The 266958-nt window shown below is 45.0% G+C and overlaps 7 protein-coding genes across 21 annotated transcripts; 5 read left to right on the top strand and 2 right to left on the bottom strand.

Moving 5' to 3' along the window:
* Window positions 1-36281: 36281 nt before the first annotated feature.
* Window positions 36282-79468, top strand: GALM (galactose mutarotase). Its single transcript, XM_004582743.3, has 7 exons — window positions 36282-36594; window positions 48549-48703; window positions 51385-51591; window positions 58620-58701; window positions 76601-76742; window positions 78423-78597; window positions 79158-79468. Exons 1-7 carry the CDS (start codon window positions 36405-36407, stop codon window positions 79233-79235), a joined length of 1029 nt encoding a protein of 342 aa, XP_004582800.2. The 5' UTR covers window positions 36282-36404; the 3' UTR covers window positions 79236-79468.
* An 8831-nt stretch (window positions 79469-88299) lies between these two features.
* On the bottom strand, window positions 88300-93617 carry SRSF7 (serine and arginine rich splicing factor 7). 8 transcript variants are annotated; one of them, XM_004582744.4, is made up of 8 exons: window positions 93300-93617; window positions 92300-92480; window positions 91799-91975; window positions 90841-90915; window positions 90643-90753; window positions 89663-89716; window positions 89159-89194; window positions 88300-88595 (listed from the first exon to the last, which is right to left on the bottom strand). In XM_004582744.4, the coding sequence occupies exons 1-8, from the start codon at window positions 93325-93327 to the stop codon at window positions 88541-88543; spliced, it is 717 nt and encodes a 238-aa protein (XP_004582801.1). In that variant the 5' UTR covers window positions 93328-93617; the 3' UTR covers window positions 88300-88540. The 8 variants fall into 8 exon arrangements, with proteins under 8 accessions (XP_004582801.1, XP_004582802.1, XP_058524033.1 ...); XM_004582745.4 differs by having other exon boundaries at window positions 90652-90753; XM_058668050.1 differs by lacking the exon at window positions 93300-93617 and adding an exon at window positions 92807-93250 and having other exon boundaries at window positions 90652-90753.
* LOC101531961 (tetratricopeptide repeat protein 39B-like) lies at window positions 93617-101579 on the top strand. Of its 3 annotated transcripts, none has more exons than XM_058668045.1 (3): window positions 93700-93758; window positions 96685-96734; window positions 99644-101579. In XM_058668045.1, the coding sequence occupies exon 3, from the start codon at window positions 99658-99660 to the stop codon at window positions 101485-101487; it is 1830 nt and encodes a 609-aa protein (XP_058524028.1). In that variant the 5' UTR covers window positions 93700-93758; window positions 96685-96734; window positions 99644-99657; the 3' UTR covers window positions 101488-101579. The 3 variants fall into 3 exon arrangements, with proteins under 3 accessions (XP_058524030.1, XP_058524028.1, XP_058524029.1); XM_058668046.1 differs by having other exon boundaries at window positions 93718-93767; XM_058668047.1 differs by lacking the exon at window positions 96685-96734 and having other exon boundaries at window positions 93617-93754.
* Window positions 101532-112307, top strand: GEMIN6 (gem nuclear organelle associated protein 6). 4 transcript variants are annotated; one of them, XM_058668054.1, is made up of 3 exons: window positions 101532-101608; window positions 107736-107878; window positions 111872-112307. In XM_058668054.1, exons 2-3 carry the CDS (start codon window positions 107751-107753, stop codon window positions 112245-112247), a joined length of 504 nt encoding a protein of 167 aa, XP_058524037.1. In that variant the 5' UTR covers window positions 101532-101608; window positions 107736-107750; the 3' UTR covers window positions 112248-112307. The 4 variants fall into 4 exon arrangements, with proteins under 4 accessions (XP_058524037.1, XP_012781738.2, XP_058524036.1 ...); XM_012926284.2 differs by lacking the exon at window positions 101532-101608 and adding an exon at window positions 101712-101846; XM_058668053.1 differs by lacking the exon at window positions 101532-101608 and adding an exon at window positions 107050-107193.
* A 9322-nt stretch (window positions 112308-121629) lies between these two features.
* On the bottom strand, window positions 121630-162195 carry DHX57 (DExH-box helicase 57). 2 transcript variants are annotated; one of them, XM_004582750.2, is made up of 23 exons: window positions 161955-162195; window positions 160173-160331; window positions 158429-158617; window positions 157293-158131; window positions 155389-155567; window positions 153934-154055; window positions 151415-151610; window positions 150506-150630; window positions 147767-147900; window positions 146585-146639; window positions 142474-142679; window positions 140506-140622; window positions 138151-138247; window positions 137231-137404; window positions 136557-136757; window positions 134662-134938; window positions 132414-132509; window positions 132242-132325; window positions 130537-130671; window positions 129709-129783; window positions 127673-127807; window positions 123922-124122; window positions 121630-121856 (listed from the first exon to the last, which is right to left on the bottom strand). In XM_004582750.2, the coding sequence occupies exons 1-23, from the start codon at window positions 162170-162172 to the stop codon at window positions 121713-121715; spliced, it is 4158 nt and encodes a 1385-aa protein (XP_004582807.2). In that variant the 5' UTR covers window positions 162173-162195; the 3' UTR covers window positions 121630-121712. The 2 variants fall into 2 exon arrangements, with proteins under 2 accessions (XP_004582807.2, XP_058524027.1); XM_058668044.1 differs by lacking the exon at window positions 121630-121856 and adding an exon at window positions 123717-123864 and having other exon boundaries at window positions 123904-124122.
* An 11396-nt stretch (window positions 162196-173591) lies between these two features.
* MORN2 (MORN repeat containing 2) lies at window positions 173592-179961 on the top strand. Of its 2 annotated transcripts, none has more exons than XM_004582752.3 (5): window positions 173592-173708; window positions 176228-176278; window positions 176651-176757; window positions 177928-178064; window positions 179742-179961. In XM_004582752.3, exons 1-5 carry the CDS (start codon window positions 173618-173620, stop codon window positions 179842-179844), a joined length of 489 nt encoding a protein of 162 aa, XP_004582809.3. In that variant the 5' UTR covers window positions 173592-173617; the 3' UTR covers window positions 179845-179961. The 2 variants fall into 2 exon arrangements, with proteins under 2 accessions (XP_004582809.3, XP_012781713.1); XM_012926259.2 differs by having other exon boundaries at window positions 173701-173805.
* Window positions 179962-196548: 16587 nt separating this feature from the next.
* ARHGEF33 (Rho guanine nucleotide exchange factor 33) lies at window positions 196549-260830 on the top strand. Its single transcript, XM_058668043.1, has 17 exons — window positions 196549-196676; window positions 211495-211604; window positions 213084-213133; window positions 221023-221191; window positions 221501-221618; window positions 223722-223864; window positions 229159-229218; window positions 230134-230358; window positions 233116-233245; window positions 239172-239304; window positions 244615-244698; window positions 245861-245944; window positions 247035-247183; window positions 248149-248313; window positions 250097-250910; window positions 253444-253583; window positions 260096-260830. Exons 2-17 carry the CDS (start codon window positions 211580-211582, stop codon window positions 260223-260225), a joined length of 2619 nt encoding a protein of 872 aa, XP_058524026.1. The 5' UTR covers window positions 196549-196676; window positions 211495-211579; the 3' UTR covers window positions 260226-260830.
* Window positions 260831-266958: the final 6128 nt, after the last annotated feature.

Below are 266958 nucleotides of genomic sequence, written 5' to 3'. Positions count from 1 at the left end.
CTTGGCCCGTGAGGTGCAGTCTGCAGGAGGACCTGTCAGTTTGATGTCAGTATTCTGCAGTCTTCCTACAGTTCTTACAGGGAACCTGTGTAAGCTCCTGTCCCAACTATATGTAGGCTTTAACTCTGCCGGTTGAAACTTTATCCCGATTCTTTATCATTTCTTTTTCAAGACTCACAGAGCCTTTCATCTGTCCCTCGGAAGACATCTCACCACTTCCGAGCCCTGAGGATTCTCGCCCAAGCCTTCAGCCATTTTTTTCTTTGCAACAGGGCCCTATGTAGCAGAGCTTGCACAGACAGGAGCTGTGCACTTCGCGTCCTGAAACTAGCACATCTAAGGAGTTTAACAGTGCTCAATGTCCTTGACAAGGAAGCGCCCAGCATGAGAAACTGGCATAGATATGCCCGACTGCCCAACTGCCCAGTTCCTGCTCCTTGGAGGGCTGCCTGGGATGGCTGTTGGCCCTGTCCCTCGCGTGCTTTGCCAAATGTGGCTCTTCCTTTCCTTTCCCAACCGTGGATTGTTTGCTCTTGTAGCCCAAATCTCTCCAAAGTTATTTCCAATCCCTGCCACCTTCAAACCAAAGGTAGCTTTATTTATTGCTGATAGTACTTTAACATACACTGTGTGTTATCATTTGTTGCCTGTCATTTTGGAATCCAAACGCAGGTTTCTCTGCAGCACTGTACAGCTAACGTCAAATTGGAACACAGCTACAGGTGTACATGGACAAAATAGTACATTTAAAAAAAACTATCGTTGGACATGACACAATAGCCCAGTAGCTAAACCCTCTGGGATCCCATATGGGTACCAGTTCACGTTTCTGGCTGCTCCGATAGCCCAGTGGCTAAATCCTCACCTTGTTTGCACCACTGGGATCCCATATGGGTACCAATTCACATATCTGACTGCTGCACTTTCCCTTCCAGCTCCCTATTTGTAGCCTAGGAAAGCAGTCAAGGACAGGTCAAAGCCTTGGGACCCTGCACCTGCGTCGGAGACCCGGAAGAATTTCCTTGCTCCTGGCTTTGGATCGGCTCAGCTCTGGCCATCGTGGCCACTTGGGGAGTGAACCAGCAGATGGAAGATCTTTCTCTGTCTCTCCCTCTCTTTGTGAATCTGCCTTTCCAAAAAAAAAAAAAAAAGAAGAAGCTAGTGTCTACATTAGGAGGAAATGGAAGAGGACAGAAGAAAACCTGGGAGAAGGAACTGCAGCATTGGCTACAGATGAGAAAAGAACCTAAAGCAAGCAGCAAGGAGGGAAACAATTATACAGTTTTGTGTAAAAACTGTTCTGGTTGATTCAAACATCCCCAAAACGTATTTGGAATGTGACGGCAGAGCCTGGCCTTCAGAAAGCTGTACAACAAACATTTAAAAACCACTGAGGTCTTAAAACCTATGTTATGTGTGACCATTTGCACGCTCTGAGCTTTTTGTAGCATGCTCATACTCAGAGATCAAGAAAGAAGAGTAAATGAATTGGTAATTCACTTACCAAGGAAACTTTCCTTGACATGGGAAGTGGCCAATGCACACATTTTCATTTTGCCCAAAGAAGAATCATGAGCTTAAGACTTTTTAATTATTTTCGCTTTAGGAGAAACAGTAAAATGTTCTGTGACATAATTTGGCATAATGTGCCAGTGCTGTGGAATAGCACCTGTAGTATCCGTATCACATATGGGCACTGGTTCCTGTCCCAGCTGCTCCACTTCCAATCCAACTTTGCTCGGATGGACTCAGGTGTTTGGTCCCCTGTACTTGCATGTAACATTCAGCCTGGCTGCTGGCTTTGGATAAGTTCAGCTCCCACCGTTGTGGCCATTTGGGGAGTAAACCAGCAGACAAAAGATCTTTCTGACTTTCACACAATCTGTAAAATCTGCCTTACATATAAAAATAAGTCTTAAAAAAAACAGTACTGGGGAGTAGCACTTAATATGTGTTTGCTGTTTACAATGTGAAACTACTTGCTAATTTTCTCTTTATTTTCATACACAAGGTAAATTTGGTTTGATGAATTTTATTCACTCCAACTGTGGATTTGTTAAGGTTTATATAAACTTTCCAAATATTTCTTGAGATGTTGGGAATATTTTGGATTCTCCACCTATGGATCCCACCAAGTGAAAATGCAACTCCTAACACCCTTCTGGAAAGGAAGCCTGGCTTTGCTGATCCCAGATAGTGTTCATTCTAACAGTAGACAGGAGTCAATATGTGCTCTTATTAAATTGTATTTCTTTATAGCTTATATCCAACTGTATAGTGAAAAAGAAAACTGAGCAGTTAGAATATCAGTCAACCTACTGACCGTGGATGATATCAGGTCTGGCTGCAGAATATTCTCACAGTTTATTAAGGAAAATGCTTACCACCAGGAGAATAGCCAAAGAGGGAAAGCCCAGATGCTATTCTGCATAATTTAACTTAGGTGAGATGAAGAATTCACATGCCACCCAGGAGACAGAAATACTTTAGGAAATCAGAACATCTGAATGTCATGATCATCTGGAGCCTTTTGATGGCCTCAGACCTCTGGCTCGTTTTCTGAGGGTTTGAGTGATTGGCTGCTGTCTGGGGTAAGCACCAGTCATGAGCTCACTCAAAGGGGATTCAGGAATCGGCCTGGAGAAACTGACAGGCAAGGTCTTCATGACTGGTCCCCAAAGGCCCCCTTGGTTTAAATCTCATTTACTGACCTCCATAAGCTCTTAGTGTGCTGGATGACCCGGGGGTCTAAAAATACCATGAGTAGATAACTGTCTTCCCAAAGCTTGCATCCAAGTTGAGGAGACAAGACACATATCCAGGAGATAGGCTACAAGGAGCATATATGCAGGAATACATAACGCAAGAATAATACGTACACATGTTGTACAACCTGCCGATCACTGTGCTAACCACTGAAGGGTTATGAAACTAGGTTCTGCCAGAAACCCTCAACCAGAAACACTGTCAGTACTTCGTCCGTTAAACAATAAGGAAATTGTCTTGGTTCCCGTGCCCGACTTAGTAAACTGGAAAGCCAGGATTGGAGCCCAAACCATCAATAGCCATCAGAAGAATGATGACTGAATTACCGTGTGATTTACTGCTGTGCGCATTTCAGACATAATGTACAGTTACTGATCATAATGCTGTTGGATCCACTAACTGTCATTCTGAGAGAAGCGGTGACTAGGTTATCATTTGTACCACTTTCATTTGTATAAAGGAATTTAATTTACTTCTACAGGAAATTATGAAACTGTGTGGGGTTTTTATAATTTCTGTGGAAAAGCCCCAAAAATTATGTGAAAAGCACCACGATTATCTGATGCACAGATAATTTGAGCAACTAGAGATGTAAATTACTGAGTTTTCATGTTCAAACTTCATGTCCAATGTTGCTGCTATTTCATTAAATATGTGGAACTTTTTTTAATTTGTATTGGAAAATCAGATTTTTTTTTTCACTCCCATGTTTATTTCAGTATTATTCACAACCATGAAAATATGGAGCCAACCTAAGTGTCCGTGAATAAATGAATTTTTTAAAATGTAGGATAACTTGAAGAGTTCATGGGAACATGAAATTGATATACAAAATTTGTGGAATCATACAATTTCCTTCACAATAGGTGCTTTCAATGAACTTTCTTTTTTTTTTTTTTTTTTATATATTTATTATTTAACTTCAGTAATTACATTGTATTATGTGACACAATTACATAGATACTTGGGTTCTCCCCACCCCTCCCCAAACCCTCCCACCATGGTGGATTCCTCCACCTTGTTGCATAACCACAGCTCAAGTTCAGTTGAGATTCCCCCATTGCAAGCGTATACCAAACATAGAGTCCAGCATCTTATTGTCCAGTCAAGTTCAACGGCTTCTTAGGTATACCCTCTCTGATCTGAAGACAGAGCCAGCAGAGCATCATCCCAGTCAATTGAAAGCTCCAACATACCATCAGCACAAATTTACATCATTATGGAATTAATTGACATAGTAATGAGTAACCAATATGGTAAAAGTAAATGCGAGTTCTTAACCACCTTCTGTGACCACCTCATTGACATTTCAATTTTAGTTTATACACAACATATAACATACATAACATAACATGTTATACATAACATCATATCATCTTAAATTAAGGCAAACATGTGGTATTTAACCTTTTGGGATTGGCTCATTTCCCTTAGCATTATGGTTTCCAGTTTGGCCCATTTGGCCATAAAGAACTGCATTTTGTTTTTTTTAATAGCTGAGTAGTATTCCATGGAGTAGATGAACCATAGCTTTCTTATCCAATCCTCTGTTGATGGGCATTTTGGTTGCTTCCATGTTTTTGCAATTACTGATTGTGCTGCTATGAGCATAGGAGTGCATGTTGGTTTCTCATAAAACAAGTGTTCTGGATATATTCCTAGGAGTGCTATTGCTGGATCATACGGTATGTTGAATTTGAGTTGTTTGAATATTCTCCATACTGATTTCCATAGAGGCTGTACCAGCCTGCAGCCCCACCAGCAGTGGAGTAGGGTTCCCTTTTCCCCGCAACCTCGCCAACAAGTGTTGTTGGTGCTTTTGTTCATGTGGGCCAGTCTTACTGGTGTTAGGTGGTACCTCATTGATGTTTTAATTTGGATTTCCCTTATTGCCAGGGAACTTGAGCATTTTTTCATATGTTTATTTGCCATTTGGGTTTGTTCCTTTGTGAAGTGTTTGCCCATTTCCCGTGCCCATTTCTTGAGTGGCTTGTTTGTTTTGACATTTTGGTTGTTTTGTAGCTCTTTGTGGAAAATCAGATTTTACAGAGAGAAGGAGAGACTGCTGGTTCATTCCCCAAGTAGCCACAATAGCTGGAGCTGAGCCAATCCGAAGCCAGGAACCAGGAACCTCATCTGGTTCCACACGGATGCAGGGTCCCAAGGTCTTGGGCCATCCTCTTCTGTTTTCCCAAGCCACAAAGCAGGGAGCTGGAGGGGAAGTGGAGCAGCCAGGACACGAACCATGGTTCACAAGGAATGCTGGCTCATGCAATGTGAGGATGTAACTACTAAGCTACCACGCTGAGCCCAATATGTGGAACTTTTGTTTCTTGTTCAACTCCTGCAAAAATTAGATAAACCCTTCATGGACTCCTTAATGTGAGCCACGATTCCACAGCACTGGAGCCGTAAAGGTATATCGGGAATTAAGACAATATATTCAACATGAAAGTCTGCCTTTCAAAAACAAATCAACTTCTTAGGACATTTTGTGATATGCAAGATTCCTTGTTCAACTTTTCTACGTGGACACAAGTCACCAGGAAAGAACAAATGGCTGGGCTGCAGTGAGAAGGCCCTTTCATTCAACCTGCCTGTGATTTGAGAGTGAAAGGCAGCCACAGTTCCAGAAGGATGAGCATGCAGGAAATGCCTCGAGCACTATTAGCTCAGAATGTAGTCAAGTGTAACCACAAGGCCTCCCCTTTGAGGAGCTGTCATGTGCACCTGTTACGCATATCTAGCTGCTGGTGTTTGGCCTCTATTAAAAAAAAAACACACACTGAATCTATACAAACTAGTTCTTTAGAACTGCTCAGTCACATTGGAATTTATCGGGTTTAATGTTTTAAATTTTTAAAAATCTATTTAGTTGAAATAGAGACAGACAGAAATATTCCATTCACTGGTTCACTCTCCAAACGCCCAAAATGGCTGAACTTAGACCAGACCAATGCCAGGATCCAGAACTCCCACGTGGCGGGCAGGAGCCATCACCTGTCATCTGAGCCATCACTTGCTGCCTCCTGGGCTGTGCATGAGTAGGAAGCTGGAAATGAGAGTAGAGTTAGGACTCAAACCCAGGAATGCAGGGGGCCCTAATGGTGTTTCAACATCTCTGCAAATACCCACTCCAAAATTCATATTCTGTCAGTGACAGCCACTTACCCTTGGCCTTAGAAGTACTATTTAAGTTATTTTGACTTTTATGTGAATTGATAGTGGTTTGCGTATTAAAAAAAATAACTGTAATAAATACAGACTAAAATGATCACTCTTTCCACAGTTGAAAGTGAATAGACGATATCAAATTTAATTCACCTTGCACCTGAAAATTCATATGAAATCAGCAAACAATTGTTCAGTCTTAAAAACACAGTTAGTGCTCCTGATTGTCCCAATTATTGTTTCTTCAAAACAAAAACAGTTCAGGGGTCAGGGCTGTGGCACAGCACGTTGAACTTGCAACACCGATATCCCATATTGGAGTGCTGGTTCAAATCCCAGCTGCTTCACTTCCAGCTTATTGTTTTTTTTTTTTTTTTTTTTTTTTTTTTTTTTTTTTTAAAGATTTATTTTATTTTTATTACAAAGTCAGATATACTGAGAGGAGGAGAGATAGAGAGGAAGTGGAGCTGCCGGGACCAGAACCAGCGGCCATATGGGATCAAGGCGAGGACCTTAGCCACCAGGCCACGCTGCCAAGCCCACTTCCAGCTTATTGTTAATGTTCCTGGGAAGTGAGCAGGCGAGGGTCCGAGTGCTTGTACCCCTGCCGCCCACGTGCAAGACCAGCAGGGGCTTCTGTTCTTCTCTTGGCACTCCCCCAAGCCTGGCTATTGTGGCCGCTTGGACACTGAAGATTCGCATTTTTCTGTCACTCTGCTTTTCAATTAAGTCTGTAGTAGTAGAAAAAGGAGAGAGAACAGGAGGAAAGGAAAAAAATAATTCAAAGTTTGGAGCTCCCGGTTCTTCTTTTTTAAATTTCAGCAAACTGAAAATATCTTGCAGTGGCCTATCTCACCCCTCAAAGAAGTTTTTTTTTTAAAAAAAAAGATTTATTTATTTTTACTGGAAAGGCAAATGTACAGAGAGGAAGAGAGACAAAGAGGAAGATCTTCCGTCCGATGATTCACTCCCCAGGTGGCTGCAACAGCCAAACTGAGCCGGTCCAAAGCCAGGATCTCCCACGCGGGTGCAGGGTCCCAAGGCTTTGGGCCGTCTTCAACTGCCTTCCCAGGCCACAAGCAGGGAGCTGGATGGGAAGTGGAGCTGCCGGGATTAGAACCGGCACCCATATGGGATCCCGGCACGTTCAAGGCAAGGACCCCAGCCACTAGGCTACTGCGTCGGGCCCAGATTGTGGCTTTTTAACCCTTACAGTATTCAGCTTTCTGAGAGTCAAGCATCAGCTTTGCGTCCTGCATGTTAGGAGATATTTGAATCTAGCGGATTTATCCAAAAGATACTTTGGTATATCAAGTCAGAATATTTAGAATTGTAATTTCCTTGTTGCTGTTTGCTCTCCTAGACAACTGTAGCATTGTCATCACTCTCACCCCTAAAACCAGGATATTAATAGGTCACATTTAGTTTAAAACAGAAGAAAAGTGTCTGCCCATGCATCTTTCCCCTGGTAACCACAAGTCAACTGTAGGTGTGGCTCAGACCTGTACTGTCTGACACAGTGGTCACTAGTCAGAAGCAAGTATTTAAATTTAAACTGATGAAAATAGAACGAACTTTGAAAGTCAGTGTTTAAGTTGCACAAACCGCATATGTAAGGGGTTGCTGCATTGGACAGGGCTGGGGGCACTGTGGCGTCGGAAACCGCTCTATTGCACTCATGTTGTGTTGTTTTTTTTTTATTTGGAAAGTGGAAAGAGAGATTTTCATGCACTGTCTCACTCCTCTAATAATCATAACAGCTAGGTCTGGGCCAAGCAAAAGCCAGGAGCCAGGCATTCTAACCAGGTCTGCCCTGTAGGGAACAGGGACCAAAAAATACTTGCACCATCTGCCATTGCCTTCACAAGTCCCTTAGCAGGGAACTTAATTGGAAGTGGAACAGCCAGGACTCAAACCTGTATGCATACAGATGTTGGCATCACAAGCAGAGGCTTAAGGCACTATGCCGCAACATCCATCCTTGCCTGGTACATCAAGGACACTGTTAGACATTTGTTGATTGATTTACACTTCTCTCTCTGGTTCAAGAAGTAGCAGCATGTGACACAAAAGAAAACATGTAAAAGCTGCAAATTATGTTTACTCCAGTGTCTCAAAACCAGACCTATAATTTAATTTGCTCCTTCTCCGTATCTGGAAGGAGATAATTTTAAAAGTATGATTTCATTTTTCAGTGAACTAAACAGATATGCTTTATTTTGTACTCTGGGTATACCAATACATATACGATGTAAGAAATCAATTATAATAAGTGTGAGAGGCATTTTAACAAAAGATTTCCTATTGTGAATATTTTCAAACGTGGAAATTGATTGGCGAAACACATCACTGTATGAAAATGAGAATTTGCAGTGACTTGAGTCACCAAAGGAAAATAATTTTCTTTACGGATGCCGTGGTAGCCATCTGAAGCCGAGCAGCTGGTTCGACTAAGTTACTACTATTACCAATTATACCTAAATACCGAGCCCAGTGCTACACTGCACATGTGTGCCTCATTTTATTCTCAGTTATGAGGTAGACAGAGCAGATCCTAACCACCTGCATTTGGCAGATGACGTTCAGAAAGACTGATCTTCTGTCTCCAGGGCTCTATCTTTTCACTTATACCAACAAGGGCATGTTGACACCTGCACTGAACTTTTCATTGTTCTGCTCCGTTTAGATGGAACCACTTTCCTGGAAATTCTATTTTTTTTTTAAGTTACATATTATTTGTGTGAACTGAAACTACTGTGTCATTCTACTGGAAAAATTAGATCTCACTCGCTGTTCACAGAAGCCCTTCAGAGAGTACATCTGCTGAAATATCAGTGAAAAATGGGAGTGGTGCCAAAAAGAAAGCAGACTGTGTCTATCTAACTGTGGAGTTAACGATCAGATCCAGTGAGCACAACATGGAAGTGTTAAGACATTTGAGAAGCAATGAGAATGCTGATGGAGTGACTCTCACACCACCCCTCAGCTCTGGAAAACCAAGAGCTGTGCTGTTCCTCACCTAGAAACCAACTGTTCTAGCGCTACGCCACTGTGGCCACAGGCTGGAAGCCACCGAGATCAGGAAGGTGCCATCTGCACGGCTGGCTGCGGGATCACCCAAGACCAGCTGCCGTGTGCACAGGCTACACAGATGCCTCACCACGCTCGCTGACAGAACTGCACGCTGAGACCCCTTCTGCAACAAGCTGCTGTTACAGGAGACAGACGCGCCTCCACAATGTGCCAAACAGCGGGAACAACTTTCCAGATCTTACAGACAAGTGTGTGATCATTGAACTGAAGTTCTTACATAATAGGAATTGCAAGACAGGATACAGTAATAGCTGGAGGATGCAATCTTTGGCTTGCTCTACTACAGTACAGGAAAGAAGGGCACAAGGAGGATAAAGAACTCAAATGTTTCCTTTAAATAAACCATATATTTTTATACTGCATGTTTGTAGAATACTGGAAAAAAATCATTTGTATAAATTTATTAGAGCAACTCTATGACAACAGAAAGGCAATAGGATCAAACAAACTGCAGATTCCAGCGGTACCATTGTAATACAACTTCCAGCAGCAGAAAAGTACAACTTCTGCTATTCGGGTACTGCCCAATAGATGAGATAATCCTATCTAGTTGCATTGCCTGCTGTTGCGTAGGTTAGTACACTCGTTAAAATTGCATGTAGGGCCCGGCGGCGTGGCCTAGCGGCTAAAGTCCTCGCCCTGAAAGCCCCGGGATCCCATATGGGCGCCAGTTCTAATCCCGGCAGCTCCACTTCCCATCCAGCTCCCTGCTTGTGGCCTGGGAAAGCAGTTGAGGACGGCCCAAAGCATTGGGACCCTGCACCCGCGTGGGAGACCTGGAGGGGGTTCCTGGTTCCCGGCTTCGGATTGGTGCACACCGGCCCATTGCGGCACACTTGGAGAGTGAATCATCGGACGGAAGATCTTCCTCTCTGTATCTCCTCCTCTCTGTATATCTGGCTTTGTAATGAAATAAAATCTTTTAAAAAAAAAAAAAAAAACATGCTGGGCTAGGTCTCAGCACCCACTGAAGCACGTGAGAGCTGTGTCTGGGGGTGGACCAGGTGGGGCTGGGCTGTAACACCCAACAATAAGAGCCAGAGTAGGTGTGGGCTGGTTGGGCAAGGTTACTGTTCCTGGGCAGGAGTTAGGCTAAGTCAGGCTGGGCCAAGGACCCACTGATGTGTGTAAGAGCTGCCTCTAGGAGGAGACCTGGTAGAGGAGCTTGGGGAACTCCTCTGTTGGGATGCAACCAGGAACAAGGCTGGGAGCAGCCCAGATCAGGCCCAGTTACAGTACCTACCAGCATACGTGTGGATTAGGTCTGGGAGTGGTCCACACTGGGCTAGTTCATAGCATCCTCTGGCAGATGTAAGAACCAGAATGGGGTACAGGACAGGTTGGGTTGGGCTACAACGCCAGCCAGTTCACATTAGGGCCAGGACTGCAGGCTGGCTGGGCTGTGCTAGGCGGCAGCATCCATCAGCGTGAGCTAGAACTTGGGGCAGGCTGGGCCAATCCGGGCTGCAGCACCCACTGGTGGATGCCAAGGGAAGACAAGCCATGCTAGTCTGGGCCACAGCTCTCACCAGCAAATGTAAGACCAAGGATGAGGGGTGAGCCCAGCTCTTGCTGGTGAGCTTGAGCTGGAACTGGGGACAGACCAAGCTGGGCAGGACTGCAAAACCCATTGGCCTGCATGTGAGCTGGGTTAGGAGGAGAGTCAGGCTGAGCTAAACAAACATATCCACTGGTACATACATGAGCCAGACTAAGTGCAGGCTGGCTGGGCTTTGCCACAGCATCAGCTGGCAAGTGCTGAGAATGGGAGCAAATCCTATCAGGCTACAATGTAGAACCCCTAAAAAGTACAGATCCTGGGCTGGCAGTGAGCCCAGTGAGAGGCTGCAGCTCCCATTGGTAAGCATAAGAATCATGGCTGGGATGGGATAGACTGGACAGGAGACAGCACCCATCAGCAGAAATATGGGCTGAACTCAGCTCCATACTCACGTATGTGTGTGAGATCCAAGTTGGAAGCCAGACAGACTGGAGCAGTCCACTGCACATAACAGCATGTGCAGGAACTGGAGCTGGGGGTCACTCTGACTAGGCTGCAGTTTCTGCTGTGTGCCTGGTGTGGTGGACAGGGTTAAACTGGGTCACAGCATGGGTTGGTTTACATACAAGATGGGGCTGGAAACAGAACTGACCAGGCAACTCCAACCACCAGTGGTTATGTAAGCTGATGAGGGCAACGGACTGAGTCAGACCCCACACTGGTTGGGACCCACAGGAGTCAGGTCTGGGGTCACCTCAGGCAAGGTTTTTTGGAGACTCCCCAACTGGACCACTGGGTTCAAAACTCCAACCATGGAGAAAATCGCAGAATCTGTGGTCTGAGCATTGAGTGCATGCATCAGAAAGGGCCTCCACAGTTGCTGAAGATGGTGCAGTGAGCAGCATGCCCAGATGCACATGGGGTATATAGCAGTCCTTTGGGGCCTGCAGAGGACATCTAGTACCATGACAGAGGGTGGAGAGCAAAACAAATTGGACAACTCTCCCAGCCAAACTTTGACAGCCAGTAGCTGGGTACTGATGCAGTTGGGCTGCTGGGAGTGGCCCTCTCCCCTTTTCTCCCCTCCAATCCCCACGCTACAGGAAGAACAAACAATTTAGAAGCAATTGTCCCATCCACTTCCCCCCATTCCTCGACCCTTCCCACCCTGAGCAGTGGTCCACTTCGGCATGTATCCTTCTTAACTGAACATTATCAAAAATAAAATAATTTCAGTATATATATATACTGAAAAAAAAATCTATATTTTATATATATATATATATATATATATATAAAATATAGATTTCCAGACATTCTCAACTCTCTGCTAGAAATGAAAATCACCCCTAGTTGAGAACCAAGATGAATCTCATGATCACTGGTAGGAAAACTGCCTGCCCATTAAAACAAGGCAGCAAGAAAAATTGGAAAAATTTTAGAAGCATTTTTGTCAGATGATGAAGTTATTGATGTTTTTGTTATTGATGGTTTAAGCACTCTACATTTTTTTGCAATAAAAATGTTAAGATTACAATAAAATTGAGTATCATTTGCAAATCTATTATGCATCTCATTATTAAAGATAATATTTTTTGATATGTATAAACACAAACATCATTTATGGTGTTGCAACATCACTTTAAAGGGCCAAAACTGGTTCAAACAGAGAGCAATAGAGTGACCCATTAATACTAGACAGAATTCTTGCTCTGCTGAACACTTTTTGGAGCTTGCTCAAATTGATAATTGATGATGATTTTTCAAATTATTTATGTGAGACAGAAATAGGCCTCTCATCCTCTGGCTTAATTCCTAAATATTTTCAACAGCCAAGGTTGGGCCAGGCCAAATTCAGGAGCCAACAACAAGACCTCAGTCCCGGGCAAAGTGTGATACCCTAGCAGCTAAATTCCAGCTTGCACACACTGGGATCCCATATGGGTGCCGGTTCATGTTTCTGGCTGCTCCACTTTCCATCCAGCTTCCTGCTTGTGGCCTGGGAAGCAATGAAGGAGGGCCCAAAGCCCAAATGGGAGATCTAGAAGAAGCTCCAGGCTCCTGGCTTCAGATCAGCTCAGCTTTGGCTGCTGTGGCCACCTGGGGAGTGAACCAGCAGACAGAAAATCTTTCTGTCTCCCCTCTCTGTAAATCTGCCTTTCCAACAAAATAAATAAATAAATATTTTTTAAAAAACTAAACTGAATGTGAAACATTTCTGTATCTAACACTTCAAAATAGCCTACTGTCTTTATTCTGTAATTTAGTGGATGTGAGCACAAGAGTTTCCATTTAGGATTCTCGCATTGTGCCATTCATGAACTCCCCCAAACAACTGCAACAGTCAGCACTGGCCCAGGCTGAAGCTGGGATCCTGAAACTCCATCCAGATCTCTCTTGAGGATGCTAGGTGCCCAAGTACTTGGACCATTTTCTGCTGCTTTCCCAGGTACCTTAGCAGGAGCTGGACTAGAAGTGGAGCAAAAAAAAAAAAAAGAAGTGGAGCAGCTGGGAGTTGAACCAGAACTCCCATATGGGATGCCAGTGTTGCACGTGGCAGCTAATGTGTTATACCACAACAGGAGCCCCTGAGTTCTCTTAAGTTTAAAGAAAAAAGGTTTAAGTTGTTAAGTTGTTGCAACTGTAGCCTCCTTCCAGGGACTGATCCCTGAGTTAGTCCAGCTGATCTGTAAATCACTCTCTTGAGACTCTGAGGTTTCCATAGAGTCCCACAGCACTCCACTGGCTTTATATGGTCAGAGTGATGTATTTTGAAAACACTTGAAGATACCTAACATATCAGATATTATATGAGAAGCAGTTCTGAACTGATAAGTGTGCAACCTTTGAGAAGTGCAGTGGCTCTGTCTTATCAAGACACATCGCGATATGGTCTGTTCTTAGATCCTTTTGATGTTGGGCCAGCATACCCACATGGGGCACACTAACTGTCACCTTAGCTACAAAGGAAATGATGTTGGGAAACAGGTGTTCATGGCAGCACCACCTGCTACTGTACCAGTGGCTCTTTTTTAAAATTTATTTATTCATTTTTATTGGAATGGCAAGTTTACAGAGAGAAGGAAAGATAAAGAACCTCTGTCCGCTCATTCACTCCCCAAATAGCTGTAATGGTCGGAGTTCAGCCAATTTTAAAGCAGGAGCCAGGAGCCTCTTCCAGGTCTCCCTCATCCATGCAGGTGCCCAAGGCTTTGGGCCATCCTCCACTGCTTTTCCAGGCCACAAGCAGGGAGTGGGATGGGAAGTGGAGCAGCCAAAATGTGGCACCCATATAGGATGCCAGCACTTTCAGGTGGGTGATTAGCCAGTTCAGCCACCACACCAGCCAAGTACCAGTGGTTCTTACCTGATTACTTCCATTTAGCACCAAGCTAAGCCAACAATCCTCTACGGGAGAAATTGGGCTATATTCAGCCTGGGGGAAAGCCTTGGAGCGTCTGGAAGCCACTAAGCTGCTGTGTTAACAGCCTCCTTCACCACCTTTGCAGAATTTACCAATAGCAAACATCAGGGGTCAACAGCAGTCCCTCAATCCCTCAGGTAGGTGCAGGGTCCCCAAGGACTTGGGTCATCCTCCATTGCTTTCCCAGGCTATTGGCAGGGATCTGGATGGAAGTGGAGCAGCCAGGATATGATCCAGTGCCCATATGGGATGCCGGTATTCGCAGGTGGAGGGTTAATAATGGAGCCTTTGCACCAGCCCCAAGAGAGGCATTGTTTCACGGAAAAAGTGAGCATGGTTAAAAGAAGCAAGTGAAACTAGGAATACAAAAGATTCCAGTTACACAAAGAAAAATCAGAAGACAAAAATCAATCCATTTATGGCTAATACATTTTCAAAGTAAAAAAGAATTAATACTGTTCTCAGAAAAAAGTATGTAAGTCCGACCAAGACTGACCCAGGAGATTAGGCCCTTTGAATCCACCTAAAGCCAATCTCCTCTTTGTCCTTCCCAAGTCCTGTGTTGAGTAGCAAGCTCACAAAAGACCCATAAAGAAGAAGCCATATCTTTGCACTGAGTCTGACCTTTCTCAAAGGCGAGTGTGGTTATGTCTATAATAAGAAAAGAAGCTGTTAACATCATGCTGGACCTCATTGCTATCTTGTAAAACTGGGCAGAAGTTTTATCCTAAACCTACCAACCAAGCTGACAATTCCACAGAAGACAAAGCTAATGCCACTGCAACTGATTTACACTCTCATTTTAGGCAACTTTATTTTTCTGGAGAAATCCCTGTTTAGAGATTTGTAATCTGTGTTTTGTTTTTTTTTTTCATAAAACAAGTTAAAGAACGTCTAAGGGAAAAAAAAAAATCTACTGTCAAGACCCATTGAAGGCAAAGCTACTGAAAATTTCTGTTGGGTTAGGAGAAATTTCCCATGAGATATAAATGACTCTTCTCCTCCTTAGCCAATTTTTTAAAGAATTTTTTTAAAGATTTTTTTTTTTTTAAAGATTTATTCATTTTTATTACAGCCAGATATACACAGAGGAGGAGAGACAGAGAGGAAGATCTTCCATCCGATGATCCACTCCCCAAGTGAGCCGCAACCGGCCGATGCGCGCCGATCCGAAGCCGGGAACCTGGAACCTCTTCCAGGTCTCCCACGCGGGTGCAGTGTCCCAATGCATTGGGCCGTCCTCAACTGCTTTCCCAGGCCACAAGCAGGGAGCTGGATGGGAAGTGGAGCTGCCGGGATTAGAACCGGCGCCCATATGGGATCCCGGGGCTTTCAAGGCGAGGACTTTAGCCACTAGACCACGCCGCCGGGCCCTAAAGATTTATTTTTATTACAAAGTCAGATATACAGAGAGTAGGAGAGACAGAGAGGAAGATCTTTCGTCCGATGATTCATTCCCCAAGTGAGCCGCAATGGGCTGGTGCGCACCGATCCGAAGCCAGGAACCAGGAACCTCCTCCAGGTCTCCCACGCGGGTGCAGTGTCCCAATGCATTGGGCCGTCCTCAACTGCTTTCCCAGGCCACAAGCAGAGAGCTGGATGGGAAGTGGAGCTGCCAGGATTAGAACCGGTGTCCATATGAGATCGCGGCGCGTTCAAGGTGAGGACTTTAGCCGGTAGGCCACGCCGCCGGGCCCCAAATTAGTTATTAAATTCTTTAAAAAATTGGGCCCGGCGGCGTGGCCTACCGGCTAAAGTCCTCGCCCTGAATGCCCCGGGATCCCATATGGGCGCCGGTTCTAATCCCAGCAGCTCCACTTCCCATCCAGCTCCCTGCCTGTGCCCTGGAAAAGCAGTCAAGCACAGCCAAAAGCCTTGGGACCCTGCACCCGCGTGGGAGATCTGGAAGAAGAGCTCCTGGCTCCTGGCTTCAAATCAGCGCAGCACCAGCCGTTACAGTCACTTGGGGAGTGAATCTTCGGACAAAAGATTTTCCTCTCTGTCTCTCCTTCTCTCTGTATATCTGACTTTGCAATAAAAATAAATAAATCTTAAAAAAAAAAAGAATGCTTCCTTACATTGGTATCTTGGGGTACCATGTATCTATAAAAAAAAACAAGCTACAGGATCACCTATGCTACACACCCACATTTCAGTTTTGTCTTTTACCATTTGAATGAAAGTCATTCCTAGAGCCCAGTGGCATGGCCTAGTGGCTAAAGTCCTTGCCTTGAGCGCTCTGGGATCCCATTTAGGCACCGGATCTAATCCCAGCAGCTCCACTTCCCATCCGGCTCCCTGACTGAGGCCTAGGAAAGCAGTCGAGGATGGCCCAATGCTTTGGGACCCTGCACCCATGTGGGAGACCTGGAGAAAGTTCCTGGCTCCTGGCTCCAAATCGGCACAGCACCGGCCGTTGCAGTCACTTGGGGAGTGAATCATCGGATGGAAGATCTCCCTCTGTCTCTTCTCCTCTCTGTATATCTGACTTTGCAATAAAAATAAATAAATCTTAAAAAAAAAAAAAGTCATTCCTAATATGATGCTATTGAGCACATTCACAAACACACCCTAGTCTATGATAAGATGGTTCCATTGCGTTTCTCCCCCCTAAACTAAGATCTGCCTAGTTAGGAGCAGCCTAAAACATGAGATCAGAATCAAGTGCATTTGATCCTGAAGACTAGAAAGTACAAAGCCACACTGATCATTGCCGTTGGGAAGGAAAGTACTTCTCTTTTCCCCTTCTTCACTGGAACTTAATCCTTTGTGCCTCATCTGGAGAGAAAATAATAAACACAATCCTGGTGCGGATAAAATGTTTAAATGAAGGTAGGGGGAGTGAGACATTGAAATCACTCTGACACCAATCATGGTAAATTACAACAGCTTCCAACAATTACTTAGTTCTTATCGAAAAGTATTTACCATGGCAACAGTGGCATCAAATTGCTCTTAAAAGCCCCCAAACCATGCACAGAGAAAAAAAATAAAGGAAGACAAGAAAAAAATCATTCTTGGGCCTGCATTTCTCATTGTGGAAACAAAAGGATACTGAATCACACAGTGCTAACACAAATGAGTTACACGTGCACCATGCTGGCTTCTTCATGTGAACTTCCTGAGATACTCACTTGCAGGTGTGTTTGTGATGTGAGCTCATTCCTGCTGGTGGTGAGCACACACTCTGTGCCTGGCCGTAGGTCCTTCATCTCCACGGGCTCCTCTCATCACTGCAAACATCTTCAAGGCTAAGTGCTAGCCTCATTTTACAAACGGAAATACACACTCAGAAAAATTACCTAATCTCTGGGCCCAGCAGTAGCCAGGGGCTAAATCCTCACCTCGCATCCACCGGGATCCCATATGGGTGTCAGTTCATTTTCCAGCTGTTCTACTTCCCATCCAGCTCCCTAGTTGTGGCCTAGGAAAGCAGCAGAGAATGACCCAAAGAGTTGGGACCCTGCACCTGTGTGGGAGACCTGGAGGAAACTTACGGCTTCTGGCTTCAGCTCAGCTCAGCTCCAGTCATGCAGACACCTGGGGAGTGAACCAGTGCATGGAAGCGCTCGCTCGCTCTCTCTCTCTCTCTCTCTCTCTCTCTCTCTCCTTTCCAATTTTTTTTAATTATCTAATCTGCTCAAAGCGCACAATTAGTAAGTCATAGCTGATTAGCTAAGCAAATTTAAGTTTTTCTGGCCAGTCTTGCTGAATTTAGATGTGTTCAAAGAAAAACTTTAGACAAAATAAGCTGAACAGTTTAGCAAAGCTTGATTGTTGCCTGGGGTAGCACTCAGCACAGCATTGGCTTGGAGAGCTCCACAGCCAGGTTGTGGACCGGGAACTTGCAGAGGAAGACAAAAGATAGGAGAAAGCTGTTTGATTGGTGAGTATGGAAAGACCCTAGCTAAAGGCTAGTTATTGGTTTCTGATTGGTGAGTTTCTAGTTAGAGATTACTTGGTGATTTCTGATAGGTAAATCCTCTACCGAATTGGATTTGCTTACTCAGAAATATAAAGTACTAGGGTTGCACAGTCTAATGGTCTCTCAATTTGATTTTTTTTAAAAACATATGGTATATTTTACAAAGAAATGTCTGACTTGTGGTTGCTGTAGTTCAGAGGGTTAATCCAACACTTGCAATGCTAGCATTCCATAACAGCACCAGTCCAAGTCCTGGTTCCTCTTCCCCTGATCCAGCTCCCTGTTATAATGCAGGAACGCAGGGAAAATGACACAAGTGCTTTGACTCCTGCCACCTACATAGGATGCCTGGTTGGAATTATGGGATCCTAGCTTTGGCCTGGTCCAGCTCTAGTTGTTGTAACCATTTGGGGAGTCAACCAGCAGATGAAAGCTCTCTCTCTATTTCTATGGCTTTCCAATAAACAAATACATCTTTCTCAAAGAAAAGAAATATCTGACTTAAAAGATAAAATACACGGTTTACAAAGTATTTACTTTGGGAACAACTTGTCCAGAACATCAAATAGTAACTTACAATAAGAAGCTGCTTTGAGTGGTCCCCGTGAGCAGGGTACATTTAGGGAAATGTTACAGGCAGAGAAAACAATGATTTCAAAAGGAACACTGCAATCAGAAATCACAGAGCAGGTTCACCAAACTGTGCACGACCACGCCTTGCTGCCTCACGCATGCACAGCCCTAGGTGGCACGCTTCAGCAAACAGCTATTGAAGCAGCAGCTACCCATTCTCTAGAAGACAGATCAGCACGCTGTGATCCAAGCACCACATCTGACCCAAGGCCTGCTTTTGCAAATAAGGTTTTATTGCAACACAGCATGCCCTTTTGTCTATTCATTATCTGTGGCTGTTCTCACACTGCCATTGCAGAAATGAATATTTGTGATGGAAACCATGGAGTACAATACTTAAGAGCTTCATAGAAAAAATCCCTTCAACCCCTAGCTCCAGAGTGATGCTAGAAATGACAGTCTATTTTATATTTATAGAGTTTTAAAATCTAAATGTTGGTATAAATGTACACATATGGACTTACAAATTTTTTTGAGATTTATTTATTATTCTTATTGGAAAGGCAAATATATAGAGAAGAGGAGAGGCAGAGAGGAAAGATCTGCTGTCCACTGATTCACTTCCCAGGTGGGTACAACGGCCAGAGCTGAGCTGATCCAAAGTCAGGAGCCAGGAGTCAGAAGCTTCTTCTGGGTCTTCCACACAGGTGCAGGGTCTGAGGCTTTTTTTTTTTTTTTAGGTGGACTTCTTTCCCAGGCGACAAGCAGGGAGCTGTATGGAAAGCGGGGCCAATAGGATTAGAACTGTGCCCATACGGGATCCTGGTGTGTGCAAGGTGAGCATTTAACCCCTAAGCTAATACCCCGGACCTGGACTTAAAACTTTTTAAAAGAGAGAAACGCATCTGAAGTAGAAATAGACTTTGAAATCGGTGAGTCATTTTTGTAAAGAACAGTTGCTCAAGGTTTTTATGACTCTGCAGCTATGGTTTGAATATTTGTTACCCAAAACTCAGGAGTGTACTCTCCAAAGTCTCATGTTAATGGTACAAGAAGGGGGATCAGGTCTTAAAGTACCCATGATAGAATTCCAGTGGCTTTTATAGGATACCACATGGGTGTAGACAACTACGTGTACCTCCTGCCACTTCCTATGTGGTGCTCTGTGCCACCTTGAGACTCTACCAGCAAAAATGCCTGGGCCTCCGCCACAAGAGACCAAGATGGAGGCCCAGGCTCCTGACTTCAGCCTGGCCTGTCCTGGCCTCTTGTCACCGTTTGGGGCATGAACCAGCTTATGGAAGAGCTCTCCGTCTCTCTTAGTCTCTCCCTCTCTTTCTCTGTTACTCTACCCTTCAAATCAACAAATAAGCAAATCTTTCAAATAGATAAAGAAATATTGGTTTCTCCTGGCCAATGCAGTAGCTCAATTGGTTAATTCTCTGTCTTACAAGTACTGGCATTCCAGATGGACACCAGTTCATGTCCTGCTGCTCTGCTTCCCTTCCAACTCCCTGCCTGTGGCCTGGGAGAGCAGTGGAGAATGGCCCAAAGCCTTGGGACCCTGCACTTGCCTGGGAGACCCAGAAGAAGCTCTTGGCTCCTGGCTTCGGATTGGTTCAACTCTGGCCATTGTGGCCACTAGAGGGAATGAATTAGAGAATGGAAGAGTTTTCTCTGTGTCTCTCCTTCTCTATATAAGTTTGCTTTTCCAATAAAATATATGTATATATATATATAAGAAAATAAATAAATATATTTTTTAAGAAATACTGTTTTCTCATTTATGAGCTTTTCAAATTGGAAAAAAGATTCAATTAAACCTTTGTCTTTTCTCCCAAGATGAAACAATCTGTTATTAAAGCATGTACTTCATTACTAATTTATTGAAGTTTCAGAAAATAAGAATAAGGAAAGAACAGACTTAGAGTAGATAATTTTGTTAAAGGTTTACTTTATTTTTATTGAAAGAGTTACAGAGAGAAGGAAAACCAGAGAGAAAGATCTCCATGTGCTGGTTCACTCCCCAAGTGGCCACAGTGGCCCCAGCGGAGCTGATCCGAAGCCAGGAGCCAGGAGCTCTTCTTCCAGGTCTCCCACGTGGGTTCAGGGTCCAAGCCTTTGGGCTGTCCTTGACTGATTTCCCAGGCCACAAGCAGGGAGCTAGAAGGAAAATGGAGCACCCGGGGTATGAACCAGTACCTGTATGGGATCCAGGTATGTGCAAGGCAAGGACTTTAGCCACTAGGCTACCGCACCAGGCCCAGAGCAGATCTTTTTTTTTTTTTTTTTAATTTTATTTTTATTGGAAAGGCAAATTTACAAAGGAAGGCGAAACCGAGAAATATCTTTAAATTGCTGGTTCAGAGTAGATCATTTTTTCATGACAAAATGATAGAAAGTGTCTTGTTCTTACAGTAATAGTAATTAAAAGAAAAACAGGGCTCAGCATGGAGGCCTAGCAGCTAAAGTCCTTGCCTTGAACGCACTGGGATCCCACATGGGCGCCAGTTCTAATCCCAGCAGCTCCATTTCCATTCCAACTCCCTACAGTTGAGGATGGCCCAAAGCCTTGGATTCCTGCACCTGCGTGGGAGACCTGGAAGAAGTTCCTGGCTCCTGGCTTTGGATTGGCATAGCTCTGGTCATTGCAGTCACTTGGGGAGTGAATCATCAGACAGAAGATCTTTCTCTCTGTATATCTGACTTTGCAATAAAAATTTAAAAAAAATAAATCTTTAAAATAAGAAAAACAGAGCTAAGACTAAAATGATCTTGGCAGTTTATCACTGAAAGCAAGTGAAGAACACTCAGCTCTGTGGATTCTAGGATGAAGGTCTCTACTTCAAAAGGTATGAAATCCAATATCAAACCCAGCTCACAGCGGGGCTGTCACTGTGGCCCAAGTATTTGGACGGCTGCCTCCCATGTGAGAAACTCAGAAAGAAATCCAGGCCCCTGGCTTCAGCATAACCCAGACCTGGCTGGGGAGTAAACCAGCAGATGTAAGATCTCTCTCCCTGCTTCTCTGTCTCTTCTCTCTGTGTAACTCTGTCTTCCAAATAAGAAATAAATCTTTTAAAAAGAATGAAAGGAAGGAAAACAAGAAAGTAGGAAGGAAGAAAGGAAGAGAGGGAAAGAAAGAAAGAAAGAAAGAAAGAAAGAAAGAAAGAAAGAAAGAAAGAAAGAAAGAAAGAAAGAAAAGAAAAAAAGAAAAGAAAAGAAAAAAGAAAACGAAAGAAAAGAATACTAGCTTACTTTTGAAGGCCTCTCAGTCCTGTTTAGACCCAGTTTTCTTTTTTGGTTTTATCTAACATCACATCACAACAGTCTACTTTCCTGCACTACTCCTCAAACCTCACTCAGTTGCAAAGCTTTGGGCACAAAATTTAGTTATAATTGTTTGTGCCACTGAATAATTGTCTCATTTCCTGTTTTCTCTCTTATCTAGATACAACAACAGGTACTAAGTTGAACAGGATATGACATGGGCAATATTGCAATAATCAGGAAAGCAATTACTCCAACTCTTTTTTTTTTTTTTTTTTGTTAATTTCATTGCATTATGTGACACATTTTTTTATGCACTGGGATTCCCCCCGCCCCTCCCCAAGCCCTTTCCCCCCCACGGTGGATTGCTCCACCTTGTTGCATTTCCATAGTTCAAGTTCAGTTGAGATTCTTTCATTGGAGGTTTTGACCAATCATAAAGTCCAGCATCTTATTGTCCTGGTAAGTTCAATGGCTTCTTGGTGAGACCATCTCTGGTCAATTACTTCAACTCTTAAGCCTCTTTACTTCTTTTCACTGCAGGAGGTTATCTCTTGCCATTAACACAGAAAGTGGGATAGGAGCTGTGCAAACAGCAGCAGAGAAAAAAACATCACTGTCAATCAGCCACAGGTTCTTCATCTCTGGGGTAATGTGCATGTGTGTGCATGTGTGTCTGCTTAATTAAAGCTTTCCCTCTAATCAGGCCCTGAGTTTGACTTCGGCTTGTATAATCTTAAATTTATTTGATATGTTTATAAATCTCACTTTAAAGAAAGGCTCATGCATGACAGTCAACATGCAGAAAACAGCATGAATATATAGGGCAAAATGAGGAGCTGAGGAGCTTAGAAATTCTGCAGTTACGTTATAGCTCCTTCACAAAACTTGTGCCACAGCGGATGAATTACTTTCATGCTATATTCAAACCTAAGAACCTACCCAGAAACTTGTTTCTACAGTGTTATTTTTTTAACCCACTTTCCTACAGAAATTGAAACCCTTTCAAACTTCCATTTTCAAATAACAGTCACAGCAGTGGTCGCCCAGGTCAAGGGGCTGAGGGATGTGCATTGGAATGATGCCTGTTATTCAGTAGAGGACTACTTTTGGGGAACAGAAGAATATTCTACTTTAAAATTTTTTTCAAATATTTATTTATTTGAAAGGCAAAGCAGCAGAGAGGGAGAATGAAAGATACCTTCGATCTGCGGGGGCAAGAGCTGTGTTAACATTTTCACTATGGGCTCTTTCCCTACATACAGACACACAATCTCAGGGCTCACACATATAAGACACACAAGGTGGTAAAACTTATTTAAAAGGTGAGAAAGTGAGCACACACACACACACACGTAAGTGTGAGTTGCCCCACACAGAAAAATACCCTCGTGAGTGGGCAGTGGGTCAGAAGTTTCCCCAGAAGGAAAAGGGGGGATGGAGAGAGAAAGAGCACACCCAGCAGTCCCTCCAGCCATGATCTAAGGCAGGAGAGAGGGAGTCCTCCCCTGACACTGGTCTCCTTTACAAGGTTTGGGAGCTGGGTGCCACCTGGGAATTTCATGGCATCTACCCTCATTCCTCATGGAGCTCAATATCCATGTTTTCACGGCACCCTCCTTAGGTCCCAGAAGAAACAGGTGCATCCTGGGTTGGGGCGTTGGGGTTGACAGGAAGGAAGATAGAGGAAGTGGAGGAAAGAAGGAAGGGAATTTCAATATATTCTTAGAATCATATCTAGGAACTACATTGAATCTATTAAAAACTCATTACAGTAAAATATATAAGAATTAAATGAGGGCTTACAACTTCCAACTCACATACATTGTTTTACTTCCCAAATGGCCATAAAAGCCAGGACTGGGCAGGCCAAAGTCAGGAGCCAGAAACTCCACCCTGGTCTCCTACACATGTGGCAGAGGCCCAAGTACTTGGACCATCTGCAGTTCAGCCGGGTTCATTAGCAGGAAGCTGCACTGCACGTTGAACAGCTAGAAATCAAACTGGCACTTCAGCATGGGACACCAGTGTCGCAAGGAGTGACCCAGCCCACTGCACAACAATAAAAGCCACCCATGAAAATGTTCTAAATTTAGATTCTGGTAAGGATTACATTTAAATAATATCTCAGTAAAGATGCTTTTTTGACAACAATGTATCTTTGAAGATGTTGGAGTCCGTGCAGTGGATGTGGGAGACACAAAGGTGTGAAGAGTATTGTTCCATTGAAATGAACTTCCCACTGCATGGCGGGAATGCAGCTCCACCTTCCTTTGCATGGACACTGGACCACTGTGCGGAAGAATTCTAATCCATTCAGGCATTGTTTGCTACTGTGGAGTTTGCCTTTTACTCAGTGTGAGCTTGGAGGTTAATGGCAATAATAACGTCTTGCAAAAGGGCCTTCTGTTATTCATACTGTCTTGGCTGTCCACATTGACCTTATGCTAATCAAGGACCCTGTATTTAGGGTTTCATTCTTTCCTCGATCTTTAGGTTCTCCTTTTCTTTGTGATACAAGATTGAGTTGTAGAATAAGAATTGTAGTAGGAACTTCTATTGAGTTTTTAGGTGAAACAAATGGCAGAATTATTCTTGGATACACCCACTTGACCCTGACGTCAAAACTCTGTGACAGAGCCTATGAGGGTTTCTGTATAAACGGGACAGCTTTCTTGCATTTGTAAAATTATGATCCTGCAATTGTAGTGGTCCGTTTATTTTCTCTACGCCTATTCCATGCACCTTTCTCGAGTCCTGAACTCAGCTGGAGCTGGACTCCGGCAGGAAGAGGAATCTAAAATGAGAAGTTGCTGAAAAGGGAAGTTAGTGGTTTCTTGGATGACTAATCCATTTTGTAAAACACATAGGATAGGAAACCAAGGACAGACAGGTGTCATGTTCTGGAGGTTCAAGAAATTTTGTATTTGAAAGGCAGAGAGGTAGAGAGCTCTAGAGAGAGAAACGAAGGAGGAACCTAGGAGCATATTGCCCTACATCCAGGACCTGGGGTGGGTGGGAAACTGGGGCTTCTCCCTCAATATCCCCCTTTAAACATGAAGGGAACAATATGGAAATAATAGTATTACCCACTTTCCTATAGCCCTTGAACCTTTTTACCCTAATTATCTATGTAAAGATTGTCAAAAAAAGAAAAAGAAATGAAGGGGGATAAACAAAGAGATATTCCATCTGTTGGTTCACTCTCCAAAATCCAGCAACAGCAAGGACTGGCCTAGGTCAAAGTTAGAAGCCAGGACCATCATTTGAGCCTTAACGTGAGTGGCAGGGACCTAAGAATTGGAGCCCATCACCTGCTGCCTCCCAGCAGGTGATGAACAGGGAACAGAGAGCAGACTGAGGACTTGAACCTGGGCACTTCAGAACTGGATGTAGTCATTGCTGCACAAAATATCTGCCCTCAGATTTGAATTATTTCATTCAAGATAGCCTAGGGTCATTCTCTCTCCCCACCTCCCATGAAAGTAACTCATTGTGAGTTAATCTCATGAGCAATCTAATCCAACACAGCTCCTTGACAGACTTGAAGAACGGCAGCCCTGTTTTTTCACTTCATTCTACCACAGAGGTTGGAAAACAAAACAGTTCTGTTTCCCTTTTCTGCTGCTATGGGCTGTTTGATTCAGTTCTGACCAATAGAATTTAACCTGAATTCTGATATCCCTTCCCAGATGAAACGGGATAGACATACCTGGCAGACCCTGTTACCCTTCTATCCCTGTTGCCTCTTCCCTCTGCCTAGAAAGCCGACCTGAAGCCTACAGCTGCAGTAGCCAATTGGTGACATCGAATGACAAACATGAGGATAAATGCCCCCAAGCTAAGAAGATGGCTAGGGATCAGAGCCTTGGTGCTTGCCAATGTCTCTCAGCAGGTGCACCAGCAGCAGCTACTGGATATGGACTTCTCACTATGTCCGAACAATAAGACTTGCTTTTGTTCAGCTACTTTGTCTTGTAGTTGCAAACAGGTATCCCATTCCAATCAAAAGCTATCTTACAAGCCAGTTGTAAGATTTATAGCTTCAGATTACTTGGATATGTCACCGTCAAAAGGATCTAATATCTGTCTGCTTCTATTCATAGAAAAGACCATTTACAGTTAGTTAAATCGGAAATTATCCAATTATTGGAAGAAAAAAAATTACCTTAAACTTTTAAGCTAAACTGAATATATTTTAGAATGGGCTTTTGACCTAGAGGGTAAAGTTTCTATTGAGGTGCCCACATTCTGTGTCAGAGTGACAGGATTAGATGCCCGGGACTGGCTCTGACCCCAGTGCCTTGCTGATGCAGACCCCTCAGAGGCAGCAGTGATGTTTAAGCAGTTGTCTGCCTGCCACTGTCCTGAGAGAGCTGGGCTCTAGCTTTCACTTTTGGCCCAGTCCAGTCTTCACCATTGTGGACATCTGGGGAGTGAGTCAGTGGATGAGATCTCTCTGTCTAGCTGTCTGTCAAACAGATGTAAAAATAAATTAATGAACTCACTTAAATCGTTGACCTTTATTATCGATATAATAAGAAAAATGCTATGCTAGCCATCTGTGCAATGGGAAAAAAAAAGAAAAAAGTTGTTTCATGGAGGAGCATTTAAGGTAGGCCTTAAAGAAAGAAAGGAAAATTCCAGGCAGAAAGAATAGCACAGAAACCTGGGGCGTCAGAGGGTATCATGGGTTTGATCAACAGGAGAGGTGGGAGAAACGGAGATGAGCCGGAAGATAAGATGAAATCAAGTTGCATAAGTCCAGTGCACCAGACTAAGTAAAATGCATCCAATAGAACAGAGAAAGCTCTACTATGGTGTTTGAAATGAAGGACTGGCATCCTGTTACAGGTATTCTAGAGACGATCTGCAGCTGTGAGACTGCATAAGTGGGGAGGCCATATGGAGACTAGAGAGCATAGGTGTCTGAATAAAAAGATCACACTGCAGAGGCTGTGGCAAGCCTCGAGGAAGGAGCCGAGGGAGCACCGGGCCAAGGGAGCACCGGGCCGAGGGAGCACCGGGCCGAGGGAGGACCAAGCCGAGGGAGCACCAAGCCAAGGGAGCACCAAGCCAAGGGAGCACCAAGCCGAGGGAGGACCAAGCTAAGGCTCAGGGTCTACACTCAGGCCAAGTCTGCAAGAAATAGAGGTTGGTGTTCCCAGGAAATACAGCCAAGGCTATTAAGGACCATGTGGTAGCTGCTGCGGGCGCAGCATCAGAAACCAGCAGAGTATGCTGTGAACAGGTGGGCAAGGGAACAGAAAAGGCAGAGGGCCCCAGCAGCGAACCCAGTCCGAGGACCTTGACTTATCTGCTGTGACAAAAGCTCATAACCCACTTAACTCCCCTTTCTCCAAACACCTGCTCATCATGTGAGGAGAAGCAGGAAGGAGGGGGAGGTTATCTGAGAGTTGTGGTATTTTTATCCAAGAGAAGCATGCAAAGAATTGTTTTAACTATCAGAATGATTATGCTTGAAACAAGACTGGAGTTTTCACTAGTCCCCACTACCAACAACAACTAACCAAATTGAGTGGGAGCCCAAGAAAAGACTTACCGGGTGCTAGTCAAAATAATAGAAAAAAAAAACATTTTCTTTGCATAACAATGTTATACCACAAGCTAAACGATGCCATTCTGATAACAGAAGCACCGAGAAAGCACGAAACATTAACCAAGCACTGGCTATGCTCAGTACTGTCTTGGGCAGTGCTAAATCAGGAGAACTTCAGCGATCCGGTCAGCCCAGAGGAGCTCAGTCTGAAGCAGACATTCCCTCGGACCTGGGCACAGCCAGCTCTCTGCTCCAACCCATGCTCATTGATTACTGCTGTGGTTTGCATAAGGTTTGTTCCTGCTGAAATGTAAGCCCCATTGTCAGCTATGACAAAGGCACTCCAGTGGTGCAGCAGTCAGGATGCTGGCATTCCACATCAGAGTGCCTGGAACGGAGTCATTGTGCCTTTGCTCTCCAGTTCAGCTTACTGCTAATACACATGCTGGCAGTGAACAGGTGCTGGTATAAGTCCTTGGGTCTCTACCACCCATGTGGGAGGCCTAGGTTGAGTTTCCAGGCTCCTCACTCCACCCTGGCCCGGACCTAGATGTTGCAGGCATCTCAGGGCTGAGTCAATGAATGGAAGATCTTGTCTGTCTTTCCCCCTACCTGTTCTGTAAAGGCATTGGAAGGGTGAAACCTTGGTCCTTTTCCAGATCCCTGGAAGTCATCTGACTCTTTGTGTTCTTACATTGGGTGGTGCCTAAAGTGCATGTAATACACCTGGTACATTCATAAACACCCAGCAATGCCCAGCACATGCCCAAGCCACAAGTTCAGAATTTTAATATCTGTGAAGGTGCAAGGGAATGAAGTCAGCTTTCCAAGATCTTGGGTATACATTTAAGTCATGCCAACTTTTAAGATTTTGGCAGAGTGCTGCTTCTTCTCCAGTCTTCTCCTTTGTATGAGTGCTACATAAATAGAATGCCTAAAATAGCAGTTGTACATTTCCAAACCTACCCTGCAATTTGATATAATTGTTCGACTAAAGTCTGGCCACGGGATGATGCATGGAACGTTCAGGATATGTCCTTAAAGGTAAGGACCATACTGTCTCTCCACCATTCACTGTCCCTGTCTCCTCTCCTACCCATCCAGCTGCAGTGTGATGGGGTGCAGCCGGTTGACAGCCGGTACCCACTTGCCAGGTTAACTGATAATGCAGACAGCCAGAAGCAGAGGTTCTGCAACTCTCCTTCCTCCCCCTTCCCATGCCACTCAAGTTAATTTATTGTGTGAAACCGGGTCCAGAGGTTCTTCATGCACTCCATCCCTCAAATGGCCCTGGAGGTTCCATGCACTGGGCCCCTCCTACCCAATAATGTGCTACTTTGGGTTAATTAACTACAGGAGGACCTGGCAGCGTGGCCTAGCGGCTAAACTCCTCGCCTTGAACACCCCAGGATCCCATATGGGTGCCGTTTCTAATCCCGGCAGCTCCACTTCCCATCCAGCTCCCTGCTTGTGGCCTGGGAAAACAGTCGAGGATGGCCCAAAGCCTTGGGACCCTGCACCCGTGTGGGAGACCCGGAAGGAGAGCTCCTGGCTCCTGGCTTCGAATCAGCGCAGCACCAGCTGTTGCGGTAACTTGGGGAGTGAATCATCGGATGGAAGATCTTCCTCTCTGTCTCTCCTCTTCTCTGTATATCTGACTTTGTAATGTTGGCGAGGTTGTGGAGAAAAGGGAACCCTACTCCACTGCTGGTGGGAATGCAGGTTGGTACAGCCTCTATGGAAATCGGTATGGAGAACATTCAAACAACTTAAAATCAACATACTGTATGATCCAGCAATAGCACTCCTAGGAATATATCCAAATCACCTGTTTTATGAGAAACCAACATGTATCCCAATGTTCATAGCAGCACAATCAGTAATTGCAAAAACATGGAAGCAACCAAAATGCCCATCAGCAGAGGATTGGATAAGAAAGCTATGGTTCATCTACTCCATGGAATACTACTCAGCTATTAAAAAAACCAAAATGCAGTTCTTTGTGGCCAAATGGGCCAAACTGGAAACGATAATGCTAAGGGAAATGAGCCAATCCCAAAAGGTTAGATACCACATGTTTGCTTTAAGATGATATGATGTTATGTAAAACATGTAATGCTATGTATGTTATGTTATAAGTTGTGTATAAACTAAAATTGAAATGTCAATGAGGTGGTCACAGAATGTGGTTAAGAACTCACATTTATTTTTAACATATTGGTAACTCATTACTATGCCAACTAATTCCATAATGATGTAAATTTTTGCTGATGGTATATGGGAAGGATCTCCCTAAGAAGCCGTTGAACTAGGCCGGACAGCAAGATTCTGGACTGTATGTTTGGAATACGCTTGCAGTGAGGGAATCTCAACTGAGCTTGAACTGTGGTTATATAACAAGGTGGAGTAACCCAACATGGGGGGAGGGTGTGGGGAGGGGTTGGGGTATCCCATTACCTATTAAACTGTGTCACATAATACAATGTAATTAAATAAAATTTAAAAAATGAAAAAAAAGAAAAGAAAATAAATCTTAAAAAAAATAACAATTAACTATAGGGAAACTTTGGGCTCTGGCAGTTCCCTTCCTGTCTTCTGCCACTTAGTTAATTGAATGTTTCGTATTTCCCTGAGTACATTACACTGAGCAGCTCTCAAGCTGATTGGAGGACAAGAACCTGAAATCCCCTGATTTCCACCATCCGGTGCAGTGGCTCCTGGAGTGTGGCACAAGCTACTGTTGCCAAGCTTGGCCAATAAAGATTTCTCCTAACATTCTACATTTGTGTCTGGTATGATCTCTCACACTCCTTAACAGTGCTAAATGAGTACATGGAGTCACATTTCCAAGTCAAGTGATCTTCCAACCACACATTGGGGACAGTGAGACAGTTTAGAAGCAGCCTAGGTCCCAGACGACCCCATTCAGCAGAGTTAATCACACCAGCCTTGTACCATCTGCTGAGGAAATGCAATCCACTAGGCCCTAAGCATATCTGAGCATCTTTTTCAGATATGACAAAAATACAAAGCCATGCCTCTTTTCCTGCCAGTCATTTCTCAGGGTTAAGTTTTCAATGTACAATCAGGAATGAGTAAGTAACATCTTCTCTCACACATAGAGCAGGCTTGCTAGCCAGTCACTGTAAAAGTGATAGATCAGCCATAATGCAAATGCAATATGTGGACATTGCCCACCTTGGTTTTGCCATCTATCATGCAACCAAGACGAGTACATTGCTGGTATGCATCAGAAGACAAAACTACAGAAACCAGGATCTTTTGCTGAGACAAAGTATATGACAAGGTTGCCAAGTAAGGAGTGATGCTTTAATCTGACGGCAAGATTAGATTTGGCAAAGTTTTATGTATTAGGTAGATGGGAGCTGGTATGTAGAAGTGTTTGCAAGGCAGGTTCTGATTTGGAGGAGCTTGTCATTCAGCCAGTACGATAAAGATGGACTTTTAATTATTTATTTTCATGCTCAAGAGTTTCTGACTTGTGAAAGAGCTCTGGTATGGGTGTAAGTTCTAGGGGAGTCCTAGTTTCTTTGGTTTTGCTGGATAGACATTTCTTCTCTCAATTTCCACATTACATAAAACTCAAGGTCTGGGTTCCCTCTGCCTAAGTACAACTTTGTCAAAAAAAAACAAAAAAACAAAAAAACACGAGGCTTAAAAAGAAATTTGATCAGATCTGTTGTTAAGCGGGAAATGGAAGAACTTTCAGGAAAAGAATGAGGAAATGTAACAAGAGATTCTTGAGTTGGGGTGTCAAAGGACAATGAGCTACTGTTTCTTGCACGGGTCCCAGCAGATATGGGAAACAGCACTGACATGAGGGGTGTGCTCTAAAACATAACCTTCAATATGATGCAAAATGGAGTCTAGATGAACTTGATCTGCTCTGTCCTTAGAGTTATTTCTAGTATATGCTCGTGCCCTTTGAAAAACAGCAGGGTAATAAAAATATTGACAAAGGCTCTAACAAGATTGCACCATTTCTACATTAATCAGTAGATCAAGGCAAGCAAAGATAAAACAAGAATAGATGTAAGGATGTGGCAACACTAGATACTGAACTGCTGACCAAGTATTGAAAGCAATTCTGTGAGATGCAGGTGTTTGGATGTGTCAAAATGTTTGATTTTAATTTTTTTTAAAGATTTATTCATTTTATTACAGCCAGATATACAGAGAGGAGGAGAGACAGAGAGGAAGATCTTCCGTCCAATGATTCACTCCCCAAGTGAGCCGCAACGGGCCGGTGCTGCGCCAATCTGAAGCCGGGAACCAGGAACCTCTTCCGGGTCTCCCACGTGGGTGCAGTGTCCCAATGCATTGGGCCGTCCTCGACTGCTTTCCCAGGCCACAAGCAGGGAGCTGGATGGGAAGTGAACCGGGATTAGAACCGGTGCCCATATGGTTTCCCGGGGCGCATTCAGGGCGAGGACTTTAGCCGCTAGGCCACGCCGCCGGGCCCTATTTTAATTTTTAAATGTTTATTTATTTTCATTAGAAAGCAGATTTACAAAGAGAAGAAGATACAGAGAGAAAAATCTTCCATGTGCCACTTCACCTCCCAAGTGGCTGCAATGGCTGGAGCTGAGCCGATCTGAAGCCAGCAGCCAGGATACAGGAACCAGGAGCCTCTTCCAGGTCCCCAACACGAGAGCAGGATCCCAAGGCCTGGGGCCATCCTTGACTGCTTTCACGGGCCACAAACAGAGAGCTGGATGAGAAATAGAGCAGTCAGGACACGAACTTGTACCCACATGGGATCCTGGTGGTGAGTGCAAGGTGAGGATTTTGCCACTGAGCCATCACATCATTTTTTCACTTTCTAACATGGTCATTGTTTGCTAATGAAATTAGCGCCCTCCCCTTTTTTATTCTTGTTTTTGTGCATTTTTATTTCTTCTACTCCACACCCTGTAATACTTTGGGAATTGCCTCTGGGAAAATAGATTTTCCTTGGAAAATCACTCATTCCCAGTCCTTATCCACACCATTGGTTGAGACTGACTACACCCTAACAGGGATCCAGTAAGATCTGAGATGGAATATGACCAAAGTCTGTGCAGTGAGATCGGATACTGGAACTTTTATTGATAGTATTGGGAATGAAAAGCTTCCTTTATATTGATTTTTTTTTCTTGTGAGATAACACAATCCTGGGATCCTTAGGTAGAAAAAACAGCCATGAAAACAAAACGAGGGCCTGGTGTGATGGCATAGTGGTTAAAGTCCTCGCCTTGAACGCACCAGGATCCTATATGTTCGCCGGTTCTAATCCCAGCGGCCCTGCTTCCCATCCAGTTCCCTGCCTGTGGCCTGGGAAAGCAGTCAAGAAAAGCCCAAAGCCTTGGGACCCTGCATCTGCATGGGAGACCTGGAAAAAACTCCTGGCTCCTGGCTTCGGATTGGCTCACTTGGGAAGTGAATCATCAGACAGAAGATCTTCCTCTCTGTCTGTCCTCCTCTCCGTATATCTGATTTTCCAATAAAAATAAATAAATCTTTGGGGAAAAAAAAGAAAAAGAAAACAAAACAAAACAAGTCAATATGGTAGAAAAGAAAACCAAGCAGTTGAGGAAAAAGTCAAGTCCTGCAGATACGGCTGTAGCTCAGACCCACCGAGCCCTGAAGGCAGATCTGCCGCTGGGTTTTTCAGTATGCCAGCCAACAAATTACTCTTTTGCCCAAGCCAAGTTTGAACTGGCTTATGACTTCAGCAACTAAGAGTGTTCTGAGTCTTGAAAGTGTGGCTGGCACAAAGGATACCCAGATGTGGGTACGCCAGCTGAACAAAGGCAAAAAATGTGGTCAGACCAGTGGTTTCTGTAAATAAAAGCCTAGCTATTATAATCACATCAGAGGGGAGAGGATGAAGAAGCTTGTTTTGAAATTGCCTTATCGGGCCCGGCGGCGTGGCCTAACGGCTAAACTCCTCGCCTTGAAAGCCCCGGGATCCCATATGGGCGCCGGTTCTAATCCCGGCAGCTTCACTTCCCATCCAGCTCCCTGCTTGTGGCCTGGGAAAGCAGTCAAGGACGGCCCAATGCATTGGGACACTGCACCCGCGTGGGAGACCCGGAAGAGGTTCCAGGTTCCAGGTTCCTGGCTTCGGATCAGTGCGCACCGGCCCGTTGCGGCTCACTTGGGGAGTGAATCATTGGACGGAAGATCTTCCTCTCTGTCTCTCCTCCTCTCTGTATATCTGGCTGTAATAGAAAAATGAATAAATCTTTAAAAAAAAAAAAAAGAAATTGCCTTATCAAACAATGTGGGAAACAGAAGCCCCAAATCCACTCCCTTAGCATCACTGTGGACCACAGTAGGGTACCAGGAAGAAGTTGCTGCTTCTGGCTTCAGCCCAGCCCAGCCCAGCTCCAGCTATTATGATCTCTCCCTTTCAAGTAAAATAAACAAATTTCTCTTAATAAAAAAATGTTTTTAAAGGAAGAGTTACAGAGTGAAGGAAGGACAGAATGACAGAGCTGGATTGGAAATGCTGCAGCTGGAACATAAATCAGCTCCCACCTGAGATTCCAGCACTGCAGGTCAAGGCTTAATCTACTACACTATAGCGCTGGCCCCCAAATAAATAAATCTTTTTTAAAAAATTGACATATAGGGGCCTGGTGCAGTAGCCATTGGCTAGAGTCCTTGCCTTGAATGTGTTCGGATCCCACATGGGCACCGGTTCTAATCCCGGTGGCTCTCCCAAGCTAAGAAACAAGTCCTCCCCTGGTGACAAGAGGTGTTGGCCCGTCAGATGCATTCGGTTCTTCCTGTGACAGCTGGAGCGTGGCAGAACACCGAGAACTGTAGACCGGGGTTGGGTGGTGGGGATGCGGTTTTGTTGCTCACAGAAGAGGTTCTAAGACATCCTTGCTAATGCAGCTTTGCCAGAAAGGCTTGCTGGTGAGTCAGCCCCAAGCATGAAGTGGGCCGATGAGACCTGAATAGTTCGAGAGTTTCTGAGGAAGCAGCGTGCGAGCGGGCCTGTCAGTTACTGCCCAAGTGCGACGCGCTCTATAATTTTGAGTCTTGGTGTCATTCTATGTGGCACTTCACTGAAGCCCATGGCAAGCTATTTCCTTGCTATCAGCATTTCCTCTACTTGGTGAGGGAGACCCGAGGCTTTGTGGCAAGAATGCTAAATATTCCTTCAATTACACAGAAAGAAAAAGGCTGAGAGGCGTTTATTATATTGTATTAGCATCTGCTTCCAGGAACAGGACGCCCCCATTCTCCTAATTTCCCCATCAGAGATGCGTTTCCGTGCTCACCGCATTCTGTTGGGTACCCTCTGAAGTGCCCAGGAACCAAGCCAAGAGCAGCATCAGGCACAGACACGCGGCTTCTGCAGATGAGCTAAGCAAATCGTGTCAGCTGCCTCCTCCTTTCTGGGCCCAGCACATCTCTAGAACAGTCAGATCAGTAAATAAATCCATAGAGGCCTACCCGTTACCTCTCAGTTCTAGAGACCTTTCATAGCTTTATCTTAGCCCTCTGCCTTCAGACAGCTGAGTCAACTCATCAAGCTTTATAGCCATATGCATATCTCTTTAGATTTAGAATAATCTTTTCTTTAAAGATTTATTTATATTTTTTATTGGAAAGCCAGATATACAGAGAGGAGGAGAGACAGAGAGGAAGCTCTTCCATCCGATGGTTCACTCCCCAAGCGGCTGCAATGGCTGGAACTGAGCCAATCCGAAGCCAGGAGCCAGGAGCTTCTTCTGGGTCTCCCACGTGGGTGCAAGGTCCCAATGCTTTGGGCTGTCCTTGACTGCTTTCCCAGGCCACAAGCAGGGAGCTGGATGGGAAGGAGGGCCGCCGAGATTAGAACCAGTGACCATATGAGATCCTGGCACATGCGAGGCGAGGACTTTAACCACTACGCTATCGCACCGGGCCCAAGAGCTGGAATAATCTTGAGAATGCAAGAAATGCCTGAGCCTCACCTTGCCAGGGGTGGGTCTGAGAATGTGCATTTTAGACAACTATTGATTGAATTGACCCAGGGATTTTTGCTCACCCAACTGGACAGCTGTAAATCTTCTTCCTGTTTTCAGAAAAGGAGATAGCGAAAGCACAGTACCTATTATCTAAAGAGACCTCAACAAATCCTTTTTCCCTTCACCCCTTCTTTTTTATATATAAATTATTGATCAATTACCTTTCTAAGACCAAGAGATGTAGATTTCTACCTGCTGGTTCGCTCCCCGAATGTCACAAGTCAGGACTTAATCAAACTGAAATCAGGAGGCATGAATTCCAGCAGGGTCCTGGACTTGGGCAGCCCGGACCCAGCGACGGAGCTGTCGCCGGCAGCCTGTCAGGATGTGCAGGGGTGGGTAGCTGGGATGGAGAGCGGATCTGGGACCAGAGCCCAGGTTCTCTGATACGGGATATTGACTTGACCTCTGCGCCAAATGCCCGATCTGGACTTCAAAACCAAGAGAGGGTAGAAGCCCAAGATCTCTTCCTGTTCCTCTGCAAAAACTCCATGCTGTTTCAGAACACTTCTACAAGAAGATGCCTGCTCTGCTTGGGGTGCTCCTCCTGTTTGCACAGAAGCTCCAACAAGGCCCGGTCTCCTCCCCTGCGGGACACAAGAAGGGCTCTTGTCAGTCATGTGCTGAGAACCTGCAATGATCTGCCCCTTCTAAATTACTGTAGTACCAGCACCATGAGTCTATGAAACCCAAAATATTCCTTCTGCCCGGTCCCTAATCGTACTCTGTGTTTTCTCTTGCAAGGCCAGCTCCCGGCTGTTTGCAAGCCTGCGGGAGAGGGGAGTGAAACAAGATTCAGATGAGAAAGACTACAGGTCCCAACATGCAATTGCACCTCCCAAAGACTACTATTCCCAGCGTGCAATGGAAAAGAACCTCGAGGCGGGCAGTTAAGCTCAGGCGGACTTTGAGAAAGGCCCCAGAGGGTACTTTTTCATTGCGACAGCCTTCCCTCCCTAAATCCCTGTGAGGAAGGGGAGGAGTGTGAGTCAAGCCACACCCCTTTCCACTCCGATATCCTGGAGTCGTTCCCGGCTGGGCAGCTGGAAGTTGGAAGAGTAGGAGCTAGAGAGCCGCACGCCCAAACTTTCCGGATGGTTTCGGTGACCAGATCCGTGTTTGGGGAGCTGCCCTCGGGCGCGGGCACGGTGGAGAAATTCCAACTTCAGTCAGACCTGCTGAGGGTGGACATCATCTCTTGGGGCTGCACCATCACGGCCCTGGAAGTGAAAGACAGGCAGGGGAGAGCCTCAGACGTGGTGCTTGGCTTTGCCGAGTTGGAAGGTGGGTTGAACGGCTGGGGACCGGCTGCAGGCCTGCCCGGTACACGCCCCCCCGGCCGCAGGTGCCGCGAGCAGGGGAAGAGAGCGAGCGAGCGAGAGGAAGTCCTAATGCTTGGGGCGATCTAACACTTGCTGGGATGAAGTGGCGGCTCGGTGGAAAAACACGAGCTGACTAGAAATGGCCACGGGCCGTGGCCTCTAGTCCCCCATTTGGACCTTGCCCCTGTGGAAGCAAAGTCCGTGGAGGGTCAGACCCGGCCACCGTGGGGTGATCTTTGACCTGCCAGGGCAGGCACCTCGGCCCAGAGCGGGTGTGGCTGCAGGTGCCCCGGCGGGCGTGCGCTGACAACGTGCACTGGCGTCTCCCACTTCCTCCGTCAGCTCCTCTCTGAGGCCCGACTTAGTCTTTAGGCTTTGAGTGTGAGTTGACAGGTTGTCTGCCTTGGTCTCTAGGGCTTGGCACTCTGCGCCTGTGACTTGCAAAGCCACCCGGGCAGACCAACTCGGGGGGTCTGAAGAGAAGGAGGTCTCGTCGCGTCGGAAACCACGGGCCAGTTTGTGCGTGAATCCATGCATTTAAAAATTCTTAATTCGGCAAACCCATTGGATAGCACGCGAGGTCTCTAGCCGTTTGAGTATCCCGCGGTTTGACCAGGCTCCTCTGGCAGCAAAGCCGATGGTACCCGGTTCTCTCTGGGTCCGATGGTGTAGACAGGACCTTGAGGTCTGAAAACTGACCCCAAACAGACTTCTGCAACCCTCTGCTCAGTGGCAGGGGCGTGGGCACCTTTGTGTGTCGAGGAGGTTTGAGGTTTTTCTTTCCTGTGTCGTTCCGCCTGTTGGTTCATGTTTTGAGGGTCAACAGAAAATGATGAGGCCTTTGTTTTTCTCCTTAAAAGTCTGAAATTTGCTCCCCATTTCCTTAACAGAATTCTTAAAGGTTTATTTATTAATTTGAAAGGAAGATTTTGAAAAAGATTTATTATGTATTTATTTATTTATTTTTGTTGGAAAGATTTTAACAGAGACAGAAAGATCTCTGTCTACTGGTTCACTCCCCAAGTGGCAGCAACAGCTGGAGCTAAGCCAATCCAAAGCCAGGAGCTTCTTGCAGAGCTCCCAAAGCCTTGGGCCATCCTCTGCTGCTTTCCCAGGCAACAAGCAGGGAGCTAGATGGGAAGCAGAGCAGCCAGGACACAAACCGGTGCCTATATGGGATCCTGGCAGTTGCAAAGTGAGGATTTAGCCACTAGGCTTCCTTGCTGGGCCCTAAAAGGAAGATTTTACAAAAACAGAAGTAGGGACAGAGAAAGATCTTCTACCCTCTGTCTTCTGGGTGGGTATCAGGTGCCCAGAAACTTAGGCCCATCTTCTGCTGCTTTCCCAGGCGCATTAACAGGGAGCTGGATTGGAAGTGGAGCAGCGGGGACAAAAACTGGTGCCCATAGGATGCAAGTGCCACAGTCAGAGGCTTAGCATGTGCTGCCACCACACCAGCCCCCTTCCTGTAAGACAATTTCTGAGGATCCTGTCCCCTGATTCAGTGTCAGGAGGGCACAGGCCCACAAGGGAAAACAAGCTGCCTGTCTGGGGAAAACGACTTCAGAACCAGGAGGCACCAGGACTGGCAAGTGAGAAAAGAGGATTCTCTAGAATCCCGTTGCTGAATCACCTGTCTCTGCTGGTAGCATGATCATTTTCTAGTGGAAGTAGTCAGAGAGGTGACTCACGCAACATTGCTCGGTGGAGTAGAGGGGGAATCGGATAGACAGCGTAGGATTCCAGAGACGGTTAAGGGACCAGACAGGTCAACCGTGGGCGTGGGCGCCTGTCGCCACCCTTCTGCCATAGCTCAGAGAGCAGCACTGTCAGTCCTGCAATGACACACACATGCCTCCTCCACTTCCTGCTGCTTTTAGTTCAGATGGAAGAGTCACGCAGAACTGAAGGCACCAGGCGTGTTTGGAGTTCATGTGCTGCACAAGCCATGATGACATGGCCTGTGGGAGGCAGCAGTTTCTCCATTCGTCTGGAACAGACCAGGCTGTTCACACAATCTCTGTGTCTCCCACGTGGGGGCCAGGGGCCCAGGTACTTGGGCCATCTTCACTGCCTTCCCTGGCACACTAGCAGGGAGCTGGGTAGGAAACGGAGTAGCCAGGCTCCTTTGAAACGTCAGCGTCACAGGAGGCAGATTCACCTGCTGGCATGACGCACGTTCTTAGAATGGAAGAAAGCATTAACTCCCCTGAGGCTGCGATGAAGCTCAGGAGGTTACTGTCCTCCCAGTATCGGTACCTCTTGAGAATGCCCAATAGCAGTTCCTCACTCGGAGGCATCACAACTTTCACAAGTATTTAAAATCTGCTTCTATGTACTAGATGGAGTTGGCCATTCTCTTTCCTGTGCTATAAACTTAAATAATTTGATTATTTTCAAAGGAAAGAGAGCTATTTTTCAAAAGAGAAGAAGTGGGGGAAAGCCCCTGGCATATTAAATAACACTTTCTTTTTTTTTTTAAAGATTTATTTATTTTTATTACAAAGTCAGATTTACAGAGAGGAGGAGAGACAGAGAGGAAGATCTTCCGTCCGATGTTTCACTCCCTAGGTGAGCCGCAACAGCCGGTGCACGCCGATCCGAAGCCGGGAACCAGGAACCTTCTCTAGGTCTCCCAGGTGGGTGCAGTGTCCCAAGGCATTGGGCCGTCCTCCACTGCTTTCCCAGGCCACAAGCAGGGAGCTGGATGGGAAGTGAAGCCGCCGGGATTAGAACCGGCGCCCATATGGTATCCCGGGGCATTCAAGGCGAGGACTTTAGCCGCATGGCCACGCTGCCGGGCCCATAAATAACACTTTCTAATATGTTTAGCCATCTTCAAGGTTATGGCAAGTGGACTTTCATTCCCTTTTTACACCCTTTCAGGTTTTTTGTGGATTCTTTTTGGATTTCCAGAGTTAACTAAGACTGCCTAGATATCTTAGGCAGTCGAGGACGGCCCAAAGATTTGGGACCCTGCACCCGTGTGGGAGACCCGGAAGAGGTTCCAGGTTCCCAGCTTTGGATCGGCGCGCACCGGCCCATTGAGGCTCACTTGGGGAGTGAATCATCGGATGGAGGATCTTCCTCTCTGTCTCTCCTCTTCTCTGTATATCCGGCTTTCCAGTAATAATAAATAAATCTTAAAAAAAAAAAAAAGACAGTGGTAGCAGAGGTATTCCTTTGCATAGATCCTGGGAGATAGGCTGCAGGGATAGGGAGCTAGTCTTCACTGTGTATCCCTCCAAACAAACCAATGTGCATATGTAAGGTAATAGAACTTGACAGAGTAGGACTTTTCCTAACATTGCCATGTGCCACAGATGTTCTGAGCCAGGAGGGGAGCTAAGCATGGATAATCCCATGAGACATGGGTCTTTTGTAACCGCCGCAGTGGATGTGAACAATCCGAGATAGATTATATAAGCGTCCTGGATGCCAGCCGTAACTGGAGGTCAGAACGGTTCAATTTCTCCCTGGGAAAATGAGATGTTTCTTCTGCAGAATACTAAAGAGGCAAATTATGCAATCTTTTAGTTACAAGCCTAGGAAAATCACTAATGCCTCCTTTGCGTTGTTCTACTGTTTTTTGTTTCAAAAGTTTTCCATCTGCACGTCCCACCCGCGATCATTATGACTTCTTTCAAAGTCTGTGATGAGAATATTCACTTATAAGCCCTGGGTATAAACAATCTACGCGTACAATCAGAGAGAAGCCTTCCCTTTCATTTCCTCTCCACTTACCACCAAACACCAGCTATTACTGCCATTATGGAAATTACAGCTATTAGAGCCATTATGGAGGGGTAGGGGGAATTGAAAAAATAAACTTGATACTTTTTTAAAACCTGGGTTCAGATGCTGGTGTGGGGAAGAGCAGTGTGTTCAGTGTTGCAAGTGGCCAGTGAACTGCGGTGGGTCCACTGAGCAGTCCTTGTTTTCGCCCCTGCTGCTGTCTCAGAGATTTGAACTCTCTAGTCCTGTTCCCTCCCAGAAGCAACTGAACTGTAGTGATTAAATGTGCTATGGGCCACGGTGTGTGTCTTACTCTATCCAATATGTAATATGCTTCTGACCCAAAAGAGCGAGTCATCATTTTTATCCCTTCTCCTTCCTTTGCCCCCAAACAGCATCTTCATACTTCTAGAATATTTTGCTTTATTAACCCTGAACAAAAGTAGTGTGACATTCATCTGGGATAGCCAGCAGCCAGTAATATATATAAAATACCTGGGGCCAGCAAGTGGCATAAAGGCTAATTCTCCGGTTGCGGCACCAGTTCAAGTCCCAGATGATCCACTTCTGCTCTAGCTCTACCCTGTATCCACATAGGAGACCCAGATGAAACTCTGGGCTCCTGGCTTCAGATTGGCTCGGCTCAGGTGGTTGCGGCCTTCTAGGGAAAAAAATCAGTGCTGGAAGATCTTTCTGCCTCTCCTTCTCTCAGTAAATTTGCCTTTCAAATAAACAAATACATCTTTAATATGTATCATGTGTATACATATATGTACATGCATAATACGTGGAATTATGAAAGTGATAATTAAAGTTTGATTTTCTCATGAACCAAAGAATAGTCATGGTAGGGGGGAGATTTTGACTGAAAATGGCTAATGCTTTTTCAGATTTCAGAGCCCTTTGGCTAGGATTGGGCTGTCTGAGGAGGGGACATTATTCGGATCTTTTTGATATTGGAAGACTTGTAAGGACCCCGTCCCGTGGTTAGCATTTATTATTTTATTCTGGCCAGGGCCTTGCATAGGAAAAAGGGCAACTTCATTCTTTTCCCCACTCAGCAATTGACCTGATGAAATCAGTGTTTATGACTTGACCAAGGAATTTTGAGTTCTTTGTGGGAAACAGTACTTTCTACATTTCAAAACAATGCTTTAGAGAGAGGTGTTAGGCTCAGCAGTTAAAACATTGGTCAAGGGGGCTAACATTGTAGTGCCATGGGTTTAGCCACCATTTGCAGTGGCAGCACATCATATCAAAGTGATGGTTCAAGTGCTGGCTGCTTTGCTTCCAATCCAGCTCCCTGCACCTGGGAAAGCAGCAGAAGATGGCCCAAGTTCTTGGGTCCCTGGCACCTACTTGGGAGGCCTGGGTAGAGTTCTTGGCACCTGGTTTGGCCTGGCTAAACACTGGCTATTACCTCTATTTGAGCTGTGAACCTGTAGGAAGAATCTCTCTCTCTCTCTCTCTCTCTCTCTCTTCCTCTCCCCTCTATCTCTTTCTCTCCATATATAAATATGAAACAGAACTACACATTTGAGTAGTTTTGTTTCTCCTAGACTGAGGTTCTACCTCTCAAGTAAGTAAATCTATTTTTTTAAACATTCATTTATTTTTATTGCAAGTCAGATATACAGAGAGGAGGAGAGACAGAGAGGAGGATCCTCCATCCGATGATTCACTCTCCAAGTGACCACAATGGCTGGAGCTGAACTGATCCAAAGCCAGGAGTCAGGAGCTCTTCTGGGTCTGCACACAGGTGCAGGGTCCCAAGGCCTTGGGCCTTCCTCGACTGCCTTCCCAGGCTACAAACAGGGAGCTGGATGGGAAACGGTGATGCCAGGATTAGAACCGGTGCCCATATAGGATCTAGGCACATTCAAGGCGAGGACCACAGCACCAGACCCTCAAGTAAGTAAATGTTACAAACAAAACATTGGTGCAGCTGCCCAGGTCCCATATTGAAGTGCATGGGTTTGATTTTATGACTATTAATGTTCTAACCTGGGAGGCAGCGCAGGATGTCTCAGGTACTTGGATCATCCTTAGGTTTTATTTTTTTCCTCCAAAAGCATTTATGTTGATGGAGGAATTCATAAGTGCTTCATGTCTCAGTGGCTGATTTAACTGCAGTCAGAAATTGTTCTCTCCTGAGAGAATTCTTGCGTACCCACAGGACACACATCACACTGTTGGGTTTGTAATTGTCTCTGCTACACCTCTGGCAGAGTGGGGACTCGACACGCATTTGTTGAACAAGCCAAGGTAAGCCCCAAAAGAGCTGAAGCCAAAAGCTTTTTTGAGCTTTGTTGGAAATCAGAAAGCAATACTTACAAGGTGTCAGCTGCGTGGCACGGTTTTCTGTGACGGCTCCCACCCTCCTGTCTCCTCGCCTCACTCTCTCCCTTGCCAAACCAGCCAGGGAGATTAAAATTCCTCTTTCCCGAGGCAGTTCACAGGCAGTAGAACCCCTTCTCCTCAAGGCCAGCCACAGAACCTGGAAATGTTACCCTAACCTGTTTCACTTTAAAAAAAGTTATTTATGTATGTATGTATGTATGTATGTATGTATGTATGTATTTGAAATGTGGAGCCACAGAGCAAGAGAAAGATCTTCCATCTGCTGGTTTACTTCCTGAATGGCCGAAATGGCTGAGGCTGGCTAGGCTCAAGTCAGAAGCCTGGAACCCCATCTGGGTCTCTCAAGCGAGTAACAGGGGCCCAACCACTAAGCAGGGAATTGGATTAGAAATGGAGCAGCTGGGGCCCAGCACGATAGCATAATGGTTAAGGTCCTTGCCTTGAAAGCACCAGGATCCCATATGGGCGCCGGTTCTGGTCCCGGCTGCTGCACTTCCCATCCAGCTCCCTGCTTGTGGCCTGGGAAGGCAGTCAAGGATGGCCCAAAGCCTTGGGACCCTGCACCCGTGTGGGAAACCTAGAGAAAGAAGTTCCTGGCTCCTGGCTTCGGATTGACGCAGCACCTGCCGTTGCGGCCACTTGGGGAGTGAATCATCGGACGGAAGATCTTCCTCTCTGTCTCTCCTCCTCTCTGTACATCTGCCTTTCCAATAAAAATAAATAAATCTTTAAAAAAAAAATGAAGCAGCTGGAACTGGAAACAGCACCCCTATGGCATGCCAGCATGGTAGGTGGTGACTTAACATGCTGCATCCCAACATTGGCCCCTCTTTCACCTTTTGATGTAAGAGGTGAAGACTCTGATACACCTCTTGGACCATTCCCATAAGGAAGGAAAGTAGCTTGGAGAGGCCAAGAAGACTGCAAAGAGACAGGTCTGGTGAGGGACCCCAACTCATGTGATTGCTGTTAGATCACACCCTTTTTGTTACTTTTCTGCATGTCTGTCTGTGTTTCACTGAACCTAAGCATAAGAATGGCAGTTTTGGCTTGGCAGGGTAGCCAAGTGGCTAAATCCTCACCTTGCATGTGCCGGATCCCATATGGGCATCGGTTCGAGTTCCGGCTGCTCCAGTTCCTTTCCAGCTCCCTGTTTGTGGTCTGGGAGGGTAGTGGTAGAGGCCCAAGGCCTTGGGACCCTGCACCCATGTGAGAGTTTCTGCACCTTTGTGGAAGACCTGGAGGAAGCTCCTGGTTCCTAGCTTGAGATCATCTCAGCTCTGGCCATTATGGCCACTTGGGAGTGAACCAGCAGATGGAAGATCTTTCTCTCTGTCTTTCCTTCTCTCTGTAAATCTTCCTTTCCAATAAAAATAAATAAATCTTTTTAAAAAATGGACAGTTCCTCTAGGTCTTTGGGTCTTGCGAAGGAAGGCACCCATGCCATGTAGAGCTGTGATCAAATCTATTTGGTATGCTTTTCTCTAACTTACCTGTGTTTGGTGTATTTGCCTTTTTGGTAGGCAGGGAAATTATCACCAACAGCTTCTGAATAATCAGATAAAGCAAACCAAGAATATGTTGTTTGGCTCTCGGGCCTCCTTTTGGTTAACTGTAAAGGGTTTTAAAGATATTGCCTTATAAAGGGATGAGAGGAGAGGTGAGACCTGGCAGCGAGATCATTCCCGGTTCAGGAATGATAGGAAGGGGAATCAACCAGGAAGCAGTGTGCTCTCTAAATACAGCCAGCTCTGCACCTCCATGGATTCACCCAACCTCAAATCCAAAATATTTAGAAAAAAAATTTTGCATCCCTTCTGAACACGCACAGACTTTTTTCTTGCCGTTATTCTCTAAACAACACAATAGAGTGATTATTGACACAGAATTTTCGTTGTTTTAGGTGGTATACAGAATCTAGAGATGAATTGTGTGTGGAGTTTATATGCAAATACGTGAGAGGTTTTGCTTCTGGGGAGAGGGTCATTGTAATCAATTCCCCAGGGATACCAAGAGACAACTGGTATTGTGACTCTGAACATAGACTTGGAATGGGTTGTTGGGGGCAGATAAGAGGTGGCTTAGGATGCCCACATCCCAACTTGCCTGGGTGCCAAGTCCTGGTTCCACTCCCCCACTCCAGTTTGCTGCCAACATAGGAGGCAGCAAATGACGGCTCAAGCACTTGCATCCTTGCCATCCGTGTCAGGAGCCTAGATTGAGTTGTGATTCCCTGGCATCAGCCTCTCCTAGCCCGATCTGTTGCAGGAATTTGGGAAGTGAGTTAGTGAGTTCGTTTCTGCCTTTCACAAAAAGAGCTTTTGACTCAAGCCTGGTTGAATTCAAATCATGTGTCTACCACTAATTAGTGTCTTGGCGCAGGAGACTTGGCTTTTCTGATCTCAGCTTGCACGTCTGTAAAGTGGAGGGAGGATGCTCTGAGGCTGGGATGAATTCCACGTACAGCACTTCGTGGAATGAACATTTATCTTAGTGATAAGATGCCCACCTCCTACACTGCAGTGCCTGGACTTCCTTCCCAGTCCAGCTCTGCACTCCAGCTTCCTGCCAACGCAGGCCCTAAGAGGCAACCATGGTAGCTTAAGTAATTGGGTTCCTGCCACCCACTGAAAAGACCTGGCTTGTGTCTCACTGGCTCCAGCCCTAGCCATTGCAGGCATGTGGGGTGTTATCCAAATGGAACTTCTCTCACTCTCTTTCTCTGACTCTCTGACTCTTCAATAAACATAAACAAATTTGGAGCACTTCTGAACTGATTGGATATACAAATCGGTTAATGAGTGAGTGTTAGCTGTTGTGACACTCCCTGGGCAACACACTGAGGCACCTACAGGTAGCTGAGCAAGGAAAGATCCCAGAGCAAGCACCTGGGCTGTGAATGGTTAATGTTTAACTTGTACCAGACCAGTTGGGTGATGGAAACCTCTGACCTGCAAGTGGCCTCCTCAGCTCAGGGTGTGTATCTTGAGGGCCCCTCTAGCCATGGCAATACAGTTCTGTGCTTGAATTGTCTTTTCTGCTGATCCGAAGTAGACATGTCAGATGCACAACACCCCATGATTTTTGCTGTGGATGAGTGAAAAAGAGTAGGAAGTACTCTTGGTGATAACACAAAAACAATCTCTGAAACTTGCACTTTTCTGTAAAGTAAGCACACAGGAGCTTAAAGAGAAGGAACACACCTCTATCCCCATGCACAACGTTTCAGCTGCCAAGGGGCTGCAATGCATTTTAAAGCACTTCCCCCAAAATAGCTAGCACAATTTTTTATTCTTTGAAGATTTATTTATTTTTATTGAAAGATAGATTTTACACAGAGAAGCAGAGTCAGAGAGAAAATCTTTCAACCGCCGGTTCACTCTCCAAGTAGCTGCAATGGCTGGAGCTGAGCCTATCTGAAGCCAGGAGCCAGGAACCTCTTCCAGATCTCCCATGCAGGTGCAGGGTCCAAGGCTTTGGGCCATCCTCGACTGCTTTCCCAGACCACAAGCAGGGAGCTGGATGGGGAACTGGAGCAGCCAGAACACAAACCAGCACCCATGTGGGATCTTGGCACAGGCAAGTCGAGGATTTAGCAACTAGGGTATTACATCAGACCTGCTGGCACAACATTATGCTCCTCAGTCTACCAGACAGCAAATGAAATATAATAGGTAAAAACAGAGTGATGTGGAGAGATCTTAAGACCCCTAACTTGCAAAACAATGTATGAATATTTTATGTACTTATATGTAGTTAATTAAAAGGAAAAAATACGCATGTCACACTAGTAACTGGCTACTATTGGGAAGAAGTTCAGCGTAAGAAGGGATTTCATATTTTATTCTTTATTAAGCTTACCAGATCTGTCAAAAAAAATACTCAATGACCACTTAAATTTGCATTCCAGATAAACAATTTATATTTCTTAATTGTAAATATGCCCCATGTATAAAATACACTCTTTTTAAAAAAAAGATTTACTTATTTTTATTACAAAGTCAGATATACTGAGGTGGAGAGACAGAGAGGAAGATCGTCCGCCCGATGATTCACTGACCAAGCAGCCGCAATGGCTGGAGCTGAGCCGATCCGAAGCCAGGAGCCAGGAGCTCATCTTGGTCACCCACACAGGTGCAGGGTCCCAAAGTCTTGGGCCATCCTCAACTGCTTCCCAGGGCACAAGCAGGGAGCTAGATGGGAAGTGGGGCTGCCGGGATTAGAACCGGCGCCCATATGGGATCCCGGTGCATGCAAGGCGAAGACTTTAACCACTACACTATTGTGCCAGGCCCTAAAATACACTCTTACTATAAAAAAGTTATTTATTCTTTTCTGTAAAAATTTATTTTACAGAAAGCTGGTGCACTCCCCAAATGGCTGCAATGTCCAGGGGTTGGCCAGGCTTAGTACCTGAGTCAGCGGCTTCTTCTAGGTCTCCCACATGGGTGGCAGTGGCCTAGGGACTTGGGCCACCTCCCATTGCCTTCCCATGCACATTAGCAGAGAGCCGGGTCAGAAGTGGAGTAGCTGGGACTTGAACCAGTGCTCCTGTGAAATGCTGGTATTGCAGGCGGAGGCTTTACAGGCTAAGCTATAGGACTAGCCCCAGAATTATTCATTCTTTATTTTAATTCCAAATCAAATGAGTATTCTATATTTCCTCTGGCAAACTATCTCTAAAGAATATTTTCATGTATAATGTTTTAAAATGAAAACAGGAGTTTCAGGCCCAGCAAGGTAGCCTAGTGACTACAGTCCTTGCCTTGCATGCACCAGGATCCCATACCGGTACTCGGTCTAATCCCAGCCCTGCTTCCCATCCAGCTCCTTGCCTAACCGAGCCAGCTCTGGCTCTTGTGGGGTATTTAGGGAGTAAAGTATAGGATGGAAGAATCTCTCTCTGCCTTTCAAATCAATAAAAGTGACTAAACATTTCAAAAGAGATACAACCTGTTTTGAAACATGCACACACTAAAAGATTGGAGGATGTGCTCTCTAGTAATGAGATTAGGGAGGATTTAGACGCCTTCCTTGGCCTTAGTAAAGCCCTTTTAAGCTTTCTAGAATAAAATGGATTACTTTGGGGAAAGGGAAAGGTCACATTTATAAAGCACTTCTGTACTCCCGCGAGAACTGGATGTGGACGAGCCTCCCTCCAGAGACAGTCGGGGGGCAGAGAGGACATGTCAGTGTGAGCCTCTCCTTTGATGTGATGTTTTTGGGGGTTTTTTTAGATTTATTTATTTATTTATTTTTAATTGGAAAGGCAGATATACAGAGAGGAGGAGACAGGGAGGAAGCTCTTCCGTCCAATGGTTCACTCCTCAAGTGGCTACAATGGCTGGAGCTGAGCCAATCCGAAGCCAGCGACCATAAGGGAACCTGGCCCGTGAAAGGCAAGCACTTTAACCACTATGCTATCGCGCCAGGCCCTGATTTGATGTTTTAAAAAAATATTGTCGGGCCCGGTGGCGTGGCCTAGCGGCTAAGGTCCTCGCCTTGAATGCACCAGGATCCCATATGGGTGCCAGTTCTAATCCCGGCAGCCCCACTTCCCATCCAGCTCCCTACTTGTGACCTGGGAGGGCAGTCGAGGATGGCCCAATGCATTAGGACACTGCACCCGTGTGGGAGACCCGGAAGAGGTTCCAGGTTCCCGTCTTCAGATCAGCGCAGCACCGGCCATTGCGCTCACTTGGGGAGTGAATCATTGGACGGAAGATCTTCCTCTCTGTCTTTCTTCCTCTCTGTAAATCTGACTTTGTAATAAAAATAAATAAATCTTAAAAAAAAATATTGTCATCCCCTGTCCCGCAGGATACCTCCAGAAGCAACCCTACTTTGGAGCAGTGATTGGGAGGGTGGCCAACCGAATTGCCAAAGGAACATTCATGCTGGATGGAAAGGAATTTCAGCTGCCCATCAACAGGGGGCCCAACAGCCTGCACGGAGGACTCTGGGGCTTTGATAAGGTGAGTGCGGGCCTTGCCCAGGCCTCCCTCCCTCCCAGCACACTTCACAAAGCACCCTAAAGCAGACCCTGTTGGCCACGTACAGTCCCAAAATCTGGAACACACACATGGGCAGGTGACAAGGAAAAGAGACCGCTCCATGGTTCAGGGCAGCAGCCACCACCATGGCCATACTCCCGGATTCCTACACAGGCCCCTGAGTTAAGGATGACAGCCCTTAACCCAGACTTTCTCACAGTGCTGGGATCTGGGAGAAACCAGAGTTCATAATAATGCCTGCCACTTGCTGTGCAAAGAGTCTGTGTGTATCATCTCTCACTGTTACTGTCACCAAATGAAGGTCCAGAAAGCCACATGAGTCGTCGTGTTAATGCCAGCTCTGGTCCCAAACCTGCAGCTCACATGATGGCTGCTAGTCTCCTCAAGGCTTCCACAGGTACCCCAAGGTCCAACACCCATTCCTATTCCTGTCATACAGCCCTCTGCCCGTGCAGTGTGACACCATATCCAGGCATGCTCCTCCACTGGAATGCCCCATGCCTCAAAATGACCTCAGCTTGTGGCACAATAAGTTGAACCATTGCTTGTGCCAGTAGCATCCCATGTTGGAGCGCCAGTTCTGGTCTCAGCTGTTCCCATTCTGATCCAGCTGCCTGCTAATGCGCCTGGGAGATGGCAGATCGTAGACCAAATACGTGGGCCCCTCCCATCAATGTGGGACCAGGGTAGAGTTCCTGGCTCCTAGCTTTGACCTGGGTCAGATCTGGCTGTTGGCAGCCACTTAGAGAATGAATCAGGAGCTAGAAGCTTCTCTCTCTGGCACCATGCCTTTCAAATTCATTCATTCATTCATTACAAGGCCCCAACTCCAGTCCCTGCTTTCCACATCAACATTTCCATGGCCCAAGCGAACTCCTAGGAAACAAGGTCAAGAAAACCAGTTGAGGAGATGGTTCTCCCTGATGCAAGACTGGCCAGCCTACTGCTTCCTTCCTTCCTTGAGTCCCATGGGATCCACAGGTTAACCCCCATTGACTCTTTTCACTCATCTCACTCCAAGTTGCCAGGGAGAAAATGTCAGGATTAAACTTCCTTTCAATGACACCATCTGGGATATTGGCTGGAGAGTTAGAGCAGACAGGAGCAGGTCTGGCAGCTCACAGCTTCCAACCACTGCAGTCTTGTTGGAGGAAGTTGGTTATTCTGTGTTGCCTCTCCTGCCAACTTCCTGTCTGTGGCCTGAAACCAGAATGCTCACCAGGTTTCCCTTTCCTTGGTGATGGAACTCCTCCTGCCAGTCGGTACATAACAGGGAAGGCAGTCGGCTCTGCCTACCCCAGGGCGAGGCTTTAGGACATGACAGGACCTGGGGCAAACCCCAACCAGAGGGCACTGCTCTGCTGGGGAGAGTCCGTCAGCAGGGCCCTGTGGCAATTGGCCCTGCTTCCCTGGTCCCACGGGGCTGTGGACTGGGGTGCTGCTCAGCATGTGCTCCCTCTAGGAGCAGAGCTAAAGGCTATCAACTAATGCAATACTGGCTCCACTTTCTGATGCCCCACCTGAATTGTGGGCTAGGTAACATCAGAGAAGGAGGTTTCTTTGGTTCATGGTCCAACAGCATGGTGCTGATTTCTGGTGAGCGCCTTCTTGATGATTTGTGACATGGCAGCAGGTATCACAGGGCAAGACAGAGCAAGTGTGCTAGGTCTCTATTCCTCTCCCTATAAAGTCACTCATGCCCTCTGGGAGCACCCAACCCTAATGACCTCATCTAATTCTAATTACCCTCCCAGGGGCCTTTATCCAAATTCATCAGTACATGAATTTGGGAGTTGAGTTTTCACATGTGAATTTTGGGGGAGACACAGACAAACTGTAGTGATATCCTGTGGTCCTACTGACCTTCTGAGAACTGGAGAGCATAAGAGACCCAGGACCAGGCCTCAGCACAGTAGCCTAGTGGCTAAAGTCCTTGCCTTCCACACACCAGGATCCCATATGGGCCCTGGTTTGTATTTCGGCTGCTCCACTTCCCTTCCAGCTCCCTGATTGTGATCTGGAAAAGCAGTTGAGGATGGCCCAAAACTTTGGGAGCCTGCACTCAGTCCAGCTCTCCCAGATAGGTGGCAGGGAACCAAATGCTTGAGCCATCATCTCCTGCCTTCCAGGGTACACTTTAGTAAGAAGCTGGATTGGAACTGGGGTAATCAAACTGGAAACCAAGTATTTCCTTGTGGGATGCAGGTATGCTAAGTAGCCGCTTAACCATTGTCCTAAACACCCACTCTAGTGTGTTTGTTTGTTTCTAATAAATGTTTGTATAGAGTACCCTCAGGAGAGAGAGAATGATTTATTGAAGGTGTTTTTTTAATTAGTATTAGCAAGTATTTTTGTATGACATTTATCCAAGAGCTTAAAAATCAAAGGAAAACAAAGAAGAAAAAAATGCTACAGATAGACACCAGTAAGGTCAAGAGAATCTAAGAGGAAAAAAGAGGGGGGAAAAAGCCTTTCTAAAGCCCCTTCTCTGTAATAAACAAAATTTTACAATAGACTAAAATTTGGGCTATAATTCATGAGGGTATAACCATTTTCCTTTCTGGAATCAGTTGTCTTTCAATGTTGAAATGTGGCATTTAGCTTGGGTTGACTGAGCAGCTTTGAAAACGCTTGTATTCTAGGTGCTCTGGTCCCCTCAGGTGTTGCCCAATGGCGTGCAGTTCTCCCGCGTCAGTCCAGACGGTGAGGAGGGCTACCCCGGAGAGTTAAAAGTCTGGGTGACGTACACTTTGGATGGAGGAGAGCTCATGGTCAACTATAGAGCCCAGACCAGTCGGACCACACCAGTCAGTCTCACCAACCATTCTTATTTCAACCTGGCTGGCCAGGTAAGTGAACTTAACTTCCTCTCTCTGGCTGTCCCCTGAGTGTTCTGTGGAATGACTTCAAGATGTGTTGTTAGTGGGACCAACCCAGTATGGGACTACTCTGGTGGTGGTCATCACCATGATAATATAAAGGGTTCAGAAGAAAGCTCCTGACGTAGAGTGGCTGCTAATAATGAAAACCAAAGAGAAAGGCAGGCTGGGTGCCTTGTAGGGCCAAGACAGTTGTCCGTTTGCCACAGGCTTCAGGGAAGTAACCAGCAGTTTTGAGAACTCCCTCTCATCCGCTTGTCCCATATGCTCACATTCATTTCTCTTTCTCTGCTTCTGCCTCCCCGCCCCCCACACTCCCAAGTGGCTTCAGCGAAGGTGCCTTCCATTCTTACGTCTTTGGAAATGCATCTGGCTCCTGGCACCCAGTCATGCCCCGTGTGGTACCTTGGGAAGAACACTGGACAGCTACTTGGAAGAGCTGAGGGTTTTAGGTTAATAGGTGTATTTTCCATCTTGTAATAATAGCCACCTACTGTTGGTTAGCTATGGTGGAAAGCACTTTATGAAGTCATTGGTAAAGACGTGATAAACTGCCTAGCACAGGAACCAACCCTGCTGAGAAGACTTGTAAATGCTGTAGGACCATTAACAACACTCTCAAGTGGTACTCCCTGAACTACCTCATTCCTTTTGAGAAGCAACATTGAAGCTTGTTGAGGAGGCCATCACATGAGATAGAACTTGGCCAAATTCTGTAGATTGTATATAATATTTCCTCTTTATCTGCAGAGCTCACCATTGTCCACTGTTATCACGTTGGCCTGATTTCCTACCACAAGATAATATTTATAGACAGCCAGTAGTATCTTTCAATCTTTTTTAAAAGATTTCTTTATTTTTATTGCAAAGTCAGATATACAGAGAAGAAGAGAGAGAGGAAGACCTTCGGTCCAATGATTCACTCCCCAAGTGACAGCAAGAGCCAGAGCTGAGCTGATCCGAAGCCAGAAGCCAGGAGCTTCTTCTGGGTCTCCCACATGGATGAAGGATCCCAAAGCCTTGGGCTATATTTAACTGGCTTCCCAGGCCACAGGCAGGGAGCTTGATGGGAAATGGGGCTGCCAGGATTAGAACCGGCTCCCATTTAGAATCCTGGTGTGTTCAAGGCAAGGACTTTAACCACTAGGCCACCACGCTGGGCCCTGTTTTTCAATCTTGGGCACGTAGGAATCTGTTGGTGATCTGATGATGTGTTTTCCCTAGAATTATTGGAAGCAGAGTAGCTAGGACTTGACCTGGCCAGGCATCTCAACAAGCCACAACATGGCCACAAGAGGCTTTGCTTTGTTAAATTAATTTCAGAGGTAGGCATTTGGTAATGAGGAAGATGCTGCTTTGGAGACAGGTGTTGTATATATATATCAGAGTGTCTGTTTGAGTCCCAGCTCCACTTCTGATTCCAAATTCCTATTCATGCACACCTGCGAAGCAGCACATGATGTCTCAAGCACTAGGGTTTTCTCTCTCTGAGGGCCCACCAGTTTTGGGGGGCTCTCAGATAAAAGTAGATAAGTGAGGGCCAGGTGCAGTAGCCTAATGGCTAAAGTCCTCACCTTGAAAGCAAGGGGATCCCAAATAGGCGCCAGTTTGTGTCCCAGCAGCCTCGCTTCCCATCCTTCTCCTGCTTGTGACCTGGGAAAGCGGTCGAGGACGGCCCAAAGCCTTGGGACCCTGCACCCACGTGGGAGACCTGGAAGAAGCTCCTGGCTTCTGGCTTCGGATCAACTCAACTCTGGTCTTTATGGCCATTGGGGAGTGAATCGGCGGACAGAAGCTCTTTTTCTCTGTCTTTTCTCTCTGTATATCTGCCTTTCCACTAAAACAAATAAATCTTTAATAATAATAAAAGAGTAGATAACTGTGTCTTGAGAATACCTCTTGCTCCAACTCATAAAGCGGTATCATTTGTCGCATAGGGTTACTATATCAAGGCACTAGGCACATCTCATGTTTTCTTCCTGCTGTTTATGCAGTATTTTTGTTCTATTTGGCTTGTCACATCTAAGTTGGAGTGTTGGGAGGGGAAAATTGTGTTGTTCAAGGAATGGAAAAAATGTGTAAGTTGCAGGGTTTTTGTTTTGGTTGTGTTTCTTCCTTCCCGTGAGGAACACAACTCGGGAGAACATGGTTTTTCGTGTCTCTTCACCTGGGGAGTTGTGAACGCCAAGTCTGTAGGGATGTGAGATGAAACGCAGGAGCTGTGCTCCTGGTGTGACTGGTAGCTAAGTCAACAGGGACCAAGGCTCTTCCACTTGTTTTTGGTTCTCCTTCCTCAGTGTTGTGGCTCATCTTTAAACTTGTCGCCTGTGTGTAATAAAGATGGTTGCCACAGCCCCAGGAACCACTTCCTCATATGACCGTGTCCAGGGACAATTCCTTTTTTCATATCTCTAAAGTTCCTTTTTCAAAGCAAATACAACCTTTCCTTTAAAAAAATGTTTTGTTTTGTTTTTTATTTATTTGAAATTTGCAAGGCAGAGTTAGCCATCCATCTCTGTTTGACCCGCAAAATGTTCAACCCAGTTGCCAGGGCTGGGCTGGTCAGAAGCTAGGAGTTTGAAGTTAGAAGCTTCTTACTGATCTCCCACGTGGCTGCCCAGGCATTCAGGCCATCTTTCACTGCTTTCCCAGATACGTTAGCAGGGTATTGGATTGGAAGTGGACACGCTGAGACTTCAACCAGTGCTCACGTGGGGTGCCAGCAAGGCAGGTGGTGGCTTAACAGGCTTCACCATAGTGCTACCCCACAAAGACCTCTTCTGAAAGGTTCTTGGAGCTCCCCTCCCCCATCAGACCTTCTGTCACATTCCTTTGGCCGAAGTTTGCCTAACCTATCTGCCAGCATGGGGGTTAAAGCAATAAAAAAATTTCCCTCTGGGGATGGGAACTCCATGCTCTGGCTTAGGAAAAATACTGCTCTGGAGAAATGGAGGGAAGGGTTAAGGAGCTGCCATGCCTTTGGGGCAGTAGCAAGAGTGCTGCCTCCTACTAGGGTTGGTGAGAGCTAAATGGAGGCAGGGCTGGTGGCAGTGCAGGAAAAATGTCTTTAAAATCCCAGGAAGATATAATGGGCTGTATACACGATTAATGATAAAGACCAGCAGCAGACAGGCAGTTAACAAAACCCTGGATTCAGAGAGCGGCAAGGCTTGATTATGATTCATCAGCAGTGAAAGGAAATGAATCCAACAGTAAAGTTCCACCATGGATCAGTACATTTTTCCAGTCCAGAACGTTCTTAAGACAAAGCCTGCTTCATTTTGAATGAGTTTGAGACCCAGAGAGACACTTTAGAGAAAGGGAGAGAGGTTGCTGGTTCACTCCCCAAATACCCACAGCTGGTGGATGTGAGCTGGGGCCCATAGCTCAGTCTAGGACCTCTACATGAGTGGAAAAAGACTAAAAAAACCTGAGCCAAAACCTGCTGCCTCCAGGGTGTGCTTTAGTGGGAAGCCAGGGCCGAGAGCTGGGGTCGGTTGTTAAACCCAATTACCCTAAAATAAGACAGAGGCCCAATGTCCACTCTCAGCATGTTAGAACTATTGGTGCTGTTTGGTGACCCAGTGACCAGTAGGGGGCAGATACCTGGTAAACAGGCTTTTCCTTCCCCTGTCAGCCTTCTTGCTGATGCCTCAGATTAATCCATTTATTTAATGTATGATTTTCACGATGTGAAAAATAAATAGAAAAAGGAATTTCCTTAATAGCTTTATACTTAAGCACTAACAGCAAACCAAAAGTCTGTCAACAGGAGGATAAATAACCAAGCTGTGATACGCAATGAACTAGAACTTAACAAGAAAAAGTAATGAATTACTGACGCAGTGATGTGGGTGACCCCTGGAGCTAGATAGAAAGTGGAGTGGTAGGGACTTGAACTGGTACCCCTATGAGATACAGGCACTGTAGGCGAAGTAGAAGGCACCAAAAAATGTCAGCTCTGTTCAAGATAGGGTAGAGCTCATCTTTGGCAACAGAAATCGGAACAGTGTGTTCTGGTTAGACATAAGTTATCAATATAAAAATGTAAAATAAGGAAAAAGGCAGACCCAGCACGATAGCAAAGCAGCTAAAGTCCTCACTTTGCATGCACTGGAATCCCATGTGGGTGCCAGTTCATATCCTGGCTGCTCTACTTCCCTTCTATTTCCCTGCTGTGGTCTGGGAGAACAGCAGAGGATGGCCCAAAGCCACGGGACCCTGCACCTGCATGGGTGATCTAGAAGAAACTCCTGACTCCTGGCTTCAGATCAACTCAGCTCCAGCCATTGCAGCCACTTAGGGAGTGAATCATGAAAGGTCTTTCTCTCTGTCTCCCCTTCTCTCTATAAATCTGCCTTTCCAACATAAATAAATCTTCAAAAACAGGGAAAAAAAAGAAGGCAGTCACCTTAGCGAGCATGGAGACCTGGACAGGCACTAGGCTGGCCAGTGACATGTTTCTCTCCTCTCAGTGACTTGGCAGGCTGCCACCCCTCCAGTCTCAGTTGTGCAAAGGAAGGACGGAGGACTTGCTGGGAGCTGCAGCTCCTGGTGTAGCACCTCCATGACTCTGTACCCAGCCTACTGTGCCCCTGCCCCTACTGACCAGCCACCTCCACATGGAGCTGAGCCGGAACATACAGCACCCGGGAAACAACCTCATACTCTTCCCCTCCCTTCTGCTCCCTGAAGGCCCCGAGATGCCTCCAGTTCCAGAACCAGGCAAAAATTGCAACAAGATGGCAGCACAAAGAGCCACACAGGAGAGAGAACCCTTTGGTCTAGAGCTGCCCAAGAGAAGGGTATAGCCGCCCCCCTCATGGGGACCTGCCTTCCCAGGTCAGAAGTAGGACCAAGCAGGCAGCTAAGACAGGATGTCTAGGCCGAGGGAAGGTCCCTGTCCTGGCCGCCTACTTTCTGGAAGAATAAGAAAATCAGGTCTTTGGTAGAAGAACCTCCAAGTCGTGCAGTTGCTACAGCGTTTAGATGTGGAGTCCCATGGGTTCCTAATGCTGGCCTTTGTTCTAAGACTCTGTTGGACTGTGTGGCCTGAGCATGGTTAAACCCATTCTGGTTGCGGCCGCTTTTGCCCGCTGCTTGTTTCTAGAGGGTCAGCAGAGGCTGGAGGCAGCTGTGCTTAGGGTTTCCCACCCTAGCACTGCAGACGTTTTGGTCCAAGAGATTCTTCATTGCAGCAAGGTAGACTGTTGAGCTGTGTGCAGTGGGGGAGCTTGCCATCTGTTGAGAACACCGGGCTTAGCTGATGGGTGAGATGTTATGCTAAACGTAAACGCTCACCCCATTCTCCTTCCCCACATTCTTCCATGAGGCTTTAAATATACTACCATTAAAACAAAAGTGAGCTCTTGGAATCGAACATGTACACAGGTGTTCTCCAATCTGTGCACAGCCCAATAAGCCTTCACTGAACTGTTCCTCACCAGGACCCTGGCAAAGAGTGGGCGCATCCATATCCCAACTTTGCACCAAGAGAAATGAGATTCTAGGAGATTGATTGACCGGGAACTGCTGGGCGACATCCGTAGCCAGAGCCTAGGCCTTCTGCCCTCATTTTAAGTTGCCCTGAGGGCCAGCAGCGTTTCTCTGGAGTAGCAGGAAGCATCCTCAAACATAGCAATCATCATTCATTGTCATATGGCAAGGATTGGGTCCCCTGGGTGGAGACGGGTCCCTGGGTAGAATCAGGACACATGACACCCCCACAATTAGCATGGAGATGGTGCCATTGCCAACCAGGTCCTTGCTTTCTTGTTAATCTGACACATAAGGGAACTTTGAAAAAGTCTGTGGGAAATGGAATTAAACATGTGAGTTTAAGGCCAGTGTTATGATACAGTGAGTGAAGCTGCCACCTGCGACGCCAGCATCCCATTTCAGAGTGCCAGTTTGAGTATCAGTTTTGCTTTTGATCCAGCCCCCTGCTAACACATCTGGGAAAGCAGTAGAGGATGGCCCAAGTATCCAGGCTCCTGCCACACATGTGGAAGGCATACATGGAATTCCAGGATCCTGACTTTGGTTTGACACAACTCTAACCATTGTGACTATGTGGGGAATGAACCAGCAAATAGAAAATCTCTCCTTCTTCCTTTCTCTGTCACTCTTTCATGTAAGCAAAATAAATCTTTTTTTAAAAAAACATGAGTTTATTTTGGTGCAAAAAATTGTTTTTTATGATGTATGGAAAATGAGAAAACTGCATGAGTTTCAATAGAAGTCTTGCACCAAGACAAAGTCATCCTCTTAATTCCATTTCCCTCAAATTTATTGAAGTGCCCTCATCGAAGGAGAGTTGAAGAAACTCACACTAACAGGACAAGATCTAAAAGGCTTTCTAACCGTTGTGGTTTTCTTGAATTTTTAAAATGTATATCCATTTTTATCCACTTGAAAGAAAGCAAAATGGGAGAGAGAGAGAGAGATTTTCTATCTAGCGGTTCACTTCCCAAAAGCCCACAACAGCCAGGTCTGGGGCAGGGCAAGCCAGGAGCCCAGAACTGCATCCAGGCCTCTCCTGTGGAATAGCAGGAATGCAGACACTTGGACCATCAGCTGCTGCCTCCCAGTATGCATCTCCAGGAAACCATTTCAACAGCACCACAGCACCACAGCAGCTGAGTCTCAAACTGGTACTCTGCCCGGGATGTGGGATCCCAAATGGTCGCCTAACCCACAATGCCACAACTCCTACCCCAGTTTCTTTGACTTTGGACCAGTACCTTCTATGTAGGAAAGAATAAGGCACTTTAGGGTCACACTTAACAGCCTTTTCCAAATTTGTCAGTTGCTATTTGGAAACTTTATCTACCTACACCTAAATGTTCACGTTTCATTGTCACCATTGACATCGGTCAAAGGAGATTTGTAAAGTTACTGTCAATGCCTGAACATGTTTTTGCAAGAGGAGTTATGGAGCAAATGTATAAACTAAGGCAAAGCGCTAAATTTTCTCTTCTCCTGCCCTTCTCTCCCAGGGTTCTCCAAATATATATGACCATGAAGTTACCATAGAAGCTGATGCTTTTTTGCCAGTGAATGAAGCCCTTATTCCTACAGGTTGGTGAATTTAAAAAAAAAAAAATTTAAGGGTTTGCTGAACCCTTATTTGCCTGTCACCGTTTCCCTATTTGTAGGTCTCTCTGTGTGTCATGGTTTAACTGGGTTGAGATCTTCTTATTTCTTATTTGGGATGAAAATAAATTTAGTTCCTAAAGGCAAAGGCAAACAGTGAAAAAAGTAGATTAGGTGGCTTTCCAGGGGCTGGGGATAGACGTGAATGAAGAGTAACAATAAATACAGGATTTCTTTTTTGGTTTTTGAAAAGGTTCTGGAATTGAATAGTGGTGATAGCCATAAAACCTTTTATATAAACTACATAGCACAGATTGCAAACTTGAGAATTAAGGATGCATTTTACAGTGTGTCAATAGCTCAATTAAAAGAAAGACTGGCAGTGGGCTTTGCGCCACCTGGAATGATCCCATATTGGAGTGTTTTGCTCCTGATTCTAGGGAGGCAGTGATACTGGCAAGTAGTTGGGTCCTGCCACTTGCATGCAAGAAGAGGGAATCCTGGGCTCCTGGTTTGGGCCTGGCCAAGCCCCAGCTGTTGCAAGCATTTGGGAAGCAAACCATCACATGGAAGCATGTTCTGTTTATGACTTCTAAATAAGCAAATAAGTATTCATAGTAACAGCTTCGTGTAGCAGAAATGAGCAATTAAAATCCAAAAGCATCGTGTTCAACAAGCCATCAAAGGTTAAGGTACCAGTAGTGAAAATTGACCTTGTGTCCGCCCACCCCTCGTATGAGTATGAGACACTGAGAAAGCCCACACTTGGCATGATGTTCTGGTCAGTCACATAACCTCAATGTAATCAGGAGACATTACAACTCCGAGGACGTTCTATAACAGAACTGACCTGTCCTCTCTTTAAACGGGTAAGCTTATGAAAGGAAGGCTGAAGGAATGTCCCAGAGGAGACCAATGCATCACTAAATGCAAAGTGAAATCCTGGACTGGATCCCAAGTGGATCCAGTGGAAAAACAAGTGAAACCCTGGGCCTGGCGCTGTGGCCTAGCGGCTAAAGTCCTCACCTTGAACGCACCTGGATCCCATATGGGCACCAGTTCTAATCCCGGCAGCTCCACTTCCCATCCAGCTCCCTGCTTGTGGCCTGGGAAAGTAGACGATGGACTTCATTAGGGTTTCACCTGTTTTTTGTTTGGTTGGGTTTTTTTTAAGATTTATTTTATTTTTATCACAAAGTCAGATATACAGAGAGGATGATCTTTCATCCACTGATTCACTCCCCAAGTGACCACAACAGCCGGTGCTGCACCAATCCAAAGCCAGGAGCCAGGAACTTCCTCCAGGTCTCCCATGTGGGTGCAGGGTCCCAAGGCTTTGGGCCATCAAATACCAAAAGCCACATCTCAATTATTGTCAATTCTCATTTCTTTGCCATCTTTGGTACGGGTGGCCCTATAGCTTCTCTCATTGTTTTCTTCCCTGTTTCTCATCTTGAATATATTTCTACTTTTCTACAAAGAAAATGAAACCAAACTTCTTTCTATTATGATGTCAGGGTGGAGGAGAACAATGGCAGGGATAGGAGGATTTTCCTGAGATAAAAGAGCATGAACTTTAAATGTGTGTGCACCTGCCAGAGAGGGCACCTAGGAAAGGAACAACTCCAGCCAGACAGAAGCACAGAATCCATGCCTTGCCCTCAGTGAACTCAGAGGCAGTGACCTCTGTTGCAATATGTAGTACTGCATGACACATTGCTCAACTCTGCTTCTCAAGTTGCCTAATCTGCAAAATAAATAAATAAATAAATAAATAAATAAATAAATAAAATAAAATCTTGTTGTAATCAAGTTACGTTGCCTGGCTATGTGTGTTGATCATCTCTGTTGAAGATGATAAGAAAACCACCTTCGAAAGAAAATTCACCAACACAGCAAAAAGGAAAACATTATCACAGAGTAGCTTTCAGCTGTCTGGAATGCAATGCTTCAAATTATCCAATCAGGATGCCAGGTGCTGAGCTCTTTCTAGACCCTTCTGCGCTCCTTGACTCTGCCAGGAGCTGCAGTTTGGCTGTGGTGAAGCCCTTAGAAGTCAGTGGTTAAAAAAAAAAAACATAGCGGGTCCGGCGGCGTGGCCTAGCGGCTAAAGTCCTCTCCTTGAACGCCCCGGGATCCCATATGGGCTCCGGTTCTAATCCTGGCAGCTCCACTTCCCATCCAGCTCCCTGCTTGTGCCCTGGGAAAGCAGTCGAGGACGGCCCAAAGCTTTGCGACCCTGCACCCACATGGGAGACCTGGAGGAGGTTCCTGGTTCCCAGCTTCGGATCGGCACGTACCGGCCGTTGCGGCTCACTTGGGGAGTGAAACATCGGATGGAAGATCTTCCTCTCTGTCTCTCCTCCTCTCTGACTGTAATAAAGTGAATAAATCTTTAAAAAAAAAAAACATAGCAAAACAAAACGACTGTATTATCAGCTCTGCTCTTTTTATATATCAATGGCTTTTATGTCACACATTAATTATTTGGCTTACCAGCCCAGTGCTCTGTCTTCTATCACAAATCCTTCCTGGAGTGTTTGTTCCTTAAATTCTTCCTAGGCTCCTAAAATTCTCATTGTTTTTTCTTGGAGCTCTTGGAGAGAAAAGTATGTCTGATCATCGTTGTGATAGAAATCTAGCATCAAGAACTGCTTAACTATTCCCAGTGTCACAGAACCAGTAACTGGTCTGAAAAAGAGGCTCAAATGAGAGAATTTCAGGCAGATCTGGGAAAAGCTAAAAACAAAAACAAAAACAAAAACATTTTAACCATGAGGCCTTTAATCAGATTGTTGACATTCCTTGAATTTTTACACTTGTTTTAATGTTTATCATGTATTGCTTATTCATTTTTTGTTGTTTGAGAGACAGATACACAGGGATCTTCCATCCAGTGATTCGTTTTCAAAATGCCTATGGCAGCCAGGCCTAAGTCAGGCCAAAGCAAAGCACTGGGGATTCGATCCAGGTCTGAGAGGTGGCAGTGCAGGAAGCGGGGTCAGGAGGAAAGGCAGGACTTGAACCCACGATCTCTAACATACATAGTCACTAGGCCAAATGCTTACCCCAAGCACTGCTTGAATTCTCGGCGGCTTTGGCATAGACGCTCGGTTTGATGAATTACCATTTCTGTAGCTTTGTTTGATCAGCCTCCTACCAACTGCAGCAATGCCTGTAGAATTGCTGCCCCTGCGAATCTCGGTGAAGCAAAGATATCTTAAAGGCGTCTACCTTGCTCCTTCCGTAGCTGTGAATTCATGTTTGTTTTTTCAACTCTTTTGTCGGCCCTTCATAAGAGCTGCAAGCTGCTTTATCCTTGGGGGGAAATGCTGATGTAGATCTAAACTTTGGGGGTGTCTTTCACCCTGGTTACAAATGGCAAGTAAGTCATCTTTCAGGCGGCGGGAAAACCCATCATCATGAGGTGGTAACACATTTAATTTTACAGTAATCATGGCTGGGTGTTCAGTAAAAGGGAATCTTTCTCCCTGCACATGTATCAGAAGGGACAGAGTCCTGTCCTCCGAGTGTTTGGCCCGTGCCCACTAGCCTGCTGGTACACAAAGTCAAATCAAGGTCAATGAGGTGACATCTCCCACCTCCCATGGCCCCATCCGAAAGCTGCAGCCTCCACGGAGCTCCCGTCTCTAGGTGGAGCCCACAAACATCTGGCTGCCTGGCACGCCTGCTTTGCTCCTGCTCTTCTTCCTGTTGACAGTTTCTCAGGATGTGTGAAGTGTCTTCAACTCTTTCCGCTGGTAAAACAAGGGGAAAAAAAAACAGCCTTTTTTTTTTAAAGACTTATTTATTTTTATTAGGAAGGCAGATTTACAGAGAGACAGAGAGAGAACTTCCGTCTGCTGGTTCACTCCCCAAGTGGCCACAACGGCTAGAGCAGAGCTGATCTGAAGCCAGGACCCCAGAGTCTCTTCCGGATCTCCCACACAGGTTCAGGGTCCCAAGGTTTTGGGCCATCCTTTACTGCTTTTGCAGGTCACAAGCAGGGATCTGGATGGGAAGCGGGGACACGGGACATGAAGTTGTGCTTATATGGGATCCTGGGCATACAAGGCAAGGATTTAGTCACTGAGCCATCACTGAGCACTGGGTCCAACAACCTGTCTTATATGGCTTCTTCCTTCTCCTCCTCTTTTGCTTTCCTACATACTAAAAGGCTGTTCCCCCCCCCACCCCAGACCAGTGGAAAAGCCTCAGCAAGTGTGAGACTGGCAGCAGCCTTCAGGGAGCCCTTCACCTAATTTCAAATCACCCCCAAATGCCCCGTTGGAAATCCCCACCGCCTTGTTAGCCTTGGAGGATTCCAAAGTTGGGCAAATAAGCTTTGTGCATAGCTCAGGCCACCTCGTTGCTCCTCTGCTTGCAGAGAAACGAGAGAACAATCTTTTAATTAGAAGGCTGGAACCCATCATCCAATTTTGGAAGCTACCCCTCTGGGTGAAATTATGGGAGTCCTAACGGTGTTCCGAGGCACACACCTGTTGCTCCCAGGGGCCCCTTGGCTGTGCTGGGGCAGGCAGCAGCTGCAGGGCTGTGCAGGGCTGTGCAGGGCTATGCAGGGCTGTGCAAGGCTGCAAGCCTTATTTCACGCCAAGAACAGGAGCAAAGGTTGCAACTGAGCTGTCAGGACGAGTTTGCATGACTCCACTCTGCTTCTTCCTATTAGCTATTTGCAGCTGTTTACAAAAATCAGCTCATAGTTGCCACCCAGAAAGCACTGACTGCTTGGCAGCCGGGGAGTCCCCTCTCGGAGACCCCAAAAGGGCCTTCTTGAGTGAGTTTCCCACATTTCTTGCAGCCAGGGCTCTCCCGGAATTGGAACTCCTCCTCCCACCCTTCTCACAGGACGGGCAGGTGGCCAGCAGATGTCCAGAGCCAGAGAACACTCCAGGTGCTGGATCCCTGTGCCATCCCATCAGGCATTTAGCTTTTAGACTTGATTGAAGTGCCCTGGGACACCAGTCGCTCATGCCTAGCCCCAGCGACTAAGCCAGCTGACTGTGAGCACATGAGAAAAATCCAGCCCTTTTGCTTCTCCAGGGATGCATCTGTTTCCAGAATTACAAACTTTCCACTTCACCCTTCACTCTACACAACTAAGAACAAGAGGAGAGCTATGCACCTGCCCGGCAGGATGTTACCATGGACACCACATCTGTGGCACTGAAGGCTTTGAGACATTACACTGTCACCTGGTTTTCTTTGCATTTTACTTCTTTCTTTGTAGTGGATAAGGAATTAAGACAGCAAGCATGAATGCTTTGCTTCTTACAGTAACATTCATAGAACCTGCTCTTATTCTTTTACTGGAGAAAAAGACACCTTTTGTTTTATAAAAGCTTAACCAGTCCACTCAGTCCCCCCAGCTCATCTGGGTTCACCTGCTATTCTTGCTGGCCTCCACTGCTGAAAGCTCATTCTAAAATGACATGAAAGCAACCCTCATTCTGATAAAATTAGAGTTATGGGTAGGAAAGACTGACCACGAGGTTGCGGAAAGAGGCCCGGCATGACTTTCATATTTCAACTCAGCCTCTCTTGGGTTCAACCTGCAATTTGGAGGGTGATATCATTGCTTCCTTCAGGCAGGTCTGCATTTGCCCTGGAGAAATAACAAATGCCAAAGTTGTCTGTGGGCTCCAAGATGCTGTAAAAACCATTTTGATCTTCATGTTTGGGTATTTGCATTTTAATCTTTCCGGTTCCCCTGACAGAAGTACCCTTTAGACTTGATTCTGAAATCTTGGTCACAGTGTCTGTCCCTGCCCTGGGCCTCTTGGTGATGGGATTCCCATCTCTGTGGATCCTGCCCTATGTGAGACCACTTATCCTGTGTGCAATCACTGCCTGGTTTGAATTACAAGTTTCCTAAATTGGAATCAAAGAGTGGATGAATGATCATTCTGAAAACCAAAAAAGAACATCTCTTAAGATCTGGCTTCCATCTGGTCACTAGAAAGATCTATCCAAAATGCAAATCTCACTTAAGCAGGGCTCCTAGACCGGACACCAGACAGCCATCTCTAACCAAGCATCACTCAGACAGACATGCAGAGTTTCTGTACATTTCCTTGTTCAGCCTACCCCCTTCTTTGTGGTAAAACACTGCTCTTCCTGCAAGCCTCATTTTTTTTCTCCTTGGAAATCTTGCCCCACTTCCTGGAAACAGTAGGGTTTCTATTGTGAGTGGTTTTGTAATGACATGAGCCTTTAGCGCTCAGCATGTGTTCCTCCACATGGCATCCACGTGATGTCTCTAGACTTATAGACCCAACACATGGAGCAGGGATGGCAATTCAGGCCTGGCTTATTCAGGCTGAAGATACAAAACCATGTTAAACACAGAAACAAAGCCAAGTAATAAGTAGTTAATGTGTGCATACTAGAACCAATTACTGCCTCCTTTCTCCTGTCACCAGTATCCCCTCTCTCTTCTTCAATGCTTTTTTAAAAATTATTTATTTATTTTCATTGGAAAATCAAATTTATAGAGAGAATGAGAGAGAGAGATCTTCTATCCACTGGTTCTACCAACAGCTGGAGCTGAGCTGACGCAAAGTCAGGAGCCAGGAGCTTCTTCTGAGTCTCCCACGTGGGTACCAGGTCCAGGGTCTTGGGCCATCCTCCCTGCTTTTTCAGGCCATAAGAAGAAAGCTGGATGAAAAGTGGAATAGCCGGAACACGAAACTGGCACCCATGTGTGATGCTGCCGCTTAAAGTTGGAAGATTAGCCTGTTGAGCCACAAGGCCAGTCCCCCAATACCTTGGTTTGAAACACAGCTGTATTAATGCAATACTGTGTGAAAACAGATGCAGAAATCCAGGACACGGGTGGGGCTCAGCTCACTGAATCTACAAAATCTGATTTGATGAGGGTTGCTTTAGTTGAATCCTAAGGTCCTGTCCATTTTTTAATGCTCTTACTCCCAGACCACAGGAAATTCTAAACGCCCTCTTCTTAACCATTGCGCTCGTATGTTTGGGCAGGTGAGGAGAATTGGAGTTTGTAAGCTGGAGCTCTATGTAAAAGCCTGTGTGTTTGGCTGTTGAGAAGAGCAACAGTGTGTTCTTCTCTTGGTGGTCCCCTGATTGGGTTCGGTTGGGTTTGGGTTCTTGCTAGTTCTCTCGCACTGAGCTGATGAAGGGAGCTAGAAGGCCAGGTAGGGCAGAAGAGCAACATCTGCGGGTGCCACAAAGAAAAGCTGTAGCAGTGCAGGACTTGTGGTTACAAAGCCAGCTTTGCGGTTCTACTTCGTCCAGTGAATTAAATGGCCTTCAGATGTCCACCAGCCTTTGATGCAGTCAGGCCGCAGGCATAGGTTTCTGGCTGCCGCCCGGTCCAGCCCCAGCTGTTGCAGGCATTTGGGGAGTGAACCAATGAATGGAAGATCTTAGTCTGTTTCTCTCTCTCTCTCTCTCTCTCTCTCTCTCTCTCTCTCTCTCTTTCTCTCTCTCTCTCTCTCTCTCTCTCTCTCTCTTTCTCTCTCCCTCCCTCTCTTTCTGCCTTTCAAATTGAAGGAGAAGAGGAAGAGATGAAGAAAAAAAATAAAAGGTTCAGCTTAAAAGCTCCAGGTACCTCCCCTCTCCTAGTAACAGGGAAACCCTTCAAGATGGCCCAATTACTGGATCCCTTCAAACAAGTGAACTCAAAGTTGTTTATGTTCCATGCTAAAAAACATATCAACTGCTTCAAGGTGAGCAAACATGAGCTGGCATGGTAGAAATTTGGCAGGAAGAGTGAGTGCCCCGGCGCAGCAGCCTAGCAGCTAAAGTCCTCTGCCGGAGTCCAGCTCCAGCTGAGTTCAGACCTCGAGAAGGGTGCGTGGATGAGGCGTAAAGAGGAAAGAAATGGACCACTATGATTTCATGATCATAATGGACAATGCAAGAAAGCTGTCCTCTTTATTTATACAGAAACCCTCACAGGCTCTGTTACAGAGTTTTGACGTCAGGGTCAAGTGGGTGTATCCAAGAATAATTCTGCCATTTGTTTCACCTAAAAACTCAATAGACGTTCCTACTACAATTCTTATTCTACAACTCAATCTTGTATCACAAAGAAAAGGAGAACCTAAAGATCGAGGAAAGAATGAAACCCTAAATACAGAGCCCTTGATTAGCATAAGGTCAATGTGGACAGTCAAGACAGTATGAATAACAGAAGGCCCTTTTGCAAGACGTTATTATTGCCATTAACCTCCAAGCTCACATTGATATTAAAAAGCCAACTCCACAGTAGCAAACAATGCCTGAATGGATTAGAATTCTTCCGCACAGTGGTCCAGTGTCCATGCAAAGGAAGGTGGAGCTGCATTCAGGTGGTTGTAGAGACATCCACAGGGCCCTGCCATACAGCAGGAAATTCATTGCAGCCCTGCCTGCAATGGAGCAATACTCTTCACACCTTCGTGTCCCACCACATCCACTGCACGGACTCCAGCAGTCCTCATCTTGAACGCGCCAGGATCCCATATGGGTGCCAGTTCTAATCCTGGAAGTCCCACTTCCCATCCAGCTCTCTGCTTGCTGCCTGGAAAAGCAGTCAAGGACGGCCTAAAGCCTTAGGACCCTGCATCTGTGTGGGAGTCCTGAAAGAGGCTCTGGGCTCCTGGCTTCAGATCAGCACAGTTCTGGCTGTTGCGGCGACCTGGGGAGTGAATCAACAGACAAAAATTCTTTGTCTCTCCTCCTCTCTCTGTACATCTGACTTTCCAATAAAAAAAAAAAATCTTAAAAAAAAAAACCTTCAAGCAGACAATAAGTGAATTTGTCATAAGGGGGAACAGTTTGCTGGCACTCTGACTACCACCCTTGGGGAGCTGATGGGTCACACAGACCCTTCCCCTAGCCCAGGGCTGGACAGAGGCAGGCTTTATTTAGTCCATTCCTAGGGCATGGCAACCCTTAGAGGTCACTGTGTGAAGGATGGGCACTGACTGTGGGCTCTGAACCACAAGCTGAGCAGATGAGCTCCCAGAACAGGTTTGCTTTCAGCTTTTCATCTATTTTTTGAGATGACAGAAAAAAAAAGAGACGAGGAACTTTCATCTTCTAGTGGCTGGGTCAGACAGACAGAAGCCAGGAGCCTGGAACGCCTTCCAGGTTTCCCACCTAGATAGGCAGGATCCCAAATATTTAACCCACCTTCCACTGCTTTCCGCGCACACCAGCAGGCTCACAAGCAAGTGGGCAGGACCGGAACTGGCACTCCGGTATGGGATGCCAGTGCTGCTGCTCTTCGAGTCTGGCCCTTGCTTCGTTTCTGAGGGGGTGTGTAGCACACTTACTGATTGATGGTGACATGCCGCCTGAGATCTGGCCATACAGAGCAAGAAGATGGAGCGCTCTCTTTGCCTGTGAGAAGCTCTCGAGGAGTGGCCCAGTGCTAGAGACCATACCTGTTGGCCTGAAGAAGCTGAGAGGCAAGGATTGGGTGGGCATGCGGAGAGAGGACTGTCTTTACGTCACTTTGGCCTGTGAGGATCCGGTAACAGGACAGGTAGAGGGCCAAAGCACAGAGGTCTGGACTGGGGTTGGACGGGCAGTTGGGTAAGGTGGGGACTGGGGTGAAACACTGAAGGCAGCGCTCAGTGCTCAGGACTGCGCAAGGCCTACACCTGACAGCGTGTGTCTCCTTCAACTTCACTCCCAAGGCACCTGCTTGCCCAACCCCATAGGTGTGTACAGTCAAGACTGGCTTCTGTGCCGTGCTAAGGAGTCAGGATTTTGAAGCAAGGTTGGCATTTTTAGAAATGCCAGCCCAGCCACTGTGGAGGTGGGGCTTTGCTGGAGGTAGAGGGGGTTAATTCAGCAGGCCGTGTGAGAGGTGAGGAGGACCTACACACAGTCTAGGCGGTAGAAGATGGTTTTATGAAGGAGGCTGGCACAGAGGTGAGGGGCAGATGGGGACAGCTACGGGACGGCTCTCAGACATATGTACCGGAGGTTAAGGAGCTTGTGGAGCATCCAGTGGACGGGACCAGCGCCAGTGGGACTGATGAGGAGCTCGCTGGGAGGGAAGTGAGAGCTGGAGATACTCGGTATAAATCAGAAGATACTCTGTAGCTTAAGCCAAGTGAATTTCCCAGGGAGGTCTTGGAGATTGAGGAAAGCAGTGGCCTGAGATCTAAAGCCAGGGGTGTCCCAGGAAACAAGCTCCAACATGTCGTAAGGCCGGAGAAAGGCCACCACTAACTACCTAGGGGGAAGGACCAGAGGTGCAAGGTGCAGAAGGAGTTAAAAAGTGGGTGTCTTGGAGTGGCCAGGTGTGTCAAAGACTCCAGAGAGGTCAGCCTTGGAGGAGCCCTGGAGAAGGAGGGTGGCCCAGTCATTATTATTGTGGGCTCCACAGTCAAAGTCAGAAGGCAGACTGTGGGAGCGGAGAGTCAGGGAGGCAAGCCAGGGAGTGGCTCCCAATGGAGGCAGTGCTCTTGGTGTGTAGAATCCTGAGCCACACTGCCAAGATTCTGATCCACTAGCTTTGCTCCCAGGTGGGAGTCTGCCTAAGTGGGCTCACAGGAGGGACTGATGCCCAAAAAAACACACTGAGCAAGCACTGAAAGGAAGAGAGAGCTCAGCCGGGAGGTGGCGCCCACAGGCGGGTGTTTTGAGGGGAAAGGAGCTGGGTCGCAGGCAAGTCAAAAGGCTGCGGATCCAGTCAAGAATAAAGACCGGGAACTTGAGGCAGCCTTCTGTGAGTTTTCTGATTCTCAATAGCATGGATTTGAGAGCAGAAAAGGCAGACTAGGGGTTGGTCCACAGCTGGGGTATTGTCAGATTGGGGGGACGGGGGTTGGGCAGGAGGTGGCTGGATGCATGTTACTGTGGCTCAAGTCCTCAACAGGAGGCTCCAGGTAGTAGCGGGGAACATAAAAGATACATGACCATGGATCCTGAAGGCAACAGGTTTGTGGTAACCCTGGTGCCTGGCAGTCTAAGGAGAGGTCTAGCAGGAGTGTGCTCAGAGACTGCTGAGAGCGAGCGTACGGAAGGGACGGGCAAGCATTATTGATACTGGCTAGCAAGTCCCTGGAGACCATCCTGCTGGGATTTCAGACAGAAAAATGCACCATGATGGAAATGCCTCGGGTGGGCCTGACCGTGGGAAGCACAAAATTGCCCTTTTGCCTGCAGAGGTGTGTTGGGTGTAGCACTGGATGCTTTCAGATGTCACGTGATGTCCTGAAGTGATACCCTCCCCCACTGCAAGTCAAAGTTAAAAAAGAAAAAAAAAAAAGATCCGAAAGTGCTCAATGGAAAGGTAACAGAAAACTAAAGCCACAAACCCAAAGCACCGGTAGAAGAAAGGGGAAAAAATGTACACGGGCTTTGAAGTGGAGTGTTCTATGAAAATGTACAGAACTGGTCCCTAAAAAAAAGTCCCAAGGTGCCGTACTTGCCAACCACTGGAACGAAGCAAAAATTCCCACCCGAGGTGTTACTTTTAATTATCATTCTCTTTATGATGTTTCCTAAAATAATAGCAGGCCTTCTAGAGATGATTTGCCAGGACAGCTTAATTAGGCATAAAGATGAGTCCCAGTGCCCAAGAGCCCCATTCCCACAGGCCTGCTTATGCAAATTGGACTGATGCGCTGAGCCCAACTCAGCTGCAGAAACCGACATCACAGTAGCGACCCGGCTGGCAGTGCAGCTGGGCCGTCCCCATGGAGACCAGACTCTGGCATCAGGCTCTTCCTGTTGCCCCAGCCTGCCTTGCACGCTCGCTCTCACAGATGAAGGCGACAGCCCGGCGGAGCCTGCATCTGCCTCGCATGATCTCTACATCCAGGCCTCTCTGCTTTCCCCAGGCACAGGAGTCACTTGGGAAACCCATTACAATGTAGTTTCCAACTTGGTGCTCCGAGTGGAGCCTGTGGGTCTCTGGGACAAGCCGCCAGGTGATGCGGTGCTCTTGCCCTAAGACAGCTAGTTAGAAGGCTCCGGAGAGCTCCAAGTAGCCTCACATGACCTTGATTGCTGTTTCATGTCTTTTGCTCTCTTCCGCTGCTACCCCATGTCACGTTGTCCCCTTAACTACGTTTTCTCATCGCCTCCTAGCAATGCTTCACCCTCCAGTCTCTGGGCTTCTCTCATCGAAAGCCATCCTCTACAGGTTAGACTGGGAAGAGCTGCTCTCAGCCCGTGGACTCACCAGACAGGCAAGCTAAGTTGGTGTTTCAGACAAGGAAGGAAGGAAACAGATAAGCTATCACGGTGTGTCCCCCACGTGGCACAGTTGCTTCACTGTGTTTTGTCCCGTGGGTCAGTGGTCCTACAACCCTAAAATGTTACGGCTGGAAACCACTACCCGCTTATCTAGTATTTGAATCCCAGACAACCGGGCTCAGCAGTTCTCAGGGGCCGCTGGTACAGGACGCTCGCTGTCCATCCTGGGTGAGCGTTGGCATCAAGGCCTCCCTGATTGGGAGCTGACATCTGTCCGCCTGCAGCTGGGTCCTGCTTGGTCTCCTTCCGGACCCAGGCTCCCTGTGGAGCAGGCTGAAGACTTCAGAAGACACTGTCACATTCCTCTCATCTTTTTTTTTTCTTTCAAGATTTTTTAAAATTTATTTCAAAGGCAGAATTATAAGAGAGAGAGAGATCTTCCATCCGCCGATTTACTCCCTAAATGGGCGCAACAGCTGGGGCTGTGCTAGGCTGGAGTCAGGAGCTTCTTCCAGCTTTTTCATGTGGGTGCAGAGACCCAAGCATGGAAGCCACCTTCTGCTGTATGCCCGGGAGCATCAGCAGGGAGCCGGACTGGAAGGGGAGCAGACGGGACTCCAACTGGTGCCCACAGGGGATTTACCCACTATGTCACAGCTCTACCAACCTCCTCACCCTGAGTCCTTTTTTCAGGAATAACACTTGAGATCTTTCAGCCAAGGAGTGGCTGTTCTAGTCACTTTCCTATGGTCCTGCTTCTTTGGAACTTCAAGCCTGCCCATGTAAGATGCCCATTTTACAGAAAATAGTACTGTCCTTCACCCCGCTTCATTACAGACCATCTTTGTATCATTCCTGTTGAACTAATGGCCAATCGATACCCTTCACATCACTCCACACCTGTTTTGACTCAGCTACATCTTTCTCTAAGTGTTGATAATTACAATACTTATACCAAACATCTATGAAAGTGTAGCAGGGGGCCCCATGTGGTAGCCTAGTGGCTGAGGTCCTCACCTTGCACGTGCCTTATGAGCGCCAGTTCATATCCCGGCTGCTCCACTTTTCTTCCCATTCCCTGCTTGTGGTCTAGGAAAGCAGTGGAGGACGACCCAAAATCTGGCACCCTGCACCTGTGTGGGAAACCTGCAAGAAGCTCCCAGCTCCTGGCTTCAGATCAGCTCAGCGCCAGCCATTACAGCCACTTAAGGAGTAAACCAGCGGACGGAAGATCTTTCTTTCTGTCTCTCCTTCTCTCTGTGAATCTTACTTTTCAATTAAAAATAAATAAATAAACCTTTTAATAGACACTATCAAAAGGCCAAATGTAAGAGTTATGGGAGTTCCAGAAGGTGCAGGAGAAGCTGGGTTTAAAAGTGCATTTAATGAAATAACAAAAGAAAATGTCCCTAATCTGGAGAAAGAATTGGGCAACAGCATCCAGGTGGGGCACAGAACTCCCACAGACAGATTAGCCTGCTCTGCCGCGGTGCTGGCTCACCTAGCAGCATCTTCAACCACTGCAAGATACACCAACCCCCCAAATAACATGATCTTAAATGATTAGTTGGATTTTGCCAGACCAGGGTGGGTCCATGGGCCATAGAAAGAACAATACACTTACAAGAAGGGCCCCAAGGACACGGTACATTTGGGTGGGAATTCCACACTTTTTAGACATCTGAGCATTAAGCCCATGAGGGGCGTGGCAAGGCATGGGATTGGGAAAGATGGATTAGAACTTTCTTCCTTCTCATTTAGCAAAAATTTCATTTTGGAAATATCCTAAATTTATAATGGCCTTTCTGCCATTCTTTTTTTTTTTTTTAAAAGATTTTATTTATTTTTATTGAAAAGTCATACACTGAGAGACAAAGTGGAAGATTTTCCATCTGCTGATTCACTTCCCAAGTGGTCACAATGGCCAGAGTTGAGCCAATCTGAAGTGGAGCCAGGAGCCCGGAGCCTCCTCCGGATCTCCCATATGGGTGCAGGATCCCAAGGCCCTGGGCTGTCCTCAGCTGCTTTCCCAGGTCACAAGCAGGAAGCTGGATGGAAAGTAGGGCCACCGGGGACACGAACTGGCACCCATATGGGTACCCAGCGTGTGCAAGGCAAGGACTTTAGCCACTAGGCTGCCGTGCCTGACCCGCTGCCATTCTTTAAATCTTAATCTCTTCCGTCTCTGTTTTGTCTCCAATCTGGAGCTTTATTGAGAGCTGTCATCCTGAAGATGTTCCAGCGTATCACTTACCAGGTGTCTCCATACAGGGATGGATGTTGTGGCTCAGCAAGTTAAGCTACCACTTGCAGCACCACATCCTGTATTTGAGGGCTAGCTCAAGTTCCAGCTACTCCACTTCTGATTCCTGCTCGGCAGTCTGGAATACAGCAGGTGCTTGAGTGCTGTGGCCCTGGCTCCCACTTGGCCCAGTCCTCCTGGCTGTAATGGCCATTTGGGAAGTGAGCCAATGGAAGGACAGTCTCTCCTACCAACGTGCCTTTCAAGTAGACAAAAATAAATGAACATTTCAACATATGTTTCCATGTCATTTGTAAGATAGCACATGCTAGCAGCTACGTTTGGCAGAGGAAAAGCTGAAAGAAACATTGATGTATAGATTATACAATATCAGCAAAACTGGCCCGAGATGTGACCTGTGTTTCTCTTTGTGAAAATCCTGTGGCTTTTGATGCTCCTTAAAATCTCCCTACTTGCATGCTTTAAGGGGAATAATTATAAGCTGTTTGACTGCCGGGGGGCAATTGCATTAGGACTGTCCTAAGGGTTCGATTTTGAGTCAAGGAAGAATTAAATCCTATGAGCACCATCCTAGCTTAGAGAAGAAAACACAGCAAATGACCATGCAGAGTATGAGTTGGTAACATTATAATCTTCTCAAGCCGAGAGAACAGCTACTACTTTTTCTCAGAGTAATTATTTCATAAAGAAAACACTTGTCCCTTTCTCACAGTCAGTGGGGAGGGTGTTAGCGATACAGAGTTCACAGGACGGGAAGACCCAGGTGGATTACCGCCACCTTGGAGTTGATGTCCGACCTTAAACATCCAAGTTCAACTATTAATTCTCTCAGAGCTCTGGGGCAATGAGATTTATTTTTTATTCCAGGATGTTGTACCTAAAAAAACATTCCGAGTACAGGAATATGCAAGGTGCACAAAGTGATAGTGTTTTAATTTAACGATGAGAAAGCGAACACACACACACACACACACACCACGTGAGCAAGGGAACCCCACACTAACAGATGCCCATCATGAGTGGGCAGCTCTGCAGGTCCTATCACCAGAACCTGTCCGGGTTTGGAGGACTTACGCCGTGGAGCAAGTTCTTTCTCGTGTTTCTAGCACCACCTACTGGTGCCGCAGCGCACCTGCAGGTGAATCATGAGACCTAAAAGCGAAGCGCAAAGGGGAAAAGCGGGGATGGGCAGAAGCACAGAGCAGACTCTGCTGAGAAAGAGAATGTGGGTGCTTTTGAGTTTGACAGCAAGGAGTGGCCACCATCCTTTCCACCCCTGTGGATACAGGAGGACAACAAAGAAAGAGTTGAAACATTTGTCCACCCACCTTCCTCTGTGCCTCTCTCCTCCCTGCCCTATAATCGGAAGCCTCCCGGGCGTGTATCCCTCTCAACTATGTGAACAATATTCAAAATAAAATAATTTGAAAAAGGAAGATAAGTATGGAGATAGGCCATCAGTTGTGTGTGAGAGAGCGAGAGAGATTAGGAGTTGGAATCTCGGACATCTTTGTCATATCTCCGGAGCGATGCATGAGAAAACAGGAATGGTGGCTACTTTCACTGAAAGAAAGTGGAGATGTGGCCGGCAAAACTGAGAACAATTGTCTTATTCTGTAGTATTTTCTATCCTTTTACGTTTGTTAAATGTATTACATGTACAAGTTCAAATTAAAATAAAAAAGAAAATCGTGTCCCCTGAAATGGCTTGTCCTAACATCTGAACAGAACTGGAAGGGAGAGAACGAGAGGTGGGAGCAGAAGGGCTCCATCGACAGTGGGCTGGTGGCCGGCGTCACCGCCTCCCTGCACGTGACGCTGGGCCCACTGGTGAGAGCAGAAGGGCTCCATCGACAGTGGGCTGGTGGCCGGCGTCACCGCCTCCCTGCACGTGACGCTGGGCCCACTGGTGGCAGCAGAAGGGCTCCATCGACAGTGGGCTGGTGGCCGGCGTCACCGCCTCCCTGCACGTGACGCTGGGCCCACTGGCGAGAGCCGTCTCCTTCCCCCAAGTCTCCTGTTGAGATGATTCGCACAATATCCCCATTGCCCTTTTTTCTGCCTCAAAGCCCTGGTGACTTCTCAGTGGTTTCACTACAACAGAAAAAGTCGCAAACGAATTTTACAGATTGATCGAGTTGAAGATGCCAGCAACTACAAAGTTCACCATCATTGTAGGTACCATGAAGAAAGAAAACCCCATGCCGGTTAAACCATGAGATAAACTCAAAGATTTTTAAAAGGTGAAAATAATCATGTCTTTGGATCAGTGTTGTGGCAAGTGGGTAAAGTCACTGCCTGTGATGCCTGCATCCCCTACGGGCACCAGTCCCTGTTCCCCCTCGGACCCAGCTCCCTGCTAATAGCCTGGGAAAGCAATGCAGGATGGCCCAAATGCTTGGGGCCTCTGCACCCATGTGGGAGACCAGAAGAAACTCCTGGCTTCAAGCTGGCTCAGCACTAGCCATTAGGGCCATCTGAGGTGTGTACCAACAGATGGAAGATCTTTGTCTCTCCTTCTTTCTGTAACTCTTTTGCATAAAAATAACAGCTGGAACTGCACCAGTCAGAAGCCAGGAGCCTAGAACTTCTTCCAGGTTTCCCACTTGGTGCAGGGACTCAGCTTGGCCATTTGGGGAGTGAGCCAGTGGATAGAATACCTCTCTTTTGCTCTCTCTGCCTTTCAATAAATAAATACTTTTTTTAAAGGATATAACTTCAAAACAGATATTGTGGCACAGATGGATAAGTTGTCACTAGAGACAACTGCATCCTATCAATGCAGGGGCCTGAGGCCTTGGGCGATCCTCCACTGCTTTCCCAGGCACATTGGCAGGGAGCTGGATGGGAAGTGGAGCAGCTAGGACTTGAACCAGCACCCATATGCAATGCTGGCACCACAGGCAGAGAATTAATGTACTATGCCACAGTGCCAGCCCCTGCTCCAGGATTCTTAAAAACAGCTCCTGCTGTGGTTTGGAGTGTGTCCACAGGCTGATGGTAAGATGCGTGGGGCAGGATGGCTGCCATTGACCCCACATGATTTGAGAATCATACCCCAGGACTTCTCTAGCTAGCCATGCCTGGCGCTAATGTGTGGTTATGAGCTTTGCGGTAAACTCCTATGAAAAAAAAATGTCAGTAAGGAGACTGAATGAGTGGGGCACCTATCACCCTCTTACGGAAATCATGTTTCCTTGACTTTGGCACATTTTCAAGTGCCAATGCCTGTGACTATGATAACCACTGCAGTTTTGCAATCCACAGAATGTTCTAGCATCAAGAATTCATTCTCCTTCCCAGCACCCAGGCTCCCTTCTCGTCTCCTGGTTGGGGGGTGTGGGGATGGAGAACCGGTGGGTCCCCAGGAGGCTGTACCCTCTGACTGCGTCTGGGTCCTCACCACCTTTGCTTTTGACCTCTTCTCACCAGGAGAAGTTGCCCCGGTGCAAGGAACTGCCTTCGACCTAAGGCAGCCGGTGGAACTTGGGAAGCACTTGCAGCAGTTCAGCATAGATGGCTTTGACCACAATTTCTGTCTGAAGCAATCCAAAGAGAAACATTTCTGCGCAAGGTGGGGAGCTTTTTGTTTACTACCTCAGTAGGGAAGAAGAGATACCAGCTTGCATTTAAAGAACTTCTCCCCCAGGCGTTAGCAATAGCAGTTACTCTGCTACGGGGACCAAATCCTACAGCCTGTAGCTCTTCAAAACTCCCCGCCATGTGCGAACTCTGGAGTTGAAATCCTTATCGCCTTCCAATATCCCCATGCCGCCTACTCCCACGTCCTCATCTCTGCCCTAAGCCACTTCTTCCTGCACCAAACTCCCAGAGCCCTCTATCCTTTCTTGATCCGTGATTTGTGTCTTGTCTACTCCCACAGCACAAGTCAGGGAAGCGACGGGTTCCCTGCAGCTGTCGTACCTCCAGCCTCAGTCTGCACCGTGCTCACGTACACCTGCCTCTTCTTACTCAAGTCATTTCATGTTGGGGAATCCTCGGCTCTATCCCAGGAGCCAGTCTCTTGCTTGACACTAATAATCAGTGTATGGCAGTGCAATGAATGGGATTTTAAATACAGCAAATTGTTGCAACTCTATGGGAGATGCTAGGAATTTTCAAACCCTCTTTCCCTCAGAGTCCCAGCACACAGCCAGGCTGCGTCCCCCACCAACCCTAGTCGCCCTCCTTCTCTGTGTCTATCGCTCCCGTTTGTCCCAACCCCACGGGGTCCTCCCAGCTTCTTCCCACTTGCACAAATCCTGGTCCTCCTCTTCCCATGTGTCTTTCACTGAACCTCTCGGTGGACAACATTGGGTAGAGGGGGCATGCTGGCTGTTTCCATGTTTGGCCTCTTGGTAATACTGTCAGGTGCATGTCTTTCTGGATCTGTACCCCTTGATTCCAGGTGCACAGCCACGTAGGATCAGCTCTGGAGAGCTCTGGTTGTACACAAGGGAAACAGAAGACCTTGTGGGAGCCCACACAGGACTGTTCTAGGGGGAGAGTTGGTGAACAGACAGCTGCTCAAACCCCAGGAAGGGGCCGACTTCAACAGCATCTTCTCTCTCAGAAGACACAGCCAAGCTGAGAGCTCCAACTGTCTAGGAGAAGCTCAACCCTTGCAGCACCCTAAGCCGGTGGATCACTCCTACCTGCAGCTGCCTGGGCCGAGGCTATTCTGCCCTCTCCCCGAAAGAAAAGGGGTGCTCCTGGGGATCCTCAAAACCACCCATTCCTGCAAGGAGTAAATGTTGTGGGGCAGCGTGTTAAGCTGCCACCTGTGACGCAGCATCCCATAGCAGAGCCATTTTGAGTCCTGGCTGCTCTACATCCTTCACAGTTCCTTGCTAACGTGCCTGGGAAAGCATCAGAGGATGGGTCAAGTGCTCGGGTCCCTGCATCCCTGCGGGAAATCCAGCTGGAGTTCCAGCCTGCCGGCTCCAGACTTACCAGCCCTGGTTGTTGCATGCCATTTGGGGAGTGAGCCAACAGATGGAAGATGCCTTGCTCTTTCTCACATTCACTCCCTAATGCTGCCTTTCAAATAAATCTTGAAACAAATCTACCCACATGGCCTCCCTCACAAAGCTCTGAGAATTTTCCACAGTGCCCTTCCTACCTCTGTCCAGCACGCTCCTTGCCCCTGCCCTGTGGCCAGATCCACTTCTTGTCTTGATGTGTCTTCCCAGCTCCTGCTCTCCCTGCCAGCACTTCCACCCTGTACTCATCTGTGGCTTGTCTTTACTCCCAGGGTGCGTCACGCTGCAAGCGGGCGGGTACTAGAAGTGTACACCACCCAGCCTGGGGTCCAGTTCTACACGGCCAACTTCCTGGACGGCACGCTGAAGGGCAAGGGCGGAGCAGTCTATCCCAAGCACTGTGGTTTCTGCCTGGAGACCCAGAACTGGCCTAACGCAGTCAACCAGGTAAAGCCACAGGCTGGCTTGTTGGAGTGGGGCTTTATCCAAGGTCACACTACATGATAGAGCTCACAGCACTCCGGCCTGCTGGTATGTGTCAGAATTCCACTGTTCTGTCCTTCATGTCATGACAAACACAGAGCATGCAGAGTCAAGTTACCAGCATGATGCTTACATGTTTAAAAAGAGCTCAAGCGATGCACCTGCAAGGCCTCAGGTCAGCTTGGTGCTCCTCCTCAGTACCCATGCATGTTCTGCACCCACGCTTTGAGACAGCTCTTCCACATTGGCCCTTCCTGTCTGCTGTTTCACGACCTTTTCCACCTGCTAAGTGTCAACCCCTGCTAAGTACCCTGCACTTTAGACCAGAGTGTAAATCAATATTCTAATGCCTGCATCGAGCAGCTCTTGCTATGACAGCGCCTGCCGAGGGATGTGGGAGATTTCCATTCTGGTTCCAGTGCTTCATCTCTGCAGACCTGCACGACTGGCTTCCACAGAACCCATTCTGGAAGCACACCCAGTATGACTAATGATGTGTCCTGCTTGCTTCCCCATTTTCACAGTCCAACTTCCCTCCTGTGCTGCTGAGGCCTGAGGAGGAATACAACCACACCACCTGGTTCAAGTTTTCTGTTGCTTAAGGAAGTGTGCACACTTGATCCTGCAGAGAGCAGACCAGGAGCCCCCTCCGCAGCCTGTCTCCAGTCCAGAGATGTGGGTGAAGACTGAGAGGCCTTCCAAGCGATCCGGCAAATTAGAATTGTATGAATGGTAGCCGACTAGATAATCAGTGTGAAATGTGGATTTCCTTTCCCAAGCCTGGCTCCAGGCCACGTCTAACAATCAGCTCTCTTCTCCGGGCAAGTAAAATCCAACCACAAGTGTCATCGGCCGATTTACCCCGAGCCTTGCCCAGGAGACTTAGGCTGCTATTGGTTCCATTTCTTCCCCACGCCTTGTGCTTTCCTACTGCCCACTCTTCCTTTGATACTGCTATTGTCACTTTTCTCTTCCCTCCTCCTCTGCCCACAACCACCTTTGAAATCAAGAGTGATTTCCAAAGTGTGCCAGCTTCTTTAGCACACCACCAGATGGGATCCTGTGCCTCTGGGTGGTAAGAGATGGCTAAGGAGAGCCTGATGGAGTTTCAGGCTCCTGGCTTCAGCCCCACCCAGCCCTGGTGGCTCAAACCACAGAGCAGCAGCTCAGGCCCAGAGCAAGAGAGTGACCTGCCACAAGCTACAACTGTTAGCCAGGACTTGACTTCTGGTCATGCCAACTCATGTCATTGTCTTTGCTTCCACCAGAGCCTTCCAGAGCCTTCCCAGGGTCCCTGAGGGGGCAAAGAGGGGTGTGAGCCCTGCTCTGTTAGAGCCAACTTCTCTTCCCAGAGTCACTTTTGCAGGAAGTATTAGATTGAAGTGAACTCTTAGCCTTCAAAGTGATGTCACTTCAGGGGAAAAGATCAAAATATCCACAAAGAACTTAACCATTTAAGAATCTGCCTTTGGGGTTAACTGAGAAAGCCCTGCCCAGCCAAAGCAAGCACAAGAAACAAGTTCTGGGAGCTGTGCTAGGGTGAGGACAGCGTCAACGCCCTCCCTCGGCCAGCTCCCCATGTGCCAGCCCAGCGAGGGGCACACGTCGCACGGGGAACAGATGTAGTTACGTGGATGAGGCTAGGGGCTCTTCCTTTCCTGGGCCACCAAATCATCAGTGATGGGTGTGGGTTGTTGATTTTCAAATATATTTGTACCATTCATGTACCACAATCAGTTGAAATAAAGCCAAAATCTGCCTCTTGAGGAGACTCCAGTTTCTTCACTGTTCCTTAAATCTTCAGGCGAAGGCCTTTGGGAAATGGTCAAGGTTATGGGTATGTCAAATTCTCTGTCCTATGACAGCAAAAGATGGCCTGGAGCGAGGAGATATAGTGCTGGAGTGCACGGTCGCCACTCATCAACACTGCCAGTTACAAATCTTCTCTTAAGAGAGGGACAGAACTGTGGAGTGCACATCCTGCATCTTGTCTGAAGAGAGACGGGACTGCTGGTGAAGTGCACCACCGGTAAAGTCACACACTGTGGCTTCCTCTGGGAGGAAGAGGACTTGGACGTTGGGCCATCTGTCAGTTTCTCCAGCCAGGGACCTCTTTGCTCTACAGGACTCACCCCCTACATGGCAGGGTTGTAGGGACAGACACCCTGGCAAGGATTCCAATAAAATAGAATTAGGCAGTTAATGGAGACGAATCATGACCAAAAACTCAGCTGTCCAGAAGCCCCTAGAAGCAGGCTGTGGGGTGGAGGTACAGATTGTGCAGTGTTCTGGGCCTTTGCTCAAACCCAGGAAGGAAGGCACCCTCTGGACTCAGCGCCCCAGCAGCTTGGGCATCTGCCGTCCACCCTTTCACACCCTTCATCCCTACCGTGCAGAGGGCCTGGGAAAAGAACCTGACCAGGGGCCCACTAAGGACAGTGTCAAGGTGGCAGCTTATGCCATGCCACAGGATGGATCCCACCTGGACACTCCTGACAGGAGTGCAGTCCTCCTCCAGCCCAGTCCTTCTCCCTGTACATTCCAACTTGTCCAGCTTGGCTGCCCAGCTCACAATAAAAACTCTCGTGTTCTGGGTAACATTTTCAGCTATATTCAAGTAACGGGATCAGTAGATCTACAAAAGGCAATGCTAACAGTGAAAGAATCGACAAAACAATTTTGGCGCTCTAGAAGCCAACCCAAGAAATGACATTCAAATGTCAAATGTCTTTATGTATGAAAAGCTGCAGGGCTCTGGGTGGGAACCGCGAGTCTTCAGCATTTCTGCCCAGGTTTGTTTCCATTCTCCTCCGTCCTCAGCTCATGGTGAAGGTTGTGTGAGGGCACAACCACAGAACAAGCAAACACCTATGTGGGAAGGGAGGCCTGTTGCATCTCCCTGGTAGGCAGCAGCCAAGCCCAACGATGTTGTCAACTGAAGCTATGATGTAGGTGCTGCATAAGCAGACCAAGTGTATAGCCTGGCAGACAGCAGGTTTCTGGATGATGGGAGGCAAACACAGCAGAGTCCAAGGCCCAAACTAGCCACACACTCCTAGGGAACTCCAATGAAAATAGATCAAGACACAGCCTCAAGGATACAATTTTTAAAATATAGTTTTAGGGCCCAGCGCAGTAGCCTAGCAGCTAAAATCCTTGCCTCATACGCACTGGGATCCCATATAGGCGTCAGTTTTAATCCTGTTCAGCTCTCTGCTAACAACCTGGGAAAGCAGTCAAGGATGGCCCAAAGCCTTGGGACCCTGCACCCGCGTGGGAGAACCTGAAGAGGCTCCGGGCTCCTGGCTTCGGATAGGCACAGCTCCGGCCACTGCAGCTTCCTGGGGAGTGAATCATCAGGCAAAAGATCTTCCTCTCTGTCTCTCCTCCTCCTCTGTATATCTGCCTTTCCAATGAAAATAAATAAACCTTAAAAAAAAGGAACCATTTTTTTAGGGGTATAGGATGCAGCCACCTCCAAGCCATTAAGCAGCACAATCCAACCTAGAGAACCACCAGGCAGCTGACACTCATATGACACACAAATTGCTGGTCCAAGGACTTGACATGGGCCAAGCTGCCTCACCTGCATTCAACAATTTTACAGGGAGGTGGAGCTAACGCTTTTACAGATTTCTATTTTTTGAGTTATAGCCACTTTTATTGCAAAAGGAATCTGTACACCTTAACTCTAGTACTTTGCTCTCCAAGTCATATACACAGAGATATCCTAAAAATACCCACATCCTTTCTGCATATTAGCAACCTGTCACTCCTGCCCATCAGTGCTCACAGCACTGAGGTCTCACTTTCTGCATTCACCCCAGGTGAAACATGGAATGACCTAAGTACAAACATAATTTCTAGGGCCCAGTGCTGTAAGCTTCTGTTTGTAGTACTGACATAAAATATGGGCACTGGGCCCAACACGGTGGCCTATCAGCCAAAGTCCTCACCTTGAATGCTCTGGGATCCCTTATGGATGCCAGTTCTAATTCCTGCTGTCCCGCTTCCCATCCAGCTCCCTGCCTGTGGCCTGGGAAGCAGTCGAGGACGGCCTAAAGCCTTGGGACACTGCACCCACGTGGGAGACCCGGAAGAGCTCCTGGCTCCTTGCTTGGGATCAGCGCAGCACCAGCTGTTGAGGTCAGTTGGGGGGGTGAATCATCGGATGGAAGATCTTCCTCTCTGTCTCTCCTCCTCTATATATATTTGACTTTGCAATAAAAGTAAATAAATCTTAAAAAAAAAAAAAATATGGGCACTGGCTCAAGTCCTAGTTGCTCCACTTTGAATCCAGTTCCCTCCTAATGTCTGGGAAAGCAGTGAAGGATGATGGTTCAAGTTTTTGCACCCTTGTACCCAAGTGAGACCCCAAAGATACTCCAGGTTCTTGGCTTTGGAACAGCCCAGCTCTGGCCACTGGAACTATCTGGGGAGAACCAATGGGCTGAAGATCTTTTTCTCCTTCTCTAAGCCTGCTTTTTTTTTTTTTTTTAGGATTTGTTTTCATTGAAAAGTCAGATCTACAGAGACAGAAAGATCTTCCACCCTCTGGTTCAGTCCCCAAGCAGCTGCAATGGCCAGAGCTGTGCTGTTGCAAAGCCAGGAACTGCTTCTGGGTCTCCCACGCGGGTGCAGGGTCACTGTAACAGCTGCATCTACTTATGCTCTGCTTCCTATCCAGTGGCCTGCTTGCAGCCTGGGAAAGCAGTTGAGGATGGCCCAAAGCCTTGGGACCCTGCACCTGCACGGGAGACCCAGAGGAGACTCCTGGCTCCTGGCTTCATATTGCCTCAACTCTGCTACGGCCTTGCACCCACCTGGGGAGTGAATCAACAGATAGATGATCTTCCTCTCTGTGTATCTGACTTTCCAATAAAAATAAATCTTAAAGAAAAAAAAAATACCCAGGCTTATCAACGAAGCCCGAGTTCAAGTCCTGGATTTACTTTTGACTCGCGCTTCCTAACAACCTGCACACCCTGGAAGGCAGCAATCACGGTAGTTGGGTTCTTGCACCCATGTGAGACACATGGACTGAATTTCAGGCTTCTGGCTTCAGCATGCCCCCGCACTGGCTGTTAGGGGCATTTAGAAGTGAGTCAGAGAAAGGAAAATCTTTGTCTCTCTGCCTTTTCCATAAAAACAAAACAAAGTTTTAAGCACTGGAGCTGCAGCTAATCACTACCTGCAGAGCCTGTGTCCAGCATGGGAAGGTTCATCCCCCAGCTGCTCCACTTCCGATGCAGCTCCCTACTAATGGCCTGGGAAAACAGCTATAGAGGACCTAAATGTTAGAGCTCCTACCGTCCCACATGGCAGACCTGAAAGAGGCTCTCCCCTTTCAAATTAATTTATCTTGGGCCCGGTGCCGTGGCCTAGCGGCTAAAGTCCTCGCCTTGAATGCGCCAGGGTTCCATATGGGCACCGGTTCTAATCCCGGCAGCTCCACTTCCCATCCAGCTCCCTGCTTGTGGCCTGGGAAAGCAGTCGAGGACGGCCCAAAGCTTTGGGACCCTGCACCCACGTGGGAGACCCGGAAGAGGTTCCAGGTTCCCGGCTTTGGATTGGCGTGCACCGGCCAGTTGCGGCTCACTTGGGGAGTGAAAACATCGGATGGAGGATCTTCCTCTCTGTCTCTCCTCCTCTCTGTACATCCGGCTTCCCAATAATAATAATAAAATCTTTAAAAAAAAAAATAATCAACTCACCCATCAACACAGGTACTTAAAGGTGTCAGTAACAAGGCAACAAGGAAACAGCAATGTCCTGTGGCTACATACCCATTGAAGTCAATAACCAATTACATTACGAAGAGTTCTCACTATTACAGAAGTTCAAATATATTGAGAGCTAGGGAACCCAAAGCAGATTTCTGAACACACGAAAATTTTCCAGACTGAGGGAAAAAAACACATATTTTGCCACAGTTGCCACCAAACTGAGTGTGCTCACACCCAAGCTGCTGCTTCAGGCTGGGCTCCACCCCTAGGATCCCTACCACACCTGCTGTTGTAGAAGAACTGCTGCCCTCCTGAGGCTGACACTGGCACAGCAGGAGTCCCAGCAGTCTGATCCAGCTTACAGCTAGGCACAAAGTCAGCACCTGTTTCAGCCCTGGGAAAGCCAGTCCAAGGGTGGAAAAAATCTCCCTGTAACTCATCTCTCAAAACAAAAACTTTCAGGAGAAAAGAAAAAAAAAAGGGGACAAAAACCCTTAACAGGCCTTTCAACAAAGATGGCCAATCAGCATAACTCAGCATATGAAAAATGCTGCATGCTAACAAGAAAATGTAAACATACAACTGGGTTGCCAGTTCAAATGGCCAGTGCACAGTGCAGAGCGGACCTACTGGGAGCAAGCAGGCAGCTCTCCTGCAATGCTGCTGCCCCACAGTGCAGAGCGGACCTACTGGGAGCAAGCAGGCAGCTCTCCTGCAATGCTGCTGCCCACGCAGTCACATCCCACTGGGAGACCACAGTTGGAATAAACACACTCTTCCCATACAATGCAGCAATCATGCTCTTTGGTATTAACATTCAAAGGAACTGCAAACTAACACGGTTTATATATAGACCTGCATATAACTTTATTTAAACTTGCTTCCTACTGGAAGCAACTAAGACAGCAGGTATGCAAATGCTTCAACTGTGGTAGATCCCAACAAAGGATTATTCAGAAGCCACCACTTCTAATGCCAACATCTCCTATCAGAGTACCAGCTAAAGTCCCAGCAGCTCTGCTTCTGATCCTGCCTCCTGCCAACATGCTTGAGAAAGCAGCGCAAGACAGCCCAAGCTCTTGGGTCCCTGCCACCCACATGGGAGACTTGGATGGAGTTCCCCGCTTCCGACTCTGCCTGGCCCACACCAGGCTGGCTTTGGCCCTTTAGGGAGTGAACCAACATATGGAAGGTATGTCTCTACCTCTCTGCTGCTTTCAATAAACTAACTTTAAGGGGGGGAGGCAGGGAAGGAACTATGATCAACTGACATACCAATCAACAGGCCATGAGTTCCGAATCCCAATACAGTGTAACAATCGAGACAAGCTGGGAGACTTCGGCAAGATCAGTGACTGCTGGGCCTGGCGCCGTGGCCTAGCAGCTAAAGTCCTTGCCTTGAACACCCCGGGATCACATATGGGCGCCGGTTCTAATCCCGGCAGCTCCACTTCCCATCCAGCTCCCTGCTTGTGGCCTGGGAAAGCAGTCGAGGACGGCCCAGAGTACTGGGACCCTGCACCTGTGTGGGAGACCTGGAAGAGGTTCCTGGTTCCCAGCATCGGATTGGCGTGCACCAGCCGCTGTGGCTCCCTTGGGGAGTGAATCATCAGACAGAAGATCTTCCTCTCTGTCTCTCCTCCTCTCTGTATATCTGACTTTGTAATGAAAATCAATAAACCTTTAAAAAAAAAAAATCAGTGACTGCCAGCAGTTGGGCAGAATGAATATGCGAAGCACATGATTCTATCAGTAGCTTAAGTACTGTGATCCGAAAAGCTTATCAGCCTAATCACTCAGAATATAGGACCAGGGAAGGGAGGTGTTGTTCATTTAACGGGTTTACTCCTGGCCCGTATGGTTATTAAGCTGCCACCCACAACACCAGATCCCATATGGAGTACTGGTTGCTTGATTTTTTTTTGTCTCAGACTTACTCTTTTTTGTTGGAAAGTCAGATTCACAGAGGAGGAGAAAATTCTGTTTGCTGACCCACTCCAAGTGGCTGAAAGTGGACAGACCTGAACCAAGCCAGGAGCCTCCTCCGGGTTTCCCACACACGTGCAGGGCCCCAAGACCTGGGGCCATTCTCAAATGCTTTCCCTCGCCACGAGGAAGCTGGATGGTTAAGTGGAGCAGCCGGAACATATGGAACCCCAGTGCATGCTACTGTTGCCCTAGTTGCTGATTCTAACTTCTCACTAATGCATCTGGGGAAGCAGCAAACTGGCCCAAGCACTTGGGACTCCTGCCACTCACATGCCAGAACCAGATGGCATTCCAGGCTCCAGATTTCAGCATGGCACAATCCCAACTGTGACAATTGGGGAAAGAACCAGCAATCTTTCTCATTCTTAAATCTGCCTTTGAAGTAAGTACATCTTTATAATTTTATAAAGTTTTAAAATTTTTTCAAAAGCTGTATGCTACTTTAATAAAAAAAAAAAGCAAAGATGTTACTTTATGGGCTCAGTACGGTAGCCTAGCAGCTAAAGTTCTTGCCATGCACACGCCAGAATCCCATATGGGCGCCCTCTAATCCCGGTCTGGGTTCCCTTCAGCCCCCCGACTTATGACCTGAAAAAGTAGCCGAGGACCCCGCACCCATGTGGGAGACCTGGAAGGAATTCCTGGCTCCTGGCTTAGATCGGCTCAGCTCCAACCATTGAGGCCACTTGGAGAGTGAATCAGCAGACAGAAAATCTTCCTCTGTATATCTGACTTTTCAATAAAAAGATGCAACTTTAGACAATATTCCATTTCCCCTAAGGCTAACAGGTTTCTCAAAATAACTTCAACCCACTGCTCCCCCCACACACACCTTTATCCTTTCTAGGGTTTAGCTGAAGGCTTACTCTTTCAAAAATTGAATTATCAGGATTATTTATTCAACTCTGTAGATTTATTGTTGGGTAAACTCATCTTTGTAATACAGAACAAGTAAAGCTAACCAAGTGCAAGAGATAAACAGGCCTGCCAAGTATACAGTTTTATAATAGTAACCAATTATTTCAGCCAGTTGTCAAAACTCCAAAAAGCAATCTCAGGAACTGTCACACACCACCGGATTGCTCAGACCAGCAGGGAACTGGAGGCAAAGCAGTACTCGCACAGGGCAATGCCGCCCCCGGGTTATCAGCACTTCAGGCCAGGACTGAAGGTACCACCGTCTCAACCTACTGGCTGCAACATTCTACCATCTACCAGATGCTACCCGAATAACTGAGCACAAAGAAGTATCGTAAACATAGGTGACATTTACAAAACTCCTTTAGTCTCATTAACATTTGATTGACACCTTTAATAACTGCACCAGCCTGGCAAAATAGGAAGAATGACGGTTGGGAACTACAAAGGCTAGCTTGGGAAATTAACAGGCCTTTGCACAAAATAAGGCAAAGGAATACAGGAGAGTAGGCTGGCCAATTTTGCAAAGCTGGTTTACATGTTTTTGTCCCAAATTCAGACAATTTCTCAAACATGCATTTTTGGTATAAAACTCATATTTAACAAAATAGACACCATTTCCCACCTGTCTAAAAACCTCATTTACTGTTTTCGAACAACCTCCAGAAACGGTAGTCCCCGGTTCTTTTAATTTACTTTTGGGCTCTGCGAAGGTCCTGTCATACACATCAATGGCCCCTCTAGCTTGACAGACCTGAGATCTTTAGGTTGGACAGACTCTTTTCAACACCAACTTCCAGCAGCTACTTAGGATGTGTCAGAATGCACTCATGCGAAAACCGAGGAGTCCAGATCATCCCATCCCCAAAGCTTTAAGAATAAAACACAATTTTCCCAAGTCCCTTAAGACCCTGACCAAAAGTTATATGTCAAAGTTAATGATGTTCAAGGACTCAACCAACACCATTAAACTGAATGCAGGTGTGTGTGAATATGAATAACAGAGATGTCAATATTGAACACAAATCAAAAATCTAGTTAGAAACATTTTATTTAAATGTGCCAAATAAAAACCCACATTTCAGACCATAGGATGTTAATACATTCAACAAAAATGTATATTATCTTACTGCTGTGAATTTACAGAGTAATAATCCAGATCCATTTTGATTAGATGGTTGAAATATCCTTCCTAAGTTTTACTTTAAAGACATAACGAATCCCTTATAATAATGTAAACAAAATAACTTTTCCCTAAAAGGTGAACTTGAACTTCAGTCCATTCTTTCTGGACTTGCACTTCTGCGAGGACTTCCTGATGGGGAACGACTAAAAAGAAAAACACCGGTTTGGAACCAGTTAGTGGCTATTACAACTCACTTTTCTCATGTGCATGTCAAGAAAACAACCTCAGCAAGTTCAGAGTTGACCACATTGGCACAAAGTTTCTACAGCAAGGACCTAAAAGTTGATATTCACTTATTTCTTATCCCTGCTTAATTATCAGCTACTCAATACCATCCTTGCCAAAATCGCAGGGTTAACCTAAGTAGGGTAATTATTTGAAGATTTTTTGGGGGGGAGAAGTCATTAAATAGCAATAGGCAAGTAATGATTTGGTTCCAAGGTTCCAAGATTATTTTCTCCTATGAGTATTTCATTTTAAACTCCACAATACGGAGAGGCTTGCTTTTTTTAACTGAAATTCTACAATTACTAACATTTTGACTAAAAATTTACAAGGTAAACTGATGAAAAAAAAAATCTCAAAAGCAATCTATATAGCACCAATTTTCCAAAGAGCTCAAAGACTTGAAAAGGGCGGTAAGCAAATAAATTCTGCAGAGGCCACATTTGACAGTTGAGATTTAGCAACAAAACATTTAGCTTACCTTCTTTTTGGAGATGGAGATCTGGACTTTGATCGGCTGTCAAAACATGAGAAATTCTATTAAGAGAAAGTACTAACCAATCCCTTTCCTGCTTGTCACAATACCACAAGGCAAACACCCAAACTGTCCTAAACTGAAATATACTAAGAATCTTAAAAATCCAATCTTACAACTACCATTTTCATAAACAAATCGCTATGTTTCACAACTACTTTCACATTCTGCCTAAACTACATTCGTGCTGACAAGGGCCTCGTAATGCAAGTCCCAATATAACCTCCTCTTGTTTCATAGTTCCTAGACCAGCAATCCAGCTGGAACAGGCCACATAAAAATCAAGTTTTAAGTTTGATTTATGAATAGGGTACTACTAAGTTCCCTCTCAAAGTCTAGGCTTAGTGTCAATAATTAAAAATTCCAACCATTCAAAAATACTTTGAACTCTTTGGATATTGGTGCCATATACTAGATTCTAGAACAACATTTAGTCAATATTTTTCCTACCTGCTTCTTGGCCGCGAAAGAGACCTGGATCTTGACCTTGATCTTGACCGAGATCTTAATAAAAGGGGCAAAAATACATTTACCGATTTGTCAATACACATTTCCTGCAACACTTTCTGAGCACCTTACCACGTTAGCTAAGAACAGAAGTTGCAATGACTACTTCCAAATAATCGGATGTCAACTGTAAGGAACCATCATTCTAATCACTTCTGTTACTCAAAACTGGTCATATCCTATACATACTAACAATATACTCAAACCCCGTGTAATGGTCATGGGTGGTTTCTATTTGAAAAGCCTGGCTTCCTTGGACAGGAACTGAATTAACCACAACTTACAGACTATAGACTTCGGATGATAAAGATCCAGGAAAATAAAGCCACCACTGAGCAATTATCCTGGCTCACAGCAAGCTTTAACGCTCAGGCCAGTCATTTGTGAAACCAAGAATCTTCATCTCCAAGTAGATGAGGCAGAGTGGTCCTTCTTAAAAGGCATTCTGAGGTTCTGCTCTGAAAGGCTTCGTGCCACTAACCCCCGGCAGCACTGCTTAACCATCTCCTAGCATTTCCCCAAACTCTATCCATTCCATTACTTTTCAAGCCTTTTAACAACCTTCCCAGGGTTTCAAATTTACCCACCCCATCATTCAAATGAAAAAATTTCAATTTCCTTGGCAATCCCTGACTGATTCTAGCCGTCCTTTTTCAAAAATCTTTTAATTACCTACCAGCTTTTGGAATTATGCATCTATGAACAGATTTAAACCGATACCATGCCTCCCCTGAATATTTACTGGAATTATTAGCTGCTTTGGACCCACAACTACCAACAGCCCCTCTCACTTCAATTGTGCTTCTACACTCATGCATTAACTTCAGCTTTTACATCTCTAAAAATGCTAGCAACCCATCTGACTCCTGCCCTTAGGACATGATCATCTAACTACAATAAGGAGGAAAAAAGGTGTTACATACTGGAAATACCTCGATCCTTTTATAGAACCAGACCTAGACCTCCTGAGCGAAGCTGATCTCGATCTACGGAGAGACACAGATCTTGATCGTCGGGGAGATGCGGATCTTGACCTACAATTTAACAAAAGTTTCAGTCCATCGCCAAACCAACTTCTCCTTACTATTTATTACGACCCCACTCAAAACAAGCCCTCTCACCTCCGTCCCCTGCTCCTGCTGCGTGAGCGGGAATATCGCCTTCCTCTGGATCGTGAATGTGATCTAGACCTCGACCTATTTTTCAAGTTAGAAAACAACTATATGTTAGATGATCACTCGTTTTTAGGGTTTTAATGCCTCTGCTGAAATCAAATTTCCAAACTATTTAAATTTAATGTTTCATTTGGAAATAAAGCTCTGAAAAGCTCTGACCCTATTACTTGTCCAGTTTTTTTTTTTACTACCTAAAGAGAGATTCGTTAAAAGCTGAATTACAACTTAGAATTACAAAAATAAAAACACTGTAAGGTGTATTTAAAATAAACCTTGCAAGTTTGCAGGTCGACCCTCTTTGGCCCATGGTCTAGTAGTAGGTCTAGTAGATCTAGACGATCTAGAAGTATCTATAGCCGATCGCTGCATCTAGATGTTTTCTTCAATCTAACGACGATCAAACTGACAGCCAAATGAGCCAGGTGAGGCTTGATTGACGCAAGAAGATTTTTCTAGTTGGGAATGTGGTCAATCTGGTGTTCCTCTTTCTAAACCGGAGGGGGCCCCAATTGTAAGCCAAATTTACTTTAAGGCGATCACCGTCTCAAATTTTCTGCCCTTTAAAATAAGGTGAAGCTAGGTGTAGATGGCTCGAGGGGATCTGGCCTCTTATGCTGATCACCTCAAGGTCTAGGAGGATCTTAATTGTCGGATTTGCAAGGCGCCTCAGCATGATATCATAAGGCTCGTGACATTCTGAATCAAGGCGACTGACTCAAACGAAGAAACCTGAAAGGTTTTGACCAGGTTGATTATTAATATATTAACATTTTTAATTAAACAAAAATTGTAAAATACACCTGTATAATTAACATTCAAATTTAAAGAAAACACTAATATCTGCCTTGCTAATAAAAAATTACATTAACTAGAATACCAACCATTTCTTTATTAAATTAAATACCTGCTTCTTCTTCGTCGGCTATAGCGATGACAATCATAAGCATAATGTCCCTTTTCACCACATTCATAGCATCTGTCATTGGGATCAAAGGGACGTCGGGCAGGTGGCCTATCAAAACGTGATCTCCGGGGCATGCCTGTGGATAGCTCAACCCTCACTCGGGAACCACAAATCACTCTATAAAGGAAAAGTTACAAAATTCCAACGTTAAAAATACATGTGATTTCCAAGTTTTAAGCTTCAACCGTCTCTAAGATCACCCAACTCCATCTGTTATCCTTCATAACTGCTTCAAGTTAAAGTATATATATAATTACGATCGTGTCTTCCACTGTATCTAACAAGCCCACCCAACTCCATCTATGCTGTTCTCTATAATCCTCACATCTTAAATAACATGACGATTAGGTATTTAAGATTTCCACCAAAATTACAAACTCCCAGCTCGGCACCAGTTCATTCTCCAGCACACACGAACATTCCAAGGACAATGATACTCACTTTCCATCCAGTCCTCGAACAGCATCCTCTGCATCCCTAGGGTCTTCAAATTCCACGAAGGCAAATCCTGGAGGATTCCTCGCAATCCACACAGTTCTTAAAGGCCCATAATAACTGAACGCCCTTTCTAACTCTCCTTTGCCAGCACCAGTTCCCAGGTTACCAACATACACCTTGGTTTCTGTTTAAAAATGCAAATAGAAGAAGGCGCGTTATGCAGAACTTGGTCCCACTCTGCCGTAAAACGGGCCTCTCCTAGGACCGTGCAAAACGTGTTGGAGGCGCTCCGCAGAAGTTTCAGTATCGGAAGTCCTTCCACTCCTGACCAGCTAGCTACACTCTAACCGGAGGGCAAAGCCAGGCAGGATCCAGGGTCCGAGGCGCAGGCTGGCCCGGGACTCCAGCTCTTCGGCACCCCCCCCCCCAGCCGCACACCGCGCTCCCCCAACAGCATCAGCCACTCATGGCTAAGATGACCGCCCCAGGCCCAACCCCGGGCAATAGCACCACTTGGGAGCGAAGAGGACGCCCGGCTCGCTCGCTCCGTCTCCCATATGCAACCGTCATTTCGCGACCGCGACCAGATCCTGTCGGGTCCAGTGGCGGGAAAGCGCCGGAGGAAATGCGCCACCGCGGTCGTCAATGTGCGCAAAATGGCAGCCGCCGCCGCCGAGGGCGGGGGATGGGGAGGGAGCCGGGCGGGCCGGGCCCAGCAAGGGCACCCGCAAAAAAAAAAAAAAAACCAGAAAAACAAAACAAGCCCGTCCTCCGGGACCCGGCTGCGCCCCGCGAGACGCGCACCCCACACGGCCACGCGCCATTCTCCTTTCCCCTCGGCACCCCGCCCCCGCGGCCTCCGGCTTCGCAGGGCGTGCGCCCAGGCCGCCATTACGCACGCGGAATAACCGTCTCCCCAACCGCCGCGCCGACGCTCCGGCCTCGCACCGCTGACTTCCACCCACCGCAACGTCCTTCCCTCCCCCAGACCCGGCCCGCTTACCTCCTCCATACCGTCCGTAACGCGACATGATGACCTGCCCGCGTGCCCTGCTTCCTCAGCTCAGCGCACACGGCTCGAGGGACTCGCAAGCGCAGCACGCCCTCGCTCGTCAACGGTCCGAGCGGCTCTACGAGGAAGCGCCCGGGACCGCGCTTATATACGCGGCAGCCGGGGCCTAGCGCGCATGCGTCGTCGCAGCGTTCTGCGCGGCACAAAGGAGCTGGGCGGAAACCGCGAGCAGCGGCGCGGAGGGAACTGAAGGGGCCGAGACGCCGCTCGCGGGCGGAGGGATACGTTTCCATGGGAACGCTAGGATCCCGCCTGTAAACCCTGGGCCTGCCCCACGCTGTCCCGCCCCTCCCCTCCCCCTTTCCCTAATCCCTTCTCTCTTTCCCTTCCTCTCCGCCCTCCCTTCTCCCGCCCCTTTACATTTACCCCTTCTAGCCGCCCTCCAGGTTAGTAATCTAAGTACAGGTGCATTAGACCGGCCTACGAAGGGCTGTGAGATGTAGCCGCGGATGTTGCAGCAGCGCCGCCTTTCTGTTGGGGAAGCTGGCCTGGGCTGCTAGCTCAGAGATCTCTGTGGGAGCACGTCAGAGGTAACTGGGCGTTTGGCCCGGGGGAGATAATCCCTGAACCCCGGCCCTCAGGGACCCCAGGATCCCTGTCACCCTATACCGACCCCCTCTCCTTTGCAGAACCAGTCACCAATTTGTCACCAACTGGATCTGAGTTCTGTCTGAGAGATTGTGCGGGGTGCGGCGGAGCCTGGCTCATTTGAAATTGCGTCAAAACCCAAGTCCTTAAAGCCATTTGGCCAGTTGCAACTCGGAAGTTAGCTTCCTTCGGAAACGCGAGGTGATTGACTTCCTTCCTGGTGCTCGTGTGTTTTAGTAACACATCTCATTCACTACTGCTCAGCCACTGGCTCTGAAGTCTCCCCTCGTACATATCAAGGGTTCGAAACTTTTAAGTTAGACTTGCTTAAAATCCAGTTTTGACTTTATGCAGTATATTTGCCAGAAACCAACTCTACAGATGCACCTTTAGGTTCTTGCCAGCCACACACACACCAAAAAAAAGAGAGGCGAGAGAACGTTACATCCCAAATGCACAAGATTTGGGAATGTGTTTTTCTTCTACTGAGAGTTTGTAAAGATTGCCGTTGGATTAAGTCATAGATAACTTATTGAAAGATGGCGTTATTATGTCTACTGCACAGCCACTAATAGACCTCAGTCAATATTTTTTGGTGCTGAGTCCGAAGTCGGTTGTACTAAAAAATAATTTCAAAGTAAACAGAAGCAGTTTGCCAACGTACAACAAAATGCTTTCAGACCAAGATCCGTTTCTCTTAGACGCAGGTATTTGATTAGATACTGACAATTTTTTAAACGCTTTTTTTAAAGATTTATTTATTTTTATTTGAAAGGCAGATATTCAGAGAGGAGGAGAGACAGAAAGAGGAAGATCTTCCGTCCAGTGATTCACTCCCCAAGTGAGCCGCAACGGCCGGTGCTGCGCCAATCCAAAGCCAGGAGCCAGGAACCTCTTCCAGGTCTCCCACGCGGGTGCAGGGTCCCAACGCATTGGGCCGTCCTCGACTGCTTTCCCAGGCCACAAGCAGGGAGCTACATGGGAAGTGGAGCTGCCAGGATTAGAACCGGCGCCCATATGGGATCCCAGGGCTTTCAAGGCGAGGACTTTAGCTGCTAGGCCACGCCAAGAGGCCCAAAAATGACAATTTTTTAAGTGTTTGATTATTTTCATTTTATTTGAAAAGCAGAGAGAGAGAGAGTGAGAAAGCCTCTCCCAGTTAGTCATCAGCAGGAAGTTGGCTGGAAAGAAGAGCTCAGGTCCAGCCTAGGCACTCCCACGTGAGATGCCAGCTGAAGCAAATGCTAGCCCCTAGTCAGGTAGCATTAACTCCCAGGCCTGATTAGTGGCCAGCTTTGTTAACCGGATAGTACACCATTGTACTGAACAGTCTTTCTGTAAGAGCACACAACCAGTTATTTTCACTAAATGTCACCCCAGTGTGCTTTTTAATTTTACTTCTCTCGCTACTTTTAGTTGCATTTAAACACCAGAATAAAAAAAGAGGAAAATATAAGAACCTTGTCCTCAGAGACATATAGCAGGATACAAAACACATTTTTAAAACCAAATTACTTCTCAGTGCACTGATCAAGTTCATGCAGAATTCTCATTAGGTTGAGTTTCCCTCCTTTCTCTTTCCTTAGGGGCTGTAAAATTCCAAAGTTTCTATTTTCTCACGGGATACTTACCAATGTATAACTTATTTGGTGCTCTTCCACTTAGTTCCATTGTAACTAGTCATCAGTTTGAATAAGCCTGCTCAGTCTGGCATCCCTTAAATTGTCTCAAAGCACAGTTGTCCGTGTTTTGTGTTAGTATGTTTTCACCTGCCCTTCTGCCCTCCCACCTATGTTAAGACAGTCTGGTCAACTGTGTTCTAGGATTCTGTGGCTGTAGATTTTGCCCAAAATGTTCAACTTCTCTTACAGTCTTAGGATAATTTTTAAGGAGAGTCTTCCCTCATTGCTCTCAATAACTAGGAATCTTTAAAATGTAATGTTTGCCTCTTTTTTAAAAAAGATTTATTTAATTTTGTTACAAAGTCAGATGTACAGAGAGGAGGAGAGACAGAGAGGAAGATCTTCCATCCAATGATTCACTCCCCAAGTGACCGCAACGGTCAGGGCCAGTGCTGCGCCAATCCAAAGCCAGGAGCCAGGAACTTCTTTCCAGTCTCCCACACGGGTGCAGGGCCCAAGACTTTGGGCTGTCCTTGACTGCTCTCCCAGGCCACAAGCTGGGAGCTGGATGGAAAGTGGAGCTGCCGGGATTAGAACCAGTGTCCATATGGGATCCTGGGCTTTCAAAGCGAGGACTTTAGCCGCTAGGCCACGCCGCTGGATCCATGTTTGCCTCTTTAAAAAAAAAAAAGTTTATATATGTAGTTGAAAGGCAGAGCTACAGTTAGAAACAGATTTTTTAAAAGATTTATTTATTTTTTATTAGAAAGATATACAGAGAGGAAGAGAGACAGGAAGATCTTCCATCCACTGATTCGCTCCAGGTCTCCCATGCAGATGCAGGGTATCCAAGGCTTTGGGCCATCCTCCACTGCTTTCCCAGGCTACAAGCAGAGAGTTGTACCACAAATCTCATGTAAGATAATTCAGTAGGGACCTACCATATGGCAAGTTGTGGGCCGACCAGTTGGGAGAAGATGTACAGAACAGTGCTGCTTACAGATAAGTCACTGTGTGTGTCAGCTACTGCTTGAGTGCCTAACGTACACTTCTCCCCACACACAGCTCTGATATTTCTACCCCTTTTTTTCCTATTAACTGATGAGCAAACAGAGGACACAGTAAGGTTGAGAAGTGGCAAAAGCAGGATTCAAACGTAAGTGGTCTACTTTCACAGTCTGTGCTTTGTACAGTTGGATAATCTTTGGGATTAAGCACGGTTAGGGAGGTATGCAAAGGTCAACCTGGAGTGCAGGCAAAAGGCATCTCCGCCAACAAGGGGATTTTATAGGGCTTGGCCAGTAATGGTAGGACAGGAAAGGGAATCCAAGGGAATCCAGCCGGGAGAGGTGATGGTTTTAGAGGGCAATAAATAACATCCTTCTTTCTCCTGTGAGTTCAGGACTGAGAAGAGGCACAGGGCAGACTCGGGTGGAAGGAGGCCACCTGTTTGATGAAGCTGACATTCACTGTGGTAGCTCATGTGTTGCCAGGGGAACTCTAATAATTCATCCCTCATTAAACAGATTTATCCACCTGGTCCCCGGCACAACTGGAGATCAGGAAAAACAAACAAAAACCTTCTTCTTTTCTGATATTAGACTTCAGGTTAAAAAAAAAAAAAGGAATCCAGAGGGCGTATAGCTTTTCTAGTATTACACTTTCTGCTGGACCTTCTTGCCGGATCTCACCCAGAATTCAGCCCACAGGCAGGAGTATCCTTTTTTTTTTTTTTTTATAACATTTAGTTATTTGTATTGGAAAGGCACCTATGCAGAGAGACGGAAATACAGACAGAAAGATCTTCCATGCACTGGTTTACTTCCCAAGTGACCGCAATGGCCAGAGCTGAGCCAATCCGAAGCCAGGAGTCAGGAGCTTCTTCCGGGCCTCCCACATGGATGCAGCGTCCCAGAGCTCTGGGCTGTCCTAGACTGCTTTCCCAGGCTGGATGGGAAGTGAAGCAGCCAGGATTAGAACCATGCAAGGCGAGGACTTTAGCCACTAGGCTACCATGCCAGGCCCCAGGAGTATACTTCTAGAACAAGATTCCCTTAATGGGAACACTAAAAACAGGAATAAGTACCTCCCCCCAATATCTCTAAAAAATAATTATTGGGCCAGCTTCTGCTAGTTCAAGTCCTTTTGCTCCACTTCTGATTCCCTGCTAATGTACCTGAGAAAGCAGTGGAGAATGCCCCAAGTCTTTGTGCCCCTGCACCCACAAAGGAGACCAAAAAGAAGCTTCTGACTCCCAGCTTTAGGCCACTCAAATCTAGCTGTTGTGGTCATTTTGGGGAGTGAACCAGAGAATGGAAGGTCTTTCTCCCTTCATCCTTTGCTCTCTGTAACTCTGCCTTTCAAAAACTACAGCAAAAAAAGAATATAATTTTTAAAAAGATATTATATTCAGACAGAACTTCCTCTCTGTCTCTCTTCCTCTCTGTATATCTGACTTTGCAATAAAAATAAATAAATCTTTTAAAAATTACATTAATGATCCAAGTATTAACCCTTGAAGTGGGCAAAAATAGAACCCTCGTTCCAAAAAATACTAGAGAGAAAAATTACATCTGTATCTTAATGTGTTCCTGGGGTGTAGGGAGTTCACAACTTACTTTCAAAAAATTGCTAAATATATTTTGTGGACACCTAAATGCATTTAGCAAATTCATTTATTAATGCCTACTTTGCTCAAGGGAATGTGCTAAACCTGTGAAATAAAGCTGAATAAAACACAGGCATGCCTTGAAGCTCCCAGGATCGTGGTAGAAATGGATGTCTTAAGGAGAGTGGAGTGAAAGAAACAGAGAGAGAGAGGCATGAAATGCCAGGAGAGTGATTATGCAGACAGACTTTTATACAGACTCAGAAAAGTAAAATTTGACCTTTCTTGAATGGAGAAAAGGAACTTGAAATCATTTGATTTAGGCCAGAGGAAAGGAACCTTTGTCCTTGGATTGAATCTCTTATCCAAGTTTCTTTGGATAACCTTGATCTAGCAGGTGCTATTGCCGCACCAAAAAACATTTCCTTTTAATAGACCATGTGGCTTTTCCTTGCAAAGCTGAGCCTTTCAGGTAAATGTATAACTAATGGAGCTTTTCAAAGCACAGTGCCTTCAGTTACTGAAATCATGAAACATAACCGAACCTTAGATGTAAAAACCGAGTGTTGGGCCCGGCGGCGTGGCCTAGCGGCTAAAGTCCTCGCCTTGAACACCCCAGGATCCCATATGGGCGCCGGTTCTAATCCCGGTAGCTCCACTTCCCATCCAGCTCCCTGCTTGTGGCCTTGGAAATCAGTCGAGGACGGCCCAATGCGTTGGGACACTGCACCCGCGTGCGAGACCAGGAAGAGGTTCCAGGTTCCCAGCTTTGGATCGGTGCGCATCGGCCCGTTGCGGCTCACTTGGGGAGTGAATCATTGGACGGAAGATCTTCCTCTCTGTCTCTCCTCCTCTCTGTATATCTGGCTGTAATAAAATTAATAAATGTTTAAAAAAAAGAAAAACGAGTGTTTACCTGCAATGAGACCTCTGAGCCTGGCCTCCCATCAATTTTTCCCTCAGATAAAATGCATTTCCCCTCCCCTTCATTGTAAAAATCTGCATGTTTCTTTAATTTTCTCTCTTTCTTTTGATTATTCTCCAGTACTTTTTAAGTATACTTGTAATTATTGTAAGTCATTTTATTTTTTTTTTTAAGATTTATTCATTTTATTACAGAGTCAGATATACAAAGAGGAGGAGAGACAGAGAGGAAGATCTTCCGTCCAATGATTCACTCCCCAAGTGAGCCACAATGGCTGGTGCACGCCAATCCGATGTCGGGAACCTGGAACCTCTTCCAGGTCTCCCACGCGGGTGCAGGGTCCCAATGCATTGGGCCATCCTCGACTGCTTTCCCAGGCCACAAGCAGGGAGCTGGATGGGAAGTGGAGCTGCCGGGATTAGAACCGGCGCCCATATGGGATCCCGGGGTGTTCAAGGCGAGGACTTTAGCCGCTAGGCCATGCCGCCAGGCCCAATTGTAAGTCATTTTAATAGTTATTTTCCCTTTCTAGGTGGGGAAGCAAATATGTCACTTATTCTAAATAAAAGAGAAAATAGTCCTAAGGATAAGTTCAATATGTCACTCACTCTAACCAAAGCAGAGAGCGAGCCGGAGATCACATTAAGTCGATCGCTTTCTCTTAGTAGAAGAGAAACCGACCAGGAGGACACGTTTGAAGACGCCTATGAGACCATCCCTGTGGCAACGACAATGAACCTTATATCTTCCTTGGAGGAATGTACTACTGCTTTGTATTTATTCCTCAATAACAGATTCTCCGATGCCATAAATCTCATTCACCCATGGTCTAAAAACAGCATATACCATGCCCTCATGTATGGCATCCTGATGGTTGTCAAGGCCGTCCTGACATTTGAGCCACAGGACATACAGATTGGAATGAGCGCGGCAAAGGAAGCTGTGAAAACCTGTAACAGTTTCCGAAAAAAGCCCAGGATAATGGCCTTATCTCGTCTTGTGAGTAGACAGGGCGTCAAAGCTGTCAAAGAAGAAGAATTGCACGCAGAAGTCTGCTACGCCGAGTGTTTGATCTTGAAATCCACCATAATGTTTATACAGGATGATGGCATGCTTAATTTTCTTAAAAGTGGGATCAACGTTGGCTCGAGTTACCAAATATACAAAGACTGTCAGCAAGTACTAATGCATATACCTAACAGCCAAAGCAAGGCCCACAGACACCTGGTTGGAGGAGTCAAATTTGGACTTGGAGTATTTAATTTGATGTTATCCCTTGTGCCGCCAAGGACTCTGAAACTGCTCAATATTGTCGGATACACTGGTGATAGAGAGGTAGGACTGGCCTTGCTCAACGAGAGCGCATCGGAGACCCATATAAATAACATCCTGAGTGTCTTAACGCTTTTCTTCTACTACAGTTACGTCTACGTAGCTTTTGGTGTTGAAAAGCTCTCGATTTCTGCTACCGAGAATCTCTTCTTGGTCTACCTCCATAAATTTCCCAATTGTGTGGTGCTTAAATTTTTTCATGCTCGTTTTACGATGCTGAGAGGAAATTTTGAAAGGGCACAGTTAAAGTTACAGGAATGCATTTTTACCCAGAATGAGTGGAAACAGGTTCATCACCTCTGTTACTGGGAACTCATGTGGTGTCACATCTATATGCAGGAGTGGAGGCAGGCCTACCACTACGCCAACTTACTGTCTCAACACAGCAGGTGGTCCAAGGCATTATACATGTACAGTAAAGCTATAATACTGGCTTTGCTTCCTTCCGATTTTGTGAAATCAGTCAGTGAAGACAGGAATGTCCTCTTTTTAAAAGTGGATAGCCTGAGAATCAAATTTTTAGGAACTCCTGTGCCAATAGAAAAGTTTGTTGCCGAGAAAGGTCAGCGATATGCTACGACGACAGGCTGGTACACTGCACAGCCCCTTCTGGAATTCATTTATGCCTGGAGTGGCTTCCGAGTCATGAGCAAAAAAATAGAGCTTATTTCAAGCTGGCTATCCATTATAGACAAAGGAAAAGACCTATTACAAGAAAATCCAAATGAAGAGTACGGCACAGATGACTTAAGTTTGCTGAACTTACTGAAAGGACTGTGCCTGAAGCACTTAGGCAAGTACTTGAAAGCCGAGCACTACTTTAATCGTGTCATTCAGAAGGAGAAAATGTTAAAATATGACCATTATTTGGTGCCATATAGTTACTATGAACTGGGAATTCTACACTATCTGAAAGGAGATTACGCCAATGCGATGAAAAACCTGGACAACATAAAAAACTACAAAGACTACTCCATGGAAGCGCGGTTACAGTTCAGGGCTCACATAGCCCTTGAGCAAATAGCTAAAGAAAAAGTGATCTAGGCATCAGGTGTCGCTTCGCTTATTCTGAGTGAAACATCTGCACTCAACAGTTAACAGGTCGAAACATGAGTTCCTGGTAGACTTCAACAGGCAGAGCTGCTGAGAGTTTGATCATTAAAGAGTAAGAAAAGGAATTTGCCATGGCCTTCCCCTCTTTCCTTCTTTATACCTATAAAATGGAATGTCTTAGACTGGCAAGTGGAGTGATGCTCATTCTTGAGAAAGAAAGGGCAAATGACATGCATTATAGAAGTACTCTCCTTTCAATGTTCTGATTATGTTACATAATGTTTTCCAAGCCTCCAAAAATATTTTCAACGTCTCACTAGATAATGTATGCAGTATGCAAATAAAATAGGGTAAGTAGCTACGTTGGGATCTCAGTACCCTATAAATGTTTATATTTATTTTTTTTTAATGACTTCCAGGTCTGACATTTTCTTTTTTTTTTTTTAAGATTTATTCATTTTTTAATTACAGCCAGATATACACAGAGGAGGAGAGACAGAGAGGAAGATCTTCCGTCCAATGATTCACTCCCCAAGTGAGCCGCAACGGGCCGATGCGTGCCGATCCAAAGCCGGGAACCTGGAATTTCTTCCGGGTCTCCCACATGGGTGCAGGGTCCCAATGCATTGGGCCGTCCTCAACTGCTTTCCCAGGCCACAAGCAGGGAGCTGGATGGGAAGTGGAGCTTCCGGGATTAGAACCGGCGCCCATATGGGATCCCGGGGCTTTCAAGGTGAGGACTTTAGCCGCTAGGCCACGCCGCCAGGCCCAGGTCTGACATTTTCAATAATGGCATATTGAATGGGAATAGCATAGAATTATACACAATTTAACATGTATTTATTTTTTATTGGAAAGGTAGATACACAGAGAGGAGAAGAGACAGAGAGGAAGATCTTCTGTCCGATGGTTCACTCTCCAAGTGAGCGCAATGGCTGGAGCTGAGCCAATCCATAGCCAGGAGCCAGGAGCCAGGAGCTTCCTCCTGGTCTCCCATGTGGGTACAGGGTGCCAAGGCGTTGGGCTGTCCTCGACTGCTTTCCCAGGCCACAAGCTGGGAGCTGGATGGAAAGCGGGGCTGCCAGGATTAGAACCGGTGCCCATATGGGATCCTGGCGTGTGCAAAGCAAGGACTTTAGCCGCTAGGCTACCGTGCCTTGCTCACAATCATTGTTATTGGCCTCTTATACTGAAGGATTTCTCCTCTTGTGGGATATCTCCTCTTTTGTCCTGCTTTATTAGACACACGCACACGCACTTGACACCCCCTCTGAAAATGACTGGAGGAAGCCAAGAGAGATCACTGAATAAAAAAGAATAGACTTGGCAATTGGAAGAAGATTTTTGTTAAAAAAAATAACCTTCCCTTTAACTGTCCTCCCTAAGGTGTAATTCCTTTTATATGCAGCACTTCAACATATTAAACCACGTGCATATATACATTGCTAGTGGGCTAATCTGAAAATAAATAGCAGGTTTGGGGCTGGGCCTTGAGATGCACACCAGCCTCTGCTTTGCAGGCCATGAGGTCTATCAGCCTGTGTCTGTCCTCTTGGAAAGGGAAGTTGCTAGGAAAGTGTGACCTGGCTGAAGTACATCAGGGAAGCACATTATCTTAATCCTTCAGGTATCCATAAACACCCAGCTGGAGCACCAGGAGAAGCTAGTGTTGCAGATGTGGCATTGTTTACAAAAACATTTCTAATCCCCTCGACCCTGCTTCCCATCCAGCTCCCTGCTTGTGGCCTGGGGAAGCAGTTGAGAGCAGCTCAAAGCCTTGGGATCCTGCACTGGCGTGGGAGACCCAGAAGAGGCTCTGGGATCCTGGCTTCAGCCCTAGCCTGTGCTGAGGCTCTGGGATCCTGCGCAGCTCTAGCCATTGTGACCACTTGGGGAATGAAGCAACAGACAGAAGTAATTTCTCTGTCTCTCCTCCTCTCTGTATATCTGACTTTCCAATAGAAATAAACTAAATCTTAAAAATAAGACTTTAAAAGAAAGAGACAGACAGGGAAGGAAGTGGGACACACAAAGCAGGAGGGCTCAGGTTTTCCCTTCAGGCTCATCCCTTCTGATAAACAGTGTTGCTGAATGCCCAGTCTTATCTGAGATACTGTGTTCCTGGAGAGCCAGCGCAGTGTGGTAAACATGGAGTCGCCACAGGGTGTTAGGAGCATCTGCTCTGTGCCAGCACAACGACCTGATGCATCATGCAGTCCCCTACACTATGCATACTCCTCCAGGAAGTCTGTCTTACAGAGGTTTTCGAGAATCACCTCCCAACCTTTGGATTTTTGACCCTTCAAGCTCTTCAAGCTGCCAACTCTAGGATACACCTACATTTCTATTTAAGGAACAATCCCATTCTGATTTTGCTTCCTAGGTCAGAATTCCATTTGTCCCCATTGTGTTTGGGCACCCCAATTAGCCTATTTTTTTTTCTTTAAAGATTTATTTGTTTTTATTACAAAGTCAGATATACAGAGAGGAGAGACAGAGAAGAAGATCTTCCATCCGATGATTCACTCCCCAAGTGAGCGCAACGGCCAGTGCTGCGCCGATCCGAAGCCAGGAACCAGGAACCTCTTCCGGGTCTCCCACACAGGTGCAGGGTCCCAAATCTTTGTCCCATCCTCAACTGCTCTCCCAGGGCACAAGCAGGGAGCTGGATGGGAAGTGGAGCTGCCGGAATTAGAACCGGTGTCCATATGGGATCCCAGCGCATTCAAGGTGAGGACCTTAGCCGCTAGGCCACGGCACCAGGCCCATTTTTCTTTCTTTCTTATTAAGATTAACTTGTTATTGGAAAGGCAGATTGGATTTACAGAGAGGAGCGATAGAAAGATTTTTCATCCACTGGTTCACTCCCAAATGATAGCAACGGCTGGAGCTAAGCCTATCTAAAGCCAGGAGGCTATTTTCATGTACCTTTGAGTTCTTAAAGACCGTCTCAAATCTAATTTAATAAATGTAACTGTATAAAGAGGCCCAAGAGCCTAAAAAAAAAAAAATGAACAGGGAGGGGTTTATGAATGAAGACAAGGGGCCAAGAAAATTTCAAATGTGCCTTCATCTTGTCCTCTACCCCAGCCTATCAACCCTGTTGATTCCTTCTTTGAAATGACTCTGAAATTGTTTCCCTTCTCCTGCTCTTGGCCTGAGGTGGGACTTGATCTCTCGCTGTCTGAACCATCCTAGTCCTGAAGAAATAGTAACTCAGTGCTCTACTTGCCTCTTGTGTCCCAAGGCAATTCCAAGTAAAGATGAAGAGCGTCAGCCTCGCGTTGATTTTTTTTTTTCCTAACCCAAATGAAGTCTGTAAAACGTGTACTCATACCACAAAAAACTCAATGGGAAAAGTGCATGATTGTTAGCTATATAATGACATTATTGTCTGGATATAATTAAAAACCAACAACTAAGGAGCAATTTTTTAAACCTTAACAAGCACTTAGTGCTTTGTAGTTCATTTTCATTCTAGGAAAACAATCCCATCTTCATTCTTTGGCAACCCACCCTCTTTATCAAATCCCTAATCTGGGCCGGGCTGGGTGGGGCGGATAATCAGTCAAGAAACACACTTCTCTAAAATTGGATTTTCCATTAGCGAGGGGTGATTCTAGGTTATTTTTTTTCCCTAATACCATTACTCAGTTTGAACAGAGTATGAATTTTTTTAATTTTTACTTATTTTATTTTTTCTTCGTTTTGAGCAGAGTATGAATTTGACATAAGTTTGCATGCTCCACATGTCTCTATTTTCCCACCTCCATTTTTTGTTTCCTAATACTGAATGTCATAATTCAAAATTCCTCCATTCTCTACAGCTTATTTATTCACTCATAAAAGGAGTTCCAAATTGAGAGTTTTGGGAGGCTGCCGTTGTGGAACAACAGGTTGGTTAAGCAGCAGTCTGCAATGCAGCATCGCATGACAGGGCCAGTTCGAGTTCCCTCAGCACCACTTTTATTTTAATATTTATTAATTTTTATTTTTATTGCAAAGTCAGATATACAGAGAGTCAGAGAGTAAGATCTTCCATCCGTTGGATCACTACCAAAGTGGCCACAGCGGCCAGAGCTTAGCCTATCTGAAGCCAGGAGCCAGGAGCTTCTTCTTCCAGGTCTCCCATGCGGGTGCAGGGTCCCAAGGCTTTGGGCCATCCTTGACTGCTTTCCCAGGCCAGAAGCAGGGAGCTGGATGGGAAGTGGGGAAGCCGGGGTTAGAACTGGTGCCCATGTAGGATCTTGTTACGTTCAAGGCAAGGACTTTAGCCGCTTGGTCACTGTGCTATGCCCAAAGCTAATTAAAAGAAAAAATTGTTTATTTTATTTGGAGGCAGATCCAAAGTGGAGCAACTGGAATTCCACCAGCAGCCTTGTAGGCGGCAGCTCTACCAGCTACACCACAGTGCCTTTCCCAGGCCAAATGTCTTTAATTCACATTGTAACAACTGGCATTAATATTAGCTCTGTATATTTACATCAGGCTTTAGCTGGCAAAATATGATCTAATCCACCAAAATGCTGTCATGTTAGTCATGTTAATGCCATCATTCAAAGAGCAATGGAGAAATGGAGACAGTATTTCGGGGTCAGTGCGTTGGCACAGCAAGCTAATCCTCTGCCTGTAGCACCGGCATGCCATGTGGGCACTGGTTTGTGTCCAGCTGCTCCACTTCCCATCCAGCTCCCTGCTAACGTGTCTGAGAAAGCAACAGAGAATGATCCAGGTGTTTGGCTCCTGTACCTGCACAGGAGACCCGAAGGAAGCTCCTGGCTCCTGGCTTTGGATCAGCCCAGCTCTAGCCATGGCAATCATTCTGGGAGTGAACCAGTGAATGGAAAACATTTGTCTCTCCCTCTCTTTGTAAATCAGCCTTTCAAAAACAAACAGTGGGCCCAGCGCAATAGCACTGGGATCCCATATGGGCGCCAGTTCAAATCCTGGTGGCCCCATTGCCCATCCAACTTCCTGCTTGTGGCTTGGTTAGCAGTGGAGGTTTGGGACCCTGCATCCACGTGGGAGACCCAGATTATTTATTTTTATTGGAAAGTCAGATATACATACAGGAGAGTCAGAGAAAGATCTTCCATCCGTTGGGTCACTACCAAAGTGGCCACAGCGGCCAGAGCTTAGCCGATCCGAAGCCAGGAGCCAGGAGCTGCTTCTTCTGGTTTCTTCCACGTGGGTGCAGGGTCCCAAGGCTCTGGGCCGTCCTCACTGCTTTCCCAGGCCACAAGCAGGAGCTGCATGGGCAAGTGAAGCAGCCGAGACACGAATGAATGCCCATATGGGATTCTCTGTGCTTTCAAGGTGAGGATTTAGCCACTGAGCCATCGCACAGGGTACCCCCTTCCCCTAAAAAAAAAAAAAGTTCTATTTGAAATGTCCTTCATGGCGACAGAACCAGGAGGCCTAGCGATCAGGACGACCTACGACTACTACTATTATAACTGAACAGAGGGCAGCCTGTGAAGCCGAGGACTACAACGCAGAGACTTCTGGGGGGAGGAAGTGACGTTGGGCTCACGGCCTGCTGGGCCTGGGCGGGCCCTGCGGGACGCGGATTTCTTGCGGCGTGGACGCCGGCGGGGTCAGCTGGCGTGCTTTCCTCAGTGTCGGGGTCGGACTCATGTGAGGCAGCCGGGGTTTGAGTAAGGCGTTGAGGACCGTCCGGCCGCAGGATAGGACCGGGTACGAGCCTTAGCAGCTCCGTCTCGCTGGTGCATCAGCTGAACAGAATTTCGAAAGGAAGTTGTCCCAGCCGGATAGAAGGCGAGAGGGTGGACGTCCTCGGCTTCGGCTCTGGTTGAGTGGCGTGGGGCGAACTCCGCTGGCGGAGGGAAATCCGGAGTCGGCGAGTTTGGGCGTCAGGTGCGGCGTGGGGTGCAAAGGCGAAGTGAGGCGGTGTGGATGGCTGGGGCGGGGAAGTGGGAGCGCCCAGCACACCGTCCCCAGAGCCGCCCCGCGGACGCTCTCGGATCCAGCCCCTAACCGTTGTGCCTTTTGTGAAGAAATAATACTCCGCACGCAGGTTTCACACGTGTCTCGCTTTCCCCAGCCGTACTTGTCAGTTGTGTATACAGCACCCCAGTTGCTAGTCAGGGGCGTTAAATAACCTGTTAGAAGAACTTGAGGCAAACCACCTGTTTTTCTGGGATGGCAATTAGAGGGATGGTAGGTGCCCCGGTGAACATAAGCACATTAACCTCAACCGGTGGTGGTTTTTGATCTAGCCAGCTGGCGAGAGCATGAGCGAATGGACGAAGAAAGGCCCCTTAGAATGGCAAGATTACATTTACAAAGAAGTCAGAGTGGTAGCCAGCGAGAAGAACGAGTATCGAGGATGGGTTGTGACTACAGACCCAGTGACGGCCAAGTGAGTATGCCTCCTCCCCAAATTCGTGCCTTTTCTCTGTGCTGCGTGCAGGCTGTGGCTCTGACTGGGGAGGCAGCTAAATGCAAGAGTTGAGTCGAATCTCCTCAGAACCTAAGTGCTGCACGAACTGAATGACCCTGTCAGGTCAGCCAAGTGGATAGGATTGGCTCCTGCGAGTTCTTTTCCTCTGTGAAGTGACGGACGTCAGGAAACACACACGGGGTATCACACACAGTCCTCCTCCAGTATGTTATCAGCCAGGGCTGCACATCACAGGACTGAGTGAGCTGAAACATGGCTCTGAAGAGGACTAGAGTACATAGAGTCAAATACTTGTACAACACTAGCAAAAGCAATAATGACCTTAGCTCATATTAAGTAGGGATGCACATTACAGCACACTTTTTGTTTGTGAAAGATGTATTTATTTTTATTGGAAAGGCAGATTTATAGAGCAGAGACAGAAAGATCTTCCTTCCATCATTCAACTCTCCTAGTGACTTTTTTTTCAACTTCCATGGCTATTCCATTTTTATTAAAGATTATATTGGGACTGGCACTGTGGCATAAGGGTGCTGGTTCAAGTTTTGGCTGCTCCACTTCCAGTCCACCTCCTGCTAATGTGCCTGGGAAAGCAGCGAGAATGGCCCAGTGCTTGGGCCTCTGCACTCGAATAGATGTGGAAGAAGCTCTTGACTCCTGCCTGTGGCTTGGTCCAGTGCTGGCTGTTGTGGCCATTTAGAGAATGAATCAGTAGATGGAAGACTTCTCTGTTTGTGACACCGCCTTTCAGATAATTTTTTAAGATTTATTTATTTTTATTGCAAAGTCAGAGATACACGGAGAGGAGGAGAGACAGAGAGGAAAATCTTCCGTCCAATGATTCACTCCCCAAATGACCACAACCGCTGGCGATGTGCCCATCTGAAGCCGGGAACCACGATCTTCCTCCAGGTTTCCCACATGGGTGCAGGTTCCCAAGGCTTTGGGCCATCTTTGACTGCTTTTTCAGGCCACAAGCAGGGAGCTGGATGGGAACTAGGGCTGCTGGATGGGAACCAACGTCTATATGGGATCCCAGTGAGTGCAAGGCGAGGACTTTAGCCACTAAGCTACTGCACTGGGCCCTCAAATGAGTCTTAAATTCACACAGATACACATGAGTGATTAATATTCTCTCCCTCTTTTTGAATAATTTGAATAATTTTCTATGAAGTTTTACATATTTTCATGTTATTTGAAAGTGGAGGGAGGGAGGGAGAGAGAGAGCAAGAGAGATAATACCCAACTGTTGGTTTACTTCCTAAGTGTACAACCAGGAGCCTGGAACTTAATCTGGATTTTCCATGTGGTAGGGAGCCGCTTACTGCTTCCCAGGGTACACATTGGTAGGGAACTGGAATTATAAGTAGAGCCAGGACTCAAACCTAGACATCCAGTAAGTAATGTGGGCATTTCAAGCAGCATTGTTTGTACCAATTACCTGCTCCAGTTTTGTGTCTTTAAATTTCAAAATGGTGGCTGCTGTTGTGGCTTAGCAAGTTAGGCTGTAGTTTGCCATGTTAGCATCCCTTATCAAAGTGCTGATTCAAGTGGCAGCTCCCCTGCTTCCCCTACAACTTCCTATGCATATGTGTGGGAAGGCAGTGGAAGCTGGCCCAAGTTCTGGGGCCCCTGTTACCCTTGTGGGACCGGCCTGCCTCAGACCTGGCTGCTGTGGCCACCTGGGGAGTGACTCATTGGATAGGTGAGAACTCCTTTTCTCTTGTTTTGAAAAAATAACTAATCTTTAAATAAATTCAATTTCTTAATGACTGGCATAAATTTTACATTATTTCTATTAATCTTTGTTGCACTATTCCTAATGTTTTTGTGTACCCACCCTCTCAGTCTGCTCTGAATTTTGCGAATTTTGAGATATATATATATATATATATATACATACATATTTTAACTTTTCATTTTTTGTTATATTTTTGACAATTTTACATAGTTAATTGGGGTAAAAAGGTTCAAGGGCTACAGGAAAGTGGGTAAGACTATTATTTCCATATTGTTTCCTTCATGTATCTGATGTAAAAGGGGATATTAATATATATATATTTTATTTTTTATTTATTTATTTTTTTTAAAGATTTATTCATTTTATTACAGCCAGATATACAGAGAGGAGGAGAGACAGAGAGGAAGATCTTCCGTCCGATGATTCACTCCCCAAGTGAGCCGCAACGGGCCGGTGCGCGCCGATCCGAAGCCGGGAACCTGGAACCTCTTCCGGGTCTCCCACGCGGGTCCAGTGTCCCGGTGCATTGGGCCGTCCTCAACTGCTTTCCCAGGCCACAAGCAGGGAGCTGGATGGGAAGTGGAGCTGCCGGGATTAGAACCGGCGCCCATATGGGATCCTGGGGTGTTCAAGGCAAGGACTTTAGCTGCTAGGCCACGCCGCCGGGCCCAATTTATATATATTTTAAAAGAAGTGTTTAAGATCTGATCCCATTTTTACTCCTATTTTGTTTCATGAATTTCTTTTTATTTTAAATATGTATGTTTTTGTTTTTATTTATGTTTTTGCTTTTTAGTTTAAATATGTATTTATTTGTTTGAAAGAGTTCTAGAGAGATGGAGAGATAGATCTTCCATCTGCTGTTGTGGCCAGAGCTCGGTCAGTCCAAAGCCAGGAGCAGGGGCTTTTCTGTGTTCCAGGACTCCCACATGGGTGCAGGGGCTGAAATACTTGGGCCGTCATCCCCCCGGCTTTCTCAGGTGCATCAGCAGGCAGCTCATGGAAGGTTAGCAGCGGGCACTGCAGTGGCACAGCCAGCACTAACCAGTGGCTTTGCTTGTCACATCACAGCATCGGACCCAGTTATTTCTTTAAAAGTTAAATCTATTCTTTGACTTTTCTAATAGGTGTTTTAGGCACATACTCTGTGATTAAAGAAATACAACTCTCTGCCATCAGTGATTAATTTGGTAATAGTTGGGCCTGGTGGCATGGCCTAGCGGCTAAAAGTCCTCGCCTTGAACACGCCGGAATCCCATATGGGCACCAGTTCTAATCCCGGCAGTTCCACTTCCCATCCAGCTCCCTGCTTGTGGCCTGGGAAAGCAGTCAAGGACAGCCCAATGCATTGGGACCCTGCACCCGTGAGGGAGACCTGGAGGAAGTTCCTGGCTCCTGGCTTTGGATCGACACAGCACCGGCTGTTGCAGTCATTTGGGGAGTGAATCATTGGACGGAAGATCTTCCTCTCTGTCTCTCCTCCTCTCCGTGTATCTCTGACTTTGCAATAAAAATAAATAAATCTTAAGGAAAAAAATCGTTAATAGTGGAAACGGAGTAGATCTTTTAAGAGTGTAGTATGTCATTGCCAAAATTTTTCTATCCCTGCCCGCCTCCCCCCGCCAAAAAAAGCCCAACAACAACACATCTGTGTTGAAATATGTGCTTTTGTTTTATGAATTGGAGATCATTCTGAATACTTTATGCAGTAATTTTACATATAACTCTTGGAGTATTACATGAGCTGAATTACAGAATGAAAAACTTCAAGCTGGATGAAAAATTTAGATGTTTAGTATCCTCAGTGAGCCAAGAAAACCTTGGTAGTGGGAGGGTCATTTCACTAGGGCAGACCACTCTTAGCTCTTCCAGTGACCTGCTTGGGTTGATGTTGCCTCCCGTGCCATTGCTCGTTATCTTTGGTTAGGTTTTTCTCTGCCTTTCAGTTGACACGTAGTGGCTGTATATATCTATGAGAACCTATGAGACGCGCTTGCGGTGTGTGATGTTTGCAGCAGGGGAACCAGCTGCTCTTGGCAGCCCTTCGGGAAGTGAACCAGCACATGGAAGACTTGCAGCATTTCTTTGTTAGAAACATTCAAAAATCCACTTTGCTAGGCTTTTGATATATTCAGTTCATTGTCAACTGTTGGTTTTTCTTTTGCAAACTTGTTCTGAACTTAACTTTCCCTCCCCCCCCCCCCGCCAAGTATTGTCTTGGTGAACTTCCTTGAAGACGGCACAATGTCTGTAACGGGAATTATGGGACATGCGGTGCAGACAGTGGAGACTGTGAGTGAAGGGGACCCGAAGGTGAGGGAGAAGCTGATGCATTTGTTCATGTCTGGAGACTGCCAAGACTACAGCCCCGAGGAGCTGGAGGAGCGCAAGGACAGTCTCAAGAAATGGCTAGAGAAGAATCACATCCCCGTGAGCGAGCAGGGCGATGGCCGCAGCACTCTCTGTGTGGCTGGCGTCCTGACCATAGAGCCCCCCTACGGCCCCGAAAACTGCAGCAGCCCTAATGAGATCATCCTGTCCCGGGTCCAGGATCTTATTCAAGGACACCTTGCGGCTTCCCAATGAGAAGTCAAGAACTTTGGATACACCGATAGAAATAAACTTCCTTTTTTTCAATGAAAAAAATGCTTCGCATGTAAAATTACTTTTTTTTTTAGTATTTATTGATTTTTATTGGAAAGATAGATTTACAGAGAGAACAAGAGGGAGAGAGAGATTTTGCATCCATTAGTTCAATTCCTACGTGGCCACAACAGCTGGAGCTGAGACAATCCAAAACCAGGAGCTTTTTCTGGGTCTCCGACACGGGTGTTGGGTCCCAAGTTTGAGCCATCCTCGACTGCTTTCCCAGGCCACAAGCAGGGAGCTGGATGGGAAGCGGAGCAACCGAGACATGAACTGGTTCATATGGAGTCCCAGCACATGAAAAGCGATGACCTTAGTCACTAGGCTACTGTGCCACAGCCTGTAAAATCTATAACAGGAATTTAAAAATTCATGTATGTGGGTGTGTGTGTGCCTGTGTGTTTTATTTTTTTTTTCCCCATTTTTTTCTTTCTTTTTGGCAGTCTTTACATACTTCATTAGGGCACAAAGGTTCAAGGGCTACAGGAGCCTGTGTTTTAATTCTTCGAAATCTGGTAAAAGCAAAGAAGATTACGAGGGCTGGTGTGGTGGCCTAGAGGCTAAAGTCCTTGTCTTGAACGCGCTGGGATCCCATATGAGCGCTGGTTCTAATCCCAGCTGCCCCACTTTCTATCCAGCTCCCTGCTTGTGGTCTGGGAAAGCAGTCTAGGACGGCCCAACGCCTTGGGACCCTGCATCTGCGTGAGAGACTTGGAAGAGGCTCCTGGCTCCTGGCTTCGGATTGGCTCAGCTTCAGCCGTTGCGGCTCACTTGGGGAATGAATCATTGGACGGAAGATCTTCCTCTCTCTCTCTCCTCCTCTCTGTACATTGTGGAACCTCAGTTTTTACTGCATTTGTAATTTCTGTCTTGCTTACCTGGCAGGGGGCGCTGTGTGAATTCAGGCCTGACGGTCTGTGACACCTGGCAGGTCACATAGGCAGAGCACTCCTCAGGAAGGAGGTCCCTGGTATTAGGTAGACTTGCTTACTACCCTATAAGCCAACCAGTTTGTACTATTTGAAAGTTGCTTGCTTCAAATCCACCAATAGAAGCCTGCCAATTTGCTCTTTTTAAAAGTTAACAGTTAAACTGACCAATCATGACTGTATAGTTGTGTGGAATTGGCCTGAAATGTGTAAAAACGCTGTGCTCTCTGACCTCGGTGTTTCTTCCCCTTCTGCTGCTTTTGCTGCCTTTTCTTTTTTCCTTAAGATTTATTTATTTTTATTGCAAAGTCAGATATATGTAGAGAGGAGGAGAGACAGAGAGGAAGATCTTCCGTCCAATGATTCACTCCCCAAGTGACCGCAATGGCCGGTACTGTGCCGATCCAAAGGCAGCAACCTGGATCCTCCTCCAGGTCTCCTACACAGGTGCAGGGTCCCAAGGCTTTGGGCCGTCCTCGACTGCTTTCCCAGGCCACAAGCAGGGAGCTGGATGGGAAGTGGGGCTGCCGGGATTAGAGCCGGTGCTCTTACAGGTCCTGGCGCTTGCAAGGTGAGGACACTAACTGCTAGGCTACCACACTGGACCTCTTCGTTGGTGCTGCTGCTGCTGCCTACCCTCAACCCCGCGGGGCTGGGGTGATGGCAGGGAGCCTAGGCTGGCCTGAAAATCGCCCTTATGCCTGATGATTTTCTGGGGATCTCAAAATCTGGGCACAACAGTATCTGCCTTTCCATTAAAAGTAAATAAATAAATAAAAAGATTACGAAAGCCAATTTCCTTGATGAAATAAATGAACTGGATCAAAGAGTATCATGCAATGCAGTTAGAAAACCAGGATTTTGGTCTCTTTTTTTTTTTTATTATTGCAAAGTTAGATATACAGAGGAGGAAAGAGGAAGATCATCTATTTGATGATTCACTCCCCAAGTGACCACAACGGCTGGAGCTGAACTGATCCGAAGCCAGGAGCCTCTTCCAGGTCTCCCATGTGGGTGCAGGATCCCAAGGCTTTGAGCTGTCCTCGACTGCTTTCCCAGACCGCAAGCAGGGAGCTGGATGGGGAACGGGGCTGCCGGGATTAGAACCGGCACCCATATGGGATCCCTGGGCATGCAAGGCGAGGACTTACGCTCTAGACTACTGCGCAGCTATAAATGAGTAAATCTTAAAAAAAAAATAAATAAATAGAGGAGGCATACTAGGTCATTGAATTCAGCATGGAAATGAGTGAGAAGGTTTGGAAGGCCCTGGGAAGGGGAGAACCCCGTAGGAAATGACTGCAGTAGTGGTCAGACTTGACCTTGGCCCAGGGGCAGGTTTGGCTGCATATGGTTGGTAGCTGTATTTGCCATCAGACTAATGAGCTGAGAGCAAAGCCTGTTTCTTGGCAACTAAGTGCTGTGATTGTTTAAACAATTTGCCTGTGAACAAAAACCCTAGTGCTGGGAAGGTAAATGGTCCCCCTGGCCAAGGAAACCTGCCTACTTGGGGAGTTGGCCTAGCCGTTTCCTCTGCCAAGCCCTTTCTTTGGAGGTTAATTCACCTGTCCCATATCCCCTGGAGCTGTCTACATCTGCGCTTCCAAGGTCTCAAGAGACTCCTCCCGGGAGAGGGCCCTGCTTGCTGCCTGTAATGTCAGCCAGGACAGTTTTTGAACACAGACGGTATCAAGAACACTTCTAGAACAAAGGACTGCTTCTGAATTTTCCTTGAGTATTTCTAGTCTCCTTGGAAGCAGTTCCCAGCTTTTGCCCTGAGTGCGAACCACCCCATTGTGTTGTGCCCAGATTTTGAGGTCCCCCAAAATCACCAGGGTCTGAAGTTTATCCAAGTGCACAAGAATGGTTTATTCAAGCTCAGCACATCTGAGCCTGGGTTCTTGGTTGAGAGCAGGCAGCTGGCTGACCAACTTGCCAGCTGGTTCACCAGGATCAACACCCCTTACCAAGAATGTGCCCCTCAACAGAACATTCATAGGGTTTTTATAGGGGGCAGCCCACGGTAGCTGGAAAGGGGAAATTCACAGTAGTCTGCAAGGTGAGTGGAAATACCACACATTCCCTACCTATCTCGGCTGGACAGCCCAGGCCTCCAGCAGCTAAGGGAAGCATCCACTTAATTACCTGTGAGATAACCAGACTTAGGTGGGCCTTGATTCATAAGAATTGGGACCCATTACACACACACACACAAAATAAAAGAATTGGGACCCATTAGTGCTAAAGGTGCATAGGCCGTTCAGCCTGCAAGCTCATACAGTTTCTTAGTAGCAATGAGCCATGAACAAATGGTTGGGATTTTGATACTGAGGTTCTTCAGTTGCACATCTCATCTTCCTCCAGCAGATGTGGTGGCTGAAATGGATTTTTCCACTGACCAATTTCATTTTAATGAAAAATTAAAAATATTTATAATTCATTGTTTTGGTTTGATTGAGATTGGTGAACATTTTAGGATGTGTTGAAGTGGATTGAAGAATACTTGAGTCAGGGCTGGGGATCACTAACAGGCTCAGTTTTGAGAGGAATCTGCATAAAGGGACTACAATCTATGTTGAATTCCCTCAACTTCCAAATACAGCTGATTTTGATAATCAGACTATTTTACATTTACGAATTTTCTGTTGTTAAATTTTTTTCCCCAAAAATCCATGCCTGCTTTTCACTCTGTATATTAATTTATATGTCTTCAGGAAGTGTTTATATACTTATAATCTATCCATATAAGGCTTTTCTTCTTTATGTAGTGTTCATAATTTTTTATTTACTTATTTGAAAAGCAGGAAAGAGGGAGAGATCTTCCATCCGTTGGTATGTTCCCTGAATGCCTGCAGTAGCTAGGGCTAGCCAGACATGTCAGAAAGCCAGAACGCCATCCGTCCCCCACCTGGGTGGCAGGCACTGAAGTACTTGATCCTTCCCGGATATACATCAGCAAGAAACTGAATTGAAAGCAGAGAGGACCCAGTCCCAAGTGCTCTGATGTGGTGTGCCAGCATCTGAAGTGGTGGTTTAATCCATTGCACCACAACTTCCCCACACCAGTTTCCATGTTTTTGAGGCAATATTCTATTGTGTTGAATCATAACCTGTTAAAATGACCTATTATCAATGATACTTAACATAGGTATATTAAAATAAAACCACTATATCACAGACTATGAATTCAGGGATATTTTGGTAAACTTAGTGTTGCATGGCCATCATTGCATACAGTTTTTTAGCATTCCATAATCCTCAAAGGTATCTGTTTTTCACTTAATCTCTGTCCAAGCCCTCAGTCCCAGGTAACCAGTAATTACTGTCTATATTACAGATTTGGCTTTTCTGTAAGTTTTACATAAATAACAACAAAATATGATCTTTGTATTGTATCTGACTTCCTTCTCAGCATAGGTTTTTTTAAAAGATTTTTTATTTATTTATTTTTTTAAGATTTATTTATTTTTATTACAGAGTCAGATTTACAGAGAGGAGGAGAGACAGAGGAAGATCTTCCGTCCAATGGTTCACTCCCCAAGTGAGCCACAACGGCCGGTGCTGTGCTGATCCGAAGCTGGGAACCAGGAACCTCTTCCAGGTCTCCCACACAGGTGCAGGGTCCCAGTACTCTAGGCCGTCCTCGACTGCTTTCCCAGGCCACAAGCAGGGAGCTGGATGGGAAGTGGAATTGCTGGGATTAGAACTAGCGCCCATATGGGATCCCGGTGCGTCCAAGGCAAGGACTTTAGCCACTAGGCCATGGTGCTGGGCCTGATTTGTTTATTTTTTATTGGAGAGTCAAATCTACAGAGAAAAGGAGAGAGAGAGAAAGATCTTCTGTCTGATGATTCACTCCCCAATGACCACAGTGGCTGGAGCTGAACCGATCCGAAGCCAGGAACTTATTCTGGGTCTCCCACATGGGTGCAGTGTCCCAATGCCTTGGGCCGTCCTTGACTGCTTTCCCAGGCCACAAGCAGGGAGCTGGATGCGAAGTGGGTCTGCTGGGATTAGAACCGGTGTCCATATGGGATCCTGGTACGTGCAAGTCAAGGACTTTAGCCACTAGGATACTATTTCAGGCCCATAGCACAGTCTTTTGAAGTTCATTCATGTTGTGGCATGCAACAGAAGCTCATTCCTTTAAAATTTCGTTCTGATTTTACTTGAAAGGCAAAGAGATGCACAACAAGTTTTTCATTTGCTTATTTGTTCCTCAAATTCCCACAATAGACAGGGCCACGCCAGGCTGAACAGGAGCCCAAAACTCAACTTGGAAGTCTTTTTTCTTCTTCTTTTTTAAGATTTATTTATTTGATTGGAAAGACAGATGTACAGAGAGGAGGAGAGACAGAGAGGAAGATCTTCCATCCAGTGAATCACTCCTCAAGCTGCTACAACGACTGGAGCTGAGCCCATCCGAAGCCAGGAGCCAGGAGCTTTTCTGGGTCTCCCACGTGGGTGCAGGGCCCCAAGGCTTTGGGCTGTCCTTGACTCTTTCCCAGGCCACAAGCAGGGAGCTGGATGGGAAGTGGAGCTGCCGGGATTAGTACCGGTGCCCGTATGGGATCCTGGTGCGTTCAAGGCGAGAACCTTAACCATTACTCTATCGCACCGGGCCCTCAATTTGGATTTCTAATGTGGGTGGCATTGTCTGTTGAGCCATGGTCTGTGGCTTTCCAGGATGCAGATCAGAAGTGGTGTAGGGCCCGACCTTGTGGCCTAGCAACTAAAGTCCTCGCCTTGAACATGTCGGAATCCCATAATGGCACCGGTTGTACAGTCAGCTATTCCTTCACTCATTGCATCATTTTCCATGGACAGGACCAAAAAGAGGACAGACCGAAACAATCGCTGTGGAAACAAATCCCATGAGCTGTTTCTGCGTTGCTGCCATCTGGGGCACGCTGAGCTCAGCTCTCAAATGCTGACTGACACAGATGCATCAAGATCTCCCTCACAACAGCTAACCTTGTGTTTAAACTGCCTAAATGCTTTAAGCAAACATTCCCCTTGCGTGTGGGTGAATTCGCCCTAATTCCCACATGACTGAGGAGAACAAGGCAGCTCTGGCATCGACTTGTTCAGGCATAATAACGGTGTGTGCACACCACCTGCCCTTTAGGAAGCCACTATCAGGGGAGCCATGAGTGTCACCTTGTGGCTGCCTTGGCGTGTGAAGCCCTGCTCCCCTCTTCCAGGCCCAGGAGCTGGGAACACACTCTGAGTCCCTACGCAGCCAGCCTGGGCTGCTACCAACAATGACGGCCTCGATGCTAATGCCTGACCTCTGGTGTGTTGTCATTGTACACAGCATTTCCACAGGATCGTACGAAAGCCTCTTCGGAGCATGTTCAAACATTGTCTAGAAAGGAGCAAACACTCACCATAGGCCCACAGAACTGCAGGCTGTACTCAAACATATACTTTTTAGGGCCCGGCGGCGTGGCCTAGCGGCTAAAGTCCTTGCCTTGAACGCCCCAGGATCCCATATGGGTGCCGGTTCTAGTCCCGGCAGCTCCACTTCCCATCCAGCTCCCTGCTTGTGGCCTGGGAAAGCAGTCGAGGACGGCCCAGAGTACTGGGACCCTGCACTCGCGTGGGAGACCCGGAAGAGGTTCCATGTTCCCAGCTTCGGATCGGCGCGCACAGGCCGTTGTGGCTCACTTGGGGAGTGAATCATCGGACGGAAGATCTTCCTCTCTGTCTCTCCTCCTCTTTGTATATCCGCCTTTCCAATAAAAATAAATAAATCTTAAACAACAACAACAACAACAAACTTTTAATAATAAAATAAAATATACTCTCTAGGTTAAACTGCTCAGATAAAAGTACAGTAGTTAAAGATGAGAGTTTGTGACCAGCCAGGCAGTTTGGAGTCATCAGACATGGAACTCCAGGAGGAAGCAGACGGACATGTAAAGCTTTGTCTACCTTTGAACAGCCTCTATCTGAGTGTTGAGCTATTCTCACTCACTGAAGACTTCGCAGTTAGACATAATGCCATCACAAGTGTTGTACCAAGTATTTTATTAGGTGTTAACTAGGTTTCAGTAAAGGTAAAACAAATATTTGAAGAAACAATATATGAAGTGCTCCACAAAATTACATTAAAGGCTGACCATTTTCTTGGGGCTCAGAAATCCACATTCATCTGAAATGATACACTGAAATCGGATTCTTAAAAAGATTTGCTTATTTGAAAGGTAGTTACAGAAAGAGGAGAGAGAGAGAGAGAGGAAGACAGAATCTTCCACCCACTGGGTCATTCCCCAAATGGCATGAGTTGGGCTGAGCCAAGGCCAGGAGCATGATCTGGGTCTCCCAACTGGGTGCAGGGACCAAAGCACTTGGACCCCTGTCTCCTACTTCCCCCGGGCACTTTCCAATAAAAATAAACAAGCCTTTAAAAGAAAGAAAGAAAATCCTGCAGGTTGCAGGTCATCTGGGCTGATAGCTCTTGCTCGAGCATGAGTGGCTACAGCATGGAAAGTAGAAAGCAGCTTTGTGAGAGTTAATGCAGTTTCCTTCATTTCTTCTAAGGGTTCCAACTCATGTCATGCTGTAATGTGAGCCTTGCTTCAGTAGCAAGGCAGAATTGCATTCTGGGGATGTTGTGCCTATGCGCATGTTTCATGTGAAGTGATGCCTTTTAAAAATACTGCTTAGGGGGCCCAGTGTGGTAGCCTAGCGGCTAAAGTCCTCGCCTTGCATGTGCTGGGATTCTAGATGGGTACCAGTTCATTTCCCAGTGGCCCTGCTTCCCATCCAGCTCCCTGCTTGTGACCTGGGAAAGTAGCTGAGGACCGCCCAAAGCCTTGGGACCCTGCACCCAGTGGAAGACACGGAAGAGGCTCCTGGTTCCTGGCTTTGGATTGGCTCAGCTCCAGCTGTTGTAGTCACTTGGGCAGTGAATCAATGGATGGAAGATCTTCCTCTCTGTTTCTCCTCTTTTTGTATCTATCTTTCCAATAAAAATAAATAAAAATCTTAAAACCAAAACAAGAAAAGTACTGCCTAGATACTAAGTTGCTCAGATGCATGGAGGCATACACACACTTGATCATTTTGAACCACTTGGGAGATTTCCCCAAAACTTAACTGAATACCTTGAAATGTTCACCCCTTCATGGTGGTGGTCTTGTCAAACGGTTTGAATTCTGCCTACAGTATTAACCCTGTAACTCTGTCCTTAGGTCCAAAGAAACAGTATTTGGCTCTTTCTGGCCACACTGATGAATGTGCAGGACAATGTGAAGGTATTTATAGAAATATTTTTCAAAATGCTAGTGCCTATCAGAGTCAGTGGCAACTGGAAATGAGCGATCTCAGGAGAGGTGGTTTGTCTGGTGGTTTCTACCACTGTAACTCCTACACTAGCACGGCAGCCTTGTCCGCCACGCCTGACTCTGCCCTGAGAAGCCCGGCACAGTTCTCCTTTGGATAATGGAAGCACAGTCCTCAGATCTGGTGGGCTTGGCAGATAAGGATTCCCAATCAGAGAACGAAGACACCTAGATTGTTCTGTTTATTCTTTTTTAATATTCATTTACTTATTAGTAGAGTCATATATAAAGAAGACAGAGAGCTAGTTATCTTCCATCTGTTGTTCACTTCCCAACTGGCAAAGGTCAGGGGTGGGCTGGGCTGAAGCCAGGAGCCAGGAGCTTCACCCAAGTCTTCCATGTGGTGCAGGGCTCAAGGCTTTGGACCATCCTATGTTGCTTTCCCAGGCCATTATCAGGAAGTTGGATCAAAAGTGGAGCAGCTGGGACTTGAGCCAGAACCCACATGGAATGCCAGGACTACAGGTGGCGGCTTTACTTACTATGCGACAAAATTGGCGCCTCCTCTGCTTTTAACAGAAGGTTATGGATAAGACCAGACTCCATTTTAATCCCAAAATGATTCATTAAAAATTGTTTTTCTAAAAAATAAAACAAACAAAAAACAAACACAACTATTTTTCTAAGCTGATCTTAATGAGTAAAAATACTCCCCAACCAAGTGTGCTTCAGTGGCCAGTAGCCAAAAATGAAATTTTAATTTTTCTTGCTCACATGATTTTTTTTTTTAATTTTCTGTTCGGATTTCTCAGTTGCACATTTGTCACATAAAAAACAAGTAAGTATTTCACTTCATGCCCAATAAAAAATAGGAGAAAAGATAATATGGATTAGAACAGGATTGTATTCAACATTCCTTTTTTGGGTTATCAGGTGAATTTCATTCACTCTGGAACAGTCACGAGGAAAGCAGAAAGCCAGGCTGGGTTTTAGACTCTCTGACCATGGACGTTCCAAACTGTGCCGGGAGAGCCCACGACCTTGTTAGCCGGTGCCTGGGAACGTGCTGGGGTGGCCGGTGCCTTGGTGGATGCTGCGCTGTGTGCCGGGCCCTGGCACGGGCCTGCAGCTGGAGGTGCTGCTGTGACTTGCAGGAGAGGGATGAGCCATGTCCCGAGACTGCTCTCTCACTGGGTGGTGACCAGCTTCACAATTGTGCTGATGATGCGCGAACCTCGGGGACACGAGCACAGGTCTATGCTTGGGTTTTTAATCTTATCCTGGAGGAGCTGGTCAAGTTCACCACGAAGTTCTTTTACTAATTCAGCCACCTACGACGAAAGGTACAACCTTAGCAGTGCCTGTAGCAGCAATCAGGATCGTCATGATTTAGATTTCTGTACTAATTGTAACTTCATTAGGAGAAAAAGATGAAACCCAGTTTCACAGCTTGTATAAAGAAACAAACCATGTTGGGAAGGATGCTCCTCCTTAGTGCTTTCAGAGCTGGCTCACCTTAGCACCTGCCCGTGGGGAGAAGCAGGAGGCGGGCAGCTGCGGCAGTGAAAACGAGGGCTAGCTGACAAAACCCACAATCTTCTCCTGGGGAGGGGCCGTGCAGTCAGATGGCATGCTGCTCGTGCTGCCAGCACTCTGGCACTGAGGTGTCTCCCCCACATCTGCTTCACCCCTCCTCCAACTCAGAGCAGCTCATGCTCCGAGCCTTGCCTGCCTCGGTGTCCATGCTGTCCCTCTAGCCACAGCAACTGGCTTAGGAGAGGGGCAAGGGTCTTTCATTGTCCTTGGGTGAGACTGCGCAGATGTCAAGCAAGTGTAAACATCTTGCTGCTACAAGGTAGGCCAGGCTTTTGTTATCACTGAGCTGTGTGTGAAATGAAATGAACCTCGCCTCGTCCTTAATCCGCGCTATACACTGTGGCAGCTGCAAGTCACATGTGGCTCACCAAATGACCACATGAAAGCTAGCCAGGGGCCCGGCAGTGTGGCCTAGCGGCTAAAGTCCTCGCCTTGAAGGTGCCGGGATCCCATATGGACGCTGGTTCTAATCCCGGCAGCTCCACTTCTCATCTAGCTTTCTGCTTGTGGCCTGGGAAAGCAGTCGAGGATGGCTCAAAGCCTTGGGACTCTGCACCCATGTGGGAGACCTGGAGGAGGTTCCTGGCTCCTGGCTTCAGATCAGTGCAGCATCGGCTGTTGTGGTCACTTGGGGAGTGAATCATTGGATGGAAGATCTTCCTCTCTGTAAATCTGACTTTGTAATAAAAATAAATAAATCTTAAAAACAAAAAAGAAAGACAGCCAGTCCAAGCTGAGCTGTGATGCAAATGTCAGATATGGTGCAGTACGCTACGCCTCTGCCTGCAGCACAGGCATCCCATGTGGGCACTGGCTGGTGTCAGGCTGGCTGTTCCACTTTGAATCCAGCTCCCTGCTTATGACTTGGGAAGACAGCACAGGGTGATTAAAATCCTCAGGCCCTTGCACCCATGTGGGAGCCCAGAGGAAGCTCTTGGCTCCTGGTTTTGAATTGGCTCAGCTCTGGCCAGGGCAGCCATTTGGGGAGTGAACCAGCAGATGGAAGACCTCTCTCTGTCTCTCCTGTCTATAACTTATTCAAATAAAAATAAAACAATTCTAAAAAAAAGTATAAAATCACAGTAGATTTTGCAGACTTAGTATAAAAAGTAAAGGTAAAATATCTCAATTTTTATATTGCTTATATGCCAAGGTTAAAACATTTGGATGTATTAAAACCAACTTCACAAATTACTTTTTAAAATGAAGTTACTAGAACAATTAAAATGACATGTGGCTCACTCCTCATTTCTATGAGACAGTGCTGCTCTACATGCATAAATAGGCCAATCAGTTTCCTTGAGGGTTTAAATTGGTGTTTCTACTTTTTGCAACACAACCATGATTTAGGGGGGTGGGAGTGGGGTCTCTTTCACAGGTGCTCAACACAAATGTTAACATGAATTTCTGTTTCTTACATATATACTTCCCATACTGTTTCTTACACGGGCTACACAGAGACCTGACAATAAAAAAATTCAGATAAATTAGGTTAAAATATAAGTGGCAGTGGTGAATCAGGCTGATCTTTTTTCATGCATTTTTGTTCATCTGCATTTTTTCTTTGGTGAGTGTATCTTATTTACAGAGCTGTAATGGAAGTCCAGCCCCTCTGCCTCCCAGCTTCTGGTCCTAACCCTTTCCCACCCGCAGCGTGCCAGCTGGCACTCTCTCTGGGCCTCTGCCCTGGCTGCCCTCTGCCTTCACTTTTCTCAGCGTCCTGCTGCAGACCTGTTGCTCCCTCTTCATGAGCCGTCGATCCCTGAAGGAATGCATGGTCACAGGCCCATGAGCGCTTACCTGATGGGAAGCAGCCACGAAGCGGATCCAGCCGTCATCCAAGGAGACCACGAACTCTCCCTTTTGCAGCCGCACGCTCACCTGGCCGCCTCCGAACAGGACCAGCGGGTACACAGACACCATGCTGCAGTCCCGGATGAACACCCGGCTGGTTTTGATCTTCTCATGGTACAGCAGGTAAGGGCTGTCGAAGTGTCTGACCTGTGACACGAAACCTCAGGTGAGGCCTGCTGTGACGGCCAACACCAGGGCAATCCCGCCAGTCCCATCAAAGGACTTTCCAAGGATGTAGGCATAGTTAGACACAAAGAGTAGGACTGACAGAGATATTCCATCCATGGCTCCATTTCCCAAATGGCTGCAGCTGCTGTGGCTGGGTGAAGTGGAATCCAGGAGCCTAGAACTCCCTCAGAGCCTTCCCTGCGGGCGCAGGGGCCCAGGGACGTGGCCCATCCAGCTGCTTTCCCAGGCACATGAGCAGGGAACTAGATTAGAAGTGCAGCAGCCGGGTCTCAAACTGGTGCCCATATGGGGTGCTGACAATACAGGCTGTGTAGCAGCGTCGGTCCTAAAAGCAATTCTTGATGCTCTCCCCTTGTAGGTTTTCCCATTCAGGAAGTGACACTCCGGTTCTCCCACAGTAGCTTGGGCCCCCTTGGCAGTCATCCTTCTGGGCTCTTTCCCCTGAGTCCCAGCAGCTCTATTGTCAGAATACATAGTGGGATGTCATATTCTCACCACGTCCACAGCTACACCCTTCATACAAACCGCTATCCACTGCCATCAGCACCGCACTGGCTGCCCCCCGTGCTCACCCCGCTCTTTCTCAATCTTCATGGCCTCCTGAGCACACAGCAGCCACAGTGATCTTTCAGAAACTTCAAACAAATCATGCCTCAAAACCCTACAATGGGACCCAGTGCAGCGGCCTAGTGGCTAAAGCCCTCGTCTTCAAACTCCGGGATCCCATATAGGTACCAGTTCTAATCCTGGCAGCTATGCTTCCCATCCAGTTCCCTGCTTGTGGCCTGGGAAAGCAGTCAAGGATGGCCCAAAGTCCTGACACCCTGCACCTGCGTGGCAGACCTGGAGGAAGTTCCTGGCTCCTGGCTTCGGATCGGCTCAGCACCAGTTGTTGCGGTCACTTGGGGAGTGAATCATTGAATGGAAGATCTTCCTCTCTGTATATCTGACTTTGCAATAAAAATAATTACATCTTTAAAAAAACAAAAAACCTACAGTGGTTTCCCAAGGGTACAATCAAAAATGCTTGACATGGCTGCTGAAGCCCTACAGGACTTGACCCCAGCCTGCCTATCCCAAGGCGTCTCCTCTCACCCATCGTCCCACTCCACAGACACTGGTTGTGGTCAGCCATCTCCTACAGCACCTCACGTATGTTCTCACCAAAGGGAACGTATTGGGGGCTGTGCACCCAGTCCTGCTGCTGGAATGTTCTCTCCTTAGGCTCCTCTCTCTTCACTTAGGATCTGCTCAACTCAAGATTTCTTCCCTGACTATATGACATAAAAGGGCCTTTCTCCAAAATAAATAAAAATTAAAAAATTTCTAGTTGGTAGTTTTTATGGCACCGTGAGTTAAGCCACTACTTAGTGCCTGCATCCCGCATCTGAGTACCAGTTCCAAGTCCTTGCTTCTCTGTTGATCCAGCTCCCTGCTAGGGCACCTGGGAAGGCTTGCGTTTCTGTTACCTATGCAGGAAACTCAGAGGGGGTTCCAGGATCCTGGTTTCAGATTGGCCCATGTATTTTAGAAGTAAAACTGTGGATGGAGACCTCTAGGTCTCTGAAACACTGCCTTTCAAGTAAGTAAAAAATGCCTTTAAAAAAAAAATAAAAGGGTTGGAGTGTGTACCATGGTATTTTAGGCTAAAACTCTGCCTGCAGTGCTGGCATCGCAGAAGGGCACCAGTTCAAGCCCTGGCTGTTGCACTTCTGATCCAGCTCCTTGTATGGCCTGGGAAAGCAGCAGGGGGCGGTTCAGGTTCTTGAGCCCCTGCACTTATGTGGGAAACCTAGAAGAGGTTCCTGGCTTCAGGTCAGCCCAGTTCCAGCCGTTGTAGCCATTTGGGTAGTGAACCAGCAGATGGAAGATCTCTGTCACTCTGCCTTTTTTTTTTTTTTAAAAGATTTATTTATTTTTATTTTTATTACAAAATCAGATATACAGAGAGGAGGATAGACAGAGAGGAAGATCTTCCGTCCGATGATTCACTCCCCAAGTGAGTGCAATGGCTGGTGCTGTGCCGATCCGAAGCTGGGAACCAGGAACCTCTTCCTCCAGGTCTCCCAGTGGGTGCAGTGTCCCAATGCCTTGGGCCGTCCTTGACTGCTTTCCCAGGCCACAAGCAGGGAGCTGGATGGGAAGTGGAGCAGCTGGGATTAGAACTGGCGCCCATATGGGATCTCGGTGCGTTCAAGGCGAGGACTTTAGCTGCTAGGCCACGCCGCCGCAGCCCGGACATTTTTAACTCCCTTCTTTTCTCCTTCATCTCCCCTGGCAGCTTCATTGAAATCTACTTTCAGGGACATCACACTAGACAGTGAGAAGTTAAAGAGGATCAGAATTCACTTCTACTGCAGGGAGCTCACAGTCCCAGGATGGAGACACCATAAGCTGATATGCTAAGCGCAACAATGGACACAGGGACACCACGTGATCAGCATGGGTCAGTGTGCAAGTGAAGAGTGACAGGGCCAGTGGCCACAGAGGAAGTGACTTTGCATGCAGCTTATCATGGAATGAGAATATCGTCCAGGCACACAGGACAGTGTATGCCAAGCCATGGCACGGGGGCCTCTGGACAGTCTGGTGTTGCTGGAGCATACAGAAGTGCAAAGGGATGGTTGTACAGGATGTGGCAAAGGAAGGGGTCAAATGTGAAGGGTCGTGTAGGAGTTTGTGGAATCCTCTTTAAATGAAGCCTTAAGCAAGGGACCGACAGGGTCAAATGTATGTTTCGTAAAGTAATTCTGGTAGTAGCGGTGGTGAAGTAGAAAAGAAAGCACCAGCAGTAAATCACAGTCGTTCAGGCCAATGAGCAGTGCTTGGGATCTGAACTGAGGAAGCGCCAGCGGAAGAGCAGGCGAACCTGACAGATGTCAGAAAGGTGGCACGGCTGGGTCTTGGTGACTGCCTTTGCTGCAGTGAGGACACTGCTGCAGTAGCCTCGGTTATTTTAGGGTTCAGATTTGCATGAGACTGTTCTCCAAACAGACAACACAGAAGAATAGGGAAGTGGGAGCTAATGTCACGTGGAGCCAGGTAGGACAATGAAGCTGGGATGCCCACTGGATCTACAGCTGGGAGATTACTGGTGCCTCCTGATGAATGCAGACAGAGGAGGCAGGGTCCAGGGGCAAACAGCTCACAGCGGCAGGAAGGATGAGAACGTAGCAGACAGGGTTGGCAAGGATGGGTCATTCATTCCTTTTCCAGGCACAGATTCCGTGACGTGATTAGCTCATGACTTCTTAAGTCATCGTTGTACAGAAAGTTTTACATCTGACAGGAAGGATAAGCATCTGCATCCACTAGAATTTTCTTAAAATAGAATTTTTCCAGAAATAATTCATTTGCTAGTCCATTTATGTTTATTCAACCTTCCTTCAGTCCGCAGTACCCCTGGGCAGAGCAGGTGGAGAGAACAAGGTGGGCCTGGGCCTGAGGGGCTGCTGCTCAGCCCAGGACTGTCCCACATGTCTCGGGAAGCAGAGAGCACCATTCTGACCTGGTAGATGACAGACGAAGGGTGGATATGCACGTAGCCATCATTCTTGGTGACAAACTTCAATTCAGTGGATATGGGCTGCATTCGGACGGTTCCGGTGCGGGTCTTCTGAAACTTCCCTTCTGGGGCTTTCACCTACACAAATATCGGTAACAATAGGTATGTAATCCATAGATTTCTCACTGCAGGAAATGCCCCTCGATACAAAGCCAGTCTTGTTTGAATAGCATTATTGCCTCTTGCATCTCTCACGCTGTTCCCTTTAGAAGGCAAAACAAGCACTTAGGGGACGTCGAGCAGTGGGAGGTGCAGTAGGTCTGGGCGACTGCCGCTTGCACTGTGACTGCACGGGGCAGAAGCCACACTGGCCAGGGACCTGGGCAGTAATCCAAATCCCAGGGCATTCCCATTAGAATTTCTTCCAAAACAGACTTTTAAAGACTTATGCATAAATAACTTAATTGAAAAAAATGTATATACATGTTAAATGCAAAATTTTTGCAAAAATATGATTACTGCAGAAAATACATATTAGTTAAAAAAGAATTAAAATCTGTAATCACACGGTTAAAAATGTGTTGATATTTGATCAGTTTTATGCTAAGACGTGCTTATGTACAGAAATAAAATCATAAATATATAATTTTATTTAAAATATCCATGTCTTGAAGTTCAAATAGAATCTTAAAAATAATTTAAGACTTACTTTTAAACCGAATTATTATGTTTTTGAATCAAATTTCGAAGTGAATTCAAGCAACAAGACTTCCTCCCAAGCTTGCATTATGCTGGTTCATATTTAATTCTTTCTTTGACGACTGACACTGAGCCAGCTCCCCAGGTCCTGGGGCTAAGGGCACACCGCCACCTCCTCACACCCACGGAGGGACCAGCGGTGGCCTTCTCCCACTCCCACTGATGGTTCTTGCTTCTACATCTAAGTATCCTTATGCTTTCTCTCCTCACTTTCCTTTTCAAAGTATCTTTTTATTTTGAAATACAGGAAATTGAAAAATAATATAGGGTTGCTTATATCCAACCAGCTTCCTTGAAAGTTAACAGTTTACATAACTATAATGTAACATTAAAAACCAACAAATTGATACCTAGTATTTTAAAGTAAATTTCAAAAGACTGAAAAACGTTCAAGTGCTAAGCAGAAAATGAGCCAGGAAATGATGTGCAGATTTCAACTGAACATTTAACAACAAAAGCCTTGAGGAGTGACTCAGCATTCTGCCAAATCCAAGTTCTTTCTAAGTTTGAAATGGTTCCCTGTTAGCACAGGATAATAAGTCCAGTAAGTTCAAAAGCCCTTAGGTAGGGTTTTCTAGAAGGCTAGCCAAAGGTGATCCATAGCCAAACATGGCTATATTCTTCTCCAATTGTAGTCCAGATTAGTGGCTTGATGGAAACCAGAGCTGTGGTTAGACTAACAGAGACGGTTCATTACATCCTGGTTGGCTGACAGGAGCCATGAGGTTTGTCTTAATTCCCAGAATGTCGCAAGGATTATAAAAGCAGATCATCTGATATAAAAAGTATGTTTGGGGCCTGGTGCAATAGCATAGTGGTTAAAGTCCTCGCCTTGCATGTGCTGGGATCCCATATGAGCACTGGTTCTAACCCTGGTGGCCCTGTTTCCCATCCAGCTCCCTTCTTGTGGCCTGGGAAAGCAGTTGAGGACGGCCCAAAGCTTTGGGATCCTGCACCCGCATGTGGGAGACTTGGAGGATGTTCCTAGTTCCTGGCTTTGGATCAGCGCAGCACCGGGCATTGTGGTCACTTGGGGAGTCAATCATCAGACGGAAGATCTGACTCCCTGTCTCTCCTTCTCTCTGTATATCTGACTTTGCAATAAAAATAAATAAATTAAAAAAACCAACAATAAGCCTGTTTGTTAAATTTAGGTAGCCACACAGATTTGAGGACCTGAAGGGCTGGAAATGTATACTAAATTGAAAAGGCTGTACGTCTGTGTGCAAGGTGACTAATGCACTCAGAGATTGGAGGGCTCAGGGGAGGCGCTGAATTACCTGTACTACGTTCGGATACAGAGCAGCACACAGCACTGCGGATATCAGCTTGTGGTTCTCCGCGTTTGAGTTTGCCTGTGAGAGAACCACAGCAGTAATGGTCTAAGTAATTTCACCAAATAATGTGGCTACTTCTGTCTTGAAATGACTATTACACTTCATTTGATCTCTGTATTAAGACAGAAAAGAACATCCAATTTCTCTTTGCTGGAAACATTATTCCTTGCAAAGCAAAACACAGTCCACTGGACTGCGGTCACAGAGGCCCTTGGTGTGCAGCCCACCGCCTTCTCCCGGCTCCCTGCAGAGCAGTGACAAAGCCAGTGTTCCGAAGCTCAGGGGACCCACTGCAGGTGCTAACTGCACTTAGGCTAGCAGGCCTCAAGTTCAACCTGAAGAAGTGTCCTTCCTAGTGCATAAAATCCTTGGGTGGGAAAAGGCTGGCCTGATTGCAGAAAACATTGCCAGCCAGAAAATCTATTATTCCTCTTAAGAACTGGTCAAGAACCAGTGAAAAATGTGAAAATCAAAATCAATAGCAACAGCATGATGAGAAGACAGGACTGCCCCTGGGCCCCTGCTCCTGCGGTAGCAGACGACAGGAATGCCCACGCATGTTGCTGTGCTCCCATCCCGTCCCATCCCGTCCCGTCCCGTCCCATCCCGTCCCATCCCATCCCGTCCCGTCCCGACCCGTCCCATCCCATCCCATCCCGTCCCGTCCCGTCCCGTCCCGTCCCGTCCCATCCCATCCCATCCCATCCCATCCCATCCCATCCCATCCACGTGTGAGTCAGGAAGAAATAAGACTCCCAGCGCGGCGTTTACCTCTTCCCCGGTGGCGTCTAGGACACCATCTCCTCCCTGAGCCCTTCTCTCAATTTCTCGTGCGTGGAGTCCCTCCTTTACAAACCCTATATCCGATAACAGTTCAGTGAACTGTCGTTTGAGGCTGGCCATTTCCTAAAATAAATGCAAAAAGAGCCAGGTGACCAACTCTGGGGAGGTAAGTGTGGAATGGCACAGCAGCAAGTGGCTGTGTAAACCTACCGCTGTAGTGCAGACTGATGTGGATCCTATGGAGTCAGCAGTTAGCAATGAAGATCATCCTTAAAGATCTATTGTTGCTACTAAAGACAGAATGACAGAAGCAGGGAGAGAATGCGTGGTAATTTGGTCCTGTCATTTTAGCAACAGGGTTGACCGAAAGTGATCTGTACCAAGACACATGATCATCAAGCTCTCTTCAATTGAACATAAGGAAAAGATCCTTAAATGTGCACGGGAAAAAAAAAAATCGATTGACATATGGAGGAATGGCAATAAAAATCACAGGAGACCTCTCACAGGAAACTCTATAGGCCAGAAAAGAATGGAGTGACATATTCCAGATTCTAAAAGCAAAAAACTGTCAGCCCAGAATAATGTATCCAGCTAAGCTTTCTTTTGTCTTTGAAAATGAAATAAAATTCTCCTACAGTAAAGAAGAGTTAAAAGAATATGTCTCTTCCAAACCTGCTTTTTTTATACCATTTTTATGATACTTAAAGATGTTCTCTTGTCAGAGAAGAGGAAAGGCAAATGTGAAGAACATCCCAGTAAAATGACAACAGAAGACTAAATCAATGAACAATCCACTGCTAAAATGACAGGACCAAATTACCACCCACTCATATTAACCCTGAATGTAAATGACTTAAACTCATCAATCAAATGTCATAGATTAGTAGACTGGATTAAAAACACAAAACGCATCTATTTGTTGTTTAAAGGAGATACATCTCACTAATAAAGATCAGTGGAAAGTACATCTCATGGATTTTGATGTTTTTGTTTTTAGTTTCATTTCTTCAAAAATGTCAGGAGTTTCTTCTGGGTCTCCAAAGCAGGTATCAGGGGCAGAATACTTTAGCCATCTTCTAGCGCTTTCCCAGGCACATTTGCAGAGAGCCAAATGGGAAATGGGTGGCCAGGACACAAAGTAGTGCCCATATTGGATGCCTGCGTTGCAGGTAGCAGCTTTAGCTGCTATGCCACAACACCGGCCCCTTGTATATTAAAGAATTTTTTTGTCTGTTGTTTTTCTTAATGGAGTTTCAGAACTCTGGCTTTGGCCTGGGCAAGCCCTGGCCATTGTGGACATCTGGGGAGTGAAGCAGCCAATGAAAGATCTCTTTCTCTGTCTCCCTTTCTCTTTGCTTTTCAGATAGATTTTTAAAATTAAAAAAAAACATGTCTGGTATAATTATTGAAAAAAACTGACATCCAATAAATAGTCCCCACCAGAGTATCTACAGCATATCCTAGCCTCCTCATTAAGTAAACAGATTCACCGAACCAGGCTGCTTAAACGTTTGGCTCAGAAGGCTTGACGCTACAGTTCGGAAGTCCATTTCACACAGCTGTCAAAAGCCAAGCGTATTCTAGAAATAATGTTTTCAGTGTTGGGATGGGAGCAAGAGAAAAGCTGCAACGCCCTCTAGTGTTCTGCTGTAGCAGGGAAGCAATGAGAAGGAAGTGTCCCACAGCTCACCTGCAGAACTCGGCCCGACAGGAAGTTCTGTCTGCAGTAGGTGTAACTGGCATGCATGCCTTCTTTTGTACTTAGCTGCCATCCCTAAATTTGGGAGAGAATCAAACTGAACTCACTCTGTCTTTCATGCCAACTAAAGTAATAACCCCAAGCCGTAAGGTTGCATGCTCACCTTATAAGCTCGCAGGAGGGCCAGGTAGTCACTGTTGGCGAATGCAAACTCCAGCTTCTTCTGGTTAGCCTCCTCTTTCTTATCCCAGGGAGACACCTAAACGAGCAAAACCAGACTTGAAAGGTCACATTTAATCTGAGTTTCAAATGATGCTGTGCTGATGCAGAAACCAGCCAGCTGCTTTTATGTGGAGCAAAGCCAGCTTAGTGGTCAGAAGGCTAGAGCAATTACAGCGACAGGCAGCAAGCAACTGTTTGACTTGTCCCGAGGATCAGCTCCTTTCGGTCTTTAAGGCAAGAGTCATCAAAGAGCCACTTGCTCCAGACACCCTGTTGTTAGTGCTGTGTTGTCTTCGTTATCCAAGTTGTTATCTTTCAGATTTGACTCTCCCCTGCTCTTACAGCAATTGCTATGCTTTCCTCTGATCTTAAGGTGTACACGTCCAGCATTCATTCACACACTTGGAACACTGCACAGAGGCGGATTTTTCCTACTTTCCGACGCCCATGACAGGCCGATTCTGTAATCCCATAAGGCCTCTGGGTTCTCACACCCTGCTGCTGCCAGCAAGCTGTGGCAGGTCCTTACAACAAGCTAAACAGAGGCTCAGGCTCTGCCACCCCTGAAAATCATCTTAGTGCTTTTCTCTAACCTCCTGCAGTCACCAGGGCTGGGCTAGGCTGATGCCAGGACCTGGGAATTCAATCTAGATCTTCCACATGTATGGCAGGATCCCAAACGCTCGAGCCGCCACCTGCTGCTTCCTAGGATCTGCATCAGCAGGAGCTGGAATGGGGAACAGAGCTAGTACTTGAACCAGGTACCAATGTAGGCTGCAGGCATCTTTTTTTTTTTTAAGATGTATTTTATTTTTATTGGAAAGTCAGATATACACAGAGGAGGAGAGACAGAGAGGAAGATTTTCCGTCTGATGATTCACTCCCCAAGTGACCACAACGCGTGGTGCTGCGCGAATCCAAAGCCAGGAGCCAGGAGCTTCTTCCGGGTCTCCCACACGGGTGCAGGGTCCCAATGCCTTGGACCGTCCTCGACTGCTTTCCCAGGCCACAAGCAGGGAGCTGGATGGGAAGTGGAGCTGCTGGGATTAGACCCGGCGCCCATATGGGATCCCGGGGTGTTCAAGATGAGGACTTTAGCTGCTAGGCCACGCCGCCGGGCCCAACTGCAGGCATCTTAATGTTTAGGTCAAACATTCACCTTCTGAATGACTTTAGAGCTAACAAAATGCCAAAAAAATATTATTTTTTTACTTAAAGGTAAAATTCCTTCCTCTTAAGGAAGGCTGATGTGAATGGGATTACATCTGCGAGACTCATGTCCACGTGGTGAAGCACAGGACAGGGGCTCAGTTTGGCTGAGGATGACATCACCATTGCCCATGAGTCTGTGTTCCAATAAAACAGCCATTGAATCATTGATTTAGATGACCAATGGCTGTTCACCAGGCTGACCGACTGTGTGTCTTTGGGCAAACTGTCACCCCTCTGGTTCTTGCTTTTACCATTTGTTGTTAAAGGAGAACTAGATTAGGATCTTTTTATAATATATAAATACTATGAATAATATGAGTACTATGCGTTTATAATTCCATGAAGTACAGCATTAAAATGGAAGGCAATGATTATATGCAACTCTTCCCCTATCTACACAGAAAAAGTCATGATTAAAAAAATAAAACAGATTGACACTCCATTTAACAACAGACTAGCCACTTTCCTGGAGTGCATGCGGAGCTCTCAGCATAGACCACACTCCTGAGCATAAAATTAAGCACAAGTTTTGAAGGATTGAAATAATACATAAAGTGTGTCCTTTGAGCAAAAGACTGAAATTAGAAATCAGTTAACAGAAAAGAGAAAGCTGAGGAATTCACAAATATGTGGAAATTAAACAACACAAACCCAAACAGCTAATGAATTGGAAGAAATAAACAGCGAAATGAGATGAATAAGGGGAGGTCACGTGGCCTAGCAGCTACATGCATCCTGTACCAGAGTGCCTGGGTTCAACTCCCCACTCCCCTACTAACTGTATGTTCCTGCTCATGCAGAATTGAGGAGGCAAGAGCAGGCGATGGCTTAAGGAGCTGGATCTCCAGCACCCTTGTGGGAGACGGAAGACCTTGACTGAATTCCTAGCCTCTGGCTTGGCCTTGTCTAGACCTGGCTATGGCAGGTATTTGTACACCTACGGCAACACTGCTGTTTCTCTGCTGCTGTTCACTTACGAAAGGAGACTTAAATGCCAAGCTGGCGGCGATGGTGAGAGCAGGATCCAGACAGCGGAAGATGGAGCCGAACAGCATGAGCTTGCCGATTCTCACGTCCACGGGCAGAGAGGCCAGGTGATAGCCCAGGGGGGTCAGCTGCTCATCTGCAGTCAACGCTCCCAGGTCCTGTAGTCGGATCTTGGAGGCATGAAGAGAATCAGCGTGCGGAGGTTCGATGAGCTGAGAGAACACGGATTGGAGACTGTGGCTGTTAAACATGTCTAAAATTTTAATTCTGAAAAGAAGAAAAATGAGTAACTTGTCAATTATTATTCTGATGGGATGGTCCTAAAAAATTAGTTTCTTTCTGGAGTAAGAACAGTTTGCAGTTTCCCAGATACAGATTTCTATAAACCACACAATGCTAGCTTAAAAAAAAAAAACTCTAATGTTTCTCAGACTTCTTTATTCCTCTCACGTCTACTGCTTCTACCTTAGTTTAAGGGCATCAGCTCCTCACCCTCAGTTAAAAAATAATGATAATTTGCCAATTTAACAGTAATTTATTACTTTATGTATTTATACAGAAAAGGCAGATTTACAGAAAAGGAAAAACAGAGATATCTTCTGTCAGCTGATTCACTCTCGAAGTGGTTGCAACAACTGGAGTGGAGCCAATCCAAAGCCAAGAGCCAGGAGACTCTTCCGGGTCTCCCACGCAGGTGCAGGGTCCCGTGGCTTTGGGCCGTCCTCGACTGCTTTCCCAGGCCACAAGCAGGGAGCTGGATGGGAAGTGGAGCTGCCGGGATTAGACCCGGCGCCCATAGGGGACTTTGGCATGTTCAAGGCAAGGATTTAGCCACTGAGCTATAGTGCCAAGCTTCATCACCCCATTTTCTTACGATCAGACCACAGACATTTGAGAAAAGCAGGAACTATTCTGCTATTCTATAGTGTTCTTAGTGCCTAACCCTAGACCTGGCAAGTGAAAAATTCTACACATATACTGTCACATAAAAGAAGAATGATCACATTTTCCTTTTTGGGTTATTTTTCTATGGGCATATGCCCTCATGAGCATGACTGAGCCAAAGGGCAGAAAATTCCAGAATTTTGTTAATATCATATCATATATCTATAATATAAACCAAATTTTCAGTAAAATTGCACCAAAATTTCTCCAGTCCTAATAACATTGAGTATGATCAATCACTCATGAAATTCTATTTTATGATGCTTGTTCATCAGATAAGTGATGATATTTTCAAGTGTCATTCACGCTGCTCTGATAATGAGGCTGTGGAATTTTTCCTGGCATCATTTGATATTGCTTTTGCTCTCCGCAGAAATTCCTTGACAAATGATCATTATTTTCCTCTATAAAGATTGATTGATTTATTTAAAGGGCACAGTAAGAGTGACAGAGACAAAGAGATCTTCCACCTGCTGGTTTCCTTTCCAAATGACCCAAACAGCCATGGCTGAGCCCGGCCGAAGCCAGAAGCCGTGTCCTGTTCTCCTCTATGGGTAGTAGGGGCTCAGGTCTTTGGGCCATCTCCTGCTGCCTTCTTAGGCATGTGAGAGGAAGCTAGACCGGAGGCAACACACTCAGCAGTTAAACCAGCACTCCGAAATGGGAGGCTGGTACCTCAGGCAGTAGTTCCTTTTTTCTTTTACAAATGTATTTTAAACCTCTATTATAAGGCCATGTTTGGCAGCGTAAGAGATCTTTACGTGCAGAAAAGCGAGAACAGTTAAGGCCACACTGAAGAGCCCTTTCCTTGCAAATCAATGAGTCCGTCCATGTCTGTTCCTAGCAAGTATGTTCTTTGGGGGAAAAGAAACATGGAAATTCAGTAGGGTGAGGAACACTGGGACCTATTCAAAGCAGAACACAAAAATCCAGGTGTAACCTTAGGCACAGCTGTTCCAATGGCACTCTTTGTATTTCCGGGAGCTGCTGCTTTAAAAGCTGGTGACTGTAGTGATGGCTGGTGAATAAATGGAAGCAGACCCCAGACGCAACACGGCCTGCCCGACCCTTCCTTTGCAGAGCATTGGCCTGAGATACAAACGTATCCTCTAGACTTTCCATCCCTTTGCTGGCATCATATCTATAAAGAAAAATATAAACAGAGTTACTTAAAAAAAAAAAAAAAGAGTGTCCCAAACTACTTGGCTTGGACTGAAGAGACAAGTCACCTTACTTTCACAGAAGGACACAGCAGCCTGTGTGCTCTGGGACAGCTGGGTCCCTGATGGGATCAGTGAGTGTGACTTGAATGGTACGGAGTGCTACTACTTGGTTTCTTTATTTAACTCTTTTCATCCAAACACATGTAAAATCACATCAGGGGAAACAGAGCGAAAGTAAGTCATGATTTCCCAGGTGAAACCTTAACTTTTCTACCCCCACTTAATTTTAAGGCTCATGGTTCTGGCTGTGGGATCATTTGTTTATCTATGCATAAACTTCACAAAGAAGTTTTTGAAATTATAAGCCATATAGCTTTGCAGCTGTGGTGGTAAACAGCTGTGACCATAAATGAGGCATCGCTACTCCCTCTACATCATCACAAGATAGTACCTTTTTTCTTTCATCTTCCCGGAATCAATGACATAGACAACATCATCGATGGTTATGGAGGTCTCAGCAATGTTGGTGGAAATGATAATCTTAGTTACGCCTACAGGAGGTTTAACAAACACAGCCTGCTGTTCTTCACTTGATAAAGATGAATGAAGTGGGTGAATAATACATCTGAAAGGAGATAAAAACACATGAAGGCAAACAGTACTGAAACTGGGTTCCAGTGGGTTGATTTCTATTAACACTAACACTAACACTAACACTACGACTCGAAGTATCGGTCGCTGCTCTGTCACCAGTCCTCAAGGCCAGCTTTTCTCAATGACAAGGTTCTTTCTGAGCCTCACAAACTATTTATTCAGTTCTAGAAATGAAAACTTGGGAAAAATGCTGGAGTGTAATTCAGAAGTAAACAATCAAGACAAATAATCAGTGGATATTCTACAAGTGATAAACCTAGACCAAACTAACCAGCAAAGACTGTTCTCCCTACCCTGAAATCCAGAGAAAGAGAGGCAAAAAAGTGACGAAAATAAGCTAAGAAATGGCTCTCTTAGAACTTCTAGCAAGTGTTCATTTGCCTGTAATTTTCCCCTCACAGGCCAAGACACACTCAGACTCATCTGGCTACTGCAACAGGAATGGTTTGATTTGCCTACCATCCTCTCCTCCCAGGAAATTGACAAGTGTAATTACATGCCAGTTTGCAGTGTCACTATGCTAAATGAACAGAAATATGTTGCTTTAATGGAATGGGAACAGCACATTCCTTGGAGCAGATGGGATTGTCATTTACAGCTGGCCTGAACACACATACAGGCTTGAAGAGTGACACCAGGGCCTAAGAAGACTGAGGGCTTAAAGAGACCTTTCTGCTTATTTATCTCTGCAGATAACTGTTACGAATGTTGGCTTACCGCTTACTTCGCCTACTGTTGAAAAGAGAGTTAGATTGCAGTTGTTCATAAAGCATTTTGATTTCTGCTAGTCCTGGTAAAAATACGAGTATAGCACCTGGGTATACAAAAAGAATCGGTAAGTTAGGTGCAAAAAAAGGAAAAATCACTACAGATTATAAAACTATTTCACACTAAAGAAAGTAATCATCTCTAAATATTTCTAATCTAATCTAAAATTGTTCACTCTGTTTTCTTTGCTTGTAAAGTCCCCAAGGACTTAAAGGAATAATAAATTATGTTTTTAGTACATATTAATTCTCTGACTTAATAAGGACAGAGTATTATTATCTTTCTATAACAGAAAAAAATGAGGTGTGGAAAACTATATTGCCTCAGGTTCACAAGAGGCTTTTAAGTTCTACAAGTATGTCATGCGCTGGCCACTGACACGCTGTGTCTAGGGGAAGGGCTCCTTCTAACCTTTTAAGACAGGAAGACTCCTCTGTCTATTAATAACTAAAATCCATAAACATTTTACTGGAAATGAGAAAAAGAGATCATTACTGGCTAGCCCATCTGACTACCTAACTACAGATGTACTTTCAGGAGGCAGAACATAAGCTGACCACGAGCTATTAACAGTTGATGGGATTTTGCATCTTGTATCAAAAATAAGCAGTGATAACTAATTAAAGTCCATTTCTGTGTCAGAAGCAGGCACTTAGTAACACTTAACTTCCTTTGTTTTAGTCAGAGACAAAACGGACACCCTCTCCTTCAATACCACAAACATTTTACAAGGTGCATTGTCAGTTCTGTGAGAAGTGCGATGGGATGTAAAACAAGGACCAGCCGTGAAGAACTCCTGAACCATTACTATGTTGCTGTTATTCTAGTCCAGTAAATAAGGAATTGAAATCATTACAAAATGGAATCCCTTGCAAGGTTGCTTTTAATACTTCATGGCAAAAAATATTTACATACATCATTTCATTTGATCCCCTTACCCACGCTCCCATTAAGAAGATTATTAGGACACCAACAAGTGACCCACTAACTTGGTCGGGTCACAGGGTTCATAAGCAGGGAGCTTAGACAGAAACCTAGGATGTTGGCACCAGACCCAACCTCTTTGCATTATTTACCCCCATGTTAACTCTGCTAAAATGCTACAAAACTCAAGACTGGCAAAATAATCTACTTGGTTGGGAATTATTATTATTTTTTTTGTACTTTTATGTTTCTGTTCTGTTCTACCCTCGTAACTTGATCATCTGTGTCAGGAATATCTTTAATATTTACCAATGTGCCACTCCCTAATTACTATACCTACTTTAAGTTCAGGTACCTAACTTTTTTGTGTGTGCTCATCAGGTTGATTTTTCTCCCCATAACAATCATTACTTTTGGGATGAAATAAGAGTCAACCAAGTGAAAGTGTATTAACATTGGCCACTGTAGGAGTAGACAAACAGGCACCTGAATGACTTCATGAGACTTACTAGACTCTAGCAAAACCACGTAATGATTCAACGTCAGGCAGAAGAGAGCACCTGTTTCCGTTTCTCTAAAGCGCCATGTAATGAGCGCATCAAGTCATTTTTATCTATTATTCAAGTTGATGATTGCCCAACATTGGCTGGCCTTCATTTATTCATCAATAAATGTTTACTCTGGACCTAAATGTTCTGGGCACTATTCTAGGGTCTGAGAAATATACTGGCAAACTGGAAATCTCTATTCTTAAGGAACTTTTGATCTGCTAAAAGAAATGGTCAGAAAGCAAAACTAATCTCAATCAGTGCTAAGTATTAAGATGAGAATGAAGAGATTGATGGATATTATGGTGTGGTAGGCGGCAGTAGAGGGAAGGGAAATTGGCAGGGTTTTCTACAGGGGTGACATCTCAGCTGAACTGTGAAAGATATGAAACGCAGAAAATCTAGAGAAAATTCTGGTGATAAAGGATCACAGTTGAAGTAATAAGGCCATTGTGATGAGGAGGTTACAAGTACGGGAAATGTAGAGTCACTGTGTGTTAACAGTAGTAGCAGTAGTAATATGGATATGAGTACATCATTAATACAGCCATGAATGGGTATTAATCACAGGTGAGGCACTATGCTAACTCTTATACATACATGGTTACTTTTAATACTTAGGATAGCTCTAAGAAAGAATGCCTTCATTTTACAAACAAGGAAACTGAAGCATAGAAGAGACAGGTGAGAGGTTTCCTGGGTAGCAGTCAGGAAGTTTATCAGACTCCAAGCCACTGTGTGCAAAAAGGCTGCATGCGGATGAGACTCGACGGACTTGTCCAACCAGGAACTGCGCTTTGGGAGCATGCAGGCCTGAGCGAGCAGTAGTTACCTGGAGGGTAGGAGTGCTTTCCATCCACAATCCACTCTATTAAGGCCTCTATTAGTTCAAGATTAACCTTGTCAAAATCCATGATGGACAGAGTTTTGATGACTGATTTGCTAACTCCTGAAAGAAAGGCACCCGTCAGGATGGTTACGCCTTACGGAAGACGATACACCTGTGAACTCGGTGAGCGCTCACTTAGTAACAGATTTCACATCTAACAGACTGACACCATTTTTTTTTCTCCAGGCTTTCAGAAAACTCAGCCGCACCAGAGCCAACTTCTTGCTCAAACAGTGATTTAAAAACCAGGTGCATGATCCTGCTGGAGAGGCCCAGCCAGACCACTCAGAACTCTCCTCTCTCCTTCCCCTCTTCTAAACAAGTTTAAAGTTTAGCCCCTGGAAGCAAAATCAGAGAGAGACAGATTTTAGAAACTCCTTTGAGAGGCAGTTAAAGCATGAGTCAGATCAGCCTTTAGGTTCCTTGCAGAAAATGATACAACTGATGGGATTTCTGAAAAACACAACAAATTTTACTGTTCCACCATACTCCTGGAACCTATTCATAGACCCTCAAATTAGAGGTTTGCAATCTTCTTAATCCATCTGAGGACAAAGAAAAGATAGAGTTCTTTGGGTTATACTCTGAACCTTTGCTTTTTTAGAAAAAATCCCCTATGGGCCAATGTCCCCTATGGGCCAATGTCCTATGGGAAGCATCTCTACTTCCCATCCAGTTCCCTACCTGTGGCCTGGGAAAACAGTGGAAGACAGGCAAGGTCTTGGGGCCCTGCACCTGTGTGGGAGTCCTGGAGGAAGCCCCTGGCTCCTGTCTTTGGATCAGTTCAGCTCTGGCCATTGAGGCCACTAGGGGAGCCAATCAGTAGATGGAAGACATTTATCTCTATCTCTCCTTCTCTTTGTAAATCTGCCTTTCCAATAAATAAATAATAAAATAATAAATAAAAAATCTATCTTTAAAATCTCCTTCTGGGACTCAACCATAGGTGGCAGGGGCCCAAGTACTTGGGCCATCCTTCTCTGCATTCCCAGGCATGCTAACAAGCAGCTGGAGCGAAGCTGAAGAGCCGAGACTCAAACTGACACCCGTATGGGATGCCAACATGGCAGGTTCTCAGCAGGTGATAGTTCCAGTAACACTCGGGAGGCTGACACTGAGTTTCAGGCTCCTGCCCCAGTGATGGCTGCTGTAGGCAGTGGGGAATAAATCAGCATATGGACAGTCTCTCTGTTCCTTTGCCTTTCTCCAGATCCCATGGGTCATGCAGCAGCATCAGTTTCTAAAAGAAGGCTTTTGATTTTATTTTTAATCACTCTAGCGACGTATTGGTATTTTTGTAGCATACTTGTTAACTTGATGTTGATGAAAATTTACCCTTTCTCTCCCTGTTGTGGACTGTGTTCACTGAGCCTGCATCTAAGAGGCCGTATAATACAAGCGTAGCAGAAGCTGGTATGTTCAGATGTGGAGACAAAGTGCAGGATGTCACTATGCATCCAGACCAAAATGGACTCCCCGTGGAACAGTTGGAATTGTCCTGACAGTTGGAAGCTGGACTCTCCAACACTGTCCATGCCCACAATGTCGGGAAACACCTCAATGAAACGTGATGGATTTATGACTGCGCATGAAGGACCACAAATTGCAATACTAGAGGGGAAATCAATGGGGGGGAGGACTTTAACCGCTAGACCACCACACCAGGCCTATGATTCATATTTTATTACTTTCCAATTTTTCTTTATGAACACATATTTCTTTTTAAGGCAGAAAAAAAAAAGAAAGAAAAATTCATTGGTGAACAGAGTAACAATATAATCTAAATATGTGTTAGAATTACTAATTGCTAAGTTGTGAGGAATTAAAGGCACTGCGGTTACGGACCAGGTCACTTTTCTTTTTCTGGAAATCTTTGGCACAGCTGCACTACTGCCCGTGGAAGCACATTACCTTCGTAGCGGGCCTGGAGCTGCTTAAAATCTAGCTGCTGATCTGGCACTGCGTCTTCGATAGAATCCGGATCCTCCAGGTAAAGGGAAAGCCTCAGATCTTCCTCCACTTCTTCAAATGCAGTTCGGCTGCGCCTGGCTTTAAACTGCTCCTTGGTCAACTGCTTCATGGAGCGCGTGTATGGGCCCCTGTCCTGTGGGACGTACCTGAGGAAGGAAGACAGGACTGGTCTGTGCATGCGAGCTTGTCATGGAGGAACTTGGAGTGGCCACCAGAGTGCGCTGCCTGTGCTCTACACCCAGGTGCCCATTCTTCATTCTCATGACCTTCACTGGAGGTCAGATAAGAATTTGGAGAAAAGTCCTATCAAGGAAAAGCATCATGAACACTCAAAAACACATCTGAGTTGCAGCTGTGCTAATGCCTCTTCTCATCTGATTTTTTCTTTGACAGTCTTCACTCCTTTCAAGTCAGGTAACTGACTCCTCTTTATTGCAGTCAAATTTAAGCCCAACAATCCAGCTGTTGGAACCAGCATCTCCGTAAGATCTTCTTCAAAACTCTCTCAAATTAGAGAGTTCAGTACTTGTGAGTGGGAACTCCTGCAGACAATATGCAAAAGTTATCAGACTCCAACTCAAAGCTCCAGATTTCAGTTCTAGGTCTGCCATATCCTCTACCACTAGTGAGACTTCACTCAAGTCCACTGCAAAGGGCTGTGTTTTCTCAGTTCTGGAGAAAATGTGCCTAGACGAGTGGTTTGGAACTACTTTTCCTGGAGTCTTGATGTTTCCTCTGGCCCTAGGTAAAAGTGGAGTGTGTGAGTAAACAAACAGGGGCGCGGCCCTCTCTCTGAACATTTTTCAGTCAGATCATTCCTTTATTCACTCTTAGTTCTTTATGATTTCCTGTAAGTCCTACAAACTCTTCCTCACTTCAAAGATTTATCCTCTTTTCACATTCAATATTCATTGGCCATTGACTGAATGCTTACTTTGTGCAAGGGACGGTGGTAGTGATGGTGTGCTATATAAAATGAGTATTCTTTCAAGAACCAGAACATCCCACTATGCTGTAAAACAGATGGTGATAAATCAGACTGCACTCGCAAGAAAAACTACCCCATATATACAACTAAAGAAGCACTGACTTCTAATACAAGAAAGTAAGCTACTGATTTCAAATACAAAGAACTTACTGATTTCTAATTGAAGAAAATAAGAAATTTCATTAGGTTGGGTGTTAATGAGTGACTGGATAAAAAAGAGGGAGAGTAATGGTATGGAATATTTGAGAGAAACAGCAGAGAGTCAAATAGTGTTAAGGTTTGCATGGGTAGGAAAATAAAGCAGGAAAGGAGGTGAAACACAGCCTGGGTCCAGAGGATTAAGCCTGAACGCCCACACAGTGTAAGTGACAGGAAGCCAATGAAAGCTTTTCAGAAGAATCGGATCAGTTCTGTGTTTGGAGATGATTCTGGTGGCAGTGAGTTTGAAAAGGCGAAAGAAGAAAAACAGTAAACTAGTTGAAAATTGATTTTCCAGGGAACTCAGTCGACAGGAGATAGGATGCAGAAGATAGAAATATTCTAAAAACACTATTTATCTATTCATTTTTATGTGAAAGCCAGAGAGAGAGAGAGAGACAGACAGATAGATACGTTCTATTCACCAGTTCATTCTTCAATGCCCCCAAGAGAGGAACTAGGCCAGACTACAGCCGAGGGCGTCCGTGCAGTGGGTGTGGATGACACGAAGGTGTGAAGAGCATGGTTCCTCTGAGGTCTGGCAGATGTTTCTCCGACCACCTCAATGTAGTCTCACCCCCTTTTGCATGAACACTCAACCACCCCGCTAAGAATTCTGTGACCTATTGAGGCACTGTTGTTTGTCCCTGTAGGATGGTTTTTGCAGCCAATGTGAGCTAGGGAGTTAATGTTATTGATAATGTCCTGGTGAATGGGTCTTTAACTATAAACAGGAGTACAATTAACCCCTTGCCATTTCTGGACACCTTATTGTGTTCCTACCCATTGCCCTGGAATCTGGGCCAGGCATGTATCATGCCTTCTGGGAAATGGCTTGATAAGAATCCTGCAAACCAATGGAAGCATGAGCTGAAACTGCTATGGCAAAAAATATAGTTACTGTGACCCTAAGAGGTTAGCCTGTCCTTGCAACTCCTTGGAGCACAGAAAAATGTAGCGGTTTTAGCCACTTTTATAAATTTTTGGATACAGGAATTATAGGGTGCTTTTATTAATATCATAAAGATATGCATTTGATTATTGTTTGTAGAGCTTGCAGTTGTAGAGAGATTTAATGTTTGAAATTTTTTGTCTTGGATCTTTATGTTTTTTTCCTTTTGATGTATTTCTCCCGTTAAGTGATAGATAAGTTATAGAAACAGAAACGTAGTAGGAATGTGTTACTAATTAGTACGTAATTGGTTGTGCCTTGGCCTTGGATTCCTGGCTATCACCTAATGGCTACTCTGAAGAATGAATAATGGCTTGTTTTGAAGAAACTGATCATAATATCTTTAAGAACACCTGGTTGCCCATGAGGTAAAAAATTAATCAAACATCTGTACATGCTGGCTTAGTTCTGAAATTAAAGATATTAGTCAAATTTTATGCAGAGGCTTGTGCAGTGCCAAAGTAAATAAAAAGGACGGCTTCTTGAGCTGTTACAGGAAGGCACCAAAGGACAGTGTCCCTGCCTTTTCTTTTCACTGACTCCACACACTCTTCTCAAGATCTGAGCTGGAGCTGGCCTCCAGTACACAGCCAGGAACCAGAACTCAAGCAGCGTCTCCCACGTAGGTGGCAGCGACCCAAGTGCTTCAACCACTGGCTGCTGCCTCCTAGAGCGCACATTAACAGCAAGCTGCAACGGGGAGCAGAACCAGACCTCAAATCCTGGTACTATGATAAGTGATGCAGGCATCCCAAGCCGCATCTTAACTGTTCCAACAAATGCTCGCCTCCAGAAAATAAAATGCTGTCAATATGTTTCCTAAGTCTCCTTGAAGTCTTTTTTTTAAAAAGACTTATTTTTATTGGAAGGGGAAATATTCTGAGTTTAAAGTGTCAGACATCAGGGGTATTTTCCCAATGAAATGGAAGATCAGAAATGAAGAAAGTGGAGATCTATGAGATCCTGGCTTGAGGCTGGAAGCTGAAATCACAGAGGCAGCCAAAGGAGAGTTTACTAGGGAGCAGAAATAGTGCCCCTGTGCTGAAGATTAAAGGACAGGAAGAAGCAGATCTTGCAGATGAGAGAAATCTGCTTGTACACAATGGACACTACCTTCTACTCAGCATTGAAAATATTTATACTGGGCCCGGCGGCGTGGCCTAGCGGCTAAAGTACTCGCCTTGAAAGCCCCGGGATCCCATTTGGGCGCCGGTTCTAATCCCGGCAGCTCCACTTCCCATCCAGCTCCCTGCTTGTGCCCTGGGAAAGCAGTTGAGGACGGCCCAATGCATCGGGACACTGCACCCGCGTGGGAGACCTGGAAGAGGTTCCAGGTTCCCGGCTTCGGATCGGTGCGCATCGGCCCATTGCGGCTCACTTGGGGAGTGAATCATTGGACGGAAGATCTTCCTCTCTGTCTCTCCTCCTCTGTGTATATCTGGCTGTAATAAAATGAATAAATCTTTAAAAAAAAAAAAAAGAAAATATTTATACAGACATCCCAACACTCAGACTGTACTGCAAACAAAGCTTTTCTCAGTAGAATTATGACCGTTTAGAAAACCTGTGGCATGTGCCAGGCACAACTGAAGCACTCCGCAAAACTAATTCATCCAATTAAAAATGCTGTAAAGTACTTACTGTTAGTATACTACTTTACATATGAGTAAACTAAGGTACAGAGAGATTAACTTCTTGCCAAGGTTACAGTTCATAAGCATAGGAACTTAAAGCATGATAGACTGTCTGCTGAAACAAAGAAGGAAAAAAACATTCTCAAGTGGAAAAATTAAAAGAAAAACTAACATTTTATAGTATAGTACACTGAGAGTAAAAGCAATAATTCTATTTTCGTTTTTTAATAATTATATTTTCAAAGACTTGCAGTGAACATTAATTAATACCTTCCTTACCTTGTCAAAGCAATTGCATCTTCCAGAAAAAACTGATCAACAGGAAATGTACTACCTAGACAAACAAGAAAAAAGAAATCTCAGAAAATCCATTCAATTAGATTGAAATAATTTTAACATATAAAATTCTCTTAACAGCTGGCACTATAAGGTACTTTTTGAAAATGATTTACTTATTTACTCATAAGGGTAATGACAGAGAGAGAAGACAGAGGTCTTCCAACTGCTGGTTCACTCGCCAAATAGCTGCAACAGCCAGTACTGCGATGGGACAAAGGTAGGAGCCAGGAGCTTTTTCTGGGACTCCGACATGGATGGCACGGTCCAAGTTCTTGGACCATTAATTAGCAGAGAGCTGGATAAGAAGCAGAGCAGCTGGGACACAAACAAACATGAGCTTGGAAGACATCAGCATGGAAGACATCAGCTTAACATTGCAACACCAGCCCTTTTTATTTTTTAATATTATATTTATTTTTATTGGAAAGTCAGATTTAGAAAGAGAAGGAGAGACAAAGAGAAAGATCTTCCATCTGCTGGTTCACTTCCCGACTGGCCACAGTAGCTGGAGCTGAACTGATCCTAATTCAGGAGCCAGCAACTTCTTTCAGTTCTCCCTTGCGAATGCAGTGTCCCAAGGCTTTGGGCCATCCTCCACTGTTTTCCCAGGTTACAAATAGGGAGCTAGGGGCCTGGCACCATGGCCTAGCAGCTAAAGTCCTCGCCTTGAACGCTCTGGGATCCCATATGGGCGCTGGTTCTAATCCTGACAGCTCCACTTCCCATGCAGCTCCCTGCTTGTGGCCTGGGAAAGCAGTCGAGGACGGCCCAAAGCTTTGGGACCCTGCACCCCCGCGTGGGAGACCTGGAAGAGGTTTCTGGATCCCGGCCTTAGATAGGCGCAGTACCGGCCGTTACGGCTCACTTGGGGAGTGAATCATAGGACAGAAGATCCTTCTTTCTGTCTCTCCTCCTCTCTGAATATCTGGCTTTCCAATAAAAATAAATAAATCTTAAAAAAAAAAAAATTCTAAATAACTGAGATTTTAATTGCAATGCACTGCTGTGATTCAGCTATAAATAAACCGGTTCTTCAGAAAGAGGTTTAAATACCTATGAATTCAAATGAATAATTATATGTACTAGTTAGAAAGATACATACTTTTTGATTTTTTTAGTTACCTGGTATAGTGATAACTGGGCAGGAATTAAAGTATTCTGAAAACAGTTCCGCATTTAAAGTTGCACTCATTAGAATAACCTTCAGAGTTGGTCTCTGTGGCAAAATGTCCTTTAAAACCAGCAGCAGGAAGTCACTAGAGAAAATAATAGAAATACATGAGGATCAAGCAAGTTTATACATGAAAGTCAATAGCTCAAAAAACCTTCCAAATTTTCATTGGGGTTGGGGAGAGAGACAGAGAAAGAAACATATTCCCATCTGCTGATTCACCCCTCAAAAGCCTGCAGCGACAGCTCTGGGCCAAGCCAAAGCCAAAAGCTCGAGGCTCAATGTGAATCTGCCATGTGGGTCACAGGGACCCGGTTCCCTGAGTCACGGCCTCTGCTTCTCAGGGTGCACATTAGTACGAAGTTGGAGTCAGAAGGCGCCAGCAATCAAAGTCAGTGCTCAGATGGGGGACACAGGACATCCCCCCAGCATCTGAACCACTAGGTTAAAGGCCTGCTCCTTAACACATGTTGATGTATTTGAGCAATGATGTCTGAGACCTACAGGAATAAAACATTGTAACACTCTTAGAAAGACACCTCATGCTGCTGGATGACTTACTATTGCAAAAATACCGATTCTTTGAAATAAGCCAAATTCAGTGGAGTATCAATCAAACTACCAATAACATTTATTATTGAATTTGATATTCTACCTTGATATCTATGTGCACACAAAGAAGCATATACAAAGATTTTCATTTCAGCACTGACTGAATAGCAAAACAGGAATTACCAAAGTGTACACCCACCAAGGAATGCTTAACTACAGCACTATGATCAGGTCTACAGAATCACATAATGAATACAAAAGGAGTGAGGCAGGAGAGAACATCTGATCTAGCAGGTAAGATTCCACTTGGGATGCCCGAGCCTCATGTCGGAGGGCCTAGATTCATCCTCAACTCTCTCCTGACTCTGGCTTCCTACTCCTTCATACGCTGCGAGGCAGTGGGGATGGCCGAGATAACTGGGCTCTTATCACCCACCTGGGAAACCTAGTTTGAGATCTCGGCTCCTGGCTTTCGCTCGCAAACTGTGGCCCATGCAAACAGTTGCAGAGTGGACCCCTGGATGGCAGCTCTGTCTTTCAAATAAATAAAACTTACTTCGAAAGAAGAAGTAAAACCCTACATTATGATATAAAAATATCTCTAAGATATACTCTTGGTGAAAATGGAATGATATGAATTGCCAAACAGCAATAGCTAAGTTGTCTTCCTGCCTCAGCTCTTGGAACCTCTCAACAGTGCCAACCAACAGTTCCAGTCCAATATCCATCTGACTGTGCTACTCCGCTCAAAAATCCTTTCGTAGCTTCTCATTTGAATCCTATAGGCTCTGCATCTCCATCACACTCTTCCCACTGCTCTATTCACCAAGCTCTAGCACAGGGTGCTCCCTGCTGTCCTTGAAGTCCTTCCCACTGGTTACTCATCTGCCTCGAAGGGGCTTCTCCCAGCTACTTACACAGGCAGCTTCAAGTCTTTACTCAACTATTTTCTCAAGCAAGACCTCCCCTGGCTACCCCATTAACATGTTCTAGAACTGATGTACTTTCTTAGGGACCAGCATAGTGGCACAGAGGGTTAGACTGCTATCTGAGACAATGTCATCTTAAATGGGTGCTGGTTCCAGAACAGGCTGCTTTACTTCTTATGAAGTAAAACTCCCTGAAATCCACCTGGAAAAGCAGTGGAAGATGTAACAAATTCTTGGACCTGGATGGAGTAGCAGGCTCCTGGCTTCAGCCTTGTCTACCCTGGCCAATATGGTCATTGGGGAGTGAACCAGTTGATGGACAATCTCTTCAACTCTCTGTATTCTGCCTTTTAAATCAATCAACCTTAATAAATTGTTTTTTTTCTTTTTAAGATTTTTAGTTCATTTAAAAGGCAGGAGAGAAAAAGAGTGAAAGAGAGAGAGAGACTCCATTTGCTGGTTCAATCCATAAATGCTTCCAAAGCCAGGGCTGGGTCAAGGCAAAGCCAAGAGCCAGGAAATAATGCTGGTCTCCCACACTGGTATCAGGAACCAGTTTCTTAAGTCATTATTAGCTGTCTTCCCAAAGTACACATTAGCAGGAAGCTGGACTGGAAGCACGGCTGGGACTTGAATCTCTTCAGATCTCATCTATGAACATTTTATGGATCGGTCTGAAACACAGCATCATATTCACTGCTTCATAGTACCTGTTCCAATTTGTGATTGCTCATTTAATTTTCTCTTGTTCATTATTTCATTTTCCTACCAGATCATCACCATTACACCTCCAAGGTATTTAATATTGGATCAATGCACACACGAATAAAGGTCAGGACTGAATGATTGAATAAAGAAAGAGGCATAGACTGATGGATCTATCAGCTACAGCCTGTATTACATCCACTATGCTTATTAAAATGCAACGTTCTGCTCAGCAAGGTGTCCAGGAGGATGTGAAACTTTCCTTCCAATCTAACAGGATGACTATTTTAGATGAACATGTGTTCTCCTAGCATTTTTAGCATACAGACCCTGGCGGCGAGGAAAGCTGTTCCTCTTGTCTAACTTGGGCCTTCTTAAAGGCAAATTAATCTTAGTAATCTAGGAAACTGACCTGCAACAAAATAAAACAAAACAAAAAGACTTTTTTCACTCATGTGTTTCCTTTTAGGTTCTGAGTGTTCACTGGGAGAATCTCATTGTTACCTTTCTTCTGTTCGCTCATGAACTTCATCAACAATGACATGGGTGACTCCCTGCAAAGCTGGGTCGCCTTGGAGCCTGCGCAGCAGCACTCCCGTGGTGCAGTAGAGCAGTCTGGTGGCTGAGGACTTGAAGGGGAAATGGGAAGAGTGTTTATGAAATGTCTGAGATCTACCAGCATGCCACTGTGAACGCAGGAGGATAAAGAATATTGTAAACGGCAGTTTTACTTACTATGAAATGACACGGAACATATCGCTTCGCTTGTAGCTGTGGACAACAATAAAAGCTTTTCTCCTATATGTCAGAATTTTAAGCATAATATTCTCACAAAAGGCAATCAAAGTTATTACAAAATACCCCAGTGCTGATGAAACCAATTTTGAGTTTGCTCCTTAGACTAAGTCCCAGGTTCAAGAGGAAAACAAGGGCAAGTGTTTAGTTGCACAGTTAACTGCCACATGAGGTGTCTGCTTCCTATAGTAGAGTGCCTGGGTTCGAGCCTCCACTCTCTTGTTTCCAGCTTCCTGCTGATGTTCATCCTCAGGAACACCAGGTGAACTCTCAGTTGCTGCAGGTGTGTATAAAGGAGTCAATCTCTCTCTCCCTCTCTATATCTTCCTGTGTCTACCTTTCAAAAAATTAATTTTAAAAAAGCAAAACTGCATTTACTAGGTTACTTCTGTCAATAAACAGTAGAAATCTTTGTAGAGGAAATTTAGTATAACCAAGTGAGAACTCCTGTGTCAAAATATTTATAAAAGAACTTCACTGCTACCGAAGGTGATCCTTAATTTAGTCTGAAAGTAGATATGTATAGCTCAAATTGACCATGAATTTCCAGACTCCAAAACTTTTTATATGTGAAAACTATAAACTTCTATAACCAAGAAAGCAGCAGAGCATACAAACCTTGACACTTTCTAGCCGAATCTGATATCCCACCGTCAGACCCACTCTTTCTGTTCTTTCTTTAGCAACACGTTCAGCAACAGAGATGGCCGAGAGTCGTCGGGGCTGGGTACAAATGATGTTAGCTACTTTTTCAGGTGGTCCATTCAGAGAATCGTCCAGAATAAACTGAGGAATCTGTGTGGTTTTCCCACATCTGGAGGTCAAATCAAGTAAGTCTTAAGATAAATTTTCAAGAGCTAGTTAACTAAAGAATCAACCACAATCAAGTGATAAAGCTAATCACAATGACGACTTAGTAAACGATTTACTGGTTTAATATCCAGAACTGATCAATTTGAGGAATCTGCATTCAAATTAACAGGGAAATCAAATCATATTCTATTCTCATTTGCAAAATTGGGACTACTGAAAGACACCAAATGATTTGCAAATACCTGTAAGAATGTGAATTCTATATATGAATCCTGAAGAAAAGAGCATTTTTAATTTGATATGGCTAGAGGTGGACTGAGGTTAAAACAGCAAGAGACGGGGCCCGGCGGCGTGGTCTAACGGCTAAAGTCCTCGCCTTGAACGCCCCGGGATCCCATATAGACGCCAGTTCTAATCCCGGCAGCTCCACTTCCCATCCAGCTCCCTGCTTGTGGCCTGGGAAAGCAGTCGAGGACGGCCCAATGCTTTGGGAGACCCTGCACCCGCGTGGGAGACCCGGAAGAGGTTCCTGGTTCCCGGCTTCAGATCGGCACGCACCGGCCGTTGCGGCTCACTTGGGGAGTGAATCATCGGATGGAAGATCTTCCTCTCTGTCTCTCCTCCTCTCTGTATATCTGACTTTGTAATAAAATAAATCTTAAAAAAAAAAACCACAGCAAGAGACTACTTTCTGATACCAAAACAAAAAAACAAACAAAAAATCCACTGAGATCTATGCAGTTTGTTTCATAATATTCATTGAGAACTTTTTGAAGACTCTTCATATACATGGACTTCAAAATCCTTTGCACTAAAAAATCCTACATAATCTGTGTAGTTTTACATACACACATATAGATAAGAAACTAGAAGATACTAGATTACTACTACAGGGGCAGGTTATGTTTGTTGCTTGGCAACACCAGCATCCTATACAAGTGCTAGGCTTCAGGTGGGCACTCTAGGCTGCTGGCTCCAGCGTGGTCCAGCTCTGGCCTCTGGGGCCATTTGGGTAAAGAAGCAGGATAGAAGAGCCTCCCTCTCTGTCTTTTCCTCTTTATAATTCTACTTTCAAATAAATAAACTACAGTTTTTTTTATAAAGATTGCTACTGTAGTGAATCTGGCCATAAATTAATTAGTACATTGTATATTCTTGAATAAATCACTAAATTAAGCCTGCAACTTGCCTCTACTAAGTAAGTTTGTACATGGGGAGTATGAAATAGGAAAGATAATACGCCTTAAATTATTCTTTTTTTTTTTTTTTTAAAGATTTTATTCATTTTATTACAGCCAGATATACACAGAGGAGGAGAGACAGAGAGGAAGATCTTCCATCCGATGATTCACTCCCCAAGTGAGCAGCAACGGGCCAGTGCGCGCCGATCCGAAGCCGGGAACCTGGAACCTCTTCCGGGTCTCCCACGCGGGTGCAGTGTCCCAATGCATTGGGCCGTCCTCGACTGCTTTCCCAGGCCACAAGCAGGGAGCTGGATGGGAAGTGGAGCTGCCGGGATTAGAACCGGCGCCCATATGGGATCCCGGGGCTTTCAAGGTGAGGACTTTAGCCGCTAGGCCACGCCGCCAGGCCCAAATTATTCTTAAAAGAATAAAAGCTTTAAGGAAATCAGAATGACCCCAGGAAATAAACATTCCCAAGCTAAATGTTCTGGAGCTATTTTTTTTAAATTTAAATATGGTTCTGGTTAAGTTTTCAGCTGAACTCCCTACTTTACATCTATTTGTCTCAAGGCAGAGGTAAACATTTTGGAGAGTCTGATTGTTTGTTTTAAATATGGCTTTTTCAGTTATAGAAGTTGCAACAATAGTCTCCAAAAAATATTAATTCGAAAAGAGAAAGTGAAAGTTAACAACAGCTCTTGCTTGTTGGCTTTGTTTTCACAGGAGAACTAGTCAGGTAACCAGGGTATACATGGTTTACATAAAGGAAAGCTGCATCATGGAGGCAGGCACTGTGGCCCAATGGGTTAAGGATTTGCTCGGGTTGTCCACATCTTGTATCAGAACACTGCTTCAAGCACCAGCTACTCAGCTTCTGATCCAGCTTCCTGCTGACATGCTTGGGAAGGCACAAATGACTGCCTAAGTACTTGGGTTCTTGCCTTCCATATGGGAAACCTGGATGGAGTTTCTGGGTTCCTGGCTTGAGTCTAGCCCAGTTCTGTCTGTTGCAACATTTGGAGAGTGAACTGGCAGATGGAAGCTCACTCACTCATGCTCTTTCTCTGCCATTTTGCCTTTCAAAATAAATAAATAAAACTGAAAAAAAAAAGTTACATTATGAACAAATTACTTTCTCACCCAGTCATACCACTTATGACAACTACTTGGTGCTTGCTCAACAATTTGAGAATGTTCCCTCTTTCTTCCCAAGCAGGGAGTGACTGTCTTTCTTGCAGAATTGTCTGGAACTGTCTGGAAGCCTAATCAAAACAAACAGAAGGTACCAGTTATTTTTACTCACCTTTCACAAAGACTCGAATCCAGAACCCCATAGTTAGACCCATTCTTCTGTCTTTCACAAGTTCTCTAGAGATGAGACCATAGACATTTGCAATTGGATGCAGGTGACTCTAGCCAAAAGGTTGTTCAAAGAAACATCTAGAGTATGCTATAGAATCTACGCAGTCTTCCTGTATGTGAACATGCTAGAAGATCTGGTAAGTGAAACAAACTTCTCTTAGTCTACTCAACTCCTAGCATGTGTGTCTGTACCAGCACTGTCAATAGAGCTTTCTGTGTGGATGGAAATGTTCTATATCTCCATTATCCAATATAGTATGCCTCAGTCATCTGTGAATAATGATCCTTTGAAATACAGACCATGCTAGTGAGGAACTGAATATTTAATTTTAATGAATTTATTTTAAGTTAAAGGCTCAAAGGAGGCAAGGGGCTACCATACTGGATCACAAAGTGGTGGGAAAAGGGGGAGTCAAAGCCAATAAGGGTACTTTTTGGCTAATCACATGTATGTAAATAGTTTCATTTTCAATTGCTAATGCTATAAAGATGTAATGCATGTTAAAAATCATAATTGTGCTATTGAACAATTTAAGAAATTTATGCTAACATGCCATTTCCTGACTGATCAAAGTATGTGAATTTTCCTATTATTTATTTCATGGTATAATTTTATTCATATTTTGATGTCCTGTGGATATCATACTATATATAAACTAAAACTAGAAGGCCCTGAAACAGCATTTAATGCAACCCTCAAACTGATTAAATAACGCATCCTGGTCCAACAGCCAGTTGTCTCAGAGTTCACTTACAGATTCTCTCACAAAACATTCACGTAAATAGATTTTAAACAAGGACTTTGGAAATAGAGAACTAGGTTTGAACCCCTCTGTCGTCATTTACCAGCTATGTGATCTTGGGCATATTATTGATTTCATGAGCCTTTGGGATGGGGTGACAGTCCCTCCTGTTCCTTTTACACCCCAGTTTTTCCAATGCTAACCACAATATAAACAGTCTTTTCACACATCAGGCTATTTATCAAGGAACCAAAGGCACAAGATTTCAAGAATATTTGGTGGAAATGCAAATGACTGCTATTCATCAGCTGTGGGATTTTCTGGAACAATTTAGCACATGCAATCCTATTTTGCTGTGGCTTGTGGAAACTGATTACTGAGGGTGAAAGAGCCCTAGAGATATGAGGAGGAGCAGACAAAGTTTCTTCATTCAATGCCCTTTATCCAAACATTAGGGAGTGAAGGTAGTCCCTCTCTCGGCATTCCATACCTGTCTGCTTTGGAATTGCTTGCAGATTTCAGCATTTTCAGCATGTACTGACTTTGCCTTCCAGGCATATCTTTTGGAATTTTTTTTCTTAAGGTTCACATAGCTTTCCTTCTCCACCATACCTGGTGCAGGACCTTCATCCTCATCTGCCTCCTCTTGGGGTTCTGATTCTTTTTCAACTTGAAGGGAATATAAGGGAACATTTTGCAAGAGCCCCACAATACCATGATGCAAACCAAACCCAATGTCCATGACATGATCAACTGATAAACAAAATGTGGCGTGTCCATCTAGTAGACTATATTCAGCAGTAAAGGGAAGCACTCATATAGGCTACAACATGAACGAACCTTGAAAGCATTACTTCAGAAAAGAAGCCAGTCTCAAAAAGCCACGTATCATGTGATTTCATTACTATGCAATATCCAGAACAGGCAACTGCACAGATTGGTTGTAACTTAGTGGGTGTCAGGGGAGAGGGGAAAGGGAAAATGAGGGTAGTCTGCCCTTTTCTTGGGGTGATTGTGTTCTGAAATTAGACAGTAATGATGGCAATAACAACTCCCTAAAATTACTAAAAGCAACCTAATTGTGTATATATTTTAAAGATATATTCACATCACTTGAAAGAGTTACACAGAGAGGAGGAGTCAGGGAGAGATCTTCCATCTGCTGGGTTCCACCCCCAAATGGTCACAAGGCCTGAGCTGGACTAATCTGAAGCTGGGAGCCAAGAGCTTTTTCCAGGTCTCCTATGTATGTGAAAGGGACCAAACCTTGGCTCATTCTCCGTTGCTTTCCCAGGCCACAGCAGGGAGTTGGGTCAGAAGTGGAGTAGCTGAGACATAAACTGGCAGCCATATAGAATGCCTGGTATAGCCTGCTACAACATAGTTCTGGTGTCTGAAATGTATACTTTAAAAGGGTAAATTTGGACCCTGTGCGAAAGCATAGTGGCTTAATCCTTGCCTTGCAACCGCCAGGATCACATATGGGAAGCTGACTTTCCTTGTAGCTCCCTGTTTCTGGACTGGGAAAGCAGTCGCGCATGGCTCAAAGCCTTGGGACTCTGCACCTACGTGCGAGACCCAGAAAAGGCTCCTGGCTCCTGGCTTTGGATTGACTCAGCTCCAGCATTGTGACCATTTGGGGAGTAAACCAGCAGATAGAAGATCTTTCTGTACCTCCTTCTCTCCATAAATCTGCCTTTTCAATAAAAATAAATAAATCTTGGGCCCGGCGCCGTGGCCTAGCGGCTAAAGTCCTCGCCTTGAAAGCTCCGGGATCCCATATGGGCGCTGGTTCTAATCCCGGCAGCTCCACTTCCCATCCAGCTCCCTGCTTGTGGCCTGGGAAGGCAGTCGAGGACGGCCCAATGCATTGGGAGACCCTGCACCCGCGTGGGAGACCCGGAAGAGGTTCCTGGTTCCCGGCTTCAGATCGGTGCGCATCGGCCCGTTGCTGCTCACTTGGGGAGTGAATCATCGGATGGAAGATCTTCCTCTCTGTCTCTCCTCCTCTCTGTATATCTGACTTTGTAATAAAAATAAATCTTTAAAAATAAATAAATAAATCTTAAAAAAGAAAAAAAGGTGAATTTGGGGCCAGAGTTGTGGCACAGCACGTTAATCCATACACTGCAATGCCAACATCTCCTACTGAACTATCAGTTCAAATTCTTGCTGCTCTACTTCCCTGATACAGCTCTCTGCAAATACATTTGGGAAAGCAGCAGAAAATGACCCAAGCGTTAATGAATATGAGAGACTCGGATGGAATTCCAGGTTTCTGGTTTGGGCCTGCCCAGAACCACTGGCAGATCCCAGAGCAGCCTAAGAAGCTCTGACTTTTAAATGCACCACCATTCTCAATGTCCTCCTCCACAAGACCAATGCCTTACATACCTTCTGGACTTGGATTTGAAACAAAAGAATGATTTGGGATCACCGGTTTACGATAGGCAGGATTATTTGCTTGGGTCCGAGAGGGTACTGGCAGAGAAGTCACAGGAGGGATACTATACTTGTGGTGAGTATGTGTAAGTAACTTGACAATTTCTGATTCTTCTTGTAAAAGGGTTATTAAGGAATAAACCACAGGTTCCGAAGTTTCTGCATATGTCAAGGCCTTGTCATAAAGGAACTCAGAAATATGTAAACGACAGGCCGGAGGCAGATTCTCATTGGTGGAGTAAAACGCCACAAGGGGAGCTTCGTAGGGGTATTTGTGGTTTTTAGAAAATCGAATTTCAAGTTCATACAAAAATGATGCATCTTCATTAGCATTAAGATGAGAATCATCTACAATTCTTTCTGCTCTTCCAACCATTTGATTTGGGGGCACTTCATGCTTGAATTTGCATCTGGATCCAAATTTACAATTTCCCTTGAGGTAAAATTTACAGGGTTCAGGTGATGCCTCTGGCACATTTTTGGCACTTTCCTTTTGCTTGGACTGACAGAATTTACTTGTCAAATATTCCAGTTCTAACCCAATGGTCCAGACTCTGTTGTGAATCCTTTCTATGAATCTGTCTCCACAGATCGACCTGAGGGCGAAGGCCTCTTCCTGCCGCTGCTGCACACACTCGTCCAGACTTATCAGGTCTGCCACCCTGGAGGTCTTCATCCTCTCTCCAAACCTCTCGGAGAAACACTGGGTGAGCAGCAACTCGAGGGATGCCCCCAGATCGCCATCACAAACCCTCAGGGCTGCCTGACAGCGTTCAAGGTCGAAACCATACCTGCCAAAGATAAAACATGACACAAATGACATGGAAGAAGTTCTAATGCTTCACCCAAGTGAAAGTCACTTTACATATGCTTATTGTGATTCTCTGGCTGGCCTTGAAAAAACTAGCCCCGTAATCCTAATCCCCCCAGTTAGTCCCCCATCCCTACAGGAGAAGACCTCAGGCACATCAGGCTCTGCTGCAACCCACACAAGAGCAAAGTAGCCAAGGAGGGGCAGCAGGGGTTTTAGTGCGACACCAGCTTCCGTGACTTCTCCCCTGACTCCCCATCACAATGGGAGCAGTCACCTGCAAAGTTTCTGCACTGCAAAGGGTGAGAATGCAAGGTCAGCGGCGGGAGGCTCCCCTGGGGCTGGGCCAGCACATTCCAAAGGATCCAAGTCGGGAACGAGGGAAGGCTCTTGTCCAGCTGGCCAGTAGCGCTCCTCATCACAGCAGTCGGGCTCGTCGTCTACCTCCTCCCCAGAAAAGCCTTTTCTGGAGAAGGCGACATTTTCATACATCAGATACGAAATGCAGAAAGGCGAAAGGGGCTGAATTTCATTCAAGGCACCAAGAATCATCTTCACCAAGAGTGACTCTCCAGTAACTGATTTTTTTTGAACTGTTAATTTAGCATTGTGGCAATTACTATTTATCAGACATTGATTACAGTCCTGTATAACCCTATACGGTACTACTGGAATCCCTATTTTCCAGATAATCAACTAAAACTTAAGAGAGGATTGGTGACTGCCTAAAGTTCTCCAATCAGGAACAAGTAGACATTTTACCCAATACAGTCTAATCGCAGAGACTCTGTTCCTAAACACAGGAACCTCAGCTATCTTTTCTCTTATTCATAAAATCTATCTCTGGGGGCTGATGGTGTAGTATACTGGGTAAAGCACCCACTTGCAATGCCAGCATCCTATGATATCCCATTACGGGAAAGTCTTGGAGTTCTTGCTGCTCAGCTTCTGATCCAATTCCCTGCTATCACCTGTGAAGGCAGCTGAAGTTGGCCTAAGGACGTGGGCCTCTTGTACCCATGCATGACACTTCTTGGCTTTGACCTGGCCCATACCTGCTTATTATGGCCATTGGGGAGTGAACTAGAGAATGGAAGATCTCTGTCTCGTCCTCTCCCTTTCAATAAATAATCTAAACAAAAACAAAAACGAACAAGAAAAAAAAAAAAAACACATAGGGGCTGGTGTGATGGCATACTGGCTACAGCCTTGCTTTGCATGTGCCAGGATCCCATACGGGTGCCAGTTTGTGTCCTGGCTGCTCCACTTCCCATGCTGCGCCCTGCTTCTGGCCTGGGAAAGCAGTAAATGGCTGTCTAAAGCCTTCGGGCCTTGCACCTCCACGGGAGAACAGGAAAAACTGCCGGCTCCTGGCTTCAGATCAGCTCAGCTCTAGCTGTTATGGTCATTTGGGGAGTGAATCAGCAAACGGAAGATCTTTCTCTCTCTGACACTCCCTCTTTCTCTCTGTAAATCTGCCTTTCAAATAAAAACATAAACCTTAAAAAAAAGAAACTATCCCTAATTTTTTGCTTTGCTGCATAATCCCCTTTCTTACATTTGAGACAGATAAGATTTGTAGATAGGTTGCAAATTGAAGTTGAACCCTTCATGATATAGCTATTCATTAATTTTAGGAAATGGAAAGAATGAATGTCTTCAACCAAACCCACAAAGCCAAAGAGCCAAAATGCAGCGAGCAGGCAGAGGATGTGAAGAGCGTTTGAGAGCAACAGCTGTTTCTCCTATGTGGACTTCATCTGACCAACTCAATATTTTCATCTACAACTGTACCTGCTCATCGCAGGGCTTTATCTGGAAGGTTATCAATAAAGCAATCACTGGATTGTCATGTGTACTGTCTTTGAATAATTACGCTTGTAATTCTCTTGGCTCACTTTTACCTAATTTGATGACCTTTCAGGATCAATATTGATACAGCATGCCCAAGGTGCACAGGACCTTCAGGGAGCCCACATGTTTTTCTTAACACAGTATTTGAGTCAAATAGAATAATTTACTCAGATCCAGCATCCGCATCTTGTTCCTGCAGGTCTCGGAGAAGAGCTTTCACTTTCTCTTGATTCTCAGAAGTCATCCGCAGAGTCTGCAGGGCGACTTTGGCCTGGGGCTTCCATTTTGGGCGTGGCTCTCCTTTGCTAATGGTACTTTTGCTAGGTCTGCAAAGGACACCAGAGCAAGATTACACACTTACCTGCCATCAGAGCTTCTGCGGTCTCCTCCAAGTTCTCACATAAACACAACAAGAGGTGAACTGTCAAATATTTTACAAAGGACAGCAATGAATGGCTACAGATTATCTTCTAACGAGGCCACACTCTATTACACTGGAACTGCCGGAAGAAGACTCAGCATCATTAAGTCTGGCTTCACTCATTCATCGGCTGGAAAAAGCACAGCTAATGACCTTCTCCTAACAACAGAGCTCAAAAAGAAGTCACACACAAAGGATATTTATTTCATCTTATATTAGGCACTCAATCTGAAATCAACCAAGTCACATCTTTCTTGCAGGCCCTATTTTAAAAAATTCAAATTATCATCACTACTTGATTATAAAATTACATAGGTTCACTGTAGAAAGGCAAAAACAAAAAACAAAAACCACATCACATGATTTTTAAAACATTTATGTATTATTATTTCCCATGATACAGTTTTGTAGTTATGGAGATTTCTTTATATCCCTCCCCTTCCTCTCTAGGCATATTCTCCTCCCCACATTCTCCTCCACAGTATCCCAGTAGCACAGCTGGTTAGTAATAGTTACAACTTTATTTTCTACCACTTACATGCATCATGGCATTGTAGGTATCAGCAAAGGTAGAACAGCTAGTATTCTACTGCCAAGGTTTGTATGTATTTATTTATTTTCTGCCAAGGTATATTTAACTATTTTATTGGGAGTAAAAATGTACCTTTTTAATAAAATTACATAGCATATGTAATTGTTTTATTTCCTTCATGTGCTTCTTAAAGTAATACTAACCTATTTCTAAACTTAATCTCCTAACAATTTTAAATGGTTACATACAGATACATATGTATTGAATTCATTGCACTGATTCATTTTTGGAATTTAGAATTTTAAGAACTATTTTTGATATTCAAAACAGTAAATTCTAAAGTTTTACTTTATTCATTATATTTTTTATTTGGCCTGTTCCATGACACATTTTTGTCCATCAAGAAAAATGGAAGAAAATTTCACTGTGTTTAAAATCCAACATGTTAAAATCCAACATACTGAAAAGAATCACATTTGTATACTCACAAAACCAGGGAGCAATGCAGAAATAGTCGTTCATTTTAATCACTTAGTAGAACTTCTGAAAAGAAGTCTTACTCTTACCCAAATTTAACATTTTCTCCCAACTTGTGGTTTTCAAAAATCTTAAACATATAGGATAATTTTTTACCTGAACTCATCAATTGTCTTACAGTTGCCATACGTGCGCATGCATTTAAACATACACTCACTCCTTTTCTGTACCCTTTCTCCCCTTCTCTCTCTCTGTATATTTATATACATATAAATCTATTTTAAAAGGTCACAGAAAAGTGGGAATAAAAGACAGGTTTACTTGGGTACAAAAAACTTGTAATGGAGATATATATATATATATATATATATAAAATAAGCATTTTCCAGGAACACTGTGAAGACTCCTGGTATGCATGGTCAGAATTATTTGACATTTTTTCCCCCTTAGCCATCCATTTTCCTACATATTAGTGATGAAAACTGCTCTCATGTTTGAACATTCAAAGAGCACAATGACCTGGATGAGCGATTTGATTCACCGAAGAGATAAAAATCATCTTCATCATCCCAGATCCTACTGGAAGCCTTTCCATTGCCGCCTCCTCCGCCCCCGCTGCCCCCGCCACCGCTTCCATGAGATTTACTAGGGTGGCCTCGGCCTCCTTTTCCTCCTCTGGCAGAGCCTTTCCCGCTTCCTTTGCCTGGCTTGCCTTTCCGCCTCGCTGAAGAACTCATTTCACCTGCAAGAGAAAAAAATTTAACATAGACATCCATGTCAGACTTATGGATACGCTCTACTTTAAAGAAAATAAAGAATGGGGAAGAGATACTGACCACTAGATATGATCAGATTATACTGTAAAAGTGTTTTGTGATACTGCATTGTACCCCATAAGATGTACAAGTATTATGTATTATGTACAAGTATTATGTACCGAGTATTATGACTCGGTCGGCTAAACCTCTCCTTGCAAGTGCTGGAATCCCCTCGGGGTGATGATCTGTATCCCGGCAGCTCCACTTCTCATCCAGCTTCCTAACTGTGGCCTGGGAAAACAGTTGAGGATGGCCCAAAGCCTTGGGACCTTCACCAACGTGGGACACCTGGAAGAAGCTCCTAGTTTCGGATAGGCTCAGCTTTGGCCACTGAGGCCATTTGGGAAGTAAACCTGCGGATGGAAAATATTTTTTTCTGTCTCTCCTCCTCTTTGTAAATCTGCCTAAGAAAAGCACAACAAACCTTAAAAAAACAAAACATGTACAAGTATTACATGTGAATGAAACATTTTAGAAACAAAAACTAGGAAAATGCAGCTTTTAAAAGAGGCAGTTCAGGAGAAGCAGCAGTAGACAGCTTCCCCACGCTCTGCAACACACTCCCCACAGGACTGCTTCTAGTGAGTTTCTCTGACACACAACTTTTTTTTTCTAAAAGTTCGCTTATCTCATTTGGAAAGGCAGATATACAGAGAGGAGGAGAGACAGAGAGGAAGATCTTCCATCTGCTGGTTTACTCCCCCAAGTGGCCACAACAGCCGGAGCTAAGCCAATCTGAAGCCAGGAGCCTGGAACTCTTCCAGGTCTCCCATGCAGGTGCAGGGTCCCAAGGCTTTGGCCCATCCTCCACTGCTTTCCACAGGATGCAGGCCACGAGCAGGGAGCTGGATGGAAAGCGGGGCTGCTGGGATTAGAACCAGCACTCATATGGGATCCTGGCATGTGCAAGGTAAGGACTTTAGCCACTAGACTACCGTGCCAGGCCCCTATTATTATTATTATTATTTTTTTAAAGATTTATTTTATTTTATTACAAAGTCAGACATACTGAGAGGAGGAGAGATAGAGAGGAAGTGGAGCTGCTGGGATTAGAACCAGCGGCCATATGGGATCAAGGCGAGGACCTTAGCCACTAGGCCACGCTGCCGAGCCCCCTATTATTATTTTTTTTAAGTTAAGGAAGTCACACTCCTCATGTAATCCTTTCTGCCTACCTGTCAATCAAATGATCTCTTTCCCAAAATTTGCTTCCTGTCACCAGAGACCTCCCTTCCCATAGATGTGAGATGGAACAAGGAATCAAATCAGAACGGAACAGGCTGATCAAACTGGTTCTCCTGTAGATCCAGATGCCACTCTATCGGTGTATATCAAAGACCAGCCCAATGTGCTGCAGCACCGGGGCTCTGCAAGGCTTCCACTGCCTCCCTGCTCATAGCCTGGGGATGGAGTGATGGACGGTGGTCCCGGGGGGCAGGGGGCACCCCTACTGCTCTCATGCGGAGGACCCGGACCGAGCTCCTGGCTCTTGACTTTGGCGATTTCAGCCATCTGTGGGGTAGGCCAGAGAATGGAAGATCACTCTCTTTCCCTTTCTCTCTAATCTCATTTTATAAGTAAAACTTATATAGATATAAGACACCACTTCTACTGTTTCTACTATTTTCTCGATTGCTCTGTCAGGAAGTTTTTGTATTTAATAGATCTTGCTTTGGATAAGCAATAGGAAAAAATAAGTTTGTTTAGTTATTTTCAGAGAAATAAAGAGAAAGAGAGACAGACAGACAGACATCCGTCTTCCTCTGTTGGTTCACTCTCCAAATACTTCCAATAGCTGGGGTTAGTCCAGGCCCCTGGAGCTCCCTCTAGTGTCTCCTATGTATGGGGAGGAACCCAAGTTTGTGGGCCATTAACTACTCTCCTAGACACATCAGTGGGAAGGTGGATCAGAAGCAGGGGGGGACCTAATCCTAGGCACTCAGTGGTGGGATGTGGGCACGCCAGCCATGGCTTCACCTGTTGTGCCACGATGCTCACCCCTTTGACATAGATTTCTTAAACCCAGGATGTACATCACAAATGCATGGTGACATTCCAAAGCTATGTCCATAAAAACCTTTGTTTGAAGAAAGATGCTTTCATAATGCGAGATTTTGATACCAGGCAGCCAGGGACCCTTTGTGGATCACCATGGCTGTCGGAGTATCTTTGAGTGTGGGGAGAGACAGACTGGTGCCAAGCCAGAAAGTGAAAGCAAGAGGGTTTTATTAAAGAAAGTGACGCAGAGCAGACTGCTCAGTATGCAGAGCAGCACCACAGGTTGTTTCAGCTTCTCTTTTATGAGATTTAGCAAATGTCTGTTAGTATCTAAGCAAAATATTCACCTTAGTTTTGGGAAAGGGACGACCACTTCCCAGAATTGAGGAGCCACCTCCTGCCCCTCCATATGGTATTGCTTCCATATGGTGTCATAGCAGTTATGAACTACCAAGAGGGTCATTCTTATGATGTTGATGCATTATAGTCAGGGCATAGTGCAAGTATGGATCCCCCTGTGGGTAGGCACCAACTTATGTTTCACTGGTTTGAACTGGTTCCTCTACCTCTATTTTTTCTGGGTCACTTCCTGGTGGGTAGAGCTAGGACTTGCCACAGACTATCTGAATTTGATAAACAAAATTTTAAATCGCTATATGCTACATCAGGAAAACAACCCCGATTCAGAGATTTTCCTGGGTGGAAAAAGGTGCATAAAACAATTTCAAATTTCTTTCCAAAATTAGTGACTCCATTTGCAGTAGAGTTTGGAAAATTTCAAACCTAAGGCAAATTAACAAATTAAGGGTCAGGCATTTGGTCTAACCGTTAGGAGCTACAGACGTATGGGCCTTAGACTTGTTAGTCTGCCTGACAACCTCCTGCACTGCAAAACCTACCTTGGGCAAACAGGGCCACAGCAAGCAGGATACTGCGGCTAGAACATCCCGTGCAAAGCAAGCGGAACAGAACCTCCACCCTTGTTCCTGTTCAAATAATTAGTTCCTCCCCTGTTTCAATATAGATGATTAGTTCCAGGAAATGCCTCCCTTCCCCTCCTGCCCTGGAGAAGAAGGCATATATAGAAGGAGTAAAATAAAGAGCACGGGCATTTTCATTCACAAAGTATGTCTGTCTGTGTGTTTCCTAGGCTAGCAGCCTGGCATTCCCAGTCCACCCTCACGGTTTGAGCGTCATGTCCTGTAGGTCAGGACATCTAACCATTCAGATGAGGGTGAAGAGGCTTATATTTCTTTTTTTTATTATTAATTATTTTGCATTATGTGACAGTTTCATAGGCTCTGGGAATCCCCCTACCCCTCCCACGCCCCTCCCCCCTGGTGGATTCCTCCACCTTGATGCAGTATTACAGTTCAAATTCAATCAAGATTCTTTCCTTGCAAACATATACCAAGCATAGAGTCCAGCTACTTATTGTCCAGATAGGTTGAACAGTTTCTTGGGGAGACCATTTCTGGTCCAAAGTTAGAGCTGGTAGAATATCATCACAGTCAATTAAGAGTCCCAATATAACATCAACAGCAATTTGCAATATTATGGAATTGACATGGTTTTGAGTAACCAGTATGTTAAAACAAAACAAAACAAAAAAAGCAAGTCCTAACCACAACCTATGATCTGCTCATTGACATTTCAATTTTGTTTATATACAGGACCGGCTGCTATATACCTTAAAATGGCTATAAGGTACCATTCAGCTGTCTCGTGTCTATTTCATTTTAGTATTTAGCCATTTGTTGTGTTGAAGTATAATTTTGCTGATCTTGGCAGATTTTAGGATAATCTAGACTGACTTGTAACTCTAACAAGATATCTGTCGACATTTAAGGTGCAGAACATTTTTTTTGGGGGGGGGGTGTGCAGGAAAATAAGAGGCTTATATTTCATACTGAACTGTTAGCTCCCTGCTAATGCAGACCTTGGCAAACCATGTGCACAGCTCAAGTACCAGCTTTGATTCGATCAAACTCCAGGCATGTAGGCAACTGGCAAACAAAAAAGCAAAAGGCTGTTTATCCATTATTATCTTTTCTTTCTAGAACTGTGAACATGTGTATCAATGTATCAGAACCTCACCCTAAAAACCATCCAGCCCAGGCAATATCTATACTGAAAAAGATTCAGAAAAAAGCAAGATACTTTATTGAATTTAAAATATCTCTTCTTACAGGAGGTAGAACAAGATAGCCACTGAGCAAGACAACCCTGGTGACTCTCCCCATTTTGAACAGCTATTCATGGACCAGCGCACAAGTTCCCCTCACAGAGAGATCACAGACCTGGTATTGGTATTATCAACCAGGAAAGCTGCATTGAAGAAAGCAAGAAGTAAAGCATTGCCTACCTCCTTAGTTCCGAGAAACATAGCTGGGAGAGGAGGAGGGAACTCAGTTCAGTTTTTGGACTTGAAGCTTTGTGTCAGGCTCGTGTAATACAATTCAGAGCTGTACAAGAATCTACAGATCTTCCACAGCCAGATGGCCACCTGTCCCCTAGTTGTCAGCAGACAGCAGAGTAAGATGCCAGCCACTGTGGAGTAGAGCAGGAGAAGGAGCTTAGGACCTTGCTGGGGGCCTCAGCAGGGTTACTGTCATGAGATTGACAAGCCCAGGGGCCTCTACCTACCGCTGGAGCTTGCGGACGGCTCCTCCAGACTCAGCCTACACCATGATGCGAAGGACTTGTATCAGTGTACATCACCTCTGGCCTCGTGTGTACCAGACATCATGTGGCCTGCTGACTGTGAGGCCTAGGTGTGACCCATTTTAATGCTAGTCTGGGGTCAAAGAACAGTGAACCTTGGGTAGCCAGCAGGGAATCACAGAACTATGTCCTGGGACTGAGCACTGGGCACCAGTAGGCAAATTCTTAAGTCTCATCCCTAGGCCAGAGCCTGTGGATGCGGTCTCTAAATTTGGTTGCAGATGGCAGAGGTCTGCATCTTGGTGGGACAGAATGGTTTCAGATCATCTCATGTGAGCTTTGTCTGCACTCACAGCACTGCTCAGGGCCTGGTGACCAGGAGACCTACCTAGAATGTACCCAAGCACTTGGGGCAGCTGCCTCTACCAACCTATGTTGACCCCCAGCAAGATAGCAAGAAACTACAAGGCTGTCTTGGCACTTGGGGCCAGACTGTAAAAACCCAACCCTGTGCAGATTCTAAAGGCTCCAGCTCCCAGGCCTGTGCCTGCAAATGGAGCCTCGGACTTGCTCTGGTTTCAAGCAGAATCCCTTGACTCCAGTCCATCAGTCTATGATCCCATCCAAGATGACCAGTTCATGGCATCCGCCTCAGGCTTCAGTTCTGACATAGTGCCAGCCCTTTCCTTTCTGAAATGCTCCCCTTGATCATCCCGAGCAATACACCAACTGTGGACTTGGGACAAATCCAAGATTGGGGAATATGTGGCACTGAAACCATAAGAATACACCAAGAGAAGACTTGTGGAAAGCCTCAGCTTAGGATGCCATCAAGCTGAAATAACAGAAATGCCCATAGACTCAGAGAAATACAGCTTGGAAGGTCTGGAAGGAAGCCAGATTGTCCTAAGCTACACTTCAGTGTACAAACAACATTGTACATACACCAACAGGCCTCAGGAACTTCCAGGAAAAAAATATGATCTCACCTAGCAAACCAAATCAGGTGCTAGGAACCAAACATGTAGGAACTGCAAATTCCATATGCTCAGATGGAGACTTCCAAATAGCTATGCTGGAATGGGAATAGCAGCTCAGCTCGTTAAGTTACTGCTTGGGACATATGCCTCACAAACTGGAGTGCCAGTTCAAGTCCTGGCTAGTCCACTTCCAGTTAAGCTTCCTGTGAAGGTGACCGGAAAGCAGCAGATGAATACGCAGACAGAATTCCTGACCCCTGCCTTCACTCTGGCCCACCCCCAACTGTTGTGGCCATTTAGCAAACGGTCTCTCTTCCCTTCCCCCTGTTGCTCTGCCTTTCTAATAAATCTTCAAAACAACTGCTTTAAGGAAACTCAATGAATTTAAAGAGAACAGAGAAACAATTTAATACTATAAAAGAGATTTGATGGAGAGATATAATTGGTTAAGATACGAGGGAGTGCGGAACTGCATCTCTGTTGACACACACCAGATCTGTGGCTGATTGGGGAACTAAGCGGACACCCTAACTGGGTTGGGGTTCCCACTGGTGATTGGAAGAGCCAGAATGAGCGCAGTGGGTTGAGCTGGACATGGCTACAGTCTCCCTTGGCACAGGTAAGGACTGGGTCTGGGGAGTGCCAGACTGGGCTAGACTCCAGCATCCACTGGTACTTGTGAGAGATAGGGTGGGTGTGGAATGCACTGGGCTAGGTCTTGGCTGAACCACTTGAGAACTGTCTCTGGACATGGACCAGGTATGGCTGGGCTGTGACACCCATCAGTAAGAACTGGACTGGGTGTGGGCCGGCTGGGCAAAGCCACTGTTCCTGCCAGGACAAGAGGTAGGCTAAGTCAATCTGCCACTGGGAGCAGATCTGACAGAGGAGTTTGGGGAACTCCTTTGTCAGAACAGTCTCTGCAGGTGAGTGCAAGAACCAAGGCAAGGAGCAGCCCAGACCAGGTCAGGTTACAGTACCTGCCAGCATACACGTGGGTTAGGTCTGGGGCAGATCTGAGAAAAAGGACAGGGTGCAGGCCAGGCCAGTTTGGGCCGTAAAAAAAAAAAATCAACAAATCAACATTAGGGTTGGGACTTGGGACTGACTGTAGTACCCATCAGCAGGAGCTGGAACTAGGGGCAGGCTAGACTAAGTCATGCTGAAGTACTTACTGGTGGATGCCAAGGTGAGGCAAGCCATGCCAGTCTGGATGCAGTGGAAGCTAGGTCTGTGAGTCCCAGGAGCAGGAGTCTGGTGGGGTCTGGGTTGACTAGTCAAAGTCTTTGGGCCCAGCTGTGCAGTGGGTGCCAAGTCCATGAGCCCTGGGGATGGGGGTTCGGGGGGGGGGGGGCGCTGGGTTTTGCTGGCAAGGGTCCTTGGACCTGTCTTCACAGTGGGTGCTGGGTCCTTGAGCCCTGGGAGTGGGGGAGGGGAGTTGGGCAGGGTCTGAGTCAGGTGACCCAGTACACCAATGGCACTGGGGGAAGTTCATTGGCCCCTGGGGAAAGCTCACTGGCTGCCCGATGGCACACTTGTGGGGACTTGGTATGTGGACTCACAGGGGTCTTGGATGGCATAGGTGGAGGCCTGGTTTCTCACATCCAGAATTGGTGGTCTGACCGTGGAGTGCATGCATCAGAACTGGGTCTCACCAGAGGAATATATGGAGCAGTGGATGGCTAGCACAGATGCACACAGAGGATATGGTAGCCCATCGGGGCCAGCAAAAGACATCTGATACCCTAACAGAGTAAGGAGGACAGAACAAATTGGACAATTACTCCAGCTAAACAATGACAGAAAACAAATGGGTGAATGGAGTCTCTAAAGTTGACTATGTTATCCAAAGGACATTGGCAGGGATTCCTCATCCTTGGATTGGTGGTATCAATAGCATTTCAGAACTATTGAAACCACTTGACCAGAACCCTTGAAGCTCCACACTGGGGATACTGAGTTGATATCGGGGGCCATTCCCCATCCCTGGGTACTAGGGCAGTTAGAAGGCTGAATGTGGCTTCTCTCCTTTCTTTCCCCTTCCCTAGATACCAGATAACCTACAACAGGCACATTCCTGAACACATATTTCTTAGTAAGATTGACCCACGAAGAAATAACACACACAAATACCTCAACAAAGAGGCAAACAAACGAACAAAACAAAAACAAAACCAAAAAACATCCAGTAAGGGCTGGTACTGTGGTGTAGCAAGTTAAGCTGCCACCTGTGGGACTGGTTTGAGCCCTGGCTGCTCCACTTCCAAGCCAGCTCCCTGCTAATATGCCTGAGAAAGTAGTGGTGCACGACCTAAGTTCTTAGGCTCCTGCAGCCATGAGGGAAATCTGGAAGAAGCTCTTGGTTCCTGACTTCAGACTGACTCAACCCTAACCATTGCAGCCTCTTGGGGAATGAATCAGTGGACAGAAGATCTTCTCTCTCTCTCTCTCCCCCTCACTCTCTTTCTCTCTCTGTAACTCTGCCTTTCAAATAAATAAATAATTCCTCAGAAGATCAATAACGAGTGGCAAGATTGATCTAGTAATCTCTAGTCAAAGAAAAGCTGGGATCAAATGGCTCCATTGCTAAATTCTACCATATATTTGAGGAATTAACAGCAGTTCTTAAATTATTCAAACAAAACAGAAATGAACTCTTCCAAACTCATTCTACAAGGTCAACACCACCTTGATACTCAAAACAGACAAGCAAACAACAACAAAAAAGAAAGCAACAGATTAGTTAGTATACTTGATGAATATAGATGCAAATAGGCTCAACAAAACACTAGGATGCTGAATCCAACAACACATTTAAGATTATTCACATGATCAAGCAATACACATTCCAAGGATGCAAGAACGACCCAATAAACACAACTCAATAAGCACAATACAACACATCAACATAATAAAGACTAAAACTTTATTATCACTTCTATAGATGCAGAAAAGGCACTTGAGAAAACCCAACATCTTTTCATGATTAAAAAAACCTCTTCTAAACAAAGTATGAAAGGATGTATTTCAATACAATAAAGTCTACCTACAACAAGCCAACAGCTAGCATTATCCTGATTAGGGAAAGGTTCAGGTGAATGTAAGATCTGGAATAGGACAAGGATGCCCACTTTCACCACTTCTATTCAACAGAGTATTCAAAGGGTGTGTGGAGCCCTCGGCCGTGGATCACCCATTCAGGTAACATAGTACGGCGACAGCATCCTCAACAGAGAAGTCCTGGAGACAGTTATGGTGAACTTATCCGTTTAATAATAACCAAGCTTTTACAGGGAGGGTCCAAGGAAGCATGCTTCAGGGTACAGGGTAGTAGAAATATTTCTACTAAATGTAAGTATCTATTATTTATTCTAAGCCTAGCCAATCAGTATAGCACTGTGTAGCCCACCACAACTTACGTAGCCCACTTACATCCTGGAGTTGTTTATTACAAAACTATCACAAGATTACCACGAGATGGGGCCCGGCGGCGTGGTCTAGCGGCTAAAGTCCTCGCCTTGAACGCCCCGGGATCCCATATGGACGCCGGTTCTAATCCCGGCAGCTCCACTTCCCATGCAGCTCCCTGCTTGTGGCCTGGGAAAGCAGTTGAGGACGGCCCAAAGCTTTGGGACCCTGCACCCGCGTGGGAGACCTGGAAGAGGTTCCTGGTTCCCGGCTTCAGATCGGCGCGCACCGGCCCGTTGCGGCTCACTTGGGGAGTGAAACATCAGATGGAAGATCTTCCTCTCTGTCTCTCCTCCTCTCTGTATATCCGGCTTTCCAATAATAATAACAAAATCTTAAAAAAAAAAAAAAAAGATTACCACGAGATGGGTACTGGCAGGAGTAGCCAGGGAGAGGACGCGATCAAGCTACTAGAAATTCCCCAAATTACCAGAAGAAGCTGGGGAAGGGAAATATCTGGAGGGTCCCAGGTTTTTTGCCAACTGCATGGGTCACACAAGTCTCAAGGTGCTGTGGAGACAAAAGGGTCCAAGGCTTTTGCCAAAACAAAGGGGGAGGGGAGGTCTCGAGTCTCTAGACATGCACCAAAACCTTGCTCCTGCTGCCCGTAGTTAGGCTAACTAAGCCAAGACCCATACCGGCACTCACTCATTCATAGAAGTCCTAATCGGGATAGGGTAAGTGTTTGCGGACAAGAAGATCTTACAGAAAATCCCAGGGACTTCTCCCCGAAGCTAGCAGGAAAATCAATACATTCAGCATAGTTGACAGATACATAGACAACACACAAAAATTAGTAGTATTGTTATATACCAATCACATTATCTGAAAAAAAAAAGCAGTTCAATTTCCAATAGCTACAATAAACAAACACACATCTAGAAATAAGTTCAACCAGACAGGAAAGATCTGTACGACAAAAACTATAAATCACTGATCAAAGACACCAAACAGGACATACAGAAGTGGAAATTATTCCATGTTCACAGATTGGAAGAATCAACATTGATAAAATGTTGGTACTTTATAAATTCAATCCCTAATAAAAATGCCAGTAACGTTTTTTCACAGACCTACACAAACATCACTAAAATTCAACTGGATCTGGAATAGACCAAGTGATCTTGGGAGACAGTATACTACCCAACTTTAAAATACATTAGAAAGACACAGTATCAGCATGGTGCTGGCATTAAAAAAACTGACACATAGAACAAAAGAAAAGAAGAGAATCGAAAAGGAAACCTATGCATCCAAAGTCACCCTAAAGAAGGGGCTAAGGGCACTGGAAAAGGCCAATTTTTTCAATACATACAGCTGGTAAAGCCGAATAGCCACATTCCACATGCAGAACAACAACAAAAACAAACAAACAAACAAAACAAAACAAGACAAAACAAAACAAAAAACGCTCTCCAACCCAGAAATTGTTACTTTTAGAACTTGTTCTGAAATCTGAATTTTGCTGGTTATGGTAGCATCTCTGCAGGCCTTTTGCAAGGAATTAAGGAAACGGGTGGTATAAATCCACATGGCAGATCTCAACATTTATTCCAACTAGTCTGGGAGGAGTCCAATCATCCTTCAACCTGGACCCAGGTTGAGTCGGCCTCGGCGAGTATCCTTTGTTTCAAGAACAGCGTCACAGATGTGGGCACGGAAAACACACAAGCTCTCCTCGAAGCCCTGTCTGACCGCAGGTGTCCAGTGTCACCTGGACACCCGGTCCTCGCTGCTCTCCAAGAAGTCGCACCGCCCTCAACCCGAAGGAACCCATCAGCGGGGCATGGAGACGGAGCCTCTGCAAGCCTGCATTCCGTTCACCTGCCTCTGGTCTGACAGTGCACAACCTCACCCGCAGACCTTCCCCTGCGTGGGCTCGGGCCGGGCCAGCCAACGGGTACCCTGCGCAGGGATGCCCCTCAGCTCCCCAGCACTCCACCCAACAGGCAAGCAACACTGACCACCAGGGCACACGGACACACCTCCGTGCTCGGTCGGGGAAGCCCTACCTGGCTCGCGGAGTCGCCTCCGAGGGCGGCGGTCCGGAAGGGACGCCCTGGGCTCCCGAGTTCCTCCAGAGCTTCACCACCCTCCGGAACTCGCTCGCAGCGGCTCCGCGGCGGGCCAGTAGCAGTAGCCGCCCCCGCCGCACAGCCCAGGAGCCTTCTGATTGGCTAATCCTCACGTTTCCACTTCCGGAGGAGAGGTTGCCTGGTTGCCTAGCTACCGAGTCGCACACGCTCGGGGCCGTATGAGCAGCTTCATTCCCTTTAAGGCTGCAGAGCTGGCGGACCAAGGGGAGTCGCAGAGTCTGGAAAATCTCTCCAATACGTCTCCGGCGAGTGAGTGTCTGTTTTCCCAAGGCCTTGGCGGGGAAAAGGCCAGTTTAAGTGGAATTCGAGTTTGTCTTCAACAGCGTCCCTGGGTAACTCCTACAAGGTGTGACATAGTTCCCTAGGATCTACACTAGGAGGTGGATTGGAGACGCTGAGAGCTCCCCCATGCCACAAGTAGAGAGCTGGATGGGAAGAGGGGTTGCCGGGATTAGAGCAGGCACCCATATGGGTACTTGGCCGGTTCCAGTGCGCCGGACCCATGGGCACTGCTTCTAATCCTGGCGGTTCTGCTTCCCATCCAGCTCCCTGCTTGTGGCTTGGGAAAGCAGGCCAAGTCCTTGGGACCCTGCCCTCCTGGGAGACCTGGAAGAGGCCTCTGGCTCATGCCTTCAGAATGGCCAGCTCTGGTCGTTGTGGCTACTTGGGGAGTGAACCAGTGGCTGGAGGACCTTTCTCTCTGTCTCTCCTCCTCTCTGTAAATCTGCCTTTCCAATAAAAACAAATAAATCTTTTTTAAAAAGAAAGAACCAGTGCCCATATGGGATCCCATGGTGCTAGGTTCCATTCCTACTTTTTCTTAGAATTAATATAATTGAGCTAGCTCGCTCGCGGTCTCTCTCTCTCCACCCCCCCCCACACCCCATCACCATCTTTTAACATCTGTTCCTTTCCCCAGTGCCTGTGATGGCTAAGGCTGGACCAAGGACTTCAATTCAAGTATCCCACGTGAGTGGCAGTTTCTGCTGCCTCCAGGAGTGGAGCTGAAACTGAAAGCAGGCACTCCCTGTGGGATGCAGGCATCCCACACAGCATCTTTAACCACCAGGCCCAACACCAACCCTGAGCAAGATCAGGATTCCTGCAACATTGATCTCATACCACTGCAATATTGACATCGTTTGCATTTTAGTTATAGCTTGTATGTTAAGCCTTATTTATTTATTTATTTATTTATTTATTTATTTATAGATTTATTTGAAAGGTAGAGTAACAGAGGGAGAGAAAGAGAGTGAAAGAGAGGGTAGGGAGAGAAGTCTTCTTTCTGCTGGTTGCCTCTCTAAATGACCCCCCCCCCCCCGGGCTGGGTCTAGGCCAGGCTGAAGCCAGAAGCTTTTTCTGGATCTCCCACAGGGTCCAGGCCCCTAAGCGTTTGGGCTAACCTCTGCTGCTTTCCCAGACATATTAGCAAGGAGCTGGATATGGCAAGTTTGGCAGCCAAGACTCCAACCAGCACCTCAGGGGGCAGTTTAACAAGTAAAGGCCACTGATTCGGCCCTAAAACCTTATTCTTCATCTACAAATAGTACTTGCAAAATATTTTCTCAACAATAGGTTAAAAAATGTTTTTACTAATTGCTTTGCGTCTGATTTTGTTTCTGGCTTCCTATCTACCCCTAGATTTATTTTTCTTTCTGTTAGAGTGTATGTTCTTATATTGATTTCAGAGATGAAGTGTGACTACTGAGTTCTGAATTCTGCCGTTTTGAAAAGCCCTTTGGTTTCCATCATTTCATAAAGGTGATTTGGCTGCAGATGCAACCATTAATCCTCTCCACATGGTCTCCTCAATATTGGGAAAAATTTAAGCTCTAATGTTTTAGTCCACTGAGTGTCCCAGGGCACTAAGGGACTTCCGAATCTTCTGATCTTCTTGCATCCTTTTTTTTTTTTTTTTTTGCCTGGTTTCTGTTCCAGTCTCATTTGGCTTAGCCCTTCCTGGCCATCACCACTTACTGTTTCTGTGTATTTGTTTTGTTCCCTGTTGCCAAATCAGAGATTTCACACACCACTTGACCTCCATGGGACAAAGCATAGATCACACAGGGTACCTGTACAAGTAAAAACTTATCACACAAAAACTTGTAGATCCGAATGCGTGGGAGCGTTACTCATAATGATCCCTGAGTGGAGACAAATATCCATCAGCTGATGAGTGGTGAAGAAAATGTGCCATTTGTGTGTGTTGCATTTGGCAGTAAAAGGGAATGAAGTTCTGATACATGGCATCATGAGGATGAATCTTGAAAACATGTAAAGTAAAAGAAACCAGTTACCATACATATTGTATGGTTCCTCTTCCTAAGGAGTGTCCAGAATAAGCAAATCCATTCAAGTAGAGGAGTGCTTTCTAGGAGCTTGAGCCAGTGGGGACTTTGAGGGGAATGGTAACTGACAAGGGAAAAGGTTGCTTTTTCGTTTCACTAAAATATTATCATACTAGATTATTTGATGATTGTGCAGCTCTGGATTTACTCAAAAAATATTCAATTGTATTCCTTTGCAGGGTGAATTTCATGGTATGTGAATTACATGTTATTAAAGCTATAATAAACAAATAAAAACACATCACCTAGGCAAAATTATTTATGTCCCCAGGACCCTATACTAGACTGGAAATGCCAAACAACCATAACATATTTGTGACTGTGTGAAATGAACTGTGTTTTTATAACTCTTAGAGCACATTTATTTACTATTTAAAAACATTTGAACTTATGTGACTTTCCTTATCTCTTTTAAAACAGCTTCAGAAGCTTATAAGATAAACTTTGTATTTCCAAATGGAGACAAGTATGGTAAGCATACATTTCAATTACTTTATCTATATTGAAAATTAAATAGTTTAAGAATGAAGAGAAAGGAGACTGTCACATTGATATCATTAAATAAATAACATAGAAATCCTAATAAAGGCACACATTTTAAATCAGAACTTCAATGTTAAGTTGGACCATATGTTTGGAAAGCTCTGGGATCTGTTGCTCCTTCTGGCCCTTGGGTCTCGAAGGAACAAGGTGTTGGAGGTTTCTGAATGTACTCATCTCTGGCCATTCTGTGAGGGGGGGCGGTCACAGAGACTTGCAAAGCTGCAGTTGTGATTAGTCCCAGATATAACAGCAGACACACAGACAGTTCTCATTTACAATCTTTATTTCTCTTCTGCTTAGATGGTGAATGTACAAGAACATCTTCTGGAGTGTATGAGAGAAATGGAGTAGGTATTCATACCACTCCTAATGGGATTACCTACACAGGGAACTGGAAAGATGACAAGGTATTATTGCTGTTTTTTTTTTTTAAAGATTTATTTTTTTTATTGGAAAGGTGGATATGCAGAGAGGAGTAGAGACAGAGAGGAAGATCTTCTGTCCATTGATTCACTCTCCAAGTGGCTGCAATGGCTGGAGCTGAGCCAGTCTCAAGGCAGTAGCCAGGAACTTTTCCAGGTCTCCCATGCAGGTGCAGGGTCCCAAGGCTTTGGGCCATCCTCGATTGCATTCCCAGGCCACAGGCAGGGAGCTGGATAGGAAGCAGGGCCGCCGGGATTAGAACCGGCACCCATATGGGATCCTGGCACGTTCAAGGTGAGGACTTTAACTGCTATGCTATCATGCTGGGCCCATTGCTGTTTTTTAACGTTGACACTAGATAAATACACCTCTAGGTTATTTGATTCCCTTCATTCCCCATTAATCAAAAACATACAGTGAGTACACAATAACATGACATGATTGTTTTAATGTATTTTAACATGTGAGGGATGTTAAACTCATGCAGGGAGAGTTCGTCATCATCTATCTCATCTCATACTCTCTGAGTACAGGTGAATCTATTGTGTAATTTTCTTGTTTAATCCTTCTAATGTCCTCATGAGGTAGGTGCCATTTAGCACTCCTGTTTTCATAAAATCCCTAGAAATTCAATACCTGAATCAGAGAAATTTGATTTAGTAGATCTCACAGATAGACACAGTTGAAGGACAGTAATAAAAAATATAAAACTTAAAGGTGAAATAAAGTCGATTACACAAAATTGATAATAGCTTGTATGTTTTCAAAAGTTTCTGAGGGGCCTGGAGCGATTGCTAGTGGTAAAAGTCCTTGCATGCACCATGATCCCATATGGGCACCGGTTAATTTCCTGGCTGCTCTACTTCCCATCCAGCTCTCTGCTTGTAGCCTGGGAAAGCAGTGGAGGATGGCCCAAAGCCTTGGGACCTTGCACCTGTATGGGAGACCCAGAAGCTCCTGGCTCCTGGCTCCTGGCTTCGGATTGGCTCAGGTCCAGCCCTTGCAACCACGAGAAGAGTGAACCACCAGACAGAAAATCTTTGTCTCTCTTCTCTTTGTAAAGCTGACTTTTCAATTAAAAAAAAATGTATCTTAATAAAAGTTCCTGGGAAAAGTGTGAAAATTAATTTCTGAAATAATTTCCTATGTTACAGATGAATGGTTTTGGAAAACTTGAACATTTTTCAGGAGCAGTGTATGAAGGACAATTTAAGGACAACATGTTTCATGGATTGGGTACTTATACATTCCCAACTGGGGCAAAGTACACTGGAAATTTCAATGAAAATAGGTAAGCTTCAACATTAAAAAAAAATCACCGTAATTCTGAAAAGCTCATTTCAGTTATGTTTGTTTATTGCATTTGGTTCATATTCTTTTTTTTTGTAGTATATTTAGTTTGTAAGAGTTACGATAGAAACTGAAAAGGATTATATAGGAATAGGAAGGTCAACAGGATAAATTAAAAGTCTGATGAATTGTTACTAAGATTCACACTCTCTTTTGAAGATTTATGATACTTGTAACACCTGTTCCTCCTCCTCCTCGCCTTGCTCGGGCCGGGATCACCAATAGGTGCCAGTTCTAATCCCAGCAACCCCACTTCCCATCAGCTCTCTGCCTGTGGCCCAAGTCCTTGGGACCCTGCACCCATGTGTGAGACCTGGAGGAGGCTTCTGGCTTCTGGCTCCTGGCTTCGGATCAGCTCAGCTCTGGCCATTGCAGCCACTTAGAGAGTGAACCAGAGGATCAAAAATCTTTCTCTCTATCACTCCTCTTCTCTGTGTATCAGAGTTGCCAATAAAAATAAATAAATCTTTTTTTAAAAAGAGAGAAAGGCAGACACACACACACCTATACACACACACACAGAAATTTTCCACACATCCACTGTTTGGCTTCTGAAATGGCCACAGCAGAAATGACTGGGTTAGGCCAAGAACCAGGAGCCAGGAACTTCATCTGGGGCTCCCACATAGATCGCGGGGTGACAAGCCCTTGGAGCATCTTCTGTTGCTTTCCCAGTTATATTAATGGGGAGCTGGATTGAAAGCTAAGAGTCAGCACTGCCAGCAATGACTTATCAGGTGATGCCTTAAGTTGCGGGAGCACAAGGCTGTCCTTTGTAATATAGTTTTTGAAAAACAGCCTTGGGGGGTATGTATTTCATTTTGACCTGATGTGTTAATTTTTTTTTAGTGTAAGCAAAATCAGTTCATTATAAACCTGTAGAAATGTATCCACTGTTGTGGATAGGTTGTAGGAAAGATAAAAGTGAAATGAAATGTGAGTACAGCTTTACAAGCCAGTCTTCATAGTGAATATCATGCCATGCTATACAAAGGTTTGTATTTGTGTGTAAACATGCCTTTCTTCTGGAACTTTTTCCAGTTCAACCATTGTTATGAAGTGATCTGATCTGAGTACATTTTGAAGAGCACAAAAAAAAATGTTCACTCATTTTTACTTCAAGTTTGTGACAGTGACACATAAGCTTTCCCATTGATGTTAATAAAGGGAAAGAAAGCTCGAACTTCTAGGATAAACTTCTGTTTGTTTATGTAAAAAAATTTTTTTTGGTGGTGTTGTTACTTTGAAGAGTTCAAGAAAATACCAGCACAGAGTAAGGCATCTAAAAGATAATTAATAGTAAGAAATCTGTTGAATAAATGAATAAACTAATTAAGCTAAACAACCAACATAAACTTTCTGGTTTTTAGCTGTTTTGGCTTTATGTAAACCTAGCTTATGTGATCCTAAATCTTAAGACACCAAAATTTGTATCATGACAATGTTTGTAAATAAGAGGTTTTTTGGATGTGAAAAGCATACTAATTGTTATTAAATCATAAGTCAAAAAGTGAAAAGATATGGTGCATTAGACACGCTATATGATTTGCTAGACAATCGTGTCTGGATTGCAAATTCTTTATGTTGGTTAATAAACACTTAAATTTTACTGTTGCAGGGTAGAAGGTGAAGGGGAGTTTACTGATACCCAAGGACTGGAATGGAGTGGTAACTTTCATTTTACAGCTGCTCCGGGCCTGAAACTGAAACTCCACCTGTAGATGTTCTACGTTAAAGTTTAAATCTAGTAATCTATAAGGAAATGAGTTAGATCTGTGATCTGCAGTAACCTCATACACAGTTTCTATAAGTTTGCCAATAAAACCATTACTAAACCATGTTTTTTTGAATTTGTCTTCATTATCTTTTTATTTAAAATAAATTGTATTATTCAGAGTTTGTTCATTTTTTAAAATGGTATTTATTTATAAAATTTATTTTTATTCAACAGTCAAATATACAGAGAGGAGGAGAGACAGGAAGATCTTCCTACCGCTGATTCACTCCCCAAGCAGCAGCAATGGCTGGAGCTGAGCCAATTTGAAGCCAGGAGCCAGGAGCCAGGAGCCTCTTCTGGGTCTCCCACACCGGTGCAGAGTCCCACGGCTTGGAGCTGTCCTCAACTGCTTTCCCAGGCCACAAGCAGGACTGGATGGGAAGCAGGGCCGCCAGGATTAGGAAAGGTGCCCATGTGGGATCCCGGTGCATTCAAGGTGAGGACTTTAGCTGCTATGCTATCATGTTGGACCCAAAAATTATTTATTTTTATTTAAAAGATGGATTTACAGGAAGAAGGAGAAACAGGGAAAGAGCTTCCATCTTCTGGTTCACTCCCCAAATGACTGCAACAGTCAGAGCTGACCTGATCTGATCCAAAGCCAGGAGCCAGGAACTCTTCCAGGTCTCCCATGCAGGTGCAGGGTCCCAAGGCCTTGGGCCATCCTCTGCTGCTTTCCCAGGCCACAGGCAGGGAGCTGGATGGGAAGTGGAGCAGCCGAAATACAAACTATATCTGAACTGGAACCTTATGCCTTTTGATCAGTGATGGCCCACTTCCTCATTCACCGCAGCTCTTGGTAACCATCATCCCATTCTTGGTTCTATGAATCTATCTTGCATACCTCATGTAAGTGGAATCATGCATCATTTATCTTTCTCTGATCAGCTTATTTCATGTTGCTTAATGTCCTTGTTCATGTTGGTCCACGTTGCAGAATTTCCTACTTGGTAAAATTCTGAATAGTGTTTTCATTGCATATCTCACATTTTCTTAATTATTGACTGTTGGGCATTTAGGTGTTTCTACATCTTGGCTATTTTTTAAAAGATTTAGTTAGTTATTTTTGCAAAGGTGGATTTATGAGAGAAGGGGCGACAGAGAGAAAGGTCTTCCATCTGGTGGTTCATTCCCCAGATGGCTGCAATGGCCACAGCTAAGCCGATCTGAAACCAGGTGCCAGGAGCTTTTCCCAGGTCTCCCACATGTTTGCAGAGGCTCAAGCACTTGGACCAATTTTCCTCTGCTTTCCCAGGGCATAGGCACATTGCTGGTTGGGAAGTAGAGCAGCTGGGAGACAAAATGCTGCCCTTAAGGGGTGTCAGCACTTGCAGGTGGAGGATTAGTTAGTTAAGCCATTGCACTGACTCCACAGCCTGGCTCTTCTGAATAATACTGCAAGTAATAAAAGATCTTTTTTTTTTTTTTCAATTTCTCCCGAGGTTTTGATGTTTCAACAGTCCTGAATTGCTGGCGAACCCGCCACTCCAATCACAATGAAATCCACTGACTGCTATATTCCACTTTAGTGTCTCCGTCTGCCCAGATCTTCATTGCCAATGATTAGCTGGGGTAGTTGATCAATTTGTTCTGTCCTCCATCCTCTGCCTTGGTACCAGGTGTCCTCTGTAGGCTCCGATGTACTGCCATGTGCATTTGGATATGCCAACCACTGCTCCATCTGAACCACTGAGGAGGCCCAGCTCTGACACATCCACTCCCACAGTCAGCCCAATCCCAGCTCTCACGCTAATCAGTGGGAGTAGTGGTCCAGCATGGGGGCCTTCGCAGCCCCCTTACTGGGGCCATCCCCACCACCCCGTGTTTCACATGTGCTGTTTGGGTGCTGCAGCCCAGTCTGGCACAGCCCTCTTACCTCAGCATTTGCCAGTGGGTGCTGTAGCCTGGCCAGGCCAGGCCCACCCCCAATTCAAACTCATGTTGGTGGGGGCTACAGCCTAGCCCAGCCCTGCCAGCCCCCAATCCTGGCCCTCATGTGGACTGGCTGGTGTTGCGCCCTGACCCGGCCTGACCCACACTCCATTCTAGCACTTGGATTAGCCAGTTGGTGATATGGACTGACCCAGTCTGGCTTGCTCCCGACCTGCACCAAATGTATGCTGCTGGGTACTATATTTTGGCCTAGTCTGGGCTGCTCCCTGTCTTGGTTTTTGCATTCACCTGCAGCGAGTGTGTCCTGACAGAGGAGTTCCCCAGGCTCCTCCATCCAGATCACTCCCAGTGCCAGATTTTGTGCACACCAATGGATCCGTGGGCCATCCCTACTTAGTTCACCTCCTGTCCTAGCAGGAACAGTGGTCTTTCCTTGCTGGCCTTCACCCATTTTGGTTCTTGTTATTGGGCGTTACAGCCCAGCCAAGACTGATCCATACCCAGACACAGCTCACACATGGCTCAGCGGGGGCAGAGACCTGGCCTAGCCTGTCCTATACCTACCCTGGTTCTCACGAGTACCAGTGGGTGCTGGATTCTTGCCCAGTCTGGCTCATCCCATACCCAGCCCACATACATGCCGAGGGATTCTGCAGCTATATCCAGACCAAACCGCAGCCCCCGCCCTGGCCCTCGTGCTTTCCAATGGGGATCACAACCCGGCCAGGGCATCCACTTTGCTCCCCAACCAGGCCTGCTCCCCTCCACAGATTTCACGGGTGCAGTGGTTGCTTTGACCTGGCCTGACATAGTTCCCATCCATCTTAACCTTTGCCTTTGGATGCTGTAGCCTGGCCTGACTCTTTCTGGCGGAAGCTGGAACCTGGTCCTGCTCAGTTTGCTCACATCCCCAACTCATGTGAACCAGTAGGTGTGATACCCTAGCCCGGCATGACCTGCACTCCAGCCTGGTTTCTGCACTCGCCAGTGGGCTAAGATCTGCTCGGCCTTGCCCAGTCCGCCCCCTCCCAAAACCAACCCACATACTTGCCAACAGGTGGGGCTGCCTTGCCCAGCTTGCCTGATCCCTAGGTCTGGAACACGTGCTCACTAGTGGAAGCTGTGGTCCAGTAGGGGAGTATCCCAGGTTCTCCACTCAGCCCACTCCCAGACCCAGATCTCACATACTCCAGCAGGTGCTAGGCCCTTGCCCAGCATAGCCTGCCCCTCCATCTTGGCCTTTGTATGATCTGGTGGATGTTGTGGGCTGGCCCACATTACACACTGTTTTAGGATACACATATAGGTGCTGCAGCTTAGACCTGCCCAGGCTATTCTCAGCTCCAGTACCCGTAAGTGTTGGCAAGTTCCATGTTCACTCCTAATTCAGTCAGTCACCACCCCACTCTTGAGCTAACCAGTGGGACTTGTATTTCTATAGGGTCAGGCCCACTTATCCCCCACAGAATCTACCCCCGGACCTGGTTCTCTCATGTACTGATTAGCGTCATAGCCCTACCTAATGTTACCTGTCCCCTGTTCCAACTCTCAATCAAGTACTTGGATCTAGTTCTGCTAGTCTGCTAGACAGCCCCCAGCCATAGCTTTTGTGTGGTATGGCCTGTGATGGTCAGTGATGCTCTGCGCTAACAAGTCCATCTCAGGACTCCCATGTGGATTGATGAATCAGTCTGACTCAAACAGATCTTCCAGTCACTCCCCTCTATACCAACAGGTCTCAGTCCCTTCACTTATCAGCCAGTACAGTGACCCTGTTGATAAGTATCCCTCAGGATTAATTCCTCACCAAGGCATGGATGTCTCTAGGCAATATTTCGTCACCCCTAAGTCCCCAGAACTCATCAGCGGGTGGCCAGTGGGCATAGCCCAGTGCCCAATGGGTGCACTGGCTGCCCGTGAAATAAAGATGATGCTGGCTGCTTAAAAAGCACCCGGGAGGGGGGTGGCGGGGAGGGCTGCTTCCTCTGCTCATACTCTAACCATTAGGTTGCACCTGGCTGCAGGTACCCCTGTAGGTCAAAAAACCTGGCCTCCAGGATAACGTTGTCCCAGAAACCTCCCTCCCCCAAGGGAGCATCGTGCTCAGCTGCTTGTACCTTTTGCCAGAATAAAATATCTTAATTTCATTTTTAGAATAAATACACAGAAACAGGATTGCTGGACCATAAAGTAGTTCTATTTTTAGTCTTTCTAAAAAAATATTTACTTTTTATTATAAAGTCAGATATTCAGAGAGAAGGAGAGACAGAGAGGAAAATCTTCCATCCACTGATTCACTTCCCAAGTGGCTTCATTGGCAGGAACTAATCCTATCCGAAGCCAGGAGCCAGGAGCTACTTCTGCGTAACCTGTGTGTGTGTGTGTGTGTGTGTGTGTGTGTGTGTGCAGAGCCCCAAACCTTTGGGCCATCCTCCAGTGCTTTCCCAGGACACAAGCAGGAAGCTGGAAGGAAAGTAGAGCAGCTGGGACACGAACTGGTGTCCATATGGGATACTGCCACATGCAAGGGGCAGGGGGACTTTAGCCCTTAGGCCCCTGCGCCTGACCCTATTTTTTAGTCTTTTGTAGAACTGCCATATTGCCTTCCATAGTGACTGCACCATTTGACATTCCCACTATTTCTTTACCAATTTTTATCTTTTTACTAATCATTAGCCTCACCAATGCTTGTGTTATGTGATAACAGCACCCTGTCAGACTTCATCTGGTATCTCACTGGGGCTTTTATTTCTATATCCTAAGTGCTTGGTCATTTTGAGTATTTTTTTTATGTACCATTTGCAGCCATTTACATGTCTGTGTCAAAGTAATTATTCATTTCCTTAGCCCATTTTTAATTTGATTACTACCTTTTTTTCTGATATTGAGTTATGCACAGTTTCTCAATTTAACTCGTCACAAAATGTCATTCTTACATATTTTCTCCCATTCCGTAGGTTGCCATTTCAGTCTGTCGGTTGTTCTACTTGCTGTGGAGATTCTAGTTTGGTATAGTCCCATCTCATCTACTCATTGTTTTTGTCGCCTCTGATTCTGATGTCACTTTGTGAAGATCAACATCATTAAGCTTTTCCTTTATGTTTCCGTTAACACATTAAAGTCCCACACGTAAGTGGGCATTTGGTGCAGCTGTTCAGACATGAGTCGGGGTACCCACAACCCGTATCAGAATACCTGCGTCTGAGTCCTGGCCCCACTTACTATTGCAGCCTCCTGATCAATGTGCATCCTAAGAGGCAGCAGAAGAGCGTTCAGGTGTTTGGGTCCCTGTCAGCCACCAAGAAACCTGAGTTGAGTTCTGGGCTTCTTGCCTCTGCCTGTCTCAGCCCCAGCTGTTGTGAGGCTTTCAGGGTCAAATCAAAGAAATCGTAAAAAGAAAAAGGCGGAAATCTAGTACCCAGAATTCACAAAGAATTGTTTTGCAAAAAACAAAAAACAAAAAACAAAAACAAAAATACAATGAAAAACGCCACATTTACTTATTTGAAAGGTGGAGTTGGCAGAGAGGGAAGAAAGTGGGGTGCCCGGGGGCAGGGCAGGGTGGGGTGAGGTAGGTATTTTAGGTCTGCTGGTTCACTCCCCGAGTTATTGCAAAGGTCAGACCAGATGTTCACAACAGCCTGGGCTGGACCAGATAGAAGCCCGGAGTTTTATGCGGATCTCTTGTGTGACTGCATGGGCTCAAGTACTTGGGTTATCTTCCACTACATTTCCAGGCACAGTAGCAGGGAGCTGGATCAGAAGTGAGAGACACTGGGGGTATTGTCACTGTGGTTAGTGGTTTAATTAGCTAGGCTACAATACCAGCCCCACAGAGAACTCTTACGACTCCGTGATAGATGCCCCAATTAAAATATGGTCAAGGAGTGTGTGTGTTGTGCTGCAACAGGTTAAGACACTCCTCAGGATACCTGCATCCTGTATTGGAGTGCTAGGTCAAGTCTGGACTACTGTATTTGTCATCCAGCTTCCAGCCAAGGTGCCTGGGAAGCAGCAGAATCTGGCTCAAGTACTTGAGTTCCTGCCATCCATGTGAGAGACCTTGTTGCACTTGCCGTCTCTCGCTGGCAGCTTGGCCCCGCTGTTGTGGCCATTTGGAGAGTGAACCAGCAGATGGAAAATCTTTCAGCCCCACACTTCCCTGCCACTCTGCTTTTCAAAGAAATAAATATTTTTCTAAATGCATAAAAGTTTTGAATATGAATTTGTAAACAAAAAAAAGGTAAAACACGATGAAACCGTAATCAAAAAGATGTTCAGCTTCATTGCTTTTTAAGGAAATGCAAATCTAACCCACCTTCCATACTATAGCCATATTGAGAAAAATAAAAAAAGAAAGAAAAGGGAAAAAGGAGCAGCAACCTGCTTGGAATGCCCACAGTTGCTATTGGAGTGCCTTGGTGTGATTCTGAGCTCTGCTCCATGCCCAGCTTTGGGGCAGTACCTGACTTGGGAGACTTCAGGTGATGATGGAACGGTTGGACTCCTGGCTTTTGTAGGTGTTTGGGAAGTGAAACAACCCATTGGAGATCTCTGTCTGCCTTTGCAATAAACGGTAAGAAAGGTCGGCAAGGATGTGGACAGATGGAATGCTCAAATAATTCCGGTGGGAATGTGAAATGTTGCAGCCCCTATGGAAGACAGTTTCTTGGAATGTTCGACATAGAGTTACCATACAACTCAGCCCTTCCTAGATATGTGCTCAAGAGAATTGACTTACACATGAGTGTTCACACTAATTTAATTTATTTTTTAAAAAGATTTCTGTATTTTTTATTGGAAAGTCAGATATACAGAGAGGAGGAGAGAGAGAGAGGAAGATCTTCTGTCCGATGATTCACTCCCCAAGTGTTCACACTAATTTAACTCATTCCCATGACCTGAGTGTTTGTATCCTTCTAGAGCCCTCAGAAGTGGGGATTATTGCCCTTTTAAAAGAGATGTGATGATAGAGCAGGAAGAAGTCATCTTTGAGGTGGAGGGCAAGCCCAGACCAGGCCCTGAATCCACTGGTGCCCTCTGCCCAGCCTCTGAGACTGTGCTATTTACAAGTCACCCAGTGTAATGTGTTTTGTGATGACAGTCCAAACAGACTAAGACCTCCATAGGAACCTCAAACTAGAAACAACCCAGGTGTCTGTTAACTAATGAGTAGGTAAACAAAATATGATTTTGTCCATGCAATGGAATATTACTCAGCCATAAAAAATGAAGCATTGGTATTTGCGACATGAATAAACATTGAAAATCTTGTATTAAGTGAATGGAGCCAATCATAAAAGGTCACATATGGCATGATTTCATTTATTTGAAATGTCCAAAATAGGCAGATCCTTAGAGACAGAAAGTAGATTAGAAGTTGCCAAGGGAGGAAGGAATTGGGACACAAGAGGTTTCTTTGGGGGATGGTGAAAATGTTTCAGAAGGCGATAGTGGCAGTGGTGACAAATGTGCAGGTTTTTTTTTATTATGCTGAAATCCACCGAGCTCTTTACCTTTTAAAGGAGCAAATTGTGTGTACGGAGCGTAAATTGTATCTCAATTTCTTCAAAACTATATCAGTGTGCCACCACAAATTTGCAACCCAGTAAATTTCCTTTGTAAGCAAAGCTATTTGAAAATGATTGGAAAGGTACATGCTGGATATATACATCAGCATATTTTTGCAGAAATGGTACTTCAAGACTGTCAAAAATTATGTATGCAATTTCTGTGTCATTTTTATTCAAAATCTTATAAATATTTGTATTTCTTTTTTTAAGATTTATTTTTCATTTTTATTGGAAAGTCAGATATACAAAGAGGGAGAGAGACAGAGAGAAAATCTTCTGCCCTTTGATTCACTCCCCACGTGGCCACAACAGCTGGACCTGAGCCAAGCTGAAGCCATGAGTCCGGAGCCTCTTCCAGGTCTACCACATACGTGCAGTCGAGGACAGCTTTGAGCCATCTTCGACTGCTTTCCCAGGTCACAAGCAGGGAGCTGGATGGGAAGCAGGGCCACCGGAGTATGAACTGGCATCCATATGGGATCCCAGTACGTGCAAGGCAAGGACTTTATCCTTAGGCTACCACGCCACGCCCAATATTTGTATTTCTAAACATATAGTTGCTAAAAATATTTTTTGTGTACAAATATGCTTCATTCAAAACATCTTAAAATGCTGAAATGAAAATTACATTTTATTACTTTTTGTAATTATAGTTTTGTATCTAATTTTTTTAAAAAGCTCTATTAGTAAATGTCCAAAGATACATTTTTTTAAAATGGACATATTTGGATGCTTTGTTTATCATTAGCTGTTATTGTTTTTAATTAAGTATTGTACTGAAGTTTAGAAACCGACGAATACTGAACAAGTTAACATGAGGTTAGAGGATATTTTCTGGAACAAGGACTTAGTATACAAATTTAAAACAGATTTCTGGAAAATATTATATAGGAAAGTAACTGCTTTGCTGCAAAATAGTTTTTCCCATTATTTTTCTTCAAATTTAAAGTAGCAAGATATGTAATTTAAAATTTTTAAACTTTGTATTTTGCTAATGTTTCAGTGTACACGAATTCAATATTCTAAGATACCAAAGTCATACCTCTTAAGCAGTTTTATTCCTTGAAACTAAAGACTGTGGAGTTATTTCATTAGCTGATTGTAGAATTTGACCTGGAGCTTATGTAATTAGAAGAGACTCTAGTTTTCCTCATTTAAAAACCTGGTTAGCATATGACAGTCTCGTTTCGGGGAAGTCAGACCTCTCCACTGCTTCTTTTTATAACCTTTAGCTTCATTCAGAATCCAGATGAGCCTTGGTGTGAGGATGGTATGAGCACGGCGAGCAGCATGGGGTAAGTGTGTGCTTTTAAATGCTTTAAAAGATACAGAAGAGGGAAATATTTTTGGGAGAGGAGCAATCCTTACCAGATAGTATTAATTGAAATAGAAAATATGCTAACATTTATCTGAGGCAAGCACTCAAAGAAATAACTTTTATTCAAGTTATACCAACTTACAAAATACTCATTCCTTTCGTTGTTTAATTTTTATATTACAAGTTGTCAGCTAATGAAATATTTCAGGGGGCTTAAGCTGTTTGTGTATTCAAATGTTTAGTCGAAGCTGAGTTAAATTTTGGGAGTAGCCTTAAAGAAAGAATGGTAGGATTCTTGATTTATAAGGCAGCTTCAATCTAACATGTACATGTCTCTTTGGGATTGAGAATAATTAAGGAATGAAAAAGATGAGGGATGTAGGGAGGTTGATTTATACCTTTATGATATAGGAAAAGGATGGAGGACCGAGTTCACTGCTCTGCGGGAAAAAGGTGTGTGCTGCTTGATTTCACAGGGACATTTATTATGAGATCTAATTCTGAGAACTTTATGAGTTTGAGTGACATGAGAAGAATTGCGTCTCACTTAAGAGGTTTCTTTTCTTGAGTGAGAATGGGATTGCATTGTAAGTAATACTGAAATGGTATGGTTTTATATGCTGGAGCAGTAGAATTCTGAATATAAAGAAATGTCTCTGTAGAAATATATCATCCTTTTAGCTTTTTTATATAACTCCTCTTAATAGGAAAAATATTGTTGCAAATGGTATAGCTGCCTCACTGAAGGCCATTTCAAAATAAGTAATCAAAGATTCACACATCTATTCCAGCTTCCTCAAATTCAATTAATATCTACATTTTGGTTGATACTATGGACTCTGAAGATACAATCTAAACCTGTTTGCAAACTCAGAGGGTTTTGGAGAGAAGATCAACATTACTATTGTTACCCTTTAACCCAATGTTAATAATTTCTTTTGCAAGTAAACATTAGCAGATATGTGCCTTGTACTGATTCCATGTACATTGAGTTGATTTGATCTGGGACAGAACTGAAGAGTCGGGCTCTCGGATGGTCTGCTCTGCTCTCTTTCCTCTTCTGTTAGCTGAGTGTGCTACAACACACAGAGTAAAAGTGTGCTTGCAAACACCTTCCTGGCCCCCATTGCCCTCCCTCCCTTCCCACCTTCTTTCCTTCCTTCCTTTTTCTGTCTCTTTTTTAAAGTTTTATTTTTTTTTTATTTTGAATTTTATGTTACAGTTCCACAATGTCTGGGCTTTCCCTACCACTCCCCCAATTTCCGACCCCCACTGATTTTCCCCGTATTATTACGATAGTATAGTCCTTCATAAGCAGTCATAAGTCCATCAGTCTGTCTTTTAAGTGCGTGTTGACACTTCTGGTACAGACAATGCCAGACAGTCCAACATCCTGTTGCCAAGATATATCCAACAGTTTTATTTGGAGTCTGTCTTTGATTTGGAAGTAGAGATGCATACTGCATTGTATCTTCACATCTGGATATGATAGTTCTCTTATGTTTCTTTGACAGCAATGATTCTCAGCCATTTTGAGAGTCAAGGATTATTTTAAGAATCCTCTGAAACCACTCTCAAAAAAAAAAAACCCACTAATTTTGCATATAATTATCAAGAAATTTTTAAGTGGCCTGAAACACAATTTACAGGTTCCAGCTAAAGAAACTTTGCTTTTACTTTAGAATTGGAGTATGAGTTTTCCACTACTCGTCTTACTTTCTGGATTTTTATGAAATATAAGGATCTTCAAGTTATTTCTTCTCTCAGGGAGCAGTGTCTATGTGGTGATTCCCTCCCCACACAAGTCACATGATGATGAAACAATTTACCCAATATCCAACTCTCATCATGTCACTGCTATTGGTCCTTGAGGACTTGATTAATCATTGTGCCTTTCAAGAATGCCAGGAATCACCCTGGGAGTTTTGCAAGAAAAAAAATCTTCAGGGCCCGGTGGCATGGCCTAGCGGATAAAGTCCTCGCCTCAAAAGCCCCGGGATCCCATATGGGCGCTGGTTCTAATCCCGGCAGCTCCACTTCCCATCCAGCTCCCTGCTTGTGGCCTGGGAAAGCAGTCGAGGACGGCCCAATGCTTTGGGACCCTACACCCGCGTGGGAGACCTGGAAGAGGTTCCTGGTCCCGGCATCGGATCGGCGCGTACCGGCCCGTTGCGGCTCACTTGGGGAGTGAATCATCGGATGGAAGATCTTCCTCTCTGTCTCTCTTCCTCTCTGTATATCCGGCTTTCCAATAATAATAAAATCTTAAAAAAAAAAAATCTTCATATGATGAACTAAGCAAATAATAAATTGCTGAATAATACACAGAACATTCTTCTGATTGGTAGCTTCTAGATTATTTTGATCCTGCTTGATACAATATACATCAAGTTCTGTGTAAGTGTTCCAAAAAAATCAGGAAAATAGAAGGAGAGCATGGTAGCTATTTAGATGCTCAAATTTGTGCATTTGAGGAACTATGTAGAGTTCATTTCCTACAAATGAGGGATTAGCTGTTTTTATGTGTTTTTGGAACCTAATAATTTTCTAGTTATCTGAGGATGTAATGTCCTTATATGGGTCTCCCTCTTCCTTTTGCTCTTTCCCTCGGGCTGTAGTGACAAGGCAAAAATAGGGGATTCTAATACTCTCTGAAAAGACTCCTCCTCTTCATGTTTCATTGCGTTCCTGTGGGCAGGCTGGGTAGCCTGATTTATAAAGGCAGGGAAAGGAGAAGTGGAAGACCCTCACTGTGTTAGCTGCTCCCACACCTGCTAATTAGCATAGCGCCTCAGTGGAGGATGAATGTTGGGAAGGAGATGGTTGTACTTCTTACTAGGATGTTTTTGATATCTTTTCCCATTTTCAAGTAATTGCTCAGTGTATCCCTAATTGACATATGGGGAAAATAAAAGTTAAGACTCTGTTAAAATTGTAAAGCCAAGAAGTTCATGATTGCACCATATTTAGTCTCCTGTTTAGTTTCTTGGTACAAATAGGTTTAGAGCAATTTTAATTTTTTATGAATGTATTTTCTACTTCTGAATTTGGGACTTAGAATCCAACTCCTTTTCTTGGGAAAACATCCACTTAGCTAAGTAACTTTTAAAATTTTGTTTCTATTGTATCTTCCTTTCTTTTTAAGTAGTCATTTCTTATTCAAACCTTCATTACATTTCATTGTTTTCTTAAGTTATTTATTTATTTGAGAAACAAGGAGACAGAGAAGGAGAGAGGAAGACAGGCATCTCCTTGTTCACTCCCCATATGTTCACAGTGGCTGGGGGTGATCCAGGCCAAATGCGGGAGCCCAGAACTCAGTGTGGCTCTCCCATGTAAGTGACAGACATCCAACTACTTGAGCCATGACTCACTGCCTCTCAGGGTGCACATAAGCTGAAAGCAGAAAATGGAAATGAGAGTAGAGCTGGACTTGAACCCAGGGATCCAGTTTTGGGATGACAGTAATCTAGCCAACTGTTAGACTGCTATACCAAATGTCTGTCCCTACTTAGGTTGCTAGAAGTGCCTAGTCACTGGTCTCACTCCTTTTACCTTTATTAGAAATGTAGACTTACAGAGAGAAGGAGACAGAGAGAGATTCCCCAACCCACTGGCTCACTCCCCAAAAGATCTCAACTGCTGCAGCTGAAGCAATCTGAAGCCAGGAGCCAGGAGCTTCCTCTGAGTCTCTCACGTGGATGCAGGGTCCCAAGGAATTGGGCCATCTTGTGCTGCTTTCCCAGACCACAAGCAGTAGCTGGATCAAACATAGAACAGCCGGGACATAAACCAGCATCCACATGGGCTGACCACTTGAGGGAGGACCAGCGAGTTTAGCCAATGCGCCAGCCCCTCACTGGTCTCATTTAGCTATCTTTTTCTTTCATTGTTCTTTTAAAGATTTGTTTGAAAGGCACAATGAGAGAGAGAGACAGAGACAGAGACAGAGAGAGAGAGAAAGAAAGATCTTTTATCTGCTAGTTCTCTCTCCTAATGGCTGCAATGGATGCATCTGGGCATTCCAAAGCCAGGAACTTTGAATGTCATCTGGGCTTCCCCCATGAGTGCCAGGGGCCCAGGTACTTGGGTCAGCTTCTGCTGCTACTTTTCCCAGGTGCATCAACAAAGAGCCGGATTGGAAGTGGAACAGTTAGGACTTAAGCCAGTGCTCGTGTAAGATACCATCATTGCAGTTTACCCACTGCATCGCAGTGCTGGCCACTGTAGCCATCTTTTCTCTACAGCTCCCTAGGATCAATTCTTAATCAATAATCTTGCTACTCTTAGCCTTAAACATTTCTCCGTGGCCCCTTCTCTCCATTGCAGAGTGGGTCCCAGTGTTATTCATGGCTCTATGTCCAGTCTACCTGTTTAGCCTCAGCTTCTGTTCTATTTTCCATGCTTCCTAGGATCCTTCAATCCATACATACCAACAACCTTGCACTTTGCTCCTTTGCTGATCCTCTTTTTATCATTTCTCTATCAGGCAAAGTCAGCGCAAATCCCATCTATTTGGTGAAACGTTTTCTAATCACAACTGAAAATCACCTCTTCTCTGCTGAACATTTCAGGCACTTTATACTTTTTTTATGTCAGTTGTCCCAGTACATTACATAGTATAGGTATTTTTGTGTTCTGACTTTCCTAATAAATTGTAAGTTCCTTGAAACAGGAACAATGTCAATTTTACATTTATTTTATTTTTTAAATATTTATTTAATTATTTATTTCAAAATCAGAGTTTCAGAAGGAGGGAGAGAGAAAAAGAGAGCTTCCATTGGGGCCAGCACAATGGCTCAATCGGCTAATCCTCTGTCTCCAAGTGTGGCATCCGTTATGAGTGCCAGTTCATGTCCCAACTGTTCCCCTTCCCATATAACTCCAGACTTGTGGCCTAGGAAAACAGTAGAAGATGGCCCAAGTGCTTGGGAACCTGTATCCATGCGGAAGACTGGAAGAACCTCCTGGCTCCTGGTTTTAGCTCAGCTCAGCTCTGGCAATTGTCTTTCCAAAAAAGATAAAAGAAAGAACAAAAGAAGGAAGGAAGGAAGGAAGGAAGGAAAGAAAGTAACTTCTTAAAAAAGAGATTTTTGATCCACTGATTCACTTGCCTAATGGCCACCAGAACCTGGGCTAAGCCAGGACAAAGATAGGAACCAGGGACTTCATTCAGGTGTTCCACTTGGGTGGTAGGGGCCCAGGCACTTGAGCCATCCTCTTCTGCTTTCCTATGTCATAAGCAGGGAACTGAATTGGAAGTGGAGCAGTCAGTACTGGAAGCAATGCTTGTATGGGATGCTGGCATTTAGGCCGTGGCTTTACCTACTGTGCCACAATGCTGGCACCTCATATTTGTATTTCTACCAGTCCTGCTCCAATGAACTTTACATAGTATATACGCAATAAGTACTTAATAAATTAAAATGAATTACTTTTCCTATAATTCACAAAAAAAATCTGAAAACTCAATTTAGCCCAACTCACCACCTTCTTTTTTTTCCCTAATAATATGTCCCATTTTCCAAGTTCCTATTTGAAGAGTTCACTTGAGTGAGTAGTATCCAAAATGTGGGTTATACAAGGATAAAACACAAGAGCCAGGGCTCCAGTGACAAGCTTAAGGCTTCTGGAGAGGGAAGAAAATGTATTGTGGATAACTAGAAAGCACACATGGGCTCCAAGGGAAGGTGATAAAACATACCAGAATTAAAAAATTGTCCTTGGTTGTAAATAGTATCCTGTTGGGATTTGATTCATGAGCCCGTGATACAGAAGTCAAAGTAGCAGTGGCTACAAATCAGTCTTCTCTCTGAAGACTATAAAATTTACTTAATTATTCTTAGAAACAGAGGAAGAGAGGAAGCTATTTGCACCTCCAATTAACTCCCCTTCCCTCAGTACTCCAAACAGGCAGGATTGGACCAGTCCAAAGCCAGGAACTACAGAACTGGAGTACGCAGCAGGGAACAACCCCTTGACTCCTCACTGCATCAGTAGAAAGCTGGACTTAGGAGCCATAGTCCAGTATCCAAACCAGGTGCTCCAACAAGGGGCACAGGTCTCCCCAACAGCCTTCCAGTTACTAGGCTGAACGGCTTTTTTTCTCTTGCACTAAAAAAAGAAAATCTCAGAAGTAAACAGTCCGGGGCTGTTGGATTGGTTCCTTAGTGTGAGGATTCTAGGTTCCTCTTGTCTTGCTCTTCTACTATTGTTAGTGTATCTGTTGCCTTTTGGGGCAGGCCGGTTGCTAAGGATCCACCCATCTCATTGGTATTCAGCTAGTACAAAGGAGGAATGGGAAGAATAAGAAAAACCTGAATGTTCCTTTTAAGGAGACTTCAGAGAGGTCATTCCTATTATTTCTGCTTATCCAAATACCATCCAAATGGTTAGAAACCTAATTTTATGGTTCTATCTAACTGTGAGGGAGAATGGGGAATACCATGTGTTAATTGAATTACTAACGTAAAAGGGGAGAATGAATGACTACTAGCAAGGTCTGACAAGGCCAGTATCATGCCTTCCTTGGCCTCACTATTCCTTCAAAACCAAGTACAGCGTCATGGGGGTTGGGCATTTAAGTTACAATGCTTCCAAGAAGTGAACCAACAGAAGGAAACTCTCGAACTCAGTCTCTCTGAACATCATTTCTTGAACAAATTATACCACTATGCACAAGAGCATAGTTTGTAGAAAAATTTTCAGTAATACTAAGGAGAAACAGAGCAAGCCACGCTGGAAATAAACAGATTTCCCCACGTATAAGGGACAGGGCCCTTGACAAATGGCAGAGGCGGCTAGGTAAGCCTTTGGCACCACATCCACCACAGCCTGGTACCAGAGCTTCATCTCCTGTAGTCCCTACATCCTACTGTGAAGTGAGGATTATTATGGCTACGCCAGTTGTGCGAGTAGATCAGGAAAACAAAGTCGAGATTCAGTGAGTTGCCAGACTGCCTAAAAGGCTACAGAGAATGAAAAAGAAACCCAGAGCTGGCGTAAGGCCTGCTATACAGCCAACCAAAACCATATAAATCAGAGAATGTTTTCCAAATGGATTTGTACTTAATTCTAGAGCACCTCAATTAATTACCTCAGAGAAAGCTATTACAAATTTATTTCACGTGTCCCTTGAAGCAGGTGATTTCTTTTAAAATGGGATCCTTACATAAAGGCTGGGTTTGTGGTTTTCAGTGTTCTAGGATCAAAGGAGTTGCTTGACATGCTTTTCATTCAGCATAGCACTCTAAACCTTGTTGGAACATTCCAGCTCTATGTTTTAAATACACAGGAATTTATTTTCACTAGTCACTGGGATAAAATAAATACAGAAGTGGCTTGACTACTCAATACCAACTCACTTTAAAACTACAAGGTTGGGATGAGCATGCGGAGCAGCGATTCCGCTCTGTGGAACACCTGTGTCCCACGATGCCTGCGTCCCACATCGAATGCCTGGTTCAGGTCCTAGTTGCACTTCTGAGTCTTCCTGCTGATGCATACCAAGGAGGGCTGCAGGATGGCTCCAGTTGTTGGGTTCCTACCTGCCACATGGGAGACCCAGACCAACTTTTAGGCTTTTGGCTTCTGCCTGGACTATCTTCAGCTATTGTAGGCATTTAGGGAGCGAACCAGTAGGTGGAAGATCTCTCTGTCTCTTACTGCCTTTCAAATAAATCCAGTTAAAAATATTGACTCAAAAAGAAATGTTTACTTAAAAATGAAAGACTAAGGGAAACCAGGGCCCTTACTCATTTACATTCTATAATTTCGAACTCTGAGGACAATTTCGATTATTAGAATATTTTTAATGAATTGATATATAATAAAAGCTTTTAATTATAATACTATAAGGGAGAAAGGATGATATGAAATGCAAGGTGCCTGTCACTATCAATGGCATTTTGTTTTTTACAGAACATCTAGAGAAATCAGGAAGAGGATGTCAAAAAAATGATGTGATGTCTCCTAGTGGAGACAGGGCACGAGGTGAGTGAAAATTGTAAAGAATTGTTTCTGGTAAGAACACAGGTAAATGGAGAGCTTAGTTTAAACCAGTGAGTATTCGTGAAGTAGATACATTATAAATTACTTTGAATATGTTTGTATGCTTTCTTTGAAAAACATCAGTAAACAAATTGATTAAGGATCATTTTACCAGTGAATAGTCAGGGAAATAGCTGCCTTATAAATTAGCCGTGTGACATCACCATTTAACTGCTTATATGAATGCTACTCATGTGAAAGACAGAGGGAGAGGATGGGGAGGTGAAGGAAGAGAGAGAAGAGAGAATGAGGGGGAGAGAGAGAGAGAGAGACAGATTCTTCCATCCTCTGGGTCACTTCCCAAATGCCTGCAACAGCCAGGGCTGGGCCAGTCTGAAGCCACAAGCCTGGAATTCCATCCAGGCTTCCCATGTGATGACAGACGTTCAGGTACTTGAACCATCCTTAACTTCCTAACCAGGTGCGTTAGCAGGGATCTGGATTGGAAGCAGAGCACCAAGACTTGAACTGCCTTTCCAATAAGGGTGCTGGTGTTGCAGGAGGTGGCTTAGCTCGCTGTGCCACAATGCCAGCCTTATGTTTTCGTAATGTAGCTTTCCAAGCAAAGCATGCAAATAATAGCCTTGCTGATTTATTTCTGTTTGGCTTCCCTTAGTCCAATATGGCTCACTGAAAATCCAATGTTAGTCTCACCTACTTCTTGTCAGTGACTTTGTGAAGTTTTAAGGATGCCTTAACTGATGAATATTCATTATTTATTATTCACTTACATTTTTACTTTTAAGATGCTATAAATCTTCAGACTGCTTCTAACTATGCATATGTTATTCCATGTATATCATATATGATGTGAAATATTTGTTAAGCATTTGATTTTTAGCTAAAGGGTAAAACTTTCTCACTCTACATGTTTATAGTGAACTTTTGTTTAAAATTTTTCCAATTTAGTTAAAAATTGCCCTTATTTTTCCAGTTTGTCTTTTCCAACTGTTTTTTTTTAAAAGATTTATTTATTTGATTACAAAGTCAGATATACAGAGAGGAGAGACAGAGAGGAAGATCTTCCATCCGATGATTCACTCCCCAAATGAGCCACAACGGCCGGTGCACGCCAATCTGAAGCCGGGAACCAGGGACCTCTTCCGGGTCTCCCACGCAGGTGCAAGGTCCCAAAGCTTTGGGCTGTCCTCGACTGCTTTCCCAAGCCACAAGCAGGGAGCTGGATGGGAAGTGGAGCTGCCGGGATTAGAACCGGCGCCCATATGGGATCCCGGGGCATTCAAGGCGAGGACTTTAGCCACTAGGCCGCGCCGCTGGGCCCTGTCTTTTCCAACTCTTAATTTTAAGGGAGGTGGGGGGAGATCGTTGCTATCAATAAGTTCAAAAAAGTTATGTGAATGTGGTTGGTTTAAACATGAGCGTTTATTTCTGAATTAAATCCAACTTAACCTTGTCTTGAGTTCTTAAACTTTTCACGTGTCAGTGAAATATGAATAATGACAAAAATATATTTATCTTTAAATTCCAGTTAATTTTGTACCATTCTCAAAAACATCTAAAAACATATGACCGTTCAAAAATTACTTGAAAATTGAGTAACATCTCTGGTAAGAAGATGTGCTATGCTTGTCCAGAAACTTCAAGTCCACAACTTAAAGAGGATATGATATTATGCTAAGTGAAATAAGGTGGACACAATCATTACATTTTCTGACTTATATGTAGAATTTAAAAAGCTGAACTCACAGAAGTAGAGTGGGACTTAGCAGATGCTGCGGTGGGTGGGTGAGAAGCTGGAATGGAGAGATGTGGATCAAAGGCTACAAGCTTCAGCAGGAATCATTTGGGCATCTATGGCTTAGCAGAGTGACTAAAGTTGTGCTGTGTATTTCAAAATAAAGGAGTAAATTTCAAGTGTTCTCATCCCACAATGTTAAATGAATGAGATGATGGATATGCTGATTGGTTTATTCAGCAATTCTCAATTGTGTACATATGACATTGCATTATAATGTATAAGTATATATAAATCAACATATATATTTTTTAAGAACCAGGGGCCTGCCAAATACAATAGATTAGAATAATAGATGGTGCTTACCCTAGGGGAGCTTTTAGTGTTGTGTGAGAAACAGATGTGGAGATTATTGGGTGTACTTCCCAGCAGGAAGAGATACTGGGGCACGAGGCTGCAATGGAACAGGTGCAGACTTTGACGTGGTGCTGCAGGGCAGGCTCCATCGAGAAGGAGGTGCTTGAATTGAACCTTGAAGGATAACAGCTATTTCACTAGGTAAGGAAAGCTATTTGAGGGGTAGAGGATGAGAGAGAAAGATATGGAGGACTGGGTATGTTTGGTGAAATGCATGAGCTGTAATTATCTATTAATCAATATCATGTATGCTAGTGACTACAAAGTATGATTTGAGATGTTATTAAATAACCTAATCAAGTTATGTCAGCTCATCATCACTGGCTGTTAAAAGCATCAAAATTGCATGAACTGATGTCTACCTGACGACAAGCACAGGCGAGGGATCCCATCCAGGCAACATCTCCAAGGGTGTGACTAGACGAGCAGCCCCAGAGAGAGCAGTGCCGTAGCAAGGTCCCCTAGAACAGAGCTGAATTAAAATGCTTGAGGCAGGCTAAAAACCGAGCACATCCCATGGGTTAACTTCCAGTACTCAACATTTAAGTGGAGACTGACGCCTTTGTGAAGAATGGTGGGAGAGTCAGCCCCAAGAACAGAACTCAACTTCCAGGCCAAGTGCAACAGCACTTCAGTTCTGTCCTTACACTGACTGCGCCACTCAGCAAAAGCTTTTTGGGGGCCATGTATGGCAAGTCCAGGATGCAAGTGGATACCTTACTCCCACCCTAAACATTTCCGCACACACATTTACGTATTTGCCACCTCTGGGAGCTTGATGAGGCATTATTTTCAATCATGTAAAAGTACTGTCCTTGAGGTAAATCCTGGCAGGTGTAGTTTCCTCCTCCTCACACTTCCAGGGACGTCTCAGCGCCGTGAGATACTGAGGTATAGGTAGCTGTTGAATCCAGTTCTCAACCAAGACTGCATGTGCCTAGTTGCTGGAGAGTACCTTTCCTACCCACAGCTGGACTGAAGCTGCTGCTGCAAATGCAAGCCTGCCATTTTGGTCCCCGCAGTGGTGACCAGCTCCTGCAAGGGGCTCCTTTCTGAGCTAAGTACTTTGGATCTCTGAAGGTGCTTAACACATGGTCCCTTCCTGGAAGAACACCCAGGGGAACCCACTATATGCTTATTCTCTTATGTCTATTAATTTCAGACTAAGGCTAATCTTTTAGTTTTAAACTAAGCGAAATAATAATAATAATTGTTATGATTATATTTCTATTGCCAGGCTTTGCTTAAAAATACTTATATAATTATAATTATACAATCATATTTCTATAGATATAATAATCGTAATCATATTTTATGCAGTGTATAATGTATACATATATAGTGTATTATATATAATACAGAATATTTTATATGAATATTTAAATTTGTATTTTATATTTAAAATAATTATATAATTATTTTTAAAAAACAAAGTCTGGTAATAATTGTGACTGGAGGCTTACATCCATATGCAAGGCTGAGCTATCAGACTCTTTGGAGGTTAAGTAATTTTCCCAAGGTCAACCAACTATTTCATTCATGGACCTGGGATTTAAATCCAGGTCACCCATCCTTCAGAGCTCATCTTCTCCATCTCTAACCCTTTATGGCTCATAGCCTGGTTCTCAGTGTCGCTCTCAATTAGCTGAAATATTAGCTGAGAACAGAATAAGGTGGTTTTCTTCTTTTTCTTTTAATCTCTCAAGATCTAAGGAGATAGAATTGTAGCTCTGATAGCATCATGAGGTCAGATGTATGGGCAGGGGTTGAGTACTGTGCCATTTTCACTTGCTTGAGAGATGCTCCTCAATGAGCTTGAAGTAGTGCTAGCAGATCCCTTGGTAACAAGGAAACTGGAACCATGTAGTGAGCCATTGTATTTTTTTTCTGTCACAACAGCTTAGAATTTTGTCAAGTCAACCTTCGTGGACCTCATTTTCATTTTCTTTCTCCTTTAAAAAAAATTTTTTTTTCCGAAAGGCAGAGTGATAAGGGGAGGACAAAGAGATCTTTCATATGGTTGTTCACTCCCTGAATTCCCGCAACAGCCAGGCTGGGGCCATGCTGAAGCTATGAGCCAGGAGTCAGTGAGCTGGGACTAGAGTCGGCACAGTGATGTGGGATGCTGTCATCGTAAGTGGTGGCTTAACCCACTCTGCCACAATGATGGCAACATGATCTCATTTTCTTTATTTATAAAGATGTCAGAGTTTGGTTGGTTGAACTCTGTGTGATGTTTCTGTTTGATTTTCTTTCCACTCTATGGTGAATCCTCAGTTTATGTAGCAAGTTGTTCTGATGGGTATAGTTTTCCATTGATTTCTCCTAAATATGAGATTGTCTCATTCATTATTCTGTTATTATTATAACAGCTCTTTGTTATTCAACAGGGCCTACTCTGTGCATAAACCTGGGTTAAGCCTTACAGGAATGTAGAGTGAAATAAAGTACCCAAATTGGGGTGGGCATTTGGCATAGTGTCTAAAGTGCTAGTTGAGACAACTGCATCTTGTATCAGAGCGTCTGGTTGTGAGTCCCACCTCCACTTCTGATCCAGCTTCCTGCTAGTGGGCATCCTGATAGGCAGCAGATAGATAATGATGTAAGAACTTGGTTCCTTTCCATGCACACGAGTGACCCTGATTGGGTTCTGGGCTCCTGGTTTTGGCATGACCCAGCTGTGGCTACTGCAGGTATCTGGGGAGTGGACCAATGGATGGAGAACCTTTATATGTCTCTGTCTTGCTGCTTTTCAAATAAAATGGAAACAAATACATGTTAGAAAAATAACCTTTAATATCTTGGTAAGTTAAATGACAGTGAAAGGGGAGATATAAATGTGGTGGCCAGGCAAGACCTTGCTAATAAAATGACATTTTAATTCAATTATTGGGGGTTATGACAGTACGCTTTTCACAAACTGAAAGCTAAACAGCATTTTAAGAAGAAGGACTCTGTTATGTATGGGAACATTATACCCAAATTTACAGTTTCTCTGCTAGAGTCAGAGCCTAGGCCAAACAGTGGATAGGAAGGCGTTAAAAAATTCAAGGACTGCCCTGGAAATCCTGCTACTAAAGGACTGGGATAGATTTTAGATTCATTCTGTATCTGCTGGCTCAGTCACTGCCCATCACAAATTTTGTTTTTAAGATGATGGGCATGGGTCCTCACACAGCTGAATGGCTGACTAGAGGGGCCAAAGACAAGCCTTCCTGGTGTTACAAGGCAAGATGAGGGCTCGCTTGTGGCGGTGAGGTTTCTGAGAGGCATCCATCCCAGAGTGGATGAGCGCAGGAAAGGACTGACTTTGCCTTAGATCCCAATTGTTAGAATTTTGTGTATGTAACAAGACCTAAGCTATTGCAGACCAGCCTGGGTCTCTGAAAATGCAATTCAGGGCCTTCGTAGGACATTACAATCCTTTGTTCTACTCTTCCAGTATGGATTCCCTTTAACCAGTTTTTTGTCTCTCAGTCTCTACATCCATCACTGTTGCTTACCAGATTTTTAGGTGCGGAAACACTTATTTAATTCCTAATTGATAAATGATTGGGGAGATGTGCTATATCGTTATCTTTGACAGTGTTTGGGAAGGCCGATTGCCTTTGTCAGCAATATTCTATTGAGTTTCTGTTCTGAGAACATACAGTGGGTACCAGGGACACTAATGAGCAGCTTTACTCACAAAGATTCTAATCAGTTTAGAAAGTGGGATTATGTACATAAGACAGATAAGAGCAGAAAAAAATCAAGGATTTGATTCTTATTGAATTCTTATGGTCATTCTGATAAAGAAGAGATAATTTAGATTAAAGGGGGGAAATTTTCTAGAGAAGAGGTGGGCCTGAGTCAGCTTTCGGGAAATAAGTAAGGCTTTGACAGTTGAGGTGATATGAGGTCAGTCCAGCAACTGAGAGGCAGTGTAGCAGCAATGTCAGTTATAACTGTGCCTGGAGGCAGTGGGGATCCCGAGGCGTTGAAAACAAGACTGGAGCGGCGCTCAGGGACCTCATGAGGATCTGAGGTTTTGCTTTATTTCACAAAGAAGAAAAGACCTGTTCGTGTTTTCAAAGGGGAATTAACATGATCAAAATGATATTGAAAGGGAACGAGTGGAGTAGCCATGAAGAGAGTTGATAAACCAGTTAGGGTGACTCCGCAGATCCCTAGGCCCAAGGAGGTCAGGGCTGAACCAATGAAGCCACAGGGAAAAGAGCAGGACAGAATTAGAGAATCCTCCTAAGCGGAGATTCTCAAAAATTTCCTGACTGCTGTCAGCAGGATGGTGGGAAGGTCATGGCAAGGTCAGTGGAACTGTTGGTGACCAGGCTGGCTAAGTGTTAAGGAGGGGTATCTATAGGCTAATATGAGTGACATGATTTACACAGGCCGAACTTGAGGTAACCATGGATCAGCCTAGAAAAATATCAGTACAACCGCAGATATTTATTTAGCAGAAAAAGGACCAGAAGGAAGGCCAGTTTTACTTCTTTTTCTTAAAGATGTGGAACTAGAAAGATAGCTGAATTGTATACTAAAAAAATCAGGGATGAGAAAGTTATGAGCTGTACAATTTTTTTCTTTAAAGATTGACCAAAAGATAACAGTAACAGAATAACAACAGAAAAAGATTGAACAAGATACTAGTGGAAGACTGAGCACGGGGTGACTCTGGCAAGGCAGCGATCAGCTGCTGTATCAGCCGGTTTCATGTTGCTGAATGATGTTTGCAGGTAGCCTGACAAAGTCTGGCCTCAACATTTAGGCCTGGGTATTTCTTTCTTGTCTCCTCCTGCCACCATGGCAGAAGGTCTGGGCCTTTTTCTTTCTTCCTCCTGCCCCATGGACACACCGGGATCCCATATGTGCACCGGTTCTAATCCCAGCAGCCCCACTTCCCATCCAGCTCCCTGCTTGTGACCTGGGAATGCAGTTGAGGATGGCCCAAAGCCTTGGGACCCTGCAACCACGTGGGAGACCTGGAGGAGATTCCTGACTCCCAGATTTGGATTGGCGCAGCACCAGTTGTTACGGTCACTTGGGGAGTAAATCATAAGATGGAAGATCTTCTTCTCTCTCTCCTCCTCCTCTCTGTATATCTGACTTTCTAATAAAAATACATAAATAAAACATTTAGGGCTGCAAGGACATTGATGCTTCCTCATATTATAGATGAGCACACGGAAGCCCAGAGACAGTGCCTGATTCCTCACAGACCCCAGGGAATCAGATTTGGTCTCAGTCTATTGATGTTCCCACTTGCTGGTCTGGGAGGCTGGAACTATGTTTCTAAACTTGGGAGGACACTTTTCCTTAGTGTTGTAGTAGGAAACCTGATGAGCATGTTCTTAAATTATAGTAGAAAAAGGCAAAATGCAAGGACCTCTGAAAAGCATCACCCACACAGCATTGAAGGTGGGAGAGAAACGCAGCCCCAAGTGCACCAAGTGTGTGTTCCTTTGGATTGGCCTGCGTGCGGGTAATGGAACCGAGTTGTTATGACACCACAGTCTACACAGGGAGTGATTTTATTTATGTATTTTTTTTTGCAGTCTTCCAAGGCAGCTGTAGAAGAGATTTCGAGTGAGGTTGTTCATTGTCTTCTCAAAGAACTTGCAAAGGTTTTGTAGAGCAGGAGTGCTACACAACCATCTGGGATAGGAAAAGTGTGTCATTCAGATTGCAGGCAGGAAGACGGAGAACTTATGATTATATATTTAATTAACTTACTCTTACCCCAACTTATTCTGAAACAAAAAAAAGGAAACTGAAATAATATGAGAAAAGGTTTAGGTTTCAGAATATATCTTCTTAGCAAAATCAGCTCCAGTGTTTTCTGGATTCCAAGTGGAATGCTTTGGCTTTTATCTCTTGGACTCAGGCTTATCAGATGTAGTAAAAAAAAAAAAATTTACTCCATTTGTAGGGTTTAGTGTGCCTTAGCTATGGGAAGGATATGTGTGGAATAAGTTGAAATTGTGAAAGAACTAATCAAATCAATGATCGTTTGACACCTTTTATTGATCAATAAAATATGACCTATTTCCTGTATCTAGATTGATGCTGCTGAGTTTTGCAATAATGGATTGTAAGATGACCCCTGCTGGTAAGGCTAGCTGGTGAATGAGGCCAATGATCAAGGTGGGCTCTATGAGGGGCACATGGCATGAGCTGCCCACTGATGGCTGAGTAGGACTTGGGTTGACAGAGACCTTCAGGGACCAGGATTGACTTGGGCTGACAGAGACCTTCGGCAACCAGGATTCTCAGGTTGGGGGGCATAAAGCCTGTGGGTAGGCTAGTTCTGTATGGAGAGTGCAGGGGTTTTAGTGGCAAGAGACCATCACCACCCGTGTCAAGAGTGCCTGGGCTAAGCAAGGTCCCCGATTTTCAAGATTCTGCGACTTCTAGAGTCTACACTGCCTGGGGGTTTTTGTTCACCGAGAAGTGGTAGGCCATTACTCATGGGGAAGATTGAGTTTTACTCTATTTTCCTTCCTAGCTGTTCTGAAAGTGCTGAAGGCAGATTCAAATTGGATGTCATTTCATCTGAATTCTGAAAAGAATTCTACTGGGAGAGGCAGCTGTAACCTGGTTTCCCCTCTCACCTAAAATAGGCTCTGGTGACCGATGATATATTTCACAAGGTACCACCAAGGCAGCCTGTGGCTCTGGTCCTGCGCACCTGCCGCTGCCTCTGTTTCCACAGACTGTAACGTTTCCATACGGCTACACCCTTGTGCAAATTAGAACATCCTGGGAGACAGAGGGAGTTCTCCCGGTGCCTGGGCCTCTTTCCCTCCATGTCTCTCCCAGGAGCCTCTCTTCCCTTCACTGTTTCTCTTTTTTTCCAACAGAATGTTCACAGGAAAAGTACAGTGACATTCACTTGGTTTTCTTCTTAAGCAGGTCCCTCTGAAGCCCTGTGCTCTTGCACCCCCAGAGTTTTTTGTTTTTTTTTTTTTACTTCCACTCAGATGAATCTAGGGAGAGAACATGCTTGAACGGTCATTTAAAAGAGTCAATCAGGGTAAGAGGAGTGATGGAGGGACCAGCATTGTGGTTCAGTGCATTAAGCTGCTGCTTGCTAGGCTGGCTTCCTTTACTGGAGTGCTGGTATGAGTCCAGCTGCTCTGTTTCTGAGCCAGCTTCTTGCTGATGTGTGTAGGAAGGCAATGGAAGATGGCCCAAGAACTTGGGGTCCCGTGAGCCATGGGAAGGACCAGGCTGGAGCTACTGGCTCTGGCCTGGCTTATCCCTGGTGGTTGTTTCAGTTGTTGTGGCCATCTGGGGAGTCAACGAATGGATGCAAGATGATGTCTGTCTGTCTCTATCTTTCTCTCTCCCCTCTCCCTTCCTTCTTCTCTCTCTGTTTCTCTTCCTTTCAAATAAGTAAATACATAAGATCTTTAAGAAAGCAACATGATGGAGCACAGCTTCCTGATCAAGCCCTCAGCCTATGGGACATTTGGACTCCCTAAAGTTCATCTGCGCCTGGCACCAGGCAGGCTAATCTTCTGCCTGCTAGCTCCAGCATCTGAGTTAGGCGCCGGTTCATGTCCCAGATGCTCCACTTCCAGTCCTCCAGCTCTCTGCATCTGGCTTGGGGAAGCAGAGGAGGATGGACCAACTCCTTGAGCCCCTATCCCCACATTGGAGACTGGGAAGACATTCCTGGCTCCCAGCTTCAGAGAAGCTCATCTCTAGCTATGGCAGCCATGTGGGAAATGCACTATCAGATGGAAGATCTCTCTCTTTCTGTATCTCCTTATCTCTGTAAATTTGCCTTTCAAATAAAAATTATGAATCTTTAAAAAAAGGTGGTCTGACACATTGCTGCATGCCAGTTGCAAAATAAGTCAGAGCCCTAAATTTACAATCTAAATTTTTTACTAAGTTTTAAATGAGCCATTCCTAAACTTAATTCTCTGTAGCTAGTAGTTTGTTGTGTGTGTGTGTGCATGCTATCATTCTTTTTTCATGATTAAATGTTGGCACAGAACAATTAAACCAAATTGTTAAATAATGTCTGCTCTGACATTAAGCGAATGACAACAAAAAGTAACGTTACAGGGGAGAGAGAGAGGGAAAGCACTGCTGTTACTCCATATTCTATCTTTTTAAAAATTTATTTGAAAAGCAGAGTTACAGAGAGACAGAGCATTCCTCCATCTGCTGGCTTACTTCCCAGATGACTGCAAACAGTTGGAACTGGGCCAGTCTGAAGCCAGGAGCTTCTTCCAGGTCTCTCATGTGGGTACAGAGGCCCAAGCACTTGGACCATCCTTCTGTGTTTTTCCAGACACATTAGCAGGGAGCTGGATCAGCAGTGAAACAGCTCTGGGACACCAGCTGATACTCATATGGAGCACTGGTACCACAGCATCGGCTTAACCCACTATGCCACAGCACTGACCCTTATTACTGCATAGTTTAATGTAAAGAACCTTTGGCGTGCTTTGATGTGTTCTGTGGCATTCCCTAGTCTATGCTCTGCGTCTACCCTTGTGGGCTGTGAGAGCTTTGGGAACTGCTGGCAGCGATAGAACATCTGTTACAGTTGGTCTGGTGTGGAGCTATTCATTGGGAAATGTCTCGTATTTCTTCATGTCTAGTGGTGGTACATAAAAGGAACATACAAAAGATCTTCAAAAAGTTTGTAGAAATTCATATTATGAAAAAAAATCTGCACAAATATCAGTGTTTTTGCACCCAAAATAAACTGATCTTTCAATATTTTAAAATGTATTTCTAAAGGTCACACTGTACTCCTGGTTTTCTTGCATTATGTGGATATAAGACATACGAATCAAGCTATTTTTTTTTATACTCCAGAACAAATTACTGGTTGTGTATTGTATTTTGTTTTCTGATATTTTATTTAGAATGTTTGCATATTTATTTATACTATCCTAGAGTAGATTTGGTATCAAAACCTCATAGAATGGATTTAGTTACACATGTTTCACCTGGCATAGATTAAATAACAGTCATTATTATTTATAGAAATTTTCTGTGATATTATCCTTGTCCAGTTTTCATTTGGGGATGTTTGATCTTTCATTTTAATATTTCCTTTCAGTAGTTACTTTAGTTGACCTTTCTACAGCTGTTAAAACAAATTTTGGTAATTTGTATGTTCCCAGAAAATTGTCTGCTTCATCTAACTTTCAAAAATCACTGACATCATACAAAATTTTAAAAATAATATTTCACAACCTCTAAATTGGTGATGACATCCCATTTTGTTTTAAGTTTGTATTCTTCTCCATCTTTCTTTCCCTCTAAGAAAAGATTTATTTGCAGTGTAGACTTACAGAGAAAGAAGGAGAGACACAGAGAGAAATCTTCCATTATCTGGTTCTCTGTCCAAAAGGCCACACCAGCTAGAATTAGGCCAGGCAGAAGCCAGGATCCAGGCGCTTTATCCAGAACTCCCATGTGATTGGTTTGGGCCCAAGCATGTGTACCAGCTTCCACTGCTTTCCCATTAGTAGGGAGCTGCATCAGAAATGGAGCAGCCAGGACTTGAACTGGCACTCACATGGGATGCCTGTGTCAAAGGCGACAATTTAACTTGCTGTGTCACAACACTAGTACTTTTTCTTTCAAATCTCTCATTTTGCTTGCTAGAACATCCTTCGTTTTATTGACTGAATAGCTATTTATTCACACTATTTATTTGAAAAGTTGTCAGAATCCACATATGAACTGATGCTTTCCTTGTGACAGGAATAGTTGGTTCTTGGGATGAGCATGTAGCCTGTTGATCAAAGATACCAGTTAAGAGGCATGCGTCCCCAATAGAGTGCTTGAGTTTAGTCCCCGCTCCAGCTGCTGACTACAGCTGCCTGCTAGTGCGGTCTGGGATAAAGCAGTGATGTCTCATGGGATGAAGTTCCTGCCAATCAGCTGGGAGACCTAGACTGAAGTATCGGTTCTGTTTCTGCAGGCCCATGAGCAGGCTCTTGAGGACATTTTTTTTTTTTAAAAGAAATGAATCAATAGATGGGAATTCTGTCTGTGTCTGTCTCTTCCTTCAGAAGTTCCTCGCATGACAGTATTTTGTGTTGCTGTGTCACAAAGCAGCTAACTTAAAAGCACAGAATAGTAGGAAAAGCGATGTTTTTATTTGGAACTTTTGTGTAATTTTGAGTAAATCCTTGATCTCCAAGTTACTTCCTTTTGTATAAAATGAATGGGATATATGCTTTGCCACCGTGAAGCATTGCTGCAATGCCTCAGTGAGAGGACGTATTGGAGAGTGTTTTGGAAACTACAAAGAATACAATCAGAAGGTATTATTGTCACAAAATAATGCTGCTGTAAGTTACATAGAAAAAAAAAGACAGAAAGTAACGTGGGGCCGATGTGTGTGTGTGGGGGGGGAAGGGTGGGTAGAAAAAAACAAACAAGAAAATGGCCTCTTTTGTATTTATTTTAGATTTATTCATTTTTATTGGAAAGGTGGAGTTATAGAGAGAGAAGGGGAGAAAGAGAGATCTTTCTTCCACTGAATCTCTCCCCAAATGGCCACCATGGCTGGACTTGAGCCTGTCAGAATCCAGGAGCCTCCTCCAGGTCTCCCACGTGGGTTCATGGGGGTCCAAGAACTTAGGTCATCCTCTGCTGCTTTCCCAGGCTGGAGATAGGAAGCTGGAGCAGAAGTAGAGCAGCCAGGACTTGAATTGGCATCCACATGGGGTGCTGGTGCTGCACACAGAGGCTTACCTCACTATGCCACTGAGCTGGGCCAAGAAGAGAGCCCTTTTTGTAATTTGACTCTCATCTCTGAAAATGTTTGCAGGATTTGTTCTGATGAGTTAGTTTTAGGGGACCATACTTCTTCATCACCCTCCTCCCAATGAAGAAAGTTCTCGGCGTGCTAAATTAGAATTATGCACTAAAGACCCATTCAGTAAAGGACACTGAAATGGAAATTAGCTCAAGTCTGCTTCCAATTAATTTCAGTTCCCCAAGGTGCCAAACTTTCCTTTTCTGTCACAGCAGTAATTGGAAAGTAATAGACAATGCTGAGTTTCTGGGCTCGTACGTGTGTATGTGAGGAGGATGGCACACATTCTAGGTCAACCTTGGGGAGCATTAGGAGAGCTTCCAGTATTTTGTAGGTTTCTGTTAACTTTATTAGTAAATAATTTTAAATTGATTTCATGACTCTATGGCTAGAACTCTCTGGTAAAATGTTTCAGCATTTTCTCTATGTCAATAATTGCTGAACCTTTGTTTTTAAATAGCACGAACCTAATTTTCGAAAGAAATTCTTTCCTCAAATCTGTGATATAGGAATCACACAAGGAGAGAGCAACTCTGGAGGGAGTGGGAAGGGACCCCCCACCACCCCGACCCCCACTGTTTGGTGGCTTCCCCTCTGCAGACTCCAGGGTGCCTGGGGACTTGAGAGGCACACATTGAAGCTCATTGGTCTATATAATGGTCGGGCATGACCAAGAGACCAGCAGGTTCTTTCTAAAAACTTAACAGTATTTAGCGCTGCAAAATGAAAGGAAAGGAGGAAAAATGATGGGGGGAGGGGGAAAGCCGTATTTACTTCCCCAGAGGAAGGTGGCAGTGCCTGAAGGCGATTTGTTTAAGAGTGCGCCTTGTGTCAAGGGCTGCTGAGGAATGCATAGATAAAATGGAAAGAACCACATTGCCATCCAATGTCAAGATTTCTAGAGAGGCAAATCTCAATTCTCCTTAACAAATCTAATGCAACTCCAATGGAAACCTCAGTTTTTACTAGTGGATCCAATCATCTTGGAGTTCATATGAAAAAATATGTGTCAGAGAAATGGCAGCTGTAAAGCAGGATTAATATTTGGAGCGCACCACCAGCAACAGCTTGAGTTTCCTACACTGCCTGTATCAAAATCATGGTCATTACCACTGCCCTTGCTGCCATTGTTTTCATAGCAAATCTCTATTGCATAGACAAGAGGAGGTATATCAAGATCTACCTTAGGATATTCTTCTGCAACTGCCAGTGTCAATTGGGCTGGCTGCATGCAAGTGTCATGTTCTGGTTGTGTGTCCTTAACTGCCAGGGAGGATGGGGTAGCTGGCGCTTTCGGTCTCCCTAGTGGGAGGCATATGATCAATCCTGTGTGATGGAGGAATGGTTGGGAAGAGGGTCACTTTCTACAGCTCTTTACTGTGTGTGTGTGTGTGTGTGTGTGTGTGTGTGTGTGTGAGAGAGAGAGAGAGAGAGAGAGAGAGAGAGAGATTGTGTTCTGAATATGAACTTTGTGTCTTATGATCAAGACATCAATGTCATATTGGATAAACATCCTTTCAGTGTGGGAGAGCCTACCAAATGCTGCAAGTGAAGATAAGACATCAAAGAAATCCCTGATTAACAAAATAGAAATAAATGTTTTTATATTCAAATTTGTGCAAGGTTTTTAAGATGGTTTCCTTAAACTGTGATCTACTAATGAAATTCAATGTGTCTAAAATAATTGGATCAAAAGTCATGTTAAAATTTCTATTTACTGAATATTCTGAAATCATATCACATAAGCATCAATCTGTGGTCCTTTCAGTGCTTTAAACTGATGCATGGAGTTCATCCCGTTTCTTTGCCAGTTCTGTTAACTGTTCCTTTCTCTTTGTTTCAATGGCCAGGGGCAGGGAAGAGGAGGTGGCCTGATACAGGACGATGAAGATGCAATGTTGAAGAATAAGTTGGAGGAGAGACGAAACAGGCACCATGGAAAAAACCAAAACAAAGCAAGGTCAAATATTTCTGATATCTTTCTTTAGGGCTCAAAATTGAGGAAATGTGGAGTTTAGTCTTGTCTTGCCACTGTCTCAAAATATGACAATATTTTAAATGAACTTGTCTGTTCTCATTTTGCTATTATTATAAAATGACCATCAAGAAAACAGACTTGTGCTAAAAAATAGGAAACTTTATACATATGTGTATATATATATGTACATATATATAAGTAGCTACTACATAATTGAGTGTGAGTTTATATATATGTAATAACATACATATATAATAATGTATACATATATACCTATATATGTAATAACTTTAGAACTGTCTCAGAAAATGTGCTGAATAAGGCCCAGGTACAGCTTTAATGGAAGGATATCCCCAGCTTCTAGGCTAACCCAGAGGCATATCATAGAGAAGTATGGCTGCAATCACAGGATGTCAGATCCTTGCCCCTGCTCCACAGGCCTGGTTCTCTGGGCTGTTGGGATAAGAGCAGGCACTCTCTACTAAAGCCTGTGCAGGGAGTTTTGGTCATCTCACACCATCTGGATTTCACAGGGACAGCCCTCTGTAGGTAAAATTTCTGGGCTAAAATTTTATATTGCTTATGAATTTAGCACACTGAACACCTTCCTAAGAGCTTTCTGTACCCAGCATGATATAAGAAAACACTGTCTTTATCCACACAAACAAATCAGTTTGTTGCTTGATTGGTACAATGTGAAATGATGGAGAAGTAGCAAAATGGATGAGCAGTGAGCTGAATGTCTCCCACGGTTAGCTTCATCTTCACAGCCAACCATCAAGGTTCTGAGAGATCTCTCTAAGGCAACCTTTTGTTCTCTGCAGGTTGTAATGATTTTAACACCCTGTTCCTGCCCTGCAGCTTGTCCTGTACTTCTCAGTTTCTGGTGCTGACAATGCTGCTTCCTTTCTGCCCACATCTTTGGCAGAATGTTTCCATTGCTGAGTTCCTTCTGTCAGTCCTCTTGCCCAACAAGACTCGCCTTGCTGGTCGTGGTAGTGCTGGGAGGACAAAGCTGATAATGGGCAAGGATCAGAGATAGACAAAGGGACATTGCCTGCAGCCCTTCTGAGTTGGAAAGTGGTGAAGAGCATTCTCCCTGCCTGTGGAACTGGTCCCTCAGGTGAACATACTCCCCACGCATTCCCTCTGGATATTTAATGATAACCCTTGCACCCAATCATTCAGTTTGATTGAGAAACTTCCCTACAGCTGTAGAACAGTGTAGAATTCTCTAAGAGTTCTATTGGGTCGGCATGATTTGAGTCAGGATACAAACTATATATACTACCTGCCCATCTTGGTTTTGCTTCCCTTGAATCATTAGTGTCTCATCATACACACTGACTTCCGTGCCAGCACAGGTGGAGGATGTGGTAAGTTCTCTCATCCCTCACGTGGCTGAAGAGGACGGGGCCAGAATGAGTTGTGTTGACTAAGCAGAGCCCTTTCTTTCTACAGGAGACAATGAACACATGCCAGTGAACAATCCTTCCACACAGATTTACCAGGTAAAGATGAACAGATTTTTTATAGTGTTGCCATGTGTCATCATGACCCTGCCCTTTGTGTACCGGAACTTACAGCATTCACAGGTGCCGCCATATGCATCATTGCAATTGCTCTCTTCACAAGACTGTGAGCTAGGCAGGGCAGAGGGCACCATCCATGTGCTTCTGTGAGAACTGGTTCCAACAAGGACAAGTTACATGGTTTCTAAATTGCAGCCCTGCCGCTTCTCCACTGTCCTTCTCTTGTCCACGGTTGTCCATGGCCATCTCATGGCACACAGTATCATTTCTACTGGGAGAAGAGAGTAAGATCTGTTTCTCTTTGTTCTGTAGTCTACAGGGGGAAATTGGGAATTGAAATGAGCTAACACTGCCAAAGTTAAGCTGTGGTTATGGGAAATATATGATAAATTCTTTTGAGAGCTTAACAGCTTAATTTATAAGAAGGTAAAAGTTCTGCATGACACCTTTGCACCAACTGTCATATCACTCTCAACTGATACTCCAAACAGTACTTATTTGACTTCTCTCTTCCTATTGGAAATATCATGGAAAATAATAACAATAAAATACAAGTTCAGTGTAAATTTCTGTCCTTGAAAGTCACAGAAACTTATTCTGACATAGGTCGTAATATGAGGACAGTTTGGCATAGAAAAATCTATGATCCACTCTTGACTGGAAGTGTTACCCGGGAATACATGAAAAGGAAGAGAGAATGAACAGAGCTTGAAGGGTTTGGGGGAAAAAAAAGTGTGCTTCCAAAGTGACTCATTAGAATTCAAGCCTGGTAACAAGGAAGAGGAGTGATTTCTCAAGTAGAAATATAGGATCCCCAAGGAGCAGTTTACTTTAAGTGATTGTAAAGTAAAAACTGCAGCTAGTTCCTCAAAAAACGATCATGCAAAGGATCACTGCTGTGGGCCAGTTAGAACCACGCGGCCCAGGACGGTGAGACACATCTCGACCACATCACTGTTAGACCTGGAGCCACAACAACACGGACAGAGACACAGCCTCGGCTCGCTCCAAGGACACATACTGAACAGGTACAAAGTACAAAATCGACCGCTTAGTTTAATGAAGTGTTAAACAGGAAATAGGCATTCTCCTTCATGTGCAAGTGTCCGCAACCTGGAAGAGACTTACAATAAAAAGCTCATACAGGGTAGACTGTGGAGAGGATTGTCCCGGAGACATTGGGTGAATTCTGTGTGGGAGGAATGAATGAGTATTGACTGAAAAATTCGAAACAGGGATGTGAGGATGAGTTGATCATGTGTGGCAGGTTGTTTAAGACAGAGGAGCCGGTTTAAACAGAGGCCTGAGAGCAGGAGTAGTCTGCTGGCTTGATGCCTCACTGGCCTGAAACCTTGCAATGCTTTCCCTTTCCACATTCCTGTGTTCACATCTGGATGCGTGTGGTGCCTCTTTAAACTCAGGTATGATTTAAAGTCTACTATAGATTGTATGTAGGTCACTCCCTGAATGGTGACTAAATATAACTGCCGAGGGGATGGCCTCATTATCTCACTGGATCACAAATTCAAGTACACCTGTTCACACTGGAACACAAGAAGCAGTGCAAGTCAAGCTGATCTCTATGACCCCTGCGACACTGTTGTCACCCCAATCTTGTTCTAAAAGAATTCTTCCTAAGCCCCAGTCTGCTGTCTGCAAGCAACATTCAAACAAAAGAAGAAAGAGGAGGAAAACTAAAGAAAGAAGAAAAGAGGGAAGAGGGAAGGAGTGAACTATAGAATAAAATCTATCCTGGAAGGGAGGGTATCTGAATCAATGCGAAATTTCAGCAATTCTCCATCTCCTTATTTGATTTTCTTGATAGAGTCCATCCCTTCCTGGCATTATTGTGTATACTGACATGTTTATACTTTTATTGTCTGTATTTTTATCTAGAATGTAAGCTCTAAGGGCAGGGATTTTGTCCAGTTTGCTTTCTGTTGTATTCTTAGCATAAAGTACAGTGCTGCAATATAATACACATTGAATAAATAGTAGTTGAATGAATGAATATTTATCTATAAGATGTGTATGTTGCTGAGAGTCAAGGGGTTTGTGCAATCATTCAGTATGATGCCAGTGCTGGGAAAATTTTCTGATTTCTTTTTTTTGCCGGGACTGGGGGGAATCTAATAGAAATCTTCACAATATAATTTTAAAAAATGAAAAAAGTGAATCAAAAGATTAGATATTTTAAAAATAAAATTTGAGACTACATGAATATTTGTCTATGTCAAAATGTACTTGGAAAAAATCATGAAGACTTCACTCACATAATCACTGAAAATTTTTCCAGCATAAAAAATTTAAACAAATTCCAGGATATTGGCAGCAAAATTTTCAAAACTTTAGTGAAAATAAGAAAGAAAATATTTCTGAGACCCCCATAGAAAATGGACAAAGAATACAATTTAACAAAGTAAAATTATGAATGGCTAATAAATAGAAGAAAATGGAGAAGTTCAAAGAAGTAATATTTAAAATAAAAGTAATAATTTTGACAGCCTAATTAGCAAATAATAAAATAATTAACAATCTTTAATTTTCCTGAGTGTATCTAAACTGAAATTTAGAAATTTGTAGGGAAATTTAAGTGCAGAAAATGTGTTACAATGTCCAGCCCATCACTGACTGCCTTGGTCCACAACATTTGGAAAGATTTGTCGTTCTTGAAGACAATATGTACAGTAACCCAAATCAGGTGACAGATTTCAGCAGGAAAATGAGTACTGCCATTTCCCAGCCCGTTCCAGACAAAATGGCCACTGGAACAGTGGAGTCAGAGGGAGTATCAACCATCCCTTGGGTTTACAGGCTCAGTATATTTCTTCTTGTTATAAACCCAAATTTATTCCTGTCTCCCTCATCCTTTGTCTACTGTACAGATCTCCTGAAAAACATAGATGTCTTTGCTAGAGTCAGGTGGCCTTGTTTTGCCCTTACTAAGTTCATTTGCATATGTATTTTATTTTATTTTTATTTTAAAAAAAGATTTATTTTATTTTTATTGGAAATCAGATACACAGAGAGGAAAAGAGACAGGGAGGAAGCTCTTCCATCCGATGGATCACTCTCACGTTTCCCTGATGGTCTAGTGGTTAGGATTCAGCGCTCTCACTGATGGTTCACTCTCCAGGAGGCCACAACAGCTGGTGCTGAGCCAATCCGAAGCCAAGAACCCAGAGCCTCTTCCGGGTCTCCCACACAGGTGCAGGATCCCAAGACTTTGGGCCGTCTTCGATTGATTTCCCAGGGCACAAGCAGAGAGCTGGATGGAAAGCTGGGACATGAACCAGAGTCCATATGGGATCCCTGCACGTGCAAGGCAAGGGATTTAACCATAGCCTACCACACTGGGTCTGCATATATACTTTAAACATTTAATTCCCATAGTTAAGGCAAGAGAGTGATATTATATAGAATGCTCCCAAGAATATGCGATCAGATCATTACAACTTTTCAAACGTTCTGGTCAAATGTGTTTTTTGTAATTAATAATTTAATATGTTGCTCCCTGCAATAGACTGTATTTTCCTTTGAGTCAAGTATTGTCTGTTATTTTTTATGTATAATGATTTCATATTCAGGAATTTATCCTAGGGAAATAATCTGAAAAACATACAAAGATTTAAGCAAAAGGCATTATATAACTATAGCAATGTAGTTTATTATAATATTGAAAAACTACAAACAACATAAATTTACAACAAAATTAGTGTCAGGTAAATGCTGGCATAGCCCATGTTTTGTAGCTGTTCAACAGTAGACATTTAGAGCTAATTAAAAAGCTTTTGAAAAAAATGATGTAGTAATCTTGTATAATAAGGGGGAAAGGGCAGAATCAAAATGTGATGTCAACCATATAAATTTTATGTCTGCATAGAATAAAATAAAATATGAATGTTACTGGTTACATTGAAATAATGTGATTTGGGATGATTTTTTTCTCACTATTTTTCTATGTAATGAAAACAATCTAAGAACATAAGTTATCTACTAAGAGGACTTGTAATTTAAAACTGATGGGAACCAGTCCTACAGTAATAGGTTTCATCATCAAAACTGCCTTTGAAAGTTTTCTAGAATTTTTAAGTCCCTGCTCGGTCTCTCCTCACATCAGAGAAAGTAACTCTTCTGGGTCTTTCCGTCATCCAGGAACCAGTAAGGAAACTTCCAGAACACCACGCTTCACTTTCACTTCCACAGGACCCTAGGAATGACTCCTGCAGGGAGTGCTCAGAACTGGGAGATTCACACTCAACATTCAACTTGCTCCTCACTTTCCTCTTCTAGATCATTGCATTTCTGGGAATCAATCAGGGGAACTAAAGCTTGCAAATGGAATTTGGCAGAAAAACTAGAATTCTTCCGCAATGACCCTGGTTTAGGAGAAAAACCCAAGTGATTACCTTGGCATCCTTGTCAAAAACACCTGAGCTTTTGCTGTTAGCGAATTTAGTGTTGTAAAAATTTGGCCTGCCTTCTAGAGGTTCCTGAGACATGCACATTTGTGCCTTTGTAGAGTTCTCAAGGTCCAGACACCCAGCTCCGGGTGGAGTTTGCTTCATGGTAGCCTCTTGACCTTAGTGATGAGGCAGAAAGGCAGGGGAAGTCTAAGTGAAAAAAAAAAACGAAAAGCAGAAATTGATGCAAATTTAGCTTTGAGGCCAGAAGCATGTAGATAAAAAAAAAAAAAAAAAAAAAAAAAAAAAAAAGAAGAAGACACTGACTAAAACTCATCTTAAGAAGAGTTAAGAAGCCAGAGGGGGGGAAAAAAGGAAAGAAAAAGAAACAGAAAGAGTTCGGACTCCTCTCCCCCATTTCCTTGAGCCTAAGAAGCCCTCTGTGGTACCCTAGGCCTCCAAGTACAAGTCTTCCCTGAACCTACCTCCCGTGGGAGCCCGCCCCCAGCGGCAGGATGGAGGAGGGATCATAACCTCTCTAGAACAGCTGCACGAAAAAATCAACGAGATGAGGAACGTGTTCAACTCGCTGGAGAACAAGGTAGAGACTATTTCTAATCCTGGGGGTGGGCTGTGGGCTGTCAAATGAGAAAGCTGAAGAGGGAGCCCAGAAAAGATCTGAAGACTCTGCCTTCCCAGTGTTTCTCATTCACAAAGGAGTGGTCAGGTTGATCTGGACCACATCACCAAGTAGCTACGGCAACTCCGCATCTAAGAGTCGTAGAATGGACATGTTGTGTCAGGTGTGTGATGGAGCTTGCAATGGCTTCCCCTCCCTGGCTGTGAAGTTAGTAAGATGACAGACACCCAGGGGACTCATAAAACAGGACAAGGTGGTGAGGAAATGGCTCAAGATGGTTCCAGAGTTTCCCGAGTCCCCATGGAAAGTGTCTGTTAGGGAATCATTCTGAAAATTCTTCAGTTTTGAGGGTTGAGACTGTACGGGTGAGAAGTCCTTTCGCTAAGTTTCTAGTGTCATCCTTTGGCTTTGGTGAAAACTCCACACAAACACTTGTGGGAGCAGTGATAATGAAACCTATTTCTGTTGGATAGTGGTTCCTTTGTTTTTTTCCCCCAGCAGAAAAGCAAAGTGAATGTGAGGACACAGAATGTCAAGTTCACTTGTTTCAGTTTTAAAACCTGTATGTATTTTGCTTTGACATTAGATAGCCATCAGTATGCTTTATTTTGCTCACAAAAGATGAATTCACAGAGAGAGAGAATCTCCAGATCAGGAAGTAGTTGACCGGGTGAGTTAAGAAAACGTAATGATTGAATTTGGACACGTGCCAAACATTACCACAGATATGAATTATAAGTAAAAATAATCGGAGAGAAAACTTATTCATGCTGCTTCTCAGTCTTTCTGGAAGGTTCTGCTTTTTTTTTTCTTCAAAATGATCTCTTTGGGACCTCTCATCCCTACTCCCAAACCTAAAAACCAACCCTTTGTGAAGCACAGTCAACCACCAAATCCAGTGTTTTGAAGATGTGATGTGGGCTAGATTGTTATAGAGAGGAAACTGACACTGAGAGTTGGAATCCTTTGGACATCCTGATTCTTTCATCGCTTCCTTGGTGGAAATTTGTAACAACAGAAAAGAAACTTCCAAAATTTCTGATTTAAAGAGGGATGTGGAGTGAAAAATTCCTCTACTTGGCAGAGCGTAAGATCAGAAATGTTAAGGAAGTAATATTGGTGTTAGTTGCTTGTTAATACATTATCAACTTACTGTCTGTTGAAATTGCTTTTTTTACTTGTTCAACAAATAAAACTGAATTTTGTAAGTACTCTATTTTCTCTATATTTTTATTTGTGCTTAACTTTTGATGGTTACCTATAGGAAAAAATGAATTAGAATTTATTGAATGCACATGTATTAAGCATGTGCTGTGGTTAGCTTCATTTACTAATTTTATTGTCAGTATAGCTCTGTGACATAGATATTATTAATAACTATTCTGCGGGTGAGAAAATTTCTGGAAAGAAGTCTTAGTATTTGTTACGCAGAGCTAGAATTTATACCCTACCTGACTTGACCTTTGTTCATGTGTACTCTACCTTGACACAATTTCCATGGTGTGCGAGTTGACCATGAAGTCCAGCATGTGCATTGCTACCTGACCAGGTGTGGCTGCTGAAGATGATACCATCATGGCCAACAGGCTGAGCTCCTACCAGTAGAGCTATTTCTGTGTCTTCCTTATGAATCAAAGGCCAGTGTTGGTGAAATTGCCATTGCCTCTTTTTGTTTTTATTAAGGTTTGCTTATAAAGTTATAAAAGAGAGATGAAGAGAGAGAGAGAGATAGATTTTCTATTCTTTGGTTCTCTACCTAGATAGCCGCAAAGACTGGGATTGGGCCAGGCAGAAACCAGGCGTCTGAAACTCCATTCAGGTGTCCCACATGGGTGGCAGGGGCCCAGGTACTTGCGGCATCTTCTACTGATTTCCCAGGTGCAATATCAAAGAGATGGATTGGAAGTGGAATAGCCAAGACTTGAACCATTGCTCCTATGGGGTGCCAGTGTTGCCAGGGTTGGCTTATTCTGCTGTGCCACACACAGGTCCCAGGATAGGGAACTTGTGCCTCCTTTTTCATGATGCCAGCCTTGAATATTTTTTTAAATAAATTATATTTTTCCTTTCTAAAACATTTCTTAGTTATACTGAATTTTACATTTATTATCCTTTACTTTCTTTTTTAAAAGATTTATTTGAAAGCAGCACTACAAGTTGAGAAGGATACAGAGAGAGAGAGAGACTCTTCTATCCATTTGTTCATTCCCCAAATGGCCATAGCAAAAGGAGTTGGCCAGATCCAAAGTCAGGAGTGAGGAACTCAGGTGTGCAGGGGCCCAAAACTTGGGCCCTTCTCTGCTCTTTCCCAGGTGCATTAGCAGGGAGCTGGATCAGAAGTGGAGCAGCCGGGATTCAAACCAGTGCTCCTATGGAATTTCAACATCTCAGGCGGTGACTTTACCTTCCAAGCCACAACACTGATGCTCCTTTACTTTGTTAAGAGAACAATAACCAGGGAGAATATTATCTGTCTCTTCTTGCACTGGATTCCAAGAATTACTGGAGCAAGTCTGCCTTGGTATTTTTCAAGCAAAAAAAAAAAAAAATGTTAAAACAAATAGTAGCTTGCAGGAAAGAGCTTAATGGCTTGTTTTTTGTCACTTCAAGATTTAGCACATGCTGTAAAAAGAAGACAGGCTTTCCTAGATGAATGAGGTCAAGGTGGCTTTAAATTATCTCAACTCAGTATCCTGGAAAAGTGTAGATTTGCAGGAATCTGATTTCTTGAACAACCAAAACAATAAGTTTTTTTTTCCAGGAATGAATGGTACCATATAGAGCCAATCATAGCAAAGGGAATTCACTTTTTGTGCTTTATTTAGTTGCAGGCCCTAGCCTCAGAACTCAAAACTGGATTCACAGAAGCAATGCAAGAGCTGACACGAATTCAACATGGAGAATATGCTTTGGAAGAGAAGGTTAAGAGCTGCCGATGTTCCATGGAAGAAAAAGTTACCGAGATGAAGAATTCCTTAAACTATTTCAAGGCAAGTCCCTCTTCTAGTTTCCTGCTGAAAAGAGAACCTTGGTCTTCGCTACAGGACTGGAAATCTTATCTTTTCCCATAGCAAGCAAATATAAGAATTGCCCTTCTAAGGCCAATACTGATTGTCGTGGAGAGGTAGCTAGTCTGTTTTTCTGTTTTGAAACTCTGATTATAGGCCACATTGGAGTATATTTTCCATTTGTTATTCATTCATTCGATTAAAATGTATAAAAGCTTATAGTGGACTGCGTATTGGGTTGTAACCCTTTACCCCACGTGCTACTTTGTGATACGCAGTTTGTATTCGTAGGAAGAGCTGAGCAATGCCATGTCAATGATCCAAGCCATAACGTGCAAACAAGAAGAAATGCAGCAGAAAATTGAACAGCTTCAGCAGGAGAAACGGAGAGAATCTCGGAAAGTCAAAGCCAAGTGAGTGTTTTAAACACTTCATCAGGGACAAGCATTTGCAGTCAAGTTGCCTGCATCTTAAGTCACATCCGCCTCCTGTCGCCAGCTTCTTGCTAGTCCAGACCCTAAGAGGTAATAGATAATGATGCAGGTAGCTGGGTCCCTGGCACCTATGTGAGGAATCCTGATTGAGTCTGGCTTCTGGCTGTAGCACTGGCTTGGCTCCAGCCATCCTAGGTGTTTGTGGAGGGAGCCAGCAGATGGGAATTTTACCTCTCTCCCCTCTCAAGTAAATAAAAATGTAAAGAATTCATCCTAGGCAAAACCATAGCCATGGTTTGTATGGCTGTACCAAGAATACCTTTCCCACCATCCATGTTTGTGTAACTACTTGGCCATTGCACACCACAGATTAGCACATTATGAGGCTGTCAAGTCACAGATATTGGTTGATACCAAAAATGGATGGTAACTATTCATGTAAAAGCATTTAATACAATATGATGTGAACCAAAATGATATGAAATGGCATGAATGCTTTTATTACAATTGTAAAAGCTCATATAGACAACTAGAAAGACATCTATATACGATTTATTTATTTTTATCTGAAAAGCAGATTTGCATATATAGAGAGAGATCTTCCATTTGCTTGTTCACACCCCAAAGGGCCACAGTGGCTGTAGTTGGGCTGGTCCAAGGCCAGGAACCAGGTCTCCTGTGTGGGTGTGGATCCCAAGGACCCAGGCTATTTCCAGCCAGCTTTCCCAGGCACATTAGTAGGGAGCAGGATGAGAGTGGATCAGGAGGACTCAAATTGGCACCCATATGGGATTCCAGCACTGCACTGGAAGTTTAACTTACTGTGCCACAGCACTGGTGCCAAGATACATATTTTTTTATTTTTAAAAGATGTATTTATTTTTTTTGGAAAGGCAGATTTACAGAGAAGGAGACAGAGAGAAAAGATCTTCCATCCAAATGGCTGCAACGGCTGAAGCTGAGACGGTCTGAAGCCAGAAGCCAGGAGCTTATTCTGAGTCTCTCACTCAGGATGCAGGGTCCCATGGTTTGGGCCACCCTCTTCTGTTCTCCCATTTCAGGAGCTGAATGGAAAATGGAGCAGCTGGGACACACACCAGTGCCCATATGTGATGCCAATGCCTGAAGGGGGATGATTAGTCAGTAGGACCATTGTGCCAGCCCAAGATACATATTTTTAAGCAATTATTATATTAAGATAGTGTGGTCATCAATTCTTTTTTCTTTTACAAGTTTTCTAAAATTCTATGCTTGAAGATAAATTTGTTAAACCATGTCTCAAGCAAATAGAATCAAGTAGTTTTTCCACTGAACAGACATAATCTTTACCGATATTTTTTTAATATTACATAAAATGCAGAATACAAATATGGGAAATATGGGCCCTGTGCGATGACTCAGTTGGCTAATCCTCCCACTTCAAGCACTGGGATCCCATACATGAGCTGCTTTATATCCTGCCTGCTCCACTTCCCATCCACCTCCCTGCTTATAGCCTGTGAAAGCAGTAGAGGGTGGCCTGAAGCTTTGGGACCCTGCATCCTCATAGGAGACCTGGAAGAAGCTCCTGGCTCCTGGCTTCAGCTCAGCTCAGCTCTAGCCATTGTGGCCACTTGGGGCATGAACTGCAAGATGGAAGATCTTTCTCTCTGTCTCTCCTTCTCTCTGTAAATCTGCCTTTCTAATAAAAATACATTTTTTTTATTAAGAAAAAGAAATATGGGGACCAATATTTGTGTGATCCTGGAGAGTGGATTTTTTTTCAGTTGAATACTAGTTGTTACTTAGTAAATATCACCTAGTGAAAATAAATTACTCCAAGCAAATTATTAGTCCTGGAAACTCCAAAGATCTTGGTGACAGAGAAGTCATTAACAGAAAAATAAGAGTGTGATATTTCATTAGAAGCTGACTTGTAGATCTTTGAAGTTTTTTTTTTTTTTCTGCTTAGGCATTGAATTAAGTTAATATACAAAATCAGCTGTTTGTTTCAGGCATTTTCCTAAGCTGCAAACTGACTCTCCACATAGTCTATCATGTAGTAAGAACTGACACAGTTTCGCCTACGTTTCTCCTCCCCAGGAAGACTCAAAAAGAAGAACATGGCTCCCAGGCGGGGCCTGCCCAAACACAGGGAAGCCCGTTCCGTTCCATCAACATCCCGGAGCCTGTGCTTCCCAGTGAAGATCTCACCAACCTTTTACCTGCTCAGGCCTATGAAAAAGGTACAGTTCGCCAACCTCATGGAACTCCCCGAGGGCTTGCCCCACGAAACCCAGGGCTTTCCTAAGAATGGGCTTAAATCCTCGACTTTTTCTAGAAGGAAAATAGGGCATTGAATTATTTTTCCTGTTGTTACTGAAGCCTACAAGAATTTAGGGGATCTAAGAGAACACAGATGGCTTTCTCATTTTAATGATTTTTTTTTCCCTTGGGGGGAAATATAATCTGGATTCTTCTAAATTTTAGTTGAATTAAAGAACAGTTGTACAATCAGTATTATACAACTTGTGAGTGGGACTATTTCTAAAAGTTATTTGCTCTAATAAATCATGCTTTTAGTGGTCTAATTCAGTAGCTATGATTGGCCTCTGAAGACCAGATCTGGTGCTGTCTTGGGCTCAGTCACTGGCCACACCTCTGATCTTAGTGAGAGAGGTTAGGGCGTGGCACACATGAATACTGAAGAACCTGCCTTCCCCGAGGGACGTCAGTTATTGACCTGTGTGGAACTCAGGAAGAAGAAACTAAATAATGTCTGCTACATCCTTGTACTCCCAGCAAAGCACCCAAACACAGAAAAATGGGTGTAGGCGTTTCCATTGTTTACATGCCCGTTTTTCCTTCCGTTTTGGTCTCTTGTAGAAAGTACTAAAAAGACGGGCCCAGTGTTTTCTCAACCAAGTGAGAGTTCCTCGAAGGCAGAGTGAGTGATAGGCAGCAAGTTGGTTTCCACAGTTACAGAGATTGAGTATGTTCTGAGTAGCTGAATCTGAAAACCTGGATCAAATTGCTTGCATGAGTGTGCTGCAAAATACAGACTTGTTTTCCACCTTTTCATTTTTCTTTTTTTTTTTTTAAAGATTTATTTATTTTATTACAAAGTCAGATATACAGAGAGGAAGATCTTCCATCCGATGATTCACTCCCCAAGTGAGCCGCAACAGCCGGTGCACGCCGATCCGATGCTGGGAACCTGGAACCTCTTCCGGGTCTCCCACGCGGGTGCAGTGTCCCAATGCATTGGGCCGTCCTCGACTGCTTTCCCAGGCCACAAGCAGGGAGCTGGATGGGAAGTGGAGCTGCCGGGATTAGAACCGGCGCCCATATGGGATCCCGGGGCGTTCAAGGCAAGGACTTTATCCGCTAGGCCACGCCGCCGGGCCCCACTTTTTCATTTTTCATTGTTTAGCCGTTGAGTAGTTATTTTAGGAACTGAGAGGCACAGCCTGGAAAAACTGGGTTCATCTGAGGAGTGGGTCCACCACAAGTGGCTTTGTTTTCTCCATGACATGCAGAGGACCGTATGCTTTCAAAGATTGATCCTTGCTGGGGGGAAAAAAACAGGATGCACTTGTGTTATATATATCTATATAACTATATAGATATATATAGATATATATAATTTTGAATTATGTGGTACAATTTGGTATAGACTGGGATTCCCCCCTACAAACTCCCAGCCCCTGACAGATTTTACCCATTTTACTGCAATGGTGGTAGTCCTTCATATGGAGTCATAAAAGACAGGATGAACTTGTAAGGTCAAAGTCAGCTCATTGCCAAGCCTAGGGCAGATAAGCATGTTCACAGATCTGAAAGAGAAAATTAGATTTGCTAAGCAAATTTATGCACCTTTAGTCCTGGGTGGGGAGAGCGGATTATCGCAGGATATGTTGCCTCCACTGAAAACAGCTGATCTAGATGGTTCTAGCACCTGCATGGGTTTAATCTGTTTGGTGGCAACTCCCCCATTCTTTTCTGCTATATAGATGTGGTCAAAGTTTCTTCTACTGAGTTGCTTCAGTACTTTGGAGATATTGGGCCATAATAATATATTATAGATACATTTGGTGGAAACTTTTGTTAAAAATTAAAAATTCAAACTTGCAGAATCAGTTTGCTCATTTTTAATGATAAAGTGGCTCTGCTGTTATCTCTTACGTCCAAATGCAATAGTTTGAAATAGCAAACATTCGTTCTCTCATGGTTACTGGGAGTCAGGCAGTCTGTGCCTGGATTAGCTCAGTGTCTCCCAGGAGGCTGGCCTTTGCTGTCATGTCTGTGAAGGTCCCCACTCAAGGCCCATCTACTTCCGAACTTACTGACAAGGGGAATGGCAGTGAATTGGGCTTGTGGATTGGGTTTCTCTCCACTGCTGCCTTACAACACGGGTAGCTGCGTTTTCCCCGAGCAAGTGGTGTAAGAGATTGCTCGAGGCAGAAGCCACAGTCCAAACCTCACCATGGAAGTGGCATTTCATCCTTTCTGCCACATTCTGTTTATTAGAAACTGATCACTGGGCCCGGTGCAACAGTGTAGCAGCTAAAGTCCTCTCCTTGAAGGTGCTGGGATCCCATATGGGCGCTGATTCTAACACCAGTGGCCCCGCTTCCCATCCGGCTCCCTGCTTGTGGCCTGGGAAAGCAGTCTATCACAGCCCAAAGCCTTGGGACCCTGCACCCATGTGGGAGACCCAGAAGAGGCTCCTGGTTTCGAATTGGTTCAGCTCCAGCTCCAGCTGTTGCGGCCGCTTGGGGAGTGTACCATCGGATGGAAGATCTTCCTCTCTCTCTCCTCTCTGTATATGCCTTTCCAATCAAAATAAATAAATCTTTTTTTAAAAAAAGAAACTGATCACTAAATTCAGTTGCCACTTGAGGGAAGAGAGTACATGAAGGCATGAATGCCAAGGGGTGGGATTAACTGGGGTCATTTTAGGGGCTGCTGACCACAAATGGCTAGCCCTCCTTTTGAGAAGTCAGCCCCTGATGCCAAAGCTTCATTTATATGCCTTTTAGCTGTGTTACAGGACCAGCAGGCAAGCCTGACTTTTCCATACACATGGAAGCCATCAGAAGGCTAAGCAGCAAAGTGACAGAGTCTGACTTAGCTCTTGTCTTACAAGTCAGAGTGAAAGAACTATACTATAGTAAAAATACAGGGGAACTGAGTGAGGAGGGAGGGAAGTGGGGAGGGGATAAGGGAGATCTCAGGACCTATGGGACTGTGTCATAAAAAATGATAACAGTAAAAAGAAGTAAAATTAAAAAAAGAACTATATCATGGAATAAATAAATAATCTTCAGGAGATGAGGATAAAGTACATATGAAATAAATGGATTTTATCTTTTGCCTTGGTTATAAAAAAAAAAGTCAAGTCTGAGTGGACTTTTCCTTTGGTTACTTCCGCCACCAAGAAATTTTCAAGAACCTTGTCTTCTTTTTTCTTTCCTTTCTTCCTTCCTTTCTCTTTTTTCTTTCTTTCTTTTCTTTCCTTTTTAAAATGCAATTGGTTTCCCACCCCTGGCCTCATTTTGCTCAAAACAACCCCAAACTAACCTTTTTGAAAGATATGTTCAACTATCCATCTTCTCTTGCCTTCTTCCCATTTTTTCAATCTTCTCAGTATTAGCTTTTATTGTTACCTCTCCACTGAAGCTGTTTTCTTTTTTGATCGTTTTTGACAGCCCAGATATCTGCCATTTTGAAATGTTCTCTTCTTTTGGCTCTCCATGTACTTCTCCCATCTTCTTCCTGTTTGCTGGCTGCTCCTTTTTGGATTCTCATTTTTGGTTCCTAAAGCCTCAGAGTAAAGTTTTCCAGCATATGCAGTGATTATCCTTTGATTTATCCTGCAATGTATCACTTTTATTTATCTTGCCTCCTGTGTTTTTCTCTGTATTCAAGCCCCTGGTACTCTTGGAGACCGTGCGTTATGTTGTATTTTCCCTGTCTTCTGGCCTTTCACACGTGTTCTCCCCCTCCTCGTCTCCCTCTAGCCTTCACTTTTTCAGGCTAACTCTTACAGACTGGTTCCCTAGGCCAGGGTTTTAACGGATACACTTCAACATGAAACCGATAAACTATTGCTAAAATCCAGCTCTGGTTCAGCAGGGCTAGGTAGAACCCAAAATTCTGTATTTCTCACAATCTCCCGCATGATGTCAATGCTGTTGCTCCGTGGCCCACATTTTATGTCAGAAGATACTAGAAAATCTCCTGACATCAAACTTCCTCAGGTGCAATCCTTCCTCTAACCCATTAAATCCAGGTTAGGTACCCATCTAATACACTCTCTTTCACCCGATAATCCTCTGCTCATCCATCCATCCACCTATCCATCCACCTATCCATCGATCCACCCATCCACCCACCCATCCATCCATCCATCCGTCCATCCATCCATCCATCCATCTATTCACCAATCCATCCATCCATCTATCCACCAATCCATCCATCCATCCACCCATCCATCCATCTGTCCATCCACCCACCCACCCACCCACCCATCCATCCATCCACCCACCCACCCATCCATCCATCTGTCCATCCATCCATCCATCCATCCATCCATCCATCTATCCACCCATCCATCCATCTATCCACCCATCCATCCATCTATCCACCCATCCATCCATCTATCCACCCATCCATCCATCTATCCACCCATCCATCCATCCATCCCAGGTACTGTTTCAGGTGTTGGAATGTAGACAAGTTCTTGCCTTAGGGAATCTTTGTTCTGAGGGGAGAAGACAATGAGCATGACAGGTAAAGCATGTAGTATGTTAGATATGGATCAATTAAAAAGAAAATAGAGAGAGGCTGTGATTTACAATACAGTGCCAGGTAAAAGCTGAAGGATGTGTGAAAGTTAGCTATAGATACTGAGGGGAAGCCACAGTGGGATATCGCAGTGGAAAGAGTTCTTAGCAGGTGGTGATGGAAACATAACTGACAGCCTCAAAGAACAGAAAGACAATAGAGCCAAAGCGAAGTGATCAAAGGCAGAAGACTGGAGGTGTGGTGAAAATGAGAGGAAAGTGAGAGCAAAGGAGGGTGGGGTGGGGGACAGATCGTCCAGGGCTATAGGGTCATCAGAAAGCCTGGCTTCTCCATGGACACAGAAAAGCCACTGAAAGGCTAAGTAGAGGAGTAATAAAGTCTGACTTACATTTGAATCATGCCTTTCTCTTTTCCTTATTATCATCAGCATCACCACCAACATCATCACAGTCAAATAATAATGCAGAACCCAAAGTATGCCAAAGGTTACGCTAATTACATATACTAACTGACTTAATTCTTAACAGTAATCCTATGAGGCAAGTTCTACTAATATTTCTTTTTTAGATATGCCACTTTATATTGTGATTTTATTTATCTAGTCACTTTATGGCTGTGTCACCACTATAAAATTGTAAAATCTGTGTGCTGGTCCCCTGCACCAAGCTCATGAAAGGTGTTTAGTCTGTGTTAATGAACACCAAGTGGGAGCTTTTCTCTTTTTTTGCAGCCCAAGATTCAAGATCCATCCACGTGGGAGATGGTAATGTGAAGGGAATGATGGGTCCTGGTAAGTTGCGTTTTGTTTTCTTCTAGTAATTCAGCTCTTCTCTCATCTATCTTTCCTGCTTCTACACATTCAGTCTCAAATCAGACATGAAAGAATTCAGGCAAGATAAGGCAAGTGCTTACTGAGTTTCCTAGGTGTGTGGAAAAGAGGTCAATGACTCCTTTAAACCCTGGATGGAGAAGGACTGGAGAGATTTACCAGGATTTTTGATTCTTTCCTGCTCATTTTAATGGCTCATGAATTAACATTTTCTGGAAACTCACAGGCAAATGTATAAATGACATAATTTTCATGGATCCTACACACTTTATGATTTCCTTCAAAAGATAGCTTCCTATAGAAAGATTTCAACAGGATGTTGGACAGTATCCCCGCCCCATCCTTTCCTTCCAACTCACTTTCTGCACCTTGCCATCATCAAGGTCAAGGGGATAAACTGCAAAGGAAGACATTGTCCTTGGCACACTTCCTCCTCTTGTTTCTGTACTCTGGATACAAGGTGTGCCCACCTGAAAGGAAGCAGATACGAAGAGGCAATACCTACTACAATAGAGTCGTGATATTATTTTATAAGCTTATTTTGTAAAACTACTGACTTAGAAGGGATATGTACAAAGATGAGAGAATTTACAGACCTGAAACAGAGGAAACTTTTGAACATTAACAAATATAAATATGTATTTTTCTATTTTATTTTTATTTTTGATGATGTTTACATAGTTGACCAGGGTGGGAAGGGTCAGGGACTAGGAGGGTATGGGTAAAAATGTTGTTTCCAAATCTTCCCCCTCTTCTTCCTGTATTAACACATATGTTTAATCCCAAGGGATAATCACACTCTAACGGAAGCATACGAGTTAAGAATTAGTAACAAAAAAATAAAACAGCTCTTGAAAACAGATGCTCATTTTTCAGGAGTGAATCCAACAACTCCAGAAGCCGACGAAAACCTCAAGTCTTGCCTCTCAGCGGAAATCCCCTCCAAGGGCCACCTCTCGTCTGGCGTGTGGAGGCAGCCCAAGGAGGGCAAGGAGTGGGGCGAGGAATATGTCACCAAGGACCACCCGGATAAACTCAAGGAACCTAGCCCAGGGAGACACAGCTCGTTGGAAAATGTCTTAGGTGAAACTTCCTTAGCTGGTAAGTTTCAAGAGAGGGGGCAGGCTGAAACTGTACTGAACAGAATGGAGCTAGGGTGGAGAACCCAGAGTCCCAGCAACTTCAGTGCGGCAGGCAGAGGCGCTGGGTTCCTTTTCGGAGGGCGCCCACAGTGGGCACCGTTGCCACTTGTTGATGACATTTAGTGATGTGGTGCTTGGGAGGAGCAGGGGGAAGCTATAGCATGGTGAAGAAGAGGGCAGAATATTGGGAATTATCCAGTCAGTGTTGTGGCACCCTCCGTAGGCAGAAGTGTTAATTGTCTCCCACCGAAACAGCAAACGCTACAACCAATTCTGTCCCTGCCCATAGCACTCCTTTTCTCTCTTCTTCCTTTCCCTCATCACATGAATTCATTCTGAACCCTCCTTGTGTGTCAGCCTGTGATACTTCCCTCCAGTGGACTCTGAGGATGAAATAAGTGACAAAATCAAATTGTCCTGAAAGTTCTGTTACAAAGAACAGAGGTAACCACTTGAAAGTCTTTCGGTAGTTTGTTCTGATACTGGCTTCTACATTTCAAACAAAAAGTTTGTGCTGATACTTTTTTTAAAAGTACCTCATTGAGGTTAAGCCTACAAAAAGTAACAAAAATCACAGAGCTTAAATTTAAGCTCATTGGCTGTTCATGCATTTATCCCCCTGGATCACTACCCAGATCAAGATAAACAGTATGCGTTTCTGTTTTACCCTAGAAAGTTCTCTCATGCGTTGGTCTGGTCAGAAACCTTCCAAAGAACCACACTTGCAACTGCTACTACTATAAATTATTTTTGTCTATTTTTAAACTTCATGTACATAGAGTTTTAGGGTGTATAAATTTTGTTCCTGTCCTCTTTCTCTCAACATAACTTTTAAAGATGTATTTATCTATTTACTTGAAAAGCAACAGAAAAAGGAAAAGAGAGAGATGGTTCACACACCGACTCACTCCCTCAAATGCCTGCATCACTCCAGGGGAGCCAAGCGGACACGAGGAGCTCAGAAGTCCAGCTCGGTCTCTCCCACAGGTGCAGAAACCCAAGTTCTTAGGCCATCATTTGCTGCCTCCTAGGCGTGATCTCGGAAGTTGCATTGAAAGTGGAGCGGTCAGGACTTGAACCAGATACCCCGTCAGAGATGTGTATATGTACACACACACACATACACACATGCATACATATGTACATATTAACCCCTCTCTGTGTTTCACTTTGCAGAGTTACAGAGAGGGGGACAGATAGACAGTGAGATCTTCCACCCACTGGTTCACTCTTTAAGTGGCCACAATGGCCAGAGCTAGGTGGGTACAGAGCCAGAGCCAGGCCTTCTGCATAGATGCAGGGACCCAAGCAATCGAACCATTCTCCATTGCATTAGGATGGTGATGGACTGGAAATGTAGCAGGAAGGATGCAAACCTGCAGCATTGGATTGCTGACACTGCAGGTGGAAGCTTAGCCCACAATGCCACGGCACCGGCCCTGCATATATCAAGTGCCTGTTGAAGTTATTTCCCATATTCTAAGCTGGGTTATCTGTCTTTTTATTATCTAAAGTACATATTGTGGATATGGATTCTCTGTCAGAAACCTGTATTAAGAATAGTTTGTTCCAGTCTGTAGCTTGCCTTCTCACTTTCTTAACGGTCTTTGAAAAGAGCACACTTAAAATACACATGAAGTTCAACTTGCCAATTTCAAACTTTTAAACTAGCTTTCAACTTTCATGTCCTCCTCAAAAATCTTTACCCACACCAAGGTTTTAGAGGTATCCTCATGTTTTCTCATACATTTTAATGGTTTTAGTTCTCACATTTTTTTTTTAAAGATTTACTCATTTTATTACAGCCAGATATACACAGAGGAGGAGAGACAGAGAGGAAGATCTTCTGTCCGATGTGTCACTCCCCAAGTGAGCCGCAACGGGCCAGTACGCGCCGATCCGATGCTGGGAACCTGGAACCTCTTCCGGGTCTCCCGCGTGGGTGCAGTGTCCCAAGGCATTGGGCCGTCCTCAACTGCTTTCCCAGGCCACAAGCAGGGAGCTGGATGGGAAGTGGAGCTGCCGGGATTAGAACCGGCGCCCATATGGGATCCCGGGGCGTTGAAGGCGAGGACTTTAGCCGCTAGGCCACGCCGCCGGGCCCTAGTTCTCACATTTTGATTTGTGACTTTTCTCGAATAAATGTTGATGCATGGGCTAAGGCAGGGGTTTAAATTCATTTTTAAAAAAACTTTTATTTGAAAGGCAGATTTTAGAGAGGAAGAAAGACAGAAAGAGAGGTCCTCCACCCACTGTTCACTCCCCAGATGACCACAAGAGTTGAACTGGGTTGACCCGAGGCTGGGGATCCATTAGCTTCTTCTGGGTCTCCTACGTGGGTGCAGAGTCCCAAGGCCTTGAGCTTTCATTTATCCCATTCCCCAACGGAGTGGAAGCGAGGGTACCAGTGTTAAAGGGTGGGATCTATGCACCGGACATAGACTCAGGTTATTGCACCTGCTTCCAGCATGGCCAATCATGTACAGGTTCTGTGGCGCCGGATGTGCCCTGAATTTTCTGCAGACTGGAACATCAGTGTTGCCTTCCCTCACTCTGCTGAACAACGCCCTGCCTGCATTCTGCCCTCCATGTTCCAAAGATGTATTGATACCTCTTTTTGTTACTTTCAATACCCTTTTACGCATTTCTGTCTTTTCATAGAATTTTTGAGAAGGAGTAGATAACAAGACTTCCCTCTTTGGTTTGTTTTCTAAAGCTAAAAGGCAGACTGTAGCCCTAGAACTGCTTGAATCTGAAAGAAAATATGTCATCAACATCTCTCTGATCCTGAAGATAAAGGCAACATTCCAGGGCTCAGATGGAAAAAGGAATTCCAAAGAGAGAAGGTATCCATGTATTCATTGCCTTTGCTTTTCAGATTCCTTAGGAATTAAGGTAAGTTGTCCATTGTTTCCACTTTGGGAATTCTGGGGTCTACAAAGAAATCTAGAAACAGTTTTTGCAAAGAAAATGGGAAGTGAGAGTAGGTGACCCCTGCAAGTCTCAGACCATATAGTGTCTTGGGCCTTCTGTGACCCTGGCTTGTATTTTGAGAACTTCGAGGAAGAGTGTGAACAGACAGGGAGGCATGGCTCTGTGCTGCCACCTGCCTCTTCCTAAGGGTCTTGGAGCTCACAGAGAGCTACTCCATTCAGTGGCCACTCCATCTGTGATGAGGGGGCGGTGAAACCCTGGCCTTGAACCTCTGCTGTTCACTCAGGTGATCTAGCACTGGGTAGTAGGAGACCCTCTGCTCTGGAGCGGTGCTGCTGCAGAATGGGCGATGGACAGTAGCAGTGGGCCTGGCCCGCTTCCTAATGCTTCTGGATCCACATCGTTCATAGTCTTCAGATTTTTTTCCCTCCCTGTTGGGAGAAATTCAGAAGGAGGAAAGTAAAACCCAGTAACAAACAAAATCTAATGTAATGATGATGTAGTAATCCAGGATAATAGGAAAAGACTGATCTAAGCGAATGGCAAGTCTGGATAATGGACTAATGTGGACAAGATGTATTATTACTTAACGTATCCCATCAATAGATACTGGTATGTTGCAAGTTGTTAATCTACCTGAGGAAGTCCCTAACTGTATTTTCCTGCTCTTATCATACTGCCCTCTCAATTTTACTTGACTTTGCAATTACTTGAAAGTTAATATTGCTTGACCCAGCAATATCCCCAGTCACTTCAGAAGTCACTTAGAAGTCGCTCCATCTAGCTCAATGTTGGAGGTGAGGATTTAGTGCCTGACAAACCCACTGTGGCATAACTGTTTTCAAGAGCTGCTTTCCTGCAAGCCCAAGACAGACATCATGCGAAAAGACAAGCAAGGGTAACAGTGTGACACAGAGAATGCTGTGACCAACAGCGACTCTCATTTGGGCTTCACCTCTTCCCAGTGACCCTGTTCCTACTGAATTTTGCTTTTTGAACTTCTCCCTCTAACTTGTTCTGTCCTCCTATTGCCTTGTTCCTCTAGACCTTGGAAACTTCTGAGGTCTTCTTCGGCTGTCTTGCTGATGCCAAAGGTCTGCTCGGGGTTCATTGATCAGATCTAGAGGCCGGTCTCATCCTGGTCTTGCTTCGCTTCCACATCTGAGATTCCAGACCAGCAGCATCTCTTCCTCATCTCTGAAAGGCACGGCAAAGGATTAGATCAAAACTTTTGAAACTAGGAAATCTCTGAAATAAAAGGAGTTACTGAGCTGTTAGTGTTACTAAGTAGCAGAGGCTCGGCTGGCTTGAAAGAAACGGTGGAACCTGGGGCATGCTCCCTGGGTCACCGGCAGCAAGGCTAGGTAGCAAGTGAAAAAATACGTCTGTCAGGTCTAAGAAACTAGAGTATTTTGTGATGAAAATGTTGATGAAAGAAAGTGTAGAAGCATATGGTGCTTACATTGCTCCTGCACTGGCTGTTGTGCGAAAACAAGCAAAGTTTTGGGATGGAAGGGCAGTCTAGAAGGAGCAGTAGGTATTAGTTTGTGGTTGGAGCTATACGCAGAGTGAGATGGCACCTCGGTGATTGTATTGTTTTGCATCAGGCGATTCAACACATGCTTTTGTTGGATGCAGAACAGCGTCTTACATTGTTGCTGCCGTGGTTTAGCCCAAATCCTTTAGCCAAACAGCTTCTCTTGTCTCCCTTCTCTATTTTCTGGCCTTGTAACTAGGGCATCTCAGACCACTGCCTTTATCAGGGACAAGGAAGGGTGGAGGAAGAAAGACGTGCTTTCTCTGGAACATGATACCCAGGCCTGAGGGTGAAATACTTGACTTATAACTCCATGAGCTCATCAGCACCCTTGTGAACTGCTCTGCCTTAAAGCCCCCGTGCCCATTAGTGCCACCACCCGAACAGGGGGCTGTCCAAGCCTGTCCCTGTGTCCTTTCCACATTGCACAGCTTCTTACACATTTCCCAGAGAGCCAGAACATGCCCAGAGAGCCAGAGCAGGCCTATTCTCCTCCTATTTCAAAACTCATACTACCTTCTTGAACAGCTCATAAGTTCATCCTTCACATCTTCATTGACTTGCCAGGTAAGGGTGCTAAATATCTTCTTACCTCACTGAAGACTCAAACCTTTTCTTTATTTTAAGAAAAAAACTACTTATTTTTGTTGGAAAGGCAGATACACAGAAAGAAGGAGATACAGAGAGAAAGATCTTCCATCTGCTGGTTCATGCCCCAAGTGGCCTCTGTGGCTGGAGCTGAACTGATCTGTAGCCAGGAGCCAGGAGCTTCTTCCAGGTCTCCCACACAGATGGCAGGGTCCCAAGGCTTTGAGTCATCCTTTACTGCTTTCCCAGGTCACAAGCGGAGGGGCGGGGTGTAAGGGAAGTGGAGCAGCTGGGATATGAGCCAGTGCCCATATGGGATCCTGGCGTATACAAGGCGAGGATTTAGCCACTAGGCTACTGCGAAGGGCCCCTACTTTCTACTGTTCTAAGGTATTCTCTCTACCTGTCATGAAGGAAAGAGGGGATCCCTCTCCCAAATCCCTTGAGATTAAAAACAATTCAATAATAACACAACCCTAATGAATGTAAGGTAATAGTCATCTCATCATATCCACGTGAATTTTACTCATGTTAGTGACTTGCTAAGTTAAACTTGTATTTCTCTTGTCACAGATAAGGCAAAGAAGAAAACTTGATCCTGTTCATCGTTACTGAGTATGAGTTGGCTTTCTCTGAGCTTAGCAGCTTACCCCCTGTGTGCATTCGGTTTAGCTTTTCCCTACTCTCCTTCACTCACTCTATTCTTTTATTTCCGAGCTTTTCTGGAACCCCCACGCATACTTTAGGCTGCTAGACCAACTGACTGAAATCCAGAGTGAAGTGACATTGCTACTTTTCTCAGTTAGTACTTTTCTTACAGAAAACAGAAAAACTTGGTAGTATCTGCAACCCTTCTCACGGCAAACTCCATGCCCGCAGCACTTTCTACTCTGTTGCAAAGTGGCCTGGGCTGAAAATACCACCCACTGCAACTATAGCCTGACACTCACCCACGCCTGTGGCTACCAGCACTTTGGGTTTGCCCAAGAATAATATGGATTTCTGAAGGCCCTGCTCAAGCCAGGCTTGACCCTGGATGAAGGACTGGAGGCTGCAGGCCCGTGCTGCCTGCTGAAGGCTGGGCAGAACTTGTAGGCTATTGTTTGTTGTCTGGACAATCACAGAAATGTTGATTTTGGGGCATTTGTCATCATTGTGACTCACACAGAGTCACGACCACAGAATTCCACAATCCCCGTTTGAATGTTTGTGAAGGGACAACGATTAGCCCTGCAAGATGGCCTTATAGCCTGATAAGGCAAATGCTGGAGCCACGCCTGCTAGGAACTCAGTCCAGCTTGGCTCTACGCATCAGCATCAGTAGCGCATATTGAATTATCCAGATCCATTTCCTGTAGTTGTCACCTGTGGCTGCTCCATCTCAGGAGTTACAGTGGCCTACAACATGAAACTGGCAAGAACTGATCTATGAATCTGAACTTACCCAGGAGCTTCCCTTGAGTGCTTTTACTTTGGTTTCCCTCAACATGTATATACAATAATTGTTAGACGTGGAAATAACTTTGAGGACTTTTAGAAAGACTTGACTATTCTTGCTATAACTTCATTCCCAGTAAGGAATTAAAAAAAAATTCTGAATGCCAAGTACTTTGTGAGAAATTGTTTCTGGACAGCAAGTCTGACACTAGACAGTGAAATGAATTGCATCTATACTTCTTGCTTCTCTCCCTCTGCTCTCTAAGTCGTGACTCACCTTCTTCCTGATTTCAAATAATGTTTTTGTTCAATTTAAAAAAATGTAAAGTGTGTTTTCAATAATTGGTACAGGACTCACTGTTGATCATTAGAGCATCAGCCTTCCCTGATCCAACTCTGAAATTTCACATGCTCACCTGGTTGGCCAACCCTACTCTCCAGCTCTGTCACTACATCACAGTGTTGATCAAAGTGTATCAATATTGGTCACAGTGGATCAGAAGACAACACTGCAGAGAGGGGAAGGGAAAGGAAAGCAAAGGAACATAGAGAATCCAAAGAATATTACTTAGCCTGTATGGGCAACTCATGAAGTCAAATGTCACCATGGTGTCCTAACGTCATTTATAATCACAGCGGGACTGTTGCCCAACAGAATTCACAGCCTCTGTGTGCGTAGCCTTCTTGCATAGCTGGGCCTGTTGCTGATATAGCACCTTGCTCTTTCCGTGTAACCTGTCTTTCCCTCCATCAGGTTGATAGGATTTTACCAGTCTGTGTGTCCTGGCAGCCCACTGGAATGATCTTCCAAATGCACTGTTCCATTCTTAAGAACACCATCCTCTCGTGTTTATGGATCAGCTGGGCTCTGGGTGCCCCATTCTTGTATGCTTGTCTTTTCTGAGCTCCAGCCACAGGGGGTCTATTCTGCTTGGAAATGGGTTGGAAAGTCCTCCTGTCAACCTGGTGTCCTGTGGTCTGCTTGTCATCAGAGCACCCTGTCCATGAATTTACACTCATCAGACCCCAACAGATTGAAATAAATAAATCCAGCTCTCAGGGATGAAGAGGCCATCATGTTCATCTTTGCTACACTTGTAATCTTGAAAGAACAAAGGATACTACCTTCGGGTCCCCCAGATCACTGCATTAGAGGTCAAATTCTTCCCTGGTAAAACCAGTTGTCTTCGGGGTTTTCTTTCTCCTTTCTGTAGGCCCCCGATCACTCTGCCGTCTGTCCTTTCCTGCTATAGTTCTCTGCCTCCCCTCGATCCCATTATTCTCTGACTCCTCTCTTCTTCCCTTGATTTCCTCCAAAAATGTGGGGCACATGGGGAATAGAGGAGAGGCAAGTGAGGACGGAGAAGGGGTTCCTTGATCTCACCAAGCAGCAGGCCAAGCCTGGTCTGGATCCTCCCCAGGCAAGACTTGTCCTTGCCTAGAGTCCTCTTACAAATCCAAGGAAAGGGGAAAGGAACCCTTTTATATACTCTACCTCACTAAACTTTGTTTTAAAATGTATTTATTTTTATTGGAAGGTCAGATTTTTTTACAGAGAGAAAGAGAAACAGAGGAAGATCTTCGATCCACTGGATCACTCCCCAAGTAGCCTCAACAGCCTGAGCTGAGCTGATCCGAAGCCAGGAGCTACATGCTTCTTTTGGGTTTCCCACATGGGCGGCAGGGTGCCGGGCTTTGAGCCATCCTCTACTGTTTTCCCAGGTCACAAGCAGGGAGCTGGATGGGAAGTGACACATCTGGAACATGAACCAGCGCCCATATGGGATCCTGGCGAACGCAAGACAAGGATTTAGCTGCTAGGCTACTATGCCAGGCCCTACCCCATTAAACTTTTAGAGATCAGCTCTGAACAGGTGTTTCTACTTGTAATGGTCTCCTATCCAGGAGCTAACTATGATGAATTATGGTCAGTGTGCTTTAAATGCCATCATTTATAGCACCAATTAGATTATTTGGTATATCAAATTGAAATAACTCCAAAACATTGGGGAAAAAAATCTCTTAGAATATCCATTGATTGTTATACAATTGAGAGTGTGTGAGAGATTGGCTTTTTAAAGATTGGATGATTTGTTTCACAGTAGTCAGAGCTGTCACGAAACGGGTTGTTTCATACTCTGAGGACAGCTGGAGTTAGGTCTCCAATGCCCAGCTTCACAGAAAGCTCCTAACATAGACCTGCAAGTGGGACCTGCTCTATACACTCCTTTTTTCTCTACACTTGATTGGTATGATTCTCTCTGTTCTGTTTTAAGCCTCTTCCCTGGCTCTTTACGATACCTTGTCCAGCAGCACCTGGATTTGCTTCATGCACTGCAGGAAAGGGTCCTGAAGTGGCCACGCCAAGGAGTCCTTGGAGATTTGTTTCTTAAATTAACCAATGACGAGGTAAGGCGCCTACCTCCCCCGCTGTACATTTTAATTATATGGCTATGTGTCTCATCTCATTCCTCTTTCTTTTTTAAAAACAGAGAATCTAGAATCACTGAATTCTAGAGCTAAAGGAATCACTAAGACCTAAGCTAACCTCATTCTGCAGAAAATGAATCAGGTTCAGAAAGATTAAAATACTTGGCTGAACTCACCAAGCTAATTGGGTAGTTGGAGATCTGTGATTAGAACTTCATTAGGTCTTACAACTTCAAGTTTGTAAGTTTATACTCTACCATAAGTGTCCCCATTCAGCAGGTACATGGTGTACATGTTGAACATTTGTGAGAATTCTTCTAAAAGCTTGCAGAAAAACGGGATAAAGAATATATCTGGGGTAGGCATTTGGTGTAGCGGATTAAGGTGCCTTCGGATGCCTACCTCCGTGTCAGAGTCCCTGGGTTGCAGCTCTGCCTCTGCTCCTGCTTCTGCTCACCCTCAAACAGCTGATGAGCAATTAAGTGCCTCGGTCCTCACCACCCCCACGAGACCCGGCCTAATCCTGGCTCTTGTGGGCATATATAAAACATTCCTTAAAATAAAATTGAAATCCATGCACCAATTTTTTTCAAAGCTTTATTTATTTTTACTGGAAAGGCAGATATATATAGAGGAGGAGAGACAGAAAGAAAGATCTTCTGTCCACTGATTCACTCCCCTAATGGCCACAATGGCCAGAGCTGAGCTGATCTGAAGCCAGGAACCAGGAGTCTCCTCTGGGTCTCCCACACAGGTGCAGGGTCTCAAGGCTTTCGGCCATTCTTGATTGCTTTCCCAGGTGACAAGCAGGGAGCTGGGTGGGAAGCAGGATGTCTGGGACACAAAGTAGTGCCCATACGGGATCCTGGCATATGCAAGGCGAGGACCTTAGCTGCTAGGCTACCATGCCGGGACCCTCACCCATTTTTTTTTAAACATCTGTTTATTTGAAAGGCCTGGAAAGAGGAGAGAGATGGAGAGGGGAAAGAGGGGAGAGTGCTCTTCCATCTGCTGGTTCAATCCAGGTCTCCCATGTGGAAAAGCCCATACACTTAGGCTGTCTTCTGCTGCCTTCTCAGGCACATTAGCAGGGAGCTGGATTAGAAGTCAAACAGCTGGGACTTGCACTGGCACCCATATGGGATGCCTGTGTGGCATAACTAACTATGCCATAATTCCACTACCCCTCTCCCCATAATTTTCTATGAGAAATAATAAGTTTTACTCAATTATTATTCAGGAAAAAGGAATAGAACTTCTGATATTTTATTTTGGTTCCAAAAAATTGAAATTCATGCTTAGTGGATTTAAGTGAAGCTGAGAGCCCAGTTTTTGCATAAAATTTTCTTTTAAGAAATATGTTGTGTGGGCCCAGCACGATGGCTTAATGGCTAAAGCCTCATCTTGTATATGCTGGGATCCCATGTCAAAGCCAGTTCAGGTCCCAGTTGTTCTATTTCCAGTCCACTTATCTGCTACTATGCTTGGAAAAGGAACAGAAGATAGCCCAAGGCCTTGGAACCTGTACCCGCACGGGAGAACAAGAAGGAGTTTCTGGTTCCTGGCTTTGGATTAGCTCAGTTCCAGCCATTGTGGCCAATTGGAGATTGGGGAGTGAACCAGTGGATAGAGGATCTTTCCCTCTGTCTCTCTTTCTTTCCACAAATCTGATCTGTCTTTCCAAGAGGAAAAAGTGAGAAAAAAAATATATATATATAATGTATATACATTATATATATATATATATATACACACTATATACATATATAGTGTGTGTGTGCATGGCAGATATTTGGCACAGTAATTAATATTACTGCTTAGGATGCCAGTGTTGCAAATTAAAGTGACTTTTTAATTTAAAATTTTTTATTGGAAAGTCAGATACACAGAAGGAGATAGAGAAAGATGTTTCAACTCTTGGTTCACTCCCCAAGTGGCCACAACGACCGGTGCTAGCCGATCCAAATTCAGAAGACAGGTGCTTTCTCCTGGTCTCCCACGTGGGTGCAGGGTCCCAAGGCTTTGAGCCATCCTCTGCTGCTTTCTCAGGCCACAAGCAGGGAGCGGGATGGGAAGTGGCACATCTGGGACATGAACCGGTGCCCATATGGGATCCCGGCGAATGCAAGACAAGGATTTAGCCACTAGACTACTGTGCCAGGCCCTACTTAATTTGAATCTCAATTCTGCTCGTAATTCCAATTTTTTAGTAATGTACACACTGAGAGGCAGTAGTGACGGTTCAAGTATCTGTGGTCTGTGTGGGACTGTGTTCTGTGTCCTGGTTCCTATCTGGTCTAACCGCAGCTCTTTCTTTTTTCTTCATTGCTTCTCTCTAACTTTCATATAAATATAAACAAAAATTAGAAACAAATACATGAATCTGTTTTGTGAGCTAACTAAAATTGGTCTATAGACCAGTTTTTGCTGCAGTCAACATCTGTATATTAATAAATCTCAACTTCAGATAGAAATTAGTTACTTGTATCGGTTGCAGAGGATGTAATGCGATCCCCCTAATATCTCACTTTTGCTTGTTTCTATTTAATATGCTTTCTGGAGCTAAGAATTCTACCCATGTATTTTGAATGTGATTTAGAATGTAACTTAGAAAGTCATTTGTGATTTGTAAGTAACATGTAGTTTGAATGTGATTTAGAAAGTGGAGAGTTGTTTTTCTGAGGGGGAATGGCGTAGATGAGGATGCAGTGAGGCAGTGATAAGAAGCAGAACCCTTGGTCTAGACAACATGAAGTAGAATAGGCAGCATTCCTCATCTGAATGTAGATGACTGACATGAATAGGAATTACAAAAACAAAAGTGTGTTTTTACCATTTACCACTTTTAAAATTTTAATTATTTTTAGTACTGGCACAATAGCTGAATGGTTAAATCCTCACCTTGCAAGCACCGGGATCCCATATGGGTGCCGGTTCCTGTCCTGGCTGCTTTACTTCCCATGCAGCTCCCTGCTTGTGGCCCGGGAAAGGAGTAGAGAATAGTCCAGGTACTTTAGACCCCACATCCACATGGGAGACCAGGAGGAGACACCTGGTTCCTGGCTCCGGGCTTCAGATCAGCTCAGCTCCGGCCATTGTGGCCACTTGGGGAGTGAATCAGCAGACAGAAGATCTCTCTGTCTCCCTTCTCTCTGTTAATCTGATTTGCCTTTCCAATAAAAATAAATAGATCTTCACAAAATTATTTTAGGTAGACAGATGGATAGACAGACAGCCAAACAGACAAGAGGGTAAAGTCCTCTCCCATCTCCTGGTTCACTTTCAAAGTGCCCGTAGCAGCTGGGACTGGGTCGGGTTGAATCCGGGAGTCTGAAACTCAGTGGAGGTCTCCTAAGTGAATATTAGACACCCAAGGACTGGAGCCATCAGCTGCCGGATGCAGGAAGCCGGCTCCTAAGAGAAGCTGAGGCACGGATGTGAGCATGGAGTGTCGTCTTTCTTGCTGCACCAAATGTCTGCCCCTGCTTTACCCTTTAACAGTTTACATTTATGTGAGTCTCCCTCCTCCCTTGTTTATGATTTCATTTTCTCACATTAAGACAAGGGCTGCTGATTTCTGGTTCCCAAGTTGTAGAAATGTTTACCTTAATGTCAAAAAGATTTCTTAAAAAGATCAGTAAAAGCCTCCAAAAATAGTTTTAAGTTCCTTTATATACACCTTTAGTAGCATATAAAATTTTCTTTTTATTGCAATTCAAATTTTGGAAAACCAGAAAACCTGATTATCTTACCAAATTAGTCTACAGGGAAAATATTCTATTTTCTTTACATTCCTTCCCCACAAGTTACTTTGCTTCAATTTATGGTGCTGTGTTCCACCGTTTTGATTCCGGCCTTCTGAATTACATTGCAACACATGAAACTTCCTGGTACTTCTTCTTTGGATCAAGACAAAAATAACTGAAGAATACTGAGGTCATTAAAATACATTTAAAGTACAGATGTGTTGTTATAATTACAGGTACCAGGTAGTACAAGCAAGACATCACAGAAGTGTTACCATTGGTCATCAAAACTATTGTTATAAAAATTATTGTTATATAACGCTGTCTTGGCAGAGAATAGCTTTCTCTATTTGCTACATAAATGAATAGCAAGAATAACTTAAGAATAAATTATTTTAATTAAATCATTTAATTTATTTTTGAAGGAGTATATTAGTGTAATAATATAGGGGAAGTTAGTGCAGGGAGGGGACTTGGGAAGGGAGAGGGGACACCCCAGAGCCTATACAACTGCATCATCTAAAAATTTTAAGAATATAGTTAATAATTTAATAATAAATATTAAATACCATACACACTAATATAAACTATATAAATACAATAATATATAGTGTAGTATATAATAAAATAATAGACTTATTAAATAATTTTAAAATGCAAGTATTTAGAATTTAAACTAAATTAAATGTATTTCAGCTAAATAAATTTAATACATTGTTTCACAGTTTATGTGTAAACCGATTTTGTGTCAAAATCAATTCCTAGAAAAAGCAACAACAACAAAAAGATAAAAGAAAAGAAAAAATGTAAAATTAAAATAAACAATTCGATTCCTATCCTAGCATTTTCAGAAGGATCCCACTCATGACATAAGTGGTAGTTATGGCTGTCTTTGAATGGTTCATTCCGGATTTCCTGATGAGAGAGAGATTCTTTTGTTTTGCTCTCTTTTAAACTGATAGTATCTGTTGATTAAGAGTCTGTTTTATGGGACTTTCTTTCCATGGAAAGAACAGTATCTTTACCCCCCTCTTCTCTTGTTTGGCAAACTACCTCGGTTTCTTAGAAATTCTCACTTTGTCAGGCTGTTGAGATGGATCTGCTGGTGCAGGGGAATAGAATTTGGTAGCAGGATTGAGAAGCAAATTTCTAAGGTCCTTTGTTAGCATTTTTAACACAGGAAGAATGAGAGGCTCCTGGATTTCTAGTGGACATCCAAAAAGACTCTGTGTTGAGATTGAGTTAGGCTGCTCTGATGAGCTCCGTGGCAACCTGCAGTTCTCGGAAGCTTGGATTCCAGGGAGATCCATGCTACTTTCTCTGGTTGCTCCAAGGTAGCCTGAAAAGAACCAGATAGCCCCAAAAGACACTGAAAATCCAATCACCAACACAGAGGGTGAAGGAAACCAGCCTCCTTCAAAAGATACTGAGGAACACACCCAATGAATGCCAAGTATTTGTTTGCAGTATACGTGGCGGTTTGCAGATGTCATGAGCTCAGTTGCCAGGTTCTTACTATATCATTTTCCTGTTTGTTTTAAAGAATAATTTCTTGGATTATTATGTCGCCTACCTGAGGGATTTGCCTGAATGCATCTCCTTGGTTCATGTTGTGGTTCTGAAGGAGGTAAGTTAGGTCCATGTGAGTTGCTGTCTTGTTCACAAACGTGACCTGTGTGAAGGTGCCCTTACTCCCAGTCTGCAGGGCCTTTCCACTGGGGAACGGCCTGAGGCAGACTTGCCCGCCTCTGGTGCAGGGGCCACGCAGGGATCAGTGCCATGGCTTGGGGCACTGCCCTCTCTCCCGTGGATTTTTGCCCGTGTATTGACTATAGGCAAATGCATACACATTCTAAGCAGAGGTGGAGTTTTGTGTTGTAGGTGATGATGTTTTTAAATTTCAGAAAATATGAATCCAAATATTAAACTCAAAGTTTTGCAAGATCATAAAGTAGCTCTCATCTATCAATATGTAAGAATACTTCAAAAGTTGGTGGAAAAATTGAATGAGAACATAATGTTTTTGGTGTGTAAGTTTATTTTTCATAATATGCATTTCCTTAAAGTTGCTGAAGACTCCTCATACATGTAGACTTTAAATTTTTTTATAAAAGAAATTTTAAATTCTATTTTCCATGAACTTTTAAAAACTCTGTTAGGTGCTTAATGAGGGCATATGCATATGTAACAATTCCACTTAGTTCAAGTAAAAAAAATATATATATATGTATATATATATATCAGAAGTCCCCAAATTGGGAGTTAATTCTCAATAAGGCATGAGGGGCTTTGTGTTATTAACATGCTACTTCAATGCCTGCCACATTGAGAGAGGGAGATGAAGAGAAGGCAAGGGAAAGGACATGGAGAAGGTAGTGTATTTCCTGTTTTCAGAATCCCAGCTAGCTCTAATCACATTCTATTTCTCACAGCCCAGAGGTCCTAACCCACCTCACAGCCTATTAGTAAACCATTGTAATGATTACTTACTGGAGCACCTTAACGAGTTTACTCAATTCAAATACAATGTATGTCTGGCTTAGATAGGGTGGGGAAAGTGTGGTTTGGAAATCTGGATGGGTTTAAAAGAAATGCACGCCACACTTCCAGCTGGAGAAAACTTGGCTCCCTGGTCATGCAGCTGCCCTAAGGAGAAGCCATGCTTCATGACAGACTAGGAAGGAATGACTCCGAGAGTAAACTCTTGCTGCGCTGAAGGGACTGGTGCGGGGGTCCTGCTGCCAGAGCAGGAGGGACAGTGATGGATGACTCCACCTTTCTTCCCTTAGGGTGATGAAGAGATTAAATCTGACATCTACACACTGTTTTTTCACATAGTCCAGCGCATTCCTGAATATCTGATACATCTGCAGGTAGGCATAACTACCACAATCATTTTTCATGTTCAAATATTATTGTTGGCTTTCATCTGAGAAATGCTGTAAGTTGATCAAAGACCCGGATGAAGCCCCTAGCTTTGACCTGGCCCAATGCTGGCTGTTGGAGCCATCTGGGGAATGACCCAGAGGATAGGAGGAAGATGTGTGTGTGTGTGTGTCCCTCTCTGAAATGCTAAATAAATATATAAAATTTTAAGAAGGAAAAATAAATGTGTGGGGTTAATACTAGACAGAAGTGGCCCAGTATCAATATTTAAAAGACTTTTAATTACATATGGTTGTATATCCAAAAGCATTTATAATTGTTTAACGCTTTCAACAATTTCCAGATGTCATTGTTACCATGTCTGAGACGCAGAGCCAAAAAAATGAAGTAGCACCTTACAAATAACGGAATATGATACATAGACCGAGTTCAAATCCTGCCTGCATTATTGCACCAATTGTGCGCATAATGAAGATCACTTCTCTTTGTCTAAATTCTCTTTTTTGTAAAAAAAAAAAAAAAAAATTGGAGGTAACAACTGCACCTAATTGAGTTGTAGTAAAAATTAAATAATATTGCAAAGAGCCGGCAGTGAAAAGTATTCAATATATGCTAGTTCTCTCAAACCCAAGTCATTTGCATATACCCCACTACAGCACATTAGGCAATACACGAGGATGGACCACCAGGCCAGGCTTAATCATAAATACCAGCCTTTCCCTGTGGCTTGCCTTGATGCCTGACATTATCTGACTCGTTTAAGGTGAAGCATTTATTTATAGACGTTGTTAGAATACTCCCATTACTCCAGCGATTTAATGAGTAAAGCCATGTAACTTTCCAGGTGGCATTAGTTTACGTTCGTATCCAATGCCAACAGGAACAACAAGGCTTTCTTTTCCTCCGGCGTGATAAGTTTGAGCTCTCAGTTTACGGCAGATGAGTCATAGCTGTTGTTGTTAGTTGCCTTGATTAAATGGCTACCAAGCCCTCAGTACAGGTCACCAGAATGTACAGCGGAGACAAAGAATTCCTCATTCTAATCATGCAGTGCTGCTTCCTGTTTCCCCTGTCCAGAATGTGCTAAAGTTCACCGAGCAGGAACACCCCGACTATTACCTCCTACTGGTGTGCGTGCAGCGCCTCCGAGTGTTCATCTCCCACTACACCCTGTTGTTTCAGTGCAATGAGGATTTGCTTATTCAGAAACGGAAAAAGCTCAAGAAGTAAGACTACTGGGAAATGAGCCGGTCATTGTGTGTGTGTGTGTGTCATGAGCAACCATGTTGTGTGTTAAGGGACTGAAATGCAGTAATGGGAGGTAGAAGGGAAGAGATAAAGGATGGGAGGGGAGGAGGTCAGACTGGCTTCAGGGTGAAGATATCTATCTGCTATACACTGCAGTTACTTTAAGAACAAAACAACAAAAACCACCAGAACTTCTAATACTTGTGTAGACCCCCTTTTATCTCATGTTGTTCATTACCCAAAATATTTGTTTCCCTAAACTTTCCACATTCGAATTTCAGTATAAAGACCAGGATATAATTTCCCCTATTAATTCAACAAAGACTGAGCAGCTGTTATGTATCAAAAACTCTTTTATGCACCAAATACACTGCAATGAACAAAACAGTCCTAAATCTCTGCTACTTGGACCTGGCTTCTTAGCCAATGGACAAAGAAGTCATTTTGGTTGTCAAGAGTTCTGTGGATACAAAGTAAGCAGTTGACGTGTGTGTGTGTGTGTGTGTGTGTGTGTGTGTGTGAGAGAGAGAGAGAGAGAGAGAGAGAAATTTCATGCCAGGAGAAGCAAGAAGGGTTCACAAGGGAGAATCAGCTTGAGGGGGGATGTTAGTAACCTACAGCAGAACTTGCCATGTGGAGGACATCAACTCTATGGGTGCCTCAGACCGGAAGAAGATGATGTCTCCCAAGCTAGTTTTTCTAATGGAACAGTTTCAGTGAAGTTCTTCGCAGCCAGTTTTTCAGCATCCCTGCTCCTTGCCCAGCAGACAGCTTAAACCCTATCATGCAAGAAACCCAGTTTGTATACCTTGGAGGGAGAGAGATGTTCATAGCAAATGCCAACTGGGATATATGTCTTCATGTACCTTGGTATAAACTGCGTGTTGTTCAGAGAGTCCATTTGCTGTTGTACAATCTGAAAAATCACTGCTTCCATCGTTAGGTCATCCATGGCGAAGCTGTACAAAGGGCTGGCTTCCCAGTGTGCAAACGCTGGCCAAGATGCGTCCCCCACTGCAGGTGCAGAGGCTGTCCGCGACAGTGGAATCCACTCTGAAGAGATACTGCAGCCCTACCCTTCGGCTCCCACTTCGGGCCCTGCTGTCACGTAAGCACCTCTTGCTGTGTTAAAGGCCAAGGAAGCTCCCATCCCACAGTGTCTGGGGAGGAACAGGCAGGCTGGGTGGGGGGTATGAGCTGCAGGACTCCCTCCCTGCAGCCCATCAGGCCGGCACTGCCAGCCAGGCAGCTGAGCAAATGCCCGAATTGGAAAAAGGGCATGAATGTGACAGGGCAGGCCTCAAGAGCAAGAGGAGTGGCACGGGGTATTTTAGGGATTAGTTCTACTTTGTTTTTTTTACAGATTTATTTTTATTGGAAAGGCAGATATATATAGAGGAGGAGAGACAGAGAGGAAGATCTCCCATCCGATGATTCACTCCCCAAGTGAGCGCAATGGCCGGTGCTGCGCCGATCCGAAGCCAGGAACCTGGAACCTCCTCCAGGTCTCCCACAAGGGTGCAGGAACCTAAGGCTTTGGGCCGTCCTCAACTGCTTTCCCAGGCCACAAGCAGGGAGCTGGATGGGAAGTGGAGCTGCCGGGATTAGAACCAGTGCCCATATGGGATCCCGGCGTGTTCAGGGCGAGGACTTTAGCTGCTAGGCCATGCCGCCAGGCCCGATTAGTTCCACTTTTAAGACAGGGATGAACTTTATCTTCCTTGAAGCACAATACTAAAAAATGAAATCTCTAGAAATTATACCCAGACTAAACAATATGATTGTCATTGTATTCCAGGTAGGGGCAATAAAAACTATCAGGCCAATATTTCATTTCACTCTTTTCATACCTGTTAGTCTAAGTTTTCATCTTGAGATCACCAGTTATACACAGTGTTCACATTTACATTTCTTAGAAAAGTTTTTATTGGAAACGGAACAAAAATCTACAGAGAGAAAGAGACAGAGAAAAAGATCTTCCAGCAGCTGGCTCATTCCCCAAATGGCTGCAACGGCCAGAGCTGAGCCCAACCAAAGCTGGGAGCCTGGAGCTTCTTCTGGGTCTTCCATGTGGTGTAGGGTCCTAAGGCAATGGGCCATCTTCCATTGCTTTCCCAGGTCATAAGCAGGGAGCTGGATGGGAAGTGGAGCAGCCGGGATACATGCCAGCTCTTGGATGTGGAGGATTAACCAGTTGAGCCAAAGCACCGGCCCCACATTTACCTGTCTTCGTGTGACAGAATATTCTGATACTAGCAGAACAGCCATTTCGAGTGAGTGTGAAGCAGTCTGTTTGCTAGAAGTTAAAGCTCACCCGATCCAATGACCATGCCAGGCTAACTCGGTTTGCTACATTCTTCAATAGCCACGAGAAAACTTTTTTGAAGTTTATTATGAACATTTCCTGTTTACCTGTCAGGGAGCACTGAATCCCAAAAGTCATCATCCAGCTTGAGCAGCCACCAGGAACATGCCACGTTGACTTCAACCAGAAATTTGTCTTTAAGCTCGAGGACTCCAATTCAAAGCTCATTATGCTGTATGCCTGTGCCAGAGCATTAAAGGGAGCGCACTGGAGTAGCGATGCACTGAGTAGCTGACAGAGGGTGAGAGGTCCTGGGTTTCCAAAAGGAATAAAAAGAGAGGCCCCAGGTCCAACAGCTGGGTTCCATGCAGGGCCACTTCGCCCGCTAGCAGGTGGGACCTTCAACGGATCGCTATTTCCACTCTCCCACTCGCAGATTCCCAGCAACTTAGCACAAGTGTGTGCAGCTTGGACAGCAAAGCACAGAAGCGACTGGCAATGGACAGAGGATGTTTTTTTTTTTTTTGCTCAAGCCTGGTGCCGCCCCACCATGAATCCTAAACCATCTCTTGTTTCTCCTTTAAAGGCATTTGATGGCCCCCGGGAAGAAAAGCCAGCAACAGCAGAGCCTGATGGAGAGCATGCAGCCGGGGAAGCCCAGTGACTGGGAGATGGAGGGCAGAAAGCACGAGAGGCCCGAGAGCCTCCTGGCGCCCACGCAGTTCTGTGCGGCCGAGCAGGACGTGAAGGCGCTCGCCGGGCCCCTGCAGGCCATCCCGGAGATGGACTTCGAGCCCTCTCCGGCCGAGCCGCTGAGTAACGTGGAGCGCTCCCTGCGCGCCCCGGCAGAGCTGCTGCCCGACGGCCGGGGCTACGTGCCCGCGGGCTACGAAGAGTTCGAGTACGGCGGCGAGATCTTCGCGCTGCCCGCGCCCTACGACGAGGAACCCTTCCAGGCCCCGGCCCTCTTCGAGAACTGCTCGCCCGCCTCTTCCGAGTCCAGCCTGGACATCTGCTTCCTGAGGCCCGTCAGCTTCGCCATGGAAGCCGAGAGGCCCGAGCACCCGCTGCAGCCTCTGCCCAAGAGCGCCACGTCGCCGGCGGGCAGCAGCGGCGCCTACAAGCTGGAGGCGGCGGCGCAGGCGCAGGCGCACGGCAAGGCCAAGCCGCTGAGCCGCTCGCTCAAGGAGTTCCCGCGCGCGCCGCCCGCCGAGGGCGTGGCCCCGCGCCTCTACAGCACGCGCAGCAGCAGCGGCGGCCGCGCGCCCCTCAAGGCCGAGCGCGCCGCGCCCCCGCACGGCCCGGCCGCCGCCGCCGCTGCCGCTCGCGGCGCGCCCCGCACCTTCTTCCCCCAACAGAGGTCCCAAAGCGAAAAGCAGACCTATTTGGAAGTAAGGAGGGTAAAGTAAAACCGAACCGAAAAGCCACAACGCCGGCGGCGGCTTTAGATCTGCGGGGGCGACCCGAGTTCACGCAGCGTGGAGGGGGGCGTGAGGAGGGGTGGCTGGTGTGTGTGTGTGTGGGGGGGGGGGGGGCAAGGCCGAGCTTGAACTCGGGAGCGCGCTCGGGGAGAGGCTGAGTCTCCCCAAGCGTCCGTCCAAGTTCAAGGTTCCCTGCGGCCAGTGGACGCAAAGGGCTTGTTTCTGCTGGTACGTCTGTGGTGGCAGAAAAGACCCTCCTGTTTTAAACGCGACACAAACACCTCCTCACCCCCGAGGCAGGGTTTAGAGTACCCCTGCCAGCTGCGGCATGTGGTAATCAGTTGCATTTTTTTTTTTCTCAAAAGCGCTTCATGCAACTTGCTGTGCCTGTCAGGTGCACCTGTTGGCTTACATGTTCACAAAGCCTGAGCGCTAGGGGCCGGCTTCTTCGACCCCCGATCACAGCGACCTTGTTTGTGGCTTGTGAAGAGCAGCTTGCCCAACCCCAGAGCAGGCTCTGGGAAGCTTGCTGCAAAGCTGGAGTTCGTTTCTGCTCGCTTTCCTTTAGACCGCAAAAGGAGGTCTCATTCCTTTGCGAACTCCATGCGGATGGTGACAATCCAGAATAGCCAAAAAACCGTTCACTCCAAAATACCGTCTTGGACTCCGTGAATCTTGCGGTGTTTTTGATGTCGAATTTTAGGCTTGATGGCAAGCCTTAGGGCGTTTTCAAAAGTACTGAAGTACTCGTGAATAGAGTTGATGTTTCAGGTGTGTGTGTGTATGTGTATATATATATCAATGTTTCAGAAGTGTGTGTGTGTATATGCATGGATGTGTGTAAATGTGCTTTGGTGTTAGATGTACAGGTGTGCACACTTGTGTGTCTGTGGAGTAGGGGAAGAGTAGCGGTCTTCGGTAGGAGCAATTAGCTGCATCCTCAGAGGTGTGGGCTGTTAGCTTTTGAGGTGTGCCGAGCTTCCGCTGCTCCGTCTCTTCACACGCTTGGCGTGTGGTGTCCCACCCAGCTGCCGGGCAGAGCTGGCTGCAGGGATCACGGAGGAAGATGGAGCTTGAGTGTAGAGAGCTCTGGCGAGGTACCGGGAAGTGCAGGTCCTCCAAGTCCTGGTTCTGCTGCCGGGCAAGCCTGGTCCCTCACACACAGAAAGCAGGACGGTAGTCACTTGACCTGCCTTACGGGGTCATTGTGAGGGTAACGGCCAAGTTCAGGAATAGACTTGGTAGCATATCAAATGCTATACAAATGCGAGATGCCATGAGGATCTCAGGCCATGAATTTTCCTTAAACAATTTATACGTTTAGTCCCCAGGCAGTCCCTAAAAACCCCACCTCTCAAAATGTAGCCCCTGAGCTGACAGTGACTGTAGAGGCTGGAGACTCGTTCTGCATGCCCGATCTGCACCCCAGACCTGCTGAGTTGCATCCACACTTAAATGGAAGATTCGTGAGTGTTTTTGCAAACATTCATTGCAGGTGGGGGAGAGCATGCCTTAACCCCCTGGCTTTCAGAGCACAGGAGCGGCTGTTTACCTGGGCCCGACTCCAGCGGTTCTGAATCGGGAAGTCTGCCCAGGGCTTCCAAGCTCACCATTTCAGAGGCCTCAACCGCCCCGAAGGTCCCACGATCTGAGAAGCCCTGCACTGAGGCGTCAGATGTTGATCTCCACTGTCTAGTAAACTAACGTTAGTAGAACTGCAGAGAATCTTAAGATCTGTTACTACAACTTCTAGGTCAGTTCTCAAAAGTCAGACTGAAGTGTTTCGGTTGCTTTTAGGTGATCGTCATCTCGAGCTAATATTCTGCTCAGGTGGAACATGTATGCATACCGACTTGTATCCATTCACTACGAGGGACACCTGTTAGCACACCTCCCATTTTCCAAGAACTAGAGAAGTTCACAAGAGAGGCAGTCTTCCTTTTAATGGAGCTTGCTTTATGCTCGAGATGCTGCGGGTTAGTAATTGTAAAAACTGTACCGAAGGCAGATTTGCAGATTAGAAATATCAGTTAACATGTACTTCTGAATAGGTCTGACCTCCCCCCAAATCATCTTTCCTCATTTCTATATAAAATGGCGAGTTAGGAACATGAGTTTAAAATTACAATTAAGCAGCTTTCTTATTTTGCAGCAAGAGAAACATATCCAGAGAGATGAAGAGACCACTCCTAATGTTAGGGCTAGAATGTAACTTCACACTTCATGCTGTTTTAACCTTAAACTCCTTGGTTTCCTTCTCTGTAATTACTGCTGCATCAGATCACATTCTAGACTGTTTGCCTTGATAGGCAGGAAATGTCCTCCTTTCTGTCTGTCGATTTCTTCCTTAGTCTCAGTTTGCATTCGTTGGGATTGGGCGCCCACCTGCAGACTTTTGGCATGGGGTAAAGGGAAAGTTAACAAGCTAAGCTAAAAAAAAAAATCGGCTTGTAGACGGGACAGGTCGTGGCTTTGGAGAAGAGTGAAAATAATCCCTCTTTTGTGTTTCTAGGACATGCATTTGGAAGACACTACCAGATTCTGTCCAAAGGAAGAAAGAGAAAGTGAACAAACATCTTTCAGCGATCAAAATCCCAGGCAAGACCAGAAAGGGGGCTTTCGAAGCTCCTTCCGCAAGCTCTTTAAAAAGAAGTGAGTAGCCATTAGACAAGACAGCATTGTCACACATTTCCCTTTGGGCTAAGTCTTGAGGTTTAACAGTCACAAGTATCTAAGCGGCCTGGCCTCACACAGCTGCTTCAAGTTCAGTGCCTGCACCCAGTAGCCACAATCCCTGAGGGCCAAGGTGTTTCTCATCCTCACCTCCCAGCACAGAAGCAAACTCAGCTCTCCCAGCTGTCTCTTCTTTTATCCCTCCTCCCTTGTTCCCCAAGTCCTGTGTCCTGACGGCAGTGAGCAGAGGAGGTCCACTGGGAAGATGAGCTGCTGAGACATCCCTTTTTGACTGGGACCACCCAGGTACACTCTTGGAGCTGGGCGGATGGTGTGCTCCCCACCGGGGGCAAGTTTTCTAAAGCTGTCTCAGAACTTGTGGCTTTCAGGGCCTGTAGCTATCCTGCCTTCTGGTCCCTGCTTCTTGGGATGTCTCCTGGTGTTTGCTCTGAGGTGTTTGCTGAGGATTCGGCTTAGGCCTTAGTTTTAGGTCCCTTTTTAATAGAGTTTCCATATTTCAGAGGCGCAAAGTCTTTCCCTGTGGTCTCTCTGAAATTCTGAGTTATTTGTGTATGAAATATCCAAACCCCCACCTCCGTAGTCCCCGTCCTGCCCAGGCAAATTGGCCATTGAGGCATTAACCAAACCCTATGATAAAAGGTCAGGAAGAGAAAGCTGAGTGTCACCAGCTAGCCGTAGAGGGGTTCGCCAGGTCAGCCGTGGCCTGCCTGAGAGATCACTCTTTTCTGTCTCCGCTGGTCCTCAGGCCTACCTCCCTCTCCCTTAGAGAGACTTTCCCTGCTCCTGGAGTTTCTCTTGGTAGAAGAAGTTCTTGCCGTGGGTTTTAGTGGATGGAAGTTCCACACTGGGATTAGTGCTGCCTTCGGAGAGCAGCTGCCGAGCCAGAGAGCGTGGGAGCGTCACTGTGTCTCCTGGAGGCTTCCGGCCGAATAGGTGACGGACTTGTGGGCAGAGCTGGGTCAGGCCTGACGCGAGGACCGTTCCTCTGTTCTGTTCCTTGTGGCTCGGGTTTGTCTAACGCTCCTCTCTCGGGCAGGGTGGTGATGAGATGAACTGGGTCTCTGGTGGTCTCTGCCTGTTGCTTCTGGAAGAAGAGGGGAGGGCAAAGGAAAGCCACAGCCCTGCAGCCCCCTTTTCATTTTGCTCACGCAACCCGGGGTGTGCTTAGCTTCTGTTAAGTCCTTCTGTTAAGTTTCGTTCAGGGGTCGAGGAGTCAACAACTGTGTGTTCCTCTTTCCCGGATGGAAGGCGTAGGCCTTTCTGGACTCACGGCCTGCCTCTGTCAAGTTGAATGGAAGCAGAAGCAGGTGGGGACAGAGAGCTCTGCAGCCTGAACTTGAGCTTTAGGCTCCTAACTCTGTCTACAGACTCGGGTACTGCTTGAGCCTGTCTTTTTATTTTATTTTTAAGCACAATATTGTCAAGTTTTCTGGCCTACTCTCCTTTATAATGAATGGGTACTACTATCCATGGAAAGGCAATGGCTTGATGGATCCACCACTAGTTCCTTTACAAATTCCCATTTCATCAGGGAGGTGAAAAAAAGAATGTTCTGCCAGTTGCATGAGGCAGAGGAAATAGAATTTTCCAGAGAACAGAACTAGGAGCAGTGGGTAAGAGAAAGATTTTCCTAGAAATGCTGCTGCCTGGAATTGGAGGTGCCTTGTGAGTGAGTGGGTGCTCGTGGGCAGGAAGTGGAGGGCTGCCAGAGATGCCCTGACCGGTCCCCACGTCGTGTGGGAGAGCGCGCAGGAAGTCTCCACTCCCTTTGGCGCGGACACCTGCTTTACCCCTTTGCTGTAGCTCTGTCTGAGTAATTGCATTTTTTTATGACCTGAAGGAAGAAATTTGTGTGGCCTTAGCAACTGTACTTTTTAAAGGGCTCCCATGGGGAAGATCAGGTTTTTATCTTTCAGGGGCCCCCACGTTCCAAGTTCCTACTGGTTATTTGTTTTCAGTCCTCCTGTGCATTTTGGGGATTCTCCTGGATGAAAAGGCCAAGGGATTGTCTTGGTTCTTCTAGACAAGTCTCCTGCATCACCAATGTGGCTGGCACCTCCTCTGGCACTGTCCTTTATATTTAAAGGTCTGTTATCTGAGCAGAGCTAGAGGCGGAGCCCACAGCCCTTCCCCATCTGGCATTCCTGGCATTGTAGATGTGGCCCCAGAGAGTCAGTGCCATCAAGTGACAGCTGCCTGTGACCTTGTGCTCTGGGTGCCGCAGCGGGCACTCCAGGGGCTGAGGAAGCTGCTGAAGTAACTTCTGAGGTTTGCAGCTGAGAGCCAGGCAAAGCCTGTTATGCAGCGTGCCTCCTTATGATGAAATGGAGAGGGAGGGCAGGCAGGCCCCAGGATAGTGCAGGAAGGCCAGGAGTTATCACTGTGGTAAGGACACACCATTCTCCTCCTTACACACATGTACCATGCAAGACACGTGTACAGACTGTGAATGACATGGGACCCAGCCATTCCGCAGGAGACTGCACTTGGAAGGCAGGGCTGTGGACATGTCGAGGAAGGACCTGGAAGAGTCATCCGGCCCTTCTTCCTCCTGTGTGTCAGGAGATCCTTGTGCCCTAAGACGTGGCTCCTCCTAGGTACTGGAGCCACGGCTGAGCGTGGCCTCCCGGGCCACAAGGCTGCCTGTGTCCTATCAGGAGCTCGCAGTCTTCCTCCCCCTGTGGCCCCCTGGTGGTTCAGTCCTGTCTACACTGACACACTTTTTGTTCCTTAGGGGCTTGTTTGGCTGGTGGCCCCACACACCCAGAATGCTGCTTCGGGATGAAGCTAGGCATGGAGCCAGATGCAGCAGAAAACCCGAGAAAGGGTTCTCTTCTCTCTGAGGCTGGGAGGGCCGAATGCTCATGCCCACATGGATTCCCAAGGGAGAGTCAAGTTGGCATCATTCAAACAATCCTGAGAAATGCCCACACTATCTGGGGACAAAGATGACCCTCTGATTGCTTCCACATTAGGCATATTTGTCCTGAGTAGATAGATCCAAGGTCCGGCACTGATCACAATCATGACTACCTATGTCACTACTTGAAAATGTAAATTGACTTTGAACATTTTAAAGGAGGATTCTTAGATTCCCGAAACAGACCTGATTTGATGGGCTGATGCTCAATTAAATACTTAACCCCCTGCCTTTGAGTAAGGTGGAAAGCAAACTGTCCCATTCCAGAAGGGTCTATATGAAGACTTACTGTAAAGACTGAAACCTAGATTAGTATGAAGTCTGAGGCAAGTGCTACTTCATATTTATAAACAATTCCATACTTGGATAAATAAGTTGTCTTGACTGGGGCTGTAGTGATGGGGAAAGCAGATGGTGTCCTCTCTGTGTCTGCTCAGATTGAGGGGACTGACTGGAAGATCAAGCAAATAGCTTCCAAATGGTTAGCTGTTTCCTCACCCTTCCTTTTCCTCCTTAGCACTTGTTAACTTACACGCCTCAGAGGGTCTCCATCCCTGGCATTACCCTCCCTCCACCAGTCACATCACATAGATTTTCTCAGTGACGTATGGAAAGAACAGAGAGAGAGAGAGAGCTTGTCCAGATTTCCACAGAATTGAGTGTCAGGAAGTCCTCTGCTTTTGGCGTCTTCTCAGACACCTGCCTTGCATATTCTCAGCCTTGGCCGTGGGACAGACCAGGAGCAGCAGGCAAGCCTGCTAAACAACCGATTGTCTACTTCCTTCCTCTAAGGTGTTCCCTCATCCTTACCTGCTTTGGCGTTCTCATTTCCCATTTCATTTCTTACATAAATTTTAAAATTGAATAGGGTGGTTGAAAGATAAACCTAGGTTCCTTAGGCTGACGGTAACGTTTTTCAGTAGGTCATTTGAAGTCTGTCTTTAGTACAAAAGAAATAACGAATAGTTGTTACCTGTTAGGGTCTTAGAGTTCAAAGAGAAAGCAACCTGGCCATGGGTATAAGACGTGGCACATAGCTCTCAACAGTGTTTCTTAAAGGAATTCAGATTTGTCATTGGCTGACAGGATGGGTGTTTTCCTGCACCCTTAATTTTCCTTCTGCCTGTCCCCCGGAACCTTCCTGTGAGAGAGCCAGGCCTTGTTAAGTCAGAGGCTCCTGCGGCACTAGTTTCCCCACTTCCACCGTTCAGCTCCAGATAAGCTTTCCAGGGTTGTCTTAGCAAATCCATTCTGCTGACCTTTCCATTTCTGCTGTTTCCTCGTCTGTGTCACTTGAGGGGGAGGAACAGTTCTAACAGGTTCTCTTCTTCCATCAGTTGTGTGGGGAGCTGTGTATCAGGGTGTGCTTGGCAGCCACTGGGCCCTTCCTGGGTGTGTGTTTGCCCAGATCGGCTCAGATCCACCCTGTAATCAGCCAGAACAGTTCCAGGGGCCCCGCAGCCACTTCTGTTTTATAGAGAAATGAGAGTCAAAGAAAAGGCACTAGCATTTTCTCTTAGGTCTAGATCCTTTTCTTTCCCAGTAGTTCAGAGCCGAAGAGCCAGACTCGGGGAGTAGTCTAGGTATCCGGTAAAAGGAAGATCATGAGCTTGTAGTCATGGCTACAGTAGAATGCCAGAGTTTGAAAAGGTTTAGCAAGTTGCCACTAGTTAATTGATAGTTAATGTTAAGCAACGCAGAGCAATTCAGATGGTGGAGACCCAGGGAAAGCACAATCTGTGAGGAGGGCAGTTAAAAAAAAACATTAAGCCGAGTGTGTGGACTCTGAAAACTAGACAGGGCGATTTTGGCATTTGTTTCAGAAATGGGAACGCAACTGGTGAAGATTTCTGTGGTCCTTGGGGCTGGTGGTGACATCAAAGCTTTCCCATTTCCAGGTAAACAAAAACGGTTGCATGTTGGAACCATCAAAGTGTGGCATATTGGGTTTGGAGAGATCAGATGTAGTAGCTAAGGGGAATTGAAAGGTTGAACTAATGACTGATTAGAAACTGTTACTGGGAAAATTGAGAGGAAACAGCTCAGTTCAAACCCTGCCCCCTAAACCACAGGCTAGTCTTCTGAATAGCAGAAGATGTGGAGAACAACATATGGTCAAAACTGCATCTTCCCAACCCTTGGGGCACGGCCGTACTAATCAGGGATGGGTGGAACTGGAACTGGAGGCAGGTGGGAGTCCTGAGAGGTGAGAGGCTCAGTGTGTTAGGGTGAGCCAGGTGGAGAGCTCGGGAAGGTTCCTGTAGAGGAGGAAAACGTCACCCCTGATACCATCTGATTTCCTGAACACCTAGGTGGACTGGAGTTGAGAGACGGAATAGTGTTTCCTCTCTCTACTGGGATCCAGCAGGAAAGTGCTCCTTACCAAACTGAAGTAGAAAGCATGGTGGGAGGCTATGGATTCATATCACATCCAAAGTTGAGAAGTGAAACTATGCAGTTAGTGGGTATTCAGACGGACTTGAGTCTTCATGTGGATCCAACTTCTTTCTTTGAATAATATAAAGGGAAGTTTGAATTGTGCCCTATTCATTTACTAACTGAGGGACTCACAATTAATTTGCCTAGTAAGATTGATGAGGATTTGGCTACAGCCTGCTGATAATATCATTAGTGAAAGAACTTGGAGGCCATTGATCCTTCTTGGTGGCTAGTAGAAGTGTGTGTCAGCCTTTGCTCAGCGGGGTAGGAGCTTTGGGTAAAGAGCTTCTTGTCTAACCTCACTTTTACCTCCTGCATGAGGTCTTTTGGAATGGGTTCTCAGTTACTGAGCTGGATTTACCCCTTCTAGCTCAGAGTTTAAGACAGCAAAAGGGTGCCAGTCTAGCCTATCAGAGGTTATTTCCAGAAAGCCTCCTCCCTCCAGGGACTCCTGACATGAACAAAATGGAAAAGGTACAGAGCTGGAATGGATTCCCCAACTGGCTTACCCAAGAATAAAGGAAGAATGCACCCTCGACTGGGGACGCACGTGGACTGATCTAAGTTGTTGACAATTGATTGGCTTTGGGGTCCTTTGTGGTGGTTGAGATGATAGTATTTCCTCAATTACTGTACTGATCTCTGCATTCTGCCAAATGTAGCCTGTGTGTGTGGTTGGCTTCAATAAACCTTTCATTTAAAATGAAAACAAGCAAAAGCAAGAGTTTGTAATGTAATGCCCAAATTCAGTAAAGGCCCTTGGTAACCTCTGATGATTGAAGGGTGTTGGTAATTTGAGGAGCAGCTTCTTCACTGAATCCAAAATAGCATTTCTTGCATTTTGAGCCTTTATTTCCCCCAATACAATGTTCTTACACAGTATGCTACACTGACATATATAGTAGTCACAAGTGCCCCCATAAAGCATTAGAAAGAGATTGTTTGTGTTCACTGCCAGATACACATGTCTCAGAATTCAAGGGAGTAAAAATTATCCCAGATCTAGGAGGCAAAACTGTTTTAAAAATGCGAAACAATTTGGATAGATAAAATATTTGAGAACAATTAAAACCAAATCAACCTGTACTTTATCTGTGTGCTGAGATTTTAGGTCCAGTGGATCAGAATACAGGGAAAAAACTAATGAGAATCCCTCAATGGATCCTTCACCCACCAAACAAGATTTCTTCAGAAACCGACTTGCTCTTGCAAATGACCTTGACCAAGGAACAGCTGTGTAAAACATACTTAAAGTTGTATTGTCAAGTGGTAAGATGAGGATACAAAGCTTGTATATATCTTTGTAGGAATATATATATATATTCATATATATATTGGTGTATGAATTCCTGAGGAAAACTAATATAAATACTTACATAGGAAACTAAATCAACATACAAGAGATTGAAGAGAAGAAGAATAGTCTATTGTTAAGACCTGACTTTTTGAACCTCAGTACTTTGGAAAAGGGAAATGAAGACTTTTCACATCAATACAGAAAAACGCCATAAATTTGGAGGAAAATAAATGTTTGTAAGAACAAAAATTTCCATCTTGAAGTCATTTCCCAAGTACAACCTTGAGCATGTTCCTAGTTCACATGGATGTTAGGGGCCAGCTCGGACTTGTCATTTATTTTTCAAAAACATTATCCCATAAAGCACAAGGTTAGTTCACCAAACTTTTTTTTTTTTTGTATGCTACAAATCTGAGTTATGGAGAATTTGTGCTTAAGTTATGCTGTAGAAGGTTTAAAGCTTAAGTATATGTTGAGTTGTTCTGGGGCCATGGAATGGCGAACAGCGGGAGGTAGAGGGTGAGGGCATGGAAACCCCTTCCCTCGTTGGGTTGTGCTGAGCCTGGAGACGGCCAGGGGCTATTGTATGAACACTCGGTTCTGAGGATTCACTCGTGAGCCTGAGCGTCACGCGCAGCTGTACCAGGGAAGGTGCTGCTTCAGCACCATCCATTATGATTTTCAGTGTGGACAGGGAGGATGGCAGCAGCGACCGTGCTTTTAATGTCGCGCTGCCACAAGCGTTAGTCCAGGATGGAAACTGTAATACCTGTCTGTCTGCTCCAGAACTAAGCTGGAAAGCAACAAAGCTCTAACTCAGAGGAATCCCCTGCAGGGAGGCTTGCGTGTCTATAGGGTAGTAAGACGTGTTGTTGATACATGGATGTGTCCCAGTGGTTAGTACCCATGATGTGCCCTACACACCAGATTCATACTAGAAAACAGCTGGTCACTAAGGGTATTTGATTTCTGTCAATTCAGAATCTTAGCACTGACTTCTTCAGACCGTGGTTCTCTATTCGTGCACTGTTGCACTTTTGGATGTTAAACATTTCCTTCTCTGATGACTAGTTTGGAATTTGGTCATTAGCGTTTGAAACAATGAGTATCCAGAACATATCAAGGAGTCAGGTGTTTGGACTTTCCAAGTTTGAAGTTTAAGCTAAACTTTTCATTTCCTGAAATTAATGAGTTCATTTAAAATCAGAGTCTGCTCTATTTCCAGGCTAATGAAGTGGGGCAGTGCTAGGAAGCACGTAGCCAGATCACTAGCCATGGGAAGTCACAGTCTCTTAGATAAGACGTGTAGAGCGCCAAAGCTGCTTTCCCAGTCATAGCCTAGATATGATCAAGATGGTTGGTGGCTGGGAAGGTCTCCCAAATAGCACACACCTTCCAAGTTTCCTTCTGATAGCATGCTCTGAAAAAACACCCTGATGCTACATCTTCAGTACCACTCAATTTAGTTGTTTATGAAACTAGTCTGAAACCAGTGATCATTAGTGTTGCTATTCTTTTGGTCCCTATCACCCAGATTTTTCTAGCAGCTCTCTAGCTGCCTCCAAGCACTGTTTCCATTCTCGCCTTCATGGCTAATGCAGTAATCTTGCCAAGTACTGCTTTAACTGACAGTCCTCAACTGTTTCTTCTTGTCTGTAAGCAGCATCTAAACTCTAGCTTACACTCAAGGCTCTCTCCAGTGTGGTTCCAAGTTCCTTCCAGCTACCGTCTCTCACACGGAATTGCAAGGTGAACTAACTTACTGAACCTCAGCTGAACTGGGCTTTTGCTCTTCTGCAGTAGGCCACACCCCGGGCCCAGGCTCACTGCGGCTTCATGCTTTTTCTTCAGCTCCTTCTCTGCAAATCTTGCGAGAGCCACTTTAATTCTCATCGTCCTCTTTTGTGGAGCACTTGTGGTCATTTTTCAAAATCTTCTCAAGTATCTGTCTTGTGCCCTCGCAGGCAAGAGATAAGCCCTATTTTTATTCGCTTCTGTCTCTAAACAGGTAAACAGTAGGTGCTCCTAAATGCCGGCTGCCAGTCTTAGTGATGGCACTATGATAGGTAGGGGGCTACAGAAAACAGTTTTAGACTGACAAGGATTTCCAGGAGTGTCTCTTTACCTCGTTGCCTGTTTGTTTTCAGATGAAAGAATTCCATTGCAAAAGAAATAAAACAGTTATCTTTAGAGGCAGTTACAGACACTGCTAGCTTAGAAAACATATCTCCACTTTAAAAAAGGCTGCTTTTTGTTGTTGTCTTGGCTTTAATTTTTCTAGGTAGTACGGTAAATAGGGAGATAGGCTCCTTCGTGGTATTTATTAGTGATGTTTATTCCAAAGCTGCATTAAGGGTGAAATCGGCTGGGAGAGAGCTTGGCGATCGGTGACTTCTGGCCTCCTGGAGAAGTACAGTTTACCTAGGAGACCCGTGGGTGTCTGGGGGTCGATAAACAGCGAGAAGCACTCTGCCAGATGAATGTTTTTGCGTGGACCATGTGTTGTGGCAGGTCCCTGTGGCAGCCTTGCGGGGTCTGTGCACAAGCCTGGGCGAGGCATGCGCTGCTGCCCTGAAGGTGCACCGGGACCCTTTGGCGGCCAGGACTTGTGGAACAGCATGCCAAGGCTCTCTCTGGAGCAGGTTTACATTAGTCTGAGACTAAACTAGAATGCTAGGAAGATCTTTAGGATACTGTTTTCTGTAGCAGCAACTCATGACTCAGCCCATCTCCTTCAGGCTTTACTTATGCGTCACCCTCTTTGGGAGAGCACTTGAGAGTGGCACCGGGGCACTATTTTAGCCCTGTAGTAGTGGGATATTTGGGAATGAGATCAAGGAAAAGGCATTAAAAAAACTTTTTTTTTTGCAAAGTGTACACACACACACACACACACACACACACAGGGAGGGAGAATGAGTCTCTGCCTGCTAACTCAGTCCTCAGATGCTTCTTCAGAGCTGGGGCTGGGGCAGGGCCAGAGCCAGGAGCCAGGAAGACAAGCCAGGTCTCCCACCTAGTGGCAGGGACCCAGGAATGAGAGCCACAACCTGCTGCCTCCAGGGTCTGCACTGGAGGATGCTGGGATAGGGAGCCACAGCTTAGAACTGAACCCTGGTACTCTGGTATGGGATGTGCTTAACAGGCATCCCAACAGTGAGGCTAACTGGCCACTTCAGGAATGTGCAATATTCTTTGTCCCACTGAAATTTTAGACCCTTTGCCTCTACATGTAAATCGCAGCACTCAGATTCTGCATACTGAATTTTAAGGCAGAACAGAGAATTGGTGATACTTACCTTAAGAATAATAGTTCTTTGAAATTCCAGTAAATATTTTAGTATAATTCAGTTTGTCATGTGAACTTTACTATCATAAACAGTAACATTTTGGTTAACAAATATACACATGATCAATGTACTTTATAAACTGGCAAAACTGTATGCCCCAGGTAATTAAACATATTTTGAAAAATGATGAAATGATTTCATGTTTGACATTAAATCGTGTAACTCATAAAATTAGGTTAATTTACATACTCAGCTTTTTCTTGAAGTATTGCAGTACCTTTCCTCTGAATCCTAAAATAGGCTTGCCTCTGGCATAGCTAGAGTTCTCCTTTGGTGGCTGGGCATCCTCATACGGATATGGAATAGAGCCTCAGCATGGCAGGGTGGCGTTAGGGCAGGAAATATGAGATCGTTTTTCAAAAAGGGAACAGGTTAAAAGAAATGATAGCAACTTCCATATTTTAAGGGAAAAAAACAAATCGATATTGAGACCTGAGTTTTAGACCTACAAGAGTATGAAGATAGGAGTTTCGACCATGATCAAAAAAGTCTGTTGTGCTCCACGAGCCTAGCGCATAGTCTTTAACACATCATCTAAACTTGTTCCTTGCCTGTAACATGGGACACTTGTATTCCTGTTTACCTCGTTCACTTTATAGATGGTCGTATTACGTGCTCATAATTCTAAGCCACAATAATCTCCTCTCTGTCATGCCTGCTTCGCCATGCATCTGGAGATGGGGCGCCTGCCCCACAGGACTGCGTGCTGTCAGCTGTGCACTCTGAGGGCTGGCTCTCTCGGACCCCATCATCATTGCTACATTTTCCTTTTCAGCTGAAGCAAATCCTTCACTGTGCAGGCATGCTCTTGTTTTTCTCATCTTTAAAACAACAAACAAAAAACCCAAAAACCCCTCCTCAATTGTCTAGCTATTCCCCGGTTCTCTGCTTCTCCAGGTCATAGAACGAAGTGCTTCACTTCCTTTCGTGCAATTCTCTAGTGAAATTCCCGTAGCAGTTCCTTAACCTGTCAGTGTCGGGACTGCCAGTGACTTCCATGTTTTCGCATCAATGGTCCCGGCTCCGTCATCTTACTCCCCTGTCCAGTAGTGTTTGGCATGCTGATCACTCATTTTCCTGAAATCATTTCTCAGACAGACTTCCCACACACAGTAAACTCCTGCTTGGCACCTGCTTTTGCTGATGCTTGTCTTGGTCTACTTGCTGGCTCCCCTTCTTTTAATGTCTAAGTGTCCCAGGGCTCTCCCTGTTTAGAGCCCTTCTTTCCAGTGTATGCTCACTTCCTTTGGGATCTTCTCTGATCCCTGCACATCTCACTCCCTTACCTCCTTCAAGTCTATTCATACATCACCCTCCCTGAGGCAAGACTCTGTCCGTCCCATTGAAACGTCACCCTCTCACCTCCCACGTTCCCAGCCACCTTTCTCGGCTTTTGCTCACAGCACTCATGACATCCTCGTCGATAACACTTTATTGTGCTATTAGTGTCCACGTCTCCTCACTAGATTGTGAACCCCGGGATGATAATGGACTTCTGTTCATTGCTACAGTTCTAACATCGGGACTGTACCCACAACAAGAAGTGCTTATTGACTGAATATTTCGGATAGGCCTTTGTCAAATATATATAACCTAAGGTCACTTGAAGTAATCTAAGTAATGATAAACAACAAAATAAACCATAAACAATCAATTACAGAAACCTCAGGATAAAGAACCAGCCTCTTAAGAGATTGAAAGTCTTTTTTTTTAAAAAATGTATCCCTTTTAACTGTAGCTGTCTCTTATTAAACACTTATTCAAGATACCGTGCTGTACATAACATGCGTTAGATCTTACAACAGCCAGGTAGACCTGTGCATTTTCTTATAGTGACAAGAAACCAGCTCAGACTCAGTAACTTCTCCAAATGGCAACAGAGCAGGAACAGATGATTCCAGAGCACCTGCCTGCTTTATTCCATCATGTTGATTCTTCTTGTTTTGGGTGCGTTCTTATAAGGTAGAGAAACTAGCTTCCAAATGGGCTTTAGTTTTTCTTGCCTCCAGTAAGCATCAAAGCGTCTTACAGTGTTAACAACGGCTCTAAGCTGCTTTGGAAGTGTATTTTATCAAAGCCACTCCTGCTGCTGGCAGCCGCGTGCAGTCTGTCTGCAAAGAGGAAAGCTGAGCTGGGAAGTGTGTGGCGGACTTCAGCAACCTGCATCTGTGATGATGTAACATGATTCAAACAAGTGAGCTAGCCATCCAGTTACAGTTAAAAGGATGTGACACTTAAACAGCAAATTCAGAATCAAGTTTGACTAATATCAATACTATGTTTTCCTATAGCTATTGATTACCTTGAATATAGAGAGAATTCACAGTGGTCTATCAAACAAATCTATGTAAGTCAATAATTTTTGTCACTTTAAGCCCGGGGGGAGTGGGGAAGCAGCAGTACATTTTAGATGAACCTCAAAGCAGGCCTCCACAACAGTTGCAGTGAGCAACAGCCGCATGCGCCTGGCTCAGACATCAGACCTCTCCAGGCTCATCTGGCTCCATTTTTAATGGGATCAGATCTAAGGATTTATTCATTTTTACCTCCTGTAGTTCACCTTTCATGACCTTGCATTTGCATAATTCTTTTCTCATTGCAGCAGGTCATCAGGGAACTGATAGCTTACGGCTTTTTATGGAATACAAATGCCTTATCCTTGTGAAACCTCAAGCAGGTGACCCAAAAGGTCACTTAAATTACTTCTTTCCATCCCAAGGATCTCTTACTATAATCACAGAATTTAACATGGAAGAAATGTGGAACCTCTTTTTATCTTTTTACAATAACTTAAAACAGAAAAAAATGGCCTCCACAGACCATTATAAAATGCAAAATGTTTTTATATGGGAAGGATGAACTACATGAATTACAAGTAAGCTCAAAAATATTGCCCTCTAAAAATAATTACATGCAAAAATAATACACTTGTGGGCTATATAAGGCATTTCTCTTTATTATTTTTCGGTTTATCTTAGTAATGCCAGAAAAATAACAGCCATTATTTTCATTTTAAATGCAAACCAAATACTGCTGCACACAGAATACAAAGATTCCCTACGAACATGGTTAGGTGCAAAAGCCATAGTAGATGTGTAGACCATACTCTGTTCTTACATCCAAGTAAGACCAACAGCAAATTGTTTGACAATTATTTTAGCAAATAACCGTGCTACTACACAAAGGTGAATACACATATATACACAGACACGTCTCAACTAATTATACATGTCACTTTGACAAATTCTCTGGTAGTCTCACCAGATATTTGCACCCCCAAATCCCCTTCCCTAATCCCACCCCCAAATGCTGACTTGATCTGAAGGA

This window comes from Ochotona princeps, chromosome 8, assembly GCF_030435755.1.
Source record: "Ochotona princeps isolate mOchPri1 chromosome 8, mOchPri1.hap1, whole genome shotgun sequence".
NCBI lineage: Eukaryota > Metazoa > Chordata > Mammalia > Lagomorpha > Ochotonidae > Ochotona > Ochotona princeps.
The sequence above is the reverse complement of the archived record's forward strand: the minus strand, read 5'-3'. Positions and strand labels throughout refer to the sequence as shown.

Excerpts from the sequence above, each read along its gene's own strand:
- LOC101531961 (XM_058668047.1), top strand. The coding sequence starts at position 99,658 with ATGTCACTTATTCTAAATAAAAGAGAAAATAGTCCTAAGGATAAGTTC.
- MORN2 (XM_004582752.3), top strand. The coding sequence starts at position 173,618 with ATGAGCAGCTTCATTCCCTTTAAGGCTGCAGAGCTGGCGGACCAAGGG. Across the intron at positions 176,758-177,927 it reads GGAACTGGAAAGATGACAAG|ATGAATGGTTTTGGAAAACT; the intron begins GTATTATTGCTG and ends CCTATGTTACAG. Across the intron at positions 178,065-179,741 it reads GGAAATTTCAATGAAAATAG|GGTAGAAGGTGAAGGGGAGT; the intron begins GTAAGCTTCAAC and ends TTACTGTTGCAG.
- GEMIN6 (XM_058668054.1), top strand. The coding sequence starts at position 107,751 with ATGAGCGAATGGACGAAGAAAGGCCCCTTAGAATGGCAAGATTACATT. Across the intron at positions 107,879-111,871 it reads ACAGACCCAGTGACGGCCAA|TATTGTCTTGGTGAACTTCC; the intron begins GTGAGTATGCCT and ends CCCCCCGCCAAG.
- SRSF7 (XM_058668048.1), bottom strand. The coding sequence starts at position 93,188 with ATGGCGGCCTGGGCGCACGCCCTGCGAAGCCGGAGGCCGCGGGGGCGG. Across the intron at positions 89,195-89,662 it reads CTTTCGCGGCCAAGAAGCAG|CCGATCAAAGTCCAGATCTC; the intron begins GTAGGAAAAATA and ends ATGTTTTGACAG. Across the intron at positions 88,596-89,158 it reads TCTCCATCTCCAAAAAGAAG|TCGTTCCCCATCAGGAAGTC; the intron begins GTAAGCTAAATG and ends TTTTCTTTTTAG.
- ARHGEF33 (XM_058668043.1), top strand. The coding sequence starts at position 211,580 with ATGGAAAAAACCAAAACAAAGCAAG. Across the intron at positions 221,619-223,721 it reads TCTCGGAAAGTCAAAGCCAA|GAAGACTCAAAAAGAAGAAC; the intron begins GTGAGTGTTTTA and ends TCTCCTCCCCAG. Across the intron at positions 244,699-245,860 it reads ATGTTGTGGTTCTGAAGGAG|GGTGATGAAGAGATTAAATC; the intron begins GTAAGTTAGGTC and ends TTCTTCCCTTAG.
- DHX57 (XM_004582750.2), bottom strand. The coding sequence starts at position 162,172 with ATGAGTTCTTCAGCGAGGCGGAAAGGCAAGCCAGGCAAAGGAAGCGGG. Across the intron at positions 132,326-132,413 it reads CCCTCCTGCGAGCTTATAAG|GGATGGCAGCTAAGTACAAA; the intron begins GTGAGCATGCAA and ends TCCCAAATTTAG. Across the intron at positions 127,808-129,708 it reads TGTATCCGAACGTAGTACAG|GTGAAAGCCCCAGAAGGGAA; the intron begins GTAATTCAGCGC and ends ATATTTGTGTAG.
- GALM (XM_004582743.3), top strand. The coding sequence starts at position 36,405 with ATGGTTTCGGTGACCAGATCCGTGTTTGGGGAGCTGCCCTCGGGCGCG. Across the intron at positions 36,595-48,548 it reads TGGCTTTGCCGAGTTGGAAG|GATACCTCCAGAAGCAACCC; the intron begins GTGGGTTGAACG and ends CCTGTCCCGCAG. Across the intron at positions 48,704-51,384 it reads GACTCTGGGGCTTTGATAAG|GTGCTCTGGTCCCCTCAGGT; the intron begins GTGAGTGCGGGC and ends CTTGTATTCTAG.